At 40.8% G+C, this 288,358-nt stretch overlaps 1 protein-coding gene across 1 annotated transcript; it reads left to right on the forward strand.

Moving 5' to 3' along the window:
- The first annotated feature begins 34,611 nt into the window (after nt 1–34,611).
- Nucleotides 34,612–218,658, forward strand: PELI2 (pellino E3 ubiquitin protein ligase family member 2). Its single transcript, XM_058566991.1, has 6 exons — nt 34,612–34,869; nt 87,591–87,720; nt 195,699–195,800; nt 205,647–205,844; nt 207,432–207,620; nt 213,665–218,658. The coding sequence occupies exons 1-6, from the start codon at nt 34,793–34,795 to the stop codon at nt 214,229–214,231; spliced, it is 1,263 nt and encodes a 420-aa protein (XP_058422974.1). The 5' UTR covers nt 34,612–34,792; the 3' UTR covers nt 214,232–218,658.
- Nucleotides 218,659–288,358: the final 69,700 nt, after the last annotated feature.

Below are 288,358 nucleotides of genomic sequence, written 5' to 3' on the forward strand. Positions count from 1 at the left end.
TGGCCTGCGCTCTGAGAGCCTGGGTTCATGCCTGGGTCCTCCACGCAGTGGTGCGGGGTGCTAGGCGAGGTACTCATGCTCTCTGAGCCTCATCTGCAAAGTGCACGTAATATCTACCACACAGCTGTCAGAAAGAGCAGGTAACAAAGCTCGTTTCCTCTCCTTTCCCTACCTGGCCGGACACTGAAAATTTCAGCTTCCAAGTAGGGGAAAAGAGCATGTTCATTACATCCAACATCATTCCATAGAGTCCTCTCTCAGAGATTTAAGCAGGTCTTTTTAAAAAAAATGACAGAAATTATTTTATTTTTGTTAAGCAGAGAAAGAAATGGCCAGGAACAAGTCCAGTGTAAATCTGGGAGAACCACTAAGGTGCAGGCATCTGCCCAGAATCCCCCTGGGGTCTCTTTTCGGTGGGCTGGTCACCACTGCTGCCTCCATAGCAGGCTCTCCCAAACATCTGAGAAGAGGTCTGACAGAGAGGAGTTCACGGGAGAGAGAAAAGGCAGGCGCACGTGAAACCAAATAATGGGAGGTCTGGTGTCTCTTCCTTTTAGGAGGGATGGAATCAGGTATATGAGACTTCCTCAGTACCATCTAGCCTGCTTGTCAGGAATTTGTTTCTAGAAAGACAGGCCTGGCCCTATGATAGTAGAACCCTCTACTCTTCAGAGTATGAGAAGTTAGGCACAAAACTAATAACAGCAGCACAATGCTTGTTAGGTTTCCCAGTCACAAAATCCTCCACATTGACATTTCTTAGCTTCGCAAAAATGTTGAGGAAGGACTCTGAAATGCACATTACTTCAGCAGGAGAATAGAGCCAGCAGAGGAGAACTGTCGCAAGGCTCTGGCTTACATCCAGCAACCAACCTATATCTTACACCTACCACTTGTATCTACCAACCTTCTGCTCTCTCTCCTGTCGCTACGATGAGCTGGCCTTGCTCCTGCTGGTGACCAGTGACTCCATCCAGGCACGGTCTCGTGCCTCGGTCCTTCCCGAGGAAGTTGGCTCCCACATTCTCCCCATCTCCTGCACCTTTAAGTGTTCCCTTTCCCCAGGATCCTTCCATCAATATACAAATGTGCTGTTACATCTGTCATCTTAAAAGTAATCCTCTCTAACCCCACTTCCTCTTCTAGTTATAGCCCATTTTTCTCCTTCCCTTTAGAGAAAAGCCTCTTGAAAGAGGCATCTGTTCTTGAAACCTACAGTTGCTTCTCTCTCCCTCTCCTCTGGACCCACGCAAGGCATGTTGGAGACCCCACCCCTCCAGTGACATTGCTCAGGGTTGCCAATAAGTTACAGTATTACTGAATCTAACATAACTTTTCAGACTTCATCTTAATTGACCTTAATTGGACAGAGTCAATGCTCCTTTCCTCCATGAAACACTTCTCTTGGCTTCCAGATTCTCCTGGTGTTCTTCCAACCTCACTGGTCATGGTCTTCTTCATCTCTCCAAACTCTCAAGGTTGGACTTCCCCAGAGCTCAGCCCTCAGGTGTGTCACTCTTCTAATTACATTTACTCTCTTGGTAAATGTTTCCAGTCTTATGGCTTTAAGTACCGTCTGTGTGCTGATGACTCCCAAAATTGTATCTTTAGGGTGAAGTTTCCCTTAAACTCGTAAAACCATCTGCCCACTTCACAACTCCAACTGGATGTCTAATTGGCACCACAAACATAACATGCCCAAAAATGAGAGCCTAGCATCCTCCCTGAAACCAACTTCTCCTGTCCTCAGTTTATGGCTACTCCATTCTTCCCTTGTTTCAGCCAAAAGATCTGAAAAGCATCCTTGACTCTTTCCTCTCTCTCATATCCTATATCTGTTCTTGCAGCAAATGCTGTTGGCTCGACCCTCAAAACATATACAGCATTCACGTCCTCACATCACCCACCTGCTACTGTCCTGGTCCAACTATCCATCATCTTTCACTACTGCAACGGTATCCCTGCTTCTTCTCTTGCCCCACTTGCAGTTTCTTCTTAATCCAGCAGCCAGAGATATCCTGTTAGAACATAAAGTCCAATCATGACACTCCTTGCTCAAAACCTTCCAAGGGCTTCCCATCTCCTCCAGAATAAAGGCCAAGTCTACACAATGATGCCCTGTTATCTCTTGAACCCATTTCCTACTGACCTCCCTCTCAATCACCCCAATGAAGCCACTCTGGCTTCCTTGCTGTTACTTAAACATCCCAAGACATGCTTCTGCCCCAGGGCCTTTGCATTTGCTGTTCCTTCTGCCTGGATTGCCCCTCTCCCAGATATCCTATGGCCAGATCCCTCACTTCCTTTTTCACTCAAATATAACCATCTCAGGAAAACCTATCCTACTTTTCTGCTTCATTTTTTTTCTCTCCTTAACACTTATCTCTATCTAACTATATGTTTTACTTAACTTGTTTATTGTCTTCTCCACTAGAGTGTATGTTCCACAGGATCAGAAATTTTTCTCGATTTTGTTCACAACTTTATTCCAGCACTTAGAACAGTGCCTGGCACATAGTATTTGTTGAAAGACTGAATGAATAGTTTTTATTAATTGAATATATTTGAATAGCCTAAGAGATCATCACCAAATTTTTAAAAAGATATTTGGGGGAAAGGTGGCAGAAATCTAGTGATCTGGAGTATTTACATTCATGCCAGACCTGAGTAAGACATCACCCAGTCGTAACTTTACCCCTGGTGATCAAGGACGAGATCTCCAGGGATAGCATTTTCTTACCTGTGTGCTGACGGCAGGCTTTCAGGCAGAGAGCTTCCTGCCGCCGATGAAGAACCAATTGTGTGGCTCTAACATTAAGAAGAACACTAGGATGGTCACATACACCAGGCAGGGAAGCATCACTCCCTAGTGACGTATGACGTCAAAGTGATGGGGTAACGTCTCAGGGCAATGAGGGGAGGCGCTGCGTTACAGTCTTGGTTATGGTTATGGATACGGATGGGAAAATTTGTTCTGTCAAGTTCAAAAAGTGTTTTCCCCAAAATATTAATTAAATGACTAGCTGTGTGATGTTAGGTAAGTCTCTCGGCGTTTTGGAACTACAGTGTCTGCATCTGTAATACAGCAGTTTGGGCCATATGATCTCTAAGATCAGTTCCTCTTACATTCTTTTGACATGACCTCGTCTAACCCTTTTGCCTGTAGGATAAGATCATAACCTTGTCCTATATAGCTCATATTTTGTTTATGAGGAGCAAATGAGGTAATGTTTCTGAAGCTCTTGGTAAACTAAAACACTTTGCCAGTGCAAAACATTTATTATTGCTATTCTCTATTAGTTTGATAAGATATGTTTAGAATGTTATTGTCCCCAAAATATTTTTAGGAAAATATAAAACTCCAGTGAAGGGCAAATTTGACTATGCTCATACATGAAGTACTTGGGTAATTGTCCTTTGAATTTTTTAAAGTAACGTATCTCTAAAAAGCTGAATCAGTTACGATTGTTTTGGTTGTATGTGACAGATAACGTGACTAAAATCAGCCCACATAAAAACTTGAATAAAAACTGGAGAGTCCAAGGGAAATCAGCTTCAGGTTTGGCTTGATCAGGCTTACATGATGTCGTCATAAACTGATTACTTTCCTTTCTTCACATCAGTTTCCTCCACATCAGGTCTAATCTCAAGACTTATGTAGTCATAAAGTGTCTTCCAGCAGTTCCCAGGGCTACATCCTTCCAAGTTTGAATACAACAAGAAATAGCAAAGCCTTTGTACATCCAGTATTAGCAAACAACCATCAATTCATGTATAAACCTCCTGAATCAACCTGTAACCAGGCGTAATACAATATGTTGATTGGTTTAGGCCCAGGTATAAGCTCTAGCCTAAGGCCAGGGGTGGAGCCCAGTCTAGCCTTCCTAGACTAGGAGTGAGTAAGAAATGGATCCCCCAACTGAAATTGGTTCATTGACTCAAGCCAAGAGAGTCACTGCTGAGGAGGCGGGCCACATGTGTACATTTCATAAGAAAAAATATAGGCATCAACTCTTGCCGTTGCTGCTGTATACGCTCTCCGATTTCCAAGAAAGCAGCACCTCCTTTTACTGTGCCGACGAGCAGGCTCTTGGGAGACCATATTGACTCTCGTTATAGAAAGCTCTGAGTTTGCCGAGTAATGCCCACTCCCCCTCAAGAGCCTGTGCAGTCAGCCATGTTCATCTTGTCCTTGCTTTCAGGTGAAGCTGCCTGGGACAGAGCCGCGGTGCCACTCACGGCCGTGAGAAGTGCTGCATCGTTCTCCAGCTTCGGTGCCGACGTTTTCCGGGGCACTGCAGTTAGGCACCACTCTCGCACAGTTCAAGGGGGAGAACTCAAAAAGCAAATTAAACACAACTTTCTGGGTTTGGTGGTCAGCAGCCAACAGGAAGACTGATCTCTGAATTAATGGTTCGTGACAGGATGACTCCGGAGTTCTTGGCAGAAAGCAGCATTTCCAATCCTAATGCTCCTTATGGCAAGAAAAGGCATCTCTGCTAAGCGGTCCCCATTCACTGGTAGTATTTGCATAGGACCAGCCCTATTGTCTTATTCAATGCCGAGATTTCCCAAGCAGAGATGGTGGATACTCAGCATGAATATGGTAATATAGCTGTGCCACTACAAACCCAGTAAACAGTTTAACTGTGGAGGCTGTACCATCAGCGTGACAGGTTTTCACACAAGATTCCACTCTCCTATGAATATGAATTTCCCTCTGTGGCATATGAGAACAGAATCTTATAATGGAAGCCCGTCTACAAGGAGATTTGGTTATGCTGTCAAACCGTTAAATAAATGGTCTCTTACAATTTGTTTAAACCTCTACTGAGCGCAACATTTCAATAAAGAAAGAAGATTTTAGCTGCCTGAAGGAAGATGGGAAAGAGATGAGTCCGTGTTGGTGGCTGACCTTTGTCTCATTTCAGGGACTTTATTTTTCTGAGCATTGAGGGGAAAACAGCAAGAAAGTTCTTCTGAAGATTCTGGGGGAAACCACACATCTCTTAAAATAACTAAGTGAGCTCTTGTTGTCCAAATCAGGATCTTTCTCACAATAATTTGTATTGGGAAATAGGACTCAGGGTCTGCAGTGTCAAAACACTTTCATCTTTTCCTTCCCTTCATTGTGATGCCTTTTGATTTAATATGATGCTAAACTATCCCTTGAAGGCAAGAGTAGAGAACAGGAAAGCATAAATAACCCTAAGCTTTGAGATTCACAATTCTTTCCTCGCAAACTGTTCACCTGCCTAAAAATTCTGCTTTTTTTGGTTTGTGTGATTGCTAAATTTTGTCCAAGGATCTTTGTCTCCAGAACTACTACAGGAAAGTGTGGCTAACCATGAAGTCTCAAAAGCAACTGCTCTGGCTAATTCCGATGTTGCCGACAGCCAGAACCAGCTGCTCTCCACAAGAGACTCATCTCCGGCCATGTTTATACAACACCTGTGGGAAGGGATTGGCTGAAGCATGCCAGCACAGCCCTTTATTTATTTATAATGGGGTTGCTAAACACATCCTAAGCAAGCTTTTCCTCAAAAAGTTCTAGAAAGACAATTATTTGCCATTTGTCAAAGGCAGGTAGGCAACTGTCGTGGTTAAGTGTTCAGATGCTGAGATCAGAGGGACCTACCCAAGCTGTGTGACTTTATGTGAGTTACTAAATCTCTCTGATCTCCACTGTTATCACCTCTAACATGAGGATAATACTAAGTATCTAAGGCAACATTGCCTGGGGATTAAAGAAGGCAATGGGCATAAAGTTCGTAGCATAGTTTCAGACCCATATTAAGTGCTCCCTACATGTTAAGTATTATTATCGTTACCTGATTTATCTTAAATATTTGCTTTTGCTCTTTATTTGAAAACTATAAAGAAAGAAAAAAACTATAATAATGTTGGAAGATTCTTATCTTCATGTTTTCAGAGATGAAGTTAACCTATCTGTTCTTCTTAAAAATATAAAATATTAGAATTCCAAGGTTTTAATCCCAAGAGCCGGTTAGAGGTGACGAGGAATTTGAGTTTGGGTGGTAACATAAGGCTTGTACTAGGACATCCCCGATGGAACATATCATCACTTACTTTGACTTTGAATATGCTTTAAGTGTGGACGGTGCTGTGAAGATAGTCTCAGTGTAAAACCTTCCCAGGCGTCCCACACACAACACGGTCTGAAGGACAATTGAATTTGCTCCCTGACCAGCACAGCTGCCTCTTTGTGCTACTTTTGGATTTGCTGAAACGTTTTTCTTAACGGTGGTGCATCTGAAAAAGAGATTTAAAAACGTAAATGTTTTGTGTTCATGGACTTGACAGAGCCAGTCGTATCCTGGGGGCCAAAGGCACGGGCCAGGGGCCTTGCAGCTGAGACGCAAACCTGCAGGCCCAGCTGCCACCGATGCATGGGGCAGTGCCCGCAGCCAGCGGAGACGGCGAGCGGAGGAGCAGCACAGGGCAGCTGCCGCGGGCCACACACGTCCTGCTGCCTGCGGGGCGTTGACCGGATATCCTCTCTCTCTCAAATGCTGTAAAGCAAGCTGCAGAGACGCACGCGCGCTTGAAGATTAACACGAGGGCACGGAAAAAAAGTAAAAATAAAAAATGCTCCTTGCCCTTATTTTAAGAGAAAAATCTCCTTCACATATCCTTTCTGTGAGAAAGACATAAGAAATATTAAGTAGAGAAAATAGGTGGTGAGTTAAAAAAATATTTTTATTTACTTGGCCGATGACCTTTGAGAAATTGGAATTTCCTTTGGAGGAGATAGAATGGAAAAATAAAGAAAAACTAAAGTCTCCTCTGGCTTCCTTTGTTAGCCCTGAGTGCACGGCGACTGACGGGGCGGCAGCTGCGGGATTATTTATAGGCGGTGACTGTCGAGTCATGGTCTCAGGTGGTGCCCTGCAGGTTACCGAGGTTCTGGCCTGCAAATGGAAGGAGAAGGCCATTTAACAGTGTGGTGCACTGCTAATTAGTGGTCAATTTGGCTGGTGTCTGCACGCAAGGAAGCTTGAGCTGACTCTGGCCCCATCTGCTTCGAAGATAATGACGACTGAATTTTAAGCAAAGGCTTTTCTTTCACAGGGAACTCCTACTTGGTTTTTCAGGGGAAAACGAACTACAAAGATTTTTATTCTCATCATGGCAGTTATTTTTCTTGGCTTAATGGACAAGGGATGTTCCTCCATGGTGTTTCTGTCGTGGGGCTGCTTAAAGAGCCCCCCAAAATTTGAGGAGGAGTTCTCTATTTTCTTTGCAAAGCTGATTCTCCCTGCAACCCTGAAGCCTGCAGAAAATGTTTTAGAAAGCAAGATCTAAACTTAGCTCTGCGGGGTAAGGTAGCCTCCCTGTATTTCATCTGCCTCTGTTCACCTTTTATTGCTGTACGGGAGCCAGGCCTCCAAACGCTGGTTTTCTGGGGACTGCCTTTTCTTGGAGAAAGCGTGGAGAGCCTCCCTGTTCTTATATTGCTTTCTGAACTAGGAAACTTGTTTCTCCTTGTTTCTACGTGTGTTTGCTTGTTTATCTTTCAGTGAGACAGCAATTTCTCACATTTTCCTGTTTAGTCATATTTACCTGAGATTAGAAACCAGAAAAAAGTAAAGAAAAAAAACAAACACACACACACACACAAAACAGTGTGTGGCTTTCCTTAGATCCCACGTATGGATTCCAGTAAGTAAGAACTTCATTTTTACTCCCTTTCCCTAAAAAACTGAGCAAAGAAATATCCACTTCCCTTTTCTTTTCTTTATTTCTTACTTTTTTTTTTTTTTGATTGTTCTCGTGTCACCTAATCTCTTCCTGGCTTTTCTTGGAGCTTTCATGCATAACCCTCATTAGCTGGACGCTTCTAATAACTCCTAGCAACTCATTTTCAGCGACATTTTTTTAAAAAAATCCAGTAAGAATGCGAGTCGTGTACCACTTGCAGCAGATAACCATTTCTCCGTTAATGGAGTCGTTATGGTCTTATCGCTATGAGAAGGATTTTGCCTGTATATCCATTCACTCTGTAGCCCAGAATAATGAAACTTGGCAAGAACCTTTGCTGATGGGTGCACCTTTGAGTTTACAAAGATGAACGATTTTAAAATTGACTCTACAGACCACTAGTAATGAAATTGCCCATATCCAATTTTGAAAGCCCTAAGACCTGAGAGAAACTGCAAGTTAACAGTGAAAAGGTAGTGTGTTCCTGGTGGAGTGCAGCCCAAGCTGACATTGGTCCAGTGAAGTGTTGCAGAATGGGTAGGTTAGGTTAATATTGTAGCACCAGGTTAAAGATCAACCTGGACATGAAATGTGTAGGCAGCTTTAGGAGACATTCACTTGCAATTCCTGAAGAAGTTGAAGTAGTAACAGGACAGTGACTGTATGATTATATTAGTTATTATATTAAATCCATTATTATATCCTACTGGCACGAAATATGAATGAAAAGAAGAAGGAAGTAGTTTAGGCTATTATCTTGCTTCTCTTGAAGTAACAATCATGGTAGCAACAATACTAGCTAATATTTATTGAATATTTGCTATGTTCCAGACACAAGGCTTAGCATTTATTACAGTATGTAATAACAGTATTTCACTTAGTTCTCAACAGAACCCCCAGTGGTGCACACTGTATTTATTGCCCCAGTCTACAATGGAAGAAACTAAAATTTGGCAAGGCGAAATAACTTGCTTGGCTTAATCAGCTGTCAAGTAGTGGCTATGAAAGTTGAACCTCCATCTATTTGATTCCATAGGAAAAGCACTTAGTCACAATCTTTACTGCCTCTGTGTAGAACATTGCTGCTCTATTTTATAGACTCACATGACCAGGAGGGGAGAGCCAAGACGGCTGCTAGGGCCAAGGCTTTAGTTAGTTAGTGAACATCTTTCAAATAACCCCTCCAGCTTCTTGTGAGAAACTTTCTCTCAGTTTAACAACCAACTTAAATTCTTCATACTGTCTTTTCAAACTCTTAGCTGTCCTGTCCTTCCTCCTGTGCAGTTAGAAGCTCAAACAACGTGATCCTCTTCCTTCTTCAAAGAAAATAGAAGCAGAGATAATTGTGATGGTCTTTACACTTCTTTAGTTAATATCTCCAAGCTCCCATCCAAATCGCAGTGAAACCCTTCAGATTGTAACCTTTGCGCACCTTCTTGGTTGAGGTATGTAACCTGTGGTACTCAAAAGCCTGCACCCGTCAACCAAGTGACTTTAAATGCTAGGATGCAAATCACTGAGAAGTAATATGTGAAGTCCTTTCTTACTGTTCTCATGCAGATCAATTTCGCTCTCAAATTTATTCAAGTGTTTTCTCAAGTTCAGGTTTTTCCTATTCGTCATGGGTTAAAGGGAAAATGTCATTTTAAAGACTTACTTCTATGAGATCTAAAACTTTTTTGCTCTTCCTTTTCTGTTCTCTGCTCTCCCCACTTCCCATCCCATCTAGCATTTCTCAATGGCTTTATTCTCAGCAATGCCTCTTTCAAATTGAAGCCGTGCTTTACAGTAACGAAAGCTAAAGAGTGGTGTGTGTACTGGATTGATTTTCAGTTTCTTTTCAAGAAAAACTAAGAAAGCTTGGCTCAAAAGAAGGGCAATCAGAGACAGAACATTCTTCCTATTTCTCTCTCAACACTCAGTCGTTGTTTTTGGTTCCTTATTACTTTCTTCCTTGAATCTTAGTACACATTTCAGACTACAGCCTCACCTGTGCTACCCCTCCTTGGGCTTAGCAGTCAGTCTCGGCCAGTCTGCAAGTGAATTCTATTTCCGTGATATAATATTAGAAAAAGAGAAGGAGTTAGTCATCTCCAGCACTAGGAAAGTGTGCCATGTCACTCTTTAGTGACCCTCTCTCTTCTGTCTTTCTCTCCCACTCCATTAAGTTTCAGAGCAGCTAGAACACCCAAGACTAAGTTTTCACTGTAAATTAAGCTCCCTCAAGTCCAGAGAAGATAAGATGGAACAGACAAATGATTCTGTCTTCACATGACAGCTTTATCAGTTTAAAGCGCCAAATGAAACTGCAGGCTTGCATTTCCCTCTCATGGAAGATGGCATAATTTTTTTGTAGCCACATCACAGTTCATCTAAATTTGAGTATGTGAGACATAAGAATCCAGAGTTAGATTTTCTGGCTTATTTCTATAGCAACTGGAGTACAGTGCTATATACAGGGGAGCCACTCAATAAATATGTGCCAACTTCAATACCTCTCAGCCTCACAGATATGCTGGAACGCTTGAGCAGCTCCAAAGAGAGGGAGATGAAAAGGACCAGCACAAGAAGGAAAAAATGATAGGTGTTGCTGATATCTTAGCTGCCTAGAGCCTCTGTGAGTTAATGAGAGTGTGAGTTGATGTCAGCTTCTGATTGCCATGGGAAATTTAAAGGGGATCCCAGTGAGTCCCCCAGAAAAAAAACATTGCTGAGACACACTGAAATATATAAGTGGAAGCATAATTGTTATTGAAAATTAGATGGGGAACTGTGACCAAAATGTGATAATATCATTTAATTAAAAAATACTCTTAAGCACAGATGACAATGATGGAATTAATACCACTGCTAAGGTGTTCATTCAAAAATTAGAGAAGGGCTAGGATGTGATATTGGTTGAGCCTGGACAAAGGAGCATGGAAAGGGAAGTAGAAACACTGCAAAAAGAATATGTTTTTATAATTGATGTTACTTGAGGCAGCCACGCCTCCTTCCCTCTTCTCTCTGAGTCAGCCAGTGTGAAAGCTGGGACTCAGGGCCTTGAACTCTGGAGACAGAGCGGCAGAGTGAAGGAAGTGGAAGGCACTAAGGAAAAGTGCTTACCAGTCAGCCATGCATTTGGAAGCACAGGCTCCTCTTTAAAACTCAAACCAACAACAGTTGTTCCTTAGGGAAACTGGCGGAATGGAAAGGCACAGAAGAACTGTTTGAGTCCCAGCCCTGTGACAGGGCAGGTTACTGAACCTTTCTGAACTTCAGGTTCTTCATCTGTCAAGGCAAGATCAGGCCTCTACTTCTGCCCTCCTTGGGAACATTCACTGAAATAATGTATGGGAAAGTACTCGGGCTCAGTGGGCCCCCGGGATTGTGGTGGTCTGCGTTACTGGGTATATTCATTTCCTGGGGCTGCCATAAAAAGATTAGCACAAACTGTGTGGCTTCAAACAACAGAAATTTATTCTCTCACGGTTCTGGAGGCCAGAAGTCCAAAATCAAGGTGTCAGCAGGCGGCACTCCTCCCTAAGGCTCTAGGGCGGAATCCCTCCTCCCCTCTTCCAGCCTCTGGCGGCTCCAGGCCTTCTCTGGCTTGTGGCTGCTTTGCTCTAACCTCTGCCTCTGTCTTCAGACGTCCTTCTCCGTGCCCCTGTCTTCTCCACTTCTTATAAGGACTCTTATCATTTGACTTAGGGCCCACTCAGTTAATCCAGGACGGTCTCATCTCAAGATCCTTCACTTAATTATATCTACAAAGACCCTTTTTCCAAATAAGGTCACATGTACAGGTACTGGGGGCTAGGACTTAGACATACCTTTTTGGGGGACACAATTCAACCCACTGCACTGGATTTCCAAGTCCCAAGACTAGTTGGTCATTCACAGCTTACTGTGAATTAGTCTAACCAGAGAACAAATTCCTGTAAAGAATAATGCAAGTGTTGCTCCGCTGAGAACTGAAGGAGAGCCGTCTTGGAGCTTGGGACATTGTGGAGGAGGAAAGATGCGACTGGAGTTCCACTGGTGGTACGTGGGGGCTCCTGATAGAGGCTGGGACGCTCTGTCCTGGCACTGAGGAAGGAGGGGAGGGGCAGAAAAGCAGAATGGGTAGAAAGACAAACAGCACCTTCCTTGCCTTCATTCCCAGAGCCCTGGCACTCGCTGCTGTGTGTGGCACAGAAAATCACTTTAGTGCTGCTTCAGCACACTTGTGCCACTTGGATCTTAGGTCTGGCCCCTTACATAAATGTGAAATGAGATATACTGCTCTCCCTAAAGAACAGGTGTACATTTGAATTGGGTAGCCAACTCCTGTGGCAGATGGGAATGTAGGTGCCTTTAGTTACTATAGTGTCAGCGGAGTTCCTCACTACGACAAACAGAAAGCGAGGGTGTATCTCGATTCCTGAGCCTGTGGGAGGATGTTCTCTGTTAGACCAACCATTCCCACTGTCTAATCATGCTGGATGCTGCAGCTAACACACAGCACTTCTTAAACTGTAATGCACCATCCCGTGAGGGGTCGACCTCCACAAAGTCTGTCATCAGGGCCTCAGGCGATCTCTTGGGGTATCTTGATTCACTTCGGAGAGCTCTGCCTATTCCTAGCACTCCTGGAATAACTTTGAAAGCCAAGGGCATCTTAGGAAGAGGGATCTGGACTCTAAAGCTCTTCTTTGTTCTAATGTCTGTGATATGCATTCATTTATTCTAAACAATAGCTAATAGGCAGCGAACATTCAGTTATTCTCGAAGCTCTGTTTTAGATGCTTGTGATGCATTATTTCTTTAATTCTCACAAGAATCTTGCAAGGTAGGTATATTGTTGTCTCCACTTTTAAAGTTAAGAAACTGATGACCAGGGAATTGAAGTAACTTGCCCAAAGTCATACAGCTAGAAGGTGGAGGATCCAGAAATCAAATCCAGGAGTCTTTAACAGTAAAGCTCATACTGTAAGCTGCAGCCCCTGGTTGGGGGGAGAGGGTACTGGAACAAGCCATTTGCACAGTACTGGGGAGGGGTCCAGGCAAAAAGAAGTTTCTTACAAGGAAAAAGGGCTCAAAGACTTAAGAAGTGAGCTTGGAGAATTTTCAGACCACATGACAGGTCCATTTCTGTCACTGCTCAGCACCCCGGCCCCTGTGTCCTGCACGATCGGCACACAGCCTCTCCGACACTGACGGGACAGAACGGAGCTGCCTGCAGAAGGTGGAAGCTGACAAGACAGAAACGTTTCAGGCCAGCTCTTACTACAACTTCTGGTTTGAAGTCAGGATAGCCTGAGAAAAAAAGACAGATGGTTGTTCTCAGGAAAGCTTCCTTTAAGAAATGGGATTCTGTGTCCTTACTTAACACAGAGCAAACCCTATCTTTGAGTGTTTGTGTCTCTACCTAGCTACAAGAATTCCAACTTTTAAAATGTGAGACCAGACTCTCCACGGAGATGCCACTAAGTGAGTGGCACAGCTGGCTAAAAAGGAATTCAAATACATATGTAAATTTAGTTGATAGAGACTTTTTCACCACTTTAACAAGGTGCTGTGAATAATTCTGAATCTGAGACCACTAGCTATTTAAATTGCTCAGCGATAATTGAATACAGCTGTTTTAACATTTCCAAATGATTTCTATTTCAGAGTTAGGAAACACCAGAGAGACTTTTGTTGCTTCAGTTACAAAAAAAGAATTTCTTCTTGGGAACTCTAGTTCTAGAAAAAAAAATTGTACATGTGTTGGAGGAGGAAAACCATGCAAACGTTTTTGACATGTAATACATAAACACCAGTTCCAGGCCCTGCCCATCCACTCGTAAAAGAAAAATATAATTTAAAATGTCTATTTTTCAAGTTATTCCCATGAATTATTATGAAAAGAACCATATTTTCTGTTCATCAAAAAAATAATATTTTTTATCCAAGACATGAGTTGACAACTCGGGGGGAAAAACTTATTGGAATAAATTCCTTGAAGGGATTTATATTTTGTCAGGGTACAGTTAACAAAATGGTAATAATGAGAGTAACTCAATCTTACAGTGTTCACTATGTGCCCAATAATGTTCCAAGCATCTACATGAATTCAGTTCATCCTTCTGGAAACTGGATTACTAAGAGGTTAAGTAACTAGCCCAAAGTTACCCAGCTGGAAATCAACAAAACCAGGCTTTGAGCCCTGGCAATTCATCTCCACTTGCTGTGTGCTTTAACCACTCACTATATTGGCCTCTCCAATCCAATGGGAGAAATAGGTAAAGTATAATGAAAAGCAAACTATAAATTGACATTTATTTCTAGGCCATCCTAGGAAATGGGGACTGATCTTTATTGATTGCCCACCACATGCCAGGTATTATGCTCCACATATTACTTCTCTTAACTCTCACAATATTATTATTACTGCCATCTTACAGAAGAGAGAATTGAGGTTCAGAGGTGTTAAGTAACTTGCCCAAAGTCACAGAGCTGGCAAATGGTGGCCCTGGGATTCAAAACCAGATTTAGCAATTTATGTATTCTACTTATCTGCTCTTTCCATCTTTCCCCAGCTCGGCTCTACCTACTCTCGAGGGTTTCTGTGTCAAGGTCCTTTCGAAATAATTCCCTATAGAGTCTTTTGCTTCTCCATAGCATGGCATTTGGGGATATAGCTGAATGATTCAGAACAGTTTGGTTCTTGGTTTGATGATGAGCTTTGGAGACTAATACTGCAACATTTGTGTTTGTCTTTGTAAATTCCTGCTGGACATGAACCATGACTTTTATCTTAGGTAATAAGCCTGAATTCTGGGAGGATTTTTTTCTCTCTCTCTGAGAATATGACTTATTGAATACCTGACATTTTCAAGAATTTATCCTTTGCCCTATCAGACCATTAAGTGAGTAATAACTGCTCTGAAAAGGTCTGTGTTTTGCTTGGTCTTCAGCTATAATTTGATAGGCACTCAACCATAACATTATGATTATGAAGCACTTAGGGAGGACTGCGTCTTTGCAAGATGCTTTCTAAATATTGTCTCATCTTGTGCTTCTCCCTCTAAGTCTCCAACTCCAATTGTGCTGGGGCCCTTAACTGATGCTAAGAGAGTTCCTTGGGCTGCCATGCAAGAAAGAGGCAATTTGAGTTTGGGATCCAAAGATATTTGTATAGTCTTCTTTATTCCATTAATGTGACTGGCTGCTTTAGCTCTTGTGCCAGATTTCTCTCTTTTGACTTACTTCCTGTACTGTCAACTGATGTTTTAAGTCTCTCATGATCTGTAGATTCAGAGGGTTATATTGTTTGCCCTTTTCTTCAAAAACAAAAAATGGCACCAAATATATCATTGCTTAAACACTGACACTATGCTTTCTAGGGCTAAGACGTGGTGGACTTTCCTAGGCTTTACCCCCAAAGCAAGTTGAGAGTTTTCAGTTATTAGTGCTCTTACCCAGTTATAATGACGTTAATTTGGAATCATATCTGTTCTTCATGGAATAGAATTTAAGCTAATGACAGGAGATCAAGGAGAAGCCACAAAAGTTTCAAACAGTTACAGAATCCACCAACACAGCATTCAGGCATCAATACAAACAGTAATCTAATGAGTGAATGATATTCCTTATCAAGGTATAAAAGTCATTTGGATGTGTTTATCTTAGGTCGCTTTCTAGTACAAAAGCTCCTTGACAAGGAGCCAAGCCCTTTTCATCTTAGTGTATGTTTAGCGCCCAGCATATAGTACATTTTTAGTAGATGTCTGTTGACTTGTTCAGAATTATCTCAGAAACTTGCTCACAGGACTTTGTTTAAACTTGGAGTCCCTTGTCAGAGAAACTCAAGCAAGAAAGGGCTGAAATTTTTATATGTGGTTCAAACCCCCCAATTCTCCAGCCCAGTGCTCTCCATTTGAAATCATCCTTAGCTTTCAGTGGACTGAAGGGTGTTATATAGTAACTGTGATTTACTCATAGCCCCACTGGAACCTTATTTATAACTCACCTAATCTCCTTGAGGGCTCTAGAACTGTTCACAGTACTTAGCACATAGAGTGGAGACGATGTAATTTGCTGAATGATTACAATGACTGAATCATCCCTCTTATTAAGAAAAGCTTTTCTATTAAGTCTCATCTCGGTCACAGCAGTTACTCATCAAGTCCCATTCTGCATGACACTGCTGTACTTTGCAAATACGTAAGACATACATGCTTTGGTGTTTACCTTCAATTTTCTTCAGGAAGCCCTGGAAGGGGTGAAGGTCATCCCCTTCTTTCGAGTCATACTAAATGCAGTCTTCATCTAGATTAAAAGTATGCACATAAGAAACGAAATTATCTTAATCTCTTTACAAGAGAAACACACTCAAGCTAGTTGAAGTAAAGAGGAATTTATTGTAAAGGTCTGAAGAAATCCTATGAATCTGATGATACAGTTGGGGACTTATGGGAATTCAAATATCTATAGGCAGATAATTTCTCTTGGTGTTTCTCAGAATATTCATCTTTACCTCTTTGCACATCAACTCCATCTTCCCTATGGAAATCAGCTTCTTCTACAGGCCTTTTAGGGTCTGCTTTCCCATAACTTCAGCTGCATTTAACTTTTTATTTAGCTACATTTTAAATTTGGCCATAAAGCCAATTCTATTACTAATTCTATATGACCTTTTGGCTCTGGAGCCTAAAATGTCAATTGATTCAGTCTCTGTGTTTCAATTTCCAAAATTTCTAGGAGAGAGAATTTGAATGGCCTAGCTTGAGCCACATGCCCACTCTTGGTCCAATTACCCACTGGGATGAGTCATATCCCTTCAGGGCTGTTAGGAGGAAAAGTTCTCCAAATGGGCAAGAGGAAATGATGGATATGTCTAGAAAAAGAAGCTTCAAAAGTTATCATGGAAATCTGTCTTTGGAAGAGGAGATATGTTGATTAGATTAATTGTCATGAGAACATTTAAAATAAAAATGATGAAAATTCATTCTTATTCTTTGTACCTAATACTACCTCACTTTTTACTGCTAAAATACATCTTCATCTCTGATTCTGCTGTTTCTTTCCAACAAATTATGCTTAGATGATAACTTGATGAATCCTGACCTTGTAGGTCCTGTGTTAGAGGCCAAATAACAAAGATAAATCCTTCGAACATTTCTTGTTGCTTCTGGCAGTTTCAGTTGTAATGATCGTTTGGCCTAAATTAAAGTGAGGTTGGAGATAGTGGAAATCAAGCTCCAGGGAAAAGATTGAAAAAGCTGGGATACTTTTGAAGCTTAAGAAGATGAAAGAGATTGTAGTAGTCTTGAACCTTTCTTTGATAATTTACTTATTTAAAAATCTGCTTTCTTCAAAAGTAATATATGAATTTATGGAAGAATTAACTTTGTAAAATAGGGTCATCTTACATCTGAAAGAATAAAATAAAAACTGACTAGAAATGACTATAAATTTGAACATTAAAAAATTTTTTTAAATGGTGCCATTTTAATTTAATTATATAAAATTTATGATGTTAATACTCTGTTACCAAGAGCTTGCTGCAATTCAGCCTCAAATACCCCATCTACACGAGACATGTTTCTGGTACCTGCTAGCCCATAGTAGCTTCTAGTAAGGCAATCTCTACTTGAAAGAGAGAGAGAAGAGCCATTGGTAGCCATCTTTTCCACCTTCTGACTCTTCCTCATCACCACAGCTGACTGACCAGGAGAGACCACCCAGTCTAAGGCTGACTTGCGCCCCCTGATCTGATGTTCAAAAAACATATTGAGCCAATCATATGTCTTCTCTCAGGAATGTGAACTGAAAAACACCAAGAGAAGGACTTCAGCAAGTATTATTAGGAGCAGAAGCTGAATCATTACAACATAAAAAGACTTGATTTCCAACGTGCTCTGCAAAAGTTAAAGACGGAAGAAAACATGAGTCAGCAGAGGAAATGCGCCTGGAGAGAGAAAGAGAAAGACAGCAAACATTAGAAATCAGACATCTTCTGGGGCTGGCCCAGTGGCGCAAGTGGTTAAGTGCGCGCCCTGCGCTGCGGCGGCCTGGGGTTCCCCGGTTCGGATCCCAGGCGTACACAGACGCACCCCTTGTCAAGCCATGCTGTGGCCGCATCCCATATAAAGTGGAGGAAGATGGGCATGGAGGTTTGCCCAGGGCCAGTCTTCTCCAGCAAAAAAAAGAGGAGGATTGGCAGATGTTAGCACAGGGCTGATCTTCCTTACAAAAAAAAAAAAAAAAAAGAAAGAAATCAGACATCTTCTGAGGGAGGAACAGCCCACCGGTCCCTAAAGCTGCCCCAGTTCCGGTTTTAATCCACGTGGAGATTACAGCAAAACCTCCCTTTTCTTAAAGAATCACAAATGGCTCTCCATTTCTTCTAACTGAAAAGGCCTAACTTCAACACCATCTTATCCTGGGTTCATGTAGAAAGGCCAAAGGCTGCCAACTTACATTAGAAGATGAAACTTGATAATTTGATATTCATGATACTGACATTGATCCTTTCAATAATGAAATTTGAGAAAATTTGGGGTTAGCAGCAATGCAAAGCATTTGCATGTTGGCCTGCTTTCCCAGAGCAAAGTGCTTGGACCTCTCCCTCACCTGTGCTGATGTCCGTAAACTTAGCAACTGGCTAAGGACACAGATACAGAAGACACACCCACCAACAGAAGAATGACCAACTTGTGTTACTCAAAGGTGACTAGACCATTCCAGTCCAGGGTCTATTGAGAGCAGATTGAGGGATGATTGGGATGCCTTTCTAATCCCTCTACAAGCAAGTGGTTCGTCGGCAAAGCCATGAATTCCTGTCCTAAATGTGAGAAGTCAGAGGACACTGGAGTTGAAGTAAGCTTCTAGTCACCCAATGGACAGTGGTCACTCTGGTAGCTGGGGTGGAAGCTGGATGTGTCAGTCCCTCTGTTACAATGAGGAGGCCAAATGGCTCACCCACCCTAAGTAGAGTGTGTATGTGTGTGTGGTGCTGAGGCAGCAGAGCAGCAAGGCGGGAATGAGCCTCTAGTCCCTGGCCTCCACTAGGGGAGTAATGGCTGTCGCGCATGCTCACAGAGAGTGTTGGGTCCTCAAATGGCCTCAAGAGCTTAAAGCTGTTACTGGAAAGTCGACTAGGACACGTTATGATTCCTCCACACAGTATATTGTGAATAGGCATATTTGGCTCTGTGCTTTTTGTCACTTTGGGACGGGGGGTACATCCACTTAGTTAAATGGCCCTACTTATTAGAAGTGTATGTATGACAAAAACTGCTGACAATGACAGACATATAAAAGGACATTAGCCAACATTGCTAATGAGTACAAATTAAAATTTTAAAAATTTAAAAAGTAATTAAGAGATACCATCGCATATTTCGTGGATTCTGGAACCAGATATTTTGAGTCTAAAGCCCAGTTCTACTGCTAACCTTCCTGATAATCTTGGTCAAGACACTTAAATTCTCTATACTTCAATTTCGTTATCTATATTAGCAGGATTATGATCACAGTACCCACCTCATTTGGTTATTGCATTGCGAGGATTACATGTGTTATTTTTTTACAGCCTGGATAAAAGTGCCTGGCACATAATAAACACTGATTCATGTTATTTGTTATTATTATCTACTGCACTTCAAGAATAAGGCATAGAGAGAGATACTTATTGAAGGCCATGTGATGATCAGCCATAAAGCTCGTGTTTGACATTAGTTCTGTTTTAACACTTTAAACTAACACCAAACTGCATTTCTCAAGCCTCTGTGAAGGCAGTATAATGTTACCCACACTTTATCATCAATTATAGGCAAAGAAAACTAAAGAATGAAAAGTGAAATTTTACACTAAAGGTGATGCCCTTCTCTAATTTGCCGGTTTTTTTTTTTTTGGTCACTGAACTGTTCTGACGTCGCTGTCATTCTCTCTGCAGTGACAAGCAGAAGTAGAGTCCCTTGGCAGCCCTCCTGGTGGTGTATACCCTTCAGATGCTCTGGAACAACCCTATTAAAACAAGCCCAGGGCTCAGCACAGGGTCCGACACATAGTGGAAACTCACTGTCCATTCACTTATTTCAAGTGATTGAACGTCCATTTCTCTCCTGCCATGTTGACTTCATCACCTCCTGTCTCAAAATCTGCAACCAGACTTCTCTCTTTCAAGTTTAAATTATTCCTGCTATATCGAAACCTTTCAGCGGTCTCACCTGGGGTGAACTTCCTTCTCTCCTTTTATCTAGTTGGCCCCTTCTACTGCTCCTTGCCGGCTTCGGTTCATGTATCTTCTTTGGCTGTGCTCTTCTGACTCATGTTTATCCCACACATAGTACTAAATATAATTCATTCTATACTTTACCATTTTGTTTACACTCAAATTTTCCTGCTTTCTCTCCATTGGAATTATAGTTGTAGTAGACAATTGGGAGGTGTTTTCCCAGTGCACAGCCTGTCTTCCTCAAAACTTGCTCCCATGGCAGCTATTTTCAACTTCATGACCCTGACCCTTAACCCTGGCTGATGGGACCAAGAGTGGTTTTTGGCTTTTGTTTTAAGACTCTAGGTTTTGGGGTGTTTTGTTTTGCAATATTAGATAGCTGGTACAATCATTATCCTCAAAAGTTGCTTAATAAAATCTCTAATTGTGAATGAAAAAATATGCTTAGAGCTATAGACATTTCAACCTAACATCCATATGATTTTATTATAAAAAGATTTTAGAGTGCAAGAAACTTCTCTATTGAATATGATGTATAGTACCAAACATATGGAGAGTCTGTGATAAACGCTAGAAAGATTGAATTTTAAAATGCCTACACCAGGAGGGAGAGGGCAAAGGATTTAATTTAAAATTTTTTTTTATTTGCTTTTAGCATCTGTTTGTCTGGATGTAGAAGTGGACATACTTAACATTTAATAAAATATTCATAATTTCATAGAAGAAATAAATTTGGCTCATTTGGTTATGATTCTTCACTGCCCTATTGGGTATTTGTGGCTTGTTTTTGGTCAGTTGCAGATCTTTCTGGCATATTGACTAGCTAATCACAAAATAAGGACTGAACACAAGAGCGGAAAGACCCCTCATGTAATTGACCAGTGACCAAGCAAAGAGAAAGGTTAAGAGGAACTTAAACTAACCAGGCAGGTGAATATTTAGTTAATTAACAGTTTTGATTTTGTGGGTCTTAAAGTGTTTAACTCCCCCATTACTGTGATTAAGCTGCAAACTTGGTTTAAGCTCTTTTAAAAGGAATGAAAATGTCATTTTGTCTTATTATTTAGCTTAGGGGAGTAGTTATAACTTCTACCTGTTATCTGTGCTTGTTCCTACTTTAATTGTTGACTGTGGGAGTTGGCTCCATCTGTGCTGAGCTGGGAGTATCAGTGTGCCCTTGGATTTCTCATGTGAACTGGCACGTGGTCATGGAGATTAGGTCTCTCTGCTTCGAATGTTGATTTTGCAGCTAAACACACCCAGTCACTTCACATGTGCAATTGTAATGGCTGAATTTAAAAGATTATAAAAAGGTAAGAATAAAATGAATGCATCCAGTTAATTTAAGATCAAATGGACATTCATAAGCAAGTTGGAGATGGTTGAAACATTGGATCAAAAGTTTAGATCCAACTTCCTGATATCAGCTGATCTTTTAGTACTCCCTCATAATCATGCTATTGTAGAGCACCTTACAGTTTGGCAGCCTTCTCATTTGGGTTCATTTCTTATTTAGATTCCAGGATCTTGGTTGCTGCAACTGGAACATTTCACAACTAGCAGGAAAGCTACAGATTGTGCTGACTCTGCCAGCCAGAGTCCCACACTCTCCCTCTCTGGCCCTCATTCCAGGATCAGGATTTTACCTCCACAGTGAGCCCCTGGGACTCTCGGTTTCCTGCTGTCCTATTTGGAGCTGCGCTACTAGCTGTATCTGTCACTGTGCCTTAACATAATAGGTCTTAAATAAATATTTATCAAATTGACTTATTATTACAGGGCTGCACAAAAACAAGTATAAGAAGCTTTCAACACATATTTATGATTCATTATTATTTAATATTTCCACATCCTCCCTCACAAAATATTTTTCCTATAGTTTTATTCAAAAAATGACAACATTGGCTGGCCCAGTGGTGTAGTGGTTAAGTTCATGCACTTTGCTTCAGCGGCCCTGGATTCGAGGGTTCGGATCCTCGGCGCGGACCCACACACCACTCATCAAGCCATCCTGTGGCGGTGGCCCACATACAAATTAGAGGAAGACTAGCACGGATGTTAGCTCAGGGACAATCTTCCTCAAGCAAAAAGAGGAAGATTGCCAACAGATGTTGGCTCAGGGCCAATCATCCTCATCAAGAAAAAAAAAATGACAACACTATATGTATTTAAATACTTTGCAGTACACAGGTTACTGTCACATGCATTATCTCATTTGATTTTCTCAAAAACCTTGTGGGATATATAGGCAGGAAATTATTATTCCTATTTCACAGATGAGATAATTGAGGCAGGCATAAAGAGATTAAGTGATGTAGAACTGAGGTCTCTGTCTCCTAAGCTAGCCCTTTCTCCACTCTTTTCAGATGCCTTTCTCCCACCTCAACTTAAGCTCTTTCCTTAAGTCTCTGTCTCAGCGGTAAAGGAGAGTAAGGAGGCCCTCTTCCAGGACCGTCTCCTTATTACAAGCTTTCTTCATTGTTTGCAGACACTCTGGCCTTGGGCTAAGAATGTAAAAATGAATTCTTTTATTAAAAAATCATTTCTCAAGTAGGTAGACAAAATCAGAGAAATAGTAGATCTTTACCGGAATAGGTTAGCAACCACTTAAATACTAAACTCAAAGATCAAAGGAAGAAATTCACCAAAAATAAATTTAACCTCATCACTGTAAACACACAGCCACAACACAAGATAGAATAAGGTATAACAAGAGCAACTTAGGAGGGAAAGAGGAAAGTAACTGAAGTGACTTAGATAAGGAAATAGGAGGCTATCAGATAATGGACTATCTCATACACAAGATTTTTTGCTCAAACCTCAAGGTAACCACTAAACAAATAATCAAATTAAAACCACATATGATAAACAAAGAGAAAACTAGAAGAATCATAAGACAGAACAACCAAACTGAATTGGCAGTCCAAAACAAATGGGACAAGAAACAAAGGAAATGCAAAAGAACCAGAAAATAAGTGACAAAACAGCAACATTCAGCCCTCATATTTCAATAATTACCCTAAATGTAAATGGATTGAACTCTCCAATCAAAAGATACAGAGTGGCAGGATGGATTAAAAAGCAAGACCCAACAATATGCTGCCTTCAGGAAACACATCTTAGCACTAAAGACAAGCACAGGCTCAGAGTGAAAGGATGGAAGACAATACTCCAAGCTAATGGCAAACAAAAGAAAGCAGGTGTTGCCATACTCATATCAGACAAAGTAGACTTCAAGATAAAACAGGTTAAGAAAGACAAAGAAGGGAAATATATAATGATAAAAGGGACACTCCATCAAGAAGACATATCACTTATAAATATATATGCACCCAACATAGGAGCTCCAATGTACATAAAACAACTATTAACAAACCTAAAAGGAGAAATCAACAACAACACAATAATAGTAGGGGATCTTAACACCCCACTTACAGCAATGGATAGATCATCCAGACAAAAAGTTAATAAAGAAATATTAGACTTAAATGAAAAACTGGACGAGATGGACCTAGTAGACATATACAGAGCACTCCACCCAAAAACAGCTGACTACACATTCTTCTCAAGCGCGCATGGAACATTCTCTAGGATAGACCATATGTTGGGAAACAAAGCAAGCCTCAATAAATTTAAGAAGATTAAATCATAACAAGCATCTTTTCAGACCATAAGGCTATGAAACTGGAAATGAACCAGGAAAAAAAAACTGGGAAAGTGACAAAAATGTGGAGATTAAACAACATGCTACTGAACAACCAATGGATCATTGATGAAATTAAAGGAGAAATCAAAAACTATCTGGAAACAAACGAAAATGATAACATGCCATATCAAACCATATGGGATGCAGCAAAAGCGGTCCTGAGAGGGAAACTCATAGCGATACAAGCCCACCTTAACAAACAAGAAAAAGCCCTAATAGGCAACCTTAAATTACACCTAACAGAACTAGAAAAAGAAGAACAAACAAAGCCCAAAGCCAGCAGAAGGAGAGAAATAATAAAAATCAGAGCAGAAATAAATGATATTGAGACCAAAAAAACAGTAGAAAGGATTAATGAAACAAAGAGTTGGTTCTTCGAGAAGATAAACAAAATCGACAAACCCTTAGCCAGGCTTACTAAGAAAAAAAGAGAAAAGGCTCAAGTAAATAAAATTAGAAATGATAGAGGAGAAATTACAACGGATACCACGGAAATACAGAGGATTATAAGAGAATACTATGAGAAATTATATGCCAACAAATTGGACAATCTAGAAGAAATGGATAAATTCTTAGACTTATACAACCTCCCAAAATTGAACCAAGAAGAAATGAAGAATCTGAATAGACCAATAACAAGTAAAGAGATTGAAATAGTAATCAAAAACCTCCCCAAAAATAAAAGTCCAGGACCAGATGGCTTCTCCAGTGAATTTTACCAAACATTCAAAGAAGATTTAATACCCATCCTCCTCAAACTATTCCAAAAAATAGAGGAAGATGGAACACTTCCTGAGTCATTCTATGAGGCCAACATCACCCTGATACCAAAACCAGACAAAGACAATACAAAGAAAGAAAATTACAGGCCAATATCGCTGATGAACATTGATGCAAAAATCCTCAACAAAATATTGGCAAACCGAATACAACAATATATTAAAAAGATCATACACCATGATCAAGTGGGATTTATACCAGAGACGCAGGGATGGTTCAACATCCGCAAATCAATCAACGTGATACATCACATCAACAAAACAAAGAATAAAAACCACATGATCGTCTCAATAGACGCAGAGAAGGCATTTGACAAGATACAACATCCATTTATGATAAAAACTCTCAATAAAATGGGAATAGAAGGAAAGTACCTCAACATAATAAAGGCCATATATGACAAACCCACAGCTAACATCATACTCAACGGGGAAAGACTGAAAGCCATTCCTCTGAGAACAGGAACGAGGCAGGGCTGCCCACTCTCACCACTCCTGTTCAACATAGTACTGGAGGTTTTGGCCAGAGCAATTAGGCAAGAAAAAGGAATAAAAGGAATCCAAATAGGTAACGAAGAAGTGAAACTCTCACTATTTGCAGATGACATGATTGTATATATAGAAAACCCTAAAGAATCTGTTGGAAAACTGTTAGAAACAATCAACAACTACAGCAAAGTTGCAGGGTACAAAATCAATCTACAAAAATCAGTTGCATTTCTATATGCTAATAATGAACTAACAGAAAGAGAGCTCAAAAAGATAATACCATTTACAATTGCATCAAAAAGAATAAAATACCTAGGAATAAATCTTACCAAGGAGGTGAAGGACCTATACAATGAGAACCACAAGACATTATTGAGGGAAATCCACGATGACATAAAGAAATGGAAAGATATCCCATGCACGTGGATTGGAAGAATAAACATAGTTAAAATGTCTATATTACCTAAAGCAATCTACAGATTCAATGCAATCCCAATCAGAATCCCAATGACATTCTTCACAGAAATAGAAAAAAGAATACTAAAATTTATATGGGGCAACAAAAGACCCCGAATAGCTAAAGAAATCCTAAAGAAAAAGAACAAAGCAGGAGGCATCACAATTCCTGACTTCAAAACATACTACAAAGCAATAGTAATCAAAACAGCATGGTACTGGTACAAAAACAGACACACAGATCAATGGAACAGAATTGAAAGCCCAGAAATAAAACCACACATATACGGACAGCTAATTTTCGACAAAGGTGCTAAGAACATGCAATGGAGAAAGGAAAGTCTCTTCAATAAATGGTGTTGGGAAAACTGGACAGCCACATGCAAAAGAATGAAAGTGGACCATGTGCTATCGCCATTCACAAAAATTAACTCAAAATGGATCAAAGACCTGAAGCTGAGACCTGAAACTATAAAACTCATAGAAGAAAATATAGGCAACACACTATTTGACATTGGTTTTAAAGGAATCTTTTCGGATGACATACCTACCCAGACTAGGGAAACTAAAGAAAAAATAAACAAGTGGGACTTTATCAGATTAAAGAGCTTTTATAAGACAAATGAAACCAGAATCAAGATGAACAGACAACCAACCAGCTGGGAGAGAATATTTGCAAAACATACATCTTACAAGGGGTTGATCTCCATAATATATAAAGAACTCACACAATTGAACAACAAAAAAACAAACAACCTGATCAAAAAATGGGCAGAGGAAATGAACAGACACTTCTCCAAGGAAGATATACAGATGGCCAATAGGCACATGAAAAGATGCTCAACATCACTAATCATCAGGGAAATGCAAATCAAAACAACACTAAGATACCACCTCACGCCCGTTAGAATGGCTATAATCACCAAGACAAAAAACAACAAATGTTGGAGAGGATGTGGAGAAACAGGAACCCTCATACACAGCTGGTGGGAATGCAAATTGGTGCAGCCTCTATGGAAAACGGTATGGAGATTCCTCAAAGAATTAAAAATAGAGATGCCCTATGATCCAGCCATCCCACTACTGGGAATCTATCCAACGCACCTGAAATCAACAATCCAAAGAGGCTTATGCACCCCTATGTTCATTGCAGCATTATTCACCATAGCCAAGAAGTGGAAGCAACCTAAGTGTCCCTCGACTGACGATTGGATTAAGAAAATGTGGTATATATATACAATGGAATACTACTCAGCCATAAAAAAAGACAAAATCGTCCCATTTGCAACAACATGGATGGGCCTGGAGCGTATTATGTTAAGTGAAATAAGCCAGAAAGAGAAAGACAAACACTGTACGATCTCACTCATATGTGGAATATAAACCAACACATGGACAGAGAAAACTGGACTGTGGTTACCCGGGCAGTGGGGGTGGGGGGTGGGCACAAGGGGTGAAGGGAGTCATATATGGGGTGATGGACAAACAAAAATGTACAACCCAAAATTTCACAATGTTAGAAACCATTAAAACATCAATAAAAAAAAAAAAAAAGATTTACTGATTAAAAGTCAAGGAAAAAAAAAATCATTTCTCATGTAGCTTCTAAAATGTGTAGCTTGATTTCAGCAAAGCATTTTATGGTTTCATGATATCTATGTAGGTAAAATTGTTAGATGATTTTATTTTTTCATTGTTTCAACAAACATACCCAACTCTCAAAGAGACTTCCAATATCAAAGATAAGCAAATCAAACGTTCACATCATTACCTTGATGCCCTGTATGATCTGGCTCCTACCTACCTCTCCAACTTTATCTTACACCCCTTTCCTGCTCATTCAGTAAGCACCAGCAACATGGGGTTGTTTCTGCTCCTAACTAATATATGCCAAGCTCATTCCTATCTTAGGGCATTTGCACTTGCTGTACCTTCTGGATAGAATATTGTCGATCCCTCAGATCTCACACAGACGACTCCATCTTATCATGCAGTCATCCTTCCTGGTCTCCTTGTTAAGTGAAAAAAAGCTAGGTATACAATAGTGTATATAGTGTGCTACCATTTCTCTGTATTTCCTTAGAGATGACTTACACAAACATACACATACACAGAGGATAGCAATGGAAAGATACACAAGAAATTGATAACAGTGGTTTCCACTAGGGAGGAGAACTATGGGATGAAAGTGGGATTAAGACAATTTTCAGTCTTTTGTATTATTTGGATTGCTTACCATCTGTAGGGTAACCTACTGAAATAATTAAAGCCTCCTTAAAAGAATGAGAAAAAAAGAACTCATTGGATTGTTCAAACTTAACAAATTGGAAATATAACAGAAATATTTAATATTTCACTAGATTCAAAATTTCAATTGTACAGGTCCTAGTGAGGTGGATCCTGTTTAAAACGGGTTCATCTGACAAAAGCCTAAGATTTTTTTTTTTCTGAAAAGATTAACAAAATTGACATCTTTAGCTAGACTAACTAAGAAAAAAGAGAAAGACTCAAACAAATAAAATCAGAAATGAAAGAGGAGACATTACTACCACTTCAACAAAAGTAAAAAGGATTATGAGAGTACTATGAACAATTGTATGTCAACAAATTGGATAAGTTAAAAGAAATAGACAATTTCCTAGAAATATATAACCTACCAAGACTGAATCATGAAGAAATAGAAAATATGAACAGATCTATTACTAGTAAGGAAATTGAATCCGTAACCAAAAACCTCCCAACAAAAAAAATTCCAGGACTAGATAGCCTCATTGGTGAATTCTACTAAACACTTAAAAAGGAATACCAATCCTTCTCAAACTTTTCCAAAAAAATTGAAGAAGAGGAAACACTTCCAAACCATTTTATGAAGCCAGTATTATCCTGATACCTAAGTCAGAAAAAGACATTACAAGAAAAGAAAACTACAGGCCAATAGCCCTGATGAATATACATGAAAAAATCCTCAACAAAATACTAGCAAACTCAATCCAACAGCACATTAAAAGAGGCATACATCATGACCAAGTGGGATTTATCCCTAGGATGCAAGGATGGTTCAATATATGAAAATCAATCAACATGATACACCTTACTAACAGAATGAAGGACAAAAATCTCATGATGATCTCAATAGATACAGAAAGCATCTGACAAAATCCAACATCCTTCTTGATAAAAAACACTCAACAAACTAGGAATAAAAGGAAATTGTTTCAACATACTAAAGACCATATATGAAAAGCCCACAGCTGACATCATGCTGAATGGTGAAAAACTGAAAGTTTTTCCTCTAAGATCAGCAATAAGGCACAGAGGCCCATTCTTACCACTTTTATTCAACATAGTATGAGAAGTTCCAGCCAGAGCAATTAGGCAAGAAAAAGAAATAAAAGGCATTCAAATTGGAAAAGAAGTAAAATTATCTCTGTTTACAGATGACATGATCTTACATGTAGAAAGCCCTAAAGATTTCACAAAAAAATCTATTAGAACTAATAAACGAATTCAGTAAAGTTGCAGGATACAAAATCACCATACAAAAATCAGTTGTATTTCTACACACTAACTTTGAACTATCTGAAAAAGAAATTAAGAAAACAATACCATTTATAATAGCCCCAAAAAGAATGAAATACTTAGGAATAAACTTAACCAAGGAGGTGAAAGACTTTTACACTGAAAACTACAAAACATTGCTGAAAGTAATCAAAGACGACAAAAATAAATGGAAAGATATCCTGTGTTCATGGATTGGAAGACTTAATATTGTTAAAAATGTCCATACTATCCCAAGCAATCTACAGATTCAATGCAATCTCTATCAAAATCCCAATGGTATTTTTTACAGAGATAGAAAAAACAAACTTAAAATTCATATGGAACCACAAAGGACCCCAAATAGCCCAAACAATCTTGAGAAAGAAGAACAAAGCTGGAGGTGTCACACTTCCTGATTTTGAACTATATTACAAACTATAATAAGGAAAACAGTATGGTACTGGCATAAAGATACACATATAAACCAATGGAACAGAACAGAGAGCCCACAAACAAATCCACGTGTATACTGTCAACTGACCTTTGACAAGAGCACCAAGAATACACAATAGGGAAAGCATAGTCTCTTCAATAAATAATGCTGGGAAAACTGAATATCTTCACACACAAAAAATGAAATCAGACCTTTATCTTATACTATACGCAAAGATGAACTTAAAATGGATTAAAGACTTAAACATAAGACCTGAAACTGTAAAACTCCTAGAAGAAAACAAAGAGGAAAAGCTTCAGGACATTGGTCTTGGAAAGATTTCTTGGATATGACACCAAAAACACAAGCAACAAAAGCAAAAATAGACAAATGGAACCACATCAAATTAAAAAGCTCTGCACGGCGAAGGAAACAATCAACAGAGTGAAAAGGCAACCTACAGAATCAGAGAAAATATTTGCAAACCATATATCTGATGAGGGGTAAATATCCAAAACATATAAGGAACTCATGCAACTCAATAGCAAAAAAACCCAAATAACCCAATTAAAAAATGGGCAGAGGAATGGAATATATATTTTTCCAAAGAGACATGCAAATACAACGTGTACATGAAAAGGGAAATGCAAATCACATCCACAATGCGGTATCATCTCATACCTATTAGGATGTTCATGATAAAAAGCCCAGAAAACAGCAGATGTTGGAGAGGATGTAGAGAAATTGGCACCCTTGTGCCCTATTGGTGGGAATATAAAATGGTGCTGCCGCTATGGAAAACAGAATGGAGGTTCCCCAAAAAATTAAAAAATGGAATTACCATATAATTTAAAAACCCCACTTGCAGCATTATTCACAACAGCTAAGAGGTGAAAATAACCTGAAGGTCCATTGATGGATGAATGGATTAAAAAAATGTGGTATATACATACGATGGAATATTATTCAGCCATAAAGAAAAGGAAATTCTGTCAGATGCTGCAACATGGATGAATCCTGAAGACAATTTGCTAAAAAATTAGCCAATCACAAAAGGACAAATACTGCATGATCCCACTTATATGAGGTATCTAAAGCAATCAAACTCTTGGAAGTAGAAAGTACAATGATTGTTGCTGGGGGCCGGGGGGAGGGAGAAATGGGGAGTTGTTGTTCAATGGGTAAAAAATGTTAGTCATGCAAGATGAAAAAGTTCTAGAGATCTGCTGTACAAAATTGTGCTTAAGTTAACAATACTGGACTGTACTCTAAAAACTCTGTTGAGAGTAGATCTCATGTTATGTGTTTCTTACCACAATAAAAAAAAGTGAATGCACCTTACAATAGCAAAGAAATGCAAATAAAAAATTATCACCTGTCACATCAGTAAGTGTTTAAAAAATGCTGGTGAGAGTTCCCTGAGGCAAGCTCTCTCATTTCCTGCTAGTTACAGTATAAATTGGCAGGCACATCGTTTTGAAAAACTCTTTGGAAATATGCTTCAAACGGTCTTAAAAATGTTTATACCTTTTGATGTAATAATTTTACTTGTAGGAATCTGTTCGCATACAGTAATAACAAATATAAATATGTTTATTATTTATAAGACCCCAATTAGTATCTTCTCAATGTTCCATAAGAAGGGAATAGTTAATAAATGTCGATTTATACGACGAAATAACAAAAATGTTGATGAAGTTTTAGTGACAAGAAAAAACTGCTCACAATATAATATTAAGTGAAACAAAAGGTAGGATAACAAACTGGGCATAGAGTGATAATATACAGTATTATCACCACTATGTCAAAAAAATTAAAAATTAAAAAGATGAAGGAAATACACAAAAATGTTATGAGGGTTGTTGCTGCATAATGAGACTATGGATGATTTAAAATAAGATTTAAAAAAATCCTTCTTTTCACATTTTCCAAACTTCTGATAAAGAGCTCATGTTACTTTTCCAATCAGGAAAAAAAAGCTATAATTTAAAAATGAAATATGATCTAAGGTTTCACAAAATAATGATCAGTTTGTCCAAACATATATTTCTGAAAGTATCTTCTTACTCTTTAGTCTTTGCAAACATAAACAGGTAAAGTAGAAGCTAGAGTGGCCAAAAATTAGACCATTCATTCTAGAAATACTGGAAGGTATTTGATTGATTTTATTTAAGGTATGGTTAAGATAAACATAAACTTTTTCACTAAATCTTTTAATTCTAACTTGAAAGAGGTAGATATAACAGGAGGAGAAATCAAGAGACAGCCTTATATTATTTATTTGTGTAGTAAACATACGGCCTCTGGTTGTCCAAGAAACAGCATCAAGTCCCTCTGGGATGCTGTGGATGTGTCATCCTCTTCAGGAGAGTGGTTTAGGGGAGACATAAATGAAAAGCCAAGCAGAGAGGGAGGGGAGGGTCTGCCCTGGCAGCCAGGTCAGCCAAACCCACCCTGGCTTTCAGTGGGTTGGCAGATGGCACAGCCAGATTGTTCCACCAGCCTGGAGCTACTAACTAAAACAATTACATTCAAGAAGAGATAAATCCATGCTACAATCAGATTCCTAATACTAGCTGGGGGGTGGTGGGGGTAATGTTCTAATTGGTTTAAGTTGTGAGCAGAAAACTCTAATAAGAGATGGGCAGAGAAAGGTGCAAGCTGGCTTCTATAGGGATACAAGCCACCAATTCTCTGAGAAAACCAAGTTATGCCCCACCACTGTGCTCCCTTCCCAGCTCCGCCATTTGATCCCATTTGAGAAGTATTTTTTACCTTCACTCATGTTTCCTTGAAGTCAGAGAAAGAAAATTTGGGGACCTTGGGCTCAATCTAGAAAATAGACATGGTTTTGGTGGGCCCACACTGTGTTAAAAAAAAAAAAAAACCCCAACAAATTTGAATGAGTTGCTGACAGTTAAAAATTGGGAGATTTGGCATAAAAATTGGGATTTGGGCTTTCTTTAAAAAAGTTAAATTTAGCAACAGTGAGCTGGTATTGTTACATGGCAACAATTAGCTGGAGATGAGTGGCAGATGCCCCTTTTAGATGGCACAGGCTCACCAATTTGCCACAGTCCTCAGTCAGCCCACTTGCTCATTTGGATTTCCACTCCTGGCCCCTGTATGCATTCCTGAGGTGTTCAGGGCTCAGAATGATTCACAAAAGTGGTCTGCTAGCCCTGTGCTACCTAGGATAAAAGGCCTCCACTGATACAAAAACTCATTCAAAGCAACACTTCCTGTAAGTAACTCTGATCAAGACAGACCTGACTAAACACTATAAACACGTTTAAAGACCTGCTGGGAAAGTAGAAAGAGATTTCCCTCTGGAAGTCAGGGGCACCATCGGCAGATAGAATGGACAGCCTTCAAAGACTGGGACATCCTATGGGAAACTCTCAGCCTAGTGTCTGGAACTTAGTAGGAAGTTAATAAATATTTGTTTCCATCTTGCTAAGAGCAGATGCAGAGCACAGCAAGGAGGAAATGGAGCCAGAACAGTGTAATGCAATGCACAAAAGCACAGCATGCCAAGAGAGGAGGAGGGAGGAGGTAATTGTAGCCTAGAGAGCAGTAGCAGCAACAGAACAAGCCTAGAGAAGTTAGAAGGACAGAGCCAGGGACTATAGTAATGGTTGGCTGCCTAACCGCAGCATGAGTCTGGTAGATCTTCGCCAGTCACACACCTAGATAGCAGGTAGGAGCATAGAGTAGATAGATGAAGACAATATTAATCAAGCAGAAATTCAGACAGAAATTCATGCCTAGACACTAGTGATAAGAAAGCATTTAATAGTTCAGTGAAGGACTGTTGGTTAAAACTATAACAGAATATATATACATAAAATACACAGAATATGTAAAATATGCAGAACAGCTGTATTCAGTTGAAGTATAGAATTTCTATAGTTAGCTGAAATAAGTTAATTGTTTAAATTTTTTTGTGTGTGTGGCTTACCAATGGCATGGCTTTAGTTACTCTGAAATAATTTATTCCTAAAACCTTAATTAAAAAAAATCAGTTACTAGCTGAAGCAAAATTTCCTGAAGCATCACATCACTACAGTAACAACCTGTCAGAGAATGTTAGACAAAGGGTGTTGAACCGGGAGATGGAAGGTTACAGATGTAATTTTTTTTTTCTAGCCTTTTCCTTAGGGTCACAGCCAACCAGTCACTGTTTATATATAGGGTAGCTTTTGCAGTATTTATTTCTTTAAATATTTAACAGTCTTGAGAGGCAGCGACTGGCAACAATATGTAGAGTTTCTAGCATGCTATGAGTGCTTAATAAACGGTAAAACAATAAAATCCTGCATGATGAAAAACAGCAGTCAGTAAATCTATTATACACACTGTAACATATTTCAAAACCATAGTAGTAACTATTTAGAAAAGCATAAAGAAGTAAATATAGTGCATTGATTAAATTCTGGTAATAAAGGAACATTTATATTCACTAAAAAGTTCACCTAGGTAATTTCCTCTTAAATTCCTCAGGGGATTGAGAAAAGGTATGGGAAAAGTGGATAGAGTATGGATTAAAAAAGAAAACAACTTTTCTTTTTAAACCATTTGGAACTCTGCTGACGACAAACCGAGTGGCTGCATCCTGTACAATGGCGGGGTGCTCCAAGCGCCTTCAAAACGCCTTCGAATCCACCACCAAATAGCAAAGCGCTCCACGTTTCTAGACGTCTTCAAGCTTTGCGGGACTTGGTTTTGGAAGAAGAGACACCCAGGTGCGTGTGGGCGACACCACCAGATGTCTGCAGCCACACAGTGACATCGCGAAAGCAAATGCTCTTACACCCGGAGAGGAAGTTCTTTTTTTACATCTACTAAACCCGGGACAACTAGGCTAGGCTCGGGACCCCGACCGCTGCGTTTCCGGGGTCCTGTGCAGCCTTCGGCGGCGGCAGCCCCGGCGGCCAGGGCTGAGGACCCTGCGCTGTGAGTTTGGAGAAGGAGGCGGGAAAAGAAAAACAGAGCTGCTCCTTTAAGACTTCCTTTCCCTTTTACTCTATGTTTACATAACACGGGCCGGCGGGCCGCGGGGCCCGAGGGGGCGGGGCGGGGCGGGGGCGGGGCGGGGGCGGGGCGGCTCCCACCTGCCCGCGCCCGCGGCAGCCCCGCGGCCCGCCGCCCCTCCCCCGCCGCCCGCCCCTCCCTCCCTCCCTCCCTCCTTCCCGCGGGGCTCTGGCGGCGGCGCTCGGCGCGGGCAGGTCCCCTGCTGCCCGGGCCCAGTTGTTGCCGAGTCCGGCTCGCGGCGGCCGCGGCGCGCGGAGCTCCGGGGAGCCCGGCAGGGCAGCCGCGCAGCCACGACGGAGCAGCCGCGGGACTGGCCGCCCCGCGCCCCCTTCGCCGCCGTGCCTTTCCCCGGCGCACTCACCCCCTTCTCGGGATGGGATTGTAGCGGCGGCGCGGACTCGGCGGGGATCGCGGTGGAGGCGGCGGCGGCGGCCGAGCGGGGCTCCATGTTTTCCCCCGGCCAGGAAGAGCACTGCGCCCCCAATAAGGAGCCGGTGAAATACGGGGAGCTGGTGGTCCTGGGGTGAGTCCGCGGCTCCCCGGCCCGGGGAGCTCGGGGGCGGGCGGCGAGCGCCCGCATCCCTGAGCGGGGCGGTGGGGCGGCTCGGGCGCTCTCTGGGGACCGCCGGGCGCCTGCGGCGGGCGCGGAGGCGGGTGCCCGGGCAGCGCGCGGGGCTGCGGCGGGCGCCGGGACGCGCTCTCCGCGCCGGGGAGCTGGCGGAGCTGGGCCGGCCGGCGCGGCGGCGGCGGGGACTGGGCGACCCTACGCCCCGCGGGGCGCGGCGCTCGGGGACCGAGTCCTCGGCCGTACCGCGGGGAGAGGGGCTCGACTTCCCCGCGCGCCCCGGCCGCGGAGGGCGGGTCGGGGCCGGCTGAGGCGCCGCCGTCTCAGGCAGCGGGCAGTGTCGCAGGAGACCCCCACTTGGCGAAGCCGGGAGGCCCGCGGGACCCCCGGCCCCCGAGCGCGGCGCGGCGGGCGGCGCTCAGGACATTGTGTCGGGGCTGCGGCGGGCGGCCGCAGCCCCCGGGCAGTGACCTGTCTGTGACCCGGGCGGGCCGGCGGCGGGCTCCGCTCCGGGGCCGCATGTCCTCCGTGCTCCGTCGCCGGCGCGGCCTCGCCGACGTCCTCCGGCGGCGGGTGCTCGCCCGCCTCGGCTCTCGCTCCGCTGTGAAAACCACATTTTGAAGATAGTAATTATCTGCAGTCGTTAGACGGCAGCAATTAGAGACTTCTTCTACTTCCCGAGTTTCCTTGTGACATTTCTATTGTTTCCCTTTAATAATCCGGGGGAGAGGCTCCGCGGGATTAACGCGGGCGAAGCGGGCGGTGGAGGGGGCGCGGAATGGGGGACCTCGGCAGAGGCAGCAGCTTGGGTTTGGAGGAGAAGGGGTTATTTTTGACTCTGGATGTGCTACTCCTGGGAACCGCGCGTTTGTCCTTGTCTGTTGACAGACCTGCATTCAGCACCAGGTCGGGGGTGCCGATAGGCAGGCTTAGCACACGTCTGAGGAGTCGCGGGTGTGGACGAACTCAGGGAACTCTGAAAAGCGTGTTTAAAAGTAATTTTAAAGAAGAATTTTTAAGAGAAGCTTCTAGGCATAGTAGAGCTCAAAGTCTAGCCCTCCTCACTTTGTTGCTGTAGTATTAAGTGGAGTACTGTTGGAAGTGTCTATATCTTTTGAAGCAGTTTGCAGATAGGCGCTTTTCTCACTTGCATCTTAATTACACATTAGTTCAAAGACAGATGTCAGGGTTCACTGGAAGGAGGAAAGAATGACAGGAAAAAAGCCAGATTTGGCTTGTCTTATGTAACCTCAGCCCAACCTAATTTTGTGGAGTTTGGTTTTGTTTGTGTGGCTGGCTTCAGAATATGTTTAACATTGTGAACCTGACTCGGAAGATTAATTTATGCCAGAATTTTATTTGTTACTTCCTTTTGAGGAAATCATTATTGAGATGTTTCAGAAAAGCAGTGTGTGAGTGGGCCTGGAGAGGTTTTGTGTTGGTAGCTGGAAGTGCAGGGCATTCCAAAGCTGGGAAAAGGATTTATACCCTGGATTGTCCTCTGATCACAGGCTTACCCTAAAGCAGGCTATGTAAGTACATTGCTGATTGCACGTGCTCTATCCTTTACCTGATGCTTTTCTAGGAGACAGAGGGTGACATGGTTGGCACGCACTTAATATTTTGGGCCAGACACTCAGCAGCTATTTGTGCACCTACAATGTGCCAGCACTGTTTAGGCATTGAGAATCCAGCCATGAACAAGGAGCTTTCATTTTAGTGTGCAGTGGCAGGCATAAAGAGAAGGAAAGATGTAAACAGATGAATAGTGAATGACAAGTTCGGGTGTTACCAAGTTCTCAACAGAAGTGGGTTAATTTGGAGAATGTCTGCTCCATGCAGGTATTGCTTTCTTTATCCAGGAGATCAGGGAACGTCTCTCTGAGGAAGGGGAATGTGAGTTGAGAACAGACTGCTGAGAAGGCTCCGGTCTGGTTTCTGAATGCTTGAGAAGAATTGTGGTCTTTCTTTTTTTTGGAGAGTAGGTTTCTGACTCCCTAGCAATTTTAACACATTGGAGAATGCAGGGGAAAGAGTGAGAAGGTAGGTAGACTTTAAAGAGACCCTTATTAATTCATATCCCACCCTTAGGATTCGAGACTGTGCCTTTCCTCTTAAAACAACAGTAACAATCAAAAATTAATATCAACTTTGCATGTCTGATCATTTAGGACATAAATATTGGTAAACAGAATTTCTAGTAGATTTTCTTGTTGGTAAAATTAATCTGGAGATCTAAAAATGCCAAATATTGATATTGATAGAAACTTTTAAAAAATACAACGCTTTTTGTTTTTAGCTGTTGTGTGACTGTCCTTTTTGTTCTCTTTCGAATTTTATAGTAAAATGTTGCTGAGAAATCCTGTAGAGTAGACTGAGGAGCTATATATGTATATATGTAGGTATCTCTGTGTGTGTGTATATATGTCTGTGTAAGGAGCTATATATGTATATGTCTATCCATATACAAATACTGTGCTTTTTGATATGTTACACAACATTAAGGGAATTGCCAGGTAGTTAGGATTTTAGTAGGGTCATCACTTTCTTGGCAGATCAGTGGAATTTAATGATTTCATGATTCTAACCAGTGAATGTATCACAGCCACAACTCTTTGCTGTGCCCATTACATAGTTGAAAGTAGAGAAAGTGACTGGTCTAACTGTTGGGTCTTTTTTGCTATTTATTTTGAACCTGCTAACAGGTCAAAGTTGAAGAAGTGTGTCAGGATTTGAGAGGCAGTTCAGTGTGCTGGGGAGAGCCTGAAGGTACAGTCAGGAGATCCGCATTGAGTTCCTGCTTTCTTGCAGACTGGCTTTGTAGTTTGACTTAGTCCCCCACCCTGTCTCAGTTTAGTAGGTAGTCGTCAAGGGCCTTCCTGGTCTCTACCCTGTCACACTGTTCCTTAGCTGAAATGTAGAAACTGTATAGTTGACATATTCTAGGCAGCCCGGCGTGGGTTGATTTTGTGTATTCTTGAGGTGATGGTGCTAGAATTTGAACGGGAACTGTGTTTTAATAGCAGAAAAGACCAGAGATATGATTGCTTTTCATGAAGTAGATATGTGCAAAACAGGCTTGGTGTTAGGTTGTACATGAGGGTGTTCAAATTTGGTAAAACTTTCTGTTCCAAGTTTAAGAAAGACAGTGATGTTTTGAAATTAAGCTTAGGAGGCTGAAATAGCCAGCATCAGAAGAGATAACCTGATGAAAGAATTTTAGAACTGGAAGGAGCCTAAGAAGTCAGGTACATGTTCAGCCCTTTTATTTTACTGATGAAGAAACCAAGGCTCTAGGGGGAAGGAGAGTTGTTCAGGATCATAATTGAGCTGGATCCCTACCCTGCTGTCACTAAAGGGCAGATCCCAGCAGTGCCGTTGTTCCTCGAAGCTTCCGTGTTTTTGTCCCCTGCATGAGGGGAGCCAAATCCTTTTCTGGATTCAATGTGAAGCCTGCAGTTCTCTTGCTGACTAATGGCCATCATGGTTTTTGGAGAAATACTGCTTACTTTTAGTTCCCCTCACCTCACAGTGGAATGGAGTTTGGCTCCATTCCATTTTGCAAGGCTTTTTCGTTTGATGCTTCACAAAATGTATTTTTATTGGCTCTCTCAACCAAGGCTTGTTAACCTAGGGTCCACAGATGGAATCCAGGGAGTCCTTGAACTTGGACAGGAAAAAGAAATACATCTTTCATTGCGCTGTACGCAAACTGAAATTTAGCACTTCACTCAATGTTGAGTATGGGCAACAAATAGACTCGCTGCTGAATTTGTTATTTAATACATTAATACAGAAGTACATATATTATTGTATCACAATTTAAAACTATCTTGATAACTAAGTATAATGGATTTCACTTGTAATCGTTTATCTTTTATTTTATGCATTTGAAAACCTTTTTCTGAGACAGCTCAGTAGGCTTTACCAGACTGCGAGAGGGATCCTTGGCACGAAAAAGGGTTAAGAACCTGTACAAATGAAGGTTTATAAATATGACTGAAAAATGAAGTATTTTAGTGGAAACTACAAAAGGCCAGAGATCCGGGAGGGCAGCCTTTTTCCTTAGATGCTGCAGCATTCTATCAGATAAGACGAGGAGGACTGTTGCTTGAAGAGTTTATGGACTTTATTTTTTAAACAAGCGGCTCCTGATTTCTCTGTGCTGTTTCTGTCTTGACCTTGGCACTTTGCCCACCCCTTGGTAGTAATAAGAAACCTTGGAAAAAAACCAATACTTTTCCTTTTCTCAGCCTCCTCTCTAATTTGGGCCCAAAGACATCAAACACTAGTATCCTTTATAGACTAAAAGGTCTTTGAACTTTTTTTTTTTTAATAGAATCTTTGCTGTCACTCAGCGTGTGGGGCGATCTGTTTGTGTGGAGGGAGTGTCTAATTCTGTAGGCTGGTAAGGCCATGAGGTTTCTGGCTTTGGGTTGCTATATTTTCCTTTACTAACTTTAGTCTTGCTTGGAGTTTGTGGCTGTCTGTGTGGTTTCTCGTCTGGCTTTCTCAGATTTATTTGTTTCTCTCTTTAACACACCAAGATTGAAACCTTCATTCGGACTTTTCATTTTTGGTTGTATTTCATCATGTGATCAATATTTGGGGATGCTTTGTATAAACAGAAATAAAACCAAGTTGATTCAGGTCCCAGCAACTTTACCAAACATATTTTATCCAAAAGATAAAACACGTACATACAAAAGACCAGAAGAACCAAAAACATACCGGTTGCTGTGTTGGAGGGAGACCAGTATTGTCACATCAGGGCCGTGGTTTTATGTCTGCTGTGCTGGGATCAGCAGTGGCCGCCCTGAATTAAGTCTCTGGGACAGTGGGTTGACTGTTGAATAGAGATGACAGCAACTTCTCCCATTGGTATGGGAGAAAAATAACTGAAAAGGAATTTTTTGTGTCTTTTAATTTAATTAGTTTCTCCTGGGGTTGCACAGAATCTATTTTATAAAAAGGAAAGTGATGGTAAGAATGATTAGTTTTTACTGAGCTTATTGTCACCTTCATCTTCTGGAAAATAAAATAATGAGAGCAGAAGATGCTTCGTATTTCTTAGTTTTGTCTAAATCAGCTATTCTCAACCACTGTCTGAATAATGATCAGTTTTGAGGTACATGGCCAGTAATTGATGATAAGTAATAAAGTGTGGATCTTTCAAATGATTCTGAGATGGCCCTTTAATAATGTCGTTTTTCACCCACTTGAATTCTGATATGTTTTCTCAAGTGGGAGAGAAAGAGGTGGAGTTACATCAGGCAAGCCAGGAATTGGTTCATCCAACAAATATTTATTGGGAGTCCGCTCTTCCAGGCACAGGGGAACAGCTGGACGTGGCAGATAGGTTCCCTGCCCTTGTGAATCGCGATCTTATTCTTGTCACAACCCCTTAGTGAATAGCCATTACTGATAGACCGTTAGTTTATTTACTCTACAAATATTTAAGCATCTACTACTGAGGGATGCAGTGGTGAACAAGACAGGTATGGTCCCTGCCTCTGCAGAGCCTACTGTCGAGTTGGGGAGATAGAAGGCAATTTATAGAGATAAGCTATGATGGGGACACATTAGCAGGGTCACCCAGCCCTGTGCCAGGATGAGAAGAGGGTGGTCAGGTGGCGGCGAGAGGGAGAGTGATCCAGGAAGAGGATACACAGTATTCTAAGACCAGAGGTGAGCATGCATGCCCCTTTGAAGAATGGAAGAAAGCCTGATATGGTTAGAAAAGAGAGGTTGAATGAAATAATGTTAGAAAGGAGGATGGGGGGCAGGTCATGAAGGGCTCATAAACTATTGGAAGAATTTTGGACTTTATCCTAAGGGCATGGGAGACTGTAGCGGGGTTTTCACCTCTGAAACAAGTGTGGAGAAAACACTTCTGCAAGAAGGGGTGCAACAGGGGTTGGGGAGACGCTGAGGCTGGAGCCCGTGAGACAGGCAAGAAGCTGTCTTGGTTCCAGATTCTGGTTCTTGTGCCGCGTGAAACCTAGTTGCACGCCCTGCCCAAAGTTGTGTGTGACTGGCCATTCATTCAGTGACTTAAAAATATGGACTGAGGACCAGCTCTGCTCTAGGCCCTGTGCCACGTACAGTAGCAAATGGTCTAGACAAGCAGCCTGCCACGTGGAGCTTCCCGTTAGTGAGAGAGATGGGCCAGCACACTGGTAGATACAAAATTTAACTTCAGAGAGTGCTGTGAGGACAATAAAGCAGGAAAGGGGGAAGAAAGTGATTGAGTGGGCAAGGTGGGGGACTAGCACCGTAAAGTGCTAGGGAGAAGGTGGTGGGAGCCCTTGTAGACGGAATAACCAGGAAAAGCTTTTCTGAGAAAATAATCCTGTGTCCTCTGAGAGCCCCCAACTTTTTCAATTTTTATTGACTTGTTTCTGTTTAACCATCCTGAGTGGGTTCTGCTCTCACAGCCAAAGGATTCTGAGTATTCTATTAGTTAAGGAGGCAAAGTATATACACAATTTACCAAAGGGAAAATAGAAGTGTGAACAAATACAAGGACATATATTCAACATCCCTCAACACGGACGTGGTTCATTCTGCTGTGCAGCCTGCCACGTGCCCAGAGTGGTAATGGCATTTCATTCGAGTTCATTGCAACTATCTGGTCTTCCCTCCAAGTCTGCCCCTTGAGGGCAGGGACCCCGACTTCCACCGGTCTTGGAGTGCCAGGCACACCTTTTCTGGTGCATAGTAGGTACTCACCGAGTGTCTTGGAGGAATGGATTTCTCTAGCACACAGAGGTGTCTCGGGCTCAGTCAGGGGTTCTTGATTTGGAGGGAACACGCGGATTCTGTAGCACAGCTCCAGTTTTGTAAACAGTCCTCCCAACCTGAAGGGCCGGTTCAAGGCTCCCTGTGATACTAAACACAGACTTCACTGACATCAGATACTCCAGTCTCAACTTTTGTTTGTTTTTCTTTTTTCAGTCACCTGACAGTCGTTTTGTCACCTGCAGAAAGTTTTGCCTTGAAGGGAAGCCGGCCATCTGTTCGGGTTCCACCAGCTGCTCTGAGCCGCATTGCAGTGCACCGCGGTGGCGCTGAAAGGCTGTGGTCATTAGTGCCTGTTAATGATGGCTGGAAATACTATGCCATAGAAGCTTCTTGGATGACAAACCTAGTAAATATGTATCAGGGGTATTTTCAATAGCAGGTTTAAGACTATTGCAAGTCATTCTCAACCGAGGTTTTATTTCCAGCCATCCACATAATGCTTCTCACTCTCAGACACTTCACTGTTCCCTGCTTTTCTGCTCATGCAGAATCTGTTTCTAGGATAAGAATCATTATTTCAAGCTTTGTCCTTCTGTTCTAATTAGTACTGGTTTAATAGCATCCAGCCAAAGCAGGCAGTTGCGTGTTTGGCTTCTAGGCTGTCAGTATAAAACGGCTGTTTACTACCTTACCAGGAGCCTCTGAGGCCCCTCCTCCTCTCCGTCCACACCTAGCCTTGTCGTGCTTGCTGCTGCACAGTTATGGAACACTCGGATTCTAACCAAAACTTGTGATGGGTGAGCAGTTAGGGTTTTCTGGAGCACTTGATTGATTGATTGATTACCTTGAGGAAAGGCCCTTTCTGTACAAGGATCATAGACACAAAGGGGTATGCTTCACATCAGATCCCAGAAAATTCCACAGGCTGGGTCCTTGCTGTAGTACATGGGATTACATTATAGTTTGGATGCTTTTCTTATCACACGCTCTTGGATGGCATTCAGAATGGAATCTGTATTCTTGCTCTATAGCTACGTATAAGGTCTGCAGGACAGCCACAGTTCATATAGCTGTACTGTGTTTGTCAGCAGTTGATGCTTCTCCTAGTTTTTGACATACTTGAACAATTTCCCTTTAATAAGCATTCAGTTGGTTGGCCTTTTAAGCCATCCAGTGAAGGAACTGTACCTAAAGGCCATGTTATTGAGGTACACATGACCCAGCTTTCCCAGTTGGTCTTGCAGGCAGTTGGAGATCAGATAGGAGAACTCAGGGTTTTGACTTCATGCCATATTCTTCCCCTGTAGCCTTCAAATATGGCCAGCAATATTTAAGTGTGTGCATGCTGGACCTCCCATCAGGAGGTGAATCCCCTCCTCGGGATCTGGGCTGGTTTTGTGATTTGCTTTGACCTGTCTGTGACCACTTCGCAGAAGTGAAGGTTTGTGACTTGGATGTTGCTTTAAGGGTGTTGTAGCTTCCGTTTTTGTCCCCTGTATTACTTTGCTGGGGTGGCCGTAACAAAATACCACAGACTAGGTGGCTTAAACAACAGAAATTTATTCTCTGACAGTTCTAGAGGCTAAAAGTCCAAGATCAAGGTGTCAGCAGGTTTGGTTTCTCCTGAGGCCTCTCTGCTTGGCTTGCAGATGGCTGTCTCTTGCTGTGTCCTCACATAGCTTTTTCTCTGTTTGTGCCCATCCCTGGTGGCCCTTCTTTTTCTTACAAAGACCCCAGTCATATTGGATTAGGGCCCACCCATATGACTTGATTTAACCTTAAAGACCCTCTCCAAATACAGTCACATTCTGAGGTGTACTGGGGGTTAGGACTTCAACATATAAATTCAGTCCATAACATAGTCCATAGCCTCTTAGAAGGCAGCTGCCATATAAAGATGTCTGACCCCCCTGCTGGAGAGACTAGCTCTGGTGAGTGAGAGTTTGCAAGAGGGGAGGAGGCCCGGCCAGCCCCTAGCCATTCCAGCCACGCAGCTGAGGCAGCTGAGCTGTGACTGAAGCCATCTTGGATCCTTTGGCCCATCACGCTGCCCCAGTGCACACCATATGGAGCAGAGATGGGCCTTTTTCATTGGGCTCTGCCCAAATTAAAGAATTGTCAGTGCCAGTTGTAGTTTTAAGCCACTGTGTTTTGGGGTGTTTTGTTACACAGCAATAGACAACTCCAACACCACAGTACTACATTTACCACAGTGGGGTTCAGTTGTCAGATCTGACTAATGTGAAAGAATTCACTAAGTTTTTGTTGAGTTGTTTTGTTTCCTTTAGCTTATTGATTATTTTGGTAAGCACAGTTTCAGCCTTTTAGATGAGTTATTTCAAATATTAAGTACTGTATGATCTGAAAATCTTAGCTAACAAAAGCATTTGTGGAACATCTTTATCATGTATAAGTCATCTACGAGTCCCTTTGCATTCGTTAATCTCCATCATCAATATTGTCTCCTGAAATTCATTGAGAGCACGGCAGTTGAAGAATGGTCTAGCTTAGCTGAGAAGTGTGCTTCTGGTGGCCTTAAACACAAACTGCTTTAACCCAGGACAGCTCATGCATGACACAGATTTTCAGGCTGTTAAAGGCCCCCTGATATGAAATAATAGAACTAACTGAGATTTGAGTGGGGGAGGTAATCTGTACTAGCATCCTGCAGGTGCAGGGCGATGAATGGGCCAGAAGAGTGTTTTAACACTGCAGTCGGGCGTGAACTGACAGGATGAAAGCTCGTTTGTATCGGTTGCACCTGTCTGTGACTGTCAGCAGTAAGAAGTAGTACAGTTCCTGAAACACTTGACATGTCTCGTTCACACTGAGACCACTTACATGCTGGGGAAGAAGCAAGCAAAGGCCGAAGATCGCTCTGGCGTGGCGAGTGTGGGGGGCCAGCGTGCTCTCTATAGAAAGAGCAAGTGTGACAGCCACCTGCACGGTGCTCAGGGTGGAGAGAAAGACCTTCAGGCGTACGATCCACCAGGAGCGCCTCCAAATTGAGCACATTGCTATAAAAAGAGAGAGAGAGAAGATTCCTGCAGTAGCTGAAGTGAATGTTAACTTCTTAAACTTCCCCAGATTCTGTTTGGGGAATTTTAACGTTTGCCATTTTTAATCAGAGGGACTGAAACATTTAAAATTATAACTTTTGCATTCAAAATTTATAAACTAAGTGTAAAAGAAATTTAAATAAACTTCCAAATGAAGGTGTTGTAAGTTCGTGGCTTTTTATAATTCTGTAGTTTTTAAAGTTTAAAACTACATGAAGACTTTTGGGATACCAAATATATAGATAGATCTTACCAAATATATAGATAGATATATTTTAATGCATGTGTATTCCGGATGGATATGTTTAAATAAAAATGGGATCCACTGTACATACTAGAAATTAAGTAGTACCTAAACACACACACTGAACATTAACACTCAGTAAGTGTGAGATGATTCTCGTATTGTTGCTACTTTGATGAGGATGATGACTTCACATTTAGGAACCACATAAGGAAATGCCCTCCAGGGGCGTACCCTCTAAGGGCAAGACAGAACTTAACAACAGACTGCGCCCGGTCTAGAGGAGGGTGGATGGAGGGAGCTGTCATTTCAGGTGCTCTGTATGCCAGATTCTGGTGGGTGTTTTACTTCATCAGTCCCAGGAATTAGATTTTATTATTTGGGAAGTGAGGCTCCAGTTGAGGTCTCCCACCTGGTCAGTGCAGAGCCTGATTTGAAAGTAGGTCTGGATTGCTCTGAAGCTGGATTCTTCCCATGAGGTGAAGGTCAGAGGCATGTGTCTTGCTGAGAGATGGGGACGGGTGTCGTAGAGGAGGTGGCCTGTGAGCAGAGTTTTGAGGGGTGACCTGGATTTTTATAGAGCAGTAGTAGTAAAAGAGTGGGGTTATGGGAACCTTGAGGGATTTGGCTGGAGGCTGAAGTACTTGGGGAATGAGGTGAAATTGGAGTATGATCAGCTGGTCAACAAATTCTTGTGCTGGGGATACAGTGGGTAATCCCAGAGTGGGCCCTGCCTTCATGGAGCTCAGAGTCTATCAGGAAAGAGGGACTTCAAACAAATTAAGCCTGGCAGGGTGCTGCCAAGACGTACAGGGCTTTATGGGATGTACTGTAGGGGACAACACTTGTTTGTGTTTGGAGGGAAGGATCCTGTTTAAGCTGAGATGGCAGGGTGGGTAGGACTTGGCTGAGGGTCCTGAGGGAGAGAGCAGTGTGTGTGAAGGCCCGTTTACAGGTTCAGAGCCGCGAGACGTCCGTGAGTTTGGAGATTAAGGGGCTGGAGGGCCAGTGTAAGGAGAGAGACTCGAGAGGACGGGCGGCCTGGGCGCTGTAGGGATTTAGGCCTCCTGGATCCGGAGCCGGGAGGGCATCTCGAGGAGTTACTCTACGGGGAGGTGGCGCACAGTTTCGGCCTTCAGAGTAGGTGAGCTAACTAATCCTAGGACTGATCTTATTTGATATCTCCAAACATTTTCTCTGTTGTCCTTCATTGCCCCCACCTTTGTCTCCTTCCCTGCCAAGGGACAGTGGCTCAGGCTGGGTCCAGCCCTCCTCTGTGAGATGGCGATGGTGGGCTAGAGCCATCATTCATTCACTCAGTAGTGTGTTCTGGAAACTTGTGCTGGAACTGATGAATGTTTTTGGGTCGAACCCCACCCCACAGAGCAGTCAGGGATCAGAGAACCTTTCGGCGCTCAGCCAGTTGTCCTCCGGAGCCGTGCTGTCCCCGAACGCCCGAGAAGGACCTGCAGCCCCCGGCCCTCCTGCCCTGCCTCCGAGGAGGCCGGGTGTGCAGACCCTCCAGTGAATCACCTGGAGGGGATTATTGGGCGCCCTTCCTCCAGGTCGTTAGTGCAGCCGGGCTCTTGGCTGTCTCTCGCTGAGCTGTGCCAGCAGCGGAAGTGTGGGGACAGGTAGGACTGGCATTGCCCGTACAACAGCCCCTCTGGTGGTGACTGGGTCCTGTTGCCGGGGGAGCGGAGCCGAGCCGAGCGGCGGGTCTAGAGTCTCGTGATGTTTGCGGTAGGTGCAGGGTCTCGGATCACTGCCCTGCTTGCTCGCCCTGCTGCCCTGCTCCTCTGGTGCTGCGTCAACCTCTGCCTCATCTTCAGGGCGCTTGGCTCCTTTTCAATCGCAGTGGAGGTCCCTGGTCAGAAGCCCACAGTTTAAAATCACCATTGAAGAGGAAGCGTCGGGATCTGAGCTTTTCCTTTCTTTTTTTTTTTCCTGCAAGGATGAGGAAATTCAGCTAGGCTGTTGCCACTCAGCGGCTGGGTTCCTTCTCTCTTTGGGGGAGGTGCACGGAAAGCCGGTGCAGGGGTCGTGATTGATGGTGGGTGTCTCGGTATCCTGTATTGAGTGCTTACTCTTAAGTCAGGTCCAGTGCAGAGTGCTGCTCGTGCATGACTTCTTAAGTTCTGATCGAGGCGGGTGGGCACCATCACTCATCATTGCATAGATGAGCCACATGAGCCACATGTGGTGGTTGAAAAACTTGTCCAGCATCGCTGAAACTGCCTGTTATGTGACAGAGCTCTGATTTGAACCCAGGCCTTTCTGATGCCAATACGTTGTTTGTAAATCCTGCCTCTACTGTGTGTGTGCAATTTTGCACCCTGTTTATTTAGTTTTTAGTCATATCCTTTCCGTACTGAGTAGTCTCCTTAAACACAGTGACAGGAAACTTCATGCAGTGAAGTTATTAGTAAGGTTAATTTTTTTTTTAATGTTTACAACTCACTTGAACTTTTTTGGGGAAATTACCTACGGATGTGCTTTGCCCACTTATGTATCGTGTTCCTAGTATGTTTTCCAAAAAAATCAAATGTGTGACCTCTAGGGAATAAAAACACGAATCCTCCTCCTGTCTGCTTTCTTACTTACCTGAATATGGTACAGTTAGATTAATGCTTCAAGGAAGATGTCTGTCGTAATCCAAAATAATCCAAAGTTCATTTCTCTAGTTTTGAAGCCGATTCATTGAGTTAGTCTTCGTTCCTCGAGAAAATCTCTCTAGTCTCAGTTGTGGCCTGCACCCCTGAAATCTTTTTTCTTTTGCTATTGTTGGTGATGATTTCAGCTATCATTTGTATTTGTTTATAGCCTGGAAAAGGGGCTTCAGGCACTTCTCTTCTCAGGGAAGTCTTTGCTGGATACTAATGTCGCTGCATGTTGACTTTTGCTTTCCTGTCTCTTGTTCCTCCTGTTGGTATTGATTAAGAGAAGAGACCTTCGCTGCGTCTCTCCAGCTCCTCACCAGCAGCACTTAGAACGGCGTGTGCTGTAGCTGCACTAGGTTAGCTGATCCGAAAAGCGGAGGCAACAGCAGTCCAGGAAGAGTGCCTTTTATTTGCTTACTCTAAATGTTAACTTAGACCAGATGCCAACTTCAAGGCTTTGCTGAAGCAGTTGACTTAGACCCTTTTGGAAGCTGGCGGAGCTTGGTGCTTTACAGCTTCAGCCTTCCCTTGGGGGCAGTTAAGCCTTTTCAGTTATATACGCGGTGAGGGGTCCGCGACCCAGAGTTTCGGAAAAAACTCTCTTAACAAACAGGTATCCTCAGATATCAGATGGTCAAATGCCAAAGGACACATGCAGCATCTTGATAAGCAGTATTAGATGTTCTGTGGGCAAGAGCAGAGACTTGGAAGCGCTGCAGGGAAGTAATTCAATCAGGAGGTTCTGATAATGTAATCAGCTATACAAGGGTGAACCCTGAGTGTTCATGCACACTAGAGTGTCCTTCAATTGAATTATTGTCGTATAGTGGTTGTCTGCCCATGTGCTACTGTTTTAAATATTAAAAAATAACACAACTTGCTTTCTCCCCAGATGAGAGAGAAAAGACACAAATCTTCATCACCTTAGTAATTTGCTTGCCCTCGTCTCCCCACCATGACTGTCAGAGCTCATGTTTCGGGTTTATTAGTTGGAAATCCTGTCCCAGATAATTAAGCATACAGACTCGGCGTTGTCGGAGAAATAAAACTGCTCCTCAATTGTGCCGAGTGCACAATTGCTGTGGTGGCAAGCCTACAGGCTTCTTTAGCTCCGGGGGGGACCACGTGGAAGAGAAGAACCCAGGTCTTCAGGAGCAGCTGCGTAGAGTTGCTTCTCCTTTCGTAGGTAGTGATGACGTCTGAGCAGAGGGACTCTCCCCTTACTGGGTTCTCCCAGCTACTGTACAATTGACTGACTGTAGGAGGGGGTAAGAACTTGGGGTCCCTTGCATGGTATGAGAGGCTTGCAAGGGGACCCAAGCCCCTGCCATATACCAGGTGCTCCATTTCAGCAGGCCTCAGAGGACATGATGTCATCCCCATTGGAAAAATGGGGACATGGAGATGCTGGGGGATTGAGTGACTCCTATGAGCCTGCATAGTTAGTAAAGGATTTTGAAGTTCAGGAATTTGAATCTAGGTCTCAGATTCTAAAACTTATGTATATTCTACTTCTCAAAGCCTATAAATCTTATAACATCATCAGTAATAACTTTTGATAACAATCTGAAGGGTGTAACTCTTAATGTTTGGCGTTAGGTTCTGAAGTTGTGATTATAACAATAGAAATGCTGGCGATTTCCCCGTTGGACTGGCTGGGATGGGGCAGACAATGGTGAGGGCGACAGCCCTGTGGGGAGCCCGCCCCTCCTCACTGCGTGGTGGCTTTGCCTGCCTACACTTCCCTTTATGTTCCGTTCCTTAGGGCCTGAAGGATGCCTGCCCCTGTTTTTCCTGTTACCTCCATTCAGATCAAATTTGGACAATAGAGCTCCACGCCCTCAGGAGGACGGCTCTCCGTGGCCCTTAAAGCTCAGTTGAACTGACTCTTTCTCTGATCTAATTGGGTTTTTTATCCAGTTGAATACTCACCCTGTTAGTTACCGTGAATTGCTACTCTCCGATTTTGTTTGTGTAATTCTTTGACCCAAATTTCTGCTGGAGTTAAACCGCTTTTAAGTTACGTGTCATAGATTCTTGTAACTTCTGAATGCTAGCGCTAATCATTAACACTAATCATTTAGCTTTCCTCTACTGATAAATTTGTAATTAGAAATTTTTTTAAAGCAGACTGTTTATATTCAGGTAATATGGAATTAATTTAAAAAGCTGTATGCTAAAAAGATGATGTATAAAGAATATTAATGAAAATTTTGAAAGAAGGAAGAAACATCACCCATGATGCTGATATTATTTTCATATTTTGCACATTCACTTTGTTATTGGTCCATGTACAAAAATACTTTATATACTTCATATACATAGGATATGTGCTGCTTTTTAAAGTAATAGCTAACTGACCTTCATTTTAAGAGAATTTGATTAATGCTAGAAAAACGTTTAAAGTAAGCCAAATATATTTTTTCTTTATCAGAGCAGATATGTTAATAGGTTATCTAACACAAATTCTGTTTTTTTTTTTTTTGAGGGGGCATTTGCAGCATCAAGAATTGCCCTGTGATTTCTAAGTTCTCTCTGTTCTAACTGGATATATGGGAGGAGGAGAAATACAGAAATGTTATCCACTGTTTGAGATCTTCAGAAGTTCTCTGAAAGACTAGTATGTATGCTAAGGGCATGGCTTCTAGAAATAAGTTTCTTAGGTACTCAGAGAAAAGGATACTTTGAAGGATACTGAATTCTGTACGTGAAATGCTCAGTCAAGCCCCAGATAACTTACTTCCTCGCCCTGGGGGCCTACTTTCCAGCCTCCATTATGTGTTCAAAGAACTTTCTTCCTCTTTTCTTCTTCAGTGCTTTTGCACATGCAGTTCCCTCTGCCTGCTACTTCCTTGCTCACCTTCTAGGATTTAGCTCAGGTGTCATGTTCAGCATGGTGCCTTTTCCTCCAGCCAGGAGCAGTTATTTCTAGTGAGCTCTCCGTGCCTTGTAAATATCTCCTCCTTAAGGAGCCCCCTCGGCCTGGGTCTCACTCACCTGTGCTCTGTCCCAGCACCTTGAGTAGTACCTGCCACTTGGTGGATGGTCAAGGATATGGATGGAGAAATGCTGCCCTGGAAATATGAGCATTCTAATGTGGATGGCCCCTCCCCACTTTTCTTTGCTCCGTGCTCTGGTTTTTGAGAATAGATTATTTACTTTTAAATAGGTGTTTATTTTATTTATATATTTTTTATTAGCTTCCTAAAAGTATTTGCCTGTTTGCGTCTTCCAAGGTGAGTTGCAAAGTTCTTCAGCACGTAAACATGACGGACCCTCATTGACAGCGGACTCTTTGGCCCTGAAATGAGATGGTGGTGAATTTAAAATTTTGCTTTTCAACTAAGAAAGAGAAGGCGTTCAAGTGGACGAGTGCAGGGCTGTGGTCTGAGGCTGCTGGTATTTCCAGCTGTAAGTGATCTTAGCAGGTAGTATTAAAACTCCCTAGAAAAGTCAACAAATCCAAACATTTTTGACAGTGATAAATCTTTATTTTTACTCAGAATTAGTTGCTCTGGTTTCTTATCTTTCCAGTCTGAAGTCACAGATAAGTATTCCTTCCATGATTTTTTCCTGATATTTATCTGCTGGCTTTTGTGTTTGTATGCCCGCTGGGTTTGCAAGCATCATCTTCTCTCCAACGTGCTTCCTTTGATTTCTAGAGAGCTTTATGCTTATAATGTGTATATGATGTTTCCTGTTCAGCCAATTTCGACGTGTTCTTTTTTCATGTCCCTACTTGGTATTGGTGGACTTTTTCCCTCCATCATACCATGTTGAGTACAGCTTGTTATATATTTGAAGCAAGACAGCTGGGGTACCCTGGAAGCCAACTTGAGTTTATTTTTCACTCCTTTTCTTTCTTTTAAAAATCAATATCACGAGGAACCAGCAATCTTGTCATTAACTCTGTTTCTTTTGCTGGAGAGCACTGTGTGTAGCAGGGAAATATGAGCTGCTTTCTTCCCCGGTTTTCTTTTCCTCTGCTGCCCCCTCTCCCCGTAATCCAGTTTCCCTCCCTGCCTTCAGTTTGTAGAATTCTCCAATGAATGTTTATCTCCCTTCTCCATTCCTACTCCAGTTCTTATAAGAATTATAATAGATAATGAAATGTCTAAAATTCAGGTTATTCATGGGATTTATAACAAATTAAAAGGAAAATGTGATATTAAAAAAAATTACTTACACAGAGAGCGATGTGGTGGTATAAATTATACTGAATTAACAAGATTCTTGTTCTTCGTGGTGTCTCTGCAACCCCAGAACTGTATTCTAAATATCAAACATACACAAATCTGGTTCTGTGAGCACGTGTGCTGCCTCATGACTGGCCGATAAGTAGAAGGGAGGGGTTTGCTTCTCAGTGTGCACAAATCTTTGGGGGTGAGCTGCAGTCCGCATGGTTTATGAATTGTGGTTTTGTAAAATGGCTTGATGAATGTGTTCATTTAGTTTTGACTGGATTATAATAAAAGACTGTCTTAAGGCGAGTATTTCGCTGATTATTTTGCCTTGTAGATTTTCTTTCTGGTGTATTATGGGCACCTGCTCTCAATGAAAAAATGATCAAGAAATTGTAGATATTTTCTCAATGTGAGAAGTAATGTTTAGGGATGGTAGCCCAGAAATTTTGGTGGAATGTTGGTTGATGAGTCAGTTTATTACTGAAGATCTGTCTAAAGTGAGGTTTCTCCAAGAGCTGACATTTTGGGCTTTCTGTTATATATGTGTTAGCTACACGTGGTGACCATTATTAAATTGAAATTTATTTTCTGATAGAATATCTTTCAAAAGCTGGAACTCTTGTCTCTTCTGGACCAGAAGTAACTGGGTAAGAAAAAAAAAAAACCTGAAAATTTAGCCAGTAGATACCACCCTCAGTGAAGATCTCAGTTAAACAGAGTGCTTTGGGAGTGTCATACTTATGGACCATCGAAGTTTTAGATTTAACTGATGATTAAGCAGAAATCTCTGTGGAGGATTTTTTTAAAAAAAAATTACAGTTCATGATTCTGTTTTTCCAAATATAATATGCGGAGTCTACTTGAATCTTTCTTTGATGGGTTAGGCTTGCTTTGTTGATCCTTCTGAACGTTAGTTATCATTGAATAACAGTGTAAATGTAGAGAAAACTGGGACCCAAGGGAATCCTCGGAAATCCTCTTCAAACACTGTATTCCTATAAATAAAATTTTAAAAGTGAAAATCATGTTAAAGGTAACTTGGCTCTCTGTAAGGGTGGTTGTAGGGAAGGTCTTGCTGCTGGTCAAGGGTTCCATTGGTTCGTTCCAGTTCTGCGTTTGTGGGTTTTTGAGTATCTCCTGGGTGGTGTGGTGGAGTGTCTTGGGTCATGCCCAGAGGCTCTGGATTTAGATAGTGTGGCAACACAGTAACGTATTTGCTTCTGTGGAGCATGTAATTTAGAAGCATCACTGCTAACTGCCAGGTTTTATTTTTAACCTGTTAAACTGGTGGTTTCTCTTAATGCATTGGGCTGTTGAAAAAGAGATAAAATCAGAGTTTCAGCTGAGGAGAATTGGGTCCAGAAAGCAAAGCTAGAGATGTCATATATGATATATCATTCTGCAGGGCTGTTCAGTTAGAGGGATGCCTTTTGTTTAAATAAGAATAAAAATAATAATTGACTACTTGAGCCCACTGATCTTGGTAATTGTTACATCTGATGTAATTTGTTTAGTGCGAAGTGTTTTTACTTGATGAGTAAAGCATGGAATTTATATGGGACACCTGCCAGTGGTCTCACTCTCAAGTTGAATGTGTGTCTTTCTTCTCTGTCTTCTCCTCTTTCTCCTTCCCTCCCTCTTCCTCCTCCTCTTCTTGTAGGTGTGCACTCTGAGACCATTCCTTTCCAGGGACACTTGGCAGTTTGCCTGTGGCGTCTTCCTCGAGGAGACTCATGTGGAGGAGTACCTGCTAGTGTGGAATTAGTCTGCGTCCAGCCGTCCTTGCCTTCTGGGTAGAGATGATGGTGTCATGCCACCTGCTCTCTGGTCCTAGATCAGCTGGGGAATGTGACTGGGTGTTAGCATCACAAACTGAATTTCACCCACCCAGTAGAAACTTGTTTTCGTTTACTGGCTGCGCTAGAGGTGAGGTCATCAGGTTTATAGGGAAGAGTCTAAGATGGGGTCTGTAACCTCTTTCCAAAAGAGGTTTATGGCTTCTCCTTCACGTAAGAATCCCACAGTAACCTCTCTTTCCTTGGGAGAGACTGTTGGGTATGCACAGTGAGATGATTTTCTCAAGTGAAATTTGAGAAATTTCTTTTCAGCCATTGGAGTGGGTTATAAGAGAACAAAGAGCTTTTTGGGCCATGTAACAAATAATTGCTTCATGTCTGGGTTAAAGTGGAGGAAAAAAATGAAAACCTGAGCTGCCAGAGCATAGTGGGCCATTGGGTCCCTATCCTTGGGCAGGACAACAGACTCTCCAGGGTCCCTCCAGGGCACCTGGCCCCAGTTCCTGGCCACTCCAGGATGTCTCAGGGGTGAGTCTTCTGCTGGGCACGTGTGTAGAAAAGGTGGCTTTGGGCATGCTTCCCTGTTCAGGGTGTTGAGCAGTATCATTAGTGTGTGAAGAATGACTGCTCACATTCATGTGTGATCTCTAATTTGATCATCAGTTGTTTAAAAACAAGATTGTGTGATACAATTTGAGGTTGATGGTTGGAATTTAAGATCTTAAACTCTTCTGAGTTGATCGAAGTTGCTAGTGTGCCTTGTTTAGGGAGGAAAACGTGGATTCATCTTTGCAGTGAGTTCAGAAAGAGTGATGCTTGGATCATTCTCACGGGAATGTTGCTTGATTCCAGACATTTCAATCTGAAGTGGGGACAGCGAGCTGCTCTGCCCCTGGTTGCAGTTCCCAGCCTACCATCGCTTCTTCACCTGGACACTTTCTGGGAGGCTCCAGGATGCGGGTTTCCCGCGGGCAGCCCTGTGGCTGCCACCTTGGCTGCAGATGGCCACTGCCAGAGGCTGGCCTGTGGCTCTCGAGTGTCAGGCTGCAGAGCGACCAGGCCCGTGCCCTTGCTGCGCCCCCTCCCCACCGCAGCCTTCGTTTATTCCGTGCTTACCAGAGCAGTACAATGCTCAGAAAATTGCTTTCTCCAAGAACCAGCTGTTTTTGTTTAGAGTATTTTTCATGAGGAGGTAAAGGTAACTTCAGGAGTATTCTTTGAAAATTGTACATATAGTTAGCAAAAAGTGCTGAGTCCCAAAACAGTATTTTTATGTAGGTTTTGACACAAAGCACTTATGTTTGGAGTTTAGTCCTACCGTGGAACTCAAAGCAAAAGGCGTTTTCCAGGATTTGAGCATTTCCTGTCTCTGGAATGCCCTGCAACCTTTTAATCAAATCAAAGTGCAAGTGGTTCTGTGGTTCTTTTTGTCTTTCAAAGACTGACAAATATTCATGAATTATTATTTTCTATAATATCTGTACAGGGAAAGACTATGAAATGGCAGCTGTTTAACAGGAATATTATATAATAGAGTATTGGCCAAATTTGAATTTGTAAAGCTCTGACTTGAGAAACTTTGTAAAATGATTTATTTGGCACATTTAAGGAACAGGGAGATCTTGCTGTTAGATGTGACTAATGATGGAATATTAAATTTTAAAGAATTGATCCACCAAGTTAATAATAGCATTTATTTTATTTCTGACTGTAACTAATTTGTGGCATAACTAAAAGATACAGTCAGCAAATTGTTTTCAATATATTGTCAGTCTAGTAATGTCTGTTGTTCATTCATTCAACTAGTTTGAAGTCTCCATAGCATGATTATGGAAATACTTAGTTCATGTTGAAACAATTATTTCTCCTGTGTTGTTGGTGTGTTTGTTTCCTCAGGTGCCTTTTCCCAGCCTGGCTTTCCCTTTTTCCTGCTGACAAAGTTGATGAACATGTGCGGAGGTGGTGAGAAAGAATGGGCGTTGCAAGTGATTCAAGCTGATCCTGCCGACAGGGAGCTGGAGGGATTTTTCTGAATGTTGGCGACACAGTTGCAGGGACAGCTGGGTGGAGGTGAACTCATTGGATAAGCCACAGAATCCTTAATTATCTAGCTGCTGCATACCTAGCTTCTCAGACACCCTGAACGGCAGGGCATTACATACCCAATCATTTTCCTTGGTTGGTACTGCCTGGGGGAGGGCGGGAGAGAGACAGGGAAGGAAGACAAATGGGCCAGGGAGGGTGGGGTGGTAGGGGAGAGACCTGGGGCTGCTGGGCAAAGTGGGACTGAAAAATATTGTGTTTTCTTTGTATTTAGTAGTTTCAAGGTTTGTCTTAATGATGAAACTATATTGAAAATTGATATATCTGTAGTTTGAATGCAATTGCTAATTTTCTAAGCAGAGTACCCTGTAGTTTTTTGTTTAGTGCTATGGTGTTGCAGTGGTTAAGTCTGCGCGCTCAGCTGCGGTGGCCCGGGGTTCGCAGGTTCGGATCCTGGGCGCGCACCGATGCACTGCTTGTCAAGCCATGCTGTGGCGCCATCCCATATAAAGTAGAGGAAGATGGGCATGGATGTTAGCCTAGGGCCAGTCTTCCTCAGCAAAAAAAGAGGAGGATTGGCAACGGATGTTAACTCAGGGCTGATGTTCCTCACCAAAAAAAAAAAAGTTTATTTCTTATTCAACCTGACTCCTTTTCCTGTATCCGTTCCTTCTTTTGCCATTGTTTGCCTTTCCTTTTTTTCCCTCTTCTTTGGGTACGTTTATATTTTGGTTTATTTTTTAAATCTTAGATTGACTTTTAAGTCAGGTCTCTGAGGGCCTTTCTTTATGCATATACCGCCTTTTATGTTTCAGCTTGCTTTTGCTGTTGTTCTTCCGTGTTGCAATTTTTTTTGTAATTAATTATCTAAAAATATAATTCTGGGAACCAGTGAGATTGCACTAGCACAGATGAAGAACAGAAACACTAGGGCCAGCGAAGTCCTGAGTCATCCTATACCCGCTGCCTCCCCCCCCCCCCCCAATTTCGCAAGCTTTCTAGTTGGTAAAACCAGGCTCCTTTCTTTGGAAGGAGTGTTGCAAATGAGCTTCGTTGTTAAATGAGAGAGCTGGGATTTTGGTATTTGAAGCTTCTTGTTGGTGGGGCATTGCGTTGCTGCTTAAATTGGCTTTCATCAGAAATGAATGATCAGTTGTCTGAAAATGGGCCTTTCCTCCTCTCACCTTCTCTGCTTCCTCCCTTGTTAACATCTTAGTGTGTGTCTGAGTGAAATGAAAATGCAGCCCGGGTGTAATAGTCGTGCATCATGCCTCAGACGTGTACCTTCAGAGCAGGGTGTCTCGGCTGAGTGTGCTTATATCTGAAAAGTTTGTGATTGTACAAAACTGATGCATCTTCCCCATTAATGTTTTTAGGGCTTGTAAAGAATAGTTGATAATGGCTCCCTACCCCCAAAACACAAACAAACTCCTTCCTCCAATCCCAGATAGCCTTTTAAAATGATTTAAAACAGTACCAATGGTTGCTTTAAATGAATCCCATTTGAATATATTCTTGTTAGGTGCAAATTAATTTTTCAAAAGTAGTAAAAGCAACAGTAAATACAACAATAATGTATCTTTAATTTTACCTTTACAGTAAGATCTAAAAAGAAAAGGACATTAGGTTTAAGCAAATCTTGAAATTGACTCCTTCTTTGAAAAGGGGTTACTTTTGAGTTTTTATGTAAAGACTGTTACGTTAAAGGGTTATGTGCAGACGCAGCACAGCCCTCTGCAAGATCACTAACCCTCTTTAAGTGGATCTTTGTCAGCCTCTCCTTATGGAATGACAGCAGGAAAAGAGAATCTTCAAGGCTTAAAATTATTTTTAGTTTTTAACTTGATGCCAAGGACTCAGTAGTGTTTTCAGTTTGAAATTTTTGTTCAACCACAAGACAGGGAGAAGTTGACAATGCAAGAACTAGAGCCGATGAGGTGTAGTGGACAAGTGGGAGGTTCACTTGTTATCAGGAGATGACAGTTGCTCCATAGGCACGGAAGTGTTGGCGTGGGGGGCTAGAGGCCGAGAGAATGGGTAGATGTGTGGAGCCTGGCAGGTGTGCTGGCCAGAGCATGTGGAACTTGGTGCAGCAGCTGAGTGTTTGCTTCTGTCCTCTTTCCCCTTGTACTTTATTGTGTAGTGGTCCTGTCAACTGAAGAGAGCATTAGTTCAGTGATGTAGGAATGTAGTCTTGTGTGGTTTGGTTGGAACCCAAAAGGCTGGTGGCAAGGTCTGGACCACCAGGCTGGGATGGCAGTTGCATAGTCGTGAACCATTCCCTTGTAAATCTGGGGTTCCCATGGATGAGGTCAAAGTATAACTTGTTTCTTGTTTTATTTTTCTTTCTTTCTGAGATATAATTGGCATACAGCACTGTGTAAGTGTAAGGTGCACAGCGTAATCACTCCACTTACATATATAATTTGATTCAAAAATGAAAATGCTTAACACTTTTCAGGCATTATTCTGTCTACTATGTGTGTAGATCTGGAAAGTTGAATTAGAATAGATGCTGTTAGACCAGAATCTTGCTTGAGGCCTCGGTGCTCTCGCATCAGCAACATGCAGAGGACTGGCTGACCTGTGAATGGCCAGTTAGGGAAATAAACACCTGTCCTCTCTTGTCTAAGATTTTTCTGAGGTGGAATTTGCCTCACAGTTTTTAGGAGATAATTTGTTTCATGGGCCATATTTGGGGATCTGAAGCATTTTATTACAATGAAACTTCTTTGTAGCATTGTACGAAGGCATTGACAGAGCTTAAACAAGTGCCAGGTGTGCTGCACAGAGCCCTTCAGCACGGTATCAGCGCAGTTCTGGTCTTCCCAGTTCTGGAGAGTTCTTTCATGAGTGGTGGTGTCTAATTTACTATGACCTGAACTTGTCCATCCCTCTTTGGTGGCCTTTGAAATAAGGGGTAGCTGTGGGCTCATGAGCAGAACTTGACCCTGGTGTCTGTTCTGCCTTTTAAATTTTTGCTCACCCTTTAAAACAAACTCAAGCTTTCTTCAAGTAAATATGCAATAAATATATTACCCATTTAAAAATCTGCGGGGCAGAATTGGGGCGTGCTACACCTTGAATGCTGTTATCTCTAACGGGGGCTTTGTCCCACCCACTGCGCCGTCTGAGACCATGTGGGGCTTATGCCAGGAATTCCCTCCCTTTACCAGTGATGGTCCTCGGATGTCTTACGGTCAGTAAATTTTCAGAGAGTTAGGAATTTAATGCTTAGAAGTGGTAGCTTCTCAGCTAACTGAGCTTCTTAGCCAAGAGATTTTAGACTTCAGAAACTTTTGGAGTATGTTGCTTATAGAGCCATTTCTTCCCAAATATGAACATGAAATCATTTTCTGTTCTGTCGTTTCCCTGAACACACTCTTCTTAGACGAAAGGATTACAATAGGAAATCGCAACGGGTTGACGAAAGGATTACAATAGGAAATCGCAACGTTACTAGAAATCTCCAGATACAGCAGTGGCAAATTGAGATACTTCCTAACTTCTTTTTACAAGTAATTGCCTTTTCTTAAGGAAGCTTTAACGTGTTCATTGTTGAAGAGGTGGAAAATACAGAAATGTATGAAGGGGAAAGTAAGGCATTCAGGGTCCCACCACACAGAGGAAACAGCTGCCACCCGTGCAGTGTCCCCTGGCCGTCCCCGAATCCCCTCCTGCTCCTCTGCTGGGTATACCCACACGGCATTGGGAGGGCCAGCATGACTCACATCACAGCACATGCTGCCTGAACTGTTCAGTGCTTCCAAGGCCTGGTGATCTGGCGTATGCTTATGTGTTCTGCTTTCTCCCACCCCTTAGTCTCCCTATCAGCATCAGCATCCTGTGTCCTTTGTAGACCATATCCTAGTTTGCATTTATTTTATATTTACTTGGTGTTTGTCTGTCTCTCACCCTAGAATGTGAGCTCTGCGAAGCATGAGGACCAGGTCACATTAGTATTCCCAGAGCTGGCATGTGTTTGAAATATTGCCAGGGCTTAGTAGAAATTTATCAAGCAATGAATGAATGAATGAGTCTTTCAGGCCCTTCTCTTTCCACACTCATGTACAGATAATGACATATACATTTGTCCTTTACAAAATTCTTAGTTTGATTTCCTTTTTCAAGATTAGTTTCATTTCATTTTAAACGAAGAGGATGAGATTATAATGGCATGCTTTCTTAAAAACACTAAAGATTGGTATTTATAATATTTATTTTTAGTAAAAATAGGAGTACACAGTCTTCTTATTTTAAATTAGAAAGATCCAGACTACTGTACTATATTTAAAACATTTTAAAAATATAGGGCCAGATTTAGATATCTTTTTTTGAACTGCAGGTCTTTTTTTGGTTTTTATTTTGAATTATTTTAATCTTACATAAAAATTGTAAAACTAGTACAGAGAGTTCATGTACCTCCTTCACTCCACTTCCTTTAATGTGATCAACTTTCATAACCATAGAACAGTGATCAAAACCAGAAAATCAACACTGGTGCAATGCTAGTACCTAAACTGCAGACCTTCTCTGCGTTTCCCCTAATGTCTATTTTCTGTCCTAAGATCTAGTCCAGGATCTCACATTGTATTAGTCGCTGTGTCTCCTTAGACCTCCAGTCTCTAGCAATTCCTCAATCTTTCATGACGGTGACTCTTTTTCTTTTTTTTTTTTATTGATGTTTTAATAGTTTTTAACATTGTGAAATTTTGGGTTGTACATTTTTGTTTGTTCGTCACCATATATATGTCTCCCTTCACCCCTTGTGCCCACCTCTTACCCCCATTGCCCCTGGTAACCACAATACAGTTTTCTCTGTCCATGTGTTGGTTTATATTCCACATATGAGTGAGATCATACAGTGTTTGTCTTTCTCTTTCTGGCTTACTTCACTTAACATAATACGCTCCAGGCCCATCCATGTTGTTGCAAATGGGACAATTTTGTCTTTATTTTTATGGCTGAGTAGTATTCCATTGTATATATATACCACATTTTCTTGATCCAGTTGAGGGACACTTAGGTTGCTTCCACTTCTTGGCTATAGTGAATAATGCTGCAGTGAACATGGGGGTGCAAACCTCTTTGGATTGTTGATTTCCGGTTTGTTGGATAGATTCCCAGTAGTGGGATGGCTTGATGGTGACTCTTTTGATGAGTACTGGTCAGTTAATTTGTAGGTTGTCTCTCAGTTTGGGTTGGTCTAATATATTCTCTACGCAGTTTTGTCAAGAAGTCCACAGAAGTAGTGTGGTCTTCTCAGTGTGGCACGGCAGGGGAACGTGAAGATGAAACGTCTTACCTTGGTCACTTGGCTAAGGTGATGTCTGCATAATTTCTCCTCTGTAAAGAAACTGTTGTTTCCTTTGTAATTTATAAATATCTTCGGGGTGACACTTGGAGACTAATTTTCATGTTTTTCCTTAAACTTGCCTCCATTGATTTTAGCATCCATCAGTGGATCTTTCCTGCAATAGTTATTACTGTGATGTTTGCATAATGTTTATTTTTGTATTTCCTTCATTCCTTTTGCATTCATTAATTGAAATTCTTCTCTAAGGAAGAGCTGCCCCTTCTCCATTTATGTATTTGTTGTTCATATCAAAATCAAGTTTTGGATATTTGTTTTATTTGAGGGCTGTAATCCAGAAGTGTTACTATTTGTTCTTTCGCTCAGTTGTGCTGGCTCGGGCGGGTGGGGCTCCGTTAGGTTGGCTGCTTTGTCCTTGTGGCATGTCCTGTCCTCTGTCGAGCGCTTCCTTGTTTTCTGGCGCCACAAGAAGTTTCAGGCTCATCTTGTATTGTTTCTGCCACTACCCTGGTATCATCCACTTTTCCGAGGAGCCTTGGTTCCTTTTATTGGATAATGATATTTAGAAACCGAGATCTGGCTAAGTGAGCTCATTGCTGCTGAGATATCATTGCTCCTAGGCCCTCTCTGTGGACAGAGCTAGGAAAAACGTGTATACACTAACCTACGCTTGCATCACTTCTATATTTTTATGTCTGTGTAAATATATATATTAAAAACCATTAGTTCGTACCGATACCTCTGATTCCAGTCCAACACTGCACAGTTCATTCTAGCCACCCCTCTTTCCTGATTTATAACTTCTTTCTTAGACAGTGAGAAACCTGGTTCTCATTATCTACAGTATATTTAGTTATTTGTTCAGTCTTGTTGTATCATTGAGGGTTCAACTGGAGAACCAGAACTACCAGAAGTTATATATTAGGAAATTTATCGCAAGGAATTGTCTCATGTGATTGTGGGGGCTGGCTAGGCAAGTCTGAAATCCATAGGGCATCCATCAGGAAGGACGGGCTGGCTCTTTCTGGCGTGGGGTGAAGCTGCCACCCACAGGCGGAATTTCTTCTCCCTCAGGGAAGCCTCAGTTCTGTTCTTAAGGCCTTTCAACTGATTGAATCAGGGCCACCCAGAGTATCTAGGATGATCTCCCTTACTTAAAGGCACCTGATTGTGGACTTCAGTCACATCTACAGAATGCCTTCACAGCAACACTTAGATTAAGCTTGGTTACATAGCTGGGGGCTATAGTCTAGCCAAATTGACTCATAAAACTGACCGGCACACTGGGATGTGCATGAAGTAGTTTCAGAATCGCTAACCCATTCCTCTGTGAGAAACAGATGCAGTATCCCAGTTTGGTTTTTAAACATTGTTTTCTATGTAAAATTTATATGCATAATGGTGACTAGAGAATAGCATTTGTCAGAATCTCCAGTTTCCCCTGTTGTTTGTAATCTGGTTTATCGTTTGTCGTCCTCACTGGTCCCCTGTTCATTCTTGCCCTGTATCCCCAGAACTTGGTGCTGAGCCTGGTACAGCTGTTGAATGAACAAAGTGAACAAGGCCATCCATCCTAATATTTCTTTAGTACCAGCTTCCCCTCTGCCAGGGTTTCCACTGAGAGAAAAGAATGAGGTGGAAGACCCAGCTTGAAAGAGGGTAGAAAGAGACCAGAAGATGGGCATTGCGTTAAATCCTGGATTCCAAGGAAATATTTTACAAATGTTCTCTTTACTTTGGGTTAATATTGAAATAGTTCACCGAAAGACAGAAATCCATTCCTTTCACAGAATGCATGCTGTCCTTCCTTTCTCCCCCAACTCCTATAAGTTTTGCTTGGTCAGTTTTTCTATCTTTGAGAAAAGGATAACTTCCTGTAGTTTAAAACTTCAAAACAGGTTAGTTGAGTGCATTACCAGACAGTAGCAATTACCGTTTTTGCTCTTTTTGGAGTAGTAGCGTAATGCAAACTGTCACTTATTCAACCATATCTTATGAGTGTTTCTCCTGTGCCGTGTTTGGGCTATAGAGCGGAGAAGATATGGACTCTGCTATTAAAGCATATATGTTCTAGTGCACTGTTTTTCTAACTTCAGTAATACATGGTTCTGTTTGAAAGGGAAAAAAAAATCATCTTTCACCCCCAGTGTTGACTTAACATTACTTTTGTAATAATGTTACTTAGGTATGTACAACCACTTAACTAGGAATAAACACCTTATGTTTATGTCTGTTTTACCACGATAAACCAAAGCCAATTTGCAATGAAATATAAAACTACAAAGTCACTGAAATCCAAATTAACTGTATTAATTTAATATGTAGATGATATTGTTTTGCTAAGACAAAAGCGCCATTTGCAATACAAGATATTGCATTGGCTCATAAGGGCCAAGATTTTTGAGTTTGGCATGCTTCTCCTGCCGTGGGATGACTCAGTCTTCCCACCAGCAGTTCCCACCAGCAGTTCCCTTTTGGAACTGCTGAAGTGTTTGTTCTTGTAGAGTGCAGTGTGACTTCATTTGGCCTTCTGTTGACCCAAGTGCATCATCTGCATAGTAGATCTGCCTCTGTTGGTTTCTTGTTAGTGCCAGACAATTAAAGTGGTAATAGTTTGCCCTGTCCTGATTCTAAATGCAGAGCAAACTGGGATGCTGAAAAAGAAGATAGCAGATATGCTTCTTGATATATTATGAACCCCCAAGAATGTCCGTGACTCCCCATTAGAGGAACATTGGTTCTGTAAAGAGAGAGATGTGCAAACATAGTTTCGTATGATGACTCAGTGCTGGACTGGAGGCATGTGCAAGGTGCACTGGGATGGTAGGAGAAGGTGGTAGCGTTTAGGGTGAAACTTGAAGGGTGAGAAGGAATTAGAGAACTAACAGCATGTAGAGGTCCTGGTTTGGTACTGTTGGAATATGCTACAGAGGAGAACTTTTGAAGTTGATGGTAGCATTCTAGCAATCCTTATCGTGGAATTCTCGTGTTTACATGCTGAGAGAGAAATTTTGCTTGTGTTGTAATACTCTGAGATTAAAGTCTTCGTTTTTCTGTTGATGAGTGGTCTGTTCTTCTTTTACAGCTTTATTGCAGTATAATTTCTATACTGTTCCATTTACCTATTTCAGTGTACAGTTTGCTGGTTCAGTAAATGTATTTATGCATTTATAAATTCATCACCATGATCTCCTTTTAGAACACTTTCCTCACCCCACAGTGTTCCCTCATGCCATTTTGCAGTGAATTCCTGCTCCCCCGCCAGCTCTGGGCAACTACTAATCTGCTTTTTGTCCCTATAATTTTGCTTTTTCTAGAAATTTCATATAAATGGGATCATAGAGTATGTAGTCTTTTGTGTCTGGCTTATTTCGTTTAACATAATGTTTTCGAGCTTCATCCGTGTTGTAGCATGTATCATTACTTCATTCCTTTTTATGATCAAATGATATTTCATTGTGTGGGTGTACCATGTTTTGTTTATCCACTCACCAGTTGATGGACACTTGGATTGTTTCCATTTTTTGGCTGTTAGGAACAATGCTGTTATGGACATTTGCTTGCATGTCTTTGTGTGGACATAGGTTTTAGTTTTTCTTTGGTAGATACTTAGTGGAATTACAAAGTCTTATGATAAGCGTATGTTTAACTTTTTAAGAAACTGCCAAACTGTTTTCCAAGGACATGGTACCATCTTACTGAGTGTATAGTCTTATTGGCCAGGCCATGATGTTGTCACTTACGGTTATGGTGTACAGCAGCACTTCATGTGGGCCAGAGGGAAGGAGAAGATGTGACAGTCGCTGTGGTGGGATGGGTTGCTTCTTTGTCTCCCACTGATGTTCTAAATTCCTACACCAGCACCAATTGTGTAGGATGGCATTCTGAGGGTATTGCTTTCTTTCTGTTTAATATAAATATTATTTTTTCTCTTTATGAGCTCTGGTTTTGTGTGAACTATTTGTCAGACACTGAAATATGGAAAAATACCTCTATAGTGATCTCCAACTGGGCTAAAACCCCCATAACTGTCTGTCTTGTGATGGAATACTCTGGCCCAGCTTTCAGCAAGTGAGCGGAAAGCCAGAAATGTGTAGGAGGATGAGTGGATATTTCTAAGTGTGTGGTTTGAGTGTGTGTTGAAAAGGAAAATTAGAGTATTGTTATGTCATTACCTGGGGAGTATTTTGACCACAGCGTCATTAGTGTGACAGGCTGACTTGGAATCAGATTTGGTACAAGACCGAATGTTCTATGTGTAAACAGCCCAGGAACAGGCAGGTTGAGGTTTAATGTTTTAATAGTATTAGACAGGAAGTACAGATTACTTCATACCTTTGGTCATAATATGAAGTTTAGCACCAAGATCAGTATCTCTCTTCCCCCTTAAATCTGCCTCCTTCCCCTTGATTCCCTCTGTTTAACTGGCGCTACAAGCTACGTGAACCAGAACTTGGAAGTCAGCCTAGATCCTTCCCTTACCTCCTGCATCGTATGGGTCACCAAATTTTTAAAACTTTTCTTTTTTTCTTCCCATCTGACTCCTCTTCCCTGTCCCCACCACGTCTGTTGCCTTCGAATGCCTTTTCATCACTTCTCCATTCCAGTCCATCCTTCACTATGCTGCTGGAGAGATGTTAGCAGTGAAAAGCAATTTACGTGACCCTGTTAGGGTTTATGTAAAAATGTGTGTGCGTTGACTGTGGGATAAAGCATGAAGTTTCTGTGTTATAAGGGCCTTCACAGTGCAGGCCCTGCCTGCCCCGTTGGCCTCTGGCCTGCAGCCTCACGGAACTGCTCTTGGCTGCTCAGATGTCCCTGCCTCTTTGGAGTGTCCAGCCTTTGCACATCCTGCTGTGGTTGCTGGGAGACACTCTCCTTCCTGCCCCTGTCCACTCTGAACACCTAAGTTCATCCTTCCAAGACTTAGTGTAGGTGCCCAGGCTCCCCAAAACCTTCCCAGATGCCTGTCCCTCCCCGCCCCCTCCTCCTGTGCCTCACAGCACTTCTACAGACCTCTCTGTTGGAACTTGACCCAGAGCACTGTATCAGTGTGAGCTGTGCTGCCCCCTGCTGGGCCATATGCTCCTTTTCTTACGTGTTTGTCACCTTGTCATCTAGCACAGTGCGGGGCACCTGGGGTGCACTCAGTGAGAACTCGCAGATGAGAGAGCTGAGGAGCCTGCGAGGAGGTGGGTGGGGGTGGCAGGTGGCTGTGGGAAGAGCGAGCCGTCCTCGAGCATCGGGAGGAGGTGTCGACGCTCTCTGCTTCTGTCCCTCCAGAGCTTTAGACCCACACCCCCCTGCTGGGAAGAGCTGCATACGAGACACCACCTCCTTGTATTACTCGTTTCAGTAATCAGAAGTCCTCATGCTCGGAAAATGTGGACTTATATTTTACCCAAATCCTTTATACTAGGGTTTAAGTCTTTTTTTTCCTCCCATAATTAGTATATACGCATCCTTCTGTGAAGGTAAATAAAACATTTAAACCAGAGTTGTAATAAAATTGAAACAAGAATTGTGAAGTTAGATGCCAAAATGTGTGAACCTATTAGATAATCTTTAAACCACATATCCATGGTTATTGAAAAGTGAGGGCTTTGCATACAATGTACCTTTTCCTGCTTAACTTTCTTTCATGCATAGTTCTGCTTTATTCTGGTTGGAGATGCTGCACACTGCAGTTCATTCTTTGTCCTTTCTTATTTCTACAACTTACCGGGTATAATCACATGTGAAATTATGCTTTATAAAATGATGCCTACCTGAGGGGGCATGGAGTCCATGAAAACAGTGCTGTGAGGGAGGAAACCTAAGAATATATTCCATCACCAAGTGTGTCTTCAGTTTCCTTGGAGATTGGAGCCCACCCTTGACTTTTTTTTTTTAAATGACATCACAATTGTGAAGAATCTTTTTGTCATTCTGCTAGATGAGTTTTTACCTCACCCTCAGGAGTGGATTGCCGCAGTTCCTATCCAGATTATATCACTTCTCATACCTTTGTAGCATCTGTGAAGGTGTTAGGATCTCTCGATTTTTTTTTTAAGATGTCTGTTTAAAATATTGCATACTTTATATTTTTGTTCTTGGTTTAAGAGCTCAAGTATCTTTCAGGGGATAATGCAAATATTTTGTTGTACTTTTATTATTTTTAAAGGACATTTTATGTCTTTCCTCTGGTGTATGGAATGTACATTTTTCCTGGCATCTTTCTTTTTTGGTGGTGGTGGGAGATTTAACAGGTCCTCCTTCCCTATTACTTTCTATGCTGGCCCTAGCTACATTGCGGACAAGATTGATGGCTTTTCTAGAAATCTGTGGGATACACATTACCCATATTGTTAAGAGGAAACTTTAATAACTTAGACCTCTGTAATTATAGTTGCTACCTTCCTTCTCAAGGCAGGTGTAAGGATAAATAAGGTGAAGTGCTTTGATCTCTTCAAAGGCAAAACAGTTTGAGGAGGAAATAATATGGGGATTATATCCCTGGCAGAAAGCACTATGTAACTGTCAGGGGTGTTTGCTGGTTAACATTAAGATCCAGTGTTAACTGCCAGCACGCCAGCTTGAAGGAAACCATTTCCCAACGTATAGCCAAAGTAAAGAAATTCATTTAAACAGTTTAAGAATGAAGATGTATTTTAATGAATGCCATCTATGTTGATTGATCCAATATAATCTCATAATTGATCCCATTATCTATTACTCTTTAGTTTTTTTTAACCATTTTTGAATACATTCGGTAGTCACTTTAATTTTTTCAGATTAGCCTATATCTGACACAATACTGAATGGAGTATTTATTTATTAATGAATTTTAGGGGTAGATACTTGAAATAAGAATGTTTAAATATCTTTTTACATATGTTTTGAGGTGTTTATAGCACAGTCATGTGTCACATTTTGGTCAATGACAAACCACATATTTGATGGTGGTCCCATAAGATTAGTACTGAATAGCCTAGGTGTGTAGAAGGCTAACCCATCTAGGTTTGTGTGAGGACCCTCTATGATGTCCACGCAATGACAGAATCCCCTAATGATGCATTTCTCAGAATGGGTCCCTGTCGTTAAGCCACACATGACTGTACTTGGGAAATATCTTACAACCTTTTATTTCTATGATTCTAAATATTTGAAAGGCTGTCAGGTAGGAAAGGGGGCAGACTCATTTGTGTAGCTTGAAAAGACTTGATACAAATACTGGGTAAACATGATGAAGCTAAATTTAATTTAACATAAGGAAAACTTTTAACAGAGACATGGGCCCACCATGAGCTGACCTCCCCTGTGGCCATATTCCGTCAGTGGAGGGCTGGTTGACCCTCTGTCTCAGAGATAGCAGAATGGACTCTTGGCAGCAGTGGAGAGGCTGGACTAGGTGATGCCCAAAGTTCCTTCAACTCTAGATTCTGAGAAATCTGATGCAACTTTACAGAGAAGAAGACCGAAGTCTAAGCACATTAAATGATTCTGCCCTTTGGGTGTTAAGATCTTAAGGAAATGAGAGGTTCAAGAAACTTTACCGTGGTTACAGCTGGAGCTTAGAAGGAAAAGGTGAAAAATGAGATTGAAGATAAATCGCGTGCTGCTGACCAGTTTTGGGGCAGTGTTGTCTGCCCACACGCACTCACAGGACCCTGTGCAGCCTTTTTGAAGCATCTGTGCTAATTCTGGGAGCAATTGCAGGGGTTTAATGGCATATAGCCTTTGCATATGTAGTCCTTTCGTTTTCTCTCTGTCCCTTTCCCCCATTTACCTGGTGAATTTTTACTTCCAATCCAACGCATTGCTGTACAGTTGTCTCCTCTGTGAATTCTCTTTGATCCTGGTTTATCTTGCCCCCTACTGAACTGGCCCCGGGTGCTCCATCCTTGACGCTCCTTAGTGCTTTACACAGACCTGTTTTAGAACCACACTCTGTATTGTAAGTGTTGTGTGTTTTTCAAGGGACTGAACTTGCTAAACCTGTTGCATGAACTTGATAATACCTCAACCAGTGACCGTACCCATTCAGCTGGACTTAATCAGAGTGATTGAGTTTTCACCCCAGCTCTGCCACCTCCTAGCTCTGTGATGGTGGACAGGTTTCTTAACCACCGCCTCAGTTTCTCCTCTGTTGGATGAAGATATTAACAGACCCCCCCTCACACACACATAGGTTTGTTAAGAAGATTAAAGGAGTTAATACATGTAAAGTGCTTAGAACAGTGTCAAGTAAGCATTTAATAAATTAGAGTTATTATCTGGACCAAAGCTGAGAGCCAAGTTATTAAGAAACAAATTACTAATAGAGTTTATTTAAGAAAACAAAGCAAGTTTTGGGCTAAAGCAAAATGAGGTTAAGTTCCTCTTAGCAAAGATACTCCAAAATACGCCTAAATAATATAGCTGAAATTTAATACAGTCATGTACCGCTTAATGGTGGGGATATGTTCTGAGAAATGCGTTGTTAGGTGATTTCGTCATTGTGTGAACATCGTAGAGTGTACTTACACAAACCTGGGTGGTATAGCCTACTGCACACCTAGGCTCTATGGTACTAATCTTATGGGACCACCGTCATATATGCGGTTTGTTGTTGACTGAAACGTCGTTGTATGGCACGTGACTGTAGATGTTTCCTTTCTCGTGAAATAGCCCAACATTGAGCAGTCCATGGCTGCTGTAGTCTTCAAGGTCATTCAGGAACCCAGGTTTTTTCACGTTGTTACTCTCAGGGAGTAACACAGTACAAGCTGTCCTGTCTCCCAACTGTGTTCCAGCCCTCAGGGAAGAGAAGGGTCAGGGAAAGTGGTTTCAACTTTAAGGAGAGGAGTCAGAAGTTGTATACATCATTTATGATCCTATTCATTGTCTCAAACACTCACATGACACACCTAGCTGCAAGGGAACCTGAGGGGGTTTCCCTCAGATGGACTGGTTAGGGTCCCAGCTCTGCCACTGAATAGCTATGAGACGTTGGGGAAGTTGATTAACCTCTCTGTGCCTATTTTCTTGTCTTTAAAATGGGGGTAATAGGAGTACCTACCTCATAAGGTTATGGTGAGGATAGTGTTAAGTTAATACATGTAAAGCATTCAGGACAGTGCCTGGCACAAAGGAAGCATTGTATACATGTCAATGATTGTGATGATTATTTTACTAAAAGGAAGAAGGGAGAATGAGTATTGGGGGACAACGAACAGTCTCTTCCATGGGAGAAAAACCAGAGACAGGGGCTCCCTAGCTTGCCTCATTACCTGAGGTTGCTGGGTGGCCATAGCTTTATTATAGTGACTGTAGGTCCCAGGAACTTTTAGGCTACTGTCTTGCACGGGTCTTGTGTAGGCCTCCCTTGGGTCAGGATGAGAAAGGTTTATGAGCTGTGTTTATGGTTTTGACCTCTCAGTTTTTCATTTCTAGCTCCTCTTTTGCTGTAGCTTGTCATTAATATACCAAGGAAGTAAATTAAAGGAAACATTCTATTTATAACTATATTAATTTATAATTATAACATTCATTCTTCCTTATAGTAGATATAGTCATTAAAAGATGGCTGTAAAGTGAAGTTTCATATATTGAAATCCATTTCCAGTTGATGTCGATTAGAAAAGGTGTATTAATGGGAAGGGCAATATGCAATCCAGTTATTTCTAACTCCTGCTTTTTCTTCAAGACATTATCCCATGTGTTTGTAGTAACAGTAACAGTGAGCCGCATGGTATGTACACATTGGCAGTTCCCAAACTTTGCTGCTTAGAGCACTATTCCAGGAAATGGTTATTCATGTGCATGACAGTAGCATATTAGGTCAGATAGATTTGGGAAATACCGCATACTGTATCTTACACTTGGAGGTTTATAGGGTGTGTTAGCATGTTAAGAGCTGTGAGGGCCAGCCTGGTGGCGTAGTGGTTGGGGGCGCACGCTCCACTTCAGTGGCCCGAGGGTCCAGGCGCGCACTGATGTACCACTTGTCAAGCCATGCTGTGGTGGTGTCCCATGTAAAGTGGAGGAAGATGGGGACGGATGTTGGCCCAGGGCCAATCTTCCTTGGCAGGAAGAGGAGGATTGGCGTTGGATGTTAGCTCAGGGCTGATCTTCCTCACCAAAAAAATAAATAAATAATAATAAAAAAAGAGCTGTGAGGATGAGAGCAGGAAAACCTGCTTAACTTTCTTTAGTTCACTTGACAAGCACATGTGAAAATGATCTTTTTGGTTTATTGGTTTGTTTTGAGTAGTCCTGCTGTAACTATTATGGAAAACAGGGTTCTGTATATACTGGTTTTGGCAGTATGGAAAATCCTGATCTACTCAAATTTTAATACATATCAGGCTGCTAATTCTATGTGTTGCCTGTAATTCCTGCTCTTGTCATCAGTCAAGGTGTGGATGTAGAGCCTGGTGCCCTGTTCATCTGGAGAGTCAGTATCAGGAGGATGGGCACATGGGAGAGGAACGAAGGCTTGACATGGCCTCATTAGTGTGCTGAGAATTCTCTTCCACTAGCAATTAATCCAGTAACAGATTTTTCAGATTTAAAATTTTCAAAAGTCTATGTCTTTGGGCCTTAGAAACCATTTTTGTACACTAATGATAAATTACGAGTTAAAATTTTGACTACAATTCTATATAAAAGAATTAAGTATGTCTATGTCAAGAGTACTTGTAGTAGAAGTAGAAAACTGGAGAATTTTTAACATTTAAAAAGTACCAGATGGGGCCGGCCCGGTGGCTTAGCGGTTAAGTGCGCGTGCTCTGCTGCTGGCGGCCTGGGTTGGATCCCAGGTGCGCACCAACGCACCGCTTCTCCAGCCATGCTGAGGCCGCGTCCCACATACAGCAACTAGAAGGATGTGCAGCTATGACGTACAACTATCTACTGGGGCTTTGGAGACAAAAAGGGAAAAAAATAAGGAGGAGGATTGGCAATAGATGTTAGCTCAGGGCTGATCTTCCTCACAAAAAAAAAAAAAAAATTTAAAAAGTACCAGAATGATAGGTGCATGGTATTCTATAGTGTAACAGCTTCCCCTGCTGTGAAAAACCAAGCTAATCCATGCATAAACAGTGTCTGAAAGCAGCCGTTTCACTGTGTAGGCACATCGTTGCCTTCTGTTGAGTGTAGGTTTAAATCCTCTTCCCATCCTCAGGCCTGACTTTATTTCTGGGTCTTGTTTCAGATATAAATTGATCAATACCATTAGAAATTAAAAGAATGAGGCCACCCTATTTAACGAAATATATGCTTTTAAAAAATGTTTAATCATGGTTTAAAAAAATATACTCAACATAGACATTTAGAAGTATGGAAAAATATAAATAAGAATTAAATCACGTACAGTCTAGCAATAATCACTTAATATTTTGGTATATTCAGTTTTTCCTATGAATATTAAATATTTTGAACATATTAGAGATGATACCATACGTACATTTTGTATTTTCTGGTTTTCATAATCCTTTTTCATTACTATTAAGAATTTGTGGTAAATATATTTTCATCATGTAGAATTACATGATCTACTTAATCCGTTATTATTGAACATTTAGGTTATTTGCAGTTTTTTGCCACTAAAAATAATGACATAGTTAACATCTTTGTGCATAAAACTTGACTTGCATTTCAGAATTATGTCCTGAGGATAGATCCCTCAGGTTAGAATTACTAGGTCATAAAACATGAGTACTTTTAGTGTACCAATTAACATTCTCACCGGAGGTATACTAGGGTGCTGTGTCATTTCAACAGCTTGGTAATTTTATTGGCAAGTAATGAAGTCTTGCCTTAATTTGCATTTTTTGAATTACTGATGAGATTGAACATTTAAAAAATGTTTATTAACCATTATTTTTTCTCTGAATTTTCTATTCATGTTCTTTGGCTCTTTTTCTATTATGTATCTATGGGGATGTCTGTGTTTTTTCCTTTACTTGTAGAAACATTTACCTATTAAAGATATTAAGCTTTTGTCATATTATTGCCAGTGTTTTTTCTAGTTTTGTTGGATATGTGATTTTATAATTTTTGATATGCAGAAGTTGCAGACGTTTGCATATTTAAATGTACCAGTCTTGGTAATTTTGTCCACTACATTTATCTTTATTATTTATCTTTATTACTAAGTCAGGGATATGATAAATAATCAACTTTGTTTTCTTTTTTGGTTTTATGACTATTGTTCACATTTATCTTTTGAGTATTTTAGAATTTATTTTGTGGTGGACTGTAAGATGAGGCTCTAAACAGTTTTTATATTTCAAAGTAGCTAGTTGGTTTCCATACAAGAATGAATAATCCAACTTGTTTCCTATTGACTGGTGGTCCTTGCTTCATCTTTTGTTACTTTCTTGTGTAGTCAGGGGTCTATTTCAGGAGTGTCTCTTCTGTTCCATTGGTTCTGGTTTTTGTTCTCAAGTAATACATTGTTTTAATTATTATAGCAATAACACTAGTTTTATATCTTTTTTTCCTACAGTTAAAACCCCTTATTTCTAATTCACTGTTTTTGGTTAGGCTTAGAACAGTGTTTAGTAAAAATGGTAATAAGAAATTGCCCACTAAACACCTCACAAAAGGAACAGGCTGCAAAACAGACTTCGGCTGTAATGAAATTCACGTCCTTTTTTGTTCCAGATTTTTAATACAAACACTTTTACTGTTTCACCTTTAAAAATTATGGGAAGGAAATATTTTTTTATTCTTGCCTTTTAAAACCATTAATTTGGAATGGATGAGGAATTTTGTCAAATGCCTTTTCAGTATCTGTATTAGTCTGAATTGAGAAGTTGTTTATAAAGTGAATTTTTGTAAGTGAATCACACTTTGCCACAACTTACATTGCAAATTCCAGAGTGTGTCCCTAGAGAAAATGCTTTGGCCTCAAGCAAAATATACTTTTTGATACCAGAATGTTTCCTTTCCCTGGAAAGGAATTAGGACATTTTCTTAATTACCAGATAGAAAAACATCTTCAAGCAGAGAGATGGAGTTTGAGAATGTCTTCTAGACTCTGGTATTATTCCGAGGAACTCTTTTAGAAACACAGTGCCCCAAAACTGCCAAATTCTGGAAATCCTGAGGACAGAATTGAACTAGGATTCAGGATCCTACTACCAATTGGCTGGGCAACCTAAGGATGCGTCTTGATTTGGCGTGCTTGAACACCGATACTGGCACTGTCAAATCCGGCTTTTGTGGGGATGGAAAGGTTCCGTAGCTCTGCTGGCCACTGCAGCTGCTGAACACTTGAAATGTGGCTGGTGTGAAGAACCGAATTTTTAATTTTATTTAATTTGAATTGAAGTTTAAATAGCTGAATGTGGCTAGTGGCTACCATATAAGACAATGCAAATCTAAACAATGAATCAGTATATATCTGAGGTCATTTGTAGGTCTCAAACTGCCTTTCTGAATATGGCTAGAAATTTCCTAGGAATCTTCTTATATTTCAAGAATTTATAAATTGAGAGAGTTTGAGGGAAAACTTCTAATGCGTTCTGATTCTTGGATTCTTGATAAGATACTCCCTGTATTCAGATTATGTACATGGCTGTTGACTGACTGCTAGTATCCATTAAAAGTAGTTTATTATTTGTAGTAAATGATAATGTATTTTCATGGCGAATATAAAGATTTTTTCTTTTCCTTTTGCAACTGGTGGGTTAATGCTCCAAACCAAAATTAACTTCTAGATAATATGCTTCTGCGTAGCGCTGAAGGGTTGGTTGTTACAAAAAATCATTTACTACAGAGAGGCTCCGAAGCCCTTTTGTGTAATTGATCTGATTCACCTACTACTATGCTGTTATAAAATGTGGTTTTAGAGAGTGCTTCCATTTTGTGAAATAAACTTGATTTTTTATGCATTTTTATTTCTAATATTTTTTAATCTTGTGTTTCAGCTATTATATTATGTAGGTATTCTAGAAATAGAAAAGTCTTCTTTAGAAAAGTTATATGAGAGAGAGTGAATCTCTGTAGCATCAATATGCATGATGTAAAGCTACGAAAGGCTTTATGCTTTGTAGCTCATTAAAAAGTTTATATTTGGTATGAAATCACCCCCCTCACCCCCCAAATTCTGTCTTGGGTAATTGAATGAAGCCAATAAACTCTATAACAAATTGTTTTGAGAACTTAATTATTGCACACAGCATCAATTGTATATCTCTTTAGTGAGTAATTAGCCCAGTAATGTTCAAAAGTTGGATTTGCTTGCTCTGGCGAGTCCATATTTCTAGGACCTTCTAAAAATTCCCTGTGCGTACTCTAAAAGTTTAAAGTAAACAAACGTTAGTGAAGTAAAGCATACATTAGTGTGATTCTTTTTAGGAGTAGTAAGAGGCATGCCATGAAATTAAAAAAAAGAGATTGGAAGTAATTATTTTAGTGGTTAGAAACAGTTATAATAAGTTATGATATGGAAGAGATTCCAATGCTAGTTTTGATTTCTGGCTTACTCAGACTTTGGGCCAGTAATCAGATTTCTTTGTACCATCAAATTCTTTGTTTGAAATGCCCATGCCTTAGTCCATGTGAGATGATGGGCCCAGTGCTAGAGTAAGATGCTTCCTTTTTAGGCAGCCTTGGAGATGCTCAACTTTTAGATGCCTCTTACTATAGTAGAAGTTGTGTATAAGCAGATTTAAAAGAATCAGTGCTTTGCTAAATAATTAGTGATTTTATCCTAATTCTTCTATGTCTAAATTTGATTTTTAGAGATTAAGACTTTTGTATTCACACATTATATAGCTTATTTGAAGGACCACAGATTTTGACCTATGACTTATGGAAAAGAAAAAATAAGATGTACAATTTGATATTTCATATTCCTCTTTGTTTAAGAAGTATGCTTTTTTAAAAGAAGTCCCATTTTCTTATAGTCAATTTAAAAAGGGGCACATTTAGAATTTTCTAGTTTTAGACATCTTCCTTCAGAGTGAAAGAATGTTCTTTATATATAAAACTTTCGATGGGTATGTATTTGATATTTTATGTGTTTTTAGCCAAAAGTCTATAGATACTGAGGAAGCTACTTAAGTTAATTTGCTTTTGAAATTTATGGCGTTAATTTTTGCCATATAACGCTGTCTGACACAATATCCCCAAACTCAGTGACTTAAAACAACAGTCATTTATTCTCATGAGTTTATGGGTTGGTTGAGGTGGCTTTGCTTCATGCTGCATTTATGTGGTTGGGATCTCCTCCAAGTGTCTCTCATCTTCTTGGCAGGTGGCCTGGGACCTATTCTTCCTATGGCTATGGCAGAGGTACCAGAGGGTAATCCCAGCTGCCAAGCACATTTTAAGCACCTGCTTGCATCATGATTGTTAACATCCCATTGGCCGAAGCAAGTCACATGGCCCAACCCAGAGTCAAGGGAAGGAAGCTAACTGGAGCTGTAGTCATGGCAGAGGAAAAGTCTTCGGGGAGGAGCACAGGACTAGGACCAGTATTTCAGTCTACCACATAGAGTTTATGCACCTGCCATTTAATTTAGATGATAAGGGGTTAAAATAAGCAAATGTCAAAGTGATAAAAAAGGAATAAGTGGGATTAATCTGTTTTTCAAAATTATTGATTGGTAAAATAGAAAAAGAAGTGTGGAGTATGAGATGGCACTAATTCAAGAATAAGATATAATGATAAATCTTTACCTGATTGTTTTTGAATTGTATAAACCTTATATCAAATCCATTTCTTGCTACACTTTGATTTTTTTCTCTTCATGTGATAGTTTCTCTTCTTTTAGGAATCAAAAATACTCCAGGGTAATACTTTAAAAATAATTTTTACCTATAGGGCAAAAAATAGATTCTTTGACATAAAGCACTAATGTTATATTAATATGTATTTAATCGGAGATATTTTGGACTATTGGAGCCAACGGCAGAATTTAAGAGTAACATAAGGAGCCTTCCCTATTCCTGACGCTTTGCATACTTTCAAGTATTCAGTGAAAAATGCTGTGCTGTCGGCCCTCCAGCAATGCTCAGAAATCAAAGAGTCAGTACAGTAAAAAACTTTTTCTTTTGTGATTCAATGACAGTACCAATTCGAAATGAAAAAGGGAGGAGAAAAGAAGCCAATGGCTAAATATTAGATAATAAATGTTGTTCTTTTCATAAACAGTTTTGTTTTTTAGGTAGACTGGATTTGCTTTGTGTGTTTTTTTCTTTTGTGTGGCCTTCTTGGAGGAAGAAGCTAGTAGGGAAGTGTGACCCTCCAGAGTCAACAGGAATTGAGTGAATGCAGGAAAGAATGGAGGGATTGCCCAGGGGTCAGTGTAGGTGAGGCTGGGGTCAGGGCCTCTCCTGAGCTGGAGAACTTTGCCTTATCTCCCAACACCACTCTGCACCAAAATCCACCCTGGAGAAGGTTGTGCCTTTCTACTTTATGGGGAAGGAAAGTGAGGTTCTAGGAAGTTCTGGGACTTGGGCAAAGTCCTGTGGGGTTGGACGCAGAGCCAGGATAGGTCTCCTTGCCTGCCTTTTGCTGCAGGGTGGCTGGACGGGAGTACTGGTGGATCAGCCCTGGAAGAACGGCTTAAAACCTACTGAGTGTGGGGTGGTACTGTGTTCCTGATAGAAAAAACTTGCTCATGTTTCGCCTTGGGGCATATTTTGGTATGGGGAAGCTAGAAAACCTCAAGGTAAGGAGAAGGCAACCTAAGTATAATCACCACGTCTCACCTGCCATAGAGATTTCAGTCTTGGAACTGCAGCAGCACATGAAAGCCAGTCGTTAAGTGACGGCCACAGCCTTCACCCTTCTTTAACAGGGTGCTGTATTTAGTAGGACGAAATGCCTTCTGTGTCCATATTGAATTGAAATGTTTGAAAGAGGTTTGGGAATCTCTTTTTAAACTGAATTGGTAACTTTGTGTTGCTAACTTTGTAGCTGAGGAAACAGGCCCATCTGAGGTAAGTTCACAGCTAGGAAAAGCGTTAGAGCTAGAATTCCTGTCTCTTGAGCCCTACTTTATTGTTAGTTCCGTCGAGTGGATTCTGACTTCCTAGCGACCCTGTGGACAGCAGAGCAGACACTGCCTGGTCTTTTTGTGCCATCCTCTCACTTTCTGATACTATATCAGACGATGCTCTGCTGCTATTCATAGAGTTAATTTTTCAGAAGTGGGTGCCCGGGGCCGCCTTCCTGTCTAGTCTGGAAGCTCCGCTGAAACCTGTCCACCATGGGTGACTCTGCTGGTATTTGAAATACCCATGGCATAGCTTTCAGCATCACAGCAACAGGCAGCTGCCGCAGTATGACAACTGACAGGGAACACGTGGTCTGGTTCCCCAACTCAGGCTGTGGCGATGACAACGCCAAATCTTCACCACTTGACCCCTGGGGCTGGCTTGATCCTTACACCACTGTATTATTTCCACAGTTATGTGGTGACGGTTTTATTGAGCTCCTCTTCAGTTTTAAGGTACCATGCAGAGGTGAAGGTGGGTATACAAAGAAATAGGAAACTTCTCAAAGAGCATCCAATCCAAGTGGTGTAAGATAAATGGAAGATTGACCTGTGTTGTCACACAGGTCTGGTGTAGAAAACTCTTCTTAAGGTCCCATGACTGGAATCACATGTGTAGGGCATGCCAAGACATGTTGCCTTGTCCTAATTCAAAACTTCCTGTTCTGATTTATTTTTTTCCATTGTGTTTTCTAAGTCACTTTCATTAGCATTTATCAGTGTTGTTTTGTAGTTCTGTTATCTTGTCTGTCTTCTCCACCTGCGTCTCTCAAGAGATAAGATGTCTTTTTCTATCCTTAGCCCCTTAGCACCCAGCCCTGGGGCCTGACTCACCCCTTGCGCTTCACTTGATGCATTCTTGAATGGATGTATGTATTTTCATATGCAGTAGATCTCAAGTAGCTACTTGGAGCAAAGACCATTTCCAACCAGAAATAGGGAATTGAGAGTTTCATTTTAAGGCCAAGCCCAGGAAGATTTTCTGAATGAACTGATGTTTGAAAAGCTGCGGCAGGTCATCTCCACAGGGGATGGACTGCATGGTGCTGCCATCATTAGTTCTCTGGCTGGAAATCAAAGTCTACTGTTTATTTTATGAGACCCTCAAGATGCAGCATTTCCTAGACCCAGAGAAATAAACATTGTTGGGCTTGGTGTATAAAGTTCATTCGGGCAGGGCAAGTCCAGGTCCATACGGTAGGTTAAATGATAAGGAGTTGGGACTGCAATGGTGTAGAGCCAGTGTCAGGCACTTGTTGGTTGTGTGCATATTCTTACACACATTGCAATAGTGCATTCACTATCGTGGTGAGTTAGTGTGCGCTGCATTGAGACACATGTCACGGTGCAGGGATGTGTCACACTCTGCCCTGCCTTTGTGTCGCTTGTCTCTGATGTTGCTGTCCTGTTCTTCTGCAGGGCACAGTCTCCTTTGGTTGCAGTAATTGCTCGTGACTTATCTGTGCACATGACAGAGATGTTGCCTCCCAGGGAGGGCAGAGCCTTCAGTCTGTGATGAGAAGCCAGGCTGCCTCTGAAATGTGATCCTTCAGTGCTGATGCCCCGCCCCTTCTGCAGCCCACATGCATGTATGTGCTGCTCTGTGAATTCAGGCTGGTTAGGATCAAATGTGATGCCTCCAGAATGTGACTGGGAGCCCCTAGCACCCTCTCTCTTGCTGTTGTTTCCTATGGAAAATTCTTTTCCACAAATGCATTTTTAGGAGGCAGGCGTCTTCTCAAGAATGTGTCTTTGTGTTGTATGCCAAGAAATGCCTTGAATTTAAGCATCGTCAGAGTGGTCTGTTGGAAAGAGTGTGCCGTCCGGAGTCAGTCAGAACCAGTGTGGATCCGGGTCCTGCCTGCCCTTCCCTGGCCCTGCGGGGTGTGTGCACTTCAGCTGTGCCAGGCTTTTGTCTCTCTACTGGAGGAGTAACGCCTTCCTCACAGGCTTTCTTGGCCCATAGTAAGTGCACAGCAAATGTTATTTAAAAAAACAGTAGTATTTGAACTCTGAATTTTAAACCAAGAAAAACCTTTATTACTTTGTGAGGTTTCTTACATAGGTTTTTCATTGTCCATTGCAGCTTCCAAATACCTTTACTATTAAGACCAACTATTTGCTCTGCATATATGAAAAGTAAAATTTTCATCACACATTTACTAAATAAGTTGTTTTTAAGTCTCCAGAATTTTTTTTAAAATGTGACGATTGAAAGGCAACTTGTGAGTTTATTTTTTTTTTTCTCTGACCCTATGTGTTTGTTTATTGGTGTTATTATCTACTACTTAATGAAGGAAATCATACGGTATTTGACCTTCTCCCTCTGACTTATTTCACTTTGCATTATACCCTCAATGTCCATCCACATTGTCACAAATGGCTGGATTTCGTCATTTCTTATGGCTGAGTAGTATTCCATTGTGTATATATCCACATCTTCTTTATCCATTCATCCCTTGATGGGCACTTAGGTTGCTTCCAAGTCTTGGCTATTGTGAATAACGCTGCAATGAACACAGGGGTGCATGTACCTTTGCAAATTGGTGTTTTCAAGTTCTTTGGATAAATACCCAACAGTGGAATAGCTGGATCATATGGTAGTTCTATCCTTGATTTTTTGAGGAATCTCCATACTGTTTTCCATAGTGGCTGCACCAGTTTGCACTCCCACCAGCAGTGTATGAGAGTTCCCTTCTCTCCACATCCTCTCCAACACATGTTGTTTCCTGTCTTGTTAATTATAGCCATTCTGACGGGCGTGAGGTGATATCTCATTGTAGTTTTGATTTGCATTTCCCTGATAGTTAGTAATTTTGAACATCTTTTCATGTGTCTGTTGGCCGTCTGTATATCTTCTTTGGAGAAATGTCTGTTCAGGTCTTTTGCCCATTTTTTAATTGGGTTGTTAATTTTAATTTTAATTTTAATTTTGTTGTTGAGATGCATGAGTTCTTTATATATTTTGGAGATTAAGCCCTTATCAGATGTATGGTTTGCAAATATCTTCTCCCAATTGTTAGGTTGTCTTTTCGTTTTGTTGATGGTTTCCTTTGCTGTGCAGAAGCTTTTTAGTTTGATGTAGTCCCATTTGTTTATTTTTTCTATTGTTTCTCTTGCCCGGTCAGATGTGGTGTTTGAAAAGATGTTGCTAAGACCTATGTCGAAGAGCGTACTGCCTATGTTTTCTTCTAGAAGTTTCATAGTTTCAGGTCTTACATTCAAGTCTTTAATCCATTTGGAGTTAATTTTTGTGTATGGTGTAAGGTAAGGGTCTACTTTCATTTTTTTGCATGTGGCTATCCAGTTTTCCCAACACCATTTGTTGAAGAGACTTTCTTTTCCCCATTGTATGTTCTTGGCTCTTTTGTCAAAGATTAACTGTCCATAGATGTGTGGGTTTATTTCAGGGCTTTCGATTCTATTCCATTGATCTGTGTGTCTGTTTTTGTGCCAGTACCATGCTGTTTTGGTTACTGTAGCTTTGTAGTATATTTTGAAATCAGGGAGTGTGATACCTCCAGCTTTGTTCTTTTTTCTCAGGATTCCTTTAGCTATTCGGGGTCTTTTGTTGTTCCATATAAATTTTAGGATTCTTTGTTCTATTTCTGTGAAAAATGTTGTTGGAACTTTGATAGGGATTGCATTGAATCTATAGATGGCTTTAGGAAGTATGGACATCTTAACTATGTTAATTCTTCCAATCCAAGAGCACGGAATATCTTTCCATTTCTTTGTGTCTTCTTCAATTTCTTTCAGAAATGTTTTATAGTTTTCAGTGTACAGATCTTTCACCTCTTTGGTTAAGTATATTCCTAGGTATTTTATTCTTTTTGTTGCAATTGTAAATGGGATGGTATTCTTGATTTCTCTTTCTTCTACTTCGTTGTTAGTGTACAGAAATGCAACTGATTTTTGTATGTTGATTTTGTATCCTGCAACTTTACCATATTCGTTTATTACTTCTAAAAGTTTTCTGGTGGATTCTTTAGGGTTTTCTATATATAAAATCATGTCATCTGCAAATAGTGACAGTTTCACTTCTTCCTTTCCAATTTGGATCCCTTTTATTTCTTTCTCTTGCCTGATTGCTCTGGCTAGGACTTCCAATACTATGTTAAATAGGACTGGTGACAGTGGGCATCCTTGTCTGGTTCCTGTTCTTAGAGGGATAGCTTTCAGTTTTTCACCATTGAGGATGATATTAGCTGTGGGTTTGTCATATATGGTCTTTATTATGTTGAGGTACTTTCCTTCTATCCCCATTTTATTCAGAATTTTTATCATAAATGGATGCTGTATCTTGTCAAATGCTTTCTCTGCATCTATTGAGATGATCATGTGATTTTTGTTCTTCATTTTATTAATGTGGTGTATTACGTTGATTGATTTGCAACTTGTGAGTTTAAATTGAAGTACCCTTGTTCAGCAGCTGGAACAGGTGTGTCAGCACCACTTGGAAATCTTATTTTTACTAACTCACTAGCTGAAAAGCTTGCCAGTCCAGGGAACATCCTGACCTTTTTTCATGGAAAAAAGGAATAACATTTTGCCCTTGAAAGCAGAATTGCATCTTTATGCCTGGGCTCTATTCCGCTATACAAAAGATGGTCCTCCTGTCACATTGTTGGCTCAGAGGGTTTCAGTGCCCACCGTGTGCCCCATGCCCTGTGTCAGGTGCTCGAGATGGACTTCACATTCCCTAGGGAGAGGAGAGGTTAGATTGAGGGGGGAGATAGTGTTAAGGAGGAGATCACAGTGCTTGACTTGAATTAGGTCAGGTGACAAGGAGACACCATGAAGCGGGGAGAGGGAGACTGTGCTGAAGGATTGGGGCTTGTTCCAGGCATCTATGACCGTGTAACCAACTACACCAAAACTTAGTGGCTTAAAACAACAACTGTCTTATTTATTGCATGATGGGCCAGGAGTTTGGGCACTGCTCATCCGGGCCATTCTTCTGTTCCACGTGGTATCAACTGGGTTACTTGGTGGTAGTCAGCTGAATGATGGGCTGGTTTGGAGGGTCCAAGATGGCTTCACCCACACAACTGGTGCCTTAGTGGGTGGTTGGAAGGCTGGGCTCAGCTGCGACTGCCAACTGGAGCACCTCTGTGTGGCCTCCCCCGCATGGTGGGTCCCAGGTTTCTTCTGTGGCGGCTCAAGGCTCCCACAAGACCTAGACAGAAGCTGCAAGACTTTTTAGACCTGGCTTTGGAAGTCTCAGAATGTTACTTCCTCCACCTCCTGTTGGTAAACAAGTCACTAAGGCCAGCCTGGGTTTAGGGAGAGGAGAATTAGATTCACCTCTCAATGGGAGAAGTAATGGGAATTTTTGGCCATCTTTAATTTGCCACACTGTGTTCCTTGATAGGAGAACCATTGGGAGACTCTAAGGAGGAAGAGTGGTTGGGATGGTGGGTGTGTGACACATGACCAAATGTACTTTTAGATTTGGAGGCAAAGGTCCAGTGACAGTGGAGTGATGAGTCGGCAGGTGTTGCAGGTGGGCCAGTGGGTGTAGAGTGCTCTTTCAAGATTCTTGGCCATAGGGAGAAGATGGGAATGGGAGTGGAGGCTCAGAGTGAGGCTCAAGGTTGGAGGGATTTGTTTGTTTTTGCTTTGCTTGTTTGTTTTGAAGATGGTTGAGGTCACCAATGACCCACTCTTTTCCAAATCGTGGTTGTGCCTTCTTGTTCTGCTAATGGCCGCTTACCTGATTAACACTGTTGAATTCTTTCATCTTGTCTTTGGAGATGCAACCTTCCCCTGGCTTAGTTGCAACTAAGAGGGATTATTTCTTTAAGTGGTTGTATTTCCCAGGGTTTGTCCTTCTTTACTTCATTATTCTGCACCTTTCTCTTGAGCAGTCTCCTTTGCTCTTATGATTTTAAGTGTTACACCTGCGTGGTGAAGGCACCTAAGTCCATAACGTCTCTTGTCTCTTAAGTGTCTCCCCCTGGGTGCTCCTGTAATTCCTGTTCCTTTTTCTAATAATGCCATCACCCTGGCCTAGACCAGAAGCCTCTGTGACATTCCCTTTCTCTGTCCCTCACTCTGTGCAGCCAGACAGGCCATGAAGTACTATTGATTTTTTTCCTTTAAAAGCGAGGTTCTCAACTGGCTTCAATCAAGCATCACCTGTGGAACTTTTGAAACATGCGTGCCTGGAGCCTTGTCCCAGAACTGCTGGACCAGAATCTCTTGAGACTTAGGCATGCATATTGTTATAAAGCTTCCTTGGAGTTGCTGATGTTCACCAAGCATTGAAACAACTCTAAATTTTTTGTCTAATCCTCCAACTCATTTCCGCCATCGCTGCTTTGGTCTAGGCTGGTATAGTTTTCTGTACCTATCGTAACAAATTACGAGAAATGTGGTTGGTGGCTTAAAACAGCAGAATTTATTCTCTCACAGTTCTGGAGGCCTCAGTTCTGGAATCCAGGTGTCGGCCAGGCTCCAGCGGCCCCAGGGGAGGAACTTTCCTTGCCTGTTCCTGCTTCTGGTGGCTCCAGGCGTTCCTTGGCTTGTGATTGTCTGACTCTGGTCTCTGCCTCCATCTTCACACGGTCATCTCCTCTCTCTCCCTGTGTGTCTTTTATAAAGACACTTGTCATTGGATTTAGGGCACCCCAGTAATCCAGGATGATCTCATCTCCAGATCCCAGACTACATTTGCAAAGACCTTTTTCAAAATAAGGTCACATTCACAAGTTCTGGGACATGGACATATCTTTTGGGAGGCCCCATCCAACCCACTTACACTCCGCCTATGGTTAGGATAGTTCTCCCTTCTGATCTTCCTGTCTCTAACCTGTATATCCATCCTGTACTGGGCTGCCCCAGCGATTACTTTATATCCAGTCATGTTAGTCCTTTGCTTAAATCTTACCAACTCACCATTCCCTTTAGGGGAAAAAGCCATGCCCCTTATCATGAAGTTCCAGGCTGTTATCTGGTCCCTCCTACCTTTTACCCTCCTAGCCCACTACTTCTCTCGTCTTGAACTTTCTGCTCTCACATACTGACCTGCCTACACTCCTCCTGGCCTCTGTGCATACTGTTGCCCTACATTCCCCATTTAGTCTTGTTCACATTTCAAGACGGTTCGAGTGGTGTCTCCTCCGTGAAGCCTTCCCTAATGCCTCTTCCCATGTGCTTTGTGGGACTAGTGCATCTTGTTGCATAAGTGTTTTATCCCACTTGTCTTTGTGCCTTTCTCTGCTTTTAAGAGGAGAGCTCTGAAGACAGGGAAGCAGAAATTCATCATTGTAGCTCTAGTACTTGGAGTTATAAATGTTGAATGAGTGACCATGTAGCTTAACCTAATTAGAAACTTGTCTCATCATGGCACTGGTTTTCCACTGTTACCTTCATTATTTCCAGTAGGATTTTTCACTGATCATCATCTAGATATACTAAGTAAGGAGGCAGTCTGCAAGTAGACTGGTGTATCATTTGCTTAACCTGTAATATCTGAGCAGCTATGCTCAGGCAATTTAAATTAAAATGTTTCTGCATATGTTAAGGCTGACATTTTTGGTTTTTGTGTTTTTCCCTTCATATTAGATAGGGCTTTGGAGTTGTAAGTAGCAGAAACCAACCTGAGTTAGCTGAAACTAAGAAGAATTTCATGAACAAGGATCAGAGTAGAAGCGGCCAGTAGAAGCCCTTAAGGATCCTCTTTCCATCGCTTCTTGTTGCTTGTCTCTGTTCATCTGCTCCAGTCCTCGCTTCTCTGCTTCTCTGTCACATGACAGATTGTGATGTCCCCACAGCTCCTGTGCTGATGTTTTACAGCTCCAGCCATCCGCAGAGATTGGCTGGTTGTCTCTCAGTCCTAGTTTTGTGTTTTCCGGGACGAGACTGTCATTGACCATCTTGGGCCAGATGTCCACCTCCGGCCATTCAGCTCCAGGGTGATGGGGAGGTCGCTGGCCTGGCCATTTCATTCCAACACGGTGCCAGGGCTCACTGTAGGAAGTTAAAGGATAGATTCCCAAGAAGGGAGGGTTGTTGTGGGCAGACCCCTAAAAAGCTCTGCCACACTCTTCCTCGTTAGGTGCTCTTGACCAGCAGTGTATGGTGGAGAGAAAGATGCAGCAGAGAGCCGGGAAACCTGAGGGGCAGGAAACCTTGCTAGATCTTTTACCAGTTGCCTCTAGGCCACAGTGGTGAAAATGGTCCTCTAAATTGTTTAGAGCCCTGGCTTTAATTGATTCACATATTTTTCTCTTAATAGAGAATGGTCATCTTGATTTAAGTGATGTGGAAATATATTAAAGTGAATTTATAATGATTGTTTACTCATGGATACGTTCATTATAGTAGCCATCAAAAATATGTTTAAGAAAATAATGTACATTATTATGATCTTGCCTCAGAAAAAGAAGAGGGATAGACTTGAAGTAAACTATCTCTGTGTTCTAGAGACATTTTTATGTAGCTAACTTTTCTTTGTGATAGAAATGGAAAAATTCAAAACATAGTAGGAATAACTTCTGGTGATAATTTAAATCCATTGTCATATTGTAGCTACTGAAATGTAAAACAAACCCAAAAGCCCTTTTGTTCTGACTTTTGATGTCCTCGGTAGGCTCAGGTCCCTTTGCCTTCTGGGCCACCATGCTCTTCTGGATGTGACTGGACAAGTGGCAAAGGCAAGACTTTTAGGAGAGGAGCGGACCACCAGGTGTGCTGCCCCTGACTGGTGTTCTGAGGGGGCCTTGGAGCTGTACTATTATCCATGTCAGTCTTAAATGATTCCTTCCCCTTCTTTGGGTTCTCTTCTTGAAAAGATCTTCTGCCAAGGGGGAGGTGGGGAATACTCATGTCAGTGTGGCAACGTGAGACAGCGGTCAGAGCATCCAGAGTCAGAAAGTACAGTTGAAAATGGAAGCACTACCTGCAATCCTGTGTCTCTTTTAAACACTGATATTAGCTTAAGGTATTAATGCAGGAAATCTGCTTAAGGACATTATATGTTTTCCAGGTGACTTTTTAAGTTATTTGACAGTTTGTGGACTAAAACTCATCTTTTTACTTTTGGGCCTTTTTATGGGCAATCTTCTTGCAGAGTCAGATTTTATGTTTAATTTTTGCAAGTTAATTTTGCTAACCTGACAGTGTAGGGTTCAAATAGAAGTAGGAATGGATGTAGAGAATTCAGAACTTTTAAGAATGCAAGTAATTAAATTTGGTCTTCTTACAAATAAAGATCTTACATTAACATGATTTGAGAATGAGAGATGAAGTTTAATTAGCATGCTACTTTCTAACTACTTCATTTAAAAATATTTCTTGAGTGTTTCTCAGGGGTCCATTAGAACGACGCTGGCTGAATTGAGCCAGAACTAGTACGGCCTCTGCAGAATTCTCATTTGCTTATTTATACTCTATCTCTTTCCAAAAGATTTGAAGAGTCTGACTTTATAGAATAGGAAGCCTATAATTACTTTGTAGATCACTCAAATTAAGTTTCTGGAAGTGATTGGAATTTCATTACAGCTGAAGTCGGTTCTGCAGCCCATTCCTTTTGTGGGGTGTTTAGTGGGCAATTCTTTATGACCATTCCTATCTCTTCTCTTATTCTATCTCACTTTTATTCTTAAAACTTTTAAAATCTGTAAATAAATGAACTCTTTCATCTCCATTTATAGGTACAACGGTGCTTTACCTAATGGAGACAGAGGCCGGAGGAAAAGCAGATTTGCTCTCTATAAGCGGCCGAAGGCTAACGGCGTCAAACCCAGCATGGTCCACGTGATATCCACTCCGCAGGCCTCCAAGGTAGGTGGCTCCTGCGAGCTGGGAGGGCCTTTGCAGATGGGCATTCACAGCTACTCCTTGTTATTGCTTGTCCTTTCAGTCCTCTTTCTCTGTAGAACAGACTTTCTTAACCATTTGTGGCCAGATAATTCTTTGTTGTGAAGAGCTGTCCTATGCATCATAGTGTATTTAGAGCATTCTTGGCTTTGACCCACTAGATACCAGTAGCACACCCCCCAGTCCCCAGCTGCCAACCAAAAATGTCTCCAGACATTTCCAAATGTCCCCTGGGGGTGGGGTGGGCAAACCCTCTCCTCCCCTCACGCCGTGATGAGCCACTGCTTTAGGATATAGTGGAACCAGCATATATCAATTGAGAATAGTTGTGATTGAAAAATAAATGATGTTCTTTATCCTAAAGAGAGTTTTTATATTAAATCTTGCTATACAACTCATCAAGAGTTGTTATTTTCCTTCTCTTAATTGAGTAGTAGGTGTTTTCACATAAACTACATGTACATGGATTTGAATTTTTGTAATTATTAAAAGATTGGAAGTAAACAGAGCTGAGTGCTGTAAGAAGTCTACTATTCATGTTTCCTCTCAAGTTTGAAGTATGTAAAATGTTAATTTCTTATGATTATTTCATTTGTTTTCTGATATATAAGAGGAGAGAAGACAGTTTCCATTCTGGTTGGTATATTCTACTTATTAGATTTATGACAAATTTTCTTTTAATTAAATTCTTTAATCTATAACATAGATTCCTTTTCTATAAAATAATTGTATTTACTTGAAGTATTTCATATGGGGCACTGGCTGTACATGTTTATTTATCATAATGGGTTTGGACCATCTGGAATAAATAAGAGACTTGATTCCCATTTTTACTGAAAACCCGTGGTTCAAAAGGAAATAAATAGCTTCGTTAAAGCACATATGCTATTTATACTCAGTCTTAGAAACAGATCACCTTTGTTAATGTTTTTATTAAAAAAGCTCCTGTGTTGTTTCTGAAGTAGTGCCATGGAAAAAGTTTGCTAGAATGTACCCATTAAGATTGTCTTGTGTTGATGAGGGAATGTTAGATCAGAACATCAGACACCAAGGAAACAGGAAAGATTAATCTCTAGCAGCCAAATTTTTGGCTAGAGAAAGGGAAATAAAGTAAAAGTTTCAGGAAGAGAAGGACACTTATGGGGAAGACAGAGGAAGTCAGCCTTGCAAAGAATCTGAGAGGAGGAAGAAGTGGAACAGCAACAGAATCTCAGACAGTCAAGGAAGTATGAGAAACGTTTCGTAGCCCAAAGACTTTGGTGGAGAAGGATATCCAAGACAAATGTGTTTGAGCGTGTGATGAGTGCCAGAGATATTCTGATATTATAGACGTGGTCCTTGTAATTTTGTCTCTGTGTTGACATTTATCTTTGCTGCCTCTGGCTGTGTGCCTTTGTACTTTTTTTTTTATCTTAGATTTTATGTTGATACAGTGGCTTCAGATATTTAAATTTTTTTTGTAGAAATCATTGATTACTCAGGCTTTATGTTATGATAGAATATGAAATATATCTTCCAGTAGCTACTATGGAAAATCAATAGCTCTTCCTTATTCCTCACCTACCTCCATCTGCTCCAGTTTTAGCTTTTTATGTTTTACCTTTACACCTAGATTTTACCTGAAGTTATTTAGTTTATAAATCTTTTGGTAGTTGTCTGTCTAAATCTGTGTTTAAAAATATCGCCCACTGTGCTAGTAGTAGGGAAAATTGGGTTTTGGTCTTGTAACCTGGGAAAAATATATTCTTAGGGCCTGAGTTTCCTCCTTTATAAAATGAATGAGTTGGCTGTAGGCAGGAGCCATGTTGAATCAGGTAAGATACTTTGGTTATAAGCAACAGAAATGATTCTGTCTTAAAAAAAAGAAGAAATGGAGAAACTATTACAAGTTAGGGTAGGAACAGCTCTCAGAATTGGGAGAAGTTGAGTAACGAGGTTTTGTGAGAGAGGAGAACCGGAGTATCAACAAGAGTTAACACAGAAATTCTCTCAAGGGTGTTCTAAAGTGACTTGTCTCCAGCTACCTTCTATCTCTTCTAAGGGTTTTAAGTTTTCAAGAAAGAGAATCTGATAGGCCTAACCTGGGTCAGTCAATCATGGCCAAGGGAAAAGAGTAGACCAGACATATTTATTGTGAGCTGACCGAATACCGCCATGTTGCCTTTCCCTTGGGCATTTTACTCATCTTGGTACCTGTATACTGAGGGCCTTGTACGTAGTATTCCGTCCTACCTGAACCTAGCACCTTAGTCACAAATCTCTCACTCCTTTGGTTCTCTCTCAAACTCCCATCCCTGGTCAGCTTTGCCCTGCCACTCCTGCTGCTCTGTTGGCCCCTAGACAAAGTGTCATATGTTGAGCCTTTTCTTCGAATGCTCTTCCTGCTGCCTCACAACTGAATCCTGGTTTTTCACCAGTAGACTCTTTTTATTCTTCTTTCCATCTCTTCCAGTTCATAGAGCTAGAAATGATTTCATTCTGTTTCCATTTCAGTCTCTTCTTTTCAGCCCTACATTGTTAATTTAAACTACCTCTTCCCTTGCTTCTCCTGACCTCACCGACCTACAGTTCTCTTTCTGCATATTTCAGTGACTCAGTACCTACTGCAATTTCTGTTTTTACCTGACCCCATTAAACCATGCATTAGCATCCATGGTTCACAGTGCTTTAACTCTTTCAGTTTTGGAGGCTGTCCCTTCTGTTCCGCTTTCCCCACGGGTATAGTGGAACTTATAGCCCACTTTCACTTGAAAGTGACCATAATCTCCAGTTCCTTCTACTTGTGTATGCATGTACTTTCTTATCTGATCTCATCAAGACATCCAGCCCTTTACCCTGTCCTTATTTGCCACGGTTATTAGCCCACTTGGCTTTTCCAATTATATGTTGACTTCACCCCAGATTCTCTTTCTCTGGTGCCTTTTGGCACCGCTCTTTGTGAGTCCCTGGCTCTGGGCCCTTCCCTGGCCCTGCTGGATTGTTTTTCTTGTCTTCCTTCTTGTTCACTCCATTTCCCCTCACAATGCCATGGTGTGTGGTGGTTCTTGGCAGAAGTTGTTTGACCTGAGTCAGCAGTGGTTTGTCTGCTCTGAAATTTCTGATTCTGCAGTATTGGTAATGAAAGGGTCATCTTTGATTGGATCGTAAAAGTGAGACCTAGATGGGTGGGTGTGGTTACCATTGTTAGAATTTGAGTACTTGGTCTTACAACTATGTTATTCCTTCCCTCTGCCCCACAATCTGGGAGCAGACCAGGGAGTACCCCTCTGCTGCTGGAAAAGGGGACCTTTGGGTCTTCCATGCGTGCCAGTGTCCCAGCTAGTCAGATGAGGATGGCAAGTATGTGCTACTATTGTGTAATCTTTATTTGTGTACATATTTGCTCTTGGAATAGTAGTACTTAAAGGTATTTTTCCTGTTATATAATTTTTAACAAAACCTAAAGTCCTGTTTTACTTTTGGCAGTTCTGTTACATAGACATAGGGCATTTAGTGATTTATTCACTCATTCATATATTTCACAAGTGTTTATCCACTTTTTTATGGCCAAGCATCATGCTAGGTATTGGATATACTGCAGTGAACAAAACATGTCTGCATGGAGCTAATCGTCTAATGAGTAGGCTAACGATAAGTAATCATGTGACTACACATTTAATCTCACATTGTGAAAAGCACAGTGAAGGAAAAGAATAAGGTGCTGTGGGAAAAGGGTGCACAGAGTTTAGATTGGGTAGACAGAAGAATCTCTGAGGCAGTGGCATGTGAGCTGTGAGCTGAAAGGTAAAGAGGAATTATCCAGGAGAACAGAGAAATCTGGAGCTCCTGTGATCCTGGTTGGAGACTTTGGACTTTTTTCTAAGGAGAAACACTGTAGGGTGTTAAGCAGAGGGAGTGGCATAATATGACCGAGCATTTAAGGTGATTTCTGTTCGTTCATTTACTTTTTAATGATGTGGGGCAACTATTCTGCTCTTACTTAACCAGTGAATAGTGTGGTGGTGGTGGTGGTGGTGGTGGTGGTGATGGTGCCTGATAGGTGAATATTTTGCTAGCAACATGGTTTAAATTTAGCAACATTACTGTGGAAAATTCCTCATCATGGTTTTCCTGTCTTATGTTGTGCTTTATTGAAATCTCCTTTTTTGGGTATTTTTACTTTTAAACAGTAACTGAATATCACTTTGTTCCAGTTGGCATATTTCAGAATGGAAAATATCAATGGTCTTGTAGTGACAGTTTAGAGAAAAATTGGGGCTATTTAATGTGATTGTTACAACCAGGACTGCTTTGCAGCTGTTGGCTCTACCGGTTGATAAGATATTGAAACTCTTCCTTATCGCTCAATGAAGAATGTAATAGTAATTATGAGAAGTGGTAAAACTAATATAAATTTCAGTGTAAACTCATTAGTTCAAGCTAATTTTGTAGGCTGTAGTGGGGTCTATTGTTAAAGCACTCACTGTCTGTCTGTCTGTCCAGCCTGGGTCTTGGTGGCAATGGGTGGCGTATCTCCACTGTGCGTTCATTATGAAGCTGGAGCTTTCTGTGCTTTAGGAGAATCATCCGTTTATCATTATCCTCAGACTTTTTAATTGCTACAGCTTTTAAACAGCTGAGTTTTAAATAGTTTTTACTGTGGTTTTTTTTTTATGTTATTGCACCATAATTCTTGGGTTAGTAGTGTCTGGTGTTTTGATATTTATAAGTTCAAGAATTAATTTAATTTTATTTTATTGTAAATGAAGAGGCAACAAAGTTTGGATAAGTTTTGTCCTTTTAGATATCATAAACATGAATATTCTGAATCTGTCAGAATAAAGAAAGAAATATTGGTTAATAAACTACAGCCCAGAATATACAAACCTAAAAAAAAAAATTTGTATTTCTAGAATGAAATACAACTTGATTATTTTAACAAAAAATATAAACATGAACAACCTAAGTTTGTACTTCAAGGACTAGAAAAAGAAGAGCAAACCAAGCCTAAAATTAGTAGAAGGAAGAAAATAACAAAGATCAGAGCAGAAATAAGTGAAATAGAGACAAAAAGACAATAGAAAAAAATCAATGAAACTGAGAGCTGGTTTTTTGAAAAGATAACTAAAATAGACACATTTTATTTATCATTTTATTTAGTGCACCTAGCAAACAAATTCTTTGCTAGATGCACTAAGAAAAAAAGAGGACTCAAAATTAGGAATGAAAGAGGAGACGTTACAACACGTACCACAGAAATTCAAAGGATCATAAGAAACTACTATGAACAATTATATGCCAACAAATTGGTCAACCTATAAGAAATGGGTAAATTCCTAGAAACATACAACCTACCAAGCTCGAATCATGAAGAAATAGAAAATCTGAACAGACCAATTACTAGTAAAGAGATTAAATCAATAATCAAAAACTTCCCAACAAACAAAAGTCCAGGACCAAGTGACTTCACTAATCTTTCTCAAATTCTTCCAAAAAAGTGAAGAGGTGGGAACACTTCCAAACTCATTTTACGAGACCAGCATTACCCTGATACCAAAGCCAGAAAAGGACACTACAAGAAAAGAAGACTACATGCAAATATCCCTGATAAACATACATGCAAAAGTCCTCAACAAAATATTAACAAACCAAATTCAACAGTACATTAAAAGGATCATACACCATGATCAAGTGGGATTTATTCCTGTGATACAGGATGGTTCAGCATCTGCAAATCAATCAATGGGATACACCACATTAACAATAAAAATCATATGAGCATATCAATAGATGCAGAAAAATCATTTGACAAAATTCCGCATCCATTTATGATAAAAACTCTCAATAAACTGGGTACAGAGTGAACGTACCTCAACATAATAAAGGCCATATATGACAAGCCCACAGCTAACATTGTAATCAGCTGTGAAAAACTGAAAGATTTTCCTCTAAGATTAGGAACAAGACCCTGGCCACTTTTATTCAACATAGTACTGGAAGTTCTAGTCAGAACAGTTAGTCAAGAAAAAGAAAGAAGAGGCATCCAAATTGGAAAGGAAGAAGTAAAACTGTCTCTATTTGCATATAGCTTGATATTGTGTATAGAAAACCATACAAAGTCCACAAAAAAACTGTTAGAACTAATAAATGAATTCAGTCAAGTTGCAGGATACAAAATCAGTAACAAACTGTCAGAAAGAGAAATTAAGAAAACAATCCTATTTACAATTGCATCAAAAAGAATGAAATACCTAGGAATTTATACCTAGGAATACCTAGGTATAAATATGAAATACCTAGGAATAAATTTAACCAAGGAAGTGAAAGACCTGTACACTGAAAACTATAAGACATTGATGAAAGAAATTGAAGATGACACAAATAAATAAGAAGATATTCTGTTCTCATGGATTGGAAGAATTAATAGTTAAAATGTCAGTACTAGCCAAAGCAATCTACAGGTTCAGTGTAGTCCCTATCAAAATTCCCATAGTATTTTTCATAGAGATAGAACAAACAATCCTAAAATTTGTATGGAACCACACAAGACCCCCAAATATCCAAAGCAATCTTAAGAAAGAAGAACAAGGTTGGAGGCATCATGCTGCTTGATTTCAGACTATATTACGAAGCTGTAGTAATCAAAACAGTATAGTATTGGCATAAAAACAGACACACAGATCAGTGGAACAGGCTAGAGAGCCCAGAAATAAACCCACACACATGTGGTCAATTTATGACAAAGGAACCAGGAATACTCAATGGGGAAAAAATAGTCTCTTCAATAAATGGTGTTGGAAAAACTGGACAACCACATGCAAAAGAATGAAACTGGACCCCTATCTTATACCATACACAAAAATCAACTCAAAATGGATTAAAGATTTGAATGTACGATCTGAAACCATAAAACTCCTAGAATAAAACATAAGGGGTAAGCTCCTTGGCATTGTTCTTGGCAATGATTTCTTGGATTTGGCACCAAAAACAAAGGCAACAAAAGCAAAAATAAACAAGTGGGACTACATCAAACTAAAACGCTTCTGCACAGCTAAGGAAACCATCAACAAAATGAAAAGGCAGCCTACAACATGGGAGAAAATATTTGCAAATCATATCTCTGATAAGGGGTTAATATCCAAAATATATAAAGAACTCATACAATTCAATAGCCAAAAAAAACCAATCTGATTAAAAAATGGGCAAACGAGCTGAATAGACATTTTTCCAAAGACATCCAAATGGCCAACAGGTGCGTGAAAAGGTGTTCTGCATCACTAATCATCAGGAGAATGCAAATCAGAAGCACAATGAGATATCACCTCATGCCAGTTAGAATGGATATTATAAAGACAAGAGATAACAAGTGTTGGCGAGGATGTGGAGAAAAGGGAACCCCTGTGCACTGTTCGTGGGAACGTAAATTAGTGCAGCCACTATGGAAACAGTATGGAGGTTCTTCAGAAATTAAAAATAAAACTGCTATGTGATCCAGCAATCCCACTTCTGGATATATATCCAAAGGAAATGAAAACATTATCTCGAAGAGATATCTGTACCCACATCTTCATTGCCCCATTATTCACAATAGCTAAGATACGGGAACAACCCAAGTGTCAGTCAACAGTTGAATGAATAAAGAAGATGTGGTGGTTATGTATATACAATGGAATATTGTTTGGCCATGAGAAAGAAGGACATCCTGCCATTTATGACAACATGGGTGGACCTTGAGGGCATTGTGCTAAGTGAAATAAGTCAGATAGAAGAAGACAGGTACTGTGTATCACTTATATGTGGAATCTAAAAAGCTGAACTCAGAAACAGAGACTGGAATGGTGGTTACCGGGGACTAAGGGATGGGGAAAATGGGGAGATGTTGGTCAAAGTGTATAAACCTCCAGTTATAATTTGAATAAGTTCCAGGAATCTAATGTACAGCATGGTGATTATAGTTAATAATACTATTTTATATACTTGAAAGTTGCTAAGAGAGTAGATCTTAAATGTTCTAACCACAAAAGAGAAATGATAATTATGTGACATGATGGAGGTGTCAGCTAAGGATATGGTGGTTATCATTTTGCAATATATGTGTATCAAATCAACATATTCTATACATTAAACTTAAAGTATTATACCTCAAGTGTATCCCAATAAAGCTGGAAAAAAATATAAACATGAATCAGTTTTCAAAAAAGTTGAAATAGTAACTTCCAAAAACATTTATCAAATTTTTTTGATATTGCTAAAACAAAGGAGAAGGTATTTATGAAATACTAACACAATATATTGTATAGTTTAAAATAATTTTCTGACTTAAAGTATTTATTAAGACTTCAAAAAATAGTTTTTATATGAATATATCGTGGTAGTTTAGAGTTATGATCCTCATTGTTGCAAAACATGTCTATTGAGATGAGAAAATAGCCTTTTGGAAAACTTACAAATCAGGGCAGTAAAATTTCAGTCATCATTGACTAAGCTCCAGCCATTTCACATAGAAGTGGTTTAATAATTTACTTAAAATGCAATATTCAAATCTTTGAAGATAGGTGATGTTTTTGTTGATTTCGTGGAGCTAGAAGGAACAATATCTGAAATATGTTAAACTTGATTGTCACATTCAGGAAAAATGGTTTCAATGAAAAATATTTACATGAAAACCTTATGTATTTTGTACAGATGGTGCAAGTATAGTGCTAAGGAGAAGAAAGTTGTCTCAGCTGAAATTCTAGGAAAACTTTTGGATATTTTCGTTTGATGCTGTCTTTTTGTATTTAGTTATCTCTATCTAGATGATGCCATAGAATGATAAAAACCAAATAAACCACTTAATATTTTTTCTTGATATTTTTATACTTATATCAAATAAATGCCAGAGTTAAATAATATATCTAAGAACTTGGAATTGAAGTAATAAATTATTTGCCTTTGGATGGGCAGCATGTGGTATTATTGATGCAAACTCCATTTGGAAATCATATAGAGACTTGAATATTCACTTTAATAGAAATTGTGAGATAGCATTTGGATAATTAAACTTTTTAGAGATTTGGCTTTATTACATGCTATTCTAACTATTCTTATTTTTTTGGTTTTAGGAGAAAGAAAATTTTCAATTATTAAAATGGATAGATTTATTTGATAAATAATAGGTGATAGAACATATAAAACCAAATACAGGGAGCTGTGATAGAGAATATTAGAGAAACAAATAAATTTGAAGTAAAGCAAAATATTCCAAGAGAAAAACTATTAAATTATTCAACAACGTGACATGAAAATACACTTATTTGGTGACAAATCTGAAGAATACAATTAACTTTTAATAACATCCTTTTAATTTATTGATTCTTGGAATTTGGACAGTTGATGTTTTCAAAGCACCATAGATTGAAGGTGAACAAAATTTATAAAATTAAACTAGATAATTGAATATGACAGTCCAATAAGTGGTTTTCATGGCTTACATGATAATAGAAATAGTGAATATAAAAATCTCAATATTATTAGGGATAGAAAAAAATTGGGTTTAATTGATATTAGTTCAGCAGACGATAAAGAAGATTTGCCATGAACAATATTATGTTGTGGGAAAATCTCTATATATCAACTTTCAATTCACCAGTTCTTTCCATTCAATGGGGGAAGTTATTGGAAGAGTTTGGTTGTTATGTGAAATCATAGCTCAGACATTGCTTAGCTTGTGACAGATACATCAAATAAAGGATCACATCAGTAATTTCTAACAATTAACAGATGACTTTGAGATTATTAGCATGATTTGATGAATGGTACTCTAACTTGCATCACTTGGGTACAGTTTTATACTATTTAGTACATATTATTTAGAGAATAAATGGGAATATTTTAAAATTTTTGATTTATATAAACTTTTATTATAATTCTAATTTTAAATATTATCACTCTTGATATGAATAATTTTAATAAATATATATGTGATTAGTTGATTATCTTTGGTTTACATAGTGTGAGTTTTAACATTGAGAGTTGATTATTATTAACTACTACATTTCTGTAGATTTTGGCTAGTCAGTACTTTTATGTTTTTCTAAAGTTTTTGATAGTTTTGCCATTGCAAATAGTGTAAGTTTAGTAATTTGTGAGCTGTTCTTTTCCTTTCTTATTTTTCGCTTTAGCTTTGACTTCTGTTGTTCACAAAGTTAGCAACAGTAGGCTTTCCTGTTTAAGTATATTTTCTTTGAAATCACCTAAATAAAATGTTGAGATTTTTACTGCTGTGGTTAAGCTAGGCACCTTGACTTGTACTGGTTGAACATCTGAAACAGCATAATTATTTATCTCTATTTCTCTGTTCAGATTTGTGTGAGAGTCTTTAAGGTAGGTTTTAAGATACTTCAAATTTTAATATAAAATATGATTCACAGTGCCTACTGTGAATAATTATGAAAGTTGAAGAGTTGATTCAGAATATCACATTTTTCTTAGTTTCTGTAATTAACATAGTTTGACACTTAACATTTTTGTTTTCTTTAACCCTTCTTCTAGCACGTATACTTTTCATTGTTTCGAGCACTAACAACTAATGGGTTTTTTTGTTTGTACAGAATAATCACAAGGTCATTGCTGCCATCTTTTCTGTTCATTGATATTTAATCTAAATCTCTGCTGTGCCGTGTGGGCAGAATTATTCATTGTTTTATAGCAAGAGACATTTATGTCTTCTTTTCTGTATTTATGATGTGATTGGCAGAATAATGGCCCCCCAAAGGTGCGCATGCCTTAATCTCTGGGACCTGGGAATATGTTACCTCACATGGCAGAAGGGACTGTGTAGATGGAATTCAGGAACTTAAAATAGGGAGATTATCTTGGACTATTGAGGTGGGCCCTCAGTAGTGTAATCACAAGGGTTTTTAAAAGCAGCAGAAAGAGGTAGAAGACTCACAGAGATGTGAGGGAAGAAGGGGCAGGGGAGTTTGAAGAATGAGCAAGACTCAACCTGCTGCCCTCCCTTAGCTCATTCCCATGAGCTAAGGACTGTGGGCAGCCTCTAAAAGCTGAGAACAGTTGTCGCAGGCAGCTAGAAGGGAAACAGGGACCTCGGTCCTATAGTCACATGGAACTCAATTCTGCCAACAACCTGAATGTCCCTGGAAGCAGATTCTTCTCTAGAGCCTAATAAAGGAACACAGTCCTGGCCACCCATCGATTTTGACCTTGTGATACTTGGGCAAAGAAACCAGCCAAGCCTACTGATCAACAGATCTGTGAGATAATAAATTTATGTTGTTTGTAGCTGCGAAGTTTTGTGGTAATTTGTTACAGCAGCAAGAAAACTTAGACATACTATTTTATGGGAAATTAAATACCAAGTACCTTGTATTACTGAGCACCCTCAACCTTGCGTTAGGGGAAACGGAAGGATGGAGAAGCCATCAAAGAATTGGGAGGCAGGGAAAGAAGTTTTTGTTTCTTTTCTTCCTTTGCTTGTTTTGGATCCCAAGTGTTGGAGCAGGAATACCTGACTCTAGCACTCAATAACTTAATTATCAGTGTAATTCTCTACATTACTGATATATAATAATTATACTATTGATTTGATTCATGTATTAGTTGGAAAAATCATATTTAATTTGTATTGTCCTTAAAACACAATTTTATTAAAGAGTTGCTTTTAACATGTCAGTGTGGGAGAATACTTGTATTTGTAATTATGCCTTTTCTCAAACTTATTTGAATTATGACTGATTCAGGCACTTACAACTGTCCTGTCTTTTCCTGGAGGAAGAGAATCTTTTGCTGTAACTTTTCTTTTTAAAAACAAAGTTGGAAGGAACTTCATTTAGACTGATTCCTCTTTTACACAGGGAGGAATTGAAGAAGTTCCAAGAAGCCGGTAAGTAGTCTCAGGTCACTAAGCCAGGTGTGTTGCCCGGGACCCAGGAATATCGGTCTGTTGCTGTAGGCAGCAGGTGGAAAGTGTGCTGAAGGACAGGAACCAGACTAGATCCTGCTCCTGATTCTCCCATATCCCAAGAGTGTGACTTGGAAAATCCATTTATTTCTGAACTAGGATTGCTGTAATGATAAAATAAATGTATATGATACTTGTTAGTAAAAATGGAAGTTGCTTTGTCGACTTAAGGATTATTAGCAGTGTTAGGATAAGCTCTCCAGTCCGAAATCAGGTACTCTGGAGAGAGTGCCCTTTCTACAAAAGGAAGAGTGATGGAGGCTTGAATTTAAGTAGCTGGTTTGTTTGCAGTGGTGCTTATGACAGCAAGTAACGAAAGGTACATCAAGATAAGTTCTGTGTGGCTGAAAAGATGTCAAGCCTTCAGGGAGAGTCCTAGAGGTATCATTGACTGACTTGAATTGCTGTGGCCTGTTTTGTTACACCTTTGCCTTTCACATTAAAGTGCACAACTGCCCTTGTCTTTTGTGAGGAAGCACTGGAGCCTCTTTGAAGTCCTGTGCTACTGAGTCACAAGGAAGCCTACTTAAAAGCTCTTTATTGATCACACCCATGTCACAGGTGAGGGGCGAATGAGTGGCTTCAGGAACCTTTGGCGTTGTCTTACCAAAGCTAGAGTTAGTGGGAGCTCAGGGACCCTGGACGCAGGACTCTCAGATTGATAGCTCCTTCTTGCTTTGCTATTGATCCTCACTCTGCTGCCGGGTGAGCCCTGCAGGACCGTCCCTCTCTTGTCTGCATTCCAGCCTCACGTTCTAGGTAAATTCCCCAGGTGGCCGTGTTTTCCCTCGCCTCCACACCTTTGATGTTCTCATTTCTTAGAACATGCTCCAGCCTCGTATACTACCCTGTACTCTCACCATCTAAACCATCTAAAACACAGCTCAGATGTCATTTCCCCCTAGAAACTCTCCCTGACACTCCTCACTTCCAGCCTCAGTGAGAAGTCCTTTTGTGAACTCCTCAAGTTCAGGACACGTGTGCATATCTCCACAAGTGCGCTGACGCTGCATTAGTTGTTGGCTTACTGTTTTGTGCTGGGCCGCAAGCTCCTTCAAGGCAGGGACTGTCTTGCATGTCTGCATACCCCCTGCCCAGCACAGTTGTCAAATGAGTAACCAAGTGGAGTGACCTGCCTTGTTCGTGTGCTGGTACAGCGGGTTGTTCTGATGGGTCAATAACTAATGTGTTGGTATTCTGCAAACCCACAGGCACATCTTGTGTGCATCTCTGATCTTTTCTCCTTCTGATCTTAGGAATCACATGTTTGTTATTGAGAGTTTTAAGAAGAAATAGTTAAGTTTTGTAAATTATGAAAACAAGAATTGAATGAAAGTATGGGCTTTGGAGTTTAGACTTCCTGAATTCTTAATTTCCCTCATTTACTAGCTGTAGACTCTTGGGCAAGATACTTTTCTGTGGCTCACTTTCCACTTGTATGAAACAGAGATTTGTGTCAGTCAGTATGGGCCAGGTTATCCTGCGGTAACACACAAATCCCCATCTCAGTGGGTTTACAACAGCACAGCTTAAGCATTACTCGTATTTCATGTCCATCATGGATTAGCACAGGGGTTGTGTTCATTGTGGAAATTCAGGGACACAGAGGGAGGGTGCATCTTGATCTGTATTTCAAAGATCAAGAAGGGAGGTAAGAGAAAGAATATAGCTCTTAAAGCTTCTGCCTGGAAGTGACATGCTTGCGTTTCACTAGCTAAAGCAAGTCTTGTGGCTGACTGAGTTCAGAGGTTGGGGATCCGTAATCTTTCTGTAGGGAGAGCCATCAAATGTTTGCAGATAGTAGCACCATCTGCCTCCAGGAAGTGACTCTTGAAGGGAAACGCTTGGAACATATCATATGCCTGGTATGTGGTAGCGAGGGATCCATGTTAGCTAATAGTGTTAGTGATTGGTTTCTCTGGAAAGTATTAATTATCTGTTATAGGAAGTTATAAATGGGCTCATGATATGATGAAACTTATTATCCATACTTAATTATTGGCAGTTGGATTGTCTAAGACACTTTTAAAACGGACTGACAGATTAAAAATTAAAACTGCAGCTTCATGATTCAAATATAGGTTTCCTCTGTTAACTTTACAATTTAAATTTATCATTTTCTTTAGATCATAGCAACAAAGGTTTAATAATGTGTAGTTTCGGAATTATTGAACCCACTAACTTTGAAAATCAGTGTATTTCCTCACTGGAAAATGTACTTAACCAATTAGAACATTTTGATAAGGCGTTCTTAGTGAAACGCATCTGGCCTGAGTTGGTTTTCCTTCCTCGTGCATTCCTCAGGCTGCCAACATTAGTTTCATTCCTTGCTTTTTGAACAAAGGAGAAATTTTGTATTATTTCAATGTAGAGTTAAACCTTTATTTCACATGAATAGTTAGATGAAAAACTTAAAGTTTTTTTTAATAGTGCCTGGTTGAAATTGTTAACATGAGTATCAGTGATTTTTTTTCCACAGACGTTTAAAAAAATCATTTTTATTATTTTACTCTGCGACCTAGTATCATAAATCCAAGAATACCATTTTTTAAACTTCTAAATACCATTTATACATATGTTTTATGAGCAAGGTTGAACTAATGTTATTAAGTTTGGTTCCTTTAAAATGCAGAAGAATGGGCATTCTGGTAAACAGATCTTAACATTTTTCATTTTAAGAAGACTTTCTTTAAAGTACACGAGTCATAAGTGTAGAGTTTGATGGATTTTCATAAAGTGAACACACCCGTTTGAACAGTACCCTGATCAAGAAACAGCATTGCCAGAGCCCCAAAGAACCCATTGCTCCCCATCCCAGTCACTGCCCCCCTGCCAGCAGTAACCAAGTAACCACCATAGATGAATTATCTCTGTTTTTGTACTTTACATAGATTGGATCTATAGTATGCACATTTTCGTTTCTGATTTCTTTCATTTAGCATTATTGTGAGTGAAATATTCCATGTTGGATATAATAATAGTTTGTTCATTGCTATATAGTATTCTGTTGTGTGAATATTTGTTCTGTCATCCAGTATGCTTTAAAGTTTTAATCACACTGAAACCTCAGTTAAGTTTTTGTAAATTATCACAGGGACTTTTAAAAGTTAGCTATTTCACTTTAGGATGTGAAATTAAAGCAAGTGGAAGTTGGTGATAGCTGCTAACATTCACATTTGTAGCTTGCAGCAGTTTAAAACCCAGCTGCTTGTTGCACAAGTGAGAGATGTATCCTCACTTAGAAAATGGTTAGCCTGCTAAAACAGTAATGATTTTCCAGAATTGAGTATTTGGGTGAAGAACTCTAATTTTATACTAAACTTTGAATTTTTTGGTATGTTCTTTTCCTTTCCTGAGAAACTTATACCTTTGTTACAGCTAGGGGCCTGCATGCCGAGTTTTCCTATTTGTGAGATAGAGAGGCTGCCTGGTGGAGGAGGCAGGAAGAAGGCTGACTCAGATGTCAGATGAGCCTGACTGGACTCTTGGCTCTTCTCTCTGTTGGCCGTGTGATAGGACAAGCGCCAGAGCTCCTCTGGGTGTCTGGCCCCTTTCAGAGTGCTGTGAGGATTAGACAGGATGGACAGCACACACACCTCCTGGCCAGGTAGGCTCTTGGGAGTTGGTAACTGCTCTTTTAGTTACAGAGCAAGGAGGTTATTAAGACGTGGTGGAATCCTGTGGTCTTGTGAAAGCCGCTCTCTACTCCTCCAGTGTGCAGTCTTTGCTCAGCATAAACTGAACCATCAACGTAAACATAATCAGGGAATTGAGAAGACTTTAGAATGATTCCCTTTTCAAGTGCTGTAGAGGCTCATTCTCATTGGCTGTGTAGTTGGATTTCAGTATTTAAAAATGTAAGCGCATCCTTCATATTTAATTCCTTACTTAATTACACAAAAAATAGCATCCTCAAAACTTTATTCTGAAAGTTGAGTGACTGTCCCCAGATACCCCCGCTCTGTGAAATCTCTGTGGTCTGGTGTCACTCCCTCTGCCTTGCGTTAGGCTTGTCCCAGTGAGTCTCTGTTCCCCGCAGACTGTAAGCTCCTTGAGAGCAGGCCTGACCTCTACAGACAGGGCCCCTGAGGAGAATGTTCAGTGACTGATGGAATGAACAACAGTCGCCCATGATTTTTAGAATCGGTTGCTTCTCAGTTAATTTGCATGATTTCGTGAAAGTGCAAAGGAGTTTAATAACTTTTGCCCAGAGACAGATGAAAGCTTTTCTCAGAAAATACATATTTTTCGCATTCCAGATAGTCAAATTGGTTGAAGTGTTTTCTTCTTATTTGTGAAAATTAATCTTTACCCGACACCTGGGTGGAGTCCTTGAGTGGGAAAATGAAGTGTGGCTGCTTTGTAGCAGTGAGTCACAGGAGGTGGGGTGTGGGGCAAGGTGCAGTGGGGAATGGTTGGGGGGTTGGGGTAGTGAGCTTCTGGCAACAAAGGCCTTGACTCTGCTGTGAAGTGTTGACTGGGGAGGGCGTGCGGTGAAGGAGAAGGCAGCAGAAGTCCTTCAGTGCTGACGTTCAGTGCAGCAGCTGCTTACCTGCGGGGTGTTGCTAGTACCCATGGGGAGCTCCTCTCTGTCCTTGTCCCCCTCTGTGCCTGTGAGATTCGACGAGAACAAGAATTCCTCTAGTGCAGTCACTACCCCACTAGAATCTTCAAAATTGGGCAACCCAAACTGTGATTTTGAGAACTTTTTACTTGAGGTGTGATATAAAATCAGTTTTTTAAAGAAGTTTTGACTCTGGTTGCTACCTTTGTTTTGTTTTCTTTGGAATATAACACTTTTATTTTTATTTAATGGGAAGGTATTTTTGTTTTTGAAAAATTGAATAAAGCTTTTAGCGCCAATTTACTGAATTTCTTCCACTTAGTCATTTGTCACACTAATGTATTTCTCTGTTGGGTGTTTCTTGCTCTTCATTATTCCCTCCACTGAGTCACGTTGAACAGTGGTGAAGGAGAGAAAGATTATTAAGACGTTTAGGGATATTATCTTAGATCAGGGTTTCTCAACCTTGGCACTACTGACAGTTTGGCCGGATTGTTCTTTGTTGTGGGGCAGTGCTGTACACTGTAGGATGTTTAGCAGCATCCCTGGCCTCTAGCCACTCGATGACAATAGCACCCCCTGCCCTTAGTTATGACAACCCAAACTGTCTTCAGACATAGCTGAATGTCCCCTGGGGGGGCAGGATGACCCTAGTCAAGGACCACTGATTTAGACTCGTAAGCTCCAGGCAGTATGGAATCTGGTTCAGAGTGCAGGATCCCAAGGAATGCCAGGTCTTCTTTGGCCAAGTGACACTCTCTCCTTCAGTTTTCTCATCTCTCAAGTGATGAAAGATAATATTACTCAACTCATAGGTTGGAATAAGTGAGTTAATACATGTAAAGTTCTTAGCTTTTAGAATGGTGCCTGGCACATTGTAAATTCTCAATAAATGTTAGCCGTGATTATTATTACTGCTTATAAGAATATTGGGTATCATATCACATCTTTCCTTCCTTGCATTGCTTCTTATTTTTTCACCATGTCACAGAATGGTGACCTAAGGGGAAATCATAATTGAGAAAGCCAGTTTTATTGAGAAATAGTTGACATATATCACTGTATAAATTTAAGGCATACAGCATGATAGTTTTACATATATTGTGAAATGATTACCATGGTAGGTTCAGCTAACATCCATCTTCTCATATAGATACAATAAAAAGAAAAGAAAGAAGATAAAAGGAAAAAGAAATTTTTCCTTGTGATAAGAGCTTTTAGGATGAACTGTCTTAATAGCTTTCCTGTATATCACACAGCAGTGTTAGCTATGGTCATCATGCTGTACATTACATCCCTTGTACTTATTTATCTTACAACTGGAAGTTTGTGCCTTGTGAACCCCCTTCCTCCAATTCCCTTTCCCCTCAGCCTCCACCTCTGGTAACCACCAGTCTGATCTTTTTTTCTATGAGGTTGGGTTTTTTTATTTTTATTTTTTTAGATTCCACATATAAGTGAGATCATACAATACTTGTCTTTCTCTGTCTGACTTATTTCATTTAGCATAATGCCATCAAGGTCTATCCATGTTGTTGCAAATGGTAGAATTTCCTTGTTTCTTTATGGCTGAATAATATTCCATTGTATAAATATACCACATATTCTTTATCCATTCATTTATCAGTGAACACTTAGGTTGTTTCCATGTCTTGGCTGTTGTAAATAATGCTGCTGTGAACATGGGGGTGCAGATATCTTTTTGAGTTAGTGTTTTTATTTCATTTGGCTATATTCCCAGAAGTGGAATTGCTGGATCATATGGTAGTTCTATTTTTAATTTTTTGAGGAACCTCCATACTGTTATAGTGGCTGTACCAGTTTGCATCCCACCAATAGTACACAGGATTCCCTTTTCTCCACATCCTCACCAGCACTTGTTATCTATTATAATTTTGATGATAGCCATTCTAACAGATTTCAAGGGATATCTCATTGTACCTTTAATTTGCATTTCCCTAATGACTAGTGATGTTAATCTTCATTTTTAAAAGCCGAATTGCTGCATGCTCTGGCAGGCAGCATAAATTGATATCAGACTCTTCTGACAAGTTCCCTTTCCTTCACTAATGTGCGCTGCTTAGCAGAAACCATTGCTCGAAATCAGGCTTTGTGGAGATAGAGGCGATGCTTTACAAGTTGACTTTTGATGTGGGGTTAATCTGTCTTTGGCCTGGAATAGGAAGGGCTGCTCTCAGCTCTGGTCTCAGAGCTTCTCTCTTTCCTGGGTTGGAGGCACAGTTAAGACTGTCCCCAGCCCAGGGCAGAGAATGGTGAGAGGCTTCTGGATGGGAGTGTGGGCTGGAAGGAACGCTGGTTTTCTCTACTACCCTAGTCAATAGAAGCTCCCTCTTTCTTGAATTTTACCCATGGTCTAATCTGGCAAGGACAAATTCATTTTGCCAAAATCTTGATTGTGGCAGTAGTTGCTAATTTCATAGAATAAAAAAAGCAGTGCTGGGGAGGGCGTTGGTTGGATCTGGGGCTTGGATGGGAGAGAAGGAGCAGCAGAGATTTTGTGGAGGAAAACAATTTCTCTAAGATCTGGGAATGGAAAGGGAAGAGGAGAAGCAGTTGCAGACAAACATGTAGTCACACTTACCAAAAGAGACTTAAAATAATTTGTCAGCAAAATATCTCCTCTGATGGTACATGCAGTTGAATTGCACTCAGTTTATAGGTTAAAAAAATCCATGGAGTTAATCCCAAATATGTTAATGACAGGTATTCTTGTAACATTTTATTGAGTTTCTGACTCTTAAAACACACTTTTGAAACAGGAGTTTTTCAGTTGAGAAAAATATTTTAATTTAATATGAGATTTTAGAACATAAGTCAGCTTCCTTTTTTATCAAAACAAAGGAGTGTATAATTTGCCCCCAGTTAAGATACCATTTTTCTGTAATATTACATTAGGAAGATTCTAGTTCAGTCTGGTCACTTTTTCCAGTACAAAAACTGAGGCCTAGAGTTACAGGCCCTTTTTAGGATTGCTTGGTTGGCTTGAGCTTAAGGCTCTTAATTCTGTTAGTTTTTTTGTTGTTGAGTTCTTAATTCAGTTTGAGAAGTTGATAAAAGTCTTTTACCACCTTTCCCTTTTTTGTTAAAGTAGTCATTGTTTCTGAACTTTGTGGGGTCTAATGTGGTAAAAGCACATATGAAAACACAACCGGGTGTAAGATGCTTTTATTGTGTGAAATGTGGAGCACTGACCATGAGCATTTTCTGGTGTCTGCCTCTCTCCCTGCCAGGACTGTACCTCTGTTCCTGTCCTAAGCATCTGCTCCTAACCCTGCTTTTCGCCCTCCGACTCTTTTCTGAACTTCCTGTCTTTGATTGTGGTCCCATCACCACCTACCTCATAGTCTAAGTGACAACCTTCCTATCATGCTTAACTTTTTCTTTCCCCTAATATCTAGGCACCACCCCCCATTGTGACCCCCAGATCCTGCAGAATCTGTGTCTACACCGACCCCGTGCTCCCCTCCTCCCCATCTCCATTGGTGGTCCCTCGTGTCACCATTTGTGGTGATTCTTGAATGGAGGATGGATGAAACCCACATAATTTTCTCTTCATTCCAGGCCATAGTCTCTTCCTGCCTGTTGGATGCCATGAAGTACTAAAATACCTTTAAGGTAACATGCAGCGCTCTCTCCTTCATCTTGCTGCTCAGTGCATCACTCCCCCCCGTTGGCACCTGGAATCCTTCTCTTTCATACATGAGATAAGGCCCCAGGTCCGAAGAACAGAATGTGACATCTTGCCCAAGGTGACCCCATACCTTTCCAGCTGCCTTTTCTCCACCAGTGCCCCTTTCTCTTGTTCAAAGTTTAGTCAGTGGGAATTGTAAGGGGTTAGCACGTTTAAGATCTTGTCCTTTATGTATGTGAAAATAAGGACCGAGCATTGGTCCTGTGATTAGAATCTAAGGGCCAGCTGTGTGAAATTCAGACGTCCCTGCACTCCCTGCGGACAGGGGTGGCCCTGATGAATGCAGGAGAGTTCACTTCTGCTGATGAGAATTAAATCTGAAACTATAACCTGGATGCTCATTAATGTACTGTTTTTCCTTGACACGTGTTTCTATAGCTTTCAGTAAAAATGTTCTTAGGCATCCATGCAGATGGAATGACGCATGCAACCAGAGATAAATAGTCTGGAAAATGAACATAGTTCCTTTTTGGTATTCCTTGTAACTATCCCTGTAAAAGGGACCTCCCCCTAAAAAAAAAAAAAAAACACCATATTTCTAAAAATCTTGTGTCTCAGTCTTCACACTGTTTGACGTGTTGTGTTGTGTCTTGATGTTTGCTTCTTACTGGTTCACCATTGCCTTGTTTTCCCGTGAGGGACCTGGGTGTGGAGACGCCTGGATGGAGCTATCCTTCCCCTTCCCCTGTAGGCCACTCTCGGGAGGCACCCCGGCCTCTTTTGTCCTCGGCACGCCGTGGCGCCATCGATTCTCACCTCACAGCTGCTTTGAGGCTGAAGCAGTTTTCAACAGCATCTGTTCACTAAGGCAGTTCTGCGGCTAGTTGGGCGCTTTAATGGCCATAAAACAGAATTATTGTGTGAAAGACCTTTCAGCAATTTAGCTAAAGGCTTTAGAGGCAGTGGAGATATTTTCACTTATGAAAATTGGCACTAATGAAACATGTGGGATACTTTTCCTCTAAATGCCACCTCCTTCTGTATTAAAATATTATAGACTGCTCGTCAGAGGAAACTTCCCCACCTTTGCTATTTTAGCTTATATTAAACCGTTTCTTAGATTTTGGAGTGGTTCCACAGAGATCTTTTGGTTGTTTAACTGTGAATCAGACCCAAAGCCAACAATAGATTCAGTGCAATCCCTATCCAAATTCTAATGGCATTTTTCATAGAAATAGAAAAAGCAATCCTAAAATTTGTATGCAGCTAGAAAAGACCTCAAATAGCCAAAGCAATCATGAGAAAGAAGAACAAAGCTGGAGACATCATGCTCCCTGATTTCAAACTGTATTACGAAGCTATAGTAATCAAAACAGTATGGTATTGGCATAAAAGCAGACACACAGATCAGTGGATCAGAGTAGAGATCCCAGAAATAAACCCATGCACATATGGTCAATTAATTACAACAAGAGAGCCAAGAAGATACAATGGGGAAAGGATAGTCTCTACAGTAAATGGTGTTGGGAAAACTGGACAGCTACATGCAAAAGAATGAAACTGGACCACTAGTTCTTCTGCTTGATCTAGTCTGCTGTTGAACCCCTCTAGTGCATTTTTCGGTTCAGTTATTGTATTCTTCAACTCTAACTTCTGTTTGGTACTTTCTTATGTTTTCTATCTCCTGTTGAAGTTCTCACTGTGGTCATCCATTCTTTTCCCAAGTTCGATGAGCATCTTTATCACCATTACTTTGAATTCTTTATCAGGTAGATTACTTACCTCCATTTCATTTAAGTCTTTTTCTGAGATTTTTGTCTTATTCTTTTGTTTGGAACATATTCCTTTGTTTCCTCATTTTGCTTGACTCGCTGTGTTTGTTTCTGTGTATTAGGTGAAGCAGCCACCTCTCCCAGTCTTGAAGGAGTGGCCCTGTGTGGGAGGTGAACCTTATTGTTCAACCTTGCCCTAGCTCTTGGTTGTCTCTCGAACCTATGTGGTTGTCTAAGCAGCCTGATTTATTCTTGATAAAGGTCCCCGTTGTTGAGGGTGTGGCAAGACCTGTCAGTGTTCCAAGGGGAGGATCTCAGTCAGCAGCTAGTTTCAGGCTGACTGGAAGCCAGACCCTCAGGCCGCAGCTTTTAAAGTATGCCAATATATACAGTCCTGTGGGGCTGCAGTCGTAAACCCTGCTGGCCTCCAGACCAGGAGATTTGAAGGTGTCCGCTGGGCGACAGTTGCAGAAATCAGGGCTCCAGAAGAGTGGTATAATAAGCTCCTTTCTGGGAGGTATTGTCGTCGAGCTGTAGCGAGGCCAAGGGAATGTGCAAGTATTGTGTGTCCCTGCGTGTGTTCTCTGAGAGTGCCTCTGTGGCCTGTAGGTGTGTGGCAGACCTGAAGCCTGTCCCTCAGGCAGAAGCTCCAGGATAAGTAAATAGGCCTTTTTCACAGGAAGACTGGGAGTGTGTTTATCTGCTGTCTGTGCAGTCTCTTGGGGATGGTAGCCTGCCAAGAACTGTGTTTCTGATTGTTACAGTCTAGTGGAGCCCAGGAACAGAAGCCCCCTTGGCCACCAGGGCTAGGGGATTGAGGGGCATCCCCTGGGTGGGTTGTGTGGGGCAGCTGGAGAGCATAGGGGGCGGGCACGGTTGCAGGCTTCAACTAAGGGGGAAAGTGCCATCACTAGGGGGGTGAGCGGGGTGCGCCTTGTCTGTGCGTGCCTGCCTGCTTCAGCGAGGGACGGGAGAATGCCATAACCGCTGGCTTGTTTGCCCCAGCCAGGGAGCAGGGATTGCTGCAGCTGCCCACGCTCTTCAGCGTCAGCAAGGCAGCCAGATAGTGCTCCTTGACCACTGGCCTCAGGCTGCCTTAGCAAGGGGGCGGAATGGTGCCAGCTGGCCCTCCTGAGCTAGCAGGGTGGAGGGAGAGTGCAAAAGTGGTGTTCACCAGCACCCCGTCTCCAGAGAGTCCCAGCTGTGTGCACATGCTTTAAGATGAGCAAATGAGTCTCCTTCAGGTATAGGCTGAGTGCTTGTCAAACTGCTGTTTTTGCTCTGGGTCCCAGGTGAATGAGACTGCCCTTGAGCCCTTTAAAGGGAAAATCTCAGTTCCCTGTAGCCCTTTGTGTCCCTGGGACGTAAGCCTGGTTGGTTTTCTAAGCCAGATGTTTTGGGGGCTCATCTCTCCAGTGCAGGTCCTGAGGGTTGGGGTGCCTTATGTGGGGCACAAATCCCTTGTTCCTCTGAGAGAAGCTTGGACTTGTGGGATCCCTCTCTATCGTGTGTCACCATGCCCCAGGTGGGGTTTTTGGTGAGACTGTGTCTCTGCCTCTCCTACCCATCTCGATGTGGTCCTTTTATCCTTTGTTGTGGAGTAATTTAGCTAGTTTTCAGGTTTTTTCCAGAGGGAATTGTTCCATATGTAGCTGTAGATTTGATGTGTCCGTGGGAGGAGGTGAGTTCAAGGTCTGTCTATGCCACCATCTTGGACTGCCCCTCATATGGTCCCCTATCTTATTCTATACCCAAGAATCAACTCAAAATGGATTTAAGACTTGAAACCATAACACTCCTAGAAGAAAACATAGGCAGTAAGCTCCTTGACATCGGTCTTGGCAATGATTTCTTGGATTTGACACCAAAAGCAAAGGCAACAAAAGCAAAAAACAACAAGTGGTACTACATCAAACTAAAACAATGTTATATGTCAGTCATATCTCAATAAAGCTGGAGAAAATTGTGAACCAGATGTCAAAAAGCCTAATCTGTCCCATTGGCAGTTTTGGATGCCATTCTTAGAGGCTGAGGACCGAGACAAGCTGCGGTTTGCACGTGCAGTTGTCTACAGAATGTGGGTGGCGCTCCTGACAGGAGAGTACCATTTCCACGAGTGCGTTCCCAGTTGGGAGAAGATATCTTTTATTTGACTCCAAAATATCAATTTATGATTACTAGGGGGTGTGGGGGGAGCTTTGATAGAATTAGGCATTTACTTATCTTAATAGATGAGTAAAATAGAATACAGAAATGCTTGAAATATTAACTGTGATTTTTAAGTATAATTTCCAGGACTGTAGAGGTTATATTCTATAAATATAATTAATACCGAGTGAATTTAAAAGCTAGAGAGAAGCAAGAGATTCCTTAGGGGTAATTTCCTTCCTTAAAATAACTGTATCTGTTTCCTTCCAAAGCATTTTTTTTTCCCTTTTGGTGCACATCATGAATCCTGAAACTAATGTGTTTGGCCTTCATTTCTGAAGAAAGTACTTCTGAGTCTGTGTTTACTGAGAAATTTGAACCATAGAAAAATTCTAGGCCTTGGTATCTTGCTGTCTGGTGATGAGACTGTAATTATGTCACTGTCTCTGGGTTGGTAATCTTTGCTTTGGAAATGTGTAATCTTCTACTTCAAACAAGCTATGTGGATTCATTGCAGATGTGGCATAAGGAAAAAATCTTCACTTTCCCACATTCCTTTCTCTCGCCAAAGCAGTCCAGCCCACTGCGCTGTGATTGCACACTACAGCCTATTTGAAAAGCCACCGATAGAACTATTTTTAAATCATTGTTTTCAATCTTTAAAAAATATATTTCATTTTTAATTAAAAAAAGTCAGTTAATTTTTTCTAATCTGATGGGTTAAAATTGGAATTCCTGTTAATTTCCTGGCATTTATTAAATATCTAATGTTTAAATTCCTTATCTGTTTCTAAATTACATTGATTTTTTTTTAATTTGTAAAACCTCTGTTACATACATTGCATATATTTTCTCTGTCATTTAACTTTGTTCAAGGTGTCTAATCCCATATTTGAGATTTTTTAACCTTGATGTAATCATATCTGGAATTTTTTCACTTACGATTTGTAAGTTTCCTGTTGTGCTTAAGAAATACTCATCTATCCCAAGATTTGTATATCTTTTCCTATTTTTTCAAATACTTTAATGATAAAAAATATTTAGATTTTTCTTCCATTTGAATTTTTTGTTGTTTTTAAATTATTATTATTGAGCATCTCCTGTGTGCCAGGCCCTGAGCTCTGTGCCGGGATGAGTAAAACAGACGTGGTTCTTGTGCTGTGGAGATTATAGTGGCAGAGGCAGGCAGTAAATAAGTAACCAAACAAGTATGTGATTTTCCTCTATGCTCAGTGCTGACAAGGAAACAGTGAGGAGAACGCTGTGCAGGCCAGGGACACAAATGTAAGTTATGCTGAGATTTGAAGGGTTACATAGCAATTAGCCTTGCGAAGGGAAGGCAGGGAAAGTGTTGCTGGCAGCCTGTTCCAAGACCCTGAGGCACTCGAGGGTGGGTTAGCGAGAGTTGGAGCCTGGGACGTGATGCGAGTCCAGAAGTAACGGACCTTTCTAGTCTTGGTAAGGGGCCTTGGTTTTAATCTCAGTGCTGTAGGAAGCTGTTGAGGGGTTTAGGGAGAAAGTTATGAATGAAGAGAGTTTCCTTGCTTTGATTTGGAGGGTAAGGATGGAAGCAGGGAGAGGCTACTGCAGTAGGTTAGGCCAGAGATGAGGTGGCTTAGATGAGTATGATGGTTAATTTTACATGTCAACTTGGTTGGGCTATGGGGTCCAGATATGTGATAAAACATTATTTTGGATGTTTCTTTGAGAGTGTAATTAGATGAGATTAACATTTAAATAAGCAGACTCTGACTAACAGATCGCCCTCTATAATGCTGGTGGGCCTCATCTAATCAATTGAAGGCTTGAATAGAACAAAAGACTGACCTTTCTGAGCAACGGGGAATTCTGCAGCAGACAGCCTTTAGACTTGAACTGAAGCATCAGCTCTTCCCTGGTCTCCAGCCTGCTGGTCCACTCTGCAGGTTTTGGACTTGCCAGTCTCCATAATCACATGAGCCAATTCCTCAAAGACAAAACAGAAAACAAAACAAAACAAAAAAACCAACTGTTTCTATATATATATTTATACATCCTATTGGTTCTATTGGAGAACCCTGACTAATACAACAGAAGTGGTAGCAGTGGAAATACAGAGAAGTGAACGTGTTTTTAAGGCAGAAACAACAGGACTCACTAAGAGGAAATAAATTGAAATTGAATGGATAGCTGAAGTGAAGTGAAGGCAACAGAGAAGGGCGGGTGTAGGGAGAAGTTCAAGAGTTTGGTTTGGGACCTGTTTAGTTCAAGGTGCCAGTGAGCCATGAGTGGAAGGGTTGAGCACACAAGTTGGAGATACAGTTTTGGAACTCAGCAGTGTGGAGAGGGGCAGAAGATTTAGGGCTGAGCACTGGAGAACCCAGCCTTTAGAAAAGGACTGACAAAGAGGGAGGAGAACCAAGAGAGCTTGGCATCCTGGAAGCCAAGAGAGGAGCATCTCTAGAGCAGAAGGGAGTAGCTGACAACATCAGATGCTACCGAGTGGTCCAAGAAGATGAAGATTGTTAGATTTGACAACTTGCAGATTGGTGATTACGTTGGCTAAAGCAGATTTGGCAGAGTAGCGGGAGCAAAGTGGAGAATGGAGTGGGCTGAGGAGTGAACAGGACATGGGGACGTGAAGAACCCACCTGTGACAACTCTGGGAGAGGTGTGCAGTGACAGGAAACAGCAAAACTGAAGGAGGGATAGTTTGAGGGTTTCTTTTTCACCTTTTAATGATGGATGATAGGAGGGCTGATGAAGATGATCCAGTGAAGTGGAAGATTAGTGATGAGGAGGGAGAGGGTGTAACTGAAGGAACAGGTCCTTGGGAAAAGGAAAGAGAGATGTATCTCAGAGTGCATACAGCTGCCTGTGTCGAGGGCAGTCACAGGATAAAGGGGAGGGAAGGAAAAGGGCCCAGCTGCAGGTAAGGTGTGCATATTTGCTGCAGAGGATGAGGAGCTCCTGTCTGATGGATTTTTGTTCTCACCGCTCACTATACAAGGGAATGGAGTAGTAGGAGGAAGTTTGAAGAAAGAGGTTGGAGGCAGAGTGGAGAAGAAAGTTGACTTGAGAAACAGAACGGCTAGAATAGTGTTGAGTGCCTACTTGATGGGTGAGACTGATTTAAAGGGACACTAGTCTATCTTTGTTTTTCCAGTGTAAATATTTTGCTGCTTGGCTGCAGCTGTGGAGAAAGAAGAAAATTGGGTTAGAGTCTGACAAGCAGGACAGAGAGGGAAGGCTTTTTACAGGAGTGGTTAAAAGTGATGGACAGAATTTCACTTTGATGAAGAGGATACTGAAGGATAATTAGAGACAGCCAAGAACTGTGGTGAAGGCATTTGAGCACGTAATCTGTAGGGATGAGAGGTTATCTATATGGTGTGAGGTAAGGGGTCCAACTGTGTTATTTTTAGAAGCAGTTGTGCTCCAACCCTTTATTCAAGTCATTCTTTGCTGACTTGACTTCCCACTGTTCCCATATATTAAATTTCCATAGAATCTTTTTGGAACTCTGCCTCTCTGTTCTGTTCCCCAGATCCCTTTGCCTCTTGCTGTGCGGGCACACACTGTTTTACTGTGGGGCAGAGCAGCGTCTTTCAGACACGTGTAGTAGTTTCTCCAGACCACCACCTAGAATGGAGTTGTTTGGCAGGACATAATGTGTTCATCCTCGGTGCCATTAACTATTGCCAAACTGTTCTCCCAGATGTTCATAGCGTTTCACATTCCTACCAGCAATATCTGAGTTTCTATTTCTCCACATTCTTACAAACACTGGATGTTATCAGACTTGATAGTTGATTTGGGGAGAGGATTTTGATGACCTCTTCACTCCATCATGCTGAAAGTCAGAAGTCTCAAAGTTTTAAATTTTAATGTAGTCAGATAAATCTATCTCTCCGCCCCCCCTTTTTTGTGGCTTATTAAATAATCTTTCGTTATCCTAATGTCATAGACATTGTTTCTGGTATTGTCTTTTAATAAGTTTTAAAGTTTTGATTTTCATATTTAGGACTTTACGCCCTGTGGAATTTATTTTGTGTAGGTTATAAGCTAAGTAAAGATCCAATTTTATTTTTCTGTGTCTCTAACCAATTTTCTCTGCACTTTCCCCATTAACTTTCTCAGTCATATACTAAATTCCTACGTAAACATGTGGAACCACATATATAGCTCTCTGTTTTCTTCCATTGGTCTGTTTATCCCTGTACCAACACCACACTATTTTAATTACTACACCTTTATGTTAGATCCTAATGTTTGGTAAGGTAAGTCCCACCCACCTTGTTCTTCAGGAGTGTCTTGACTATTCTTGGTCCTTTTCCATATGCATTCTAGGATCAAATTTCTAGGTCCCATCAAAAGGCATGTTAGAGAGGGCCGGCCACGTGGCTTGGTGGTTAAGTGTGCACGCTCCGCTACTGGTGGCCTGGGGTCGGATCCTGGGCGTGCACCGACACACTGCTTGTCCAGCCATGCTGAGGCGGCATCCCACATACAGCAACTAGCAGGATGTGCAGCTGTGACATACAACTATCTACTGGGGCTTTGAGGAGAAAAAGGGAAAAAAAAAAAAAAAGGAGGAGGATTGGCAACAGATGTTAGCTCAGGGCCAGTCTTCCTCAGCAAAAAGAGGAGCATTGGCATGGATGTTAGCTCAGGGCTGATCTTCCTCACACACAGAAAAAAATACATGTTAAAGTTTTGATGGGAATTGCAAGTAATTTATAGATTAATTTGGGGTAAAACTTGTACAATTGTACTTGTACAATTGAATCTTCCTATCCATTAACATGACTTCCATTTATTTAGGTCACTTTTTATGATTTTTAATAAAGTTTATCCCCAGAGATCTTGGTCTGTTTTAAGAAATTTAGTCCTAGGTAACTTATGGTTATGATTGCTATCATAAAATATATCTATTTTTAAAGTTAGGTTTTAGAGTTCTTTGTTGTTCATAAAGTAGAATGCTATTGATTTTTTTTTTTTTTTGTAAGGAAGATCAGCCCTGAGCTAACATTCATGCCAATCCTCCTCTTTTTGCTGAGGAAGACCGGCTCTGAGCTAACATTTATTGCCAATCCTCCTCCTTTTTTTCCCCTTTTTCTCCCCAAAGCCCCAGCAGATAGTTGTATGTCATAGTTGCACATTCTTCTAGTTGCTGTATGTGGGACGCCACCTCAGTATGGCCGGAGAAGTGGTGCATCCGTGCGCGCCTGGGATCCGAACCCGGGCCGCCAGTAGCAGAGCACGTGCACTTAACTGCTAAGACAGGGGGCCGGCCCCGCTATTGATTTTTATATATCCCTACATATAGTTATTGGTTTTTGTTTTCTACTTAGTCATTGATCAAGCTTAGTAATTTTGTATTTTGTTTGAATATCTTCCCTTAGCTCTGATTTACTGATTTAGCTCGCATTTACTGATAAAGTTATATGTAATATACCCATTTTAAAAAATCATTTATATCTATAATGATATCCCTTTTTCTATTCCTAGTATTGTATATTTTTATTTCTCGTTTCCTTTCTTTTTTTGCTTAGATGTTATCTTTTATTTTACTCTTTTCAAAGAGCCAGGTTTTGACTTCACTTATTTTTTCTATTATTTCTTAAATTTCATTAATTTTAGCTCATATCTTTCTCTTACAGTAATTCTATAAACAAAAACAATTTTATTACCATCATCTGTGAGCCAAAAATTTTTATGTTGCTGCTTAAGGCCTTTCTCGTGAGAGTGATCACGTGATGTTTCTGAATCATCTTTTGTGACTGTCCTGAATGTCTCCACATTTACATGTTTGGAAACTGAATGTCTCAGTTCTGCTTGGGCTCTAAGAGAAGCTATTTCCTTCTGTTCCATTTCTGTGTTTATACCCGAGACGGTTTAGTCTGGATCGTTTCACATCTTCGTATGTTGCTGCTGAGGCAGAATCCAGTTAAAGAACTGAGAATTATGAGAATGAAAGGGTCCAACCCATTACAGGAGGTAGATTCCTGAACTTATGTGAAAACCATTGTTTATTATCAGGAACATCAAAATGAAAGATTATATTTAAAATAATACACTAATTAAATCCACTCAATGCTTCACAGTTCTTCCTGCTGATTTCTCAGGGTGTGGTTAGCAGCGAGTCGAGATTTATCACTGGCAAGTATGAGTGAAAACCCCGGTGTCAACAATTAAGTTTAATCTCCAGTTTTTACACATTTATTCTGATTAAACCCAAACCCTACTGGCTATACAGACAGATAAAAGTTGTTTTGGTAAATGAAAATATGTGAAACGTACATGATAAACCAGTCTCTCGGCTGTTTCCCCAACATTTATGTTCAATTTCACTCAGCGTACTGGGGTCCAGGGATTCAGTTCTGCTGTGCTGCAGCTTTGTGGTTGTGCCGTGTGTACAGCTGGTGCTCGAAAAATCTGTGCAGCCTTGATGTTGATTAAGTGTACCTGCAGCTCACCTTCAGTATGGAAATCTACCTCACCTGAATGGCAACACTTGGTATTTTCACCTGGTAGACAACAGTCTGTATCAAGCTGAGGTTGTCTGGCAGTCAGCAGTTTAAGTGATTAACGAAGAGTTCATACAAAACAGGGAGTGGTGATTTAAAGCCAGAATTCAATGCCTCAACGTAAATATTTATATTCTTTGTAATCTAGTTGATAATTCATTTCCCAAATAGTTGTTGTTATTGTTGCTTGAGGAAAACAGGATGTACTTCTAGCTATTTTTCTTTCCTATGACCATACCACAATGCCATAATAATAATGAGAACTCAAATATAGAGTGCTTACTGTCAGCCAGATATTACACTAAGAGCTTTCCATATATTTCCTTGTTTTTCCTCTCAACAGTCTTACAAGGTAGGACTTTTATCCTCTCCATTTTTCAGATGAGGCATCTGAGGTACAAAGTGATTGAGTAACCTCGCCAAGGTCACACAGCTGATGAGGAGCGGCTGATGTGGAGGCTCCAGCCTGCTTACCTCACGACCGCACTCTCCTGTGGCCGTGTAGGGTATAATCTGGAACTGGAAGTGACGACTAAGAAGGAAAGAAATCTTTAAAAGATAGTGAAATCATCATTAAGACCACCGTTCAACCAAAAATATATTTCCTATGTGTTGAAATATTGGATTTTATATTTTTGGAATGTGATGATTGTAAGTGAACAGCTTACAGTTCAGGCAAAGATGATTCTTAAAAAGAAAGAGAGTAACTCAGTTTCTGACTCAATTCTCTCCTTATTAAAGTTCCTGTTAGACTAGCTTTTAATATCACAGCAGGCTTTAGCAGAACTATTGGCATTTTTGTTAATTATCTTATATTTGCATTTCAGACATTCTAATTGTCTGGCTAACAGATTTCGCCTGGTTTAGAGGCCATCAGTGATCATTATTAAATGAAACAGTCTAAGGATTTCACAAGTATGTTTGGATTTCACAGACTTTGTTTTTTTACATCAAAAAGGTACACATAGTCATCTTTAATATTAAAATATGTCTGATCTAGGCATAAAACACCAAATAAAATAACGTGAAGCTTCATTCTTTAAATGTAAACCCAAGGCAGAGCACTGGCCTGTGAATGTGGAGGGCTGTAACTTGCTCGCTGCTTGAGACTCACATGCACGATTTACTCACTCAGAGCCTCCGTGAGGAAGCTGTGAAATGAAGCTGGCGCTAAGTCCTGTTTCCATGCAGTTCTTCACATTGCATCATTCCATCAAAGGATGATTCTAGATTTGCTGGTTGTTTTTCCATGAGGGTATTACTTAGGAGAAATGTAGAAAATGCAGAGAAAGATAAGCTGGAACCTGTGACAGATTTTTTCATTTTTCTTAAGTAGGCTTGCAAGATACCTTCTATTTAATGTAAGACAGTCTTTCATCTTGGAGTCTTAGACAATAACATGCACAGTGGTGACAGTTAGCCAGGAATGGTTTAGGGATTTTAAAAAGTATAGCAGTGTCACTCTGCTTTTAAAGTTCATGTTCCTGTGTACAGCAAATTTTGCATGCATTCAGCCAACATTTATTAAGGGCCTACCATATAGATGTTATTTTTTAAGGAAAAAAAAAAATGCTTCTCCCTGTGTAATTCGGTTGCATTGTGCTGTCAGGCTGCACGGGAACTGTTGAGTTCCCGTAGGCTCTCATCCGTTTAAACTGCAGCGTGCCGTGGAGTGGTGGGGTGCTCTGAGCTGCCGACCGTCTCTGCTGTTTCAGTGGAGAGTCCAGTTGCACTGCCGTTTACCGTGATGCAGTTAGGGATGTTTAACCAAGAATCCGGTTAGCTAATTATTTACAATAATCCTGTGAACCCATGGTCAGTCAGTACATACTCTTTTACTACAAAAGCTGAATTCTTATTGCTGAGTCATTTTGAAGTTAAAACAGCCTTCTTAACCTTACAATACTAATAATGTTCACTATGATTGTAAAAGCATATCGAACATTTACTATGTCCTGGGGATTGTTCTAAGCACTTGGTGTGTGTTAACTCATCTTATTCTCACAACCCAATGAGAATAGATGAACACAACCCATTTTATAGATGAAGAAACTGAGGCACAGAGACATTTGAGGTAACTTGCCGATGTCACACAGCTAATAGGTGACAATACCAGTCTCCAAAGCCCACACACTTAACCAACTTAAAATTATCCAACTGGAACCATATAAGGTATTTTTATGAAGAAATACTCTCTCATTGTTACCAAATAACAGTGGGGATGATTGTAAAAATGGAAAGGAAAAGTAGATAGAATATCATCCCTTTAGCAAAAAATTATTTTAGGAAATTTTGCCCGAAATGTAAAAATAATCGTTTAGTTAATAATTGCTTTTTTTTTCTTTTTGCTTAGTTTTCAGTTTTTCTAGAATGACTTCATACCTCCTATCTGTCATAGAAGTGTAAATCTCCCCTTAGCATCATCTGACTCATCAGTTACCTGTCAGTTCTCTTTTTCTTAGTGGAGACAGTCCTCCTGGAACCTCCACTTGTGCACTTTGCTCAGAACTTGTTGCTCTCCAGGTCTGCTCACAGCCAGCAGCCTGCTTGCTCTGTCTCTGCCTCTCTCATTAGAGGCTTTCCTAAATGTCTGATAATACATGATGTCTGCTCTCATGTGAGGCTGCTTGGAATCTGGGTATGGGGAAGAGGTGGGGGCTCCCTGTAGTATGGGGCTTAACTGCAGTGTAATTGAGTAGAGACGTGGCCATGTCTTCTGGGGGATGTGTCTTGTGATATGATGCAATGAGAAGTACACAACATATCATCTGAGACATGCTCTTGACATCATCTTTAACCTGAATCTGACCATTAAGAAACAGCTGGACAAATCCAGATCATGGGACATTTTACAAGACACCTGGCCTGGACTCTTCAAAATGTCATTTGGAAGACCAAAACATTAAAAAAAAGTAAAGAGCAGGGAAGCTGTTCTTTATTAAAGGAGATTAAGAGGTGGGACAACCAAATGTGTGTGATCATTTCTTGGATCCTGGATTTTTTAAAAATGCTGTTAAAGTGCAATTTTTAAACACTTGCAGAAGTTTAATATGGAATAAAGTAGATAATTATTGTATGAAGGTTAATTTCTTGGGTGTGGTAATGGTATTATGAATATGTAGGAAATTGCTAAAATATCTAGGAATGAAGTATCATAATGTCTGCAACTTACTCTGAAATAGTTCTGCCCAAAAAAGTATGTTTGTACACATATATCTCTTTATCTTTCTCTCTCTCTCCACAAAACATACACACGCACTATATATATATATACAGAGAGAGAGAGAGAGCGAGGGCAAGCAAATGTGGCAAAAATGTTAACAATTATGAATCCAAGTGAAGAATATCATTATGACTCTCTAGTCTTTTCTGTAGGTTTTACTATTTCAGAATGATCAGTTGGGGTGGAGAATTGGCCTAGCTTTTTGTTAAATTGAGTAGTATGTAATGGCTTTTCCCCTCAAGGTCAGTTCTGAGATTAAAACTTTCTCTAACTTTGTGGTAAAACACTTGTACCGCGAAGGAAATCAAAACACAACTTGCTGTTAAATCAAGGAAGGAATCAAGGAAATCGAAACACACTTGCTGTTAAAAATGTAAAAGAGTTAGAGTTTGAGATTAGAAGACGAGATTTCATTGATTCTAAGGAATATTTTTTTTGCATTTTAAAAACTCTGAAATTAGAGTATGATTTTACAAAGTTTGACATCTTAGCATTGTGTTGTAGTTTAATTAGCAGCATTTCTTTTTGTTTATTTGTATTTTAGTGGTACATTGAGTTGTGATGTAGCTTACAACAAATAGTGTTATTAGATTTGGAATATAGTATTTGGTGGAAGACCTGATTTCTGTACATGACAGAACTTGAGGATGGGAACTGTGTATGTTTTGCTCATCTTTTAATGCTGAATCCTAATGGCCAATGCCTGGTATACAGAAGATGTTCAACAAAGTGTTGAATGAATAAATAAGTGAACGGTGTATGTTGACTTAGAAAAATTAAATAGCATATTTAAACTTTTTACTATAAAATAATGAGTGACATTTGTTGATTAATGATTTGATGATTGTACTGTATCAGACTTAGTCCAATTTTTGTTGTGAAATTATCACTAAGCTAAAATTGTTGTTTAAATTATTGAGAGAGTCCTCTTAAATTGAAACCTTCAGTGTCAATTTTTGATGTGTATTTTAGTAGTTCTGTTTTGGCTTTCTAGACTTGTGGGTCATTCCAGTGAATAAATAATCTGGTTTTCTGCATAGTGAAAAGGGCTAAAGGCGACCCTAGTATCAGGCTGAAGATCAAGGGAAAGAGAGCATTTTTTCTAATTGAGAGAAAACAGGGATGCTGGGTGAGTTTCAGATCTCTGATCTTTAATGTTTTGATATGTGTGTGTATAAAGTATATATTCATTTATCTGATGTATGTATATATGTATGATGTATAATTGTGTGTGTGTGAGATGTATATATATGGATGTCCTCTATATCTGTAAACATTTTTTTCTGGGAATTATTTGATTTATTATAAAAACAATGTTTGTTTCTCGGAGTTGGACAATGAAGGACAAAGAAGTGATTCAAAATGCAGTGAAACAGCTAAAACATGATATTTATGAGGCCACTTACTTTCTTTATAGTTTATTCAACAAGATCTATTGGGCACCTGCTAAGGGAACCCGTACTGTGCCAGGTACTGGTGATAGATCCAGTCCTCATGCTAGTCGACCTTGCAGTCTGGTGTAAGATCATATGACTGATTATGGGTTTGGTTCTGAAAGAGATTATGGCTGTATATAACAGGAGCTCTCACCCTCCTCTGAAGAGTAGAGAGAATCAGCTTCTATAGAAAGTGACTTTTCAGCTGAGTCTTCTGAAGAAAGATTAGGAGTTAACTATGTTAAATGGGGAACTGGATAGAAGGATAGAGGAAGTGTGGAATGAGAAAGCAAGAGCCAGTGCAAAGACTTTGTGGCCAGGGAGGCTGATGGCGATTCCTGCTTCTGGGAGGGGTGAGGTATAGAGGCTGGAGCTGAGCTCCCCAAAGGACTTGTCAGCTCCGAATATCAGGCAGGCATTAGAGGGCTCCCAACAGGGGACCGATGGATGAACCGTGCATTTTACAACAGCCACATCGGCGATTGCTTTGGCGTTGTAGAAGTGATCAAAGATGCAAAGGTTAGTGAGTACCTGGAGGTCAGTTAGGAGCTGTTGCAGCAATCCAGGCAAGAGGATGTGATGTTTTAGACAGAGCGACAGTGGAAATAGAAGTGGACAGATTGGAGTGATATGCACAGAGTAGATTAATTGGATGCTTGGGTCAGTCCTCAGATTGGATGGATGTGGTGCATGAGAGAGAGCAAGAAGGCCAGGATGACTCCCGAGCTTCTGACTTGAGGACATGGAAGGATGGCCTGAATCCTGGAAAAGGGCCGGGGTCTTTTTGTTTTGGGGGAGAGGAGGATGGGAGAAGAGGATTTTAGTTTGGATGTGCTGAATTTGAGGCATCTGTGAGACTTACAAGTGCTGGTGTTCAGAAGGCTGTAAGACGTATGGGTCTGGAGCTCAAAAGTGAGGTTTGGGCCAGATTGGGGAGTTGGCATAAAGATAGTATTTAGAGAAAGAGAGACTGTGCGCCCCTCAGGAGAGCTTTTAAACTGATAAGAGGAGAACACTGGGTATATTTGAAGGGCCTGGTAGAGAGGGAGGCGTCTGTGAAGAAGGGTCCAGAGGTTGGGAGGAGAGGAGTGGGGGAGAAGGGGTTCACGACCAGAGGATGGGCAGTAGGCTCTGAGGCTGTAAAGAGAAGACTGGAAAAGCCCCACAGATTTATTTGCGTGGAGGTCCTGTGGGGCCTTAACAGATGCTTTTCCACTGGAACATGGAGAACTGAGTACAGACAAGATCCAATGGACTGTGAGGTGGTGGGAGGTGACGACAGAGAGCAAGCGTAGGAAATGCGTGTAGTTTGACTGTGAACAGGTGAAAGTGTGATATTGGTGGGGGAATGGAGTCAAAGAAGGGCTTATTCATATTTTTTTAATATGGAAGAGTCTTGAACACGCTAAAAGTCACTAGCCTCTGGAGAAGGGGAGATTGAAAATCCAGCAGGGGGATAATTGGGCAGGATCCTAGAGACGGCAGGAGGAGTGGCCTGAGCCAGCATGAAATCCTCCTCCACTGTAACGGGAGGAAGGGGAAGCATGGATACAGGTAATGACTCAATAGAAAATTAAAATGAATATTTAAAAGCAAAACCATTCAGTGGTTTTGAAAGTAAATAAATTTTTGTATCTTCAGATAGCATTCTTGTGGAGCTGAGGATGTGGCATGTGCTCTTGTGGAGTACTGCCCCACTCAGAGGAGGTGCTGTAAGGGCCTCTGGTGGCTGGGGGAGGGCACCTGTGTCCGGGGACGCCCAGTGCCTGGTGCTGAGTCTTGGGGTCAGGAAGTAGTGGAGAGAGGGAGGGGAGCAGTTAATTAAGTGCAGTTGAAATAAAAGGCTATTCTAAGTATCATGAGTGTTTAAGGGGGTAATTAGAGAATTGGATTTTTTTTCCTGTGACTAATCAGCAGCCATTATTTTGATGCATGAAAGGACCACAGATAACCTACCAAATAGCAGCTAGCTTGAGAGCAAATATTTCCCAGCAGGAAGCATGGCAGCTATTCAGAAGTTTACTCTCTTTTGCAAAGGCTGGGTACTGAAGTGATAACACCTCATTTACTAGGGTATTGCAGTAGGAAGGTGACCTAATTAGAACAAATGGTAACTTCAAGAACCTTCTAGTCTTCGGATTACAGAGTCATTGCCTCAGATAACTTCTCTTTACTTGAGTGAAACGGATTAGTTGTGACTTGTTACTAGAATTAATCGGAGAAAAACAATGGTTATATTAGAATGTGGATATCACCCTTCCATTTCCCTTTCAAGGAAATTTTTAAAAAGTTATTCTTAGTTGATAAAAAACAGGAATCTCTTCTGCTTGTCCTCATCTTACAACATTCTCCTTCACCAGATGGATTATACTTTGTAAGCCTTTTCAGAGCTTCCTTCCAGTTCACGTCCCTGTTCTGGTCGTACCAGACGCTCCAGTTAGGTGTCATTTCAGAGTTGAGTGAACGGTCCTTTTCCTGTGTGAGGCTGGATGTGGCATCCCTATTTCCAGTATTCCTTTAAAGGCCACTTTGTTTTTGTAATGGGTCTACATTCCTAGAATGCACAGAGTGGTTTCCCTTCACTTGGTTGAAAATAACATAAAAATCCTGGCGTTTATCACCAGGCCATGCAGCGTTCCATGACTTGTCTCCTTCCTCCTTGAACATTTTCTGTTTCCTGCTGTTCAGTGTTTTATCAATGTAATACCAATTTCCCTCTCAGGTTATGGCTCTAATACATTGGCTGTTAACCTTTGATATGAAACTCGGTCAAGTGTTTTCTGCAGTTCCAAGATCAGTGCTACTCCTTGTGTTAAACTTGTTCAACTTGTGTTAAACTTGCTGCTATTCTCAGAGGGATTTGCTGCACGTGATGTGAGAAGGACTTGCCGTGTGTGAAAGCGTGTTGGCTGTGCCTAATCAAAATGTGCTCCAGAAGTTTTCAAATAAGAACCCTTAGTTTTCAGGGATCACATGGATGTTGCATTGTGAGTCCGCAGTGAAATCCTGGGAAGATGGTAGAAATTCATAACACCACCCAAGAGCAGGGCGAACATAGGATTTTAAGATTCGTGAACTGCATCATCTCTCATTGCCCTTAGACACATGCTAAGATTGCTAGGTCCTAATAAATAATATTCTTTGCACATTGCCAACAAGGCCAGTAGAGCAAAAAATTACTAAATAATTTCTGTGTAAACCCTAATATTGTCATTGTCGTCATATCAAAATCAGAACAGCTTCCACTGTTGGCCCCTGACAGTGTACCAGTCCTTATATGTACATTATTGCATTTAATTGCCTCACGAGATATTTTTTGAGTACCTAGTATGTTCCAGGTACTGTGGTAAGTACTGGGACTATTATGCCCACTACCCTCCCAAAACTTATAGTTTAATAAAAGATCCCAGCAAGAAAATCAGAAGTCCCACTACGACGTGGTATTGCTGTGACACATTGGGAACAAGGCCTGGTTTTATAGCAGGTTCTTTTTCCTTCAGCGGATTGTATTTTCTCAGAAACACAGTATTACCCAGTGTGGATAAAGCACAATTGCGCTTTAGTATCACCTAGACCCAGTGGGGGAAAGGGGTGTTGCGACTGCTAGCAACAGGCTGATAAGGGCTCGAATGCCGTCCCTGCAGGGCATCAGCACCAGCCAGCGCTGCAAGGGACGACTTGAAGACAAGCGAGTCCTTTCTTATCTGGCCAGAGGGTAGAGGGTGCCTGCATGGTCAGGTCCAGTTGTGCAGAGCAGTGCCCCGACCAGGAGTGGACCCTGTTGCCTTCGGCCGTCCTGGGGAGATGGCCATCGTGCCTTCTTTCTGGATGGAGTCTGAACCCTTATGCAGATGACAGGCACGTTGGAGATGGTTAGGAATTCAGGACTGGGACTCACAAGGCAAACATAAAACTTTCATCTTTTTTGGACTTTTGGCAATGAAAGCCAGACACTTCTTGCATGTCAGGCATGGCTTTGGTGCCTACATTCAAAGTGCTGTGTTATCAAGTTGCATCAGGCAGGTTTATAGAGAGAGCTTTCACAGTTGAGGAGTCAGTCTGGTGAGCAAAGAAGGAATCATTCTTGAGCGCCTGCCAGGAGAGGGGCAGGCACGAGTGGGGAAGGGACTCTGAGGAGCCCCTGACTAAAGCTCCGCTACCACAGCGTACAGGTGCTGTGGAAGTGTGAGCAGCAGAACTTGACCCCGGTTCAGTTCAGGGCAGTTGGAGAGGGCTTACTGGAGGAGGTGACATCCAAGACTTGAAAAATAAATGAGTGGAGGGCGGGGGAGGAGGGAGGAAATGACTGTTGCGAGAGGCACAGCAGATCTGTTCCAGGAATCAGTGTGTTTCCGTTTGGCTGGAGGGTGTAAGGAGAGGGAGGCTGTTGGAGTACTGTAGCATTTGCCTTTTCCCTCCGTGTGGACATTTGCCCTGACGGTGTGAGAGCAGGGGTGAGTAAAACTGCTGGCACTGTAGCACTAATCAAAGTGGTGGCTCCAAACTGTGGTCATTTTTCCTTCATCACCACAAAGCACCTGCAGGTAAAAAAAAGGCAGTTTCACTTGTTGAAGCAGTAAGCATGATTTTGATTAATTCTCGACCCTTGAATACACACGTCTTTTTATGATGCATGATGAAATGGGAAGGAGATAGAAAGATTGTCTGTCACATGCCACAGCATGACAGTTACCTCTGGGAAGAACACCCTGCACGTGTTTGCCTTGCACACTGAACTGGCCACTTTAATGAAACAGTGTTTTTACTTGAAAGAATGGCATATAAACGTGGTTATTCAGACCTGGGTATTTGGCACCCATTTTCTAATGGAAAACTGTGAAGTGCTTTTGTTGCCTCTGTTAAAATTCAAGCTTTCAAGCAAAGATTAGGATTTTGGAAAACTTGTATTTGCCATCAAGGCTCGATAGTTCCTGATACTTAAGACTTTTCTGATGAGTTTAGTGGTGATATTAATAAATGTGGTTTTTTGATATATATAATATGTCAATATTTGGAAGATCCATAACTCAGTAAATCAATATTTCTCAAATGACCAATGAATGTTACATACATAACTCATGGTACATATACTACTTACACATAATTGACAGATCTATTCAAAGTATAAGTTAGACCAATGAATCTGAATGTAACACACTAAGAAAAGCTCATTGGTGTGATTTCAGATTCCACATTGCAACTAACCCTTAAGACATGACCACTTGTAGAGTTTGGTTGTCACATAGCAGAAGAGTGTGATAATGGTGTTGCAGTTACATAGGGTGAATGTCCCTGTTCTTAAAAGCGTTCTAAAGTATATAGGGGTGAAATGGCACATTTCAAAATTTTGGCAAAAGAGAAAAAAGGAATACGTAAAAAGAGGGCACACGTAGTAAAATGCTAATAAATGGTAAATCTAGGTGAAGGGTATTCATATATAGATATTTGTTGTACAGTTTTTTTAAACTTTGTTTTAAACATTGTACTATTTTCTTCAACTTTTTATGTAGTTTTGAAGTGTTTTCAAAATGTTGAGGAGAAAAGTATAATAGCCAGATGAAAACAAATCAAAGGTTTGGAAAATAAAAATACCTCCTAGAATGTAAACAGAAAAACAAAAGTGATGGAAATTAAGGAGGAGAAAAAAAGTTAGAAGATCAGTCTAGGAATTCTAATATTCAGTTAGTATGAATCTTAGAGAAAGCAAATGGGAAGCATAGGAGTTACCAAAGGAATAAAGGAGTAAAATGGGATACGATGTCCCAGAACAGATGAAGTGAGTCTCCAGATTGAACTCTCACACTAAGTGCCCAACACAGCAATGGAGGGAAGGAGCCGCATCACAGCCTGTCATTGTGCAAGTCAGAATACCAGAGAGAGAGAAAGAATCCCACTAGCTTCTAGAGAGAAGAATCATCACACATACAGGCCCAGGAGTTGGAACAACAGTGGTTATTGCATCAGCAACATAGTGAAGCAGTGTCTTCAAAACTGTGAGTGAAAATGATTCTCAACCTAAAGTCTGTTTCCTGTCAAACTATCAATTAGATATGGGGATATCTTCAGATATGAGAGGATGCAGAAATTTAACTGCTCTGTGCCCTTTCTCGTGAAGTTATGAGAGATGGTGCTCTGTCTAAATGAGGGAGTAAATAAAGAGGAATGCGTGGGATCCGGGTGACATACAACGAAAGAGAAAGGAAGAGGGATGACAAGGAGAATCCCAGGACGGCAGCTGTGGAGCAGACCCAGAGAACATGCTATCCAGATTAGAGCAGGAGGCTGAAGGTTTACAAGAGGGAATATCTGAGAAAAAAATTGGAACCAATGGATTATGCATATGACTGCATTGAGAGAGAGTTATACTTCTGTGGGAGAGTCAGGGGATTAATTAATGATAGATATAAACAAAATCAGCAAATCAAAAGCTAAGTTAAGCAAAGCTCCAGGGGAAACAAGTTGAACAAGAAAGGAAATTTAGCTGTAGCTCACTACAGGGCTCAGCTTTGAACAATGTTAACATAGTCAGAATAACGCCTACAGTGAATATCTAACCAAAAATGGTAGTGTGACCCTACTGGAAAGATGAAAAGTATGTATGTTGATGGGGGGAGAGGTGCGCAGGAGGAAGAAGAGGGGAAGCGATCCATCAGTGTAATGTGTGAAATTGGAAAGTGTGCTGTTTAGAATTACAGGAAAAATTAAGAGAAGAAACAGCCACAAGAGTTAAAAGTGTTTTCTCTGGGATGGGGAAATCAGTTTTGAAGAAGGAGTGGGGCAGGGGCTTCTGTGTTGCATTTTAAGCCTTGTAAAATGATTGGATTTTTTAGACTATGTGCATGTATTTCTTAAATAAAAATAAAAAATGAGGGGAAAAAAGCTAGAGACCAGTAGGGAGGGCTTGATGAATTGCAAAAACAAATGTTGTAGAGTTACTAAGTGAAAGAGTTGAAACACGAATTTGTGATCAGATTGGTTCAAATTTAAGATATCCAGACTTAAAGGGGTGATGAAGCCCAGAGAATGGCCTAGAGAGCTGGTGAATAGAGTGCAAGTCTTTGCAATTAATGAGGTCAAAGAATTGAAAGGCTAAGGTTTCATCTGGCCACCAAGTATGTTGAAGTTGCCCCAATGTTGGCAGGATTTAGAGTGCCAGGCAGGCACTGACCATGGAGCCCCATGGTCAGTAAGTAGGGGGGCTAGGACTCAGCTGTTTGTGTCTTATTTGGCTGGACATCTTCAGACTTGTCCCTCCACCTAAGTGAAAAATGAACCTTTTTCTCTCTAGATAATTAATAATAATTTGAATAAACTATTGATGCTTTTGGTGGTAAGCATTGCTCATTTCCTTGGTCTTAAGTAACTACCAAGTGTGGGCGCAGCTCACACTTTCGGAGCATATTTTGTATGCAAGATTTCTAAGCCATTCGGAAGCTTTTTTTAGCCCACCTGTGATTCTTTATCCTGCAACACTAGCTGAGAAGCCACGATAAAAATCTTAGGTCTTTGGGCGTTTGCTCCGTCACCTCTGCAGAGTACTGTGCTCCTTCTTGGTAATGGAAGAGGCAGCTTCCAGTTGGGAGGCAACTCCAGTTGGTTACTGTGAGTGCCACCAAATGCATAGTTGCTGGCTGGCTGCCTCTGGCCACTGGGAAGGGCATCATGGGGTCCTGAGGTGATTGGGGTTTTGTGGTTGGTGGGTAGACCTCTGAGTTGAGATCTCACAGCGTTGTTGTGGCCTGTTACCTGTGAAGCCTGCCCTCAAGTTGTCACCTCTTCTCCTTGCCACCCACAGGCGGGGTTAGTGTGCATCTCTTATGGAGCATCTCGTGTTTTGTATTGTACATATCTTCAGATAAGTTTTCCAACCTTGTTAGAGTACAGAACATCTTCTTTTGATGTCTGTATCTTCAGCTCTAATCATAGTACTTGGCATCTAGTGAGAAATAAGTATATTTTGGGTGGGTAGATGGTGAATATAAGAAAGATAGGCATTTGACTTACATCAAGTTTTAGAGAATTTTATTATAAAAGTATTAAACAAATGTGTTATTTTTGTATTTGTTATTTCCAGCTGGTAAGGTTGCCAAATGGCTGAATTCCAACTTGGATGTGGGATAGAGACACTATTAAAAAGGCTTTTTATTTTTTACTATAGATCTAGCTAAATCACTTCTTTTCCTTCTTTTAAGAGGAAAAATTCATGCTACCAAACCTCAGAATGCATGCATGCTGCTTTTCCCAGAAGTAGAAGTTTAATTCTGTGGAGCATTGAAATCAAAGACCCGAAGTCGCTTAGCTGACCAGGCACCATCTGTCTCAGGCATCCCCTCCTCTTCTCCCCTAGCAGGCTGGGTCCCTCGTCCCTGGCCCCCCGGGGAGAGACTCTGTGCCTGGGACCTTGACCCCGTGCAGTTCTAGCCAAGGGCCTGCAGGGGAGTTGGACAACATGGTAGATGAAATGAGGAAGGGGTGGCAGGTGACTGGCTTTCTGAGGACAGCTGGAGCTCCTTGAAGCTGCCTTATTAATCTGCTTTTGGAGGAACGAGGTTCTGACTTGGAAGTGTTCTGTCATAGGCCCACAGGTGGCAGCTCCACTGCCCAGCTCATGCAGTAAATGTCTGCAGCTGTTGTGGAGAGCCATAAAACTCATCATAACTCGTAGTCTTACCTGCAAGTGTTCTGGAGGCTGGAGCAGGACAGGAACACATGTTCCAGTGGCCAGTCTGGGCATGTCCCCCGGGGCTGAGCACACTCCTGCCCTTCAATGGAGGGGAGACACGAGCCGTGGCTAAGAAGTAAAGTGGAGGCCAATGGCCAGATGTGCTGGGGGTGAAAGATGGGTTGGGAGGCGGAGTCAGGAGGTTCTTGGTCTATGCGTGCTGCGTGTGCCCTTTCTAGGAGCCTGGCTTGGAATTGGATGGCAGGGGCATCTCTACCAGCAGTAGAGAGAGGGGCATTGAACTAGCAACAGAGGGGCTCGGGGTGAGCGTTGCTGATAATGGGTAGGAAGATGCCAGCAAAAAGCTCAGGTTTATTTATTTAGTTGGTTTTCTCCTGAGGGTTATATCAGTTTTCTGAATGACAAATATGTGCCTCATGCAGTGGTAATTTTTAAGGACTCCTTTGCAAGGCTTGAGCTAATGTCACTATAATTCAGTAAAACTCATAGATCCCAAATTGGGACCCACAGGGAAGTATATTCTTAAATTAATTGGGATGCAGAGCTAGAAAATTTGTCTTATTTTCTCACCTTAGCTCAGGGACCAGGAAAGCCAGCAGAGACGGGAGTCTGCCACTATGAGGCGTGGAGCTTGGGTGTGAGTGAAGAGGGTGAGAGGGTAGAAGGCATTGAGCCCTGTGCTGTGCCTTTGACAGGTGCCGGGATGAGTTTGGGATAGGAAATGATGCTGCTTTTTCTCTGAATCATTTTTGGATGTTGATGGCACTCACCAGTTGGATTGTTGGGTGTGGGAGTATTGTTTAGAGTATCCGAAAATGATAACATGCCCATTATGCTGGCTTTCTAGAATATCCTTATTTTTAGTCTCTCTTCCTCCTCCCAGTCCCCCTCGTGAATGTGTCCAGTGGGATGAATTTTATCGAGTGGTTTCTCGTCGGTTTGTTCTCTTGGCAGGAAGCCGGTTCAGGCCCGCATGTCCTAGAGGGACCTGACCTTGGAGTCAGCTGCAGTTATGCGTCAGGGGCAGCTCTGGAGGGGCTGGTGGACATGCAACTCCTAAAGTTCAGAAGAGGGATATTCAATTTCTTTTGGTGGAACACTTAATATATATTTTGCATCTGTAAGATACTCAGACATTGAGGGACACAAAAACAGCGTTTTGAAGTACTGTGTTTGATTAGTGGGAGAGAAGGTTGCTTGGAAGGGGAGTCTTGGGGGGAGATGTTGAGAACGTGCTGAATGCCACACCGAGGGTGTCCTTTCAGACTTGTGCTCACACCTGTGGTGTGTCGGGGAGCTAGGCGGGAGGCATGGATGGGTCAGTTAAGGCAGGTCCTACCCTCAGGGTTCACAGCCTGGGGAGAAATGCCAAGGAGATGAACAGTGCAGTGCTGTGCTACCAGCTTTGATAAGTAGGCTCCTGAATGGGTGACTGCATGGAGTTAGTTCCCTACTTGAACGTCTTCTTTTTTCTGATTGTTTTAAAATTTAGAGGTGTTGGGAATTTTAGTAACTGTTTCAATTAAACATATATTTTGACAGTTTTGGAGTTAATAGTCACACACACAGTTGATCGGTATTTTGAGAAGAAGAGGTGTCAGTGGTTAGCATCTGCTCTACATCTGCCTTTTGCTCAGCTTCAAGATGCCATCACGTCTTGTTCATGCATCGCCCAATTGTGATTGTGTGTAATGGTCTCACTTGGTGATATAGATGATGTCAACATAGATCTCTATCAGTTGTATTTATTTTAAGACTCAGCAATTGAATTTGTTCTCTTTCTTCTCAGAAGTGTATTTACTCAATAGGAAATAATTCTGTAGTGATAGCCTCTCATGTGTCTTGCAGGCGAAACCCTTTTCATGGAGCACAAAGGGGTTTCGGGAGAGGGCATTTGAGGACAGACGCCCTCCCACGCTGTTGCCGAAGCCAAACAGCACGCAGAGAAACCAAACCCACTGAGGGAAACGCTGCTGACTGCATTGTTAGTGGATATACTTGGGTGTTCTTTTCACACGATTTTTGGTTTCCTCAAATAGGCGGGTAGAAGGAAACGACTTGTTTTCTAGATTTAAGATTTATTTATAGCTTTTTAAAAACATCATTAGTTCATGAACCAAGACTAAAAGAATTGATGAGAAATGAAGTAACTTACATTAGTCCTTGAAAATTCATGTTGGTGTTAAATGGTAGTATTTTAATTGAAGTACACATTTTGGTAGCAGAACGCATGAGTTAAGGAGCATTTTATTTTCAAAATTAACTGGACCTTAAGAATCAGAGTCTTGAAATGTAGCCCAGTTTTGTAAATATAATTTTTAATTGAACTCACGGTGGTTTAATCCCCCTCAGGTCCTGTCACGGTCACCAGTGGTGTGGAGTTGAGGTGCCTGATGTTCTGTGACTGTCACCAGTGGTGTGGCGTTTAGGTGCCTGATGTCCTGTCACGGTCACCAGTGACGTGCAGTTTAGGTGCCTGATGTTCGTGAGCCTCCATCAGTGGCTTACGACATACCCAGTGTGACTGCAGGGTAGGGCTCTGCAGTGGTTTATGGAAATTGTGCGGTTTTATTTCGTAGCCACATTTCATGTTGTTATGATGCTGTGGAATATATGTCACATTTGTGCTAATGTCATAATTTTATTTTTATATGGGAAATACCTGTCAATGCTGCTCAAGAACTTGCTTAATCTGGCTTATCTCTTACAAAGATGTCGTCTCTAAGCTTTCAAGGTAGCATTTAATTTTGCTTTGCTGTTTAATCAGCATCGTGGAAAAATAAAAACAAAAAACCTCTATACAGTTGCTGACGCTTTTGCTTTTTATGTACCCATGAAATCATGTTTTATTTGGTTTGGATTACGTGTATGTGTGTAGGTTCTTGAGTGGGGTAGGGGAGGCTGTTGAAGGTCTTGGAGTCACACTCTTTGCATCTGTTTGGTTTTGGTATTATTTGTTAAGGTTCCTTTCTGTTTTGTTTTTTCTCCCTTATCAGCCAGTTATAAAGTTACCCTGTGCTCAGGCTTGTTCTCTAGATTCATTTCCAAGTTTATTATAACAGGATGTTAAACTACTTGTTCAGTGGAGTGTGAGCTAGTGTAGTTGGATAGTCAAGCAGGACTATTTTGTAAAATACACATATTCATACCCAACATGCTGCAAAAACATAGTTGCTCCTAAAAGCAGATATTTCACATAATTTGTATCATTTTTTTCAAATGTATAATTGTCTTAGTTGTAGTGTCTGAGTTTTCATACAATTGTTGGTAGTTTTTCAGTGAACACTGCTACGCAGTTATAAACCAGTTGTAACTGCATTCATTTTAATCTAATGCGGAGGGAAGAAAGGAACAGAACTCTGAAGGCAGGGGCCATGTTTAGAGCTCCATTGCTATCAGGATTCATGTCATCAGGGCTCAGTGTTCTGGGTCCTCTGACAAAGCTAACTTAGTTTCTTTAGGCGTTTACTTACTTGGCAGACAGTTGGCCCTTTGCCATGAGCTGTTGACAGTTATTGCTTCTCCTGGGGCTGATTAGCATGCAATGTTACAATGTCCCTATGAAAAATTTTGCTTACCTATATAATAATTTAAGAATTTAATCATTTCCAAACATGTCCTAAGTTATTCAGTCCTTTGTCAGCATCTCAATTGAATTCTAGAATTTTTTTTAAGCATTCGCTGTGGGTGTAATAATGTATTAAATACATTAAGGAAAGTATTTCCCAAAAGGTTGTTGTTTTTAATAATAGAATTCATTACATTCTTTTGCTGCTTTCTGGTTTCACACACGTCTCACTTGACAGCAGTTAACAGTCTTGTGAGGCAGAAATATTATCAGTGTGTCTCCCCTTTTCACAGAGGAAGAAACTGAGGCCTCAAGAGGGTGAGGGGTTTGCCCAGATCCACCCAGCTTGTAAGTGTGGCTGGAGGGTGTGCAGCCCAGCGAGCCCTCCGCTCCGGGGACCTGTACAGACAGGGTTAGTGTTGCGTTGTTACGGTAGAAGGAGGGCTCCTCGGGTTGTGAAGGGAAGGCGTCTTGCTTGGCCAGGGCTACACTGGCTGCCACTTTTGAATGACATTCGAGGCAGGGATTACTCTCTCCCCTCCCTCACAGTATCAGGAAGCCTTTCACACGTGCCATTTTTGACATTTGTATTAAGCAAAACATTTGATACACTTTTGTTCTCCACACTGAAAGGTAGACACGTATTTCATTACAGGAAAAACAAAACCCAAAAACGTGTGTAATAGACAAAGGCAATTTATTTATTTTATCATCCTCTAACCTGGAGATTTGAATGTTTCCTCAGGCATCTCTGTTCTCTCTTATTGGGTCGATGGAGCGATTTCTCCTTGGTAGATGTGCCCACCCTTTACCAGTGGTTCCCATCACTGTTGAGCGTCTCCTTGAGCAAACGCTGTGTGCCGTGCTTATGTTCAGCAGGCTGATCAAGACCACTGTTCATTAAGGGCCATTTGCTAGGCAAGCACTTCGCTAAGCACGTTTCACATGGTGTCTCCTATCAGTCCTCCCAGCCACCACATCAGGTAGTCTTCTAGCCATCCCTGTTTCTTAGATGAAAAAAGCAAGTGTAGAGAAGAAACCTGCTCCATACACACAGCTAAGAAGGGACAGAGCTGGGCTGTGACCTCTGTTTTGTCTGACTCCAGAGCCCGTGGTCTGACAAATGATCAGACTAACTCTGCCCCTGCCTTTGGCGTTTCGGTAGCCATGCACTCTCATTATTTTCTGGGACAGCTCCTTTCACAGAATGTAATCTGTTTGTTTTTTTAATAGCTAGTTGCTTTTGCACTTAGGTATTTTTTTTTCCTCTTCTGATATTAATCAGGTAAAATTAGTCTAATGTTTAAAATATAAACCAAGAATCCCATTTTCTTTTTATTTATGCCTTTATGGCTGGAGAGCAGAGAAGTTATTCCAGGTGGATCTTGTGATAATAAAAATGATTGGTGTTGAAACCAACATTGTTACTTCTTTAATTGTTGCTAATTTGGACGTATTTGAGTACTGTGTAGAAACCTTCTATTGTATAGAAGTTAATGTTTTGTGCAAAATTTTAAGGCTAATTTGTTGCTGCCTACTCTTCTACCTCCCAGAAGCTTTCCTTTATTTTTTCCAAGAGATGGAAATTTTTATTCTGCTTTGTCTTTGTGGGCAATATGTTTAGAAAATCAGATCCAAGACAACATGTGTGTATATGAGAGAGAGAGAGAGGGAGGAAGAGGGGGTGGGGGAGGGAGGACGGGAGAAGCAGGGAGAGGGGGAAAGGATTTGATTTGCCAAGAAGATTACAGACTAAGCTACAAAAAGCTGTTGGTCTGAAATTGTGGCGTGTCTGTAGCATGCACTATGGTTCACAGACACTGAAAATTTGGTCAAAATTAAATGTGATGCGAGTTTAGTTTTCAAAGACGATAAGGATCATGGTGATCATGTGATGCTATGCACATGTTAAAGCAGTGGACAACATTCTTGTGCTGCTTTTGCCTGGACTTTCACCTTCTTTTCTAATAGCAAACAGATTCCTAAGAAGTGAAGGTATCTTCACATACGAGCCGTTTTGAGTGTCCTTGTCTCTTAGTTCTTCAAAGATTTTTTTTGTTAAAGTTGACTTGCCTAAAGGTAAAAACTGTTTTCAACTCTTAACATTCTAGTTGTTTTTGAAGTTCAGGTCTCTATTCTTTTATCATCCTTTCCACTCCCAGTAACTGCAGGATGATTTGTTTTACCCCTTAGTTCTCAGCTCTTACAGTCATATCTCACCTTCTGCAGAGACCTCTCCATCAATCTTGAACAGGCTAGAACAGTCAGGATCAGCAGGGAAGTTGACTCAAGGGTCTCTGAGCTGCCAAGTGCTCATAAGAGACTCCTTAGCCTACTCCCAGGCCTCATTTGTTGTTTAAGTTGACTCAAGGGTCTCTGAGCTGCCAAGTGCTCATAAGAGACTCCTTAGCCCTACTCCCAGGCCTCATTTGTTGTTTATAGACAATTCTTCACTGACTGATTATTCCATTTTCATTTCTATAGCCAATTTAAAGAAAATCAGATGAGCAAGATTATACTTAGGTTGGTAAACAAAAAAATGACATGACATACATTTGTTTTATTCAGTTAGATTCGTTTGTTTATTTCTACACGCTTATATCTTGTCTCATTCCACAGTGGATTGGAGGCAGCTGACATCCTTACAGAAAGAGTCCCTTGTAGTGTCTTTAATGAATACAGTCTCCTTAAAGAAGCTCGGGTTGCAAAAACTCACACTGCAGAACAGATAATGTAAGTGTTCTGCTAACACTTTTTATTGCTCTGTTAATGCCTGCCATGGGAATTCTGTCACAAGCAGTCCAGGTGAACAGCAAGCTAACAGCAGACACTGAGAACTTTCCTCTTTCCCCCAGCACGCTTCTTATCTGTAGGCTGCAGACCTGTAGCTGTAGCTTGTGCCTTGCTTCTCTCTTCGTATGGCACTGGACAAGAGCATGCCACAGATGTGTCCCAGCTGCCGACTCCCCGTGACAGAGCATGGTCACCAGTGCGCCATGCCACGGAATAATGGTTTAACTCTCTGCAGCTTTAAAATCAGATTAATTTCATTTGTGCAAAGGCACACAGACAGGGGAGCATTTTACTGTTTTACACACAGCTGACAATCTGGCTGGAAGCTAGTATTTGGGGGAAAAATAACTGAAAACAAAATGATAGTTTTGAAGCAACATAGTTATAAGACACAGCATGTATCTGTAGTTTTCTTCTGAAAAAAGTCTAAATTTTCACCCTGGAGACAACACCCAGAAAATCTAAGCAGTACCCTCCCTGTGTTTTGGCATTTATATAACAGTTTATGTGAAAGGACAACACTGTATAAAGTGATTCCAATACTGCATGCTGATTTTGCCAAAACCATGTGATGCAACAATCATTATTTTAGCTCTTTTGGTTGGAAATGTTTGAGTATACAATGCAAAGGAGAAAGAAGGGGGGAAGGAGAAATCTGCCCAGTGATTGAAGAGGATAGGGTAGGAGCATAGCTTGAAAATCCAGTTCTCCACATAAATAATTGGTAGAGAGCCGCCACCAGGAGGAGGAGGAGCTAGAGGAGGCGTGCATGAAAATGGGGACTAGGAAGGATGAAATGTCACCAAATGGTGCCAACTTTGGGGACTAAAACCCAGAATCCTGTAAGGATTTCTGGAACGTATATACAGATGCATAGTTCAAGTTATACAGATAGTACATTTATGCAGTTTTCAGAAACACGTGATTCTGTTCTTATAAGAGCGCTGTGAAGGAGACGAGGCGTGCGTAATCTAGTTTAGAAGTCGGACGGGCAGTTAGGCCCTGTGCGAGTCTGTGGCATGAACAGCAGAAACAGACCCGACACAAAGCCCACTCTCACACTGGCCGTGCTTTCTAGGACATTGAAGTTGCGTTTCAGAGGCTACACATAAGACTTTTAATATCCTATCCTAAAAAGAACCAACTCCGTGTGGAACATTTAATTGAGGCAACTGAGAAGGAGAGGAAAGGCCTACCCAAGGAGCATCTGGGCCTGGGGAGCGTTGCTCTGTCCCTGAGATATTGAAAGGAGCAGCTCCGGTGACCAGGTTAAGGAGTGATGGTGGGTGCAGCTGATCAGAGAAGATCATGTGGAGAAGTGGCTTCCCGGCGTCAGTTTGCCCTGAACCTGTGGTGGTCGCAGCAGGTGCTAAGGGTTTGCCTGCTAACTGTTGAAGCAGAAAGCTGGAGATAGGCACACGTCTTTTCAGTGCCCCAATCTGCACCTACCCACAGTGCTCAGGAGTAATCATTTCATTTTATAAAACAAATTACAGAAGACTTCTCATTGCCAGATCCCAAATTGGGACTGAGCATCTTCTCTAAAACCTCTGACTGCAGAGATAACAAGACCTTTAACGACTGGAGGGGCGAGACTGAAACACAAACCCAGGGGTGCCAGAGATACTATTTTTAAGAATTCTCCATTTTTCATTTGTGTAGATGAGCAAAGGAAAATTTTACTGCAGGAAGCCTTCCGCTGTCCGAAACCATTGGTGGATGAGTAATACTATATAGATGAGTTTTATAAATAGATGATGGTGTCAGCATTCAAATTTTATTTTAACCTTCTTTTGAGTGGTTATTTCCTCCCTTGAGACCAATCATTCTTGTTTCCTTTTTTATAAAAAGAGAGGTAACAGTGCTCAGCTAATAGAATTGTGATGAGCTTAACATACATATCTTGATAAGCGTGGCCTCCACCGGAGGAACTCAATGAAGGTTAGCTTCCTGCATCATCCCTCCCACAAAGAGGATACCGAGCAAGAAGTTGTTGACTGCAGGAACGGTGACTCTGTGCTGGGGTGTATTTCCTCCAGGCACAGTGGCCCTAGGCTGCCATCCTTTTTTAGTTTTGCACGGCTTTTGAATTTTTCTGCCTCCTTTCCTTAACTTTTTAAAAAAGTTTACTGAGCTCCTACTGTATTATGCTAGACGCTTTTATCTGTCACCTCATTTAATGTTCATAACAAGATGTGCTTTCCCTTGGTCTGCATATGTGTAGCTTAATTAAATACACTTTGCAGCTGTGATAGATTTTTTTCAGATTTCAGCAATCGTTTTGTTGGATATGGATCAGAAGCAGGAAAGACTGTGTTCTCCTAATTTGTCTAAGGTAGATTTCCCTCACGTCACTGTTAAAAGTATTTGAGGTGCTAGGTAAAGCCAGCACTGAAGGGCCTTTTAAAAGGTAAGAGTAATAACAGCTAATAGTTAGCTGGAGCTCTTCCTGTGACTGTGTACCAGTCCCAAATAGAATTAAAACAGCTCTGTTTGACTTAAAGAGGAACTCTTTGTCCATGAGAAAAGACATACTAACATAATATGCTTTAAAATGAATAATATTTTTATCAAAGATAATTCAAAAAGAATTCATTTTGATGGGAGAACTATCTTTCTAGTTCACAGTGATGGCATAAGGGAGCAGGAGCAGAGCTGACCCTAGTCCATACAAGTGAGAAAATGGCGCCCTCTCTGGGGAGGTGCTGCCCCTGGGGTACAAGCCTTGGTGAATGGATGGTGGTGGTGTGCAAAATAGAAAAGGGCCTCCCTTTCTCTGGTGGACACAGCCCTTCACCAGGGTGTGTGCCTCAGGAAGCTGAGTGAAGGCTGCGTTTTAGCTCCTTGTGCTGCCTTGTGCATTGCAAGCCTGGCCTAACTCTACATGGCAGGAGACATTGGGGGGGAGGGGGGCTGTTACGGAGGGGCAAAGATGTTCATGGGGAAAAGACAGAGGGCGAATGTAGAAGAACAGGTACAGGTTAAAATGACAGATTGGGAACCGGTAAACAATCCAAGGTATTATTTCAGAATGGGAGTAGGGGAGAATGGCTGCAGCCCGCCTCTTCTCAAGGCACATAAGGTGATTTGGTCCTCACAGTGGCCCTTGATGCTCACGGCCCCCTTCATCTCTAGAGCCTATGGTCAAAACCAGAAGGGAGGCCCCTGTAGAACCCAGGAGAGTCACTCTGGTCTTAACACCACCTGCCACCAGGGGAGTCTTTCCTTCCTTACCCTTAGGTCCTGTCATGGGGTCTTGATGTCTCTCACTGCAGAGCTTGAATACAGAGCTTATCCTTAGAGGGTGGAGCTTAGTTTTAGATTCCCAAGGCTTTGGGGGCAAAGGAATTAGAGACACTGGAGGATGGTGTGAAATGCGTTGGTTTTTGACATTCGATTCGTATGTGGGGATCTCTAGAACAAAACTGATTCCCTCCCACTGAGTCTTCTTCAGCCCAGAGATGGTGAGAGCTGTCCCCTGGTCTCTACTCCTGTATTATCCTGGGGATTGCAGATGTGCAGAGAAAGGCCAAAATGGTGAGTCAGGTGCAGTCCTAATAATAGGAAAGCAACATATGGAAGCACTTGTGGATTGGATGTGGAGAAAGGAAAATCGAGCTGTAGAAGAGCCTGTTTATAAGTTGGATACGCATCTTGATGATTTTCCGTCTTAATATTTGATCACTTATTAACTTCATGGAGGGCCAGACGCAGATTTCAATACCATGTGCAGTGACTTTCTAAAGTTGCAGAAGGGTGAAAGAAATCACAGCAGAGTTTTTATTCTTTCATCATATTTGGAAATCATTTTCTCTAATTTCATAAAAAAATTCAATGCTGTTTGCTAAAATTCCAGAAGGAGATTAATTTGCCAGTTTGTATCATATAATACCTGTTTTCCTCCACCCATCCCCCATTTTGGCAAATGTAAATGTACGAGGATGATGAGAAAAACATACTTTCGAGTGTATTTCTGAGAAAAAAAATGACTTCATAGATAGTCTGCAAAATAATGGGACAATATAAATCGGTCTTATGTGGGAATCTGGCTTTTAAAAGGAGAAAAAGGGGATTGAGGAATATGTGTATGCACTTTAAAAGTTCTGCTTTAGAACTCACAACAGGTTCAGAAATATCCCAGATAATACCTGATGGCTTTAGCTACTCGTTTGAATGGGCTGGTTTCATTCAGAGGGCCTTGTCTTCTGTCATAGGGATACTTCAGTAAAGTGATGTAATGTGGCTTTCAGATCTAGAGACTTGTGATTCAGACTGGGGAAAGCAGATTCCTGCTGTGACATTCATTTACTTAATCTGTCTCAAATATCATATCTCACCAGCTGGTGCCTGTGACTGGGTGTGCTCTACACAGGTTTTGGTTAAGTTGGAATCTCCTAACTTGGAAAGTCTACCACGATCTTGCCCCCTCGTGACTTTCTAAAAACTCGTGAATAATAGTTCACTCTGAAACTAAGCTGGTAAAATTGTTGCTCTTGAGAAAAGGGTCATCTGTTCAAAGTTCAGTAGGGATAGAATTCCTACAGCATAATATAATGTATTTTGTATCTTTCTCTCATTTTAGAAACTGAGCTCAGATAAGGTCCACCTACTGTAGGTTGTCTGAATTTTGTTTTCATTAATAACCCACAAAAGCAACTCAGAATTTAAGAATATATTTTATGTGTAATAGCTTAATTTCTATATGTATACGTGGAATGAGAAGGTTTTGCTACATATGTGCAGGGCTTATTGTATTGTAGAAGGTAATCGTTTCTTCCTTGGACTTGAGAGACTTATGAAAATGTCCGTATATGTAAAGGACAGTTGAATCAAAATGTCAAGATCTGGGCCCCCATCCACCCCATCTGCCTTCTCTGGGTCCCTCCGGACTCGCATAAGAAGACGTCGCACTGCTCCATGATCACTGATCTGCCAATTGGTTTCCCCCTCAGCTGTGCCTAATTTGGAGGTCTCAGTACTTACAGACATCTGTGTATCCAGAAGTGTGTGTGTCCCCGGAGCCCGCCACAATGCGGAGTGCTTAGTACGTGGAGTGCTTAGTACGTGGAGAGTGAATAAACATGTGCACAGGCGTTTGTAATCAGTGTTTGGTAAGATGACCAGAGAGGGCGAAGGTCTGACCTGGGAAACAGGGAAAGGACGAGGCCCATCGAAGAACTCCGAGTGTCCGCTGCATGAACTTGGGGACTCCAGAGACCCAGGCTGAGTTGGGCATCAGGTCACTACTAGTAGAAGCAAGGACAAGGGGCTGGCTTCTCCAGAAATCTAGGTGTCTGAGAGCTCAAACTGAGCACAGGGTGTGGGAGAAGGTAAAACTACGAGGAGTGACAGTGACCTCAAGGCTCTAAGGGCTAGAGGAGGAACAGGCCTTAGAGAGAGACCCTGGCCGAGGCTTGTGATGTGCTGAGCCCCTCCTGGAACTCTCAGTGATGTGGGTACGGTCCATCACTGACCTGACCTGAACGTATGCTGAGTGAGGTCCTGTGCTGGTTGTGTGAATGTGAAGGCCTGGGCTGTCCTCCAGCGGACATGGCAGGAAGGCCGCAGTGGAGGAGGAGCAGGAGGTGCCGTGGTCACGACTCCAGCAGGATTCCCTTCTCAGGAGAGGTTTCGTCTGCTTTGGTTCTTCTCTGGTCTATTTTTCTTGTCCTGAAGGAGGCGGAAGCTACCTAAGAGGGGCACTGGGGAAAACCTATCCAGAGAAGCCTTCCGACTCGGGGTGCCCCCTGAACCATTTCACCACAGCTGCTCTTCTGTGGTCCAGCTCTCACCTGGGTGGGGAGGGGCTCCTTGCTCCTCTGGTCCCCATTCCAGTGTTTAGGATCCCTATGTCATGTGGAAACTGAGGCACAGAGAGGTTATAAACCTTGTCCAAGGTCTTTCAGCTAATACACTGTGAAGCCTGGGTCTGAAGTCAGTCTGGTTTCAGGATCGATGCTTGTAACTAGTCTGCACTCGGTTTGCCAGTGTAGGAACTGACTGCCCTCTTCATGGTTGCAGGGGAAGACCGCGTACACGTTAGAAAAGCTGCCTTGGGCCGCAAAAGTCAGGTCCGGTGAGGCGAATTAACTTGTGATTAACTCCAGTCTCCCTCATTTCCTCTGCTTATTGGGTGTAGATTTGACCCACCTGTCTCCTTCCTCTGCCTCTCCGGGGCTCCTTCCTGCCCCAGCCAAGATCCAGCCCCAGGCTCCTGCACACGCTCCCTGGTCCTGACAGGCGAGTGCTCCCTCTTGGCCTTCCACGCCCGCCCTCACGGTGACCAGGTTGCTCCACCTGTGATGGCTCCCTGCTGTCTGCCAGACTCCCTGGGTTCCAGGATTTTTAGGGTAAAGAGGTGCTTTGTTCTTTATCTGATAATGCCTTTTCTAACCCACTTGGATGGATTTCAGACCACATTTCTAAATAAATATATGGATAACTAAATATCCCTAAAATTCTGATTGCATGTGTTTGCAGTAAAATTACTTTATGAATTCCTAGTTTAACTCCCCCTTCCAGACGTAAATGCATTGACTCTTGTGTTAAGATTACATTCTGTGATCTATTAAAAACTTCCTGAATGTACCCTTTAATTCATTTTAATGAAAAACAACAAAAAAGATTATGCTCTGGGGCTTCTATATTACAATAGAATGGTGTTTTGTTTGTTTAGGCATAAGTTGTGAAATTCTGGAGTACATTGACAAGTATTTAGTGAACTTTATATCTTGACCTCAAGTATCAGCACTTTAAAAGATCATGTTTGGTGAAAATCAAATTTTGCAGACCAGATACATTAGGTGGGATTATTCATACTACAAAATGACTTGTTTCCTTTGTGAAATAACTCGCTGCAGTGTGATAAGTTGCTCTAAAGTGTGATTCCTGTATAAAAGCTAAACATTTGTGGAAATTTTCAGGAATGTGACTTTCATATAAAAATAAAATAACTACCTGTCATTACCTATCTTTTATTTTTTAATTTTACCTGCAGAGATTTCAGAGTTGCACCAATTTGGCGTTTTTCTTATACTGTTCCTCTTTTATACTGAGATTATTGCTAAGTTCTTCCTCTTCCGCTTCTTGAGCAATTCAGCCCAGAAGCCATTAGGTGGGACCAGGGAGGGTAGCCGTCTGTGCAGGGAGGAGGATGCTGTGGACCATGGTGGTCCAGCTGGGGTGAGGAGGGTGTCTGCTTGAGAGGGCAGCCCAGCACAGCTGTTAGAGCACAGGTGTCAGAGCCTGAGGAGGGCAGCCATGTGGGAGTTGGCACCTGTGGCCCACTTTGGTGTGAGGAGTGTCAGATCCTGAGAGGGGTGAGAAGGGGCCTGGGTGGTGTGTGGTGTGGCAATGTTAGTCTGGGTTAGAGTGTTCGAGCCCAAGTAGAGTGAGGGGGGTGCCCTGCTGCGATTGGGGACTCAGTGTGGCAATGAGAGATTAGATACATTGATCTAATGTATCTAATTAGTGTCTAATGGGGGGTTGATTAAATACTTAGTATATCAAGGATAAGGGGAGCCGGATTTCTCACTTCTGAGAAGGGAATTACAAATATGGAAGGGAGAAAACGAGAATGAATGCTGTGGCGTTTGATTGGACTTGGAGATATCGATAGGAACTCCTGAATTTCAGTGAATATAGACAGACAGAAACAATTATAGATGTATCTGTATACGTATGTGTAGTCTCTAGCTGTGTTCACTGACTGAAGTTGGGAGCAGCAACATTCTAATGGCATTGAGGCACACCTAGCATGCAGATCTTGGTTGCTGACTACCACTCTCCACTGAAAGGAACCAGAGCTCCTTGGAGAAATGACTGATTCCAGGACCTGAGGAGGAAAAGTACATGATGAGCCTGAATATCGTGTTGTGCCAAAAAGTAAGGAAGTGCTGGAAAATGATAGAGGTGTGTCAGAGGGACTCAGAAGCTAGACTGGCAAATCTGTACAGCGTCAGCATCAAATTAAGACTCTCCCAGAAGTGCAGATCCAAACTGTGCAGTGGATCTGTGCCATTGCTAGAAATGTAACTAAAAAGCAAAGGGTTACCTCATCATTGCTTCTAGGTGTCCAAAATAATTTATCACTACTAATACACATACTGCAATGTTTTAATGATTTGATCTGAATTGAAGATGACCTTGCTTTCATTGAAGCCCCTCCATCCTATAAAACTGTTTCATTGGAAGAAATGATAGAGAAGACAATAGTTATGTGTAAAATACAACATTTCTATTTAAAATTGGTATTTAAACATTTCCAGTTTATGACAGGGACATTGTTTTATGCTTGTTAGTCATAGTGACTTACCCTGCTGTGGTCACTGCTCTCCATTTTTCAGTAGCACGTAACCACTTGTTAATGCCACTCTGGTGTCAACGTAAATAATCCATAATCAATCTATAAATCAAAATTGGGGTGAGTTTATTATGAGCCAACTTTTGAGGACCGTGGCCCGGGGGCTTCCTTCCCAAGGAAGAAAGGGGACCAAAGAAATGGGGTGTACAGAGCGGTTATATACCCTCAAAGAGCATATATCACACATGATTGCCATGTCCCTCTTACAATAACCACAAGATCGCCCTGCCAGATTGCTCTGCCAGAATAGCTGTTGATGGACACAGCGGGGGCAGGTCTGCTGTCTTGATGGGTGTGGCTGGTGTCAGGCCTGTGGTCTCAAGCTGAGTGGTCACAGGATGGGTGCAGCAATCAAATCCTAGCCTAGGGAGAAACGCTTATCCTTAAGGAAATGCCAGTGTGGGGGAAGTTGCATTCTTATCTTAAGAGCATTTACTCCTCTCTTTGGGACATGGCAAAGCAGATACACAATGCAGGCAACATGCCCTTTTGGAAAAACAAACTCAGGCCGAATTAGTTTTACCCCAAATGGCTTCCTCATATGCTCCAATATATCCTATTGCTTGCCATTTATTTATCACTGGGAATCTATGGGTAGATCCACACGTATTGGAAGGGAAAAGACTGGTAAAAAAAACCCTGAAAAATTAGACTTCTGTTCTTTATATCTAAAAAATCCTGTTTTTTTTTCCAAGCATGCCCAAATTTTATATCCTTTATTCATTTTTATTCACAGTTAATCCTGCTTTTGTAATTGTGACTAAAATAATCAATAACTTTGTGTATTATAGGAAAATGCAGAATTATAAACTTAAATTTTGAAAAACTGGATTTAAAAAATTTAGTTTATTAAATTTACATTGCGTTTAGATTTAAAAAGTAAAACCTGGGGCCAGCCCGGTGGCGCAAGCGGTTAAGTGCGCGCGCTCCGTTGCGGCGGCCCGGGGTTCGCTGGTGCGGACCCCGGGCGCGCACCGACGCACTGCTTGGCAAGCCATGCTGTGGCGGCGTCCCATATAAAGTGGAGGAAGATGGGCACAGATGTTAGCCCAGGGCCGTCTTCCTCAGCAAAAAAAGAGGAGGATTGGCGGATGTTAGCACAGGGCTGATCTCCTCACAAAAAAAAAAAAAAAAAAAAGTAAAACCTGGTCAGGCCTAGGGGTATGCTTTCTGCCAGCTGGTTGGGACATCGGAAATGAAGGTGCAGAAGGCGATGGAGAATGGAGATGGTCTGGGGCATGCAGAGCATGTGAACTGAATGGGGATCTGTCTAAGGGGGACAAGCAGAGTGTTTGCAGGGGCCTTTTGCTGCCCAGGTTTGATATCAGAGAATCGGAAGGGTGATTTTGCCAATGGAGATTAGCGTATAAACCTTCTCCTTTCCACACTTCACTCCCTTTTCTTAGGGTGTCTTGTTTGTTTCACATCTGAGAAAATTGAGACAAGGCTTTAGAAAAGGATATCAGAAAAAAGTGATTATCTTTACCTCAAAGTTTGGTGATTAATATTCCTTTCCTCTAACTTCCTGAAAGGAGGCTCACGTTGTAGTGAATGACGTGACCTGCTCCAGAAGCAGTAGTACCAAGACCTTGGGAAAAAATATTATTATGATAAATATAGTGTCCGAGTATACCTCCCACGTATTTGGGGGCTTTCACAGAAATCTTTAAAAATGCGTATTGTTCTTAAAGGGAGACTGAGAAACCTTAATGTGATTTATCCATTTATTACACGATCATCTCTTCAGTAGTGCTGTGGTAACTTTGACAAGACTTACTAAACTGCTTTTGGATTTTTTTATACAATCATGTGTTCTAAGGGGCCTTTTCCCAAAATAAACTGTCCTGTCTTTGCTGAAAGAGAACATGAATATTTACTTTTGTTGCCCAGCAGTTGATAATTTCCTGCATCCACTGAATGAAGTATTCGTGGGCCCTTTCAAGTGCTTACCCTGATGCTTCTCTCTCCTTCCTTGAATAGAATACTCTGTATGTCATCAGTATGTCAGGTGATGATGATCCTAGCCTTGGTGATGGCTACAGGTTGAGATTCCCAGGATGGTTGCTGTGTTGTGGTTAGGGTTCTTTTGATGCCGGGAGAAACTCACTAGAGCTGGTCAAATGGGATTGGCAGGGCATAGGGCTTCGTGGTAAAGATATCCCTGTGGTCGTGGGAGGGAGAATTCAGGTGCAGCTGGGTCTCTCTAGTTCTCGCTGATTCTCTTTGTGACTCTGCCCAGGTCTCCTTTCTCCTTCTGCCTCTCTGCTTATGTAGGTTCTCCACACTTGTGCCCTCAGCCTGGATGTGGCCCCCCTAGGCTTCTGAAACCCTAGTTCACCTTGCCAGCTGGCACCTTCTTTCAGCTTTTCATCTTTCATCTTAGCTTTTCATCAGCTAAGGGATAGCATGTCTGTGTACACTTGGGTGACTTTTTAGAGCCAGGCTAGAGCCACTGGCCAGCCTGTAGACTAACTGCCCTAGACTCAGGCTGCCAGCCCTGCTGTGGTCACCTGTGTGCAGAGCCTGGCCCGCTGGAGTCACGCAGTCCAAGCCTGGCCGCTCAGGCAGTAGTGGTATAAGTAGTACTTGTTCATGGAGTGTCATGTTCATGGAGATCTAAATCTTGCAGTATTATGAAAGGATGGAAGATGAATGTTTTCATTTTCTTATGGCATTTCTAATACATAAACATATCCCTTGAAGAAGAGAGCTGTCTGCCCAGTTTTCTTGTTGGCTCATCCCATAGCTGGTTGTAAACCACGGGGAAGACAGTGAAGGGAGAGGCAGTTCTGCATACTTTCAGGCACAAAGGCATGCCCTGTTTCTGGGTGGTGGGGTTAGTTCTTCATTGCGGGTTTTTTTTGACTCAATTTCATTAGCTTTATGATTACAAGGAGTCAGATTTAGTAGTTTAACTCAGTCCTTGGATTTTGCTTTTGCTTCTGTTTTGGTGCTGGTAGGATTTCACCCCCCGCCCCACATACAAACCTTTTTTTCTGTCTTTCTAGATATTTAGTGGAATATGGGAAGAGGTTGCATTAGGAGCTGTAGCTGGATAACCTTTTAAACTTGATTGACATTTGAAAGTTTTGAAGCTCTAGTTTAACATTTGTTCCCATGTGTATTGTATCACACAGATAGTCGAATAAACCTGCTTTTATTCATCCTTCTGATTCATCACCATCAACTTGGAGACTAATAGTAGTATTAGTAGTGTTTGGACCATGACAAGCCTTTCTAGAGAAGGAAACATAGGAGGCAATCCCAGGGTCCTGAATTTCTAGCGGCATTGGTTATCTTTTTATGAGGTCATTGAAACCAGTGGAATGAGAGTGATGCTGTCCTTGGATGATTTTGCCTGACACGTGTTAGATAAATGCAGGTTAGCACTAAAGTGTGAAGCTAAGGAAAGAGCATTGAATAACGGAGAGTCCAAGAAACAGAAAATAGATACTTGTTTATTACTGTAAACCTGGGTGAACTTCTCCATTTTGTAGTGAAATTTTCCAGTGTTGAATTTTGACTTAGTCCCACATTCAATTAGCTGAAGACTCTGACTTAGAACCGATACCAGCAGGACCATTTCCCACCTTTTCCTCTATTGCTTTTGCAATGAAAGTGAGAAGGGGCTTTGGAGTGGAGCATTACAGTTTCCAAATGGCAGTATCTGCTGCAGAGTTCATGTGTGACTTGAACACATTTTGTGTTGGCTGTGATTTTTTTTAGTCAACTCTTTTATGAGATTGATTGAATTAAATTTTTAGAGTTTATAAATTTGACCACTTTTAACTATGCTAGTGTTTCAAAATAAGTATACTTGATGTTGACTTAAAACACATGCGCATGGGCATTTATGTACAAGTACTTACGTAGCATTATTCGAGCTACAGCTCTTTGTACAGAGATAAGCTGTAGTCTAATGCATACCAAGAAGAGATTTTTATTCTCAGGTTTTAATTACACTTAATGTATTAATTTTGACAGAAGCTCTAACTGTAAGAGGCTTTTGATGAGTGAATGAGATTTCAGCATAGCCAGAGTCTTAGCCAGGTTTGCGATGTGTGTGAGATGCGTGTTTGTACATGCCTTCTGTCTCAATTCTGTTTTTGATAAATGCAGAGCCAAAGCTTTTACAGTTCTGATTCTTCTCTCTGTTGTTTGTGCTGGCTCTTACTTATGGTGCCTTGCTTTTGTGTGTATTTTTTTAGTTCTTACTGTGAGTTCACATCTTAGAGTTTTGGGAACTCGCTGACGCCAGAGTTGATGGTGGCTTCTCCCAGGTGATTAGAGGCCCTCCCGACCGCCAGGACCACCGGAAACTCAACTCTTAGCTAAAGGGTGTCTGGACATGAAGTTATTTCTGGCCACAAACTTGTATGAGGGCTGGCTTGGGGTTCTGAATTCTTGGAGGTGCAGGGATCTCCCCCTTTCTCTTAGCCCCAAGGTTTGAGACAGGCAGTTGTCTTTCTAGTCCTGTGGTGTCGCTCCATTCTAACTCTCTCGGACACTGAGAGGGTGGCCCTTTGGTATGTCCTATTAGACGCTCCACTTTGGGCAGGCCCTAGGTAGGTTGTTTTGTTTTGTTTTTTTATCCTGCCTCCAGCACCACTATGAGACTATGAAACACAAGCGGAAGTCTACCTGGTCCAGCAGATGCCCCTGAGGCAGAGACCACTTGTAGTCCCTTGTTCACCTCTTGTGATTCCTGTCTTCACTTAATCTTTGGTGTCTAACATTCCTTACTAACCAGCCAGGTCATATCTAGTTATCTACTTTTAGTGTTTTACCCAACATATTTAGTTCTTAATGTGAGGATCGATCAGAGTACCTACATGGACAAACCCCCAGAAACAGAACTCCTCAGTTGATTCTTAAGATTGCTTTGAGGCTCTATCCCGTCAGTCTGTCCACTTCCCACTGCAGGGCTGGCATCTCTTTTACAGAAGTCATGTGGGAGAGGCATCCAGACCCCATGTTAATATTCAGTGTGCACGCTTGATCAGAATCCCATTCTAGTCAGACAACTCTCATTTTTAGATCCTTGTTTCTTACATGGAACTAAATTCTAGTTCCCTTTAATTTCTGCCGCTTGATGAATATTCTACTCCTTGAAGCAGCACAAGATAAATCTCCCTTTTCCGTGTGGCATGGTGTGAGATCTCCATCCCCACACGTCAGGATTGCTGATGGTTTCCCTCCATTTGGTGTCGGGTCTGTCAGCTCCACAGGCATTGCATATTCGCAGCCACATCAGGTACGCTGAATACGGCCCGACCTGACCGTGTCCTGTCTGGACTGCCCAATACTTCTGTCCGTGCTCTCTGCAGCTCTGTAGGAGCTCTGTCACAGGGCTTATTATGATTCACTGAGCTGATAATCAGTGCTGCCTCCCTCCTCACTCCCCACCCCTCCTACCGCCACCCTGATCTTTTTCATGTGATCTGTTTTAAGCCAGATCTTGTTCATCCTGAAATTATGGATAATATGCATTTTAAAAAGGTAAATGATGTGCTGTTATCTAATGCCTTTGGGATGGGGATATTAAGCCCCTGATATGATTCTATTTATCTTTGCTTAAGAATAATTTACTTGAATAGAAAATAGTCTAGAATCTTAGAAACTCCTAAGTTGTTGGTTTAAACCTAGCACTTGACTTGATATGTTGCCCATCAACTCTGTCAGCAGAAGTTGGTAGTTTTTCCATTATAATTAACAATAACTAAGTCTGTTGAATTAATAAGCCTCTTGCAGTTATCGTGACTCTTAAAAGATATTTTACAGAGGAGTTTCATTTACTATCTTTAATTTAAGGGAAGAAAGTAAAGTTCTTAACATCTCATTTTATCCAACATTTGATGTCAGTTGCTGTTTTATATTGACTGCGTGAATTAGATTTCCTACTGATTTTAGTCTTCTGGTATATAATATATCAAAAAAATCTATTATTTATAGTTTACATTCGTGTCAGAAATACTTGTAGAAGGCTGTTCTAGCAGTGGTAGTAACAGTTAAAGGTGTTCGGTGTCCTTAATCTATCTCTACAATGATTTTGCTCTTCTCAAAATAAAACCTTGGTCTCTCTATCCTCTTAAGTAATTTTTCCTGTTAGGATTTCCTGACTTTTGAGTGGGGTTCACTAGGTTTGTGTAAACTCATTGTGATTACATTTGTGACAAGATTTGCTCTAAATTTCAGACAATGAATTTGGCATCTAATTAATCAGTGACTAAGGGGATTCATGAAACTCACTGTACAAGGACATAAAGCCTGTGTTTAAAAGCCACACGAGTGACAGTTTCAGGGCCTGTGAAGACATTTGACAAAGATATTAACCAAGAGGATTTGTGGTTAAAGTTATTTTAAGGTTCACATGAAAGCATTTGTTTAGTGAACTAGAAAAAAATACTTTCCTAGAGATAAAAGAGGTTAGAAGAGTAACAAGTTAGGAAGGGAGCTGAACACTTCCTTGAAGTGATTAGAGCAATTCAAGCAGTAAATTAAGCATGCTCTATGTTAATGGTGAAAATTATTTTTTCATTGATTTTGATTGGAAGCATGAATTAACTCTAAATCTTATCACATATTTTTTGGAGAGGATTTTCTATGCTAGCATTTGTTATTGACCTAGAGATATTAAAGTATAAATTCATCTCAATAAAAGGGTTAAAATAATGGAAAACATTAGTTATTAAACCACGAATGATATTTATTGTCTATCTTGGTCTGTCTAGTTTCAACACTGCAAAACAGTTGCCTTTCTCAGTTTTAGATAGTCTAGAAAGGGAAAGAGTATTCTCAATTTCTAATTGAGAATAGGGAAATAATCCTCAAGAAAAGAATATTTTAGAATATCTGCTTGTAAAAATTCTTGATGACCTTTACAGGAAAAAACCTGACTTTGTCTAACTCCGTGTGAGTCACTTGAGTTTGGTGGTCTTGTCTGACAGGCAAGCACTGATTTAATGCAAGAGGAAACCGGGACGCCGTAATGCTCTCTTTGGTTAAGTATACTGCAGACTTCCACTTCTCAACTTGCCCTTATTAGTACTGATAACAACATATTTGTAGAGCACGTTCTTATTTCTCTTCTCATTTGATTTCCACAAGAGCTCTGAGAGGTGGACAGAGTATTATGTGCATCATATATGTGTGTGTATGTACACACACACACACACACACACACACACACACACACAACAGTGTTGTATCTCTATGTAACAAATGAAGACTCCAAGACTCAGCCAAGTGAAAGGACTTGAGTTTACACAGTAAGTAGAGGATCCAGACTAGATCCCAGGTGTTCTAATTCTGAGTTCAGTGCTCCATGGGTTGCCAGCCACCGCCTGTCCCCCATGTACCTGTGAGAGAAAATATCCCTGGTCAGCACCTGTGATGTGGGAAGGCCTCTAGAAAAGCAATTAGAGCACAGAGCGCAGGTTGAGTCATGTCTAGACCACTGAGTAACTGGGTGACCTTCAGTAACATCAGCCAGAAGATTTGAGGATTCTTCTCTGTGGAAACTGACCAGACCTAGAGAAAAAGACCTTACAAATACCAAAATTTTGAAATTCTGGCCCCTTCAGTGAAACAGATGAAACTTGTGGTTACTCAGAGTTAAGCCTACAAGAAAGAAAGAACTAACAAGTAAACATTTGGTAACCAAATGTTAAAACAACTTTCAATGATGCGAAGGTAAAGGTGAAAGAAATCTCCCAGAAGGTAGAACAATGAGGAGAAAAAAAATTGGGGAATCACTTCAGGAATTCAATACCCTGGGGCTGGCCCCATGGCCAAGTGGTTAAAGTTACACATGCTCTGTTTGGGTGGCCTGAGTTCACGGGTTCAGATCCCAGGCATGGACATACCCTCCTCGTCAGCCATGCTGTGGAGGTATCCCACATACAGAATAGAGAAAGATGGGCACGGATGTTAGCTTAGGGCTAATCTTCCTCACCAGAAAAAAAAAAAAAGAATTCAATACCCTAGCTAATGTGAGTTCCAGAAGAAGTAGTGGGGGAGAAGGTTACAAAGAAGTAACTCAGGAAAATGCATGTGCCTCCAGATTAAAAGGGCCCAGCAAGGCCTTGTCCTTTTTTCCTGCCTGGATGTATTGCACACCTGCTCTGTGACAGGTGCTGTTAAATACACTAGAGGTACAGGAGTGGAGGGAGGCAGACAAGATGCTGTGCCATCATGGAGTTTACATTCTGTTGGAATTACATTGAAAATAAAAAATGACTCACACCAAGGCACTTCGTTATGAAATTTCAGAACACCAGAGATAAAGGGAAGATAGTCAAAATTTCTGAAGATGAGAAAATCAGGTTATATTTAAAAGATCAGAACTCACATAGCATTTAACTTCTCAATAATAAAGCGATATGCTATTGATGAGGGGAAATGAGTTCCAGCCTACAGTGCTATACCCAGCCAAACCATCAATTGTGAGAGTAGAGCTAAGACAGTCTTAGATATACAGGACTAAGAAATTTACCTGCTGAGGATGTGCCCCACAAAAATGAGGGAGGAAAGAGGAGTGACATCAGTATCATGGCGGAGTGAGCTTCCCCCATTGAACTCTCCCCCTCTAAGACACAGCGAAAAGGACATTCATGTTCCAACAGAAGCTATTCACACAACACAGGGGACCTCTGAGGCACCCAGGCAGCCATACACCCGAGGACTGAGGAGCTGGAATCCCCAGAGGCAGTGGAAGGAGCAGCGCTCCAGCTCCAGCTTCTTTGGCCCAGCGGCAGTCCAGCTCCTCCTTCTTCGGCCCAGTGCACTCCAGTTCTAGCTTCTTCAGCCCAGCAGTGCTCCAGCTGCTGCTTCTTTGGCCCAGCGGCACTTCAGCTGCAGCTGCTTCAACCCACCCACACCTGAGTCCCAGCTGCTTCGGCCTAGCTGTGCTCCCGTCCCAGCTGTTCCCATGCTCCAGCTCCAGCTATTCTCACGCTTCCCCACCCAGCAGCCTCCACTCAGCCATGCCTCATATCAGCCAGGGGCCAACAAGAGTGCCCGCAGATTGATGAGGGCCAGAATACACAGCCCTTGACTTCCACCCAGTGGCAGCAAGAGGAAACTGCGACCATATATTTTCACTATGAGGAAAAGTAAGCCAACACTGACAGGCGCACTATGCAAAAATATATTCAACCTCCAGACCAAAAGGAGAATGACAAGCACCCAGAAGTCAACCCGGAAAGCAGAGAAATGTATAACCTTAATGACAGAGAATTCAAAATAGCCATCATAAAAAAGCTTACTGAAATACAAGAAAGCACAGACAGACAATTCAATGAGATCAGGAGTATCTTCACAAAAGAGATTGAAACTATAAAAAAAACAATGAATCAGAAATCTTAGAGATGAAAAACACAATAGAGGAGATAAAGACAAATCTGGAAGCCTTAAGCATCAGAGCTGACAATATGGAGGAAAGAATTAGCAATATTGAGGACAGCAAGGCAGAAATGCTCCAGATGGAGGAGGAAAGAGAACTAAGACTAAAAAGAAATGAAGAAACTCTACGAGAAATATCCGACTCAATTAGGAAATCCAACATAGGGATTATAGGTATTCCAGAGAGAGAAGAGAGGGAAAAAGGAGCAGACAACTTGTTCAAAGAAATAATAGCTGAGAACTTCCCAAACCTGGGGAAGGAGTTGGAAATACCAGTGAATGAAATCAATAGATCTCCTGAATATATCAACATGAAAAGACCCTCTCCAAGGCATATAGTAGTAAAGCTGGTAAAAGTCAATGACAAAGGAAAAATATTAAGGGCAACTAGACAAAAAAAATAACATACAAAGGATTTCCTATCAGGCTCTCAGTCGATTTCTCCACAGAACTTTGCAGGCTAGGAGAGAGTGAAATGATATATTCAAAACTCTGAAGGACAAAAACTTTCAGCCAAGAATACTCTATCCAGCGAAAATATCCTTCAGATACGATGGAGAAATAATAACTATCCCAGATAAACAAAAGTTAAGGAAGTTCATTGCCACAAGACCCCCACTACAAGAAGTGCTCAAGAAGGCCCTCATCCCTGAGAAAAAAAAGAGAAAGGGGACTTAGAGGTTTGAACAAGGAGGAAAACAAGTCAACAAAACCAGAAAACTTGCAGTCCTCTATCAAAATAGATGAGCAAACACTTAATTATAAAACCAAAGATCAAGGGAAGGTAAGCATCAAGCATAAATATAACCTCATCACGTTAAACACGAACTCACAACACAAGAAGGAATAAGACGTGACAACAATAACTTAGAAGGAGAAGAGGAAAGGGATCGAATCGACTTAGTCTAAGGGAATAAGGGGCCATCAGAAAATGGACTATCACATCCACGAGATTTTTTATACAAACCTTATGTAACCACTAACCAAATAATCAGAACAGAATCACACACGATAAAGAAAGAGAAAACTAAGAGAACCCCCATGCAGAACTACCAAACTGAATTGGTAGTCCGAAACACACAGGACAAGAAACAAATAAATGCAAAAGAACCAGAAAAAGAGCAATAAAATAACAACAAGAAGCCCCCATATATCAATAATTACCCTAAATGTAAATGGACTGAACTCTCTAATCAAAAGACACAGAGTGGTGGGATGCATTAAGAAACAGGACTCGACAATATGCTGCTTCCAGGAAACAAATCTCAGCTCTAAAGACAAACACAGGCTCAGAGTGAAAGGATGGAAGCCAATACTGCAAGCTAATGGCAAACAAAAGAAAGCAGGTGTTGCCGTACTTATATAAGACAAAGTTGACTTCAAGATAAAACAGGTAATGAGAGACAAAGAGGGGCAATATATAATGATAAAAGGGACACTCCACCAAGGAGACATATCACTTTTAAATATATATGCACACAACACAGGAGCACCAAGGTACATAAAGCAATTATTAACAAACCTAAAAGGAGATATTAACAACAACACAATAATAATAGGGGGTCTTAACACTCCACTTTCATCAATGGACAGATCATCCAGACAGAAAATCAATAAGGAAATAATGGACTTAAACCAAAAACGTGATGAGATGGACTTAACAGGTAGATATAGAGCACTCCATCCAAACACAGCAGATTACACATTGTTCTCAAGCGCACATGGAACATTCTCAAGAAAAGACCATATGTTGGGAAACAAGGCATGCTTATATAAATTTAAGAAGATTGAAATCATAACAAGCATCTTTTCCAACCATAATGCTGTGAAGCTAGAAATCAACTACAAGGAAAAAACTGGGAATTTGACACAGCTTTGGAGACTCAACAACATGCTACTAAACAACCAATGGGTCATTGATGAAATTAAAGGGGAAATCAAATCATATCTGGAGACAAATGAAAATGAAAATACACTGTACCAACTCATAGGGGATGCAGTAAAAGCAGTCCTGAGAAGGAAACTCATAGCAATACAGGCCCGCCTTAACAAACAAGAAAAAGCCCAAACGAGCAACCTCAAACTACGCCTAACAGAATTAGAAAAAGAGCAAACAAAGCCTAATGTCAACAGAACGGGGGAAATAATAAGAATCAGAGACGAAATAAGTGAAATTGAACTAAAACAAAACAGTAGAAAGGATCAATGAAACAAAGAGCTGGTTCTTTGAGATGATAAACAAAATTGACAAACTCTTAGCCAGACTCACCAAGAAAAGAAGGAGAAACCTCAAATAAATAAAATTAGAAATGAAAAAGGTGAAATTACAACAGATACCACAGAAATACAAAAGATTATAAGAGAACACTATGAAAAACTATATGCCAACAAATTGGACAATCTAGAAGAAATGGATAAATTCTTAGACTCATACAACCTCCCAAAACTGAATCAAGAAGAAATAGAGAACCTGAATAGACCAATCACAAGTAAAGAGATTGAAACAGTCATCAAAAACCTCCCAAAAATAAAAGTCCAGGACCAGATGGCTTCTCTGGAGAATTTTACCAAATATTCAAAGAAGACTTAATACCTATCCTTCTCAAACTATTCCAAAAAATACAGGAAGGTGGAACACTTCCCAACACATTCTACGAGGCCTACATCACCCTGATACCAAAGCCAGGCAAAGACAATACTAAGAAGGAAAACTACAGACCGATATCCCTGATGAACATAGATGCAAAAATCCTCAACAAAATATTGGCAAACCGAACACAGCAATACATTAAAAAGATTATACACCATGATCAAGTGGGATTTATACCGGGGACTCAGGGATGGTTCATCATCCGTAAATCAATCAGTGTGATACACCACATTAAAACGAGGAATAAAAACCTTATGATCATCTCAATAGATGCAGAGAAGGCTTTTGACAAGATCCAACATCCATTTATGATAAAAACTCTCAATAAATTGGGTATAGAAGGAAAGTACCTTCACATAACAAAGGCCACATATGACAAACCCACAGCCAACATCATACTCAATGGGGAAAAAGTGAAAGCCATCCCTCTGAAAACAGGAACAAGACAAGGGTGCCCACTCTCACCACTCTTATTCAACACAGTGCTGGAGGTTCTGGCCATAGCAATTAGGCAAGAAAAAGGAATAAAAGGAATCCAAATAGGCAACGAAGAAGTGAAACTCTCGCTATTTGCAGATGACATAATCTTATATAAAGAAAACCCTAAAGAATCCATTGTAAAACTATTAGAAATAATCAACAACTACAGCCAAGTGGCAGGGTACAAAATCAACTTACAGAAATCAGTTGCATTTCTATATACCAACAACAAGCTAACAGAAAGAGAACTCAAGAAGACAATCCCATTTACAGTTGCAACAAAAAGAATAAAATATCTAGGAGTAAATTTAACCAAGCAAGTGAAATACCTATACGATGAAAACTATAAGACATTACTGAGTGAAATCAATGACGACACAAAGAAATGGAAAAATACTCCATGCACTTGGATTGGAAGAATAAACATAGTTAAAATGTCCATACTGCCTAAAGCAATCTACAGATTCAATGCAATCCCAATCAGAATCTCGAGGACCTTCTTCACAGAAATAGAACAAAGAATACTAACATTCATATGGGGCAACAAGAGACCCTGAATAGCTAAAGCAATCCTGAAAAAAAAGAACAAGGCTGGAGGCATCACAATCCCTGACTTCAAAACATACTACAAAGCGTTAGTAATTAAAACAGCATGGTACTGGTACAAAAACAGACACACAGATCAATTGAACAGAATCAAAAGTCCATAAATAATACCTCATATCTATGGGCAGCTAATCTTTGACAAAGGAGCTAAGGACATACAGTGGAGAAAGGAAAGTTTCTTCGAGAGATGGTGCTGGGAAAACTGGACAGCGACTTGCAAAAGAATGAAAGTAGACCATCTCTCACCATACACAAAAATTACCTCAAAATGAATCAAAGACCTGAAGGTTAGACCTGAAACTATAAAACTCTTGGAGGAAAATATAGGTAGTACACTACTTGTCATCAGCCATAAAGGGATCTTTTTGAATTCCATGTCTACTCAGACAAGGGAAACAAAAGAAAGAATAAGCAAGTGGGACTTCATCAGATTAAAGAGCTTCTACAAGGCAAATGAAACCAGGATCAAAATGAATAGGGAACCCACCAGCTGGGAAAAAATATTTGTAAACCATATATCTGACAAGGAATTAACCTCCATAATAGGTAAAGAACTCACACAACTGAATAACAAAAAAACAACCCAATCAAAAAATGGTCAGAGGAAATGAACAGACACTTCTCCAAAGAAGATATACAGATATAGGCACATGAAAAGATGCTCAACATCACTAATCATCAGGGAAATGCAAATCAAAACCACACTAAGATATCATCTTACACCCGTTAGAATGGCTATAATCACCAAAACAAAAAACAACAAATGCTGGAGAGGCTGTGGAGAAATGGGAACCCTAATCTGCTGCTGGCGGAAATGCAAACTGGTGCAGCCTCTATGGAGAACAGTATGGAGATTCCTCAAAAAATTAGAAATAGAAATAACTTATGATTCAGCTATCCCACTACTGGGTATCTACCCAACGAACCTGAAATCAACAGTCCAAAGAGGCTTATGCACCCCTATGTTCATCGCAGCATTATTCACTATAGCCAAGACATGGAAGCAATCCAAGTGTCCCTCAATTGATGGTTGGATAAAGAAGATGGGGTATATATATACCATGGAGTACTACTCAGCCATAAAAAAACAAAATTGTCCCATTTGCAACAACATGGATGGACCTGGAGTGTATTGTGTTAAGTGAAATAAGCCAGAAAGAGAAAGACGAACAGTGCATGATTTCACTCATATGTGGAAGATAAACCAACACACGGACAGATAGAACTGTTTGGTGGTTACCAGGGGCTACGGGGGTGGGGAGTGGGGGGTGGGCACAAGGGGTGGAGGGATGCACTTATATGGTGACTGACAAACAATAATGTACAACAAAAATTTCACACAAAAAAAACCCAAAAACATAAAAAAGACTTGTCAAAAAAAATGAGGGAGGAAAATGAAGAGGCAGACATGTGATCCAGAAAACAAGAGCTCCAACACAGGAGGAAAAGCAAAGGGCATTCCCAGGGTGGTGAGAAGGCCCACGGCTGTGCGGTGGTCCTAGTGGCCAGCCGACCCAGCGAGAAGGACTGCAGCGGCCTCTGCAAGGAAGGGCTCTGTGTGAGGGCTGTCAAGGTCAGGAGGAACCACTGAGAGGTTACCTGAGGGTTTCTGTAGAGGGACGTTTTATAGTCATGTCAGAAGGTATGGGGATGAATTCATAATAAGCAAATAGAAAACGAAGGAAACTTAAACAAAGGTGTAATTAATTCCAGGAGCGACAGTTATTAAGAAAGGCAATATTCTCATGGTATACTACAGACTCAGCTGTGAGCATTACATACATAGTCATAACCATGAAAACAGTGAATATCGATTTAATAAAGTTATTTTATATTAGCAAGTCTGTGTGAGAAAGCTAAAGGCTCACCTTACAAAATAAGAAGTCAAAACTAACATGTAACTGAAAAATCAAGAAAGAATGACTTCGTAGGTCATGTAACACTGAACCTACTCGCCAAGGAAGTCTGTGTAATTTCCACCCCGTGTGACTGAAGGCACAGGGTGGAAAGCCATCATCAGGAGTGTGGTCTCCAACCCCGTGGCTGTTGACTTCTATAGCCACACGCCACGTCTGAGGGAGTGGGATGGCTTGTTGCAGAGAGGTCCCTGAAGGAGCTACCCAGGGCTTCCTAGGGCAGGCGTGTTCTAACACAGCCTTCCAAGGAGTGCTGTTGGATCACAAGGACTGCATCAGTGCTTTGGCTTACCTCCCAGGCCCTGACCTCTGCGAGTGTGTTCTCTCCTATCTGAGAGGGAACGTAGCCTGGGAAGAGTGCAGGCTCTTGAGCTGGATCGCCTGGTCCCAGATCCTGGCTCTTTGTGACCTTGAGCGAGTGAAGTCACACCTCACTTTCCCGTCTATAGAATGTGGATAATGACACTGCCTCCTTCCTAAGGTGGTTGTGAAGAGTAAATCGGTTAATAGATGGGAAATCTGTCAACTAGTGCATGGCACATAGTAAGCATGCAGTGTACATTATTTTATTATTTTTTATTTTGTTAACCTTTCATTTTTTGCTGTTACTATTGTGTTGTTTTCGTTATCCAGTTGACAAAAATGGATCAGTAATTCGGAAGTGGTTCATTAAACTATAAAACGAGCAATAAAGATAGGAATACAATACTAGCTCAAAATAACGTTATAAACATAAAGTGAACAGAAACCCATTGTAATTATAGAATGTGAATCTTAATGTCCAGGGACCAGTGAATCTGCCAAGTTGATAATTTCACTCAAGTGACAGAAAAAGAAAAATTGTGATTAGAAAGTACCACAGTGACTCTGAAAATTGGATTTTACTAGGCAGGTCATTCATTTGTCCATAGTATCCAGTGCTCTCTCTGTTGTGAAACTTTGTCACATAGTGGCATGAAACGCTTAACACTTCTGAGTCATTCTCATGCAAAGACAGTGGCGTTTCTAGTAAACCAGTTGAGTTTTCCCAGATCAAGAACAGAATAATGTTTTCCAGGGTGAAGTTGATGAATTTTGTTGCTAAGGGCCCCAGAACAGAACAAAATCTCAGAGGCATCAATTCAGAGTTGTATTCCTTGTAGCAAAAGCAGATTTGCTGAAAAGTTTGCAACATCAACCCCAAAGCTGATAGCAAATATACTCAAAGGGAAGGAGGAACGAGCTTTTGGCAAAATCCCTTTATCAGACGCTGCCGTTGCATGTCCCACGATGTTAGCGGTGTGCCCTGTGAGAGAGCAGTCACATGTGGGGATCATGCTTTACTTTATAGCTTGTTGAGATCACTGATACGCAGAGTGCAACTCAGCCCTTAACACGTCTGATAACACACCTCAGGGGAAGTGTGCAGTGACTTGTCATTGAAAACCTTTGCTTCAGGAAGAGAGATTTTTTAGTTTCTCGTTTAATATTGTGAGCTCTGATGTTGATCGGAAGGTTCCTTGACATTCCTAATGACAGAGCAGGAAGATGTCACTCTGCAAACGCTTATCCACGCTCCACTTTTTCTGCCAAGAGGGTGATGCAAGTTCCATCATTGAATGTGTATTTTCCACTGGGCTGTATGAAGAAATGTTCAGCAAGTGAATATCTCAGCTTTTCTACGCTGAATTTTGCTAGCTGTCAAGGAGATCTTTTTGAAATAAGATGTGAAATAAAGTATTTGTTCATGGTCCTGTTGTGAGTAAAAACCATTTCTGTGATATCACTTGGCTTAAACAGGTGGCATAATCAGGTGGCATATTGTTTAAGTATTTTTATCTTTTCTAATTTAATCTGTCTCTTCCTGGTCAATGACAGAAATAAGATACTGAGAATTTTTAAAAATGGGCTGCTGCTGCTGACGAGCTGGTCTCCAAGACTTTGACTCTTTACTGGCATGTGCTGCTTTATCAGAAACATGTTGGGCATAGATAAAAATCTGAGGCAAGTGCAGTGACATGTTGGGCATAGATAAAAATCTGAGGCAAGTGCACACCAAAGATGAATATGGAATCCATTCACCGCTTCCTCCCAAGTTGAAACATTCTATCTCCCTGCTTTTGAGGTTCTGGTAGATAACAGGAGAAACCTTTAATGAGAAGTTTCTCCATAATCCCTGGGTGCATCCTTAATGCAAATATCTCTACTACCTGCTGGAACAAGACGTTGCAGCTGTTCCCAGCTGTCTGTAGAGCACAGGTGGTTATGGTGTTCTAGTTTATTTAAACTGAAATATATTAATTGGCTTAGATTTGGATCCAGACTATTGCTTAAGTTAAATACATCATTGAACCCAGATGCAAGAATGTGCTGATGTGGAATACTTATTATTAATTTTAAAATATTATGTTTTATTGATATTCCAAAAGTATGAGTATATAAAAATTTCTGATTACAATTAGTCATCTGCATGTGTACCATATGCCCATTAAGTGAACTGATAGTTGGCAAAATTTGAGATGTACTGCCTTAGAGGTTGGAGAATTATTCTCCTGGTCTGGTGTTCAGTCTGTATTATTTGATCTGTGAAGGCAAATTTTCTTCCTTTGGGAACTATTTCTTCGTCTATAAAAATGAAAATAGCCAGACAATTTCACTTATTAAAATATCAGTACTTACTAAATTGACTTTTTGAACTCGATAGCTCCTTTGAATGTCATAGATCCTATAAATCTTACAGTGACAGGGGACTTGAGGAGTATCTAGTCCATCTTTCCTCAGTAGGCACAAATCTCTGCAGAACACCTGGCACATTCTCTCTGGGATCTTTCCCTAGTGGGGCGAGCAGAGGACATGAAGCTTGCCATGGCTTGGGAAGGATGGCAGGTCCAGTGCTGGGCAGCTCAGTTCCATTTTCAACAGCTGTGACTCTTATTTATAAGGTTTATATATTTGTACCTGAGTCTGATTCCTCTTTCTTGTAACTTTAATATATTGGTTTTGGGTCTGTCCATCAAAGCCAAACAGAAAAAAAGTCACATTTTCTTCTAAATTAATAGTCGTTTAATTATTTAAAGTCAGCTACTGATCCTCCACTAAGACATCATTTCTAGGGCAAATTGCTCCATTTCTTTCAACCCTTCTTCCAGTCTGTTTCCCATCTCCTCCTCTGTTCTGGCCCTCTGTTTCTCTGCATCAGATGCTCTTCAGGACAATTGTGGTCTACCTGCATTGATTGGAATGATTTTTTTGTTATGTAAGAAGCATAACATAAAGTGGATTAAAGACGTAAATGTGACACCTGAAACCATAAAACTCCTAGAAGAAAACATGGGGGAAAGCTCCTTGACATGGATCTTGGCAACAGTTTTTTGGATATGACACCAAAGCACAGCAACAAAAGCAAACAGGTGGGACTATGTCAAACTAAAAGCTGCTGCACAGCAGAAGAAACAGTCAACAAAATGAAGAGGCAACCTACAAAATGGGAGCAAACATTTGCAAACCACATATCAGATAAGGGGTTAATCTCCAGAATATATGAGGAAGTCATATAACCCAATAGCAAAAAAACTAATAATCCAATTAAAAAATAGGCGAGGGACCTGAATAGACATGTTCCCAAAGAAGGCATACAAATGGCCAACAGGTACGTGAAAAGTTGCTCAACATCACTAATATCAGGGAAATGCAAATCACAACCACAATGAGATATCACCTCACACCTGTTAGAATGGCTATTATCATAAAGACAAGAGATAACTAGTGTTGGTGAGGATGTGGAGAAGAGGGAGCCATTGTGCATTGCTGGTGGAAATGTAAATTGGTGCAGCCACTATGGAAAACGGTGTGGAAGTTCCACAAAAGATTACAAGTAGAACAACCATATGATGCAGCAATCCAACTTCTAGGTATATATCCAAAGGAAATGAAATCACAATCTTGAAGAGATATCTGCACCACCATGTTCAGTGCAGCATTATTCACAATAGTGAAGACGTGGAAACAACCTAAGTGTCCATCGACAGATGAATGGATAAAGAAGAAATGGTATATACATGTAAGGGAATATTATTGAGCCATAAAAAAGGGAAATTCTGCAATAGGAAACAACATGGATGGACCTCGAGGGTGTTATGCAAAGTGAAATAAGACAGAGAAAGACAAATACTGTATAATATCACTTATATGTGCAATCTAAAAAAAACCCAAGCTCATAGAAACAGAAGGGTGTTTTCCAGGGGGTGGGGGAAATAGGGGAGGTGTTGATCAAAGGGTACAAACTTCCAGTTATAAGATGAATAAGTTCTGGGGATCTAATAGACAGCATGTGACTGTAGTTAACAACATTATATACTTGAAAGTTGCTAAGAGAGTAGATCTCAAAATGTTCTCAGTACAAAAAAAATAATTATGTGAGGTGATGGATATATTAACTAACCTTATTGTGGTAATTATTTCACTATATATATATGTATCAAATCAACATGTTGTACACTTTAAAATTACACAATATTATATGTCAATTATATCTCAATAAAACTGAAAATAGAAAAAAATACGTCTTCCCCACATCAGGCTAATAAAATTTTTTATTTTTTTTCAAAAAACAAAGAAAACTGAACAGATAAGCTTAACAGCAGTTTAGAGACAGGTGAGAGAGAATCAGTATGATGAAAAATAGGTCAGAAGAAAATATCTAGAATAAAAAGAAATCATAGAATAATAAAGAAACTGCTGCATACAAAATAAAGCTTAAAAAGTTACTTAAAACAGGAATATATCGCAAGTAGAACAAATAGAAAACAAAGAGTAAGAAGGTAAATAAAACACAACTAGTATGTGTAAGTAATTGTAATGAATTAAATGCAATGGTCTAGATGTTCCAGATTAAAAAAGAAAACACACAAGTATGTGGAATTCTTTAAAAACAAACAAGAATGGGGACGGTCTTTTTATAATATCCTCAACATGCTTTTGTCACCCAAAATTTATCGTAGTCATTCTTCCATGTCATTTGGTTTCAATCTACTGTAGTTTTTTTCTTTTTATAGCTAAAGTATACTATATTCAGGTAATTTATTGAGCTGTTCTTCGTTGATGGATATTTAGATTGTTTTCATGCTATTACAAATAATGGTGTAGGGAACAGTCTGTCCACATACGTATCTTTGTTTATGAGACTTGATTGTCCGAGCCTACTCATACAAATTTACATTTGTCTCTTTAAAAACATTTTGTGTTGGTAGATTTGTCCTATGTTTATGATATATTGCTGTTGGATAGATTTGACTCTGTCATCCAGTGGATTTACTGTCTTTGGTTTTACTTCATTTTTTTATTGTGATCAAGCTACCCTCCTTGACGTCTTGAAAATTATGGGTTAAAAAGGTTGAATTCAGCAGAGTTTAGGAGAGAACCTGTAGTTGCCACCAGAGAGCTCCGGTTAGGTTGAAACTGATCTTTTAGGCATAATCATTCACCCAGGTGTGAATTATTTTCTCCATCGTATGTACAGCAATGTCATGACAGACCTTGTCAGATGCCTTCATGGAATCTTGTTGAGAACGTGAGTAGTCTTTGCTACCCAGTCTGGAAGGATGATGCTTTACTCTATATTTGGGGAAACTTGAAATATAAACAACAGATGTCTATAGTTTGGCAAATGTCTGAAAAATGTCTAAAAATGCCCTCAGTTTTATTGCACACACACACACACACACCAAGTATGAGTGCTATTTTGATTCTCTTAGGCTAGCTGTGACCTAACTGGCATCGGTGTTGATGCTCCATTTGGAAACTTTTTAGCAAGATCAAATTTAATATCGGTTAAAATATATTTTCAGAATATTGGGTTGATTTAACCAAAAAAGGTGAAATGGAGTACAAAAATAATTTTCAGTGTCTACTGTGCTGTTAGTATGCAGTGAACATGTCATATGAGCCAACTAAATATGTGGCTTCATTGAATATAGTAAACTGAGAATATTAAGTTTTGTGTACATTTTTATTCATTCTTCAACTTTTTAAGATTTTAGAGACTAGAATCACATACATCATCTCATTTGAACCTTTTCAGAACTCTGAAGTGACAGAATACAGATCATTATTCCCACTTTTTAGTTGAAGGAATTGAGGCACAGAGAAATAAAATAACTGCCCAGAAAAGGGAGTGCTTGATTCTGATCATCAAGAGAGTCATGGAAACCTTCACGCAAGAGGTGGCCTCTAAGCAGGGCTTGCCATTTTGTTAAGGGGTGATTGTGGAAAGGGGCATCCAGGCTGAGCAGTGGGCCGAGGTGGAGAGACGTGGAAGAGCCAGGAGGCTTTGGAAAGAGCAGGAAGGCATGTGGCTGGCACACGTTGGGAGACTGGGTCAAAGGGGCCATGTGAGGCCAAATCCCAGAGAGGCTCGAATGCCAAGCTCAGGAGTTTGGGCTTGCATCGATGACAGCGGGAGGCCAGTTAGAGGACTAGAGGAAGGAGAATGACTCTCGCTGGGGCCAGGAACAGAGACCTGAGAGCGTTGTTGCTGCTCCTTACTATTCTGAGGCTTAGCTGTTTCAAACCTGCAGAAGTTTGTTAAGTGCCTGTGGGAAGGACAGTCATGTGCTAGTTGTCTGTGCTCACCACACCACTTTGTAAGAGGGTCTTCCTCTGAGTGAATACCTCATAAGTATGATTAAGTGTCAATTCAAAGGTGAAATGCACAGCCTTCTCTCCCAATTGCTGCCTTGACTTCTGTATTTATGCTTCTATTGGGCCTTTCCCATGCAGGTCTGAGTACTTTCATCAATTCATCCCTGTCGTAGTTCTGCAACTTGGCTGTGGGAGATGGAGTATTTGATGCTCAGAAATGTTTATTGGATTCAAAAGATTGATATGGGTATCTTTTACTTCGCAGAAATTTACATTTGAGGATTCTAAGCTTAAGGAATTAACATCTACTAAAATTCAAACAGTATTGAGCATTTACTCTATTCCAGGCACCTGTGGGGGTGGGAGGAAAGAAAAGTAAGCCCAAGTCCCCCAGGCAGTTAATTGTCCCCTATTTGTTTGGCATCATTTACTTACATTATACATTTGTCCATCAGCGCTCATCACAGAGCTTGGTTATTCGTATTTACAAGTCTTGTCTCCATTGCTGTGAATGCCTTCCCCTCCCCCAAGACATCGTTTTTCCTCGTTCTTTCTAAATCCTGCTACCTCAGCATCCACTGAAAGACCACTTCCTCCCAGAATCGTCATCCAACTCTTCCAAGCCACAGTCAGTTTAATTCAACAAATCCTTCTGGAGCAATCTCTTAGGTGCAAGGACCTGTATGAGTAACTCAGGGACAAGAACCATGCCTAACTGAGTCTTGATAGCTTCAGTCCTGATCTTGGCGCTAGGCATACAGCAGGGGCTCCAAGTGTGTCGTGGAAAGAGGCAATACGTAGACACACGCCAGAGACTTAAACATCATGTGGGGCAGCATATGGGCCTGTGTGTTCAGTTTTGCAGGAGTTCAGAGAGGGTGGAGACTGGAAACAGCAGCGGGGAGTGAGACCCTTCCTGCTCTATCGCATTAGAATGTGTGCATTGGCTCATTCAGCCAAAGGTCATTGAGTGCCTGCTGTGGTCAACAGCTGTTCCGGTCCCTGTGGATATGGGAAACTTGATGTCATTTAAATGCTTTTGAGGCAGGGAAAGCATTTCTGGGAGATTTGTTTGACTTCTGTGAACAGACTAGAGAGGTGTTTCATGTAGGAAGTAAGGTATGAGTGCTCTGGTATTCTCCAAGGGACAAAAGTCTCCTTCACCTGCAGGTTTTGGAAAATCTGTCTTCCTTTCTGAGGATGCTCTAAGCAGGGTGTATCCTACCCTACCTGTGATACCATGTGCTCTGCCCAAACTTTGGCTTCTGGCTTATTTCCAGTAGCTACCAGCATTGGCTAGACTTGTGGAGCGCTGTCCTGATGTACTGGTAGGCCTTAATGAAAGCCTGGGCCAGCCTGGCAACATTTCCATTTGCTATGGTTGTCAGACTTTACCTAGGTGAGTCAATACTAGAAGATATTGGTGGTTTCTTACATTAGGTTCTGCAGAAGCAAAGCCTGTATAAATGGTTGATTGAGGAATTGCTGTCAGAAGAAAACAGTAAGGAAGTGAGGGGAGCAGTAGAGAGCCAAGGAAGAAGCTAAGAATATGTGCTCTTAGCTGAAGTCTAGGTTCAACCTGATCTCCCAGGCGCTCTGAAGCAGGGGACCCCATAGTGGCCCTACCTTGAGGCTGGGGCATGGCTTTTTTTCACAGTTGTGGGCTGCAGGCTGCTCATGGGAGAAGAGCATCATCTCCCACCATTTCTGAACTAGATAGTCCAAGGGACCTTCCCCAGAAAAGGGTTCAGTTGCTAACCATCAGTAGCCAACACTCAGTTGCCCACAGTCCTCACAGTGGGGGACAGACGCACTGGCCTGTGAAAGGTCACCTACAGAGGTGCTCTTCCTGAAACAGAAGTTGATGTTTGTACTTCTTAACCTTAGTGTACCTCTTTTCATTTGCAAATGGAATTACCCTACTAGGAAGATAGCATAATATTTGTGTAGCACTTTTATCAAAAAATTAAGTTTTTCTTATTTCGCTTTATTCCTACAAAAACCGTGAAAGGTAAGTAGGTAGTTATTGATGCTTCGCGATTGAGAACATTGTAAAGTATACAGGTTAAGTGACTTAGGGTCAAGTAGGAATAGTTTCCACTGGGCACTCTGTTTAACACTTGCAACACTTCTCTGAGGTGGGTATCGTTAGCCCTAGAAGTTGTGATGCGGGGAGGTTAAGTGACATGTCTGTGTTCTCAGAGCTGATATGTAGTGGACTTGTAATGTGACCACCGTTTGACTCCACGTCCTGCTTTAGTCCCACCTTCCCCTGCAGCCTCTGCAGTTGTTAGGCAAAACCTAAGTTTTTGACACCTACAACTCTTGGAAAGAGCCCTCTGAGCATAAATGATGGGGACCATTAGGTGTAAAATTTTTAATGTATTTCTTGTTTAAAGCTAGCATAGCATATCAGATAGAGTCATTAAAGCTCTGGGGGTTGCTACATCAAGAGTAGCCACATGTGTGATATTTTAGTTGTCCACTTTATATTCATCTTGTTTTCCTGTCTAGATTGACATGGCAGGTTGAGACTCCAAGCTTTGTGCACCATTATTCTCCTGGTTTTTTCATAGTGAGGCATAAATGGATTATGAGGTAGAGCTTTGAGAATTTTTAATTAACTTTATTTGAGAATCACACAGGGTAATATCTCAGGCATCTAGAATGCTTGAGAGGATAGGGTATTCTAGTTCAATGATTTATTTGTTTGGCAAACACTGAGTGCTCTCTGTGCCCGACATTGTGCTAGTGAGACAGTAAGGAGCTGACAATTTATAGACAAGTAAATAGTCGCCATAGCAAAGGAATAAGGGTGCTGTTAGGGTAGCCAGACTTGAAGAAAGGTGTTTAGGCCTTTAACGTTATTTCCATAGTTAATGGTAGCACAGCCCTGTTTTGAAGTAAGATTGCCCAAAGCGAAGGTATTCCAACACTGCATTCGTTAATGTGGCAAAGTCTTTATTGGAGCACCTGTTGTACGTAAATTACTGCAGCCCAGTCCTGTCCTTGGCCAAGTCAACAAGCTTGGAAAGATGTCATAGAAAATACAGTCGTAACGTTATTTTTGTGAAAACAGATCTAACCTGTAACGTTTTATGTGTATTGGTAGTCGTGGTGGAGTTAGTTTGGTAAGACAAAAAATATCATTCACTTCAAAATAAAAATTAACTAGAAATCTCAGAAGCCAGGTGTAATTCTGGAGAAAGGGGGTATCCAAAAAACATTTATTGAAATCTGATTGAAAATATATATAAACTTCAATTTGTCTCTGGATCTTTTAGCAAAGATTTTATGTTGAGGCTGAATCTGCTTTTCTTATTTAACACAAATGTGGTTAGAAAGCAAAAAACTTTAGAACTTCTTGGGAAGTAAGTAATACATAGAATAAATGAAATCACTCATTAACCCAGCCTGTAACTTCTTAAATAACACAAGATTTTATCATAGGTAGATTTCAGACAGGTCTCTCCTCCTTCATCCCGTATGCTCTGATTAACAGAAGTCATACCTTTTAAAGTGGCAACTTTTGACAACATTTATCCTCTGTATGTAGCCTTCCATCTTCAGGTTCATACTGGTGTATGCTGCTAGAAGGTGCCAGATGTGTGGAGAGCTACATGGGATGCTTTGTATTGTTACATGTCATTTACTTTGACAAACATTTAAGAATATAGTGTTGTTTTTCCTTTCAAAATATGAATTTGAGTGTTTATCTTTTTCTTAATATTTGCCTGCATATTTATAGGGCCCTGTTTTAATAATATATAGCAGACATCGAGGGCAAATAGGATGTTATCTAACCAAAATTAGATTTATAACAAATAAGTGGGTTTTCTACTATGAGAGAGGTACCCACCAAGTCAAAGAATAGATGTACACAATTGTCTCATAAAGTGGTTGTGTACTATGTGTGTGGCAAGGACTGTTCTAGGTACTAGAGATAAAAGCAATGAACAACACAGAAAAAATTCTTACCCTCTCAGAGCTTACTTTCTAATGTGAGCTAGGAGAAAGACAGTAATCAAGTAAAATAAACAGATGTCAGCTTTTATTAAGTGCTCAGAAGAAAATAAAATAGGATTAGAGAGAACTAGATTGCAGTACTACTTAATGTTTAATGTTATTGAGTGTTATAATTCAAGAAGTTGAATTGCCTAAGTTTAAAATTGTCATCACTTCAAGTGTACTGGATTCTGTCTCTCTCCCTCCCCCCTCTCTTTCTCTCCACCCCAGAGATTTTCTAAATGTATGCAAAACAGATTTCTGTTTCTACCCATGAAGAATTAACTGCTAAAGAAATTCCCTCCTTCCCCCTGCTGTAAACAAATGGAACACTGGACAAAATATATTATTAATAACTGTTTTCAGACATTGAACAACAGGCAGTTCAGGGCTGTGATCCCTAGAGAAGGGAAGTAAGGAGCAAGCCCCCCCATCTTACAGCCTGAAGGCAGTTTCCAGGCCCAAGCACAGGGATGAGGAACCAAATAGCCCTGTGATCTCACTGAGCTGAAGAGCTAGAGATTACAGTTGAGGCAGCTAGAATTTGTGAAGGAGCATGCCAGAGATAAGGGGGCTTCACAGGGAGAAAGAGCTCTAATAGCTGCAGGGGCTGCCCCTTGAGCCCTTGGCTGAGTCTTGCTTTGCTCATGTGTGGAGTGAGACTCCAGGGTGGGAAAAGAACCACTGGGAAGCAGCAGGTCAGACCATTTCTGTGGCTCAGAAGGGGCTGGGGGTTAGTTTATGTTTCCACCTGCAGATTGGAAAGACCTCATAATACAAGGGAAATAGGGTAGAGTCTGCAGAAGAGAATCACCTAGGTAATGAGGCTAAATTACCCCTAGATCAAAGTCTGCTCTGGACTTGTTCTAACAAAGCTTAAAATCAAGCCTTGAGAGAGAAAACTGACCCGAAATAACTTGACTGCCTGCCAGAATAAGTCCAACACCCTTAACGAAATCCAGCACCCAAAACCATAATGTTAACAGTGTCCAGCATCCAATAAAAAATTACCAAAAATGCAGAAAAGCAGAAAATACGACCTATACTGAGGGGGAGAAAATCAATTAAATAGAAACAAACCCAGAAATTGCAGATGGAATTAATAGACAAGAAGTCTATTAAAGCAACTACTACAAATATATCCCATTGATCAGGAGTATAGAGGAAAACATAAACATGTTGAGAAATTAAAGTACAAAAAAGACCCAACTGAAACTTCCAAAGGTGAAAAATTAAATGTCTGAAGTGAGAAAATACCCCAGTTGAGGTAACAGCGGATTAGAAACTGAAGAAGAAAAGATCAGTGAACTTGAAAACATAGCAATAGAAAGTATCCAATTTAAGGCAGAGAGAAGAAAACAACTGAAAAAAATTGAGAGAGCCACAGCAAATTGTGGAAAATATCGAGTGCTCTCAAGTATGTTTAATGGGCATCTTAGAAAAATGGGAGTGGGGAGGAAAGAAAAGAATGGCCAGACTTTTTCCAAATTTGATGAAAGCGATAAATCTAAGATCTGAAATGCTCAATGAACCCCAAAGAGCAGAAATATAAGGAATACCACAGTAAGACACATCACAATCAAATTGCTGAAATGCAATAATAAATAGAAAATCTTGAAGGCATCCAGAGAAAAAAGAGGCAATATGTACAGGGGAACATACAAATGACAAAACATAGAATTGCTGCAAGCCGAAAGACAATGGATCAACATCTTTAAAGTACTGGAAGGGCAAGACAGAAGGAGGGGGACAAAAAGGGAGACTATCCGCCTAGAATTCTGTACCTAGCATAAATATCTTTCAAAAATGAAAAGAAAATAAAAGATGTCTTTCAAACAAACAAAGCTGAAAATAGTGATTGTCAGCATACCAGCACAACAAGAAATGTTGAAGTTTTTCAGGCAGAAGAAAAAAGATACCAGATGGAAATCTGAATTTACACAAAGTACTCCAGGCGTGGTAAAAATGAGGGCAAATATAAAAGACACTTCTTTATTTTTGATCTCTAAAAGATAATTAACTGGTTAACGCAACATTAATAATGTGTGGGGTTTATAACATATATGGAGGTAAAATGTCTCACAGTAACATCAAGAGCAGGAGGGAGGAAATTGTAAGATTTTTGTGTTGTTTATCCTGGGAATGCAAGGTGGGCTATCATTCAGAAATCAATGTAATTCATCATACCTACTGACTAAAAAGAAAACCATATGATTGTCTCAATAGATTGTCTCAATAGATCCACAAAAGGATTTGATAAATTAAACAGTCATTCATGATGAAATCTCTCAGAAAACTGGGAGTAGAAGAAACTTCCTGATTGATAAGGGGTGTCTATGAAAAATTTACAGGTAACTGTACTTACTGGTAAAAGATTGCTCTTCTCCCTCAGATTGAGAACAAGGAAGGAATGTTTGCTTTCACTGGTTCTATTTAACATTGTGATGAAGGTCCTAGCAGTATAGTATAGCAAGGACGAGAAATAAAATGCATGTCGTTTGAGGGGGAAAAAAAAGAAGTCGAACTTTTTGTTCTCAGACAAGGTAATTATCCAATGGCATACTGCTAATAAAGGAAAAGGAACAGCCTGCCTATACATAAATCCCAGAAGATTTTGGTAATTTAAAGAAGCCAAATACAAAAGACTACACATTAAGTTTTCATTTATATGATGTTTTAGAAAAGACATAACTTTAGTGACAGAAAGCAGATCAAGTGTTCTTGGGAAAGAAGAGGGGTACTGGCTGCCAAGAGTCATGAGGCGACTGTTTGGGGTGATGCAACTATTCTGTACCTTGATTGAAGAGATGGTTACATGACTGTATTCATTTGTCAAATTTTGTACTTAAAATTGTTGAACTTTGTTAAATGTAAAATATACTTGAATAAATCTGATTTGTAAAGTACGCAAAACAGATTTTCATAAGCTAAATTTGAGGGTTTGATGTAATCCTCTTGGGAGTCAATAGTATGATGAGTACCTCAAGAAGCTAACACAGTCTCACACTGAAGTGATACAAGCAGAATGGTTTGCTTGTTCTGGTCTGCCCATATGTAGATTGCGATGTTCTGTTATGGAGGCTTCAGAATAAATGTAGATGGACAGATCTGTGTTCAGAGTAGGATACCCAGTAGAGTAAAGGGATTTGAAGCCATCTATTTTGATGAAAATTGGAAGAAATAGGAGATATTTCACTAACAGAAGGAAATACTGGAGGTGAGGTGCAAACCATCTGTCTTTAGATATATGAAGGTCTCTTGTATGGAGATTGGAATGTTATTTTTTCCATGAATGTTCTGGCTACAGGGAAATAGGTTTTTACCCAGCACAAAGCTTCCCAGGTTATTAACGTTTGGCACTTTTTTGGACTGGATGGTATTGGCAAGGATGGTATGCTGTTAAGGAGATTCTAGAAACTTCTGAATAATATGCCTCAATTTCAACTTGTGTTAATACTTTAAAGTGTATACTGTGATTGCACCAGTGGCTTAAATTCATTGGCCTTCCTGATTTCTCCTGCTTAATTGCTCTCCCCCAGCTGACAATTTTGATGACTTGTAGCTCCTTCTTATCCATTTCACTTGCCTGATGCCACGCTTGCCTGGCTGTCCTCGCACTCCTCTTACGGTTCTTCCTTTCAGGGATGGAAAGAGGAATTGATAGGCGACTGAACTACATTGCTTTCCAGGTGATTCCCAAAACTATGATCTCATAAATTATAAATGGTTATGAAAGTTTATATAAATCCCCTCCCCCGAACTTGGAAATTCTTTTGTAAAAAGACAATGAAGTATAATGAAGAGAGTATGCAGTGCAGTGTAGACTCGCCCATTCACTAAGGAAACCATTTATCCTTTCCAAGTCAGTTTCTTTATTTTACAAAATGGGGATAATTGTATCCACAGCATGGTTGTTGTGTGCACCAAATGATTAAGTAAAATAACATACGTGAAAATACTCTACCTTGAGAAAGCTCTATATATGCAGAAATTATTACTAATTTGGTTATTAAGGTGCAGATGTTCATCTTATTTTATAAATCTGTTTTGAGTTTCTTATTTTTAGAGTTTTATCCAAGCAGAGGATTTTATACATGCAGATTACTAATCTAATGAAATTTAACACATAAATATATGACTGAAGAGTGTTGACTTTCCAGGTACCATACATGAGACTTGTCTGCTCTGGTCACATAGTTTTATTCTTGAAAAGTTGCTTTGGTAGGTGGCCTCTGTAGGGGTTACCATTCAGCACAGGCTTCATCCACTGGACAGCAATACATTTATTTTATTTGCTGAATTTATTTATATTCTCTTCCCTAAAAATATTGAGGCGAGGCTGGTTTATTTTAAGCAGCAATCCTCAGGCAGAGTCCTAAGGCAAATGTGTCTTTTCCTTTGTCTTCCTTTAGCTAGGTAGCGAGGATAATCACACAACATTGACCCTGGTCATTTTTAGCTGCAGTTCTCAGAGTTTTTGTTCCACAGCCTCACCAAAGGAGTAAACATGGTGTTATCTACTGCATAGGTAGACCTTTTAATCAATAGTAATAATCTGATTGACTTAGTAACCAAAGCAGATCTAAATCCCCGCTGTACTCAATATCAAACCATTTTACTTTCTCATTGATTTTTTTATTATCTGTAAATGGATTATCTGTACATTGTTCATGTCAGACTATTTTCTCTGAGATGTTCCTTACCTCCTATTCTTGTCTTTCAGCCCTTAATTTTCAAAGAATATAAACTAATTTTAATAATAGCTGAGGTTGGGTATGGGATGATAAAGATAATTCTTCACCATTCATAGAATGTATTCTTATAGTGGAAAACAGCACTTAATATCTGTGCCACTGCTTTCCTCCTTTACCGCATCTGTACAGTTTTAGTAACATGCCTAAGGACTCAGTTAGCTGGTGTTGGGATTGAGCCTCAAACTAAGTGTCCTCCTCCTGAACTGACCTCCTTTCCACTGTCACGTCATGTCCTAGTGCTGTCGTCACCACTTGATTCTTGTGTTATATAATATCCTTGATTTCTTTTCTTTTTTTCTTTTTTTTTTTTTTTTGTGAGGGAGATCAGCCCTGTGCTAACATCTGCCAATCCTCCTCTTTTTATTTTTGCTGAGGAGGACCGGCCCTGGGCTAACATCCGTGCCCATCTTCCTCCACTTTATATGGGATGCCGCCACAGCATGGCTTGCCAAGCGGTGCATCGGTGGGCGCCCGGGATCTGAACTGGCGAACCCTGGGCCGCTGCAGCGGAGCGCGCACACCCAACTGGGTGCGCCACCGGGCCGGCCCCAATCCTTGATTTCTTTGGATGATATTCTTACCAGATATAGCCAGAATGTAAAAGTTTTAAGATAGGATGTGCACAGAGGAAAGCATTTTTGTGTATAATGCCTTGTATCCCTTTTTCCTAGCACCTCGTTTCACCTGGGGATTGTTCACAGGTTAGCTGGGTGTGCTGATTGTTTTGCCCAACGGTTTCATAATCTAGTGACCCAAGATTTCTTTGCTTACCCCAAATTTCTTATAACTATGCAGCCAACAAACAAATATTGATGGACATGTAAGAACTCAGGATATAGAATTTTTAGGAGCTCTTACTGAAGAAATTACCAGAAGACATATTTCAGCCAAATAGGAAGTGAGTGGAGAAACTTTGGCAAAGAGACTGGCATCTGAACATTGACTTCACTTTGTGGGACTAAGACAGAAAGTTATTGCCACAGAACCGAGTGTAAATGTTATAAATTCTAACAATGTAGAAATAATAAATAAAAAGTGATCTAGGAAGAGGAGAAAAGGCGAGAGGTAGTGTACACATGCTAATATCCTCAGATTTTATAGATTGCTGGCAAAAACTATCATTTAAAACAGAAAGATATATTTAATGGTAAAAATAAAACAGCAATAAACATTGTAAAATCAGTTAAAAGTGTGTGTGGAAGAATGGCAGAGAGGAAATGAAAATATTCTCATTTATCATTGCTCTTAGTGGAGAGTAAATGAGTGCAGCCATGTCGTATACATAAAAGTAACCACAAGAATAGAAATAGAATCCTTCTAAGTAATCATATAAAATCCAGAACATAAGGCAAAGAAAGCACTGACCATAATGTGAAAGATTTTATAAAAGACCCTACAAAAGCTCCGAAATTGAAATTTTTAAAAAATGCCACTTATATCAAAAATGTAAAATACAGTTGATCCTCATTATTTGCAGATTCCATATTTGCAAATTAGCCTACTCACTAAAATTTATTTGTAACCCCAAAATCAATGCTCGTGGCACTTTCCTAGTCATTTGTGGGCATGAGCAACTGGTGAAAAATTTGGCCAGTGGAGATTGAACATGGCGACACTCTGCCTTTTTGTTTCAGCTCTCATACTGTAAGCAAGTTTTGTAAGAAATGTATATTAAACAAGATGTCTTGAAACAGAAACACACATAAAACAACTTTTGTATTGATCCGTTGAAAATAATATTGTGACCAGAGGCTGCCAGGAACCTAACCCTGTATTTCCCCTAGGTATTCACTAACTCAGCATTTGCAGCAACTTTGTAGAACATAACTACAGCAGATAACAAGAATCGGCTGTATATTAGGAGTGAATCTAAAAACGACATGCAAGACTTGTACACTGAAAACTACAAAACATTGCTGAGAGATAGAGCATATCTTTAAAAATATATACCATGTTCATAGATCAGAAAACTCAATATTGGTGTCAGTTCTTCCAAAATTGATTTGCAAATTCAACACACTCCTAATAAAAGTTCCAGCAGTCTTTTTTTTCCCCTAGAAATTGATGTTCACTTTCATGTGAACTTTTTATGTTACAAAAACATAAAAAAGCCAAAACAGCTTTGAAAAAGAAGAACAGAATTGGAATACTCACACTAACTAGCTTCAAGACTTTTTTAAGGCTGCAATAATCAAGACAGTGTGGTGTTGATGTAAAGATATATAAAAAGATCAGCAGAATAGAGTTCAGAAATAGACCACACATATGTGGACAACTGATTTTCAACAAAGGTGCTAAGGCAATTCAGTTGAAGAAGGATAGCCTTTTACACAGATGGTGCAGGACCATTTGGATAGCCATATGCAGAAATATGAACTTTGATCCATGCCTTTTACTGTGTACAAAAATTAGCTCAAAATGGATCATAGACCTAAATATATAACTTTTATAAGGAAATATAGGAGAAAAATCTTAGTGATTTTTGGTTTAGACAAAGATTTCTTAGATACAAAACCAAATCATGATTTGTAAGAGAATAAGTTGATAAATTAAACATAAAAACTGAGAACTTATGCTCTTTGACAGAAATTGTTCAGAGAATGAAAAGATGAGCTATAGACTGAGAAAATATTTACAAATCATATATTTGATAAAGCACTTATATTCAGAATATATACTTTTCAAAACTCAAGAAAATAACCTAGTTTTTCAAAATGGGCAGAAGATTTGAACAGACACTTCACCAAAGAAGGTATACAGATGGCAAATTAGCACAGAAAAAGATTCTCAATGTCTTTAGTCATTAGGGAAATACAAATTAAAAACCACAATGAGGGGCTGGCCCCGTGGCATAGCAGTTACGTGCACGCGCTCCGCTGCTGGCGGCCCAGGTTCGATCCCGGACGCACACTGGCGCACAGCTTGTCATGACATGCTGTGGCGGCGTCCCGTATAAAGTAGAGGAAGATGGGCACAGATGTTAGCCCAGGGCCAGTCTTTCTCAGCAAAAAGAGGAAGATTGGCATGGGTGTTAGCTCAGGGCTGATCTTCTTCACATACACAAAAAAAACCCACAATGAGATATCACTACATACTGATAAGGATGACTGAAATAAAGACGACAATACTAAGAGTTGACAGGAGATGGAGCAAATAGAACTCACATTCATTGCTAAATGGAATGCAAAATGGTATGGCCAATTTGGAAAACAATTTGTCAGTTTCTTAAAAAGTTATACATCTACGATATGTCCAGCTATTCCACTCCTAGGTATTTACCTGGGAAAAATGAAAGCATGTTCATACAAACACTTGTACATAAATGTTCAAGCAGCTTTATTTGCAATAGCCAGTAACTAGAACAAACCTGATGTCCATCAGCAGATGAATGGATAAACAAATTGTGGCATATCTTACTAGGGAATACTACTCAGCAATGAAAGTAATGAACTGTTATTGATACCTGCGACAATATAGGTGAATCTCAAAATAAGATGTTAATTAAAAGAAGTCAGACCAAAACAACAGTACATAGTGTAAGATTCCATTTCTATAAAATGCTAGAAAATGCAATCTAGTCTATAGTGACAGAAAACATATCATTGGCTGCCTGGGCCTGAGGAAGCGGTTGGAAGGGAAGGAGGAATTACAAAGGGGCATGGTGAGGAAGCCTCTGTGGGTTATAGATATGTGCCTAATTTTGATTATGATGATGATATCATAGGTATATAAACGTGTCAAAGCTTATCAAATTGTACATTTTAAATAGATGTGGTTTATTGTGTCTCAGTTATACTTCAGGAAAGCTGTTTTTAATAAAAGACAATAATAGCAATACAAACAGAAAGTATAGCTTATATATTCTACCTACCAATAAATGTAAGTGTTCTAAACTTAATACATTGAAAGAATTGAATCACATAGCAAAAAAAATACAATTACAGGCTGTGTATAAGATACACCTAAAATAAAGTGATTTAGATTGAGGGTAAAATTATTGAGCATACTAACAAAATGCAAACAAAAAAAATAGAAGTTGCAATCCTAGTATTAAGTTTGAATTAAGGGTAAAAGTAAGTATTAAGTCAGAGAAGGGTTCTGTATAATGAAAAGGGGTGCAACCCGATGCAGGTCTAAGAGTTATGCTTATTCATCCATTAACAGCATCACTTTTTTTAAACAATATGTACAGGAAATACAAGGAAAAAGAGAAACATATTTTGTGTGGCTTGCGTGTAATATGACCTTTATATGCTGAAAACAGAAACTATTATCTTTTTTAACAAGCATTCGTGACTGTTCAGATAAGTGTTCAATAATATTTTTAAACGTAAAAAGTAAAATCGTAAATGTACTAGAAAAGAATGGAAAATTCTTAGCTTTATTGGGGAGAGAGGAAAGCCTTGCTAATTATGAAGTAAAATCTGAAAACCATAAAAAAAAATACTGATATTTCAGTGTATAAACTTCTAAAAAAGTCTCCATGGCAAAAGAACACCTTAAATACAGTTAAAATCCAAATGAGTGGGAGAATATGCAACTCATATCACAGACAATGAGGGTAATCTCTTTAAAATATAAAGAATACTTACAAATCAGTAAGAAAAAGACCAATAACCCAGAAGAGTAATGGGCAAAGGATGTAAACAGTTCATTGTAAAGAAAAAGAGATGCCTTTTAAGCATTTTAAAACAGTTCAGCTTCCTCCAAGATAGTAGAAATGCTAATTAAAAGCACAATGACATCATTTTTCACATGCCAAGCGGGGCAGACCATAACACTTACTAACTCCCTTTGTTGGTGAGGGTAGGGAAACATACTCTCATATACATCTGGTAAGAATTTAAATTGGTATAACTTCTGTGAAAAGTAGTTTGATGATAACTTTCAGTATTAAAAGGACACATACTATTTGATCCAGGAATTTTATTTCTAGAAATTTATCCTATAGATATTTCCCCCTACATGCAAAATGAATACATGGATATTCTTTGCAGCCAGCCTGGCTTGTAAAATAGAAAAATTTTTTTATTTTTATATTAAATAAATTTAAAAAGAGATTGATTAGATAAATTGGGCTACATCCAAACATCCAAAAGAATGAGACAGTGCTAATAGCCAAGTGATACAGACCGTTCCACAAGTTCTATTGTGAAGTGAAAGAAGCAGGGCACAACTGTACAGTGTGGCATCATTTCTTACGTATGTGCTGTGCTAGCACAGACATAGATTCTCCCTGCAAGGATACACGTGCAGCTAGTGATAGTGGCCTTTTCTGTGATGAAGATGCGAATTAGAAGGAGCACACTGTTCACTGGTAACATTTGGTACTTTGTGCACATATTATGTAATTAAAAATACACTTTGCCTTACAAATCAATCAGGAACCTGGAGGACCATATAAAATTAAGTATTAAATTATCTGATAGAGATTATGAATGTTTTAGTAATAAAAATAGCTGAATATAATAGTAATTATTACGTGTTGGGCACTGTACTCTGGGTAATTTACAAACATCATCAAGTTTTTCCAACAACTCTTGAGGGTAGTTGTAGTACTTTACGGTTAAGAAGTAGATCAGAATATGGCCAAGGACACATGGATAATAAGGGCCCTTTTCAGAGGTTCAGTTGAATGAGGCTTGAGTGACATTCAAATATATATACAAACTTCTACAAAAGCATTACGAACGGCTTGCCTGGTGGTGGCAGGTACACGGGCTAGGTACATGTGTGTTTCCTTGTACTTCCAAGGAAAGGCAGCCATTGTCTTACTCAAAATGTTGTGTATTAGGATTGGAACTTGCATTATTCCAGCAGGCTCAACATCTTAAAAATACCAACTGCCAAGATAAATATTGTCTTTTGAAAGTAAATATTTTCATGTTTCTATATAACTATGATGTGGCCTTATTAAACTGGTTTTATTCCATAAAGAGATTCTTCAGCAGATGGACAAATTTTACATCTATGCCAAGCCTTAAAATAAAAATCCGAGTAAAATGAGGGAAAAATTTGAAAACAACCTCCCCTATTTTTTTACTTCTTGTAAATGAGCGCTTTTGCTTCTATCACTATAAGTAATCAGTAGGGTTTGGTATTTTATTTTGAGCAAGGATAAACTTTCAGTCTTTTTATTCTTCAGTACTCAAGGGATCATTTTGACAGCTGATAAACTGGCCTACATATTAAAATAATTATATGGCAGGTCTTTGTGTATCTTAGTATAAAATTGATTTATGTCAGATTCAATTTATAGCATCTGGAGGTTTGCCTGCTCATGGCAACAAATTAGGGCTTGCATTTGCTATGGATTCACTATAACACACAGTTTACGGTGGATACCTGTGTATTTTTTATCCAGATCTCGTTAGAAACAAGATATACCTTGTTTTACCCAGTAAATGCATTATTTTAAAGTATGTAAATGGAATTATTGAACAATGAATTTTACTTTTTCAACTTAGTCATTTTGCAAGATGCTTTATTTTTATTTATAATTCATATTTATTAGAGTTCATTCTTTCAGTTAGCTTTGTTTTCTGTGACTATGTGTAGCTCATATGTATACAAATACTTAAATGTTCAGATAAGTAAATGTTAGACGTTGGGGCAGACAGATTCGCACGCGTCCTTGAAAGCATTGTCCATTGACTAATTAAACATCTCCCCACAAAGCTGACCAACTCCTGTTCTTATGTGAGACTGCAGTTAGGTTTCTCTCTCTCTCTATTAATTTTAAGGTGTGCAATGAAGAGAAATCTCATCGTTGTTTTAATTTTCACTCCAGTACTTGGAGTTTCACAAGTATGTTGTGTTTTGAAGAAGCACTTGTTGGAGGTCAATTTCTCCACCTCTTACCAGACGAGTGTGGCCCCCACCCTTCTGCAGCTGACCATGGGGTGGTCCTGGCTGCAGGGTTAGGCCCTGGGGTAGCTGGCAGTTCTGACATCTGCTTTGTGGGGTTGAGATTGCCTTGTCCTTGGAGGACCGCGCCCCTTCCTCCTGCACTCCTGCTTCGTGGGAGCCGCCACGCAGAGCCAGCGTGGGGAGATGGCTCCAGGGTCTGCATTAAAGTGTGCTCTTTCACAGTCACAGCTGGCAATAGATAGACCGTCGTTTATGGTGACTAATGCACAAAATGTGATTGATGATGTGAAGATGTTTGTGTGTAGACGTGTGTCCTAGTCGCAGCATTTCTATGTGGAAAAACTGCACTTCACCTCTATTTTCCAAAAGAAATGAGACAAATAAAATAACTGAAAGAGGAGATTGCACATTAAGTAAGCTTAATAAGCTTTAAAAGTACAATGAAATAATCTATGCAAACTTGAATCTGAAGCTTCACTTGTTCAGCCCTTTGTGATAAATTGGGTGGATGTAGAAGTAGCTGAAGTATCTCTGCCCCCAGACAGCAATGACCTTCCTGGACACAGGACCAGCACTTGTGAGATGACAAAACTGAGTCACGGAGCACTTACCTGACTTGCCCAGAGTCCCACAGCCAGTCATTGGTGGAGGGGGAATTCAGCTAGTCTGTACTGTTAACCATGAATATCCTGCCTGAATTGAAGGCTAATTTAAAAACACAGGAGTTCTTGCCCTCAGGGAGCTTTACAGTAGAATTCCTGGGGATAGATCTCCATAAGGCACTTGAAGGTGTTCTTGCCCAACTCTCCAACTGCAGCCCTCAGTGTGTCACGTTTTTCATACTATATGTGAGTCGCGCATCTCTTGTGACTGGTACCACCGACCAGATCTAGCTTCAGTGTAATTAGGAGTGACTCCAAATTAGAAACATGTTCTCCTCAGACGTTCTGACCCTCTGTGGCACCTGTGTTTGCTGGATTGCTTGACTGCTGCTGCCCAGCCCTGTCCAGCACTGCATGCAGTAGGTTCTCTGCCAAGGTTTATGGAATAGCTCAGCGAGCTGATCCCTGATGGACGTGGGAGTGGCCCCATGCCAAGTTCAAAGTCATCGCCTCTAACAAATAGGCTTATCATTTTGATTTATTTATTGTGTGAAACACTGTTGATTTTGATGAAATCCAGGTTAGCATTTTGTGACTTTCTAATCGTAGCCATGGTTCTGGCACTTGTTTGAATTATGGCTCCTTGAAAAGACAGAATATTTTGTTCATGCAAAATAAATTATGAATTCCTCTAGCCACCTCCTGTCTTTAGAAATAGTGCTCATACATATTTTATACGTAAATTGACAAGGATGGCAGAGACCTCATCTTCCCTGTAGCAATTTGAACCAGACTGATTGAGGATTTATTGCCTAATTATACTTGTCAGCCTGGCATAAAAGTCATTAGTTCTGGAAAAACATGTTTGTCATACCGGGATTATCTCTAATTAGTACAGTCAATATCTACCATATATTTAAAGCTAAACAGAAGAGTGATCTCTCCAAAGCGTATGTCATGGCCTACCAGGAACTGATGGTAAACCCCTTTGGGTCGTGAAGTAGTGCTCCAAGTACTGCTTTGTATCTGAGGAGAGACAACGCCATGCTACACATTGTTCCTTGCTTTGAATACAGTGAAAGCAGTGCTACTGACATTGACTCCCTCTGTTGATGAATTGTAGAGGTAATAACTGAAGACTCAGAGAGCTTATGTGATTTGGTTACAGTTGGTGAGTGACTGAACTAGGATTCAAACCTGGGGTCCCATGTGTTGTTTCCTCAGCATCAGAATTCACTAGCCAAGTTGATCTCTGCAGTGTCCACACGTGGTCTGATTCTCCTTTCCTAAAGTACATGTAAACTTGGAGCTCAGCAGGATAAATCAGGTAGTCACATTGAGACAACCATCTGCCATGAATTTGTTCTTCTGCCAGATGCTCAGGCGTGTGCTGGGTCATCAGTGGATGTTGCAGTGAGGCAATGCAATGCCAGTGACCTGATGGGCTGGCTATCATGGGCCCATACATGCTGATGCCCTCTAGAACCCCCCCTCCCCGCACTGTCCCAGCATCAGTGTATACACTGTGCTCCAGGTGATAAAATCATTCAGCAGTTATTTCCAAGCTGCTGCACAGCTCACAGCAAACTCATTCATTTGCTCATAAATGTGCACATTTCTACCATAAACATAAATATCAGAAGTTGTTTTTGAACAGAAATGGTTCGATTCATTGGCCTCATTCAGTCCTACTATAAAACAGATTCCATTATTTTTTTTACATACCACTTAAAATGTTGTTTCTGTAGCAATACACTCTGTCACGGGATGCTTGTATTTAGTAACCAGAACAGCTGTGAGAGGTCAATGTAGTTATTTTTCCATTTTATCAGATCCTTTCTACAACAGTTTTCCATAGCTATATATTTAAATTGGATGATGAGCTGAAATATTAATTTACAGATTAGAATTAACAGTGAAAGTGGTTGAAAATAAACTTGCCTAAAACATGCAGGATAATTGGCCAGATAGCTTGTACTTACTCTACTACACCTTATTAAAGAATTCCAGGATCCTTGCTGGGAAGATGGCAGCATAGGACTCTGAACTCACCTCCTCCCATGGATGCAACAAATTTTCACCTACCCTTGGAACAATTACCTCTGAGAGAGAACCGGAAAGTGGATAAAAAGAGTGCCTAAAAGATACTGCTAAGACCGATGTCAAAGAGCGTACTGCCTATATTTTCTTCTAAGATTTTTATGGTTTCAAGTCTTACATTCAAGTCTTTAATCCATTTTGAGTTAATTTTTGTGTATGATGTAAGATCATGGTCTACTTGCATTCTTTTGCACATGGCTGTACAGTTTTCCCAGCACCATTTATTGAAGAGACTTCCCTTTTTCCATTGTATGTTCTTGGCTCCTTTGTCAAAGATTAGCTACCTGTAGGTATGTGGTTTTACATCTGGGCTTTCAATTCTGTCCCATTGATCTGTGTGTCTGTTTTTGTACCAGTACCGTGCTCTTTTAATTATTATAGCTTTGTAGTATATTTTGAAGTCAGGGATTGTGATACCTCCAGCTTTGTTCTTTTTTCTCAGAGTTGCTTTGGCTATTCAGGGTCTTTTGTTGTTCCATATAAATTTTAGGATTCTCTATTCTATTTCCGTGAAGAATGTCATTGGGATTCTGATTGGGATTGCATTGAATCTGTAGATTGCTTTAGGTAATATGGATGTTTTAACTATGTTTATTCTTCTAATCCATGAGCATGGAATGTCTTTCCATTTCTCTATGTCTTCAGTTTCTTTCAATAATGTGTTATAGTTTTCAGTGTATAGGTCTTTTACCTCCTTGGTTAAATTTATTCCTAGATATTGTATTGTTTTTGTTGCAATTGTAAATGGGATTGTATTCTTGACTTCTCTTTCTGCTAGTTCATTACTAGTGTATAGAAATGCCACTGATTTTTGTATGTTAATTTTGTACCCTGCAACTTTGCTGTAGTTGTTGATTATTTCTAGCTTTCTGGTGGATTCTTTAGGGTTTTCTATATATAGAATCGTGTCATTCAGAAACTGAGAGTTTTACTTCTTCCTTTCCAATATGGATCCCTTTTATTTGTTTTTCTTGCCTAATTGCTCTGGCCAGAACTTCCTGTACTGTGTTGAATAAGAGTGGCGAGAGTGGGCATCCTTGTCATATTCCTGTTCTCAGAGGAATAGCTTTCAGTTTTTCACCGTTAAGTATGATGTTAGCTGTGGCCCTTATTGTGTTGAGGTACTTTCCTTCTGTGCCCATTTTATTCAGAGTTTTTCTCATAAATGGATGTTAGATCTTGTCAGATGCTTTCTCTGCATCTATTGAGATGATCATGTGGTTTTTATTCCTCGTTTTGTTAATGTGGTGTATCACACTGATTGATTTTTGGATGTTGAACCATCCCTGCATCCCTGGAATAAATCTCACTTGATCATGGTGTATGATCCTTTTAATGTATTGTTGTATTTGATTTGCTAATATTTTGTTCAAGATTTTTGCATCTATGTTCATCAGCAATATTGGCCTGTAATTTTCCTTTTTTTGTTGTTGTCCTTGTCTGGTTTTGGTATCAGGGTAATGTTGGCCTCGTAGAATGAGTAGGAAGCATCCCATCTTCTTCAATATTTCGGAATAGTTTGAGAAGGATAGATATTAAATCTTTGACTGTTTGGTAGAATTCACCAGAGAAGCCATCTGGTCCTGGATTTTTGTTTTTTGGGATATTTTTGATTACTGTTTCAACGTCTACTCAGGCAAGGGAAACAAAAGAAAAAATAAACAAATGAGACTACATCAGACTAAAAAGCTTCTGCAAGGCAAAGGAAACCATGAACAAAATAAAAAGACAACCCACCAAATGGGTGAAGATATTTGCAAATCATGTATCTGACAAGGGATTAATTTCCAAAATATATAAATAACTCATACAACTCAACAACAAAAAAAAACAAACAACCCAATCAAAAAATGGGCAGAGGATATGAGTGGACATTTTTCCAAAGAAGGTATACAGATGGCCAACAGGCACTTGAAAAGATGTTCAGCATCACTAATTATTAGGGAAATGCAAATCAAAACTATAATGAGATATCACCTTACACCTGTCAGAATGGCTATAATTAATAAGAGAAGCAATAGCAAACGTTGGAGAGGATGTGGAGAAAAGGGAACCTTCATACACTGCTAGTGGGAATGCAAACTGGTGCAGCCACTATGGAAAACAGTATGGAAATTTCTCAAAAAATTAAAAATAGAAATATCAGATGATCCAGCTGTCCCACTACTGGATATTTCTCCAAAGAGCATGAAATCAACAATTCAAAGAGATCCATGCACCCCTATGTTCATCACAGCAGCATTCACAATAGCCAAGATGTAGAAGCAACCCAAGTGCCCATCAACGGATGATTGGATAAAGAAGATGTGGTATATATATACAATGGAATACTACTCAGCCATAAAAAAAGACAAAATGGTCCCACTTGCAACAACATGGATGGACCTTGAGGATATTATGTTAAGTGAAATAAGCCAGACACGGAGAAAGACAAACACCGCATGATTTCACTCATATGTGGAAGATAAACACGGATAAGGAGAACAGATTAGTGGTTACCAATGGGAAGGGGGTGCGGGGAGGGTGAAAGGGATAAAGGGACACATATGTATGGTAATGGATAAAATCTACACTATTGATAGTGAACACAATGCAGTCTATCCAGAAATTGATATATACTAATGTACACCTAAAATTTACATAGTGTTATATATCAATATGACCTCAAATAAATAAATAGTGCCAATTTTTGGATATAAAATATTTAGAATGCTGTTGAGAACACAAGTTTATATTATGTTTCTTGGTAGAACCCAAAAGACAGAGAGGTTGCTGGCTCCCCGAGTATCCAGGACATTTCCTAGGACTGTCCCCATCTAGTGTGCCATTAGAGCATCTCTGACTTCTTCCTGAGATGTTTTGTAGGAAACTCACAGAGGAAACTACTTACTCACAGAGGAGAGAAACTATGCAGGGTGCTGGTGTTTCCAAGAACACACCCACTTGATTTAGTCAGACACCATGTGGCCCAGGAGCAGTAACTGCGGTCTAGATAGTCAGCATCTAGGATGTCTAGACAAGAGGGATTATTAAACTCTTGAGTCACTTGCTTCTAAGACATTGTAATGGAAAAATTAGATGTGGATTTGAAGAGAAAGAATTTCATTTCATTTGAAACTCACATTCACACACACACATAAATATTGCATTCCCTTAACTGAGGCTGACTCAGTTTAGTAAGGCAGGCCCCCCTGGGAAACCACCAAAGTTTAGCTTTATAGCTTCTAACATAACTAATTATTTTCTTCGCCTGTCTTCCTAGTGTTCCTTCTGTTCCTGCTCCAAATGTATAAAGACTAAAATTTGTCCATGTGACATACTTGGTGGCTTTTGCTTCCTCTGAAAATGCTTTGAATGCTTTACAGATTCCTTTTAAATATTCATCTATAAATATTAATATAAAATTTTCTTCACGTCTCGGTCATCCAACAACTGAATATTATCACAGTAAAAATATATATTTGCTTGGACCACAAACAGCCTCTTAACATGCATTCAGGCACACGTGAAACTTCCATTAGACACGCAGCCCCTGCTCTGTGTGAAGGGACTGTACAGCCTCTACCTGTCCTGTGCCCTGGGGTGCAGGTAAAGTGAACACACACTTCGCCATAATGTCCTCTGTGATACATCACGCAAAACAGACAAAACGCTCTGGCACCAGTAGATCTTGAAAGCTGGTTGGTCCAGTTGTCTTGTTGTATAGCTAACTACTGCAAAACTTATTGGCCTAGCAAAATGCATTTGATTTTGTTCATAATTTCGTGGGTGAGGAATTTGGGAAGGGTACAGTTTGTCTCTGATCCACACAGTAAAGGCTGGGGCAGCTGGAACTGGAGGATCCATTTCCAAGGTGGCTCCGCATATGTGAGTCTTGGTTCTCCCATGGCCTCCCTCTCCCCACATGGCATTTTAGTTTCCAGGGCCTCTCCTTGTAGCTTGGGCTTCTTGTAGTGTGATGGTCTCCAAGTAGTTAGGCTTCCTATAGGGCGGCTCACAACTCCAAGAGCTAGTGTTCGAGGGTGGCAAGGGGAAGCTGCAAGGCTTCTTCTGACCTAGCTTGAAGTCCCTTATATCGCTTCAGCTGCTCTGTTGGTCCAGCAGGTTATTAAGGGCAGCCCAGATTCAAGGGAAGATGAATTAGATTATATGTAATGTTCTCCAAAGAAGAAAGTTATGTGCTATAAAGGAGTAAAACTCATTTTTTTAAAACTTGTTTGGGGAATAAATCAGTTTTGTAATTACTGATTGCCCAACAACTACTTTGTATTTTGAGAAGAAAAAGTGAAATGTTATACATTGTTTGTTCTACTTTGTATTTGATTTTTGCCTTAATACAATAAAATCCGTGATCCTGGCTTTGATTTGCTATTAGATTAAGTATGATGGTAATAATGCTAATGGTATATGCCACTTGTAGTGGCACGAGAGGGCTCAGAGATGACATGAAGCTTTTAAGTTTGAGTGATTGGGAATATGGTTGTGCTATTGACTGAAATAGAAAACTCAGGAGAAGAAAAAAATGATGCTTTAGACTGCAAGTAACAAAATACCCAACCAAAAGCAGCCTAAAACCCTCATTTTTCTCACACAAGTCTGGAGACAGGTAGTTCCAGATTTGGTTCAACACAGAGATATCAGGGCTCAGTCTGCTGCTTTGAGTCTTTTGAGCCTCCTCTCATGTTGTGAGATGGCCACCTCAACTCCAAACATCACGTTCCTTTCTTATTAACAGAGAAAGTAAAGAATCTCTCTTGATGTCTCCTATCCCTAGGAGCTCCACACCAAACTTCTCCTGAGTGCCATTGGTCAGGATCGGGTCAGACTTCATGTGCAGCCTCAGAGGAGACCAGAGAGCTAGTATTGGCATTTTCAGGCTGCTTCATGGGAGGCCAGCTCAGCTAGCAGGGAGAAGGGCGGTGGGTAGGTAACCAACGATGTCTGTCATGGTGATGAGTGCTGTTTTCTGTCCCTACACAGTTGATAAAGGCCAGCTTAGCACCCTTATACAGCTTGAATTAAATGGGCAAAATCATAACTATAATAAATTAATATTTTCTAGAAACCAGTTAGTTTCTCAGTGAGCTTTTTCCCTTTTAGATTGAGAGCTAACCCCACTGCTTCTTAACAAATAAAAGATTTGATTATTTCCCTTATACTTTTACAATTTGAATGAAAGCTCTTTGGCTGCCGTGAAGATATGCATCCATCCCGTTATGCATCTTGCAGGATTGCCTTCCTGGTATCGTTATATACTATATATATTTATGAGTGCCTTTATGTACGCGCATGCAGGTTTATAAAAGGAAGAAGATCCCGTAAACGTTATGAACCATGTTCACTTTAGTCTGGAGGCTCAGAGGACTCCCTGACATTTAGTTTAAGTTGAACCAGGACAGTCAGTTCTAACTGTTCCCCTGAACGGTACAGGATGGTGAGCTGAGCTGAGCCCGAGACAGAAGTAGAGTAAAACTAAGAAAATACAGATCCTCGGCTGAGAAGAAACTGTCTTGGCTCACAAAGGGCCTGGTTTGGGCCTCTGGAATTGCAGAGTAGTGCTTAACTTCTTAAGCTGGATCAAGTTGGAATCCTTTATTCTGTAGATCTGTAATCATAATGGTCTAATCTGTAATTGCCTCATTGTGATATTTTTAACCTGATAAAATTCACACTTGTAATAAATTTGAGCTGAGAATGTCACTTTTAATACCTCTGCTAGTGAAAAGTAGAGGTGAGAAGGGGAAGACCTGAGGAAAGAAGCTATAAGTCTCATCTTGTTTGTGTAGCCGTTCCTTCATTCACCTGACAGCCATTGAATGCCCATCATGCCCTCTCCCTTGGTGCTGGCGAGGGAAGAGTAGATAAGGCCAGGCCTGCCCTGGAGGCTGGCACAGTGTTGTGAGGGGCAGTCAGCAACCTGCCTTCTCATCACAGTAGAAGAGTGGAGACAGGAAATCAGTAGTCTTCCAGGCAAGCTGGTGGGCTGTTTTTCCTTACAATTTTAAAGCGCTTAGTTTCCAAAGTTGAATTGTTGTAGTAAAAGCATATCGTGTTACAGTAATTGTGTTTGAACTAAATTACGGTGAGTGTGAAGAGAAGGCCTCACCTACTCTCCTTTCCCATTTTTCAGAAAGAGATCTCAAAACAACTTGGTGCCTTGACGAAATTTTTATTCCAAAATACCTGAAATGATTGACTCAAGTCAGTGAATCTATAATTTACTAAAAGCTATATTTCTGAAAGTCATATTTTAAATGTTAAAAAGTATTGTTGAAAAATTGATACTTCTAACCAACAAAAAACAAGCTTAATGCCTTATACTTGCCAGAAAGAAAGCACAAATTGATTTCAAGCTTAAAGTCTCCTCTTAACTTGCCCCAACCACCTAAATCTGGCTCTACTCTAGACTTCAGTTTGCAAACAAGATCATGTAATTCATGTAATCAAAGGAGGTGACACCTGTCCATTTATTTCTGAGGATCCCAGTAGTGGCCTGAGCTGTCCTGGTTTTGACTGCCACCGTTTGCTCCAAATCCCAGTCCTGGCTTAAATCCAGGCTTCTGGGGCCAGCTCATCACCGTGCTTCTCCCTGTGGGTGCAGCCTGTTTGGGCCCCAGGGCACCAGCACTCAGGGCCCCTGACAGACTGGCCTCCCCTCCTGGCTTAGCACTAATACAGGGAAATCACCACCAGAACTGGAAGCGTCTTAGAGTGGCCATCACAGGAATTCTGAGGTTCCTTGGCCGTGCCTGCTGCAGAGGGTGTATTGCCTGCTGGCGCAGAGCACTCACCGCCTCTGGGACTTGTTTCTCCCAGCAGAATTCTTTTCCCACTTCCCCGTCTTCAAATCCAGGGGCATCCAGAGCATAGCCCTTGGCAGGGACTTCCTTAATCAAAAAGTCTCAGAAAAAATGTTTTCCTAACCCAAAAGCATTTGCCCTGGCCATTCACGTTTAGCTACATAACAAACTGGCAGAAGTTTGAAATTGTAAATTTTCTTTACATGGGCTCAGCATTCAAGATGTCCTGGATCAGGGTTCCAGGCCTCTGAGTCCCTGCGCTTTCTTCCCGGGTGAGGGTAGCCAGCCAGGGGATGGCCTGGAACTTGTATTCCCCTCTCTCGTGGGCAGTTCCCAGGTTGGCACCACTTTCCCTATCAATAATAGCCTTTTTCATGTGTTGCATAGGCTTTTAATAGTTTGAATCACAAGGATAGTTTTAAAATAAAGCACCTTAGAAGAATTGGGTCCAGTAACAACTTCAGACCCATAAAATGACTGTTTCTGGTGCCTCCCAGAGTGGCATGGAAGTGTCTGGGGCCCCCAGAGCTGTAGAGGTCATGGGGTGAACTAAGCAAGTCTTCCTGGGGCATCGATTTCCCAGCAAATTTGGAAATGTTCAAATGTTAAAACTAGCCAGCATGTTATGGAATAGAACACAAAATTTATAATAATTTCAAGATAAGATGTTTTAAGCATGGGAAACTTCGGTTTAGAGCCACTCTCCCTATGTCTCCAGGGGTTCAGGTAACTTTCTTCTATTTAAGGCAACTTTGGTGGAAATTTGAGAAACACTGTGCTTAAAAAGGTACCATCATATGAAAATGTATAACTTTTTAAAAGGTGTTCTGTTATGACACTTGTTAGCTCCGTATTTTGCAGATAATTGTGAAACTACGGACATTCTTATTTTATGTAATGTGTGTGTGCTGAGAAAGTTGTGTTTGAGTTGATGTATCTGTAAACTGAATACTTTAAATACAATAGACACTTTTTAAGGAACCCTAAAATAAATTATTTTATAAATAATCACCCTTGATTATTAGTTTTATAAGTTTGAGTTTAATAAAATTATTTTTCTTAAAGTGGATTTTTTCGTTTACATGTAAAGATAAACATCCGTTTATCTTAAATTGAAAATAGTTCTTAATTAATTTGGCTTTCAAAAAATGTCACATATCAATACCATTGAATTTATCTGATGCAGACCAATGAACATTGAAGATTATATTTGTCAATGGAGTTGAGTAATCTAAGAAGATTATATTTGTCAATGGAGTTGAGTAATCTAAGAAGCATTTTTTGCATTCCTAATCATATTAAATATCGAAATTATTATTTCTAGTACTTTGTTGAGGCACGTGCAACAAAACATCAGTTCAATCATGAAGTTCCTCAGGGCAGATGATTAAATAACCATGAGATTAACCAGGTAAACTTCAAAATTGATTTGGAATGTTGTACTATGTATTGCTCTAAGCAATTATATTAGTCAAATACAAAGGTTCAGAGTGCATTTTCATTAACGTGCTATATATGTCCAGCTACTTCCAAATGGTTTCTTGGTCTTCATTAAGTGCCACTATTCAATAAATGTTTAATAGATAGACTTATTCAAGTTTTATTTATTATTCTTAATGTAAAAGAATGGAAATGAAGATAAGTTAGGTTAAAGTAGAATGGATAAAATGTAATTGAAATAATTTGGAGTACAATTTAAATAAGCTTCTTTGTTAATTTGAAAAGTTAAAACTATGTGACTACAACTTAAGATGTGTTCCAATATAGCATTATGGAGAAAATAACAATATTTTCTATCGTATTACTGGTTTCTAGATTCTTTGGAAAAGATAATTAGCTTTAGTCTAGTCTAGAAATAGAAAAAACTAACTTAGCTACCTTATTTATTAATTCAATAAATATCTGGGCTAAGCAACTCCTTATGCAAAATTTAAATGAGATGTAGAACAGAGTTTATGTATGATTATCCTTGGTTAGAATAGGACGTATTATACAGAAATCCTTTTAGAACATCGACGGTTTTTTTCAATGATTCTCTTACTATGCTTATTATCTCTATCACTTGGAAAAAATACGATAGCACAATGTTATTGACTTACTGTTGTAGTGTGAAATAAATTTTAAAACTTTAAATAAATCACATTAGTCTAAAAATTCTATCACTGAGTTAAGGTAACATGGAGAAAATATATGGTTTTCCAGGAGTAGGATTAAATCAAGTCTTGCGGACTACTAAATTAACTTTGATTTGACTTAAATAAAATTTTGTTCACATTAAGGTAGAATATTCGGTGAAACCAGAATTGTGACTGTTAGCTCCTCTGTAAGTCAGGGCACAGCACAGGGACAGGGTCTGATCATTAGGAAAATGCCAGCTTGTGTTGGGTTTTGCTGGTAGAGTGATGTCTCTTAACTACAAACAGAATTGTGGTTAAGTTGTTGAAATGAAATTTTAATGAATTTTTTTATATTTTTATTTTATTATTAGGCTATAAGCTGCAAAGGTCAACACAGTATTTCATACACTCTGTCAAGGAATCAGACTGTGGTGGTCGAGTATACACATGACAAAGATACGGATATGTTTCAGGTAACAGCTTTCTTTTTTAATAGAAATTTGAGTGCATTTTTCCTTCAATTCTATATTTTGACATGTAATCAGAACTTCTAGCACAGTAGTGTTTGGTGATGTCCAAGGGGAAAGAGGTGGGAATAATATAAAAATTATTTCTGTTTGGTTTTTGAAAGACTAAGAGAAAATGTAATTCTGAAATTACAAAAAGAAGTTATCAAGCCTGCATTCTCAGATCTCAATACAATAAAAACAGACTTTAATAACTTTTAATAATAAGGAATAAAAATTTTTATAGCCAGCCACTTTTAAAAGCCAACATGATCAAAATACTTCCTAAATAACACTTGAATCAAAGAGGACATCAAAACTACAATTATGGGCTTTAAAAAAAAATAACTATGGAAACATTATATAGCAAAACTCATGAGATGTGACTGACGTCGTACTCAGAAGAAAATGTAAAGCCTCAAGTGCTTTCATTATTTAGAGGGAAGGAAATAAAGGAACTAAACATTTATCTCAAAACGTTCCTTTCAGAAATTGACAGTAATTAAGAAAGTATAGGATAGGTTCAGAAATAGTTTTAGTGATATGCAACAGAAAGTCCAGAAATACATCAAAAGAAAGCAGAAGGAAGTAATAAAGGAAAAAAAATCATCAATTAATTTAAAAGGAAGAGAATTAATATATCCAAGATATGGTACTTTAGAAACAACATAAAATTAAAATTAAGGCTAATAAAGGAAAAAAGCAAATGAATTGGGAATGATGAGCCTTTGCATTTCTAGATGGAGAGTTGAAGTATTAAATAAATGATGTTGAAACAAGTGCCAAAAAGGTGTCGTAGAAACTGACATCAAATAGAGGATCTAAATGGCTCTTAAAAATAAAAAAATAAGGTGACCCTTGCTTATAAAAAGAGAAATATGAATTGAAATCACACAGAGATATCATTTTTCACTTATCAGATTGGCAGAAATCCAAAAGGTTTTGTCAGCGATGTGGGGGAAGCAGACACTAGCCTATATCCTGTGAATTGGTGTGACCTCTGTGGGGCAGTAATTTGGAAATACCTATGAAAAATACAAAATGCCTACCCTCTCTGACTCAGCTCTTCTCTCCCCAGAGATTTACCCCAGAGATACCTACATAACCTGCAAAATGACATTTGTAGCAAGTTATTGCTTGAAGCATTGCTAAATAGCAAAAGATCGCAAATAACCTAAATGTCCTTTAGTAGGGGACCAGTTCAGTAAATTCGAGTACTGCTGTCCAGTTGAGGGGTCCAAGGCTGTAAAACAGAACAAGAAAAAGCTCTATGTACAGACACGAAAAGAGCTCCAAACATATTTAATGAATTAAATATTAATATTATTAAATATATTGAGCCATTGATAGTATTATATTCAATTAAGATTACTTAATGTTAAATGTTAATAAATTAAATACTAAATAGTAGATTAATTATTAACTTAGTATTGTTGAATAATTTAAATAATGCTTATATGCATTAAAAATCCCCAAAAGGATAAACAAGATGTTAATAAAGCAGTTGCCTTTGTGAGGAAGGGGACTGGCAGGTGGTATGCAGGGAGCTATTTCACACTTTTTGATTTTTGAACCATGTGAATGTGTTAACTATTTTTAAAAAAACTAAACAATCCTAGATAGGTAGAGTCATAGTCATAGATATAGACATAGTTACTTAGGTGCCAGTTTGAACTCAAAAGTAAGATTCATCACATTTAGACAAAATATTAGCAGTGGTTGTACTCTCCATGACATTTCATTATATAGTCTTCTGAATATCTTTTCTTCTCATTCTGCCAAGAAAATCTCTTTTAAATAAGTATATGCATATACTTTGTCGTCAATATTTTTATGGGACTTCTTCATAATTTCTTTAGTACTTTCCAAAATTATACAGCTTCAATTTATAAGATTTTTTGCTACTATTTTACATAGAGAGAGAGGATTCTCAATACTAAAAACGTGAATCAAGAATATTTTCAGTTGTTGGTGGTGCATTTTTTACCACTTTAAACCAACGACTTACTTTGATGGCACCTGTAATTTCATGTGGTATTCTTTAGTGACATGCTGTGACATAAATAGTGTATTCTTCACTATTGTACAGTCACATTCTGCTCAAATTGTTCACTTTCTTCCTTCTCATTTCTGCAAATGCAGGTTGAATTAAAGATTTAGCTGGGTTTTTTCAGCTACCTGTTATTAACTGTTTTTTTTTTGTGGTAAGAACGCAACATGAAATCTACCCTGTTGACAAATTAGGTGCACAGTAGAGTGTTGTCAACGATTGCCACAATGTTGTACAGCAGATCTCTAGAATGTCTTCTTCTTGCTTAACTGACACTTTATACCACTGGGACAACCACTCCCTCTCCCCTCAGCCCCTGACAGCCACCGTTCTACTCTATGAGTTTGACTATTTTAGATATCTCAGATAACTGGAATCGTGCAGTCTTTGTCCTTCTGTGACTGGCATATTTCACTTAGCATAATGTCCTCTAGGTTCATCCATGTCGTTGCATGTTGCAGGATTTCCTTCCTTTTTAAAGCTGAATAATATTCCATTGTATGTATAGGCCACATTTTCTTTATCTATTCATCCCTTGATGGATTGTTTCCATATCTTGGCTATTGTGAATAATGCTTCAGTGAACATGGGGGAGGCGGGCAGACCTCGCTTCAAGATCCTGATTTTTTTCAGTTCGTTTAAATACCCAGAAGTAGGATTGCTGGATCACATGGTAGTTTTATTATTAATTTTTTTTTTTGTAATCTTTTTTTTGAGGAAGATTGGCCCTAAGCTGACATCTGTTGCGAATCTTCCTCCTTTTTTTTCCCTCCTCAAAGCCCCAGTAGATAGTTGCATGTCATAGTTGTACATCCTTCTAGTTGCTCTATGTGGGACGCAGCCTCAGCATGGCTTGATGAGCGGTGCGCAAGTCTGCGCCCAGGATCCGCACCGGTGAACCCCACGCCGCCGAAGTAGAGCACAGGAACTTAACCACTGAACCGGTCCCTATTATTAATTTTTTGAGGAACCTTTATACTGTTATGAACTTCTAAGTGCCTTCTGCATAATTCCCGTTTCATCACACAGAATATTAAAAGACTCAAGATTTAATAAAATTAATAATTTTTTATTGCTTTATCAACAGCATACTTAAGTGAAATTGACATTAACTTTTTTAGCTGCAGTTGCAAGGCAATGAAGAATGCAGTGACCACTGGTACAGTTTGGTGACACTGCTTTGATTCCTGCTGAAGCATGTCATCACTTCAGTGCCATCAGAGCAAACGTCAGCAGAAGGGAGAAGGCAGATGGCGTCTTCGTGTTACTGTGGAAGCTATTTTGGCTTCATGGGCTCCTTGAAAAGGTCTCAGGGACCCTCAGAGGTTCATAGACCACACTCTGAGAAATACTGATTTATATTATACTAACCCCTTAATTTCATAGCTGAGAAATCTGGGTCTTTGAAAGGAAAAGTAACTTAAACTAGGGTCAGAAAAGGCATTAGTGGCAGAATTAAGATTTACATCTCCTGAGTTCTACATGGTCTACAAGTACCAACTCAACTTCTTTAAATAAAGCGTGATAATTCAAGCAAGAATTTATAGACTTAAAACATAACATGTTTATCATTTTTACTAAAATAATCCAATTCCATTTGCAGACTAACTGGACGTATTGGAGTATTATGCCAGATCACTCTAAGCAGAGTAGAATAAGCAACAATTAGAAGGCCCTGAAAAATCAAGTTTGTTTTAATTTTTTCCTCATTTTAACATGTTTCTGTGTCCAAAACCTACAGCTGACGGAAATCACTGAGCAGAAAGCACTGCAGCATTCATATTTTTCAAGTATAGACCTTAGTGTTCATTTTAGCCATTACCTATTAAAGTGATTTCTAGGCTAATTGAGCATTTAAAAGCAGACATCAGAAGGAACTAAAAAAGGGCCTCGTGCTGCCTTTCCCACGGTGGAATCAGACCCCGCAGGCTCACAACTTGGACATTTTATTGCCCAAGGGAAAAAAACTAGGTCTGAATTTAAGGGATGGATTAAGTGTGAGAAAGTCTGAGTTAGTATAATCAGAATAAGATTTTTATAATTATTTTCTAGAATGAGATAAGTAAGGAAAAGAGAGAGAAAAGAGTGTAGCTATTGTGAAAGTAGAATATAAAGATTAAATAGTTTATGAAAGAACCAAAAGAAGAGATGAAGTGTCTTACCAAGTCCCACTTCTGATCGGGGGGTAGGAAGTTGGCCACGTCCCGAAGCCAGTGCTCGGTGGTCTTGTTTCCTCTAATTTCTCGGTTTCATAGTCTTCAAACCTGGGTGGGTGCTGCAGTGCCTTATGTTTGGGGGTTTTGTTTGGTTGTTTTTTAATTTAGTTGGGTGATAGTCATTTTAGATGGTAACACTTAATTAGCATCTATTAATTAGCATCTTAAATAGCATCTACAGTTAAAAGTGTTAAAAAATATCTACTTTTTTTTCAATAGTTATTATTCCTTAAAACATTGCCCGTGTGTGTGTGTGTGTGTGTGTGTGTGTGTGTGTGTGTGTCTCACAGTCCAAGCTCGCTGTCGTAATCCTCTATTCATCAGTTTCATTTCTGGAGCACCTACCATGTGTCAGATGCTCATCTAGGTCCTGAGGATGGACAGCCAGGCTTACCTCTTGTGGAGCCTAGGTTCTAGAGGAGGCAGACAGACCACGAAGAAGCAAGCATTCCAGGCAGAGGGAGCAGCGAGTACACAGGCCCCAGGCTGGAGCAGAATGGAGGAGGGAAGTGAAGTGAGATTGAGCCTGGAGAGGCAGGCAGAGGCTGAGAGAGGCGGGGCCCGTAAGCCAGGTAGACAGTTTGGGTTTATTGTAGAAGTTTTTTTTTTAATTTTTTGTTTATTGCAATAACATTGGTTTATAACATTGTAAAAATTTCAGGTGTACATCATTGTACTTCTATTTCTGCATGGACTACATCATGTTCACCACCAAAATACTAATTACAACCCATCACCACACGCATGTACCGAACTATCCCTTTCACCCTCCTCCCTCCCCCCTTCCCCTCTGGTAACGACCAATCCAATCTCTGTCCCTATGTGTTTGTTTATTGTTGTTATTATCTACTACTTAATGAAGGAAATCATACGGTATTTGACCTTCTCCCTCTGACTTATTTCACTTTGCATTATACCCTCAATGTCCATCCATGTTGTCACAAATGGCTGGCAGACACATGAAAAGATGTTCACAATCACTAACTATCAGGGAAATGCAAATCAAAACTACAATGAGATATCACCTCACTCCTGTCAGAATGGCTATAATTAACAAGACAGGAAACAACATGTGTTGGAGAGGATGTGGAGAGAAGGGAACTCTCATACACTGCTGGTGGGAGTGCAAACTGGTGCAGCCACTATGGAAAACAGTATGGAGATTCCTCAAAAAATCAACGATAGAACTAGCATATGATCCAGCTATTCCACTGTTGGGTATTTATCCAAAGAACTTGAAAACACCAATTTGCAAAGGTACATGCACCCCTGTGTTCATTGCAGCCTTATTCACGATAGCCAAGACTTGGAAGCAACCTAAGTGCCCATCAAGGGACAAATGGATAAAGAAGCTGTGGTATATATACACAATGGAATACTACTCAGCCATAAGAAACGACGAAATCCAGCCATTTGTGACAACATGGATGGATATTGTAGGAGTTTTGGGAAGCTGTTGGAGGATTTTAAGCAGGGGAGAGGTATAATCTAATTTATATTTTTATAAGATATCTCCAGTTACTGTCTAGAGAAGAATCTAGGAGGCAAGTGTGAAATCAGAGAGACCAGTTTGGAGGCTACAGTCGTAATGCAATCCAAATAAGAGTTGATGTAATGGGAACCAAGGTGGGGAAAGGAGAAGGACTGAAGATGTGTTTGGAGGTAGAGTTGAAGGATTTACATGAGGTTCAGCGTGGGTGTGGAGGGAAGTAAAGAATCAAGGATGATTCTTGGGTGTTGATTTTTAGCTTGAGCAGATAGGATGCCATTCATTGACATAGGGAATCTAGGGGTTAAAGGGGGATCTGGGTTCTGTTTGGATCGTGTTAGATTTGAGATGCTTATTAGACATCAAGTGGAGATTGGGTGTGCCAGTCTGAAACTTGGGAGAGAGATCAGGGCTTTTTGGCTAATAAATGGGATTTGATGAGATTACCTAGGGAGAGAACGGAAAGGGAAGGAAGGGGCTATTTACCAACTCTCCTGGAAGAGTTCCGTGATTTTATACTAGGTACGGATGCCCCAAGGACATGCTGGCTAATTGTAAGCCTGGAAACCTCAGCCAGCGTAGTTTCAGTAGAGCCTTGGGGAGGGCAGCCCTGCTGGAGTGGGTGGAGGAGGGAAGCTCAGGGGATGAGTCAGGAAATGGAGGTAGTAACTAGTGACAGTCTTTTCAAGAAGTATTGCTGTTAAGTGAGTCAGAGAAGTGGGGCTGTAGCTTGAGGGTTGCTTGCAGGCAATGGAAAGTGTTTTTAAAGATGAGAGACTAGTCTAGAACAGTGCTGCTCACACAGTGCTCAGCTGAGCAGCAAAATGTCTATTCACAGTGCAGAATGAGGGGAGTGGGAATTGAGAGGAGGCGTTTGGAAACTTTTATGGCAGTTTGGCCCCCCTGCAACATCTAAGCAGATGATTGTTTTTATAATTCTCATTTTTATTGTATTTTTTAAAAGGTATTCCTGACAAGCTAAAATTTAAAAAACAAGCAGACAAAAAACTGGTCCTTTACCACCAAGTGACAGAGTTTGAGAGGTTCCAGAATGTGTTTGAGAGCTGAGGGCATGATCCAGTATTAAGAGAGAAGTCGATGGTTCGGGAGAGAGGGGGTGATAGCGGGAGCAGAATCCCTAGAAGGGGAGAATATTGGGACCTCAGGCTTCCCTGGAGAGATTGGTCTGGGATAGGAGCAGCGACAGTTCATCCTTGTCGTATGAGGGAAGCCAGACAGTAAGGTTACAGATGCAGGGATGTGGGCAGGATTGGCCCAGGAAAGGTGAGGGAGGCCCTTCCAGGTACTTCAGTACCACCTTACCCGTACTGACTTCTACTGACAGCCAGGCAAACCCAAACTTGTCTCATATATATAAAGTTTAAAGTGCCAAATGATGCTGTGTCTGACTGACAGTAGTAGGGAGTAAAATTCTCCCTATGGCTGTTATATGAATATCAGCACTACATGAGAATCAGAGGAAATTCAGAAGCATCTTGCCTTGTCTGCATGACTGCCCTTAAAATAATGTAGAGTTGATCCAATAGTCAAAAGAAAGAACAGGCTCCAAGTTTTCCACACTGGGTAAGTTTTCAGTAGGAAAGTGGCTTAGATTTTTTCCTGGCAAAAGCAACATGAGGTTTGTGTCCTAAAGTGTAAAATTATACTGGTACTCTACAGGTTAGATTTAAATGGAAGTGCATTGATAAGCAAATCTTATATGACCTGTCAGATAAGTATCATGACATGGAATAATTGATCCTAGCACTATGTTCCAGTTGGAATAAAATGTCATGCTTTACAGTCAATTTCAGTTAATTCATCAAGACATTAATTTAATATATTGGGATGAACTCAGAATGTGGCCCTTCTAGAAAAGAGTAATTTCTCTAGACAAGGAGCAGTTGTGTGACATTCTGCCAGAGCATGGTTTTAGCTTTGAGCTTATAACAGAGCTTGAAAAGTCTCTGCCCTCTTCCATGGCAGGCAACAGAAATTAGGACAGAGGCTGTGTCGTTGTGAGAGCACAGGGTTTTGTGTGGGTGACCAGGAAATTTTAGAACTTTTACATTTCACTTGTAGGCTTCATGGGAATAGAGGTTCCACATGGGTTTGTTCCTGAGTTTGGAGTAGCCTCTATTTTCTCCTTTAAACTTTCCTGTATTTGTGAAATATTTTTCAATAAGTAATTGTTACTTTTCTAATTTAAAAAAAAAGCTTTTTAAAATGAAATTAAGTCAGAGAAAGACATACTATATGATATCACTTCTATGTGGAATCTAAAAAAGTAAATCATAGAAACAGAGACAGGAAAGGTGGTTGTTGAGGCTGAGGGGTGGGGGAAGTGGGGAGTTGTTGTTCAGAGGGTGCAAACTTTTAGCTGTAAGATGAATAACTTCTGGGGGTCTAATGTATGCCATGTGATTATAGTTGATAATACTGTATTATATACTTGAAAGTACCTAAGAGAGTAAATCTGAAAACAAAAAGCTTTTTTAAAAAAATTAGAGTGGTCTGAATCAGTAGAGCTTCTGAATTATACACCCGGCTTTTAAATGAATCTGGCAGAGGGAGGATTCTGCAACTTTAGAAAGATGAAATGTATGATATGATTTTATAATATCTGTAATTTAGATTTCATGTTGCATTTTTTAACAAGTTATTTGTTTTCTAAACCTGAAATGCATACATTCAGGCAATATACATCTATTCAAGTTGATGAGCTTCAGTGAACCCAGCAATTGAGTTTATTCCAGGCACATTTCATTAGGACAAGAAATTAAGGGTGTGAAAAACAAGAGAAAATAGATGTCTGTTGTCTGTTGGTTTTACAAAGATAGTCTATGCATGAGAATGTGAGATTTACAAAAGAAATTGAATAATATTGTTCCAGGAAGCGAGCAGAGCTAAATGATACAAGATAGACAGATATTTGTTTTTTCCCACTTTTATTCATTTGGATAAAAAATGTACTACATTGCTTATGTTCTAGATAGAATTTTGAGATCAGATTAAAGATACCTGAGAAATTGACTTTGGGGGCCTTATATCTACACATCTGGGGCCTCTGTGTGTTCCTCCCATTGGCAGCTTCAGAATCCAAGTCACTGTTGTTAGGAGAGAACATTAATAGCATATTTAGTGAGAAATGCTTAGTTCACATGTAGATGATTTTAATTTGAGAAGTCTCTGGCATATATGTTTGTCATTGTTTTCTAGTTAGAGATTTACAGAACATCATGCCGTAAACGTTTTAATATTCTGTCTTGAGGACCTCGTTATTTGTAAACAAATACGTCCCTCTTCCCAGTTCACAGGACAGAGAAGTCCTTGTCTTATCTGGATTTATTGAATGTGAAAAGCTTTCTCAGAACTCCAAGATCTTCCTAATAATGTGTTTTCTTTCTGGCAGCATTTAAACTTACCAAGGAAAGTAAGCCAATATAATAATAGTATTGGCAACTTTTTAGACTTTTCCAAGAGAGTTTTTTAAAATCCAAAATTGAAATGTTAAGACCAGCTTTTTGAATCTTTCGTTTCACTGCATCCCAAACTTTGTTATGGCCCTTATGTCGTCCACATGTACACCCGGTGGTTTCTGTCTGGTTAGGGCTCTCCTCCTCTGTGCTCTCGTTCACTGGTGGACTCAGTCCGCGGGAAGCCAGTCGCTGGAGCTGCGCAAGAGTCGGGGCAGGAGCTCCTTTGTTTCTTGGCTTCCTTTAAAATCTTGCTTTTTTCCACCTGGAAATACCAAAAAAAAACAAGGTTTGCTGTCAAAGTAATGTTTCTACTTGATCCAAGAGATGAAGTCTGTTTGGGGTAAGGTCTCTTTTCCTCGAGAACAGAAAATTGAGCTTTTCTCTTAACACTGAAAATCTGATGGTTGGTTACCATAATATCTCCCTTAGTTCAACGAGAAAGGAGCAGAAAGGAAAGTATTGTTAATTAAATTCTGACCTTCAGAGCAGAGATAATGAATGTTAAAGGGAACCTGAGTGAACAAAATATGGTGACATGATCTTTTTCAAGTGAATCACAAATATATTTGATTTATTTAGGTGGGCCGATCAACAGAAAGCCCTATCGACTTCGTGGTGACAGACACGATTTCGGGCGGTCAGAACAACGACGAGGCGCAGATTACACAGAGCACCATCTCCAGGTTTGCCTGCAGGATCGTCTGTGACCGGAACGAGCCGTACACAGCACGGATATTTGCAGCCGGATTCGACTCTTCCAAAAACATATTTCTTGGAGTAAGTACTATTAATAAGTACATTGTTTCAAGAGAAACACCCGTTGTTATCATGTATAACATTTAATTATGGCCAAAAAATTTGCTTCACACAGTGCCTCCAGTTAGGTTTTGAGATTTTAGTTTTCAGATGGTCACTTTGAAAAGCTGTTATTAAAAATCTGACAATAGTTAAGTCATTGCTTATTATTTGTTATATTTGCTATATTATGATTTGCACAGTAATTACTTTTTTGAAGTATATATATTAACGTTGTACATAATGTATGTATGGTAGATTTAAGGGGGTCTATTTCAGAGGGAAAAATAAATGGTCAAATCTAGATAAATTAGGGTTCAAAGGAAAATGTTAGTTATTCATTCGTTCATTCAAACATTTTTATTGGGTGTTTGCTGTGTTCTGTATTGGGTATTATAGATGTCATATTACAGAGAACAAAACAGATTAAAAGTCTCTGCCTTTGTAGGGTTTCCAGGTAAATGAAACCCAAAAGTTTTAGTGGATATGCAGATTTAATATAGTTCCTTTTGAATCAGGGTATTTTTGCAGGAAAAAAAAAAAAAACACTCAAAATGGCCTAAATAATAATAAAAATGTATTCTCCCAGTTACAAGAATCGCCAAGGAAGGTCAGCTGCGGGGGTGGTTAATTCGGGGGTTCTCTGACATCCGGGGAATCAGGTTCTTGCTGTCTCGCTCTCTGCCTCTCTGGTGCATCAGCTTCCCCAGGGCGAGGTCTTCTCATGGGTGGGAGGGGGCTCCTGCACTGCCACTCACCTCCTGCTGCACGACAACTTCCAGCTGAAGGGGCAGTCAGGCACCGTTTCTTCCTCGTCTCTTTTTAGAGCAGAGAAACCTTTCCAGGAAGCCTCCCAGGAGACTCAGCCCTGTCTCATTGACCAGTGCTCAGTCACCTGTCCTCCCCTAAACCAGTCATCGGCAACGGGACTGAGTCTGAACCAGGATTTACCCCTGAGTCACGTGAACAGTATCTGGCTCTGTCCCCAAGAAAGGAGAGAAATTGCTGTGGTGCAGGCGGGCGAGAGTGTCTGTCCTGCCGGTGCATCGGGTTGCTTGTGCCTTCCCACCTTTGAGGATAGAAACACCCATTTGTGTGAAAACATAGTGGCCACAACTTGTTGACTGAACATTTTTTGGAATTTTGTGTGTTTAATAAAAATTCTGTTTTTTCCCCTCTGCATGCTTCCCTGATAATGAGTTCATATAAAGCATGTTTAAATAATCGGATGAAAGCACTGCACGAATAGAACTGAAGAATACATACCAGATTCCTGGAGTTACCCAGGGTTTTAAAAAAGACTCTCTGAGAGAGAGGCCCGGGCATTTAAGCTCCCGAGACAAATGTCGTGTATCCGGTGATCAGTCATTCATCCACTTTAGCACTTCTTTCATATCGTTGGACTAATTGTGTATTTTATCCTTCTGATTATTAGCTTTAAATAGAAAATGAAAATTCATCCCTTTCCTCCCCTCTGCCCCTACCCAGTATTTCAGAGAGATTCTAGAATGCCTTCATTTTGCACTGAAGGATGAGCATGCTTTTTCTGTTCTGTGGTATGCTCTCCAGGAAAAGGCAGCAAAATGGAAAAACCCCGACGGCCACATGGATGGGCTCACTACCAACGGCGTGCTGGTGATGCACCCACGAGGGGGCTTCACTGAGGAGTCCCAGCCCGGGGTCTGGCGCGAGATCTCCGTCTGCGGAGACGTGTACACCTTGCGAGAAACCAGGTCAGCCCAGCAGCGGGGAAAGCTGGTGAGTGGACTTCACTCTGGAAAAGGCACCAAACTGCCAAAACCTGGCTCCTCCCCTGAAATTCAGAACCTTCTGCAGGTATGAGTGCTGTGTGCCTGACCCAGGAGAGGGGGAGTTCTGCAAGCCCTGAAAGTAAGAGGGATGTGGCCTTATTTCCTTTAATGATCAAGCTTTTCCCACAGTGGAAGAAAATGATCTTTTGCTCCATAACTACCTTAAGAGCATGCCTAATTTATTATATACTTCACCACAAAATTCTGCTTAAATTCACTTTAAGAAGAATAAACTTATTTTTAGTATAAAACTTTACTAATTTGGAAAAATCCTGAGCGGTCCAAGACTAATCAGTGAAAATTATGAATTGCAGAATTATTTACTAGACTTTCTGGAGATAATTAAGTTAGCTTTTTTCCCACTTGAGTTTGTAGTAAGAAATTAATACATAATTCCCTATGTAATTCACTAAAATCATAGTTACAGCTTTTGCTTGAAATAATTCACACAGTGCATTGACTTGGTATGTTGAATATTCTCCTATAAATATTACTACTTATCCCAAATGCCCTAAAGCAGTTGGTTTTTTAACCCTCTCGTCTATGGAGAATAATTGTTATACCTTAAATGGGGAGCTTTGGGTCTCTGATCCTACCATCGCTGTGTGGCCCAATGCCAAAAGGTTCTTAGTAAACTTTCCACTCCAGTACTTTTAATTAGTTGTTAGGTAGAAGCTAAAACAAGAGAGAACAAATGTTTTCTTCAAAACCCCCATAGAAAAAATATAGGGAATAGAGGATGTGATCTAACATTTTTCAGAGTGAAAGATGATAACCATATATTTCTAAGATGTAGAAAGATGGGGTTTTACTAACCTGGTTAGTTATTCTCTATTGATGTTTGATTTTAGGGAATTTTTTTTTTAATTTCTATTTTACACCATTATCCAGCTACAGGTATAGCTTCTGCATTTTACAGTCAAGCCCAGTCTTGGAGCATCACAGCTGAGTAAAACTGAGAAGCATTTTCTAAGAAAGGCCAAGCAAATTGAATAAACTTTGTTTAAACACTTTTCAAAAGATTATAAATAGGGAAGAGAATGCAAAAGTACTTTTTCCAAATAACTCTCTGTATGATGATCTGATAATTTTACACAAAACTGACCTCGGTTGGCCGAACTGGTTATTAATCGTTATAACAGCAACAGGAAGAAGTCAGGAAATGGTTGCTGGGTGCAGGCACTGCCTTAACATGTCAGAGACATTAGCTCATTGAATCTGCACCGTAGCCCTTGCAGGGAAGGGGAATCGTCCCACTTTATGGATGAGGAAGGTGTGGCATAGAGAAGTTAAGTATTGCCCAACACCAGAGAGTTAGAAGGTGGCAGCAGATGGGATTGAAACTCAAGTCCCCCTGATTGAGAGTCTGGACTCCTGGCTGCCTTGTGGGGAATCACATCTGGCTGTCACCGGGGATGGCTCACACTAGAGCATCTGCCTCTCTGGGTGAATAGAAAGCATAGGCTGGAGTCCAGGAAGGGCTTGTTTGTCCAGGAGGGCACAGCACAGGATGAGTTTCTTGCCCACTCTGGTGACTGTGTAGTGACCAGCTCAGGCAGCTGTGTGTGCCAGAGAAGCTTGCAATGCTCCTGAAAAGAAGCAACTCCAAAAATAGCTCGTATTAATGGGTTGTATTAAATCTAGACTCATTTTGAGGCTGTCCCTTTAAGAGCTCCTTAGATGGACGTAAAGCTGTGCTGTACTGTTTGATAGTGTCTGACTGACCCAGCCAGTGACGAAGGGCTCCGGGTTTCCGTCAGTGTGATCTCGGGCTTGTAGGAAATGATGCTGTGGGGACGAAGGGACCCGTCCTCCCTGCAGTCCCCTCTTGTTAACCTGGAGGACAGTTGGCCTCTGTCCTAGATGAAAACCTACTGATTCTTTGTGTTTCTGTTTCAGCGTGTGACTCTTTGGTCCTGTGCAGTTGCTGGTAGCATTTGATATCAATTATGTGTATCTGGAGATTAGACTTTGGAAACAGTCTCTGGCAGTAGTCTTCATTGCAATTTAGTATAAGAATATGGAGAATAAAGTGATCCACTTGAAGTCCAGAAGTGGTTTGTCATGACCGTGGTAGACGCCTCTGTCCTCAGTGTGGAGCCAGTGCTGGTAGAGGGTTCTGGATCAGTCCCACACTCAGCATTTCATGTGAATCAGAACACTAGTGTGTTTTTAACAACAAATCACCGTGTTTTTTCATCATTACAGCAAATTAGGGAACCTTGGTGCTTTGTACTTGATCAACATAATGAAGTAAATGTGGGAGAAATGTCTTTTCAGGAGCCTAACCCCCTGAGTAAATAAGTAGGTGGATGGATTTTGTGTCCTATTCCTTTACCTAGTTGATGATAATATCAGTAACATTTATGATATTGCTCTAGTAGACGCTTGAGTATTTTATCAAATTATATTTGAGGTATTCTATTAAACTATATTGGCTTTGTCTAACATTAAATTCAGTGAAGTTGATTTGCTTGCCTATCTCAGTGCGATGACAAAAGCAGGCATAGTGTTGCTGCGTGCAGGCTCCCCCAGGTGCTTGCCATTCCTTCCCGCCCGGGCGTTACTCAAGCAGCCCTGTGAGGCGGCGTGGACGCTGCTGCCACTCACAGGTGAGGAAGCCGGGGCGTTACGCAAGGTGAAGTCACCTACGTGTGCGCGGTGGGTGGGGTTTAATTCTCTCCACGACACTCAGCTGTCTGATGTGTAGGGCCCTTCTGTTTCACTGTCTCTTCCACAACACTGTCCCTTCCTGGTGCCTTCTCCTTACCTTTTTTTTTTTTTTTGGTATAATTTAAAAAGTAAAATCTAAACCCTTGCCTCTACACAGTGGTATCTTCACCATGGTGCCTCTCACACACTGTATTCTGGAGAAAAACTGCACAGATAGAGATAGCACATAAGAAATACAGTTACGAGGGAAAACAGGCTGCTGTTTGAGCACCACTGTATATTGATGGTTCTGAAGTCAGGCCGGAGGCCCAAGTGCTGGTGCCACGACTTAGTAGCTCTGTGGCCTTGAATCAGTAACTTGCTCTCTCTCTGCCTGGCTTCACATCTGTTTAATTGGAATAATACTAGTGCGTGTTTTATAGGGTTGTTGTGGGAACTAAGTAAGGATGGAGCCGTGCTGTCCACAGCAACAGTCCATAGTTGGTTAGTTGTTACGACTGAGCCAGGGCTGGGAGCTGGGGCTCCGGCAGTGAACAGGATGCCCATGGCTCTGCCCTCGAACCATGTCGTCTGGAAAAGGTCACAGACGAAGCAACAAATCATTAGGATATTGTGTGTTGACCACAGTCATAGAGAAAGTACCAGAAGGTACAGGAGTCCCTTGGAGGGACACCTGTCTTAGACATGGGGGTCAAGAATATGTGGAAAATTAAAGACCATAGACTCAAAATTTGTGATAAGGTGTTATTGTTTACCAAGAACTGCCTTGCAGGAGGAAAGAAGGGGTGTTCAGCAGCGTGGCCCTACCAAACCCAGGTTCTCACCACATCAGGATTATTCTCTCAGACACAGTTATGTGCCGAGATGAGAGCTCCTCTGAGAACGCCCTGTGGTCAGCACTGGAAGGGAGCTGCTGAGCACAGGGAGAGGGGAGGAGACCATGGGGCATGCTGGGGCACGGGGAGCTTCAGCAGGCTTACAAAAGCTTATTTGAAAGGGGTCACCATGTTCGTCCTGTACGGTATTAAGACTTATCTTTTAGTTGGGACTTGAACTTTTTCTAACTACTAATATTTGGTACTGTCTTATTAGGGAGGGGCTTCTTTTTTCATCAGACAAATCTTCAGGGCAAAGTGACATCCAAGTGAGACCTGGATGATGAGCAGGAGTTTGCTCAGGGGGTGGGCTGTGCTGTGATGGAGAATTCTAGGCTGAGGTCACTCATGCACGTGCCTGGGGGCAGTCAAACTGAACGCATTCATAGACTGGAACTCTGTGCCGCTGCCGGGGCAGCCCTGGGTCACCGTAACAGAAGCCGGAGCTGCACCTGCAGGAGGGAGTGGGGCGGCCGCACCGCAGATGATGCTTGAAGCTTGTCAAGAAGTTTGGGCTTCATCCTGAGGGCAGTGGAGAGGCAGCAAAGCCCTTGGAGTCAGAGAACGACAAAATTTCTGTTCTTCCCGTACCTCTCTCTCCCTTTATATGGTTCTTTTCCTCTGCCCCAGCCTCGGTGGGATGCCCCTGCCTCTGTCCTTGGTCCTCTCTGACTCCTAAGGACCCTGCCTGTGCAGTGTCATTCGCTCCTGGGGCTTCTCCCAGATGCTGATAAATCCAGGTGTGCTTTCCCAAGCCAGCTGTGTCCCACACTGCAGTGCACGAAGCTCTTACGCATCACCACGGCAGGCACTCTGCATGGCCCTCAGACTCCACACTCCCAAAACTGAAGTTACTGTCTTTTCCCCAGAATCTGTCATTTCTTCTAGATTCCCTGTCCGTGGAAAGCCACATTCTACCTAGACAGTAAAGCAGAAATGTAAAAGTTTTTCTTCCTAAATGCAGAGCTAAGGGCTATTGCATCTAACTCCTCAATGTTTGATAGCTGTGCCTCTTTCTGTTGCCACTGACATTCTCTTTGTGGAGATGACCCCGCCCTCTTTGCCTGGAAAGGGAGCTCCCACTGTCTCCCCACTTCTAGTCTTGTACCCATCCAGTCCATCCTCCACGCTTCTAGAAGGGACCTTTGGGAAGGGCAGATCTGTTCTTTTATAGCTGCCTAGAACTCTGCATTGACCACCGTGGGGCATAGGAGGCCGGCTGACCTCTCCAGCCCGGGTCTGGTGTCCCACCCCAGCACGCCCTGTGCTCCCTCCAGCTCCATTCAGCTGTCTATTGAGCCTAGTTACACCCCGTGTTGTTCCCTCGATGCACGTGCTGTGTGGCCTTTCCGTGCCTCTTTCTGCTCTCTTATCTCGCACCCACTGACTCCTGACAGCATCTTTTTCAAATCTCCGTTCAAGGAAAACCCTTTTGAAAACCATTTCTTGACCTTCTATCATCATCAGAGTAACAGTAGCAAATGCTTACATAGTGCTTACTGCTTGCCAGCTATTGTTCTAAGAACTTTATTTGTATTAACTTATTTAACCCTCGTAATCCCCCTATCTGCATTTTGTAGATGGGGAATCTGAGGCACAGGGAGCTTAAGTAACTGCCCGAGGTCACAGAGCTAGTCAGTGATGGAGCCAGGATTCAACCCCAGCAGTTGGCTCCAGAGTCCGTGCTCTCAGCCGCTGTGGTGACATGGCCTCGCACAGCACTTACAGCTCTCTGTGACCATCACTGGCTGCCACCTCGAGCGTGTCTGCCTCCCACTCTAAAGAACAAGGCTCTCGGGATGGGGAAGAGGTTTCGTTGGTCTTGTTGCCCCAAGGGCTCAGAGCACATGCTGACCCTGTCTAACTGCGCTGCTTGTCAGCGTTCCTCAGTCTCGTCAGCACGTGGTCATAGCACAACCGTCCTTTTGAATATGAGGGCTCACGGTGGGCACTCTGCTCCAGACCTTAGGAATGCAGGATAAAAGATAGATTGTCTGAAGCTCAGGGTCCCCAGGAGTCGTTTGGACCACTGCAGTGCTGGATTGGCTCTGGTTGAGGTGGGTATGAGCCTTCCCTGGATGGACTGGTAGGACCTCTGCTATCTGTTATGAGATCAAAGAGTAATTGTGTTATTGACTTAAGGAGGAAAAAAAAAACGTGAGGAGATTTGTGTTCGTTAAAGTAACCACTGCGTTAATTACACATGTGAAGCTTGTGTGTTGTGCTTAGGTTGTGCATGTGGCCTGTGTGTGTTATATGCCACGTCCAGATGAGGACACTGAGGCTCAGGGAGGATGAGTTATTCCCCAGACCTGTTTGTAGTGAGATAAACTGCCTCCCTGTGTTTACTTCAAAGACGGCTTTTGTTTATCTCGAGAGGAAAGGATGTTAGAGTGATTTGCTGAATTTTGCTGTTAAGGCATATTTATCAAACTTGTTGTAGGTGGAAAGTGAGACAAACGTCCTGCAGGACGGCTCCCTCATCGACCTGTGCGGGGCCACGCTTCTCTGGAGAACGGCAGACGGCCTCTTTCAGGCCCCAACTCAGAAACACATAGAAGCCCTGCGGCAGGAGATCAACGCCGCCCGGCCGCAGTGCCCCGTGGGGCTCAACACCCTGGCCTTCCCCAGCATCAGCAGGAAGGAGGTGGTGGAGGAAAAGCAGCCCTGGGCCTACCTCAGCTGCGGCCACGTGCACGGCCACCACAACTGGGGCCACCGGAGCGACACGGAGGCCAACGAGAGGGAGTGTCCCATGTGCAGGACTGTGGGCCCCTACGTCCCTCTCTGGCTTGGCTGCGAGGCCGGGTTTTACGTAGACGCAGGACCTCCAACTCACGCATTCACCCCTTGTGGACATGTGTGCTCGGAGAAGTCTGCAAAATACTGGTCTCAGATTCCGCTGCCTCATGGAACTCACGCATTTCACGCTGCCTGCCCTTTCTGTGCCACACAGCTGGCTGGGGAACAGAACTGCATCAAATTAATTTTCCAAGGTCCAGTTGACTGATGCCCTTGACAGCCGTTTATGACTTTATTAACAGGTTACTGTGAAGATTTTACCACTAACTCTAGATTTTACCTTTTTATAATGCTGTTTATTAAGGGGAGGGGAACCTGAGGCTGGGAAAAAAGAGGGGACACGATGATGAAACATGCCAGGAATTTAACAGATACCAGTGGTGTGTTGCATGCTCCAAACAGTGGCATCGTCATTGAAGTCTGCTTGATTAAACCATACTATCTTTGTAATAATTGGATTTAAAATGCCATGCTTTTATTTTAACCCTGGGATTTTAAACAAGTCTTTTCCTTTGTAGACTTGGACAAGACTTTAAATCATATTTTACAAATGTAGAAGAAATTTATTCAAAAGTTGTTGGCTCTTAATGTGCACCCTTCCTTGCTGCATGGTGTGGGTGTTGAGAGGAAGACACTCGGTGTCTGGAAATACTTGATACAGGCTAGAATCTGACTGATACCAAAGGGGCTCCACAAAATGTTGGTGGTGGACAGGAGACCTTTAGGCACAAGTGGTGGTTTTGAAATCTGGGGCTTTTTTCTGATTTATTTTTCTTTTTTGGAGAGAGAATATTCTTATGTTGTCATGTTTTCTTTTTTTAACTTCGGTGGAATTTAATTACTTTATACACACATTCATTGAATACCTTGGCATTTCAAACAGAGAATTTTCCGTAGTTTTTTAGTCTGCCTTTCTGCCTGATATGGTCTGTCCCTGATACTCATCTTGCATAGATAGCCAGAACTGTTTGGTTGATTAAAATGCAGCAACTTTTAAAAATTCTTTAACTGAGGGTGATTATTGCAGCAGTAAACATGGCCTAGGTACATAATATCAAGTTTATTTGCTTAGTGAGTTGTGTAAGAAAGAATGATTAAAAATAAGATTTTACTTTTTAAAACCACTTGTTGGGTTTTCATAAGTTTTTTTTTCTTCCTTAAGAAAGCCAAAATTCTGTGAGCCTAAAAGCAACATATCACAATGATAGAGTGGTTTTTGTTACTCCCTTTCTGCCATCTGTCACCTTCCCCTGCAGCTTATGGAGCCCTGCAAGTTTTGAAAATGTTTGCAAATCAAACTAAATTTAAATGTGATCATTAGATATACACAACGCCAAGTGGTACATCTGCAGATATAATTTGAAATTCCTGATTTCAAGAGAGCAAATGAGTGTTTACTGAGGAATAATTAAATCAGAATTTCATATGAGCTTTGCCATCCCTCTCTGTTAGTTCGTTTCATTTTGAATAATAATTCTTGGATGCTCTTTCTCTGCTGGGTACCAGCAGTGTCACTGCTCCCAGAGTGTCAGGATCCTTGGACTTGAGACTGACAGAGCTGGCTCAGCTGACATAAATCCCTGCCACATGCAGCAAATATTTATCTAAGCTAACATCCTCGTAAATTGACCATTGCAGATTCGTGCTACACTTTTTTAACCTTTGTAAACATATATAATTTCTATGATTCTAATATACTAGATCCATACTTGAATTGGTATATCCATGTTTTGCCTCCTGGCAAATATTTTGCCTGTTTGCAATTGTTATAACCCATTTTGAATGTCCATTTCCTTAAAGTAGTAAGATGTATTACTCTGGAATACTGCTGCTTAATTTGACTTTGTATATAAGAAGTTCAGCCTCTCAGTTTTAAAATAGCTTTACTTTTTAGTGGAGAGAATTGTTTAGGATGAGGCATTTTTGTTTTGGTAATTTTTAAGTGGTGTGAAAATCCAACAACAGCCCTCTTATCGATAGCTTACTCAACTTGTATAGCTTACTCTACCTGCAGACAAAAAATGAAAGAGAAAAATGGAATTGCCTAGAGTAATATATCGAATGGCTGTGATTTAGCCAGAGACTCCAATGATTGACTTTCACTGATAGAGTGTGTCTTTTCATTTATGATTCTTTGGGCTCCACAAAATGATAAAGGAGGCACACGGTCCCTTTTCTTGCTATATGGGTAGAAGGCGGTTTGAGGAATCTTGATACCCTAAAAGCATCCTGTAAGGTAAAGGGTCTTGCATACAGAATAGCTGGATTTTACCTATCAAAAAAATTTTTTTTCCAGAAAGTTATGCTCTGATATAATCTTCCATTTCAAGAACTATACATAAATCTAGTAATTCTGCTTGCAAAATATGCCCAAAAATAAAGTTATCTTCCAACCTGAAAAGTTTCTGACTTTTAGTAAACTCAGATAGCTAAGTGTAAGTTGAAATTTGGGTAATAAAATTCCAAGCTCTTGGAAGGGGTAACAGTGAACCGCCCTCTATCCACGCCACATCTTGTTATTTGACTTCCAGGTGAGGTCCCTCCCACCCTGCCTAAGGAGCCACAGAGAGGTGGCAAGTCTGCAAAAAGGAAACCACGCTCACCTTGGCCACTTCTAGTAAGATCCCCTTATAATTTTGGCTAATGAGATTTCTTTTTCAGAGTTGAGAGCAATTTAGTTTGTGAGAATAAAGAACTCGAGCTCACCAAAATAGAGTAATAAGTTCAGAAAAGGTAACTTCTAAAGGTCACTTCTGTTTTTATGTCTTGCTTGCCATCCCATTACACGGTGCGTCCCACTCCCCCAGGGTTGTACATAGGAAGATGCCGACCAGTTACCCTGATCGTGGCCTGACCAAAATGCCTTTTGTGAATAGGTTTCCAGAAGTAAGGCCCCAGTGATGTATTCCCATAGATATTATTTTTTTCGGTTGTTTATGTCAGTTTACTACAGAAAAAAAATGATTCAGAGTGGATGGGATACAACTCTGAATATTTTTCTAGTCTGGAATTTTTTTATTATTAATATTCGGTGCTGCTGGGTCATGTATGCTGCAGCTCTTAACATTTCCCTTATTTGGTTCTGCTTTTTGCAAAAAGGGCTACAGTTCACACTACAGAGTAAGTATTAGGTTTTCTGGGTTGTCCCCCCCCCCCCCCAACTATGGCCCAAAAGAATTAAAAGCTTTTAATATAAATAGCATATTTATCATTCCTCAGTAGTAATTATAGAGTTTGGTACCTTTGTGCCTCAGGGAAGCCACGTGATATAGCTGGTTATAGAATTTCAGGGTTAAGGTTTAAAGAAAGGAGAAAGCCATTGGAAAAATGATGGGCTCCATTAAGGAGACTAATGAACCTGGATGCAGAAATATGCCAGGAAATGGCATACACGTGATTGTAGTAGAATTTATTTCCAGTAATAATAGGGAAATTATTTTAAGTTATTACATATACTGTATTAGGAAAGTTGAGGAGAACTCTTCATAAAGCTTCAATGCTTTATTTTTGCTTACAGAAAAAAAAAACTCCTGTTATTTGGGAGCTCAGTATTGTTATTTGGGCACTTTTGAGAGTTTAAGAGGAGCACGTTTTCTCCTTGAAGTGTAACACAGGTTACAGAATTGTTACCTGCAGTTCTATGATTTTGATCAACTTCTTTTCTTTTTTAAAGCCATTCTGTTCTTTGGATTTGCATGAAAGGATGTATGATCACACCATTGTTAATGCTGGCTACAAACTAGTTACCTTCATGCAATCCTGCCTCGTAACAGTGGAATTTCTGATAGACAAACCACAGAACCTTGATTTTAAGGCACATCCAGCTCCGTTCCCTTGGCTGTCGATCTCCTGTCCCCGGGTTGATCAGCATTCCTGGGCTGGGGGGGTGAAGGTCCTCCTTCAGTGCTGGACGCAGACCGCAGGTCTGTTATCATTTCTTTATGACCCAGGCAAAGGCCGGTGAGATGCTCCAGGATCTGTTAAAGGAATGTAAGCATTACTGAAGCAGTAAAACAAAAGAAGTTTCAGTATTTCTTTTTAGTAAAACTTATTTCCTCTCAAGTCAGTTTTCCTCCTCGTGAAGAATCCCTAGAGGAAGATGGGGGAAAAACAAATATTTTTCCAGTTCTATTTAACTGTTTCTAAACAACTGGAAAGGGAAGTCTGTTTTCTTTTCAGCTGAGATGACAGAGTGCTTCTCTGTATTAAATAGTCTATAAGTTAAGGGGGTGGTCATATTTACCATGTATAGTGTTATGAGCAGTAAATTTTATGAATATATTTGTAAAACTGTTCTTTTATATTTCATGTCAAATTGAAAAGTTTATTTCTTCACTATTGTATCTGTGGAAATACAAGCCATTTTACAGGGAAAATCTTCAAAAACTATTAAATGGATCTCAGTATGTTTGTGAGTTCTTTTCTCAAACTGTAGTTGTCACGGTGTTCATCTGGACATTCAGTAGGGAGTTGATACAAAAGTATCCTTGATTTTTGCATTTCTCAAACTTCCTAGTTAATCCCAAACAGTTGACTTTATTATTGTTTTATATTCTGCACAATACATATTTAAATGTAGATTCTGAAAATCTCCTTAGTTTTTTAATTAAATAAATTCCATTGGTGTTTATATTACTACTTCTTGTAACATTACATCACTGTCAAATCTAACATACAGGAGAATTTAACCTGGCTTATAGAATTAATGGATTTTCTTCATGATCGCTATAGACATATTGCTACTTTTATGACAGTCTTTGTTCGCTTTTAACGAGAGATTGTGTGTAAGCCTTCAAGCCTTAAACTAATATCTTTCGTAAGAAAAAGTATGTATTTATGACAGCTTTTTTTCTCATCACGTTGATATTCAAGGATTCTTAATATTGTTGAGGGAAATTAATTTTTTATTTCCAAAAAAAAGAAAATGCACATTTATATAGGCTTTTATTTCAGAAGTTGTGTTCTGTGCTTTATTGAATCTAAGATGCCATAAATTCTAAGAGACGTTATAGAAAAATATAACCAGTTACAATTGTAAGATACGTCCCATTCAACAAAGATGCCAAGACTGTTTGATAGGGAGAGAACAGTGTTTTCAACTAATGGAGCTGGGAACAACTAGATATCCACATGCAAAAGAATGAAGTGCAAAAAATGGATCAAAGAGCTAAAACTATGGAACTCTTATAAGAAAATATAGAGTAAATCTTTGTGATCTTGGATAAGTCAATGATTTCTTAAATACAACACCAAAAAACAAGCAGTAAGAGAAAAAATAGGTAAATTGGACTTCATCAAAATTAAAATGTTTTGTGCATCAAAGGACATGGTCAAGATAGTAAAAAGACAACCCACAAAATGGGAGAAAATATTTGGGAATCATATATCTGATAAGGGACTTTTATCCAGAATATGTAAAAAACTCTCATAACTCACCAATAAAAAGACAATCCAGTTAAAAAGTGGTCAAAAGATTTGAAAACATTTTTCCGAAGAAAATATACAAATAAGCACACAGAAAGATGCTCAGCATCATTAACCATTAGAGAAATGCAAGTTAAAGCCATGAGGTATTACTTTATACTAAAGTCAAAAGAAATACAATAACAAGTGTTGGCAAAGTGTTGAAAAATTGGAACCCTCATATGCTGTTGGTGGTATTTTAAAATGGGGCAGCTGCTTTGGGACTGTTTGACGGTTCCTCAAAGGGAAGAATATACAGTTACCATGTGACCCAGTGTTGCCACTCCTACGTATGTACCCAAGAGAGTTGAAAGCATGTTCACACAAAAACTTGTACATGAATCTTCATAGCAGCAGCATTCACAGTAGCCAAAAAAGTAGAAACAACCCAAAAGTCCATCAACTGATGAATGGATAATACAAAATATATCCATACAATGGAATATCATTTAGCTATAAAAATGAAGTAATGATACATACTGTGACATGGATGAACTTTGAAAACATGCTAAGTGAAAGAAGCCAGACACAAAAGGTCGCATGTTGTATGTCAGAGGCAAATTCACAGAGACAGAAAGTAGATTAGTGGTTGCTAGATGCTGAGGAGAGAGAGGATATAAAGAGTGATTACTACATGATTACTTTCATGATTACACAAAAATGTTCTAAATGTATATGGTCATGGTGGTTGCATGAAAAGCCACTGAATTGTACATTTTAAAAGGGTGACTGATGGTATGTGAATTATATCTCAAAACTTATTTAACAAAAAGATACATCCTAAATTCAGAGATGTTAGATTGTGAAAAATTTGCATCTTAGAATTGAAACGCAGTGTCATAATCTTTCTTAGTCCTTCAGATGAAAATATTCAGGATCCTCTCATTTTTGCTTACCTTGAGATGTTTTCCAAAGTCTTACATTTTTAGCTCATTCCTTTCTCTCACACTTGCACTTGCCATTGGATAAAGAGAACATACGCATAAGCCTGCTAAAAAGATTAGAAGACAACCTCATGTTCTTAAGAGTCGACTGCTATTTGTGTGTCTGTGTGTGTGTGTGTGTGTGTGTGTGTGTGTGTGAGAGGAAGACTAGCCCTGAGCTAACATCTGATGCCAACCCTCCTCTTTTTGCTGAGGAAGATTGGCCCTGGGCTAACATCTGTGCCCATCTTCCTCTACTTTATATGGGACGCCGCCACAGCATGGCTTGATGAGTGGTGTGTAGGTCCACACTGGGAATCCGAACCTGTGAATTCCCGACCACTGAAGCGGAATGCACGAACTTAACCACTACACCACCAGACCAGCCCTTCGACTGCCTGTTTTGCATTATTAGGGTGAAAATGTAAAATAGAATGCTATTTCTGAAAGAATAGAATTGATGCTATGAAAGAATGCTTTTCTGAGGCCTCAAAATCCACTTTCTTTAAAAAGTACTTTTGTAAATGAAAACTCTTTCATAATCAAAATAAAAACCAATAGAGGGCCACTGTAAAAAATTTAAAACCTGGGAAGTATAAAGAATAAAAGTTATTGATAATCCCATCACCCAGAGATAAACACTGTATATTTGGAGGTATACTTCCTAAAACGTAAGGGAGTTTTTAATTTTGACTTAATTTTATTCTGGTCTTACTTCTAGTTATTTAATTATGAAGACTGTTTTATATAAGTTTTGAAATGTGGCTTTGGGAACACAGGGAAAAATTATGACTTGTGCGTCTTTAGTGGGTTTCTCAGTCAACAGCTGCGGAAGGAAGTCCTCTCTCCCACAGCACAAAATGTGTCCGTGGCTGGCAAAATGAGACCCTGGTGGTTATGGCTGCCAAAGCTGTAAACCTGAGAAAACTGTTGTCAAACTTTTGAATTCCCCTGAACTCACTGCCAATAATGTGACATGCATTGGAATGCCCAAATGGGCTATTCCTTCTTTTGTCTTCTGAACTGGTTCTAGTTGAAGAATATTAAGGTTATTCTTATTAGTTAAAAGAGATATAATGGACTCTTTCTGGCCTAATTCCACGTTCGAACTTGAGCTTACAGCAGAGTGCCCTGAGGTGTTTGCTTAAAATGCAGATTTCCTTAGCCGCATCTACAGAGGCCAGTGATAATGCTCTAGTTTCTAGGTCTCTCCAGGAGTTTACACTTTGGACAATCTAGAGGACTCTGCAGGTTATCCATGTTCCATGCTTGAGAAATTCTTCTTCAACTAAACAATTCTATCGATTGTATGCCTCTGCCGTGCAAGTTCAGGGTTAAAGATGAAATTTATATATAATTCTGGGAGCTTGCTGAGTTCTCAAAATTGTTATTTAACATGATGGAAATGCTGTGGATCAGCAAACTGGGTGTCATCACAGCATATTTCACAGGCTTTGGATTCCTACCATCTAGTGACATATTTCTAATAAAACTTGGAACCTTTTTCAATTCCAGAGGTTGATTTCTGCATACAGTCTGGAAATGTTCCTGTATTTAGAGCCATTGGGTTAAATGGATGGGCAAGTATTTCCTCATCTATAAAATATAAGTGATAATGGTGCTTCTACTCCTTATAGATGCGAAGGTAACATACACATGCATGATGGTGCATAATAAGTGCTCAGTAAATGATAGTGGTTTATATTGTTCCCCTGTAGGACATTTCCCAAAGTGTCACCTTTAAAACTTAAGTCCCAGAAAATGTTCTGCACAAAAAGGCCATATAAACTTATAACCTTTGGAAATAATCTAGTACATCCCAAATTTATGTGACCACAGACTCCCTTTTTTGCCATATATTTTAAATTCTTGGGGAGTGCTATAATTTGTAGGCTTTAACCATTGTGAACTTATTGCCACACATTCTCAAAATTACTTTTATTTTAAATAAAACAAATGAGCATGAGCCCAATAGCCCATTGCTATTCATGTAGTTCTAAACCCTAATCTTTAAAGAAATATACTATCATTGCTTGTGCACAGCTCTGTATCACAGCCTCTATGACTTAAAACATTTTAATATGTTTTATGCTGATGACCATGTAATGATAACATTATTTTATGAAAAGAAATACATAGCAAATATACTTGTGACTATATATTTCAGGATAAGACTGTTGACAGTTATGCACCACGCTTTCAGTTGGTAGATGTTTCTCAGTTTTAAATGCATTTAATTTATTTCTGATAGTCTCCAAGTCCTAGTCTGTTTATTAGAATTAGGTTATTCGCTTGGAACAGTGCACCTCTTGGATTGGATGGATATCAAGCTGGAGTATCACCCTGTATTGCTGATGGAAAGCATCAGGATGCTTAACTGGTTCTCCTGTTAGTTGCTTGCATAGAGTGAGGGTAAAAACTCATTTAAAATGCTATAATCTATTCTATGAAATTCAATAAACTAGCCAAATGTCAAGTCCCTGCAGCCAACCAACATTTTCGTTGGATGAGAACTCCTTATTTACCTGGACCAATTGATGGTAGTTATATATTTTAATGGATTTGATTGTCTGCTTATATTCCTAAATCTTGAGAATGAAATCTGCTTTAGAAAGTAAAGGTTTTATGATGAATTGTGCCTGAATCAACATGGCTGAAATTAGAAAACACAAAGCCAGTGTGGTCAGTGGGAAGAGCATTGAGTTAGGTGTCAATTTCTGGTAATTGTGTGACCTCTAATTAATTGTGTGATCTCAGCCAAGTTGCTTAATATCTCTGCCTATTTTTCCCATGGGAAATGATGAAATTAGGCTAAATCAATCACATGTCAGGTCACAAAACAAGTCTCAACAAATTTAAGAGATTGAAATTATACTAAGTATCTTTTCCTACCACAATGGAATGAAACTAGAAAATAATAGCAGAAGGGAAACTGGAAACTTCACAAAAATGTGGAGATTAAACAGCACACTCTTGAACAACCATTGGGTCAAAGGAGAAATTAAAAAGGAAATTAGAAAATACCTGGAGACAAATGAAAACAAAACAGTAACATATCAAAACTTACATAATAAGAGGGAAATTGATAGCAATAAGTGCATACGTTAAAAAAGAAGAAAGATCTCAAATAAACAACCTAACTTTACATCTTAACAAGCTAGAAAAAGAACAAACCAAGCCCAAAGTTAGGAGAAGGAAGGAAGTAACAGGGAGCAGAAATAAACTAATTAGAAAATTAAAAAATAGAAAAACTAGGAGTTGGTTTTTTGAAAAGGTAAACAAAATCAAGAAACTCTTAGCTAGACTAGAAAAAAAAACTCAAAATCAGAAATGAAAGAAGAGATATTACAACTGATGACACAGAAATAAAAAGGATCATAAGAGACTACTGTGAACAGTTATCCACCAAGAAACTGGGTAACCCAGAAGAAATGGATAAATTCCTAGAAAGGTAGGACCTACCAAAACAAAGTCATAAAGAAATAGAAAGCCTAAACAGACCCATAAACTACTAAGGAGATTGAATCAGTAATCAAAAACCTCCCAACAAAGAAAAGTCTAGGACCATATGCCCTCACTGGTGAGTTCTATGAAACATTTAAAGAAAATTAATGCCAACCTTTCTCAAACTTTTCCCAAAAATTGATAAGTAACCCTTCCAAGTTCATTTTATGAGGTCAGCATTATTCTAATACCAAAGCCAGACAAAGACACCACAAGAAAAGAAAACTATAGGCCAATATCTCTGGTGAATATAGATGCAAAAATCCTCAAAAAAATACTAGCTAACTGAATCCAACAGCACATTAAAAGAATCATACACCACAACCAAGTGGGATTTATCCCTGAGATGCAACAATGGTCTAATATATGAAAATCAATTAAGTGATATATCACATTATAAGAATAAAGGATAAAAATCACATGATCATCTCAATAGATGCAGAAAAAACATTTGATCAAATTCAACATCCATTCACAATAAAAACTCAACAAACAAGGAATGGAAGGAAAATACCTCAACATAATAAAGACCATATATGAAAAGCACACAGCTAATATACTCAATGGTGGAAAACGGAAAGCTTTTCCTCTAAAATCAGGAACAAGGCAAGGACGCCCACTCTCATCACTTCTATTTAACATAGTACTGGAAGTCCTAGACAGAGCAATTAGACAAGAAAAAGAAATAAAAGGCATCCAAATTGGAAAGAAAGAAGTAAAATTATCCCTTTTTGCAGATGACATGATATTATACATAGAAAACCCCAAGACATCATGAAAAAAACTATTATGACTAATAAATTAATTCAGTAGGGTTCCAGGATACAAAATCACCACACAAAAATCAGTTGTGTTTCTATACACTAACAATGAACCATCTGAAAAGGAAATTAGGAAAATAATCCCATTTAAAATAGTATCAAAAATAATAAAATACTTAGGAATACACTTAACTAAGGAGGAGAAAGATTTATAAACTGAAAACCAAGAACTTTGATGAAATAACTTACATAAGACACAAACAAATGGAAAGACATCTCATGTTAATGGATTGGAAGACAATATTGTTAAAATTTCATACTACTCAAAGCAATCTACAGATTCATTGCAATCCCTTCCAAAATTCCAAAGACATATTTTACAGAAATAGAAAAGGCACTTCTACAATTCATATGAAACCACAAAAGACCACAAATAGCCAAATCGACTCTAAGAAAGAACAAAACTGGAAGCATCACACTTCCTGATTTCAAAATAAATATATTCTTAAGATACAATCATCAAAACAATATAGTACTGGCATAAAAGGACATATAAACCAATGGAACAGAATAAAAAGCCCAGAAATAAATTCACACATACATGGTCAACTAATTTTCAACAAGGGTGCCAAGAATACACAATAGGGAAAAGACAGTCTCTTCAACTACTTAGTGTTGGGAAAACTGAATATCCGCATGTAACAGAATGAAGTTGGACCTGTATCTTATACACCGTACACAAAAATCAACTCAAAATGGATTAAAGACTTAAATGAGAAACCTGAAAATGTAAAACTCCTAGAATAAAACATAGGGGAGAAGCTTCATGACATTGGTCTTGGTAATGATTTCATGGCTATGACACCAAAAGCACAGGCAACAAAAGCAAAAATAAACAAGTGGGACTATGTCAAACTAAAAAGTTATGCCAAGCAAAGGAAACAATCAACAGAGTGAAAAGGCAACCTACAGATTGAGAGATAATATTTGCAACCATATATCTGATAAGGGGTTTATCTCCAAAATATATAAGGAACTCATACAACTCAATAACAAAAAATAATAACCCAATTAAAATATGGGCTGAGAGAGTGATATCAGCATCATGGTGGAGTGATTTGTTCCCTTTGTCTCTCCCCTCTAAGTTACAACTAGTCGGACTTCCATTGATCAACAGTGGACTTCCTACACAGCACACTAGAACACCAAAGAGATCCCTGCATCTATATATCTGAAGATGGGTGAACTAGACCTCTGGGAGGCAGTGGAACTGGGGAGCAGCCCTCTCCCTCCCTCCAAGCACAGTGATCCAAAGCACAATCCTTACACTGGTGCACAAACCAGTGAACAGAGGCTGCAGGAGCAGACACAGCACTTGCGGCTTAGCTCCTTCCCGCCAGCAGCAGTGACAGTTGGCACACATGTCCTGAGGATTCAGGACACAAAGTGGAGCCACTGACCCAGCCCCCTCTGCCTCTTCCAGCAGTGGCACTAGTCTTTCCAGCAGTGAGAACAGTATCCAAAATTCATATTCTCCTGGCTGAGAAGGGGACCCCTGACCTGGGGTATCAGGGTGCCCCGGTGCACACCAGCGACCAGGGACTGCACGAGCAGAAACGACACTCATTTGCGGCTTAGCCCCTGCTCCCCCCTGGCCATGGCAGGTGGTACCTGTGGCCTGAAGCTTCAGGAACCATAGCAGAACCCATGATTTGGCCCCCAGTGACAGCATCCTTGACACCAGCTCTACCAGCATTGGGTGCGGCATACAAGACCATGGGCCCCTGGCAGCAACAGTGACATCCATGAACTGAGCACTTCCAGCAGTGGTGCTGCCAGCACCCCCAGACAACCTGGAAACAGTGGCGCAGGTGGTGCATGGGGCAGCAACACTTGAGCTTATGGAGAGCCCACGGATAGCCAGTAGAGGAACATGAGAACCAGGTGACCCCAGAAGCAGCAGAAGTGCTTGCAGCCTGGTGACCACAGTGGTGACTGCATCAACATCTAAGCAGCAAGGCACCAGCAACCCCAGAGGCACAAGTGGCAGAAGGAAGGCACTGATCATGCCTTTAGCAGAGGCAGTGAAGGGTGAAAAGTGCAGGCTCTCAAATACAACCAGAAGTAGCTCAGAACCAAAGTAACAAAAGCCTTACCCAAATAAGAAAGGTGGTTACTATCACAAATGTGCCAGCAGAGAATCAGTTTATTAAATACCATGAATTACAGTAACATTGCAGAATACAAAGAAAATGACAACTCTACAGAAACCAAACTTAAAGTCACAGAAGAATGCAATCTAACTGACAAAGAATTCAAAATAGCTGTCATAAAGAAACTCAATGAATTACAACAGAAAGACAGTTCAATGAACTCAGGAATAAAATCAATGAACAGAAAGAGCATTACACCAAAGAGATTGAAACTCTTAAAAAAAAAAAAAAGAAATTCTAGAGATGAAAAACACAATTAATGAGATGAAAAATAAAGTAGAAAGCACTGAAAATAGAGCTGACCATATGGAAGAGAGAATTCATGAGCTCAAAAATAGAAATCTACAAATGATTCAAGTGGAAGAGGAGAGAACTAAGATTTTTTAAAAATGAAGAAATTCTATGAAAAATATCTGACAATTAGAAAAAGCAACATAAGGATAATGGGTATCCCAAAAGGAGATGAGAGGGAGAAAGGAGTAGAGAGCTTATTCAAAGAAATAATAGCTTAGAACTTCCCAAACCTGGGTAAGGAACTAGATATACAAATATATGAAGCTGATAGAACCCCTAATTATCTCGACGGAAAAAGACCTTCTCCAAGACATATTATATTAAAACTGTCAAAAGTCAATGACAAAGAAAGAATATTGAGGGGCGCCAGAGAGAAGAAAATAACTTACAAAGGAATGCTCATCAGGCTGTCAGCAGATGTCTCAGCAGAAACTCTACAGGCGAGGAGAGAGTGGAATGATATGTTCAAAATATTGAAAGACAAAAACTATCAGCCAAGAATACTCTATCCAGCAAAGTTATCCTTCAGATATGAAGGAGAAATAAAAGCTTTCCCAGACAAACAAAAGCTGAGGGAGTTCTTCATCACTAGACCTGCCTTATAAGAAATGTTGAAAGGAGCCCTCCTACCTGAAACAAAAAGGCATGGTTTACAAAGCTTTGAGCAAGGTGACAAATATACAGACAGAATAAGAAAATTGCAACTCTATATCAGAATAAGTTAGTAAACACTTAATTATAATAGAAAGGCTAAAGGTAAAGAAAGCATCAAAAATAACTATAACCATTTCAATTTGGTCACAAACTCACAACATAAGGATAATTTGTGACAACAAAAACAGAAGGGGAAGAGTCTAATGGAGATAAGATATTATCAGCAGAAAAAGGACTATCTAATCTATGAGATCTTTTATACAAACCTCATGGTAACCACAAAATAAATCCGAGCCGAGTCAAAAATCATAAATAAAGAGGAAACTGACAAAAACATCACAGAAAACAACCAAACTGAATTGGCAGACAGAAATACAAGGAAAAAGAAATAATGGAAATATAGAACAACCAGAAAACAAAAGATAAAAAGGCATTATTAAGCCCTCATGTATCAATATTTACTCTAATTGTAAATAGATTGCATTCACCAATCAAAAGACATAGAGTGGCTGAATGGATTAAAAAATTGAGCCAACAATATGCAGCCTCCAGGAGATCCATCTCAGCTCTAAAGACAACTATAGGCTCAGAGTGAAGGGATGGAAGATGAAAATCCAAGAAAATGGCAAGCACAAGAAAGTGGGTATAGCCAAACTTATATCAGACAAAAGAGACTTCAAGCCAAAAAAGTTATCAAGAGACAAAGAGGGACATTATATAATGATAAAAGGGATGTTCCACCAAGAAGACATAACACTTATTAATATACATGCACCTAACATAGGAGCATCAAAGTATATAAAGCAACTGTTAACAGACCTAAAGGGAGAGATTGACAGCAACACAATAATACTAGAGGACTTTAACACCCCACTTACATCAATGGATAGATCATACAGACAGAAAATCAACAAGGAAACAGTGGCCTTAAATGAAACACTAGACCAGATGGATTTAATAGATATATAGAGAACATTCCATCTAAAAGCAGCAGAATACACATTCTTCTCAAGTGCACATGGAACATTCTCAAAGATAGACCACATGTTGGGAAACAAAACAAGCCTCAATAAACTTAAGAAGATTGAAATCATATCAAGCATCTTTTCTGACCACAATGGTGTGAAACTAGAAATCAACTAAAAGAAGAAACCTGGAAAAGTCACAAATATGTGGAGACTAAACAGCATGCTACTGAACAGCTACTGGATCAATGAAGAAATCAAAAAATACCTGGAGACAAATGAAAATGAAAACACAACATACCAAAACTTATGGTATACAGCGAAAGTGGTACTAAGAGGGAAGTTTAGAGCAATACAGGCCTGCCTCAAGAAACAAGAAAAATCTCAAATAAACAATCTAACGCTATACCTGAAAGAACTAGAAAAAGAAGAACAAAGCACAAAGTTAGTAGAAGGAAGGAAATAGTAAAAATCAGAGCAGAAATAAATGAAATAGAGACTAAAAAACAATAGAAAGGCTCAATGAAACTAAGAGCTGATTCTCTGAAAAGATAAACAAAATGGACAAACCCTTACCCAGATTCATTAAGGAAAAAAGTGAGAAGGCTCAAATAAATGAAATCAGAAAGAAAAGAGAAGAAATTACAACAGATACCACAGAAATACAAAGGATTATAAGAGGATACTATAAAAAGCTGTATGCCAACAAATTGGATTACCTAGAAGAAATGGATAAATTCTTAGAATCATACAATCTCCCAAAATGGAATCAAGAAGAAATAGAGAATCTGAATAGACCAATCACAAGTAAAGAGATTGAAACAGTAATCAAAAACCTCCCAAAAAAACAAAATTCCAGGACCAGATGGCTTCTCTAGTGAAATCTACCAAACATTCAAAGATTTAATACTTATCCTTCTCAAACTCTTCCAAAGAATTGAAGAGTACAGGATGCTTCCTAACTCATCTTATGAGATCAACATTACCCTGATAGCAAAACCAGACAATGACAACACAAAAAAGGAAAATTACAAGCCAATATCACTAATGAACATAGATGCAAAAATCTGCAACAAAATGTTAGCAAATCAAATACAACAATACAGTAAAAGGATCATACACCATGATCAAGTGGGATTTATATCAGGGACACAGGGATGGTTCAACATCCGAAAATCAATCAATGTCATACACCACATTAACAAAATGAGGAATAAAAACCACATGATCATCTCAATAGATGCAGAGAAAGCATTTGACAAGATCTAACATCCATTTATGATAAAAATTCTAAACAAAATGAGTATAGAAGGAAAGTATCTCAACATAATAAAGGCCATTTGTGACAAACCCACAGCCAACATCACATTCAATGGTGAAAAACTGAAAGCTGTTCCTCTGAGAACAGAAACACGACAAAGATGCCCACTCTTACCCCTATTATTCAACATAGTATTGGAAGTCCTAGCCAGAGCAATTAGGCAAGAAAAGGAAATAAAAGAGATCCAAATTGGAAAGGAAGAAGTAAAACTCAGTATTTGCAGATGACATTATTCTGTATATAGAAAACCCTAAAGAATCCACCAAAAAACTATTAGAAATTATTAACAAATACAGTAAAGTTTCAGGGTATGAAATCAATGTACAAAAATCAGTTGCATTTCTATACACTAACAATGAACCAACAGAAAGAAAAATCAAGAATACAATCCCATTTTCAATCACACAATAAGAATAAAATACCCAGGAATAAATTTAACTGAGGTGAAAGACCTATACACTGAAAACTATAAGATATTATTGAATGAAATTGAAGAAGACATTAAAAATATGGAAAGATATTCCATGCTCATGGCTTGTACGAATAAACATAGTTAAAATGTCCATATTACTTAAAGCAATCTACAGATTCAATGCAATCCCTATCAAAGTCCCAATGACATTTTTCACAGAAATAGAACAAAGAATCTTAAAATTTATATGGAACAATAAAAGACCCCGAATAGCCAAAGGAATTCTGAGAAAAAAGAACAAAGCTGGAAGTATCAGACTCCCTGATTTCAAAATATACTACAAAGCTATAGTAACCAAAACAGCGTGGTACTGGCACAAAAACAGACACACAGATCAATGCCACAGAATTGAGAGCCCAGAAGTATACCCACACATCTATGAACAGCTAATCTTTGACAAAGGAGCTAAGAAGATACAATGGAGAAAGGGAAGTCTCTTCAACAAATGGCGTTGGGAAAACTGGACAGCCACGTGCAAAAAAATGAAAGTAGACCATTATCTTACACCATACACACAAATTAACTCAAAATTGATTAAAGACTTCAATGTGAGACCTGAAATCATAAAACTCCTAAAAGAAAACATAGGCAGTACGCTCTTTGACATCAGTCTTGGCAGTATCTTTTTGAATACCATCTCTCCTCAAGCAAGAGAAACAAAAGAAAAAATAAACAAATGGGACTACATCAGACTAAAAAGCTTTTGCACAACAAAGGAAACCATGAACAAAACAAAAAGACAACCCACCAACTCAGAGAAAATATTTGCAAGTCATATACCAAGAGGTTAATTTCCAAAATATATAAAGAACCCATATAACTCAACAACAAAAAAATGAACAACCTGATCAAAAAATAGGCAGAGGATATGAATAGACATTTTTCCAAAGAAGATATACAGATGGCCAACAGGCCCAGGAAACGATGTTCAACATCATTAATTATTAGAGCAATGCAAAGCAAAAGTACAATGAGATATCACTTCACACCTGTCAGAATGGCTGTTATTAAAAAGACAAGAAATAACAAGCGTCGGAGGGGAGAAATGGGAATGCTCATACACTGCTGGTGGGAATGCAAACTGGTACAGCCACTATCAAAAATAGTATGGAAATTTCTCAAAAAATTAAAAATAGAAATACCATATGATCCAGCTATTCAACTTCTGGGTATTTATCCAAAGAACATGACAACACTAATTTGAAAAGATAATATGCACCCCTATCTTCATTGCAGCATTATTCACAATAGCCAAGACTTGGAAGCAACCCAAGTTCCCATCAACAGATGAATGGATAAAGAGGATGTGGGATATACATAAATAGCATACTACTCAGCCCTAAAAAAAGATGAAATTGCACCATTTTTGACAACATGGATGGACCTCGAGGGTATTATGCTAAGTGAAATAAGTCAAACAGAGAAAGACAAATACTGTATGATTTCTCTCATATGTGGAAGATAAACAGACAAACACACAGATAAGAATAGATTGGTGGTTATTGGGGGGGATGGGGAGAGGGAAAAAGGGGTAAAGGGGCACATATGTATGGTGATGGATGGAAACTAGACTCTTGGTGGTGAACACGAGGTAGTCTATACAGAAGCTGAAGTATAATGTTGTACACTTGAAATTTACAGAATGTTATAAACCAATGTGTCTTCAATAAAATTATTTTAAAAAAATGGGCTGAGGACTTCAACAGACATTTCTGCAAAGAAGATATACAAATGGCCAACAGGTATGTGACAAAATGCTCTTCATCACTAATCATCAGGGAAGTGCAAATCAAAACCACAATGAGATATCATCTCATACCTGTCAGGATGGCTGTTATCAAAAAAGCAATGACAAATGTCCACAAGGATGTGGAGAAATTGGAACCCTGGTATACTGTTGGTGGGAATGCAAAATGGTGCAGCCTCTGGAAAATCATATGTAATTTCCTCAAAACATTAAAAATAGAACTACTTAGGAGCTGGCCCAGTGGTGTAGTGGTTAAGTTTGCATGCTCCACTTCGGCGGCCTGGGGTTGGCAGATGAGGATCTCAGGTGCGGACCTATGCACCGCTTATCAAGCCATGCTGTGGCAGGCATCCCACATATACAGTAGAGGAAGATGGGCACAGACGTTAGCCCAAGGCCAATCTTCCTCAGCAAAAAGAAGAGGATTGGCAACAGATGTTAGCTCAGGGCTAATCTTCCTCACACACACACACAAAAATAGAACTACTATATAATCCAGCAATTCCACTTCTGGGTATATATCCAAAAGAATTGAAATCAAGATCTCAAAGAGATATTAGAACTCCCATGTTCATTGCAGCACTATTCACAGTAGCTAAGATGTGGAAACAACCCAAATGTCCGTTGACAGATGAATGGATAAGGCAAATGTGGTATATACATACAATGGAATATTATTCAGACTTAAAACAGAAGGAAATTCTGCAATATGTGACAACATGGATGAACCTTGAGGACATTATGCTAAGTGAAATGTCTAACAGAAAGACAAGTGCTGCATGATTCCATTTATATGAAATATCTAAAATAGTCAAATTCATAAAATCAGGGACTGGAATGGTGGTTACTGGGAGCTGGGGAGGGAGGGGGAGATGGGAGTTATGAATCAACAGCATGACATTTCAGTTAAGTAAGATGAATAAGCTCTAGAGATCTGTACAACATTGTAACTATAGTTGACAATAATGTATTCTACACTTCAATCTGTTAACAGGATAGATCTCATGTTAATTGTTTTTATCACAATAAATTTTTTTAAAAAAAGACATCAGCCTAAATCAATGGTTTTCAAATTGTGGAGGTATGTGTACAATACTTTTCAAAAAATCAAATAAAATCTCATGCATATTCCCAATATGTAAGTAGATAAAAGCAATATTTGAGTGGTATAAATTTTGTAAGCTTAAATGGGTAAAATTACTCAAATGAGAAAAAATATAAAATCTAGGATTAGGGAAAATAGTTATAATCTTACATCAGCCTTATCATCAATTTTTTTGTCTTGGGTTGGGAAAAAAAAAACTGATTCATAGCTCACCTTTGATCTTAATACTCTTTAATACAAACCAGAAGCTTGATAGAGAAATAATAGATGTTTTCGAAGTTAAATCACTAACAATATCCAACAATGATATCTATTCTTACAAATATTCATGTCTGACAAAAGTCACCTATTAGAGCATGTACAAAAACATCGATAGTATGATATCTTGCATAGCATGTAAATGTAGGCGGGCACCAAGTGGATAAACTTGAGCTGCATTCTTGTTACAGGCCTGAATTTGAAAGAAAAAAACAATTTATGGAGAACTAACGGTGGTGGTGTTCTCTGTACATCATACTCACAGCATCAGCTCTCTTCTCCAGGAGCCTGCTGTCTAAAAATGGCCTAACGTGCCACATACTACACAGGAAATTTGCAATCTATTAATTTGGAACTTCTGATAATCCAAACAGGATCAGATTCTGCCCATCAAACCCTTTCTTTTCCTCCTAAACTGACGAATGAAGATAGCAAAGGAAAAGTTCCAACTTCAAAAAGACTGTTTTGAGTATGGTAAAAATATCATTTATGTTAAATATATGAATTAAAAAAGAATTAAATATTTGACTATGTATATATTACTATATATGTACCTGTATGGGTGATGTATATATTACATTATTTTCCATTCTTTACAATAAAATTGTAATCAATACTTTCAGGGAGTTTAACTTGTTTAGTAGTTAACCTATCACACATGTAAATGCTCTGGAATACTTACCCTTTGCTAATGAAAGCTGTTCCTCATTCCGAGGAGCTCAGGATGTGAATTTCTGTGGAAGCTCTCTTATCTGACCTGTACTTCCCTTCTCAGGATTGGCCACTGTTCTCCCTTCCTTCCATGAAACATCCTAGTGGATGCCCATAGCATGCTCGTGCTCACAGCTAGTGATTTGCCACCCTCTGCTAACTGTCTTGCAAACACCACAGACTGTCAAGAGCTGCTGGTTGTCGACCTCCAGTATCAGTCCTCTGTCCAAAGACCAGGTTCTCAGACTCTTACTCAACATCCAGAATCCACAAATGTCCCAGGGTAAAGGAAGCTGCAGGTCAACAGCTTACTTCTCTGTGACTCTACCCTCTTCAAAATATAGACCTGTCTAGTAGTGATGCATGGGCACCAGCAGCGCTCTTATGCTTTTGAACAGAATTTAAAAATTTCTTTGATGTGGTCTGGCTGGTTCTTCTCGGTGGGAGCATTAGTCTGCTGCATGACACCCTGCACAGGGGCAGAAGTGTTTGAAACCACAGGGCAGGGGCTGTGTGCAGCCGTGTAATTTCTATTTCAGGAATCTAAAAAGTTCTTGTCTCCTCAGAAAGTTGATGCTCCTTAAGATTTGACAAACACATACAAAAGTTAATCTTTTTTCTCCTTTTACTTTCAAATGATATTTTCTTACAAAAACATTAAATCATAGCATTTAATGATTCTACTTTAAATGTGCCACTCAGCAATGATGTGTTAAATCAACTTTATTTCGGTGGGGCTTGTAGACTCACTTGCAGTTGACCAGAATTTATTTTGGTGTGGAGATGCATCCTCTACCACTGTCTTCTGAAGGAGCCACTGTGCATGGAAACAGATGGTCTAGGCTTTGTGCTTCAGGCCAGGAGAGATGCTCAGTTTCACTCTGAGGTGCTTCAGTCAGTAACTCTGGTCACTTGTGCATGAAGAGCCAGTGGACCCAACTCTGGGGAATATCAAGATCCCAAACATCTGACTCTGCAGAAGCTATCTCATTGTCCTCAGTGAACTTGCTCAGCAATTGGCCTTCCTCTGAGGCCATGGCACCAGCAGGCTAGGCAAAGCCTACGGGAACATGGAGAATACTTGCACCAAATCAGAGCTCAAATACAACTGGGGACTTGTAAAGGCGTCTGACAGGCTTGCTCCTTGGCTAAAGTCAATGTGATCTAGGACCTTGAGGAAACCAGAGTGTGTGTCAATTTCCATTAAGAAAAGTGAAGGGAAATGCTTATGGAAACAGTACCACCTCCCTCCATATGCACATCCCTCTTCCTCCCTGCCCTCCATCTCCACTGTTACCTATCACTCATGTGAAAGGAAGATCCCCTGAGCTAAAAATGTCCTTTAGAGAGAAGATCACTGTATTCTTTCCATAGATTACCCCTCTATTTGAAAAGCAAACCTCTTGTCACCCCACTGCAGAGCATCTAGACGTTATAAACCATGCCACTGTTTTAGTGTGTGTCCTTGTGCTTCCGAGTGATGAGTCAGGATTCTCTTTTTCAAAATACTTGGCATTCTTCAGAAGAGATATATGCACATTTATGGTTGGTACTATTCTAATCACAAAGTAAAGAGCTGCTCCTTGTCTTAGCTGCCCTCAGTCCCACAGAGCTGTTTGGGTACATCCCCTCCTGCTCTCGTGCTGGTGCTCATTTCAAAAGCAACAGGCAAAGCAGAGGTAGGGGAGACGCACTGGTGCTCGTGAAATCGAGGAGGTAAAATAGCAACAGCTGTGGCACTTGCGGGATTTCATCAGGTAATCAAGTAGCTAAGTGGCAAAAGTGGGATTTGACAGTCCTACCAGGGGCTGGGTCAGAGGGCAGCGAGAGCTCCAGCTTCAGGGAGAATCTTCCCTAGCTATCAGCAAAACCATAACCCCTCTGACTTGACCCAGTTGAGCACAGCAGATTTTCCTGCTTGTGATTCCAATCCCTGAGCAGTATAAGTACCCTTTCTCATGTTATAACATTTGGCTTTCTTAGACTATTTATCCTATGTTATATACTGTGGTTCACTCATGTATTTGGGGTTAAATTCATCACTGGTTTAATAACACCTTTCAATAGACTTATATACTTATGAAAAGATGGGCATTTTCAGGGAGGAGTATTGTACCAATTTAGACTGATGCTTATTGGTAGCATTTCTTCTGCAAGTTTCTTCTCAAGTCTAAAGGGCAGTGATTCTCAGATTCTCATATAAAGGGGAATTTTCTTGCTCACCTTTGAAGGTTGGAATGGCACCTTCGGGTCAGGGAGGTATATGAGGCAGAGAAAGGAGAAGGGATACTGCAGTGCTTTGTTCTCTTTGGTTATTAGACGTAATTATGAAGGACTTTCGCACTGAGAGGACAGAGCCAAGTTCTAAGTATTAGCGTAGTGGCTAAGAGCCAATCCGCCTGGTTCAGATCCCAGCTCTACCACTTATAGGCTCTGTGACCTTTGACAAGTTTCTTAACTGTTCAGTGTCCCTGTTTCTGTATATAGTAATGCTAGTAATACCAACCTCAAATGAGTTTATGAGAACTAAGTGATTCACTACATGGAAAGTGCTTAGAACAATGCCTAGCACATAGTAAGCTCAGTAAATGCTATCTCTTTATATAAATCATGTATCTTTTCAATATTAAGCATCTGTCCAACAGTTGGAATACCAGAAAATTGCACTATACAGTAAAATTATCCCTTTGATATTTAAAAAATGCTTTTGTATTAGTTAGGAATCTGTTGATTGCAAGTTCAATTTAAACTAGCCAAAGGGGACAAAAAATGAATTTATGGGCTCTTATACCTAGGAAGCTGGTTCAGTGGTGCCTCTGGCTTCAGTTGGATCCAAAGTTTCTATCTTTCTCTCTCCATCTCTGGGCTGTGCTCACATGGGGTCTTCTACACACTGGCAATGTGGCCACCACCAGCCCCTTACTTATTCCCCCCTCACCTAGCATCTCCAGCAGAAACTGTCTCCCCTGATGCTCCAGCAGAAAAGTCCCAGGAAGGACTGTGATTGGCTCAGGCAGGAGCCAATCATATGGATGGAGGGATGGTGTTCTCCAGCCAGGATCAAGTGCCTTCCCTGTAAAGCTCACGGTGAGGAGTAGGGAGGCTGAAGTTGGGCAAAGAGGGTAAAGCAGCAGCTCCAACCCAATCTCACCACACCAAGTCAAACCACGCCCATAGAATCAATTCCCCATGGGAAAGAGTTGTCCTGAGGTCCAAGGGAAGTGGCACCTGGGGGCTGATGTGTAGTCTGAAGTAATAGATGCCCATCTGAAGCTACCTGGGAAATGGGCTGGGTTAATTAGCAGGAGCTTACATTGTACATTTCATAAGACAAAGATCCATTATAAACACATAAATGTCAAATTAAGTATCTGATTTTCTTTAATCAATAAACAATAATTTATTATCTTTCAATCTACAACACTCTAAAAATTAATTGTAACTATGGGTAGAGACAGAATCTTCATTCTTTTTTATAGACATGGCAAATATATGCTTCATATTTCATGCCAACCTAGAAAAATTGGGTGTGAATTCCTACAACACTGTGTTGAGAGAGATTCTGAGGTTGCATCCTTCCTCAGACAAAATAATACCTGCCATGGGTATCGTCTGGGGAGTCGTGATACAGATGCCAAGTGAGAACTGCTTGTGTGGCGCCAGTTTAAAGATCCCACCCACAAACTGAGGACATTAGATACGGAGAGACTTTCAATTAGAGCCGTGTGTCAGAGCTGAGCTTCCAAACAATGCTAGAATTAATTGAAATGGCCAATTAACGCCAAACATGGCAAGTTATGCACTTACGCGAGCAGCTTTACACCACCACAAATGAGTGTCGAGAGACTGACTCATCTCCATTAAGAAGGAAGAAAATGCTTATTTACTTCTTTCACAGCTCCCTGGATCAGCCTCTCACAAAACTTAACCTTAAGATGATTTACCACAAAACAACAAATAAATGAGGACAAGAAGGTAACCTTTCCTTTTTCGTCTTAGCTTTCTTATAGTTTAACACCTCAAATGAGTTAGTATGTGTAGTGTTTCACCGATTGCTAGGCACAGTAAGTGCTCGTCATGGTAGCTATTTTCATGATTGTTTTCACAACTTGTCTTCCTTATAAAGCATATATTTTATCACTAAATAAAAAGTGAAAGAATCGTGTAACCAAACTCTTATTTTAAAAATTCTCTTGGAAGATATCAAGAGAAGATCTCCCTGTATTAATCATGCTTTTTTTATCTTCTGCATCTTATGATGTTTTGACATCTTGGAGACCTTGCGGACCTGGGAGGGACTTCCCTTCCAGAGTTAAGCTAATTCTTAGAAATAGCAAACAACTTGCCTGTGAGTACACCTTTCATATATGAACCAACCAATCGAGAGCCCATATCCCCAGCTGCCTGCTTTATCAAACTCGCACACAGCAAGCCAACATTCCTCCTGCCTGAAATCACCCCAGGGCCAGAGACCGGACACCTGGAGACCACTCTGATGGCCCAGAGCCTGTCGATATTACTCAGACGATCCAATCCTAAGCTTGCTCAAAGCTACTGACCCAGCCTCTCCCAGTCCTTCCCGCAGAGACCACAGCAGAGGCTCTGGCCCGAGCTTTTCCTGTCACTCCTGCCTCCTGACTGACCTGCGTGCTTCCCCATGTGGCCCTGCATGGCGTGGCATGCCCCCTCCCCCTTGGGAATTGTGAGTAATAAACTCTTCTCTCAAAGTCAGGTGTCTCTGTGTCTGTCATTTTACTATACCTGATTAAAATAAAGCCCAATCCCGGGTACGTTTTAAGACACTGCTATAACCACAAAGAATAGGGTTGAAGAATAATATGCAATGAAAAAACAATACTCTCAAAATTAAAGCAGAAGTAAAAATATGGGAGGAGGGAAATCTTTGAGAATAATATGTGGATATAATCTATTATTCATTTTGTTTCTCTAGCTATGTTTGGAAGAGAAGTTACCTAAATCCAAGCATATACGTATTGGAACTATGGAATTTCCATAGGAATAAATACCCATTTGCCATAGGGTACTTGCCAGAGTTTTAACAAATTATGGACAATATTAATATTAGCAGGAATAATCTCCAATATAATCTTTAGCAATTCTTCATTTAATTTAATCTCATCAAAACATGTTCAAACTTGGACCAGTCAATTTTTTTTTGCCTTTTCTTCTTTTATTTTCAAGAACATTTTTAGTGATTTCTCTTGTTTTATGGCCAAATTTTAAAACACCAAACCACCAGGTTAGATGTAACATGCCCATGTATAAAATTAAGCATCAAAAGAAAAGCCAAATTATAACAGCTTTTTGGAGTGAAGAATGAAGAGGGAAGACGTGGTGAGGAAAGGCGGACCTGCGAGTCATTGCAGTGCGTGCCACAAGGGAGCAGCGTCTGCAGTGACTGCTACAGGGACAAGATGGAAGGCACAGCCACGCATGTGTATTCTGCACAGAGATTCTGTGCACTGAACAGAGGGCAGAACGATTTATAGGCTGAGAAAGACCTGGACAAAATTATCCATTTTTGGAGAAATCCTTTGTGCCGAAGCAATGAGTACTTCCTAGAGAGCTATTTGAGGAGGCAGATGTTTAGATAATATATTGCTGCTTTGCATTTCTATAACACCTTCCATCTAAGAGCTGCAGAGTGTAACACAAACAGTAACTAATAAATTAAGTCTTGTGGCACCTCTGCATGATTGATAGACATAATAGCCATTTTTACAGTGTAGGAGAGGCAGCACCCTACTCAAAGGTGCTGAAGTCATTTACTCAAGGTCATGAAGGGGAAACAATGGCAACTCTTTCAAAATGGAGTGCCAGTTCTCCCCGTGCATGCACAATGTGCTTTTTCTCACTTGGCAGGTCAGCCACTTCAAGAGCCTGTGTCCTTCTGTGGGCCACTTAGCGATACTGAAGGGGGCGCAATATCTGCCCTGGTCTCCAGAGACTGGCTCAGGATAACTGGGAGATGCTTTGAAAATAATAAGTCTTGGATCAAAGCCTTAACTCCTCTCTTTCTGGTTTACTCAGGAATTAATTTGTTTGCTACTGCTCGTGTCTTTCCTAGGATGAGAGTGGCCTTTAGCTCTGAAGTTACATGTTCATGTTGCTTAATCTGATTATGCAAAGGAAAAATATTACAGCAATATCAAACAATGCCAATACGTCTGTGTAGGCATTAAGGTAAGTATTCGTACTGCTATTTTAATGTCTGGAAAGCCCATAAAGTTGTTGTTGAAAATAGAGTTGGTGTGTCACCAAAAGACAGTGCCATGTCCTTAACAGAATTACGGGTCACCTCGGTCAGCCATCGCTGTCTAGCCTCCTCTCCCTTACCACGAGCTCGCCTGGGTAACCACCTGCTCCACAGCCGTGCTGTCTTCTTTCCCTCTAATAACCCGTGTAATTTCTCCAGTGGAATAATCGGGCCAAGGGAAGACAAAGCAAGGAAATCAAATATAAACCCTGGTGCTCATAATCCTTTTGGAGAGAAAATGGCCACCTCTGCCACACAAACTTGTGATGATTTTTACCTCATACACCTTTTCAGACTTCTCAGAGAGTAACTAGCTCACCTCTAAGTCACTCGTGTTTTTAATTTCCATTTGTTTTCTCTTTTCTGTATAGAAAATAGAAGTAAGAAATAGAAACTTTTTTTGATGAAACAAGGCATAACTCTCTTGTCGCCGTCTCACACTCAGCCTCCTTCCCTCTCCAGGCCTGTCGGGGCCAGCGTCAGCCTCAGAACAGACTGCGTTGGGAGAGCGCTCCACGCTGCTCAACAAGCCCCCACCGTGTTGTCTCCTCGCCTCCGCACACCCCGAATGCAGGCGCTGACTGGGGCGCGGTGAGGGCACCTGGCGCGGAGGCGGCAGAGCCAGGAGGGACGAGGGACGCCGCCTCCAGGTTTCCACCGCCTGCGGAGCCCTGGAAACCACGTGCACGTGGAGGCAGGCATGCTGGATGCAAACCCCGGTGTTAGGAACTGGTCGCCTCATGGAGTTCTGTCGCACATGGCCCTGGTCATCTCAGCAAGGAGTGGGTACTTATCCACATGGGGGACTGTGCATGTTTGGAGGAGGGGGGCAGTGAGTGCCCATAGTTTTGGAGGAAAAAACACCCTCAGTGATTCTGATACAGCTTTCTGGGAGGCCGGCTAGAGTCCTCCTCATAGACTATGTAGCTTTTTTATAGCATACTTTGTCTTAGAGTTAGGGAGCAGATAAGCTTTGGTGTACAGTCCATTTCTGACAAGTCTGGGTGAATCACCCAGAGTCAAGGGAGAGGAGGTGAAGAAGGACGAGTCAGCAGAAACAGCAGGTCGTCCAGCCAGCAGCCTGAGTCGCTGCTCCACAGACAGTCCGAATTTGCACTTCTGGTCTCCACAGCTTCCTCAGAACTCTCTTGTGTATCAAGGTTGATAAACTTAAAGGAAGAACTAGAGATCCCGTGACAGAAGAGAAACCATCCTGGAGTGGGGATGAGATCCTGCCTTAGCACTGGGCTCAGTGGTATGGCTTTTGGGGCCTGGGTGCTAGTCAGGTCAAGGCTCATTTGTCTCATTTGCTCTCCAGAAGAATAAACCCAGGGTCGGCTGAAGTCAACCCCTTGCTGCTCCCACCCTCATTATTAAGGTTTTCAGGAAAAAAATGCAGCCTCTTCTTTGGGAGCTTGTACTGCAGACTTTGAAGCAGCCATAACAAAAACCAGAGCACATGAAATCGGTCCCTCTGATCTGCTGGGGAATTTGTGTTTGACAGAAAAGGAAACTATTTCTTAATCATTTGAGGCCCTGCTTGACTGAAAATTGGCAGGGTTGAATAGTTTTATGACAACAGAGGAAGATTTGTGGCTACAAATTCAGTTAGGATTCTCACTCGAAACCATCAACAAAATGAAAAGGCAACCTATGGAATGGGAGAAAATATTTGCAAATCATATGTCTGATAAGGGGTTAATATCCAAAATATATAAAGAATGCATTCAACTCAATAGCAAAAAAACAGACGATCCAGTTAAAAAGGGAGCAGAGGACCTGAATAGACAGGTTTCCAAAGAAGACAGACAGAGGGCCAACAGGCACATGAAAAGACACTCAACATCACTAATCATCAGGGAAACGCAAATCAAGACCACAATGAGCTATCACCTCATGCCTTTTAGGATGTCAATCATCAAAAAGACAAGGAATAACAAGTGTTGGAGAGGATGTGGAGAAAAGGGACGCTTTGTGCACTGATGGCAGAAATGTAAATTGGTGCAGCCACTATGGAAAACAGTATGGAAGTTCCTCAAAAAATTAAAAATGAAACTACCATATGATCCAGCAATCTCATGTCTGGGTATATAGCCAATGAAAGTGGAAACAGTGTATCTAAGAGGCGTCTGCGCTCCCATGTTCCTTGCAGCATTATTCACAATAGCTAAGATGTGGAAAAACCTAAGTGTCCATCAACAGATGAGTGGATAAAGAAGAGATAGTGTATGCATGTGTGTGTGTGTGTATATATATATATAGTGTGTGTGTGTGTGCGCGCGTGTGTGTATTGTGTATATATACATATATATACACAATGGACTATTATTTCGCAATGAGAAAGAAGGAAATCCTGCCATTTGTGACAACACAGATGAACCTAGAGAACATTATGCTAAATGAAATAAGCCAGACAAAGAAAGACAAATACTGCATGGTATCACTTGTGTGTGGAATCTTAAAAAAAAAGGCAAAATCATAGAAATAGAGAGTAGAAAAGTGGTTGCCAGGGGCTGGGGGGTGGAGGAAATGGGGGAAGGTTGGTAAAACAGTACAAACTTTCAACTATAAGATGAATAAAATCTGAGGATCTAATGTAAAACATGGTGACTATAGTTGATAACGCTGTATTGTATAATTAGAATTTGCTACGAGAAGAGAACTTAAATGTGCTCACCAAAAAAAAAAAAAAAAGAAAAGAAAAGATAAATATGTGAGGTGATGGATGTGTCAAGTAACCAGATGGGGGAATCCTTTCACAATGTATATATAGATCAAATCATCATGATGTACACTTTAAATATATTACAGTTGTATATGTCAATTATACGTCAATAAAGCTGAAGTAAAATTTAAAAAAAGAGTCTCACTTGGTTAAAAAAAAATTGAATTCTCATTTTGACTTTGACTTCAAGTATTATTTGACAATGTGGGAGAAATGGAAACTTTTCTTTTCGTGTTAGTATTGCAAACTATGGAAATTAACACGGGGTAACTTAAGTAGAAGAAGAATTTACTAGAAGGATTTTATTGCAGAAGTAACAGGAGGGCTGGAGAAACCAGGCAAATGGGCAGGAACTAGAGGAGACAGGAGGCAACAGAGCTGTCTGCATTTGGTCCAGGATGCAGCCCTGGCACTCACAGCCCCTCTGCTCTCCACTCAACTCCATGGCAGAGCGTCTCGGGCAGAAGCTGCATCTTTGGGTCCCTGCCTCAAGATTTAGAGTCCTGGGCATGAACATGCTACTGGATATGTTTGCATCAGTCTATGTCTGACTGCCAGAGAGCAGGTGAGGGAACACCTGCCACCCGTCAGCTTCCATCTTAGATCCCTCCAAAGTAGAATGGGTGTTCAGATGCTAGGCCAAACAGCACACGTGTCTGCCAAGACTCATCACATTCTTGTCTGCTCGGGAAATTCCCACCACACTACGCAACACATATTATATATACGTGTGTGTGATATGATATACATGATATGATATACATATCACTCTTTTTTTAAAAAAAGCTTGATAATCACATTTTTTTCATTGAGTTAAAATATATATGGCATGAAGTTTACCATTTTACCTGTATTTAAGTGCACAATTCCATGGCATTAGTCCATTCACCAGGTCGTGTAACCATCACCACTATCCATATCAAACGCAGTAGTCATTGGGGACTGGAGGTAACTCTGGAAACCAGGATGGAAAGTGATCCATTACATGCAAAGCTGTGTGGCTGCACCTTTTCATGCCTCCTTGTAGCAGCTGACAAATGCCATTTACACAGTAGCACAGCTTTCATTACCCCTTGGCTTATTAGCATGTAGCTGCTGGTGTGTGTTGAAAAGTAGACTGTCTGAACCCCTTGGTTCAAGTGTGGCTGGTTAACTTAGCATTGAGGTCTCTTCTCAGCCCCCACTAGTCATTTCATAAATAACTCCCCTGTGCAAAGTTAGGAAGTTGAATTCCTCTTGTGAATTCGCTCCTAATAAATGAATAAAAACTGGAATTGTCTTGGTAATTAAGAAATTACTTACTTTATCTGCCAGTATGTTACCTGTAACTGCATTCTAGTCGCATTCACCACACATAACAACATCTAAGAAGAGAACCCTTCTCTGGGCCCCACTCTTGTCACAATTCTAACGTCACTGACTTTGCATAGGAGTCCCATCCCCAGTGTTCCCAGGCAGGAGAGAAGTTGCCTCCACTGCAAATAATATAACATGGGAGTGGCACTGTTGACAACAGCCACGCGATTGATTCCATTGTTGCTAACCTTTTGGAATTTTAAAAACTAAGTAATTTAGCTCCCTGCCATTGATAATGTCCTCGAGATTATTATGGTTGTCATTCACATTTCCTGACCACATTTGGCGAGTTATCTGCCCAGTAGATAGATATTATATCCATCACTTTTCATACAAGTATTTTAAACAGGGGAATTGAGACTGGTGTGAGAGGAAGACTGTCTTAGAGAACCCTGGTTCAATGAAGTTTGAATAACGTGAGGGAGAAAGTGAAGAATTACACAAAAAGATAAAAAAGTTTCCATCAATTGCACCCTGCTTCACAAGAGGGTGGAAATGCGAGTCGATGGTCAGCCGTGTGTGATCAGCAGCCCTGGAGGGGTGTGACTTCTTAGTGTCCGATAAATCCCGATCCGGACTGTACACAGGTGCTGGCAAGGGAGAGCACGTCTGCAGGCTGTGAGTCTGGTTCCAGTCGCTCTTGCCTTGTTCCAGGTTGGTAACTGGCCTGTGACACTGAGCCGAGGGTGGGTTCTCATCTAAGGGTTACACAGAAGCCTTCCCTTGGGGGCAGCACCTGCTCCCTGTCATTCAGAAGCAGTGATTCCACTTTCTTCTTCGAGCTTATCATTTCATGACAGTGTCATCTCCCTGTATTCTCTTCCCATTTCGTACTCTGCTGAGAAGCAGGTCTAGAGTGGAAAGGGCAATTTTAGGGAGCTTTGAAATGAAATCTTTTGTGCCTTCTTACTCTCTGTTCTTCCTCCACATGGTGAATAGCTGGCACACAAAATCACGAGGGCTTAAGTCACAGATTAACTCGATTTCCAGTGCTGGGATCTCCCAAATTGCATGTCTTCTCCTTTCTAAGCTCTCGCCAAGGAAGGTACAGAATTACAACTTGATGAGTTACCCCGGCAACTCCTATACATTATCTTTTAAAGGTTCCAGACCCACAGAGCCTAATTTGATTGTAGGCATTTTAATTAATGACTTCTATGTTTTGTATAATAATACATTTTTTAAGTTAATGAATTGTAAGCAGAAAAAGGTAGTTAAATTAGTTTTGATTAAAAGATAGTTCACTTATTTAGATATGTTTCTCTAACAACTGAGTATCACTTCAACCCAAGTCTTTACTGCTGAAAGACTGGCACCCACTTCTGTCACAGGCTGCAATACTGGGAACCTGTGATGAGAAACTCATCGTTAGGGAAATCTAGTAGAGTTGGCTTGGCCACATTGGCATCTGCTTGCTGGTTGTCTCAGGCTGCTATCAATGATTAGTAAATAATGAACTATATCAAGGAAGAAGATCATTTACATTTTAATATTTAATTGCTTTAGAAGCAATAAAGAAGTGACATCATAATGTCGTTAGCTTCTGGAGTTTTTTTCTAGTGCCCTCCAGAGCTGCTGGCATCTGTGCCACTGCCTCCATGCAGAAATGGTTTGAAGTGGTCATGCGTATAACTGGGGGTGGAAATGCCATGGTGGAAAGGGCTTTTTACTGAAAGGTCAGGCAACTCTGAGAGGGGCGTTAGAGTCTGGAGGAATAAAGGTTGAAACAACCAACGATGATGACTCATGGAGCTGTCCTCTTGTGGCACAAATGGGAAGAACCACCTAACACAGATGTCTATGACTCGTGTTTCCCTGGGGTAGAGTCCCCCATCCCTCTCTGCTCTCTGGCTCCTAGTACCTCCTCCATCCCTGACACCCCGTAGGCAGCCTATCCCCTTCCCAAAGAAAGGTCTACCCTTCCACAAAAGAGGAGTAGGATGTTCACTCTTCCTCTGATTTGCAACTTAAGTAATGCCTGGCGTTTCAACCAGTCTTTGCTGGTGTTCCTCTTCTTGCGTGTTGTAGATCTGGAGGAAGATAATGATGGGCCCAGGACATTGATGAACTGAGGCACTCCAATCCCAGACCAGTCTCCCCATCTAAGGGAGCTGTAGCTAAGGTGAACAGGTAAGCATTAATTTCTTTTCTTAGAGTCTGGAGCCTAATTTCATCTCAAAGAAAGAATGTTTCTTTTATTGCCGTGACTTTGGTCTTTCCCTTCTGATATGACAGGCCCACTACTTGACCATTTTCTGCCCCTGAGCTCCGCTGCGTCTTTAGAGAAACCATTTAGTTGTCAATGGTTGTTCTCCTTTTTGTTCCTGGGTGGGCTGGAGCTGCTCTAATGTACCACTTTATAATAAACTGTTGTATCCCCTAGGGGTGGTCATGGTGGAGGCAGGGAGTGGAAGGATGCAGGAAGGTGATTGCCAATTTATCCCATCACCATGGCTAGAAGGAAAACTTGCCCTTTTGGCTTCTCATGCTGGGAAGGAGGAAGGTTTGTGGACAGTAGGGCGCTCTGTGTATAGAGAACTCTGCCCACCTCACAACAGGTGCTCCGTGAATCTTTCCTCTCGAAGTCTAATTACCTTCTTGGCATCTCATTGCTCCTTAGTACCTCCAGAAAAGGGAGAAGGAAAAACAAGGAGGATAATATGATTTTTGCTTACTTTTAGAAACAATGTAATATTTATCAAAGACTTTTGATGTGGATTAATGGTTTAATAGTGGAAATGAACATAATGCATTTTTAAATTTTCCTGTTTGTATGTTCGTCTTCATCTGTGACTTGCATCAGTTGACAGAATGATTTTCACCACCATTAGGAAACATGAGCCCTTAGAGAAATGGACAAAATGTCACTTGCTCATAGGGGAAGACCGAATATGTGAGAAGCACCCAATTTTTTTTATCAAATATATTCAATCTGTGGTATTATCTACATCTAAGCAGTTACCAGAAAGTGTTTGTTTATTTATTGTGTCTCTGATTTTGACCTTCAGAAAGGTACCAAATAGAAACTTACCCCAAAGTCCACTATTCTAGGATCTTGCAAGCAAAGCTGGCTGTGTTGGTGGCTGTATTGTGTCCTGGTTGGAGCTAGTGCTCCATGTAAATTGTGTGGATGAATAAAGCAAGATGACTGCAAAGGGAGCTTACAATGCCACCCCAGCTCTGCCTCTCTGTTCAGCCCCATCTACTCTTGTTGATGGATTGCTTCTACAGGCTCCCGCCCAGCCTGGTCCACAGATCCTTACCCCCAACCTCAGCCACATCTGTGGGGGGAAGACAATCCCATGCCAGCCTCATCCCAAGCCTAAGTGTGACGGAGAATTAGCCAGATGAGAATCTGTGACTCAACCTGCCAGACATTCCTTTCCAAGATCTACTCCATGTGTGAACCAACTGGGGCCAGAGACTAGACATCAGCTCCCTAGCTCTGTATCAATTTAGAGCGAAGCAGAAAAAGAGCTGGTAGCCTGACTGAGAGACAATGCGGTGAATGGAGCCATTTTGTTCCTTAATTAACATAACAGCTGCAAACAATCTCTCCCCAACCCCATAGTCTTACCAACAACACTGCTGGGTTCTACATGTGTTTGTTGGCTATGTGCTGTGTGTTTCAAATAATTGATAACATATATGATTTTGTCCCCAGACATAGAGCATGGTTTATTCTGCGTATTCATCAAAAAAGAATTTTAAAAATTTTGTATACATCAGATGTTCTGCAAATGCAGAATCATCTTCTGGTATTGAAATATATCCAAGAATTTTTATTTTTCTTGATCACATCATGATAAGAAAGATTCATGGAAAGTTTTGGGCTTGGTGGCTTAGAATTTTTTTGGTTTCTCCTAATTTGATTATTTTAAAATGGCAAGCTGTAAATATTAGTGGTAACGATGTACTGAGTGAAACTACATTCCTACATCCACCTCGGAAAGATTATACTAATCCAGGGGCCAGAAATCAATTGAATTTCTAACTATCCAATTCTTGGTTGGAGTTTCAAAAGAAAGTTTTTAAGGGTAGTTTGTGATTTAAATCGCATGTTCCCTCTGATGTTTGATTCTAACTATTTGAAAATACAAAAGTATATATGTGTAACATCGTCAGTTATATCATATGTAATATATAGAACGCAGATAACTGTATAAGACAGTTCACCAAATTGTACCTGGCATGTAATAGGCATTGAATAAATGTGTGCTGAATGAAGAAACTAAGAATATGCTGTGCATAATGGGGTCATATGTGACTCCTATGGCCAAGGAGTGCAGGGGTCTGTGAAGGTAACACCAAATGTGGCCTGGGCAAGCCGACCACCAAAATGGACATCACTCTACAATATGGTGAAAGTATGCTTCGTGTGCTTGAGAAATTCTTATAAATCATGTGAAATCAGCCACATAAGCATTTCTTGTATGAGTTTAGCTTTTCTTTTGTAAACTCTAAGTATGCCTGGACTCAAGTCGCTCAGGGCATCCCCCTGACTCTCGGGTATAGCCAGAGAGGTTGGCTGGCTGTTGTTGAGTTTGGTCCGAAGAGCCTCTTCAGCATCCTCCTCCAGCTTATATGTCAGGGAGGCAGAAACAGGCACACTTAGCCTGGGGACCAGAAAGCACTCATCCTGCAGCTTGGAGGCTGCTGCAGAAGGCGCCAAGAAGGTGAAAGAGGGGTTTGAGATTGCAGATGGCCTTCTCCAAACGTTAAAGACGAGGGGAAGGAGTAGGAGTCTATGGGACTGTGGGCCCTGAGAGAAATCTCCCCTGCAAGGAACCATGTAAGGCAATTAAAGGACTATTAATAATAGCCAATGTCCATGGAACTCTTGCCAAGTGCCAAACACTGAATGACATCATAATCCTTAAGCAAAGGGTGAGGTAGATACTGCTAAGACCTTCATTCTACCTTCATTTTACACAGAATGACAAAGTAACTTGCTCGGAGTCTACTGTTAGTGAGGTTTCAAACCCAGAAGGTTGGACCACAAAACTGAGCTATTAATACTTGGGTAGAGTGCCTTTGCATGAATGAGATGATAAGAAAGTAGCTCCTAAGATCTTACCATGGCTTCAGGGCTACGGATCCCTTCACCACCCCAGGCATTTCTGAGCCATGCCCTAGCACAGGGTCCACCTGCAACTGACTGCACCATCTCGAGAAAACCTCGGACCCTCAGAAATCCAGAGCAGCCACTCCGTGATACCCACTCTCCTTGCATGAACCATTGCATCGCCAGACTGTGTCCATCTCTGCCCCCTTGTGTTTGTCTGCATCATGCCCTTGCATATACCATAGTACCCCTTCCTTCCAAGACTGCCTTTATCCTTGTTCTTAACCTATCAGATCTCCCCTCCTTTAAGACCCATGAAGTTTTCCTTGGCCAGTTCAATGGCAGAGATGACTTCTGGTTTTTCAATGCTGTTTGCATCTGTCCTCTCAGTCAACAGATATTCACCAGTATGCTTTCAGCATTGAGTTACAGAAAATCCATCTTAAGCTGGATTTAGCAACGATGAAATCGTTGGTTCACATTCTGGAAGTCCACTGGGAGAGCCAACACTGGGTTGCTTAGTCCAGAAACACTAGCTCTGTTTTTCTGTGATTCTCTTGACTCTGCCCTCCTCTGTGCGTTGCCTTCATCTTTACTCTTGCAGACAGATGGAATAGAGAGAGTCACTTCTGAAAGCAGGAGATAGCACTTTTCCCGAAGCCCCTAAAAAGCTTCTCATTGTTCTGATTTGAGTGGCACACCTAGTCTTGAACTAATCAGAAGCAAGTGGGATGGACTTACCCTTGGTCACAGAAATTGTGAGTGGGGTGGCATATAATATCACATTTCCTCTGCCACATTCACGCTCCACTCTCCACTGTCCCATCAGACTTTACTTACAAATCACAAGTTTAAAGATAAAATTATTAAGAATTTCCAGATGGTGATGGCAGAGCATTTAACCAAGCACTGACCCCTTCTGAGTGGGAGGCCCTGGGTGACTGCGCAGGTCACACATCCATGAAGCTGGTCCTGGGTGGGTAGTTACCTAAACAAGGTAAGGGTCCTGTTAGGAAGGAGGAGGTGGAGATTAAATTCCCAACCAACACTGTCCACCACTGGCATCATCTTCATTTCGTAGATGAGGAATCAGGTGTTCCAAGATGTCATCTGTCTACTTGAAAAGCTGATATTCAAACCCAGATCAGCCTGCAGAACCAGTACATTTCCACTATGCCACTCCTCGTCTCGTATTGATAACCTGTAACTGGGCATTGCTTTCTATCTCCTGATATTTGTGTTCCAGTGGCTTGTCACTGACTAGAAATCTATGCTCCTGGATCCTCCATAGAGAGTAGTTGCAATTCTGCATAAACACAGACACTTTGTAATGGTTTCTAGGGAGAACCATTTAGTGTGGGTTTATTTATTCAATTTGTTATCACTTCTCCTATTGCTGAGAGGTGTGCATAAAAGGAAGATAGACTCAAATATTACATTAACAGAAGCCAGTAAAAACCCCAGTAAAGGGAAGCCAGATACCAACTGTTTGAATTGCTTAGTCTCATGTTTGCAACATGCTCCCTTTTTAAATGCCTGGGCCTTAAATCTGGAGATTCTGCTTCCCCTCTTCTGTGCTCACCAGTTCGCGAGGCTCTGCTGTAGAGATGTGTTTCCGAGAATGACACTCAGGTTTTGGGAAGTAAACAATGAATGAGCAGACATTGTGTGGGCAATGCGGTTTTGAGACAAGGGCTGCAGGAGAATATATTTTTGGGTCCTTCTGTTGGTATTTAACTTGGAGACTGTGTATACAGTAAATCAGGAAGGCCAATGATACAGTGCACTGGGGCATGTTTTATGTATGGTTCTGACAGTGTACAACGGCTGTCTTGATGGGGGGGTGGATTTATGGTCCTACTCTTGCAGGTGGTGGCAGCTAATATGTAGCGTGGCTCTTGGCCTATACCTGGGAATATTTATTTTTTGGTTCATCCTGAGGCAAAGGAAAAGTGTAAGACAAACTGTAGACATTTTGACACAAGAAACGCAATCTGTGCAGCGACTGCATAACTTTTAAAAGATGGAGAAATTGCTCAGATACAACACACTGTTCACAAGTCTTTCCAAGGCTCAGTTTCATGGTGGCAATATTACACAGCGCAGGTGGGTTTTTGACTTCCTAAAGGTCCATGGGGCAGGGCTGACTTATCCAACAGGGACAGCAGGCACAGTGCCTGGGGCCCACAGCACTTTTAGAGGTTCACAGAAATGTTTTAATTTTAATTTCCTTTAAAATATGAATAAAAAAGTGAGTATAATAGTAGTGAATATATAATGATGGATCTAGCAGAGATTGTACCTGTCTTTACACCAATGAAGTTATCAAATATTTAAAAAATTTTTTTTAATGGAGGAAGGAGCCCACAAAGACCGAAGTGCCTAAGGCTCATGCAAGTCATAATGTGTCCCTACGGTGCAGGTAACACTAGGCTTCAGATCTGACTTCTTTCATCTCTCCAGGCAGGCCCCATCTCTCCGTGGCATTAGGCATTTGGTGAGATGAGCTGTTTCTGCTCTGGAACTGTCTCTAAAGAACCTCAGGGAGGGACGTGGCATCTGTGAACCGGGCTCCTTAGCCCATCCAGGAAGCACTCCCACAGCCGTGACTCTGTTTGCACCCACCTGACCCGTGAACGGACTTGAGACAGCTTTCGGATGACTCTTTTGGGCCTCTCTCCAGCTTAGTAGTTACCCAGGGCTGTCGTAACAAAGTACCACAAACTATGGGCTTACACAAGTGAAACTGATTCTCTCACAGCTCTGGAGGCGAGAAGTCTGAATCACGGTGTTGGCGGGGTTGGTTTCTTCTCAGGGCTGTGGGGAGGAATCTGTTCCATGCCTTTCTCCTAGCTTCTGGTGGTTTGCTGGCAATCTTTGGTGCTCCTTGATGTGTAGAAGCGTCACCCTCATCTCTGCCTTCATCTTCACGTGGCATTCTGTCTGTGAGCATGTCTGTGTCCAAATTTCCCCTTTTTATAAGGACCAGGCATTGAATTAGGGACCACTCAGTATGACCTCACCTTAACTAATTACATCTGCAATAACCCTGTGTCTAAATAAGGTCACATTCTGAGGTACTGAGAGTTAGGACTTCAACATGTGAATTTTGAGGAGACACAATTCAGCCTGTAACAGCAATTCACACTGACCCTGTGATCTTACTATGAGCCTTGAGTGAGGGCCCCTCATGCCTGAAGTTCCAGAAAGCAGCTAGCATGAGTCATTTGCACATCTCTCATTTTACCTTCTCCCAACTTCTATCATGAGCTTAATGTGCACACTCTCACTTCCAGGAGTGTAATCAGGGATTCTTGTGCCCAATGCCAGCTGGGGATTAAGGAGGGAAGAAAAAGGGGTCTCCATCATGTTCCTGAGCAACCCCAAAACCTGCTTTTCAGCAAGAGGAAGAAGGCAAAGAGTGGGCTGTAGAGATAAGATGAGGCAGAAGGTCACCAGACATGAGAACAGACAGGGAGGTGGCAAACAGGTAGGACCAGAGCCAGTGGGATTTATCTTACATCTCTATGGCAATTCCACATAAGTCTTTTCATGAGCAGGGTGGAAGATCCATTGCAGGCCAGGGTCAGGAGCATAGATGCTGAGTCTGAAATGCGGCTGTGAGTGGGGCGTTGGAGTGTAGGGCTGACATTGAGCCCGGGATGTGTGGGAAGCACTAAGCAGTTCAGCAAAGCAGCTGTGGGCATTAGCCAGTTTACTTAATCAGCAACGCGAGCCCCCAAGACTCAAGCCATCTTTGTACAAATATCACAATGAACAGGAGTGGGTGCAGTGGAAAAAGAATAGACTTGGGAGTTATACAGACCTGGATTTCAATTCCAAATTCTGAGTCCACTTGGCTTTAGGCAAATCACTTTATCTTTCTGGCCCCAAGTTCCAATGTCTTTAAAATGGGAATAATAGTAATAAAAATAAGAATAATAATACCCATCACATAAAATTGTTGTGAAGGCTACATGTAGTTACATGAAGTGTCTAGTAGAGTCCTGGCACATGGTAGGTGATGAATAAATGGTCACTAGCAGTGGTGATGAGAGAGTCTTGTACTAACCAAATGGCAGCATCATTCAGACGAGCTGTGTGTGTGAAGTTGAAACCAAGGCTTAAACTTCCAGGAGATGTTCTTTAGTTCTGGGCTTAAAATGCATACACAGAGTCTCAGGTATTGTCTATGAGTTAAAATTTTTGTAAAACAAGTTGATACAAGTAAAGGGGCCAGGATTGCAGCATCAATGGGACAGCTACCCAGTTTGTGTGCTGGCATTTTGGCCTCTGCTCTGCTCTGCTCTCTTTCAGAGGGAATAGAAAAGGAAAAATGATAATAAACACTTATGTGGTGTTCACCATGTGCCAAGGCCTGTTCTTTATATAATCCCCACAACAACTCTAAGAAGCGAGTGCTATTATTATAGCCCCATTTTTACAGATGAGAAGGGTTCAGGTACGAGAACAAGGGGTAAAGTCTGGTTCCAGAGGACTTGTTCATGGCCACTGCACTCCACCGCCTCATCTACTGTGCTCCCTGCACGCTGTGACTCTACCAAAGTGGGGAGCATGTGCGTGTGTGGTGGGGTGTCAGAGGGCACCCAGCCCTCGCCTCCCAGCCACTGTGCAGAAGGCAGGGGTAAGTCGTTTCATTTCAGCTGTTCTCTCTGCTTTTTGAGAACTTGCTGTCTCTGGAAGGATATTAATATAGGAAATGAATAAAGAGGGGTTTCAAAACAAAATTGAGACCAAGACAGCCCTGGTCTTATGTGTGTCTGATGAATAAGCCCTCACAGTAAGAAGCTCCTGGGTAGCAGACCTCTCTCCGTGGACTATGAAGGGCTCAGCACCCCATAAATGGCAGTGGTGCCAGTGGTGCCACTCATTTCACACAGTGTCTCAGCCACCTGCTCAAATACCTCCCTTCCTTTTCTTTTGTTATAATGGCACATTAACTGTATGGACTATTATGTAGCCATTACAGATGGGTAAACTTTTAAAGTGAAAATATATAACCATGTGGAAGAATGTTTACGATATGACATAGAGTGAAACAATTGCACATTAGATGTTCATGCATGTAAAATATGTACGCATGAGGACAAGGCCGTGAAGGCCTTGGAAAAGGAAAATTGTTTCCAAATTTGCAGACTTCTTTTTCAAAATTTTGTAGTTACTTTTATTTTTGTGTGTGTGTGTGAGGAAGATCAGCCCTGAGCTAACATCTGCCAATCCTCCTCTTTTTTTGCTGAGGAAGACTGGCTCTGGGCTAACATCCATGCCCATCTTCCTCCACTTTATATGGGACGCTGCCACAGCATGGCCCGACAAGCGGTGCGTCAGTGCGCGCCCGGGATCTGAACTGGCGAACCCCGGGCCACTGCAGCGGAGTGCGCGCACTTAACCGCTTGCGCCACCAGGCTGGCCCCTGTAGTTACTTTTAACAAATGGAAATAAAGCAAGATGTTTACCTGTGCCATCAATTACAAACATATAGACGTATATATATAGACTTAGTTTTTTGGAGGTGGGAAGACCTCTGAGATTGATAAAAATAGCTATTAAAATGACAGAGATTATACTGAATCTTGGGAAACTTATTATAGGGTAAGTAATGTGCTTTCCTTATCCTGTTTGAAATTCCTAAGTGGTTTGAGAACTTGAGAGGAGGGAGGAGATGAGGAGAAAGATGATCTTTTCCTCTTAAATGTTATTTCCTACTAGGTACAGAGAATAAATGGGCAGCCTCAAATCCTTTGAGGAAGGAAGCAGGACATAAATAACAAGTAAAAATATGGACTAAATGAAATATTACTTAAGCAATCTGCCTAGATACATCTTTCAATGAACCTGAAATCTGTAAGGTCGTTTTCAGTTCTTCATTTTCTTCACTAACTTAGAGTCTTATTTGCTCTTGTTGCTTTGTTCTACCTTTGTTTTACTCCCTGAATCGTTTGTTGTCAGCTTTGGACACTTGAGGTTTGCTGGAGTGAAATGAATTTTTTATAATTCAACTCTGATTATTAACACATCTTTTTAAAGACAGATATTGCACAAAAAGGATATTTTTTAAAAAAAGTGTCAATGCTGTTGTGCATCTGTACTTCCTTTGCTCTGTTGCTCTGGGTCAACTAAGATTCCAATACAGCTTTAGTATTGATGCATCAAAGGACTTAGAGAAATTAATCAATTGCATTCCAGAATGGAACCTTCATTTGACAAGAAGTGTGGGTTATTAACAAAAGCTAATTGTCCCCATTTCAAAATGTTATAACATAAAAAGGAAAAGGAAAATGAAATGACTTGGAGTAAGTCTAGTCCAAGACTAATTTCCATTCAAGGTAAACCCTTAGGTTGGGTTAGAACCAGACAAATTATTTGTCTTCCAATCCTTGGAGGTCAAATCCAGACATATTCTTGATTATTCCTGTTGCCAAAGTCCCTGGAACAAGTGCTATATTTCCTGATTCTCCTTAAAGACTTTGATCCTAAGGAGATCCCCTGAGAAATCAGTGCAAATGATGTGTGATACTGGAATGAAAAGACAATGAATTTGGAGCAAATGAATTTGCTGAGAAGGTCCAAAATGAACCCAGTATTCCTGAATAAAGAGAATCTAGACTATTATGGCCAACAAGTAGGTCCCAGTGGAGAAGAAGAGTAATCAGAGTTTGGAAATGTGTTGACGTTTCCATCAGTATGGCCATGGCAGAGACTAGACCTGCTAGCTGATACATGCTGCTGTTTTGATCCTCAAGGTGTGGCCTTTGGGAAAGTGCGGCCATCCATCTCCACTTCACTGGAGGCCTGTTACAAATGCAGATGTACCATGAGTGGATTTCTGTCTGTTTGTTCACTTGCATTACCCAGTGTCTTTAACAGTATCCAGCACACATGATTGCTGGGTGGTTTAATTTCTCGAGCCCAGTCCAAAATCACTGAGTTAAAATCTCTGGAGGCAGGTCCCAAGAATCTGCATTTTAACAGAATCCCCAGCTGGTTCTTAGGCACAGTCAAGAGTGAGAACCCTTGCTCTACTGGGCATGGATGCTGACCAGTACACTATCATGCTTGAGTGGTTCCCCCGAACACACCACAAACTCTAGAAGCTGAGGATGAAAGAACGGCCATACCTGGGTTTCTCATATGGCAACCCTAACTATTCCCTGACATTGTACAGAACATTTACAGCCATTATCTCCGGGTGTTAGGTGTCAGCTATTTTTATTCTCATTTTGCAAGTGGAGAAACTTGGACATATGCAAGGTCAAGTAATTAACAAAACAGGCATCAAAACCTACTCTAGTAGACAAAGGTTAGGAAATGCTTTCTGCTCCTTGGGCAAAGGCACAGCATAAATCCCCAGCATTATTATTCCTAACACTTTGCACAGTATTAGATCACTTTCCTATAATCACTCCATTCTCTTTTATGAGACTTGAGGTTTAATTGGAGGTTCCAATAAGAGATTTTATGTGTTTAATGGATTTTGGTGTAATAATCAGAGTCTGGAATGCTAGTCGGAAGGCCAGCTGACTTCTAATGAAGCTGCTCTTGAGCGAGTAGACTTTTAAAAAGACATTACAAGCCTATACTGTGGAAGTAGACACACAAGTATTTAGGGAAAAGATATGTAAGGTTACTTCTAAAACCTTGGGTCCTGACCGGCATGTGTATCCAGCACCTACTGCTAGAATAGTGTAACTGTAAATGGTGGATCAGCCAGCACAACCTTCAGGAAGGGCCCAATGGGGGTACCATGGGGCACTCAGACAGTTTCCCCCATTAGCCACTCCTGGGGGCCCGGGGCTCGTTTCCGGTGCTCTCTCTTGCCTCCTCTGCGACTGCCCTCCGTCCCACACGCCCGCTGCAGAAGGGAATGCAGACTTTCCAGCTCCCCTCGCCGCACCCTCCCTTAGTCTCCAACACGTGCGCTTGCTCGCTCACATCTTTTTAATTACTTAAGGAATTTTTCAACTGGGCACCACCAGGAAAATGGGATTAACAAAAAGAACCAGAAATGAGGAAATTAAATATATAGAAAAGCTCATATTTATAGCTGTCTCAGAGCAATTTCCCCCAGGAAATTTTATGGCCTCTTGCTGGCTAGGCATTCTCTTACTTGCAGCACTCTTGGGAATATTTGAAATACCAGACAAGCGCTCTTACCAGAGAGATGTATTAAGTTGAATATACTTAGAATACTATACAGTACATATCTCATACCTTAAGTGCTTTGCCTACACGTGGAAACCAACAATTCATGAGTGACCTCACCACGGCCAGTGACCCTTTGCCCTCCCGAGGTGGGAATGGGAAACAAGGATCCTCTTTGCTTCTCCATCCAGGCCACACAACTTCTGGTCCTGGAACATCACTGATTATCCCTGCCTTTCACTAAAATGTAAATGACACTAATCAGCCTTTTTACACTCCTTTTTCTAGACTTGGTGATCAGTGGTTCTCAAACTTGAATGTGCAAGAGAGAGACGCTAAGTACTCATTAAAAATTTAGATTGTCGGCCCCCAATCCCACAAATTGACTCAGCAGGCCTGACAGGGCCTAGGAATCCGAATCTGCATTTTAACAAGCTCTGAGGTGATTCTGAGGGCCACCCTTTGAGCAACTGAATTCCAGATCCATCCTGGAGAAGCCCGGTGCCCTGTCCTATCTGGGTTGAACACTGGGACCACAGCTGCTGCCCTGCAAACCACGACTGAGTCCCTGGGTCACTCCTTGGGGTAGAGGTTCTCTTCAGCAGAGGGTCTTAGCCTTTGGGGAGAGTGTGGTTCATCCTCTGTGAGCTCCTTCCTTCTCCATGTAAAGCTAGCCCAGGCACAGGTGGGAGTTGGAAAATTACCTTCTTCTCTTTCTGAGTTCTATGAGGTTGACCACAGATGGGCTTTGGTGTCACCACTGCCACTTTGGTGCAGTATGGACACCTGGAGCCTTTTGAGGAGGTGAGGGGGGAGCTGCACTCAGAGATGCAGTATGAACACCCAGAGCCTCTCCTGGGTGGGAGAGGGTGGGGGATGTACTTCAGAGTCTACCCTCAGCTACATCATCCTCCGGTTTGGACTGCCCCCATGAACAGACAACACACCTTCTCCTCTACCATTCCTGCTGTGGTTCTTGGGCATGACAGCCTCCCTCCGGATGATGAGTTAACCTGGCAGCCAGCCAACAAAGGGTTTAGGCTTCTTTTGAGTCTAGAGTTCCATGATGCAGCATGGAATGGCTCAGCAAAGTCAAATGAGGGCAGAGAAGACATTCTCTAACCAAATTATGACATTTTGGTTAGAACGGTGGAAAAAGGCCATTATTAAGAGATTGCCCACAAAGCTCAAATAGCCAAGGACTGTAGTGCCATCTGCCAGCTGGGGGCCTTTTGTATTACTCTTGCATTGGCCCCATTCTAGAAGTTATTCTCTGGGCCCAAGTGAGGCTAGGACCTCTAACACCATTGGAGACTGAACATGGGCGGTTGTTCAGGGAGGCTGTCTCCCTGAACTAGACTTCAGAAGAGGTCATTCGGAGTCTCTCTCATGTCCTTGCGGAAACTCTCTCTGTCCTTGAGGAACTTCCATGATCTGAAACTCAGAAGGATCTAAAACGATTGAAAGGCGTTGAAGATGTTGAAAGAAAAGAAAGAAATTATAATAAACCTAAAAATCGAAAATATATCCCTTTAATGTTTTGTATGTGCTTAAAATTCTTCAAGCTACCATAAAATGATCATCAACCACACTGTTAATGCGATTGTGTAAAGGCTGCTGTCCTTCCCTTGTGCCCCTAATTGTTAAAGGCGTCCAGCTGCAGTCCAGCTCCTCAGTGGACCCGTCTAACTGTGACTTGGAGTTTTGGCTCCTCTGTTTGCTCTGCCTTGTATTTATAGACATAAATATCCTTAAATTTGCTAATGAAGATGGAGCCCAGTTTCAGGGAGATTGCTGTTGCTGGCTGATTATTGATCAATATGTTTCAAGCAGGCATTGATTCCAGGATCACAAAGGAAGCAGAAATACAGATATATGATTGGAATTTGTCTTTAAATTCTAATACCTCTGACTAAAGCCTTCACTGCTATGTCCATTTCTCTGCTGGGTGAGTGAAATACTTTTCTGTGGGCAGTAAGGTTAACTTTCTTCTTTCTCATCTCCTAGAAGTGTTAACAAGCTGGCCTTCTGTGTAACAGCTTCTGCGAAGCCTTGTGCTCTGACAGCTCGCTTGATGGATGGAGCTGTCAGCCTGTCCTCAATCCAGAGATGAGGGGGACGTTGCCTTGCCCATCAACTCTATAAATCAAATAACAATTAGTAACAAGCTAAGCCCAGGGATCCTTTCTCACTTTAGTATTCTTTGTAGATTATAATCTTTGGAATGTGCTCCAGGAAAAAAAATGACTTTAATGTTGCTTTGCTTTGAAGAATTAGCATAGATTTACTCTATGAAAGAACTGCTGGTGAGCAAGACATCTGGAAAGAATCCATGTTATATGCACAAACCTGTCCTCTGTGGCCTGGAATAATAACTTTAAGGGGTGTCGGAGGTCTGGCCTGGAGGCAGTGAGGGAGATGTGAGGGGAAATATCAACACCAAAAGGGACCTGGGCAGAGAGGAGAGGCCATAATCAGACAAGCCAGGGTGGCCCGGAGGGAGGAATGCCTTTCCTCAGCCATCCGAGATGATCCCCTCCGCAGCTGCCAGCGTATTTCCTCACAGATCTACCTGCTTGCTCCGTGGCAGTCTCCTCTGGTAGACTCTGGGTTCCTGGCAGCAGGAACGGAAACTCCTCAGCATTGTGTCCCAGGTGCCCAGCCCTGTGCTCACAGCAGGGACTCAGGATGAGATCAGTGAGCGAATGTACAGTACAGTACAGTTCAGGTACTGTAGCAAAATAATTAGGGTAAGTCTGGATGAGGAAGAAACTGTATAGCCTGGCAGAAACATGTAGAAGAAATTACCCAAAATTATGAATATGTAAAAAGGAATTATGGGGAGTAAACTGCACCAGGACACACGGGCTCTCATACTTTCTTCTCAGCTGAGTAAACAAAACCCGTATGTTGCCAACAGATGATGCTGTGAGTGGTCTATAGCAAGTTCTTCACTGGGGAAGAAAGCATCAATTAGGCTCCACATTTTTCTAGGTCACCACATTTACCACTTTGCCCTGCTCCAAGTTGGCATTCTTATTTCCCTGAAGGCCATTGCCCCTTCTGTGGGACATTTAAGCCAACCATGACTCAGTTCCCAGCTCTGCCTGGCCCTACTGTGTGCATGTTACTTAAGCTTCAGGGCCTCGCTTCTCCATCTGTGAAATGTAAATGACCAGACTTGTGCCGTGGCTGCTACGCACGGCTTGGATAAACCGTAAGATGTTCTGAGGGAAGTCTGGAAGGTATTTGCACGGCACAGGGGTAAAAATAGCCAAAAGGCAGATAAATGCAGTCAAATATTTTGTCATTTGCCTTGCCTTAAAATTTTCACGAAAATGGAAAGATGTCCTTTTGCAGGGTGACAGCTGCTGTTGGTTGCAGGAAGCTTTGTCTGCTACTGATAAACAAATGACATCTTCTCTGAATGGGTCCATATGTTGCCTGGAGCAGACTTGTGATTAATTTTTTGCTGGCTTTTTTTTTTTTGACCACTGGAAAAGATTTTGCTGGAGTAGGTTTATTTCCCTCTTGACCAAATCCTTTCGGTGTTTTGAAAACTTTCCAAGTGAGAAAATGAACCCTTTCTCCCAGTTTGAGTCAGTTGCTCAAAACACAAGATGAAAATAGCTGCTTGGGAAGCTGCCGCCCACCTGCCCGGCTTTGCTCTGCCCCCGGGGCGGTGAACCCCCAGAGGGCCTTTCAGCGCAGTGAGCCGCCCACCTGGCTTTTGCGAGAGCTGGTCCTCGCTTTTCATTTGGGATGTCCTTGTTATGACCCATGCAACGTCGCTGTGCTTACAGAAAGGAAAGTTGGGTGTGATCCAAAGGACGACGTGCTCTTTCCAAACCATCTGCATTGAGGTGCTATCCCTCAATGCAGGATCAATTTTTGGACTTACCTTTCCTTATTTCTAATAGTAGCTTATGCATTCACTTATCTCTCCTGGGCAATTTAGTAAATCTGATTAATCGATATGTCAGTTGTAAAAACAACAAAAATAACATTGTTGATATTAAAAGCTAACATTCAATGAATATATGCCATCCACTTTATACAAACATATAAACATCATCCCGTTTAATCCTCATAACAAGCTCATGAAACAGATGCTATTAATAGTCTCCATTTTACAGATGAGGAAAATGAAGCTCAGGGAGGCCATGTGACTTGCCCAAAATCTCGTAGCTTGAAAATGGCAGGCAAGAATTTAAACTCAGGGCTGTCTGCCCAGAATCTAAGTCCTCGGCCAGTGTGCCATGCTGAGCAAGTGGTGTTGTCTACAGCATCCTACGGGCTTGTCGGTACTGCAATTCTGGATCTCAGTCTCTCCAAACGTAACCCTTCATGTTTTGATTTGAAACAGATTATTTGAAGCTGAGGCTTGAGTGAATGCCAGGGCTTAACTGCAGGTTGCAGTAAGTGTAAGGTTCAGGTGGGCAAAAATTAGCACCCAGGCTTCCTGGAGTGCCAAGAATCATGACTGGCCTTGAACAGTGACAGTCACTAAGAACATCGGCCAGGGAGGCAGCATTGCTGGGTTGGCTTTATTCTTACTTGTTTGGAAATTTGCTATGCATTTTGGATACTCATCCAACATCTCTAGGGCTTAACTTATTCTTCTTGAAGTTGGAGGTTGAGCTTAAGTGAGGGTTAGTCAAGCAACCCGGTTGGCAGGAAATCTATAATTCAGTAGAGGGATTAAAGTGCCAGAATCCTGTGATGGGACACAGGTTCATAATCAACTGCAATGCAGGATGCTTTTTCTCAGATATCTTTCAGTCTAACTCCTGCAGCACGTGCTTGAAGGGAGACGGTAAAGCCAAAATGACAAGGCTACTTTTGGAAGATCTACAAACGCTGGGAATCATTTACAAGTCAGGCCATCCAAGGTTGAAGGCAAGAGCTGGCTTCACTTGGATGGAGGTGGACGGGTGTATGTGTGAAGAGGGCCTTTCTTCTCACTTGGGAAGCAAGTGAGCTGCGGAGCAGGCACTGGTACTGGTGTGCACCCTGAAGTTATCCAGTGTGGACACTGGCTGACATTATCAGCGCTCAGGGTGGGGAGGAGTCAAAGGGATCCCTGAGAAGGTGGGTGCCTTTCAGGGTCCCAGGAATAAAACTCACACCATCAGGTTCATCTAAGTTGTCTTATTTAAATAGAGGTTTAAAAGTAAAAATATAAAACGCGTGTTTAGCTGGTTATAGAAACAATAGTGTTATAAAATAAATTCCCAGAGTAGCGAAGGTTACAATATGGGAGTCTGACAACCTCTTTCATTTCATCCTCTCTCTATCTCTGTCAGTCCAAGCTGGCAGAGTTTCTGATGGTATAAAATTCTCAAAAACTTTCAATTCTGGGAAATTTTCTTGTATTATTTTTAAAAATAATTATTCCCTCTAGTTTTCTGTTGTATCTTTCTTCAACTCTTATTAGTGGCATATTGGAGTTCCCAGATTAATCTGCCATGTTTATTGTTTTCTCTCATATTTTACATTTCTTTGTGCATGTACTGTGTTCCAGGTGATATCCTTCGAAACTTTCTAATAAATTATTCATATTAGTAATAATAGTTTTAATTTCTAAGCGTATCTCTTGTTCTGTCATTGCTCCTTTTACATAGCATCATATTCCTCTTTTGTGGATGCAGAATTCTCTCAAAGTGATGAGCATACTGATTTGAATTTTCAAACATTTTTTCTGTATCTGATAGTATCTCTGTTTTCTCCAGAATAGGTGTTCTTCTTCTTCTCCTTCTCCTTCTCCTTCTCCTTCTTCTTCTTCATATTTCCTCTTCATCCATGCTATTGGTTTTCCTCAAGTGCCTGACACCCTTTGAAGGGCCATGTTAGTATGTAGGGATGCTCTCTTTGTTCTCTGGCCTCTTGCTCAACTGGTTGGGATGACTATAGGTTTCATGAAAGTGGAGAGGTTATGTCAACAGATGGCTTCCATTTGGGGAGCATGGGTAGAGAACACTTCCACAATTGCCACAAGTGTTGGAGGTGTGAGATCTTCGGCACATTTCCCTCTGTATAAGCTGCCATCTCTTTCTTCTTCTGTCGTGGAGACCTGGAGTTCCCTCAGGATCCACTCTGCCTCTTGCCTTGGTCTCTTTCCAAGTAGACCTTCTGTTCTGTTTACTATTACTTCCTGCAGGTCTCTGTTTTGGTCAGGTGGGGAGAAGGGAGAGGGCAGATGCCAAGAAGTAGGAAGAACATTCCCTGCCTTGGTTGCCCCAACTTGGAGCCTGGCTCTGCCAAGAAAGTAGGTCCCTTCTCTGCCAGAAGAACAGCTCTCCTCCCTGTGAAGCCTTCTTATATACATATTCCATATTTCCTTTCTGCTGCTCCAGCTTATCCATCCATACAATCCCCATTTACTTTCCCTTAGGGAAATTCATAAAAATTCTCTGATCTGCTTATGGCACTCTTACTGTTTTCACTGCTACCATAGTTGGGTTTTTTCCTGTTAAATTTTGCCATTATTTCAATCAAATCTTGAGAGAGAGAGAGAAGGAAATCATATATGCTCAATTTACCATCTTGAATTGGGAGATATCACCTGAACTCTTGATGATTTCAGGGCTTTACAATCTTATGAAGGGAAAACACGGTTAAAATTTTGATTTAGAAACCTTAGAAACACTTACTCAGATGAGATTTGACTATTTCAGCCTACTTCAATGTAGATAGGTAACTATTTTCTTTTCTTCCTTTTCTTTCCTGCATTAGACAGAGAGAAGGAAAATATTTCCCTTGCCCTGCAAGTGTTTTAAGATTAAGCTCTCTCTGCCTTGAAGAAAGAAGGATCACTCTTTGTTTGTTTGCTTGGTTGGTTGGTTGCTAATAATTTGGACCCTATTGGTAAGGAATAAGAATACAATTTGCCAGGTGAGGGTGTATTGAGGGATAAAGACATGGTAAAACTGGGAATTGAGAAAAGCCTGGGGCAAGTTGGGGCCAGGGGAGAATGAGATGGTGTTGAGACAGGGCCTTGGACATCTAGGGATTGACTTGGAAAAGTTATCCAAGAAGGGAGAGATCCTGCTGTGTAGTAGGGACATTTAATGCTCAGCAGATTCCTCAATTTCAATGATGTAACAACCATATAAATATAAGCAGCCATTAAATACTGAGTGCTTTCTATGTCCCAGGCCCTGTGCTAAGTAATTTATCCATATTGTCTCATATAATCCTTACAACAACTGCGGGAGTTAGGTGTCATGTGCTGGATATGGTCTATTGCCATTTAGCATCACTCACATCCCTTTCTATGTACCTTCTTATATTGCTGGTTTTGGAAATCTAAAAACTGCATTTCCCGGATTCCTTTGAAGCCAGGGTTCTCTATGCAAGAAAGATCCCCCTGTGAGAGGCAATGGCCCAGGATTTGGAAGTGGAAGTGAAATGGTGACTATTTACTTGCTTATTGTTGGTGCTAGCAAGTAAGGTCGGATGGATGTGAGTGTTTGCCACAGAGAATTCCACACTTCAGTGTCTGGTCAGCAGCTTTGTAGGGGTAAGACGCAGTGGTGCCTGCAGCAACAGCAGCTGTGTGGCCTCTGGAACTCAGCAATGGTGGCATGCCCTTGAAGTCTATGGTCCATTGGTGGCTCCCCTAACTTCCACTGCTCTAGTTCACTCTACAATTTTGTAAGCACTATTTCCCTGTATTAGATCTATTTCTGCTTAAAGTACCTGGAATGTTTTTTTCTAAATTCAACTCATGTACACTATTATCACCTCCATTATATAGATGAAGGAAATGAAGCTCAAAGAGGTTAAATACCACACCAAAGGTCACCCAGCATTAAGTGGGGCAGCTGGATTTGAACCTAGGTGTATCAGACTCCAAGGTGTATGCGCTTAACCACTACACTTGGGTGTCTCTTGTTCTCCATCCGAAACTGGCTCATACTAATGTAGACTGTCAGTCCTTAATCTTCAAGGGTAGTCCTAAGACTGGTCCACCAGCAACAGAACATATCCTTTCAGGATGAGTGGGTCAGGACTATGGCCACGGGTTCCACTGAGGTCAAGCTTTTGCCTTGGTCTCATTAACCAAGGTGTTCTGAATAAGGTAACTCAAATCTCTCAAATCACTCTACCAGCTCAGAGTTTTCCATAGATCTTAAAAAGTAAATTTAGGGGCTGGCCTGGTGACGTAGTGGTTAAGTTCACGCACTCCACTTTGGCAACCTGGGGTTCGCAGGTTCGGATCCTGGGCACGGACCTACACACTGCTCATCAAGCCATGCTGTGGCAGCATCTCATATACAAAATAGAGGAAGATGGGTACAGATGTTAGCTCAGGGACAATCTTCCTCATGTAAAAAAGTGGAAGATTGGCAACAGATGTTAGTTTAGGGCCAATCTTCCTCATCAAAAAAAACCCCAGTAAATTCGGTTAATTTTGTATGATATATACAGACAGGTAAGTGGGAGCCTGCAAATTCTTTTTGAAATTAAAATAATGAGAATACTGTTGATCCTGAAACCAGTAAACTTTTGCAATTTTCATATTCCTATAACCACCCCCATTGATACTTTATTAAAATGTGAGTAAAAGCAGAATATCCCAGAGGTGAGCCGATGATGCAGAAGATATGTTTTAAGAATTTCTATTTTCCCAGGTCAGGAACAGTTTGTTGCTATAAAGATATTTGTCATTTTAAGAGAAAGAATTTGTGAACGGTGGCTATTATACTTTTGTTTGACTCAAATACCAATAGTAACTAGGTTATTCACCATAATTAGAAGGGATTTTGGTCTCATCCAATCAGCTCAGCTTCCTCCCGTGATTTTTCCAGTCTTGTGGAGAGGAGAGAGTGCTGGAAGGATGTGCTAATGGACATCTCATTTTAGATGGAAATGCTTTGTTCCTGCAGCACTACACTCATGATTCTGTGAGCATTTGAGCTGCTGAGCTCAGAAAAGCCTAGGGATTACCTGGCTGGTTCTCTTAAGTCATGTATCCATCACTCTATGCACGTGCCAAAATCATAGATGCTCCACTTCAGATTCCAAGGAGCAAGGAAGGCCACCATAGTTGGGACGAGCACCACAGTCTGATGTCAGAAAACCACTAGTGGATCTACGGAGAGGACCTGCAGCATTCTGGTTGTTATTTCCAAGCACTTAAACTACTAATCTAGTCTGGATGAACGGAGGGCCCCCAAGATCTAATTGTAAGCAGTTGGGATTGGGGGCACTATGTGGCATCATACTGGGGACCTGTGTTGATTCATGCAGTGGAGGAGGGAGAGAGTGAAATGTGAGATTCATACAGGGTGAGCGGGCTGGAATAATACTCTTCAACCAGGTGAACTTCATAAAAATCAATTTCACAGGCCTACCCTAATCATCTAAGCATCAATACGATTGGGAGAAAATTCTCTTTAATCAGAAAATCATTCAAGAGTATTAAATGCTCATATTGCTGCCAGGTATTTGTATGTGAAGGAGACCTAAATATAGTCATTATAAACGTCCATTTGTCAGGGGTCCAGTATATACAGCGAACTTATTCAAATAAGATCTAAGGAAGATATTAAATCTGTTTTCACTTAAAAAGGGTAATTTGTAATCTGAGTTTGGGGTCTCAGCATAGTGGTGTTATAGAGGTTCATTGTGAATTTAAGAAAAGCAATATTTACTTTTCCATGGGAATAAGTCATATTTTCCCTATAAAGGAGTTAATCGAAGCCTCCAACTCAAGTATACTCCAAGGATACATTTTTATCTTGTGTTTCTGAACAATCCTTTTTTTTGGCAGCCTCTTTGACTTATGTGAAACATAGCTAAGAATTTGATAGGCAACAAATAAGACTTCAGCAGCAAAGTCACATTCACAAAGTCCAGGTACTCAGGGTCATGCACTTTACCTATGAAAGAATCTCTTAGGTGCTCAGCAGAGTCTCTTCACTTTTACTTTGCCCACAAATCAATGAGCTTGATTATCTGTTCATAAACAGATTGGAAGCAGCAGTTAGAAGGGATGGTCAGGTATCTACCGCAGACGCAAGATGAAACACAGGAGTACAAATAAGTGCTACAAAATGTAGAAAGAATTCAAAAAGCACAGTGGGCTGAGGTCATTTCATGTTTTGGAAAACAGCCAGTACCTCAAATTCCTCGAATAAACTCCAAGGGCATATATTACATCCTAGTATAATCATGTTCATAATAACAGCCCCAGGCTACTAAGGAAGTGTTTGGAATTCTCTTTTTAAGACGCAGGGAAGAACAAAACACATTTTGAAAAGGTGACCATTGAGAAAGACAGAAACTAAAATTGGCAATGGAGATAAAATCTTGTTTTATTTGGGACTCCACGTGTATCCCAATGAATTTATTTTCCATGAGTGTCCCATAGCCAGTGTTTTACTATGTAAGATTTTACTTGGGAGAGAGAAAAATAAAAAGGTTTATTATCTATTCATGGCTATAAGATATGTGTATATATAAGCATATGTTAGTAAATTTTGTCAACATATGTGTGTATATATATAAGCATATAACAGTGTCATACTGTTTAAAGTGAGTACATATGGGTATGTATATGTGGTCATGCCAAATCTTTCTGTGACCAGAAGGTTTTTGCAAAGCGTATGAAGGTTTAGATTTTACAGTCTGGTTAGACTTTCAGTTTTGCCATTGCTTAATAATTCAGGCTAGGTATTACATCATCTGTTTGTCATAGCCTCCCCTTACCCATTAGGAAATTGTATTTTCCTCATATGCCTAAGGTTCTTCAAATTTTCTAGACACAAGTTTTGGAAAATAAAGTGTATAGTTTTTGAAGTTTATTTTAACAATGGATTTCCCAGACTTAAGGATCTGGAACTGAGATGTAGGGCAACAGTCATAGTAATAATAAACTTGGCCTTTTACAAAGCACTTTCACCCATATGTTCCGTTTGGTTGATATGGTCTTAAGTCTTTTTCAATTTATAACAGTTAACCCTCCTTTCTTTGAAGAAATTGGGTCATTCACTGTGTGGTAGAATCTCACAATCTAGATTTTCCGATTGAGTTCACATGATGTCATTTAACATATTCCTCTATTCCCTATAATTTTGTAGACTACTATTTACATGTACTGGCTTGATTAGATTCAGATTCTTTTTTTTTTTAGGGATTCTTTTTTTTTTAAGTGCATAGGTGGGCTATGCACTTCCTATTGAATCATAGGGTCATAGTGTCTGGCTGTCTTTCCATTAATGCCTTTAAGACTGATTAGTCAAATCAGGTCTTGTCAACTTGATCCATCCATTATAAAGTTCCCCATCAAAGTTTTACCTAACACTTTGAGCAGTCATTGATCATTACCTAGAATAGACCCATTGTTTCAATGGGTGTTCCAAAATGGTAATTTTCTAATTCTACTATTCCTTATGCATTTATTAGCTGGAACTCTATAAAGAAAAACTCGACCTTGTCAACTAGTTGGAAGCCCTACAATACATTTAATGCTAGAAAGGCAGGATAGTTCTAAAGCCTGTGCTTTGACCACGGTGCTGTCCTGGAAAGACACTGCTTTCCTGCAGGTGTGATCTCATAGATCAGGCCTGGCATCAGAAGGCTCTAGGCAGTGGAGGTTGTCATCCTTAGGTCCCAAGACAGTCTATCCAGATTGAAGCAGGATTCCTGTTGAAAGATGGAGTGAGGAGATAGGGCCGAGCTCTAGGGAAAGAAGGCTGGCATAGTTTAGGCAGGTGTTCAGGTGCAACCCAGGAGGCTAACTCAGGTACAGAACTGGAGTGTGACAGGGAAATAGAACCGAGACCCAGGAATATGGACCAGGCACACTGGATATGGATGAAAGAGGGAGGAAGAAGAACATCGATGGGCATGAAAGGTTTTAGGGTCTCACCCCAAGCACAAAGGAAGCTGCCAAAGTATGGCTGGGCAAATTGAAGGGGACAGGGAATGACAAGTAACTGTGGGACTGAACTGTGGAGTGAGTGTTCTGAGAGGTGCTGGAAGGGCTTGCGTTTGGATGGGTCAAGGATTGTGCTGTCCCACTTGGGGCCCAAGGTAACTATATCTCAGCTGGGTTGGCACCAGCCACTCTACATGGACCCTACTTGGAAACTCTACTGCTTTCTGTGACAGAACAGAAAAGACACCTGATTTCCAAAGGGACATAGGCAGACGAAATGGGGCCAATACTGACTTTATGTGGCCAACACCTTCACGACTCGTTCAACAGTGCTAGCTTGTCAGTGAATCCTCCATCATATTTTTACCCACGTCTGACTCTACTCCCACCACAATCACATAGATTCTCAAAAAAGCGGAGTTGGAGTATTTCAGATTCCAGAGCCCTGCTCTCTGGGCCAGAATGACTAAGATTAGTAAATGCAAAGAATTGCCAAAGCCTCTGCCCATCCCCTCAGCACCTGACCCTCTCTCCCTTTGGGGGTTTTCAGAGAACCATACCTGCTATTATATTTAGGAATTGAGGAATTGACTGCTTTAAACCAATCCACTCTGACCAATTAAATTAATTTTTTTTCTTCCTGCTGCATTACTTACACACAAGTGCACCAAGGATTATTTTTAGACCTACAAAATAGCAGTTTGCTGGTGCTCCTGTCCAATTTGTAACAGATTTCCAGAGATTAACACTTGCAAGGTTTTTGGCCACATTTAATCACAAAAGTAATTCTGTATTCCGTCAATACGCTCAGCTCGTGGGATAAAAATAGCAATGCAATCTGGTTGGGGGCGTCTCGGCCGTGGGGCTTTGCTCCCCAGTTGCTGTTTTATTGTGGTTGTAGAATTGCTGCCCTTTTTCAGGACGTGTGTTTGCAAGGCGGCATACGAGGGAGGTACAGTATCTGATGTGCTGTTAGGCTCAGGGAGGCTCTCAGCATGTGAGAAACGAGATCTTTCCACAGAGCAAATGAAGAGAATAATTGTGTCTGATTATCTGGCCAGATTTTACAACTGAGAAACTACATAGTACATGCTTTTAGAAAAATTGCTTTTGATAAGAAGTATCTCAGTAAGTGAAAACTACTCCTTGACCGCCGTCTAGGACCTGGCTTATCTTTTCTCATGGAGCGGCCTCTAACCAACCCCTAAAGAGGGAAAGACACTCCAGTAGGCATACAGCAACACATGCCAACTTCCCCGATTTGTTTTTGTTTTCTTGTGTAACTCCATAACACCAACAGGAAGCTGTGGTGTCCCACAGGAAACACGTCTCTACAGTCCATTTATACTGGTCATCCTGTGAAGGTTTGATTCTGGACTCTAGAAATCCCTATGTTCCTGGGTCTCATATTTCTGCTGTCGATTTTCAAAGCATGAAGAAAGTGCCTACAGCTGCCTCTGGAGAGAGGCGTGGGGATTCATCTCTCGTTTGGAGAACTTTAACCCTCTGTGCTGCTTTTGCGCCATCTTAAATACAGTCTTATTCGTTGTTCACCTTGTGTTGTTCTGAGGGTGAAGGTCTCGATGGCAGAACTCCTGAGCCTGTAACATTTAGCCCTCCTTTGCTTGACAACCACCATCCCAGGAAGACATGCAAGTCCCCGGTGCTCAGGACTAGGACTGAAAAAAAATGCACATGAGGATTTTGGCCACTCCAAAGGCAAGTGAATTTGACATCTCTGGGAAAACTATTGAGTCTGTCAGCTTCCTCTGTAACGTCCCTGCTTTTCCTTCCAGGTTTTCTTATCTGCCATCTTCTCATGAAGCCTAACTAACAACTCAGGCAACACCAATCTCTAACTTTGCTGACTTCTCAGCAAATATAGTTTCTTTTTTTTTTGCTGAGGAAGATTTGCCCTGAGCTAACGTCTATGCCAATCCTCCTCTATTTTGTATGTAGGACGCTGCCACCGCACAGCTGCCAACGAGTGGTATAGGTCAGCGCCCAGGAACAGAGCCCAGGCCACCGAAGTGGAGCACACAAAACTTAACCCCTAGGCCACAGGGCCAGCCCTGAAATATATTTTCTTAACTGATCAATTATATGATGTCTTATATCGATTGACATGATTTATCATAAAATCATGGCATTTTAGAGCTGAAAAAAAACTTAAAGAATATCTATTTCAGCATTTACCCTAAGTGTAATCTAAGAGACCCTGAGAAGAGAGATGTTATGGAGAAAGGATTCCACAACTGTATTAGGTTTCTGGGGCTGCCATAACAAGGTACCATAGACTGGGTGGCTTAAACAATAAAAATTTATTTTCTCACAGTTCTGGAGACCAGAAGTCTGAGATCAAGGTGTCGGCGGGGTTGTTTTCCTCTGAGGCCTCTCTCCTTCACTTGCAGATGGCTGTCTTCTCCTGCTGTCTTCACATCTGTCTTCCCTCTATATCCGTGTCTGTGTTCTAATTTTAAAGATACCAGACAAATTGGATTAGGTTCCACCCTAATGACCTCATTTTAACTTAAACTCTTTAAAGACCCTCTCTAAAGACAGTCACATTCTCAGGTACTGAGGGTTAGGATTTCAACATATGAATTTGGGAAGGGACACAATTCACCCCATACCAACAATCAAACAAGTTTGGAGAACATTAATGTGAATTCCCAAGTCACACTGGATAAATTTCAAAGGGTCTCAGAAGCCCTTGAGGTAACAAGCTGGTCTAAATAAGTTTGACCCATTGTTTCCAAAACATAACTGATTTAGGATACTTTTTTTCCAGATAATTTTTATCAAGTTCCTACAGCATATAATTTAAAAACCCCGATCCTCTCTATCCCCTCCACATTACAAATGAGAAAACGGAGGCTCAGAGACTCAAGTGGCTTGGCTATCGGTCTGTCAGTAGCTGGAACATGATGAGGTCCCACTGCGCTAGGTTCATCACCTGCTAAAGCTGAAGCTGGAGCCCATGTGGTCCAGTCTCAGACCCAGGGCACCGTTAAAGCAGCTCTACCCAAGAGACTCAACTTTATTGTTATTTGAATCTCTTAAAGGAAATCAAAGGGGACCTAAGTGACCACCTCAGGCCCCCTGTGCTCCTTTTCTCAATTCTGTAGAACATCAGGCTCTCAGGAGCTTTTCGGTTACCCAAGACCTCACTGGTGGAATAAGATCAGAAATATCTCCTTTCGCTGAGCCCATGAGACTTCCACTGTCTCTCCTCTTCCCTTCTTTTCCAGCTCTTTATTGTTTGTAATTCCTACACCTCTTTCTAGAAATCCTCACAGTCCTCCTTCTACCTCTCAGGGCTTTTCCTACTATTTCTGATCCAACATCAAAAATGCCAGAAGAACTTGTCTGGCAAAGACCAACCCTCCTCAGGGACAAGAGTGGAGAGAGGGAAACCAGAACAGCAATGGCAGGCTTCTTCTAGGCAGCCTGTGAAGGTGGGCCATCAAGGACCACTTTCTGGGGAATAAAGCCTTGCTCCCTGCCTCCAGCCTTTCTCCCTTGCTCCCTTTCTCCGTTCATGTCTCTTAATCCCTCATGTTGTCAAGGCAGCCCTGACTGCTCGTTTTTAACAGATCCCATAGGGATAGACATACTGGGGGCTCCCTCTGGCCTCTACGCTCTGAGGAATGGCCCTGGCTCTCAATTCTACACCTGGTAATTCCATTCATCTCACAGCCAACCACACATCAGGAATGGCAGTCATTTATGGTAGCACATCTTTCTGAGGCAGAAACGTCAAAAATATCACTGATGGCAACAGTTTACAGAGGCAAGAGTTGACAGAATATTTATTCAACTCAGACCCCAGACATGCCACTCATTGCTATCTCTGTTTCCAAAGCTCGTTTACCTACACATTTTTATTTCAGAGCTATATCAGGGAGACTAAAAGTGTAAGGATACATACGACAGCTTCTGGGTGAGAGTAGCCAATTTCAGTCTTCTCTGGATCATTATCTGTGCTGAGTACCCAGCACTTGGCCCTTTGGATGTGGTTTTAAATGTCTCCTCCAGAATGTGGGGCTTTTAAGTCAGTGGGACTCACTACCTCCTTGTAGCTGGCATAAGGTAAGAGTTGGCGAGTTCAGCCCTGACCCCTTGGGATTTGTTCTCACCTTGCCCTCTCTCCTGCTCCACCACTGTAATGACCCAGTGACTCTTGACCTTGTCTCCTGGTCCTGGCCCTAAACGTGCCTGTTGGGTCTGAAGGCAGAGGGCCCTCTCTTTTCTCCTTTGTCAAGTTCCTCAGACCTGGTTTGCCCTTGTTCTCTGGCTCTCTCTGCTTCCAGCTCTCCTGGTCACCATCTTGCTCAACAAGCCCCCAGCCCGGCTCTCGGACCTCGCAATACTCTCCCTGGCCCTGATATCATTCCTCTCAAGTGCAAGAATAAGGGACATCTCCAGCATGTGGAGCCCAGAAATAATCTCTTTCCTAAACTCCAGAGAATTTTCCTCTGTACTTGCGGGAGGGAGCCCTCCAGCTGTTGTGCTGCTTCTCGTGATGTCGGGTTGACAATCGTGAGGGCTTTGGAGACAAAGTGTTCTTAAGCAAAGCACTCAGGTTCTCAGGGTGGCCTGCGGCCCGCCCAGGGCCGACTTGGGGAATCTGCACAGACGCATCACGTAAAGATGTCCAAGAGGACGGTTGGCCACACAAGAAGTTCTTCTCTTCCCATTTTATATGCATCGCTAGATATGAAATATTAGACATAGTAAACCAACCTCAGAATATTAAATGAAAGAGAAAATCGGCTTTTAAAAACCTCAGCATAAAAAACACCTCAACAGTGTACATTGTTCCCTCCAAAAGGACCAAGAGTCTGCATGATTCTTATCTCCAGTGATTTTTATTGCAGACATTTCCGATTTCTTATTTTAATGGGCTTTCTTAAATCAGATGTGATGCTCATTATTCTTGCATGGTTGTTTTATTCTTGAATTTCTCAGACAAACAAGGGAGCTGGGGGACCTGGTGATGCTAATCATTCCATAGCCCTAGCACTGTGACAGCAGGGCCTTCAACTCCAGTGCAGCAACGGTAGCAAAATCCAGCATCGAAGCCTGATTGAGGGTCCTCTTGGTCATCAGATAACTACTAAAACAAAGCTTGTCTATATTTGCATCAATTCTGTGGCAACAGATTGCGTCTTCAGCCAATGTACGTTAACAGGGTTCCAGTGTAGATATGGGTTAGCAGAGACAGCACGGAGGTGAAAAACAACAGAACCAGGTGTCCAGAGGATTGTCTTTCCTTTTTTCCCTCCTTAATTCAATAATTTCCATTTATTAGTTGCAGGTATACCCCCAGCTTGGGGCTGAGTATTGGCTCCCCACCCCCACCTTTCACAGAGTTATCAATGGCTACCTTTACTCCTATGGTCATGTGTGCACTGTCCCCTCCTGATCTGGCCAGCCGTGGTAGGAGAGATTTCTGATTAGCATATGAATTAGACTAGGATCCAACATCTAGAGAAGCATCTGAGGCCTGAAAGAACTCTCCGTGAGTTGGTGCAGACCATCCTTGGTGTGTAAAGCGCCTGTGAGCTGAACGAGGCACTTGGAGAACCATTTCAGCTAAAAAAGACATCAAAGAATTCTGGCTGGTCTGGTGAGCAGTCTCTTCCTGGTTCTCAGGACAGTCACTCCAGTTAGCTCGCTCTCCTCCTTCTCCTGCTCTCCTCTCTGTCTTCCCCCCACAATTTCCCATTATCCTTATTCAATTCCACTTCACTTAATATTTCTGTGTCTATCTCTACCTCCGAAGCATGGCTCATTCGTGCAGCTAAACTTGTGAATATCTTATCCATCCACAGCGGAGAAGCGAGAACAGAAAAAAAGGGGAAAGAAAGAAGATTGCTCCTAAATTGGGAGGCTGTGGTTCAAACAGCCAGAAAGACTGAGACTCAAATCCCTGATCTGCCTTTTACTAGTTGAGTGATTCAGGGAAACCTACTAAACGTCTCTGAGCCTTGGTTGTCTCATTTGCAAAATGAGCACAAGAACACCGATATTTCAGGGTTGTTGTAAGGATTACAGAGAGTGTGTGGGTTCCCAGCTCACAGCAGATGATGATGAGATAGTTGCTATTAATATTTCACATAAAGTTCTATTACATGTACAATTGGACATCCTGCTTTTCTCATTTAACACTGTAATATGAACATCTTCCCATGTTCTTCAAAATTCTTTGTAAACATCATTGTAAAATGCTAGAGGGTAGTCTATCAAAAGGATGTACTGTAATTAGGTAACTGTTTATTTTTGGACCCTTAAGTTATTTTGTTGTTTTGTTTTGTCTTTTTTTTTAAATTATAAATGGTGCTAAAGTGAACATCTTTGAGCATAAAGCTTTATCTGCATTTAGTACACCTTCCATGGGCTTTGTTCCTAGAAGTGGAATTACTATGTCAAAGGGTATGGACACTTTTAAGTGTCTTGATATATAGTGCCAGATTACTTTCCAGAACTCCTACCAGCATGTGTGTGGCCTGCCTCTCTATACCCTTGGCAGCCAGAGCAAACGCCACGGGTTGCTTACTCAAGAGCCATTATTTTTCCTTTTCTCTGTTGATAGAGCCTTGGTTTGTTCGGATATCCATGCTTCCTCTGGGAATAAATTTGTATTAGTCTAGACCATCTTGGTAATCTCATTTCTCTTGCAGGGATTGGTTTAGAGGTGGACATATGACCCAGTCCTGGCTAATGAGATGAGATGTGAGGTTTACTAGGCAAATTTTTTTCATTCTTGAAAAGAGACAAGAACGAAACAGTCTCCCTTCTTTCATTGGACATTGTCATGTCTTCATATAACATCTTAAATCATGCCAGCCTAGGGACAAACCCACAAAGAATGGGAGCTTGATGATGCTGTTGAAGTCCTGAATTAATCAACTCAGGGGCCACCCTTCCTTGGGACTTCTTTTCACTTGAAATAGTATATTATACATGCTATTTAAGAAGTTTGATTTGTTTGTTCCATTACTGCAGCCTAAAAGTACTCTAACTGGAACACCAGCACTATAATTATTAAAAACCTTTCCCAAATTAATTCACACACACACAAAAAGTATCTTAATTTTGTTTAAATTTACTGTTCTTTAATTACTGATGATATGACATGTTTATTATTCTATATTTATTAATAATTTGCATTGTCTTTTCCTAAATTATCTGGAAAGATTTTTCAAAGATTACTGAAGAGGATCATTTGCAGGCTGGACTGAGCAGGGTGTGGCATCCAGGTAGCAGTTAAAGTCATGTTGGGACTGAGCCTACAGACCTCCAAGGAGGCCTGTTGCTCATTTTCATACAAATATGCCTTCAACTTGCAAAGTGTCTTCAACTCGATGAGATGGGCTTCTATCCAAAATATGGTAATGATGGAAGTCGATCTTTCAGAACTGTTTGTTTATAGAAAACTAGAACTTGGGGAGGACTCTCTCAACAAGGAGACAGGAAGTCTGGTGGGTAAAAGAAAACTAAGACTTGTGAAAGTGAAGGAAAGGTTGAGAGAGAACAAACACTCGCTAAGGATCTGCTGTACAGGAGCATATGTAGCGTTTCTCCCTGCTTTGTCCTGACTCCCCAGTTTCACTATGGTTCCTCTCTTCCCCCATCCCCTACTCCATATGGCTCACCCATGTTTCTGCTCCAGCAGAACATTTTCATTAGCTTTTTCATATAGAGAAATGTTTTCAATTACTCTGGTTTTGAAATAAACTTTAAACACAAGCATTGGAGCAAGAGTCTCTGATTCATCTCCCAGAAAAGGTAACATATGAAAATGATTCACACTCTCTTTTTATTAGCACATTACAGAGTCACAGAGTACTGAGTCATCAGTATTAAGGTAATGTATAATGGCTAGACAATTAGAAATTTAAATGGCCTGGGTTTAATAGAAGGTTTTCAATATTATGAATAGTCGGTGAATTCAGGCCCAACTGAGAAATGTCAGATGAAGTCTTGCCAATGAGCATATGTATGACACATGGGTAAGGTTGTTTTACAACAGACGTATTGACTTTCTGGTCAAGGCTATGGTAGCTTCCATCAAAGTCTTGTTCTAAACCATCATAAATTAACAGACCAATAGTTAATGGTACTGCTGGCCAAGTTTAAAGCCAAATAACTCAGATCCCAAGACAACTCGATTTTACTCATTTGTAATTTGGAGGCACTTTGGTAGACAAATTGATGTTTAGCCAATTTGTATATCCCAAGGCCCTCAGCCTGAACCACCTCTCATTAAGCCCAAGAAGACCACGTGCAGAGTGTGGCTCACTAATCCCCAGCTCCCCCTCTTGTTTGTGTTGAGACTTTTATTACCTGGGTTCCTGCACTCGTGGCATCTCGTAGGACGAGATTTGATCAATTGTAGTAAGATCCTTAAGTTCCCAACCAAATCAAAAAGTAGACTCCATTTCAAAGCTGAGAGTAAGAAAACATGAGAACGTGTGTGTGAGAGAGAAAAAAAGAGTGTATTTTTAAAAGAAACGTAGGGCAATTTGAGAGTGTGTAGTGTGATGTGTGTGTGCCATGTGGCCTGCGTATGTGTTGGTGGGGGCATTTATGCCACCTCACGTTGCCTGTTGGTTGTGCCTATTACTCGGTGATTTTAAAAATAATATTGCTTTAGCTATAATGTGAATTCTGTTGGAAGGAAAAGAATAAAAAAATAGATCATTTGTGTTTCTCTATATATGCAAAATTATAAAATAAACAGAATCCAAAAATAGTACTTTCCCTGCTCATCCAGAGATATCCTCCACTCAGCTCTGAATTATGAAAGCCCCTTGTGTGAAGGAACTAGATAACGAATTAGGCTCATGTGGGAAGGATATAGGGGAAGGGAGCAAGAGTCACTTTAATGAAGGGCTCTGATTCAGCTGGGTTTGTTAATGTTTGTTGGGGGAGGGTAATTTCTTCTGAGGTGAATGGTGCTGCTCTGGGGATGCACATCCCACACTTATGCTCATGAGCTTTTCTTTTTCTTCTGTGATAAAGCTCTGGGTGGACAATACCCCTGCTGCTGCCCATTTAGCTACAAAATCAGTTAATTCTTTAAGATGGACAGTGTTGCCTTGGCCCTGACCAGTGCCCGCTGTCTGGTAGGGCAGAGCCACAGCAGTGTTGGCTCACAAGGCCTGAGGTTTCAAAAGCCCTTTCTCTCTGCTCCAGCTTCAAACCAGTTTGTATTTGGCTCCAATCTGCATAGCCAGTATAGCACCTGCATCAGACCCAGATTCCTGGGACCTACTGCGGACCCATTGACTCAGAATCTCTGCAAGCAGGGCCCAGGAATGCACATTTTTGACAGGGGCCTTGGTAATTCTTATGCTCACCTATATTTTTATACTCAAAGTTTAAGAACTACTATCTCAGAGTTTCTTTCTTTTTCTTTTATTTTCCATTTCTAGCTAGGATCATCTTTATGTTTAAAAAAAACCTTATAAAAAGAGAGTATTTTACTGTATGATTTCACTCATATGTGGAAGATAAACAAATACATGGAAAAAAAGAACAGATTAGTGGTTACCAGAGGGGAAGGGGCCTGGGGGTGGGCGAAATGAGTAAAGGGGCACATATGTACAGTGACGGATAAAAGTTAGACTACTGGTGGTGAGCGTGATAAAGTCTATACGGAAACTGATAAATAATAGTGTACACACAAAATTACACAATATTATAAACCATTATGATCTCAATAAAATAACTGAAAAGAAAAAAGAAAAGTATTTTGACCAGGTTCTAGAAGCACTGATTATTTTGGCGACATATGGGCTCTAGTTGGTCATCTGACTATGACTCAGTTTGAATCTTGGATAATCCAAATTGGAAGCCCCCAAGAGAGCCACAGCAGTCACTTCCACAGTGACTGTTGGTAGTGGGCTACATGTACCAAGACATCTTTATCTGTTCTCAAAAAACATTTCACTGGGCCAAGAGAGGAAATAGTGTCACAAGACAAAAAGACTCCCCATATGCTAATTGAGTCTCATATTTAATATAACTATGAAAATTTCCTCAGTAGCTTTAATGTTTCTTTTGTATATTCCGTGTATAGCCCTTAACCTGAAGAATAATGAACTTAATATATAGAAAGTTCTTGATAATTCGCTTTATGGGTTTTCTACATTTTTTATTCCAAGCTCAGAGTCTCCAGTGCTCAGGGCCCTACCTGATTGCCATCTCCCAGTTAGGTTAAGCGAAACATGCCTGGAAAGGTACATCAGTAAGGATTCCACATTTTGCTATAATTTTGGTTCAAATCTATGGTTTTCAATTAAGGGCTGTTGATTGTAATCATTATTCACAAGTGTTGGATGAAAGTTCCAGTTTTTATACATATTTCTGTTTTTGTCCTGATTTTAGTATATGTGCTGCTGAAGCAAGCACAAGTTTTTCTTGTTCTTCTCTGTCTTTCATAAAGATAACTTATGATGATTAGAAAGTGGTTCTTAATCCAGGAATTATTTCAGCTATATAAAGGGTCTTGCTTTTGTGGAAGACCCCCTTCTCCAAGTTTAGCATGAAGGGGGGCCCTTTAAGAGTAGGGCAAAGTCTGATCTAAATCTCTCCACATTATCAACTGGGAAGACACAGCTCCTTGGCCAGCCTCTCTCTTGAGCTCTTTGTTTCTGCTCCAGGTTCATCACGGATGACCTGACATTTGTCAAGCCTCCATACTAGAAGACACTCCAACATTCTGTCTTCTCCTGCCACCTCCCCAACTCCACTCCCCAAAACTCCCAGCTAGATCCACAGCCCTCAGAGCAGGGATCCAAGGCCAGGCCTGCTGAGAGCTGACCCTCCCACCCGGGGCCATAAGCAAGGTTTCCCAGCTCTGACTTAACCCTGTAGACTCCAGTGAGACTTAACCCAGGCTTCTCCTTGACCATCTCACTCTGTGTATTATTGACTCTACTATGAAGCCTAACTCTTTTAGCATACCCTAAATGGTATATTTATATTTGTTTAAGTCCTCGTCACATTTAAACAGTTCTTCTCAGCTGAGGTGAAATATTTTTGAGAACGAGCTGGTCTCTAATGGCTGGAGCCACCATGTAATTCATCATTCAAAATGAGCACTATTGAAAGTGAAAGAAGGTGCTCACTAGATAGGATGCTGGGGGCCACACAATCATTTTTCCAATGACACAAATAATGGTCTCCTGCGGCTCCTGGAATCACATCCTTTGAACTTGCCATGGGGAGGGAGGACAGTCAGAGCAGAGTGGACTGTGAAAAGTGGAGAGCTAGGGAGAAAGAGAGGGACAGGAGGAGGCAAAATGGGAAGAGACAGAGAGGACTGAACTCATTTTGGTATGACCTCTGATTGATAAAGTCACAGTATCTGAAATACACTGACTGGGGCCTCTCCAAGAGTGAGTAAGACCAGAGAATGAGCCCAAGGATCTAAGGTAAGACCACCTTAGCCAACTCCACAGTTTACCCAGCTGCTAAGTCCTCACACCATAGTGTTCCACTTCTTCCCAGGGTGCATTATGGGATTGACTAATCTTAACAAGGACTGGTCTGGGGAAACAAAGCAGTATATATGTGGCTGGAATATATAACTTGATAGTTTTTCACTTCTCCTTTAACCTTGTAATCCTTCTCCTGCTGAGTTAGTCAGCATCACTGCCTCAGGGAAGGGATGACTCTGAAGAAAGCAAATAACACAAAAGGAGTCAATTGTTAGCTTTTTAGTTTTGAAGGCCTTGGCCTCAAGAGAACAGAAAGAACTGGAGTGTGTACCATAGATGTGGGAGAAAAAGTGATTAGCAGTAACAAAGAACTTCCCCAATCCACACTGCTCCCCATCCTCTAGGCTGCTGTGTCCCATAACCCCTTCCATCAATGAAGAAAACAGAGGAAGCTAGGATACAAGAGGAGCGCTTAGATGGTGATGAGTCCTTGATGAAAAATGTGTGCACCCTGATCCCTTCCTGGGACGAAGCAGGGAAAATGTTCTACAACAGAAACTCCAGACAGATTTGGGAATGGCAGTATAGAGGAAACCTGTGTTTACTTTCCCAGGTTGACTCTAGGGAGGAAGCAAGACCCCAAGGAAGTTTGGCTGTCTACTCTGTCCTGGCAGATGATTTTGGAAAAGCCTCACAGTAGACCAGTTTATGGAAGGGATGGGGGGTGGAATGATTCTTTTGTACCCAAGAGTGCCACAGAAGTGACAAATGGCTGTGGATGACTCCACAAAGTTTTCTGTAGCCCCAGAATGGCATGGAAGCATCAGGATTATCCCGTGTGCCCAAGAGGGTCCTGAGAGTTAGCTGACCTGGAGCCAGACCCAAAGTTACTGTGTATGGTTTGGTATGAGGACGACGTAGCAGTGACCAGCAAGTGTCCACATCCCATCTAAGTAGTTGTGCTAGTGAAGAGTGATGCCAGTACAGGTGAGATGCTCCCCATGAAACTGGCAAACAGTTAGCCATTGATGATTAAGCAACTAGTAACTATGGGGGATTTGAATTGGCCACCTCAAAATATGTCTCTGCCTGAATGACATTTTGACCCCTACCCCCAGTAACTAACGAAAGGAGTTTGGGATGGGAGGCCTGCCCCCAGAACAGGCCATCACCATAGACATGGACCTGGGTGGGTCCATGCTAAGCCCAGTCTTAGTTCTGGTTACCCTCTATAAGAGACATTTACATTTGTAAAGAAAATCTCCATTTGTAAAGGTATCTTCTTCCCTGTATCAGGCAGAAGAGGGGGAGGTATGGCCTTACCTAGAAACTTATCAGAACGGAAGATGAGAACTTAAATCTGTGTGATAAATTTACCCATTGGTAACTGTGCTGTTTAGGAAATATGTTATCTGACTCCCACTAGGTTCCTATAGGTAACTTCCTCCTGGAGCTGGGATCACCATGGTAATGGGTGTTTGAGCTATTTTTTTCAGGACCTGAACCCTTTGTCCACTTCAGGCTAGTTGAGACCACCAACTCGTCAAGTGGGCCCACGCAGACATGTGTCCAATAAGCAGACAAGTGTCCGATAAGCGACCTTTTGATGGCAAGAGGTTGGAACTCCACCCTCAGGGCATGCTGACTCTGCCATTCTGTGAACATGCATCCAGCAAAGAGGCGTGAAGCCTCACTATGCTTGCGCAGATCATCAATTATCTCATCTCTCCTCACCTCCAATCATTTCAGACCAACTTGGCCCCTACACCATAAATATCTGAGTCTCTATTTTCAGGGAAATGGATTTGAGATTCATTCTCCCCTTTCCACACTTGGCTGCCTTGTGATTAAACCCTGTCTCTGCTGCAATCTCGTCGTCTTGGTGTTTGGCTTTCAGGGTGGTGGGCAAAAACGGACCTGATGCAGTAACACCCACACTCCTAACCTTCGTTCATGGGCATTATGTAAGCCTCAAACTTAGAGACAATCACAGACCCTGAAATAACTAAAATTAAGTTTCTGCTGCTTGGAAGAAAGGGGGTTCATTATAAGCATTAACTTCATTTATAGAAAAATAGATTGACCTTGTCCACAATTGGGTTTGTGAGACTTGTATGTACTACATATAGAAATATGCATACCTGCACCCCACTCCATGCCCTTCCTCCTCCAAGCCCAGGCAGGATACCTCATCAGGGCAGCAGATATCCTTTGTTTTTCTAATACTTGTCAACATTGCACCAACTCTGTGAGTTAGTTGCTTTGTGTGGATTTTATTGCCACGATTGCCATGGAGAATTTCTCTCTCAAGTCTTTCATTGTTTGTGTGCTTTATGCACCATTTCCCTCCAGAAAACAGCCTTCTGCTCTGAAGTCAGTATACTTGCATCACCTCTATGTTCCTTTCATTTGAGACTTGACCTTCGATGATGTGGACTTCTAATATCTACATGAGGCTAAATAGAATGTTCTTGTCTGAGTCATGACCCAACACATTGGAGCAAATTGCTTTAAATAAGATTACAGGGAGTGAGGGGTAGGGGACCTACACTTTTCTTGGTTAGCACATCTGGGATATGCCAAAAAACAAAAAAAGGAGTAAAAAGAGAAGGCTTTACTGCCCCTCAAGAGAGCTCTACTGCATTTTATGCTCTAAGAAGCCTGAATTTAGACATACAATTAACTTCATTTAGTGTAAGTTTGACATGTTAGCATTAATTTGGCTTCATAATTATATAGTAGGTAAGATTTTTAAATTCCAAGTTATCAAGTGTGCTGAAACATAACTCACTTTATTTTTCTATAACTTTATGAGCAGTGTATGTAGGTTCCCTGCCCCTTTCTCCGTGACACTCTAAGTTGAGGGAAGGCTGGGACTTCTAGCAGTGGGAAGGAGTGCTTGGCCTCCAGCATGGCTTGGTGTTCACTGAGCTGTAGGTTGTACCATCTGGGCTTCACACATTGTACCAAGTGGCCTCTGGTCATAACCCAGTGTCTTCAGTCCCTCTCTGCCTTCAGATTATCATGCCCACATAGTCTGTGTACCCCTCATCTCTACTGAAAGCCCCTTCAGATCCAGTGACCCCCACTCTGTCACCCCTTTGACTCTTCCAGGAGCAAGGCAAACTTCCTCCCGTGCGTGTGCAGGAGAGTCCGAGGGCTGTGAAAGTCCTCTTTTGTTCCATCTTTCCTCCTGTCTTGTTGCTGCACCATGCTCCCTGGACTGTCTTTGAGTACCATATTCTTAAAAACCTATGTCTGTGTCAGGACCTTGGCTCAGGGTAATGAAAAAGCCTCTTCTCTCAAAGTATGGTCTCTGCCACAAGTTAGAACATGTATTTAAAAATTCAAAAGCAGGGCTGGCCCCGTGGCTTAGCGGTTAAGTACACGTGCTCCGCTGCTGGTGGCCCGGGTTCGGATCCCAGGCGTGCACCAACGCACTGCTTCTCCGGCCATGCTGAGGCCGCGTTCCACATACGGCAACTAGAAGGATGTGCAACTATGACATGCAACTATCTACTGGGGCTTTGGGGGAAAAAAAGGAGGAGGATTGGCAATAGATGTTAGCTCAGAGCCGGTCTTCCTCAGCAAAAAGAGGAGGATTGGCATGGATGTTAGCTCAGGGCTGATCTTCCTCACACACACACACACACACACACACACACACAAAAAATTCAAAAGCAGAAAGTCAGCTTCCTTGTTCTTTCCCATTCTTTCCCTTCTCTGGGGCCAACGAATGGCACTCCTCCTCCAAAATAATGGCACTCCTGATCCAGATGAATGCAGCTGACTTAGGAGGCAGGAGAGAGGAAAAGTTATTGCAACAAGGAGCAGGATGAGGGAACTTTGATTAGTTTGATAAAATGTTATCCCATCCCAGTCTCTTGGGTGAGATCTTTCTTCATATGCACACTTGAATCATCTCCTCTACCCGCCTTGTCCCTATATTTGTTGAAGTCTTCTTTCTTCACAGGCTTTACTTCTGTACTCTTGTTCCTTTGGCATTTTGCTTGCTCTGCATCTCTTAGGTGTGCCGTTCCTTCATAGTCCTGCCTTTCCTGATGCTGTGCTGGCTGGCCGGTGCCACCTGGTGGAAAAGGAATCAGTCAACAGCTGCTCTCTTGGGGGCCTTCCTTCCTTCCTCACTTCTCCTTCTTTTTATCCTTCTCTTCCTTCCTTCCTACTCAAGATGTCAGCTGTCACAGAGGGAGCTGCTCCCGGAAGTGAGACTGGCAAACCCAGCAGGAGCCCAGGAGGGAGGCTTGCGGAGGCTGTAAGCCTTCATGCTGCCTCCTTGACAAACACCAGAGTCCTATTTTCTGTAGAGCAATTGTATTATTATCAATTCTCTTTTTTAAATTTTTGGGGAGAAATTTGATTTTTAAATGTTTTCTGTACTAGAAGCATAGTTTTTAATCACGCTTTGAGGGGAAGGCTATTTCTGTAATAACACAGCTCTAAAGAGGAAACATGCTTATCAGAGGTCATTTCTATCGAGGCCTTTAGGAATGCTCTCACTCCAAAAAGGAAGGATGCCTACTATGCTTTCAAAGGCTTAATGTAGTCATAAGAGGTACCTTCAAAATGGACTTTTCAAGACAGCTCTTGTCTTCTCCATAAGGAAAATCCTTTTATTATTAAACTTCCTCAATGTTAAGAGTAGATCTGACTAATATTCATCTTAAGAACAGACTTGCTCTGTGGGCTCAGGAATTCTGTGTGTGTGTTTAATGCTCTCACCGTTGTCCTCTCAAACACCTGTGCTGCCTCATACATTAGGCTGGAGCAATTTGTCAGGCAGTACAATTTCAACTGAAAAAATGTGTGACTTCAAAGAAATTTACATATACTTGCATTTTGTTTTCATTTATCCAGACTCTCAAAGTGAATTATAAATGGTTCCAATAACCAATTCTGTTGTGAGTTGAGCATCTCTCCTGTGCAAGAGGAACTATGTTAGGCACCAGGAAGAGATAAAGATGACTAAGGCCATCCCTGTCTGCAAGCAGTTAGTAATCAAGTGGGTGAAACAAGCGTTCAAACAGAGCACCAGCATACAGGGCAGAATGAAATACATGTAGAGGGGAGGTACCAACCAACCTGGGCCAGGGACACACAGAGGAAGAAGGGTAAATTCTGGGAGGGAGTCAGGAAAGACTTTCTGGAGAAGGAGGCCTTGAGAAATAAGGAGGATTTGGGTTGGAGGAGAACAGGAGAAAGGCCCTCCAGCATAAGGGAATAGCAGAGAGCAGTGGCTAATTTAGACTTTTATTACTTTACTTCTAAATGTTTCATAGAATCAACTTCCTGCTTCTGGAAACTTCTCTTTTTACATCTTCTTGCTTATCTCCCCAAAATATGTCTTTAAGCATATTATACTTCTACTCAAAATCTGCCCACAGTGCCCCAGGTCCTACTGCTGGTTGCGTGAATTCTAAGCTCTTCATTGAACATTCAAGACTTTTCTTACCCTGACCCTAACCTAACTCTGCTGCTTTGTCACTAACTGATCTCCTGCAACAGATGTCACAAGATGAAGGACTATGGACCAAACAACACCTCCACAACATTTTTTAGATGTTTGAATTCATTTAAAGCCAAGATATGTATTCGCCAATAAAAAGAACCAGGGCTCCTTGGAGAAGTGATCGATTCCAGGACTGGGGCAAGGAATATACAAGATGGGCCTGGAATAGCTTATGGTACCAGAAAATAAGGAAATGCTTAAAAAAGTATGAGGCAAGTCAAAAGGACATAGGAGCCAACCTGAAGGAGCTCCCAATGGCCAAAGTTGGAATAAGTTGAGCAATAAAATAATAATGATAGTATCATATTATAACCCACTAAATAAAATAAATATCCATTTGTCCATCCTAAAATAAATATAATGATTCAATAAATAAGTAAATTGGAGGAAAGGGACAGCTTTTCCTTACAGAAGAATTCTAACTAATAAAAGTAGAATGAATGAGGGAAATATAAAATCACCATTAGGCAAACATTGCAGTAATAATTGTAGGCAAGATCTACTGATGGATGTTAAAATTAGTGGACAAAAGTTTGAGAAGAAACAAGACATTTGTGTGGGCTCAAAGTATCTCCCCCAAATATTTATCACTTATAAAGAGAAAAATGATAACTTTACAGTGGAAAAACATGGCAGACACCACATTAACCAAGTGATCAAAGTGGACATCACCAGTAATAAGACATATTGACATCATGAACCCCTGAGACAATGCGCTGAGAAGGGCACAACATTACTTCTGTGGTATTTTGGTACAAAATGCATAATCTCAACCGTGAGAAAACATCAAACACAAATTGAGAGACACTCTACAAAATAAATGACCAGTAATCATCCAAACTGTTAAGATCATGAAAGACAAGGAAACACTGAAGACCTGCCACAGATTAGAGCAGACCAAAGAAACACAACCACTAAAAGCAATAAATGGCATTAGGAGAAAAACTGGTGAAATTTGAATAAGCACTACAGTTTAAGTAATACTCTTATAGCTATGTTAATAGTTTTTATCATTATACTATGGGTATATAAGTCATTAAAATTAAGGAAAGCTGGGTGAAGGGTACATATGAACTCTCTGTGTTATTTTTTCAGCTTTTTTATAAGTATAAAATTATTTTAAAATAAAAAGTAAAAAGAAAACTCAAGATATTTCATACACAAACACACACACACACACACATATACACAATCTGTATTTCCATGTTATCTGGAAAAATGGAAAAGTCCACACACAACCATTTGGCATGAAGCAGCATCTACCTCTCTTTGAGTAAGTCATGTTTTCTGATTTGCCACAGTCCATTCCCCTCCCTATTGTGATACATGGGGCCATAGTTCATTTATTTATTGTGCTATATGCCTGGTTCTAAGACGCACTTGAGTTTGGGATTGAATGCTCAATAAAAATCACAAGTTCCAAGCCAAATGGTCTACCTGCTGTTCTCTAAACAGGCTTTGTCTTAAACATTCCCATATTCTCACTTTTGC

The sequence above is a fragment of the Diceros bicornis genome, chromosome 24 (assembly GCF_020826845.1).
Source record: "Diceros bicornis minor isolate mBicDic1 chromosome 24, mDicBic1.mat.cur, whole genome shotgun sequence".
Classification (NCBI taxonomy): Eukaryota; Metazoa; Chordata; class Mammalia; order Perissodactyla; family Rhinocerotidae; genus Diceros; species Diceros bicornis.

Bases quoted from the DNA above. Each gene is read 5' to 3' on its own strand.
- PELI2 (XM_058566991.1), top strand. From the start codon at position 34,793: ATGTTTTCCCCCGGCCAGGAAGAGCACTGCGCCCCCAATAAGGAGCCG. The intron at 195,801-205,646 runs GTAACAGCTTTC...TGATTTATTTAG, and splicing joins AAGATACGGATATGTTTCAG to GTGGGCCGATCAACAGAAAG. The intron at 205,845-207,431 runs GTAAGTACTATT...TATGCTCTCCAG, and splicing joins CCAAAAACATATTTCTTGGA to GAAAAGGCAGCAAAATGGAA.